Genomic DNA, 288358 nt, shown 5'->3' on the forward strand with positions numbered 1-288358 from the left:
TTATCAGCGAATTTCTTCAGACGATGATGAGGGAGATATTTCTGACGAGAGTGAGACTCGAGATGAGCCGGCGATGACACTTTCCCAGACTAGTCAAATGTATTCTAAGACGTATAGCTGGGACATAACGGACAGTGAAATGAGTGAAAATCACCCGTGTATACATGATAGGCTTGCTTATACAGTAGATAGCGAACACAGACCACATCCATCCTCGCAACGGCGTTCTATTCACGCTCGCCCGCTTCACCGTCGTCCCCGACGACGGCGAATACAACGTGACGATAAATGTACGAGTCGCAAAGTTGCCGGTTTGGAGATGACAGAAAATGTGATATACGAACCCGCCGACACGCCATCTAGAGTCGCGCTTCCTCTAGCAGATGGCCACATAAGGGAACAGTTGGACGAAGATAATATATATGAAGAGGTGGACGTCCAATGCGACGCTGCCAATGCCATAGATCCGGCTACAATCACCGATCATTGGGAAGAAGATTCCGTTTTTCACGGTCTCGCCGGCGACACGTGTCGCGTGGCAACCGAAGATGAAGATGGGATTAGTCGCGTGACGCTTGACTACGACTATGAGGATTACCACACCTACAGAAACCCAGAGTCAGGGACACTGCTGGAGAGCAATGAAATAAGTGACACTGAGATGGCAAAATTTTTAACGAACGTGAGAGAAACGATACACATGATCGTGGATGAGAACTATCTTGGTGACGATCCGCCAAGTGAATCGGATAGATGGAAACAGTTGTACCAAGAGAACACGGACTCTGACGATGTAGTACAATTATAAAAAAACATTTACTAGTATATTACGAATTCTCATCCTTTATGTTTTAAACTTTATCTTCAATGAGTTTCGGGATTGTACGGCCACGTGAACTGGCGTCACTGATCAAAACTACAGTAGTAACACTTTTCTTTCATCGTGGTGGCGCTGTAGTTGCACCCGAGTGCGCCCTCTAGAACGGGTTTTTATTGTAATTTATTTTTCACAATCTGTTTTCCAGGCCATCACTTTCCAATTGCACTTGTCAATTTCAACGAGAGTTGTCCATTTTTTTCATTACATTCACTACCATTTTTTAATTTAATAAATAAACATACACTCCACTGGCAAAAAACGCGAATTAACGCTTCATATGGAATGCGTATGAAGAAACCTTGTTACATCTACGTTTACACATGCGCCCTCTCGTGGCAATGAACAACTTTGACAGTGACAGCAGTAGTGATTTTTCAATCGCAGTCGGACAAAAACAACAACGCAACTTAATTAACAAACAATAACGTGAACGTTAAACAAAGGAATCCTGCAGGTAGGCCAGACTCACAAGGGGTTACGATTCCCCCTACCAATCCCTAAGCAGAAATAAAACACACTACAATGTATAAAAACTACGTGGACCACACTACGGGTAAATAACTGACTACAAGGAAACGTGTTGTTATAAGGTCTTTAATTAAAAGTAAGTAGGATCACGAGATCAACGTGACAGCATGTAAATGTGTGTACCACCCTACGTAGCGTACTTGATGCTCGGTGCCAGACTCACCGTAAAGTTCGTAACCAGATGTTCCGCAAAGCGGGCGTGAAAACCGATTATATACAGATATTGAGTGCTTCTCCATCTAGATTGCATAGTGCACCCCCAACAGCCCAAATGTTATCAAACGCATGTAACCGATTAGTTAAACGGCAGTACTCAAACTCTAAGTTAAGCCTGGAAAGCGTACGATGTTTAAAAATCTCCAGTGGATCAGTAGTTCCCATGTCTTGACGCTTATTCCTGCGACTGAGATGAATTGACATCTTTGCCGTGGCAACAATGTAAATACACAGTTTATAAGCTTGTTTAGAAATAAAGGCACGTGACTTGGAAGGTGGTAACATAACAAACCACCATAGATGAATGGCTGAATCAGGGAATGTGAGGCGACCAGCAATAGTAGACCTTATAGATAGATCACAGAACCCGGGGTATATATTTCAACTCAGTACTACGTGGATTAAAAATAAAAAAAATGTAACTCATTCTTGTTTAACGTTTAGAGCATTATGATTGGCGGCGATGATGATGATAAATGAAAACTAAAATCCTTGTTGCCATGGAGATAAATCTGGTTACCACGTTTTATTAACAATCAATACCCAGTTCGAACAATCAGTAAATTATCACACGTAGTAAACTTGATTAGGACTCGTTAAAGGGTGGTAGTCGTCGCTCAGCGCGCGTTCGAATTTCATGTACACATGCCCTCGTTGAGTACGTCGCTATGAGTCCCATATCGGACACGACGCGGCGCGACGACTACCGCCCTTTAAATCGCCTCGTAATGTCCAACAATATTCAATGTCTCATGCGACGTGTACAATGTATGTAAAATGTGTAAAATTCGAACATGCTCCGTACCGATTGTGTCATGACGACTGTGACACTGCGTGGTGTGGCAAAGTTGACTTTGCGTGGCGTGTCTACTCACGGTCACGGTAGCGCTGCAGCCTTCGAATAATCTGTCTCGTTACTTGTATCATGATCATGGAGCTATATACCTCCATGCTTGTATTTTTTGGGGACGTTCAGTAACACGACAATGATTATAACTCTCTGTAACGTAATCAGTCAAGTAAGAGATCAACAATGTGTCTACGATATGTTTTAGGTTTAATCATGTATGTTACCTCCATGCATCTGTTACCTCTATGTTGTAACTGTGTACCCTGACACCCCACTTGATAGCACTTGATATGTATAGCTGTGTCATATGAGTCAATTTTCATTTATTGTATCATCCTATTTGATGATAGATTCTGAAGCACTGACGAAGCCACATACCCTTACCATATCAGTGACACAATGTCCCCGGAATGTAGTACCCTTTCTCACCGAGACCGTGATCCCTAATCCTGACTAACGTACATTGTTCAGACTTAGGATTCTAAGTATAGACTATATCATCCTTCTTCACAAAGTGTTTGTGTGTAATGTAAATGCGATAAAACACTCAAATCGAGCGGTATTACTTATCGGGCGCAATTGTGTAATATTTCTTTGGTTTGGGATTTAACCTTTTGGCCGCACCCCCTACCACATTCGAAACCCAGTGCCCCACCCCACCAAGGGTATACATGGAAATATTGTAGGAGGTTAGCATGTATAAACGGTCGTTTTTAATAGAAGACGGCGTTCTGGTGTTTCACTGGACAAGATGATTGTTCCCAGTTTAATTAACTGACTATATTATTAACATGGACTGGATTTACGATGGGTCAGATTAGAAAATTTAGTTTTAAATAAAAATTAACTTCCGTGACTTACGCATGCTCACCAGTAAAAACATAAAAGATAGGTAGTCTAAAAAGATAAATACGTCCTGTAGATTTGAGCTAGGGCGCTGATTGGCGGTGATCAGTGTTGTCCCATTTCACATTGTCCAAATTTTTCTCTCAACTTCTTTTAGATTTAGTAACACTACCGTACGATAAAGACATTCCGTTTTTGACATTGTGAAATTGTTTCGCTTTTTTAAATGAAAAGAAATGATTTTAATAATTAAATCCAGAAATATATTAGGAATAATTCATAAAGACATGTATTCAATGTGCACACTAATAATAAGACAGAACATAATTAAATAATTATTTGTTTTGAATTATGACTGAAAGCAGCTGAATGGAATAGTGTGTTCAACAACCCATGTATGAACAATAATTTTAATAAATATGATTTTGTGATATTTGTTTTCCTTCATAAAAACGAACAAATTTCACAATTTCGAAAATCGAAAGTTTGTATCGCAGTGTTAGTCGATTCAGCGTCGCCAGTGAACGTCTGCCCCGAAATCATAAATTTGATACATAGTAGTTCTATGGTCAAATGCACCCTTGCCCGGGACGATGATCGGTTTAAAACACTGGCGGATCTAGAAATTCGGTAAGGGGCGCTCCTAGTGACGTTGGGTTTTGTCAATTGATTTGTCATTTTTTTGTGGGTTGAAAGGTGGGGCGTGTAAAGTCCATTTAATTTGGCAAATAATCTCGCTATATGTATCACAGCAATGGCAGGTGAAATAATAAGTTGCAGCTTATGGCCAGTAGCATGATACTGGGTATGACGTTACATCAAAGTCCAATTGCAGTGTTAAGACATTGTGAATTTTTTTTGTTTTGTTTTTGGAAGAAAAAATCCTGAAAAAAACTGATTTTGACAAGATAATTCATAAATTTATATTAAGATAATTCATAATGAAATGTATTCCCTATGCACCAATAAGTATTTTTCATAATTGCCGATTACACAAGAATATTACAGAAAAAATATAATTTGCTATATTTTCTATGTTTTCCTTTTATTTGTCTTGAATTATGACTAAAAGAAGCTGAATGAAATTACAAACTATGTAGTGTGTTCAACAACTCGTGTATGAACAATAACTTTAATGATTTTACTTGGTAAAAATAATCTATTTTTCTGCATAAAAACGAAAGATTTTCTTAATGTCGAAAAAGGAAAGTCTTTATCACAGTGTTTGTTCGAAATGGTTGTCTCAGTTGTTGTTGTTGTAGTTGTCTGAAATAAACGCGCTGAGAGTATCCCCACTCACATTTCGTTGACTGTGGTTCAATGTGCCATACCCAGATGACCGCGGTCGAGGATACATTGTAAAGCGTTTCTTTGTGGCTAGCGTTTTATTTAAGCTAATTCAACTAATTCGCGATTTCACATACAGATCTAGCAACTCGAAGCGTCACAAAATATGTATGCGCACGGCTGTTGGGGTAAACATTTGTATTACTATTATAATACCAAATCTCTTATAAAATATAAACTGTGGCACTTAATCGTGCATGGAAATTTCCCCGGGCACGCATGCACGAGTTGAGAGTGTTCAAGGACAGCGATTGAAATTTGTTGAGTTTTGTCATGGATGACTTCATTTCCTTTATGGTTTTACAAACCCAAGCTTCTGTCCGACGAAGGATTATTTTTTACAAATACAACCGGCGTCACCCTGTGCGCTCCCCGGGGTGCAGCTACACGCCACACGCTGTACACTGAGTATAGGCTTAGCTCATCACATTTCTTTTTTAACAAATACACTATACAACATATTTAAATATCTTACTGCATTTAGTCCATGGCTCTCATATAGTGAAAGCAAACATGGCAAACTAGTTATTTCATGCCTCATATTGTGTCCTCTTGATAAGTTATTTGCGCAAATCAGGTGAATTCGGGAGGAAGGTACCCAGACGGAAGTACACATAAATCTCCCTGTAATGCTCGAATCTGATTGGCTGTCATGGTCACGTGGTATAATAATTCAAGATGTCGCTAATTTAAAATAAAGTATATAATCACAAAGAGATTGTTCACACTTCAGTAAAATTAAGATACTTTGATTCATCTTCGATAAAATTGAATGAAGCTATCACAACGTGTTCAACAGTATAAGGTATGTAATTCAATGGTTATGGGGCCTGGCCACTTGTCAACCCATGCAAGGCATTATAATCGTGATTTATATTATTCAGGTACAAGACTACACTCATGGCGTTGTGTACTTATTTAAAAATTTAGTCAGCGTGGTTAAAGCGCGGTGGTCGTCGCGCAGCGCGTGTTCGAATTTCATGTAAATAAACAATGTATTTTACAAGCGATGTATACGTCGCTATGAGTCCCATATCGAACAGGACGCGGCACGACGACTGCCACCCTTTAACAGATTCGTGGAGGATGTTCGTGTATTGCAGAGTATGTGGAATAGGCTGGGCCAGAACTAACTTAACAAATGCATAAACGATTTTGATTCCAGATGCACTTACTATACTGCAGTACAATCGCAGGACTGTGGTACAATCACACCGTCAGTACTTATGACCACAGGGGGAGATACTTTTCCGTGTCTCTAGCCTGTCATACTAAACTTTCGTATCCAACTAGAGCAGTCACCCACATTCAGAATTTTCAGTTGCGAAAATGTTGACCGAAATTAAGTGTACACGTGGGTAGATACGGTAGTATCCATAACCGTCCCTTAATTAATTACCTTAATTTTGGTGTTTACCCCATTGTTTGAATTATTAATTGCAGATAAATATGTCTTTGGTAGTTGATATATTTATGATATTCCATGATAGGTAAGTGACAACCACGCGTGTTTGGAACAGCTTCAAACATGTGACCGTGACCTTGTTGTATTGTGATCGCCTACTTTGTTTATATACGAGAAAATATACAGAGATTGCCAGTTGCCCTTAAAATATAATGCATTCTTACATTTATATGTAAACTATTTATTTACTACTTTGTAAAAGACTTTTTTTTACTGTTATTTTTTTTTCTGTTATACTTTTATTTTTTGTTGTATTTTTTGTATTTTAAATATATATTTTCTGTATCTTTTAATCTTTATTGTATGTTAGTTCAGATCTCAATGGAGATAGGTTGACAATAAAGTTATCATTATTATTACGAAATACGCTTACCGGGGAGAGGGTATTCTTGACCAACATATTTAATGAAGGGGACTCTCTATTCCGTACAAAACATTTTATTAAATGTCTAAAGCAATGTTTGGGTATATACAGTGGCTGTGGCACGTGGGAAGGGCACGAAACATGTTAGGGGGGGGGGCTTCGCCCCTTTAAAATCAAGCTGAAACCTTTTGTGTCAGCAAAATTTGCAGAGGATCTAGATTTCAATTTATTTAAGGGGGAGCATGCCCCGGGACCCCCTAGTAAGATCGCGCCTTGGGCGTGAGGTTGATGAGCAGATCTCGCCCCCTGTAAAATTTCGTGCCGCCACCTCTGGTATATTGCGAATCTTACCACTGAGCTGAACATATGTATTGTGTCTGAATACCCAAGACCTACTAAATTACGATTCTAAATTACGCGTCATTAGAAATATTCAAACATAGATGGCACAGACTTTCAGTAATGATGCGAGTTTATGTCACAGAGGCTTGTCGGTTCATTGCGAAGACCCTACAATAAGAGGTTTTGTAGTTAGTTGACAAATTCGTGGTTCAGGCCTGGAAAGCGTGTGTCAAAATCACTTCTCAATATAAAAGCAACCGTAACTCTATGTAACCGCATGGTGGCGCCCTTTAATAAAACAAATTGCCTTACTCACAAATAAAACATTCCCAAGTATCATAGTCATTTACATCTCCAAGTGTGATGGCTTATACGAAATCGTGAATGTATGATTTAAATAAACGTTTTGTCGTTATTAGTAGCTCAATATGCAAGTTGTTGCCATTGAGTATTTGAAAATATCATCTCTATTATATTAAATTGTAAAAAAACAACAAAAAAAAAACGTTTTTTTTTTCTAAAAAATAGTCTTTTATAGTCGTTTATAGTCTGCAATTTCCTTTATTAGATTGAGACAAACATATACAATTTCTTGGAGTAAATATTCCCGTTTATAGTCTGCACTTTTCTTCAGACGATTGGGACAAAAACACCCACATTTTTTGAGTAAAAAACAAAAATTTACTCAAATTTTGTCTGTTGGCTCAAGAATTTGGATACATTTCTTGTAATATTGAAGAATATAAATAAAAATGCAGAAAAAAAGTTTAGTCCTGAAAAGGTTAACACTTTCAGTCACGCGAATGACCTATAGTATTCTGGACTAAATGAGTCGAGTCTAGATGCCCACAATGATTTGTCGTCCGAAGACCATTTCGAATATATCGTTAATTATACCAACACATGTGGCAGGAATTGAAAGAAATATTGTGGGTAATTGTCGGTTGTAAAAAAGAAATGATTTTTGGCGATTTGAAAACAAGAAATGTCAGCTTTATCACGTGCCTCCCCCTTCAGCCCGGAAAAAAAAGACAATTCAACTGACTAACTGAGCCGGAGGTCTACTTTGGCCACGTCAATAAAAGCGCCCTCTACCGAATTTCTGGATCCACCAGTGTTTATAACAGGTCGTGATCACTCCTGATTCACACATAATATTTGGTCAAAAATTTGTTTTGACAAACACTTCGTTCATCCAAAGACACTAGAAAATACATCGAAACACTGGCTGATTTGTTGCAATTCCATGTTAAAGTTGGTTAATTTGTTGCAATTCCATGTTAAAGTTGGTTAATTTGTTGCAATTCTATGTTCAAGTTGGTTAATTTGTTGCAATTCCATGATCAAGTTGGTCAATTTGTTGCAATTCTATGTTCAAGTTGGTTAATTTGTTGCAATTCCATGTTCAAGTTGGTCAATTTGTTGCAATACGATGTTCAAGTTGGTTAATTTGTTGCAATTCCATGTTCAAGTTGGTTAATTTGTTGCAATTCCATGTTAAAGTTGGTTAATTTGTTGCAATTCTATGTTCAAGTTGGTTAATTTGTTGCAATTCCATGATCAAGTTGGTTAATTTGTTGTAATTCCTTGTTCAAGTTGGTTAATTTGTTGCAATTCCATGTTCAAGTTGGTTAATTTGTGCAACTCCAAGTTCAAGTTGGTTAATTTGTTGCAATACGATGTTCAAGTTGGTTAATTTGTTGCAATTCCATGTTCAAGTTGGTTAATTTGTTGCAATTCCATGTTCAAGTTGGTTAATTTGTTGCAATTCCATGTTCAAGTTGGTTAATTTGTTGCAATCCCATGTTCAAGTTGGTTAATTTGTGCAACTCCAAGTTCAAGCTGGTTAATTTGTTGCAATACGATGTTCAAGTTGGTTAATTTGTTGCAATTCTTTGTTCAAGTTGGTTAATTTGTTGCAATTCCATGTTCAAGTTGGTTAATTTGTTGCAACTCCATGTTCAAGTTGGTTAATTTGTTGCAATTCCATGTTCAAGTTGGTTAATTTGTCGCAATACGATGTTCAAGTTGGTTAATTTGTTGCAATTCCATGTTCAAGTTGGTTAATTTGTTGCAATTCCATGTTCAAGTTGGTTAATTTGTTGCAATTCCATGTTCAAGTTGGTTAATTTGTTGCAATTCCATGTTCAAGTTGGTTAATTTGTTGCAATTACGTATTCAAGTTGGTTAATTTGTTGCAATACGATGTTCAAGTTGGTTAATTTGTTGCAATTCCATGTTCAAGTTGGTTAATTTGTTGCAATACGATGTTCAAGTTGGTTAATTTTTTGCAATACGATGTTCAAGTTGGTTAATTTGTTGCAATTCCATGTTCAAGTTGGTTAATTTGTTGCAATACGATGTTCAAGTTGGTTAATTTGTTGCAATTCCATGTTCAAGTTGGTTAATTTGTTGTAATTCCATGTTCAAGTTGGTTAATTTGTTGCAATTCCATGTTCAAGTTGGTTAATTTGTTGCAATTCCATGTTCAAGTTGGTTAATTTGTTGCAATACGATGTTCAAGTTGGTTAATTTGTTGCAATTCCATGTTCAAGTTCGTTAATTTGTTGCAATTCCATGTTCAAATTGGTTAATTTTTGTGTGCAATTCCATGTTCAAGTTGGTTAATTTTTTTGCAATTCCATGTTCAAGTTGGTTAATTTGTTGCAATTCTTTGTTCAAGTTGGTTAATTTGTTGCAATTCCATGTTCAAGGTGGTTAATTTGTTGCAACTCCATGTTCAAGTTGGTTAATTTGTTGCAATTCCATGTTCAAGTTGGTTAATTTGTTGCAATACGATGTTCAAGTTGGTTAATTTGTTGCAATACGATGTTCAAGTTGGTTAATTTGTTGCAATTCCATGTTCAAGTTGGTTAATTTGTTGCAATTCCATGTTCAATTTGGTTAATTTGTTGCAATTCCATGTTCAAGTTGGTTAATTTGTTGCAATTCCATGTTCAAGTTGGTTAATTTGTTGCAATACGATGTTCAAGTTGGTTAATTTGTTGCAATTCCATGTTCAAGTTCGTTAATTTGTTGCAATTCCATGTTCAAATTGGTTAATTTTTGTGTGCAATTCCATGTTCAAGTTGGTTAATTTTTTTGCAATTCCATGTTCAAGTTGGTTAATTTTTTGCAATTCCATGTTCAAGTTGATTGCATTGTCTTGATGTTAAACATGTTCCACATTATTGAATGTATACGTTTTAGAAAAGCTATTTCGAGCTATTCAAATTAATGTCGGTTGAGGTAAATTCAAGCAAATCAATAATTAAATATTTTAAATTGTATTTGTCTCACCTTTATAAACAAATTGGCATAATAAGGAGTCATAAAGTGTCGGCTACATTTACATTACGTCCCCATAAAACACATACACGGGAGGGGTACCCCCCCCCCCCCCCTCAGGTTTCATTCCTTGAATGTAGATTGCGTGAACTGCAGTCCTTCGAATACAACTTATATACTGATTCTTTAATGAAAAAAACAATGTAATCATTAGACGTGCTATCATTGTCTGGTTGACGTTGCAAATACACATTAACGGCACGCCTTACATAACACTTTTGGAGTGTCGTAACAGTCTGGTTATGGTAATAACATGCAAATAACTGTCGGCAATGGCTTTCCTACCATCACAATACGGGGACCACCAGAGGGACGTTTTCTTCAGCGTATGACTATTGGTCGAACACTGGGAGAATTTTAAGCGCATATTCTCGTGGAAAATTTTCAAATAATAGTCTTTAGCGAATTACACGATCGTTGCAATGAACGCGACAACACTTCCCGCGTTCACGATGCCAAGCAATTTGGAACAGTCCGTTTTAGGCCCCTCCATATTAGCCTTCTCACCCCTCCACGCGAATGGCCCATCGTTGGTCTGCAACGTCCTCTGACGTCACAGTCTGACGCGTAACGCTTGATGAATAGCTGAGCAACAACACAGACAAGGTCGCCCTAAACTTGGTAAGTTCTGCACCATTTTCCGTATCCGTGGCGTAAAACATAGTCTCTGTCGGGTAGTGCGGTGTGGGCTTTTCTTCTGAACTACTTTGGGGTTGTTTCCGATGAGTTTTACCCCGTTTATATCACCTTGACCCACCTATGACGGCCTTGAAAAAATGGAGGAGGCCCAGACAGACGGACCAGCCATGTTGCTTATAATTGCATATTAACTTTTACAGACAACAGATATAATTTTCCGCAGCAGAAACGAAGTCGATCGCGAACACCGACTAACTAACTTCTAACCGGTACACATGTTGTTGTTGTTTTCGGAGGCTCACATGTAGATTTTGTACATTTAGCGCCAAATTTAATTTTTCACACAGGCGTAGTGTATGTTATGTGTTGTTGTCTGGGCTGGCTAGCATTATGCCTCACTCCACTGCATTTTAACACGTGTGTGGACCCGTCACTGTACTACTGGTTCTGAATGCGTAATTAGCCAGTGCAAAGCAGGACTAGTTTCGACGAACAAATAAATAAAAAAAAACTTCAAAAAGCAAACGTTTATATTTAAAATCGAAAAATCGTTGATGATCGTATGTTTTGTGTGTGTAGTCGATTACTTAGTTTAAGGTCATGTATTGATAGAATAACATTATTCGTAAAATGTATATCCACCCAGAAGAACGGTTTTTGTTTTGTTCTCTTCATTGTGTTTTTTTTTTTTTGTAATATACCGGTATATTCCAAAACATGCACTGGCCGTTATTAATTAATCGCAATGCGTTCGAGTAAGCTTCGGTGTGGTTTCATATTTAAAATACCAGGAAAAATTTGTGTTGTACCTGGAGCTGTACAGACCACTTTTTTTCCAATGTTTGTTTGCTTACATCAAATATTTTCATGATTCAATTAGATTATTTTTTGTAATCTGTCTTCATAATATCAGGGTAAAAATGATTGTAATTGGTTTCAGATTTAAAAATTGTTGTCTTTTTTTTGTTTGTAATTACTATTGCCATGGTTCTTGTGATGCATTTCTCTGATCTTTGCTGCTGAAGCTAGTGCAGAATGTAGTACAGCAGATCGAAGGGTATCAAGGGTAGTTTTTGTGGGGCTGGTTTAACATAACCAAGGCAGTAAATGGGTGTTTTTTACCACACAGTTATTCTGCATTGAAAATTATTTTATTTTACATATTTTCATGTTTTTTAGCATTTTTTTTCTCTTAAATATTATTTAATGTACCACATTTTTTTCAGGCTTGGCTTTCATTTCTAAAAAATAAGGCAAAAAAAACTTAATTTTATATTATTAATATTTAATCAAAAATAATTTTAAGTTAGCAAAGTCTAGTTTGACACCAAGCTGCAGTAATTTTGCTGATTAGTACTAGTTAATCACTTGTTTTAAATTGATTTTATAATCTTTCATACGCTGATAACAATTAATTAAGGGAATTATCATCCCAAAAAATCAAATTATTCTGTTTTAATGTTTTATTAATTTTCGTTGACCTGAAACGAATTATCATTGTTTAATTTCACTTTGCATTTTTTGGCTGTTCTGCTGTGTTCTGTTTTGTGAATGAGATATGAACATATTTATTTTTAAAACTCTGCTTTATTTGGATTATAGAGGTATGACAGTCTCATTGTTCCCAGAAGTGAAAGAAATATGATATGAAAAAGCTTTTTTTTCAAAATGAATTAATTAATTAATGCATTGTATAATTTGTTATAACTGATATAAAAGCGGTGTCATTGTGCCTGTACTGCTGCATGCAAAACAAAGTAGAATAAAATACAAAGCATATACAGATTACAATTTTATTTTGAGGAATCAGTTTGTAGATGGATGTTTTTTGTAATAGTCACAGTATTGATATTTTCCATGGTGCTCTGTCTCTTTCATGAATCACTGTTAGGTGATGTGGGTCGTGACCATATTAGGCAGCTTGGGTATTAGCCAACGGCTGATGCTCACATTTAACAATCCCAGCTTGCAATTTGCATATGCTCTTACATTGTTGTCAGATTTGAAAATGAACACCGTATAATATTAATTTGAGTTCTAAACATTATACATCCAGTGTCTTCATTCGTTGATTGAATTTGTATATGAATAAGACAGACTGTTGATCCATTATTGATTTTACTCATTACTTTCTTATAATTTATCAATGTTTTGTTCTATTGCAATATTGCTCAGTCTTGTAAGTTCAGTTTTTAACACCTTCACGACTTGTCACAAAATGGGTTGTTCTGTGTTAGTCTGTGAGCTTGCAGTTCTTTCATTTTTGTTCCAAACTGACTCATTAACATTTTTTAAATGAAATGAACACCAAATTATTTTTGGTTGAATGTGCTGGTCGTTGACAATACATAACCGAAAAACAACCTTTGATTGATGCCTAGTCGTGAAGATTTGTTGATTTAATACATGAAACTACATGTTACGAGCACGCTTGTGCGATTCTGCAATTTTATTGGGAGATTATCTGCTTTGTGTTTCTACACAGCCTGACCAGAAAATATTAGTGTATAAAAAGTTCACTCCATCCCAACAAGCTGTGTGTGTGGGGGTGTGTGTATAACTCCCTAAACACTATACATCCTGGTACTTTTGGGGGAACATATTCTCTGTTAATGAGAATTATCACCCAAATAATCTCAATCACAAGCTTAGTTGATTCCATGCTTGATAGTAAGTATATAGCTCGGCTGCTACCTCAGATTATGCCAACTCCCACATGTAACTGTGGGTCATATTACCGGTATATGTATTAGCTAGCTTTACATGCTTTGGTTTTATTATTTTAAACTGATCATAAATTCACTTATTTTGTTGTGAAAATTCCTGCCTACTACAGTATATATGAGAAAAACAAATTTAGTTTTATTTAGCCACTTACCAGTAAATCCATCCTTTGCTGAATGGATACAGGAAGCCCTGGCGGGGGAGAGGGTGGTGGTGGCGGTGATGGGTCATTAAGACCTTTCCTAAAAATTTTTCTCTGAACACCTTTAAATCATGTAAATGCGAAAATTGATGGCAGTGAAAATATAACTATTTACATTGTACTGTAGTGTAAATGTAACAGAAATGGCATAAATAAAAAAATCATCTACAAGGGGAAATGACACCAGTTTTTGCTGTGCATTGTCACACTTTAAATATAGGCCTAATTCAACAGAGATTGTTGGTAAATTGGTGGCATCTGATGTGAAATACTTTATTTTCACTTGGAATTAATTTTTGCTGTAGGAATGATTCAGTGAAAATAAAATACAGCGAATACTGTGGAATACTTTATTTTCGCTGGAATTAATTTTCGCTGAAAAGGCTTTTTGGGCGTTTTGTATGGAATTTATTTTCACTGATTTTTGATGAGTTTAATGTGAAATATAGGAAAAAAAGTATATTCGCTGGATTTTATTTTCACGGAATCATTTCTTAAGTGAAAATAGCGAAAATAAATTCCAAGCGAAAATAAAGTATTCTACAGTATACCTTTTTTCCTATATTTCACATTCAACTCAGTGAAATCAGTGAAAGTTAATTCCAGCTAAAATAAAGAATTTTACAATATACAGTGGAAGGCTCCCTGGTTTTGATGACTGGCCTTTATATACATTTACTATAGATGCTAAAATCTGAGGATAACTTTCATTAATGATTCCACTTCTGGAATAACACAGTCCAAGTAAATGAATCGTTGGTGTTACAGCAGAGGATTCAAATAGCAGTACACTATAAATAAAATTAATAAAACAATAACAATAAAGTAAATTTGGTGAAAATGCATTTACATTCCTTAAATATATGTGATTATAACCGTGTTTACTTTTTTTTGGAAGTCATACTTCTAGAACATTGATGTAACTTTATTGGTATCTTGGGATGATAATGTGTGGCTTAATTAATAGTCAGAATTTACGCAAATTGTAGAAAAAAAATTTAAGAATTTTACCAGAATTCTGCATTGAATTACTGCCCCTTGTAGTAATGTGAAACAGAATGTACTCTTTGTTTATTGACATATTTTGAAATACTATTCAAATGTGTTATTGAAGTTCAAACACACTCAACTACTAACTAGGAAATATAGTATTTGGTTTGCTTGAAAAATCCTTCCAAAGATTTGTTGTGCCTTTGTTCGAGATGTGCTTCTAATAGAGCTAATACGGTATATGTAACTTTAATCGGGCCTGCAGCTCAACAGTCTAAATATATTTTTGTCTGTGTTCAAATATAGTAACAAGGATTAACAAAATGTACATTTAGACTGGTACAAGTTTTCTAAGGTCACTATTTCTCATAAATATATTCTGTGAAATTGCGAACCCCCTCCACAGGTGTTTTTATATACTGTTTCAACCACTTTTAAATAATTAGTTTTGAAAAAAAAATAAGGTGAAATTTTGAACTGGTGGAATTTTTAGATTTAAAATCAGTGATTACAAAAACATTAGATGGCATACCTGGTGTGTCCTTTGTTGTCAGAAGGCAACATGGTTAAAAAATACAGATTACAAATAAAAAAAAAATATGATTGAGTTAGTGTCATAGAAAAGACACGTATAGGTAAAATACATTTGTCATCTTCAAAGCTGTTAATATTTCTTCAGTTCTTGTTTATTCTTTAAAAAAAAAATCCCGCAGTGAAATGAACTGATCAGACTGAAACTTCAATGTTAATAAATTTATTAAACCAAAATGCATTCTTTACAATGGCGAGTAATCAGAAAGAATGAGGTATTATTCTGATTGGTTAATGGAATTCTTGATCTACATATGCATCAGGTCAAAGGGCAGCATGGGAGGTCAACTTGTGCTCAAGAAACCATGGTTGATTTCAGCATTTTTTCAGAATAGATAAAGTTTCTGAAACATTCCTTCACAATAGAACAAATTTTACATATATTTCATAGCAAACCAAAGAAATAACATTATTTGTTGTATTGTACTGAATAATGTGCAATGCTCAGGCAGTTTTAATTATTGTATGTATGTTTACAGGAGTAGAAGACGGCATTTGCGTGATGTTTTGATTCTTTCAGTGTGCTGAACACCACTTTTCGTTAGTTAGGTAGTATTTATGTACACTCACCTCATCCCAGGTATTGTTTTTGTACGCTCACCTCGACCCAGGTATTGTTTTTGTACAATCACCTCATTCCAAGTATTGTTTTTGTACGCTCACCTCATCCCAGGTATCGTTTTTGTATGCTCACCTCATCCCAGCTATTGTTTTTGTACAATCACCTCATCCCAAGTATTGTTTTTGTACGCTCTCCTCATCCCAGGTATCGTTTTTGTACGCTCACCTCATCCCAGCTATTGTTTTTGTATGCTCACCTCATCCCAGGTATTGTTTTTCTATGCTCACCTCAACCCAAATATTGTTTTTGTACGCTCACCTCATCCCAGCTATTGTTTTTGTATGCTCACCTCATCCCAGGTATTGTTTTTCTATGCTCACCTCAACCCAAATATTGTTTTTGTATGCTCACCTCATCCCAGGTATTGTTTTTGTACCCTCACCTCATCCCAGGTATTGTTTTTGTACGCTCACCTTAACCCAGGTATTGTTTTTATACACTCACCTCATCCCAGGTATTGTTTTTATACGCTCACCTCATCCCAGGTATTGTTTTTATACGCTCACCTCAACCCAGGTATTGTTTTTATACATTCACCTCATCCCAGGTATTGTTTTTATACGCTCACCTCAACCCAGGTATTGTTTTTATACGCTCACCTCATCCCAGGTATTGTTTTTATACACTCACCTCAACCCAGGTATTGTTTTTGTACGCTCATCTCATCCTAGTTATTGTTTTTATACACTCACCTCGTCCCAGATATTGTTTTTATACACTTACCTCAACCAAGGTATTGTTTTTGTATGCTCACCTCATCCCAGGTATTGTTTTTGTATGCTCACCTCATCCCAGGTATTGTTTTTGTACGCTCACCTCGTCCCAGGTATTGTTTTTGTACGCTCACCTCATCCCAGGTATTGTTTTTGTACCCTCACCTCAACCCAGGTATTGTTTTTGTACGCTCACCTCAACCCAGGTATTGTTTTTGTAGGCTCACCTCATCCCAGGTATTGTTTTTGTACGCTCACCTCATCCCAGGTATTGTTTTTGTACCCTCACCTCAACCCAGGTATTGTTTTTGTACGCTCACCTCAACCCAGGTATTGTTTTTGTACACTCACCTCATCCCAGGTATTGTTTTTGTAGGCTCACCTCATCCCAGGTATTGTTTTTGTAGGCTCACCTCATCCCAGGTATTGTTTTTGTACCCTCACCTCAACCCAGGTATTGTTTTTGTACGCTCACCTCAACCCAGGTATTGTTTTTGTAGGCTCACCTCATCCTAGGTATTGTTTTTATACACTCACCTCATCCCAGATATTGTTTTTATACACTCACCTCAACCCAGGTATTGTTTTTGTACGCTCACCTCATCCCAGGTATTGTTTTTATACGCTCACCTCAACCCAGGTATTGTTTTTATACATTCACCTCATCCCAGGTATTGTTTTTATACGCTCACCTCAACCCAGGTATTGTTTTTATACGCTCACCTCATCCCAGGTATTGTTTTTATACACTCACCTCAACCCAGGTATTGTTTTTGTACGCTCATCTCATCCTAGTTATTGTTTTTATACACTCACCTCATCCCAGATATTGTTTTTATACACTCACCTCAACCCAGGTATTGTTTTGGTACGCTCATCTCATCCTAGTTATTGTTTTTATACACTCACCTCATCCCAGATATTGTTTTTATACGCTCACCTCATCCCAGGTATTGTTTTTATACACTCACCTCAACCCAGGTATTGTTTTTGTACGCTCATCTCATCCTAGTTATTGTTTTTATACACTCACCTCATCCCAGATATTGTTTTTATACACTCACTTCATCCCAGGTATTGTTTTGGTACGCTCACCTCATCCCAGGTATTGTTTTTGTACGCTCACCTCATCCCAGGTATTGTTTTTGTACGCTCACCTCATCCCAGGTATTGTTTTTGTACCCTCACCTCAACCCAGGTATTGTTTTTGTATGCTCACCTCAACCCAGGTATTGTTTTTGTAGGCTCACCTCATCCCAGGTATTGTTTTTGTACCCTCACCTCATCCCAGGTATTGTTTTTGTACCCTCACCTCAACCCAGGTATTGTTTTTGTACGCTCAACTCAACCCAGGTATTGTTTTTGTACACTCACCTCATCCCAGGTATTGTTTTTGTAGGCTCACCACAACCCAGGTATTGTTTTTGTATGCTCCTCATCCCAGGTATTGTTTTTATACGCTCACCTCAACCCAGGTATTGTTTTTGTACCCTCACCTCAACCCAGGTATTGTTTTTGTACGCTCACCTCAACCCAGGTATTGTTTTTGTAGGCTCACCTCATCCCAGGTATTTTTTTGTACGCTCACCTCAACCCAGGTATTTTTTTGTACGCTCACCTTAACCCAGGTATTGTTTTTATAAGCTCACCTCAACACAGATATTGTTTTTATACACTCACCTCATCCCAGGTATTGTTTTTATACGCTCACCTCAACCCAGGTATTGTTTTTATACATTCACCTCATCCCAGGTATTGTTTTTATACGCTCACCTCAACCCAGGTATTGTTTTTATACGCTCACCTCATCCCAGGTATTGTTTTTATACACTCACCTCAACCCAGGTATTGTTTTTGTACGCTCATCTCATCCTAGTTATTGTTTTTATACACTCACCTCATCCCAGATATTGTTTTTATACACTCACCTCAACCCAGGTATTGTTTTTGTATGCTCACCTCATCCCAGGTATTTTTTTGTACGCTCACCTTAACCCAGGTATTGTTTTTATAAGCTCACCTCAACCCAGATATTGTTTTTATACACTCACCTCATCCCAGGTATTGTTTTTATACGCTCACCTCAACCCAGGTATTGTTTTTATACATTCACCTCATCCCAGGTATTGTTTTTATACGCTCACCTCAACCCAGGTATTGTTTTTATACGCTCACCTCATCCCAGGTATTGTTTTTATACACTCACCTCAACCCAGGTATTGTTTTTGTACGCTCATCTCATCCTAGTTATTGTTTTTATACACTCACCTCATCCCAGATATTGTTTTTATACACTCACCTCAACCCAGGTATTGTTTTTGTACGCTCACCTCATCCCAGGTATTGTTTTTGTACGCTCACCTCATCCCAGGTATTGTTTTTGTACCCTCACCTCAACCCAGGTATTGTTTTTGTACGCTCACCTCAACCCAGGTATTGTTTTTGTAGGCTCACCTCATCCCAGGTATTGTTTTTGTACGCTCACCTCATCCCAGGTATTGTTTTTGTACCCTCACCTCAACCCAGGTATTGTTTTTGTACGCTCACCTCAACCCAGGTATTGTTTTTGTACACTCACCTCATCCCAGGTATTGTTTTTGTAGGCACACCTCATCCCAGGTATTGTTTTTGTAGGCTCACCTCATCCCAGGTATTGTTTTTATACGCTCACCTCAACCCAGGTATTGTTTTTGTACGCTCACCTCAACCCAGGTATTGTTTTTGTAGGCTCACCTCATCCTAGGTATTGTTTTTATACACTCACCTCATCCCAGATATTGTTTTTATACACTCACCTCATCCCAGGTATTGTTTTTGTACGCTCACCTCATCCCAGGTATTGTTTTTGTACGCTCACCTCATCCCAGGTATTGTTTTTGTACGCTCACCTCATCCCAGGTATTGTTTTTGTACCCTCACCTCAACCCAGGTATTGTTTTTGTATGCTCACCTCAACCCAGGTATTGTTTTTGTAGGCTCACCTCATCCCAGGTATTGTTTTTGTACGCTCACCTCATCCCAGGTATTGTTTTTGTACCCTCACCTCAACCCAGGTATTGTTTTTGTACGCTCACCTCAACCCAGGTATTGTTTTTGTACACTCACCTCATCCCAGGTATTGTTTTTGTAGGCTCACCTCATCCCAGGTATTGTTTTTGTAGGCTCACCTCATCCCAGGTATTGTTTTTGTACCCTCACCTCAACCCAGGTATTGTTTTTGTACGCTCACCTCAACCCAGGTATTGTTTTTGTAGGCTCACCTCATCCCAGGTATTTTTTTGTACGCTCACCTCAACCCAGATATTTTTTTGTACGCTCACCTTAACCCAGGTATTGTTTTTGTACGCTCACCTTAACCCAGGATTTGTTTTTATACACTCACCTCAACCCAGATATTGTTTTTATACACTCACCTCATCCCAGGTATTGTTTTTATACGCTCACCTCATCCCAGGTATTGTTTTTATACGCTCACCTCAACCCAGGTATTGTTTTTGTACGCTCATCTCATCCTAGGTATTGTTTTTATACACTCACCTCATCCCAGATATTGTTTTTATACACTCACCTCAACCCAGGTATTGTTTTTGTACACTCACCTCATCCCAGGTATTGTTTTTGTATGCTCACCTCATCCCAGGTATTGTTTTTGTACCCTCACCTCAACCCAGGTATTGTTTTTATATGCTCACCTCATCCCAGGTATTGTTTTTGTACCCTCACCTCAACCCAGGTATTGTTTTTGTACGCTCACCTCAACCCAGGTATTGGTTTTTGTATGCTCACCTCAACCCAGGTATTGTTTTTGTATGCTCACCTCAACCCAGGTATTGTTTTTGTACGCTCACCTCAACCCAGGTATTGTTTTTGTATGCTCACCTCATCCCAGGTATTTTTTTGTACGCTCACCTCAACCCAGGTATTGTTTTTATACACTCACCTCATCCCAGATATTGTTTTTATACGCTCACCTCAACCCAGGTATTGTTTTTGTATGCTCACCTCATCCCAGGTATTGTTTTTGTACGCTCACCTCATCCCAGGTATTGTTTTTGTACGCTCACCTCAACCCAGGTATTGTTTTTGTATGCTCACCTCATCCCAGGTATTGTTTTTGTACGCTCACCTCAACCCAGGTATTGTTTTTGTAGGCTCACCTCATCCCAGGTATTGTTTTTGTACACTCACCCCAACCCAGGTATTGTTTTTGTATGCTCACCTTAACCCAGGTATTGTTTTTATGCACTCACCTCAACCCAGGTATTGTTTTTGTATGCTCACCTCATCCCAGGTATTGTTTTTATACGCTTACCTCATCCCAGGTATTGTTTTTATACGCTCACCTCAACCCAGGTATTGTTTTTGTACGCTCATCTCATCCTAGGTATTGTTTTTATACACTCACCTCATCCCAGATATTGTTTTTGTACACTTACCTCAACCCAGGTATTGTTTTTGTATGCTCACCTCATCCCAGGTATTGTTTTTGTACGCTCACCTCATCCCAGGTATTGTTTTTGTACGCTCACCTCAACCCAGGTATTGTTTTTGTACGCTCATCTCAACCCAGGTATTGTTTTTGTATGCTCACCTCATCCCAGGTATTGTTTTTGTAGGCTCACCTCATCCCAGGTATTGTTTTTGTAGGCTCACCACAACCCAGGTATTGTTTTTGTACGCCCACTTCATCCCAGGTATTGTTTTGGTACGCTCACTTCATCCCAGGTATTGTTTTTGTACGCTCACCTCATCCCAGGTATTGTTTTTATACACTCACCTCATCCGAGGTATTGTTTTTGTATGCTCCTCATCCCAGGTATTGTTTTTGTAGGCTCACCTCATCCCAGGTATTGTTTTTGTAGGCTCACCACAACCCAGGTATTGTTTTTGTACGCCCACTTCATCCCAGGTATTGTTTTGGTACGCTCACTTCATCCCAGGTATTGTTTTTGTACGCTCACCTCATCCCAGGTATTGTTTTTATACACTCACCTCATCCGAGGTATTGTTTTTGTATGCTCCTCATCCCAGGTATTGTTTTTGTACGCTCACCTCAACCCTGGTATTGTTTTTGTACACTCACCTCATCCCAGGTATTGTTTTTGTATGCTCCTCATCCCAGGTATTGTTTTTGTATGCTCACCTCAACCCAGGTATTGTTTTTAAACACTCACCTCATCCCAGGTATTGTTTTTCTACGCTCACCTCAACCCAGGTATTGTTTTTGTATGCTCACCACAACCCAGGTATTGTTTTTGTACGCCCACTTCATCCCAGGTATTGTTTTGGTATGCTCATCTCAACCCAGGTATTGTTTTTGTATGCTCACCTCATCCCAGGTATTGTTTTTGTACGCTCACCTCATCCCAGGTATTGTTTTTGTACCCTCACCTCATCCCAGGTATTGTTTTTGTATGCTCACCACAACCCAGGTATTGTTTTTGTACGCCCACTTCATCCCAGGTATTGTTTTGGTACGCTCACTTCATCCCAGGTATTGTTTTTGTACGCTCACCTCATCCCAGGTATTGTTTTTATACACTCACCTCATCCGAGGTATTGTTTTTGTATGCTCACCTCATCCCAGGTATTGTTTTTGTACGCTCACCTCAACCCAGGTATTGTTTTTGTAGGCTCACCTCATCCCAGGTATTGTTTTTGTACACTCACCCCAACCCAGGTATTGTTTTTGTATGCTCACCTTAACCCAGGTATTGTTTTTATACACTCACCTCAACCCAGGTATTGTTTTTATACACTCACCTCATCCCAGGTATTGTTTTTATACGCTTACCTCATCCCAGGTATTGTTTTTATACGCTCACCTCAACCCAGGTATTGTTTTTGTACGCTCATCTCATCCTAGGTATTGTTTTTATACACTCACCTCATCCCAGATATTGTTTTTGTACACTTACCTCAACCCAGGTATTGTTTTTGTATGCTCACCTCATCCCAGGTATTGTTTTTGTACGCTCACCTCATCCCAGGTATTGTTTTTGTACGCTCACCTCAACCCAGGTATTGTTTTTGTACGCTCATCTCAACCCAGGTATTGTTTTTGTATGCTCACCTCATCCCAGGTATTGTTTTTGTACGCTCACCTCATCCCAGGTATTGTTTTTGTATGCTCACCACAACCCAGGTATTGTTTTTGTACGCCCACTTCATCCCAGGTATTGTTTTGGTACGCTCACTTCATCCCAGGTATTGTTTTTGTACGCTCACCTCATCCCAGGTATTGTTTTTATACACTCACCTCATCCGAGGTATTGTTTTTGTATGCTCCTCATCCCAGGTATTGTTTTTGTACGCTCACCTCAACCCTGGTATTGTTTTTGTATGCTCACCTCAACCCAGGTATTGTTTTTATACACTCACCTCATCCCAGGTATTGTTTTTGTATGCTCCTCATCCCAGGTATTGTTTTTGTATGCTCACCTCAACCCAGGTATTGTTTTTAAACACTCACCTCATCCCAGGTATTGTTTTTCTACGCTCACCTCAACCCAGGTATTGCTTTTGTATGCTCACCACAACCCAGGTATTGTTTTTGTACGCCCACTTCATCCCAGGTATTGTTTTGGTATGCTCACTTCATCCCAGGTATTGTTTTTGTACGCTCACCTCAACCCAGGTATTGTTTTTGTATGCTCCTCATCCCAGGTATTGTTTTTATACACTCACCTCATCCCAGATATTGTTTTTATACACTCACCTCAACCCAGGTATTGTTTTTGTAGGCTCACCTCATCCCAGGTATTGTTTTTGTACGCTCACCTCACCTCATCCCAGGTATTGTTTTTGTACCCTCACCTCAACCCAGGTATTGTTTTTGTACGCTCACCTCAACCCAGGTATTGTTTTTGTACACTCACCTCATCCCAGGTATTGTTTTTGTAGGCACACCTCATCCCAGGTATTGTTTTTGTAGGCTCACCTCATCCCAGGTATTGTTTTTATACGCTCACCTCAACCCAGGTATTGTTTTTGTACGCTCACCTCAACCCAGGTATTGTTTTTGTAGGCTCACCTCATCCTAGGTATTGTTTTTATACACTCACCTCATCCCAGATATTGTTTTTATACACTCACCTCAACCCAGGTATTGTTTTTGTATGCTCACCTCATCCCAGGTATTGTTTTTGTACGCTCACCTCAACCCAGGTATTGTTTTTGTACACTCACCTCATCCCAGGTATTGTTTTTATACGCTCACCTCACCTCATCCCAGGTATTGTTTTTGTACCCTCACCTCAACCCAGGTATTGTTTTTGTACGCTCACCTCAACCCAGGTATTGTTTTTGTACACTCACCTCATCCCAGGTATTGTTTTTGTAGGCACACCTCATCCCAGGTATTGTTTTTGTAGGCTCACCTCATCCCAGGTATTGTTTTTATACGCTCACCTCAACCCAGGTATTGTTTTTGTACGCTCACCTCAACCCAGGTATTGTTTTTGTAGGCTCACCTCATCCTAGGTATTGTTTTTATACACTCACCTCATCCCAGATATTGTTTTTATACACTCACCTCAACCCAGGTATTGTTTTTGTATGCTCACCTCATCCCAGGTATTGTTTTTGTACGCTCACCTCAACCCAGGTATTGTTTTTGTACACTCACCTCATCCCAGATATTGTTTTTATACGCCCACTTCATCCCAGATATTGTTTTTATACGCTCACCTCATCCCAGGTATTGTTTTTGTACGCTCACCTCATCCCAGGTATTGTTTTTGTACCCTCACCTCAACCCAGGTATTGTTTTTGTATGCTCACCTCAACCCAGGTATTGTTTTTGTAGGCTCACCTCATCCCAGGTATTGTTTTTGTACGCTCACCTCATCCCAGGTATTGTTTTTGTACCCTCACCTCAACCCAGGTATTGTTTTTGTACGCTCACCTCAACCCAGGTATTGTTTTTGTATGCTCACCTCATCCCAGGTATTGTTTTTGTAGGCTCACCTCATCCCAGGTATTGTTTTTGTAGGCTCACCTCATCCCAGGTATTGTTTTTGTACCCTCACCTCAACGCAGGTATTGTTTTTGTACGCTCACCTCAACCCAGGTATTGTTTTTGTATGCTCACCTCATCCCAGGTATTTTTTTGTACGCTCACCTCAACCCAGATATTTTTTTGTACGCTCACCTTAACCCAGGTATTGTTTTTGTACGCTCACCTTAACCCAGGATTTGTTTTTATACACTCACCTCAACCCAGATATTGTTTTTATACACTCACCTCATCCCAGGTATTGTTTTTATACGCTCACCTCAACCCAGGTATTGTTTTTGTACGCTCATCTCATCCTAGGTATTGTTTTTATACACTCACCTCATCCCAGATATTGTTTTTATACACTCACCTCAACCCAGGTATTGTTTTTGTACACTCACCTCAACCCAGGTATTGTTTTTGTACGCTCATCTCATCCTAGGTATTGTTTTTATACACTCGCCTCATCCCAGATATTGTTTTTGTACACTTACCTCAACCCAGGTATTGTTTTTGTATGCTCACCTCATCCCAGGTATTGTTTTTGTACGCTCACCTCATCCCAGGTATTGTTTTTGTACGCTCACCTCAACCCAGGTATTGTTTTTGTACGCTCATCTCAACCCAGGTATTGTTTTTGTAGGCTCACCTCATCCCAGGTATTGTTTTTGTACGCTCACCTCATCCCAGGTATTGTTTTTGTATGCTCACCACAACCCAGGTATTGTTTTTATACACTCACCTCAACCCAGGTATTGTTTTTATACACTCACCTCATCCCAGGTATTGTTTTTATACGCTTACCTCATCCCAGGTATTGTTTTTATACGCTCACCTCAACCCAGGTATTGTTTTTGTACGCTCATCTCATCCTAGGTATTGTTTTTATACACTCACCTCATCCCAGATATTGTTTTTGTACACTTACCTCAACCCAGGTATTGTTTTTGTATGCTCACCTCATCCCAGGTATTGTTTTTGTACGCTCACCTCATCCCAGGTATTGTTTTTGTACGCTCACCTCAACCCAGGTATTGTTTTTGTACGCTCATCTCAACCCAGGTATTGTTTTTGTATGCTCACCTCATCCCAGGTATTGTTTTTGTATGCTCACCTCATCCCAGGTATTGTTTTTGTATGCTCACCACAACCCAGGTATTGTTTTTGTACGCCCACTTCATCCCAGGTATTGTTTTGGTACGCTCACTTCATCCCAGGTATTGTTTTTGTATGCTCACCACAACCCAGGTATTGTTTTTGTACGCCCACTTCATCCCAGGTATTGTTTTGGTACGCTCACCTCAACCCAGGTATTGTTTTTGTATGCTCACCTCATCCCAGGTATTGTTTTTATACACTCACCTCATCCCAGGTATTGTTTTTGTATGCTCCTCATCCCAGGTATTGTTTTTGTACGCTCACCTCAACCCTGGTATTGTTTTTGTATGCTCACCTCAACCCAGGTATTGTTTTTGTACGCCCACTTCATCCCAGGTATTGTTTTGGTACGCTCACCTCATCCCAGGTATTGTTTTTATACACTCACCTCATCCCAGGTATTGTTTTTGTATGCTCCTCATCCCAGGTATTGTTTTTGTACGCTCACCTCAACCCTGGTATTGTTTTTGTATGCTCACCTCAACCCAGGTATTGTTTTTATACACTCACCTCATCCCAGGTATTGTTTTTGTATGCTCCTCATCCCAGGTATTGTTTTTGTATGCTCACCTCAACCCAGGTATTGTTTTTAAACACTCACCTCATCCCAGGTATTGTTTTTCTACGCTCACCTCAACCCAGGTATTGTTTTTGTATGCTCACCACAACCAAGGTATTGTTTTTGTACGCCCACTTCATCCCAGGTATTGTTTTGGTATGCTCACTTCATCCCAGGTATTGTTTTTGTACGCTCACCTCAACCCAGGTTTTGTTTTTGTATGCTCCTCATCCCAGGTATTGTTTTTGTACGCTCACCTCAACCCTGGTATTGTTTTTGTATGCTCACCTCAACCCAGGTATTGTTTTTATACACTCACCTCATCCCAGGTATTGTTTTTGTATGCTCCTCATCCCAGGTATTGTTTTTGTATGCTCACCTCAACCCAGGTATTGTTTTTATACACTCACCTCATCCCAGGTATTGTTTTTATACGCTCACCTCAACCCAGGTATTGTTTTTATACGCTTACCTCAACCCAGGTATTGTTTTTGTACGCTCATCTCATCCCAGGTATTGTTTTTGTATGCTCCTCATCCCAGGTATTGTTTTTGTATGCTCACCTCAACCCAGGTATTGTTTTTATACACTCACCTCATCCCAGGTATTGTTTTTCTACGCTCACCTCAACCCAGGTATTGGTTTTGTATGCTCACCTCAACCCAGGTATTGTTTTTATACACTCACCTCATCCCAGGTATTGTTTTTATACACTCACCTCAACCCAGGTATTGTTTTCGTACATTCACCTCATCCCAGGTATTGTTTTTATACGCTCACCTCAAACCAGGTATTGTTTTTGTACGCTCATCTCATCCTAGGTATTGTTTTTGTATGCTCACCTCAACCCAGGTATTGTTTTTATACACTCACCTCAACCCAGGTATTGTTTTTGTGCGCTCACCTCATCCCAGGTATTGTTTTTATACGCTCACCTCAACCCAGGTATTGGTATTGTTTTTATACACTCACCTCAACCCAGGTATTGTTTTTGTGCGCTCACCTCATCCCAGGTATTGTTTTTATACGCTCACCTCAACCCAGGTATTGTTTTTGTACGCTCATCTCATCCCAGGTATTGTTTTTGTATGCTCACCTCAACCCAGGTATTGTTTTTATACGCTCACCTCATCCCAGGTATTGTTTTTATACACTCACCTCAACCCAGGTATTGTTTTTGTATGCTCCTCATCCTAAGTATTGTTTTTGTATGCTCACCTCAACCCAGGTATTGTTTTTATACACTCACCTCATCCCAGGTATTGTTTTTATACGCTCGCCTCAACCCAGGTATTGTTTTTGTACGCTCACCTCATCCCAGGTATTGTTTTTATACACTCACCTCAACCCAGGTATTGTTTTTGTACACTCATTCAAACTAAGGTAGGTGGTGAGTAGAATTTGGATTACAAAATCAGGTAAATAATTTTTTTTGAAAATGGTAAGCTAAATTTCACTGTAGGTAGAGTGTCTGCTACTTAGGAATGCTACTGTCGGATTAGTATTTAGGATTAATAATCAGTGAGTTATTTTTTAAAACTTGGTATTAAAAAAAGAAAGTACAAACAAAAAGTTCTGGGTACATGTATATGTGAAAAGATCTCCCTTCATTACAGATGGTCCACCATTAATTTGTTTCAAGAGAAAATTCTTTTCACCAATTATGACAGGATTTTATCACATGCATCTAATTGGCTCCCCAAAATTTTTCTCAACAGTTATCGAACCACATCCCAATGAAGGTACGCTAATCTTTTTGAATTCCCATCTCTTCAAATTTTGATGATCTAATTTGGATGCATAGTTAACCAGTGTCCCCAACAGAAATGTAAACCACTGTTGTGGCAAAAATGTGCATACTAATTTGCATATCATTAGCCTGTAATCCAGCCATTCAGAGTGCATTTCCCAGTACACTCGAGAATACCCTCGTGAATTGCTACGTACATGTATATGCGTAGACGGCATGGAATTCTGTATCATCACTGATTGGCTGTTTTCATGATCTCACTATGAGAGGCGTTCAATAAGTAATGCCCTTTACCCATTTCCCATAGGAGATTAATGAAAATCAGAGGGTGCAAGGTCAGGAGAGCCTGTGCTTCTGATCTGGCGACATGCAAGTTGTGCACCGGAGCAATGTCTTGCAGGAGGGGAGGATACCTTTGCGGATCTTGCCCCGCCTCTTGATTTTGATAGCTTGAAATTTTATCTAGATCAGACAACTGGAAGTGGAGCATTACTTATTGAACGCCCCTCGTATATTATCATGGAAACTTGCATACGTAAATAACCCATACGTAAGGCCCACCCACACCCCTCCAGACTGGTTCTCTAGTCTATAGTCAAAGTCTCATGATGATAGACGGTATTGAGTCTAGCATATCATTCATTCTACACAGAAATTATGATGATTAACATATTAAATCATTCAACAAACAAAAATATGTCCTTGTGGCTGTCAAAATACGACTGTGGTGTTGTTATACCAATGTGGTGGCACCACCACCACTGTACATGTAATACCTTTCACCCATCGACAATAGCGAATTACTAATATTTGGCTACAACAGATTATATCTCTTGTACCATCAATGGATATAATTTCAAAAAAAAACATGAATTATTGAGGAAAATATCCATCTTTTGAAAACAAGTTGCCCACAGAAAGCTAATTTCATCCTCAGAAAAAGGTATTGCTTTATCCTCATTTGGTCAAGTCAATGCACATACATGGGGCTGTTAGGATAAAGGGTTAAATACCAGATTTCAATTTAATACCTGTTTTGTTTATACATATGATGATTACCATGTTATATAACATATCATCATGTGTTTAATCATTCATTAATCGGAAAGTAATTTTGGCTTAGTATTGCATGGATGAAAACAATTTTGGAAAGAAAACTCTTGCACTGTAGAGTTGGGTCATGACAATCATTAACCACCGTGTGGCGACTAGCATGTTATGTTATTTGCCACATTAGCCACATATATGTAGTAATACTTGAATTTATTATGCATGAAAAAATACCTCATTATATAGAATGTAGTGGATATTATTTCCTTACATCATGCATTGTGCTATAAAATTGCATAATATTGAATTTTCAGAATTTTAAGTAGTTATTGTGGCTAATAGAATATAAATCACTTTACCACTTCAAATTTCATTTATCATATTCTATGTAGGCTAATGGAGAGTGCTAACAGTCTTGGATTTAGGTAAAAAACTGTTTTTAATATTTTCTAAATTGGCTCTACTCTGAACTGAATATGAATGCTAACAGGCATGGCTTACTGAGTGTTTTGATCTTGATAAGATTTAAAAAATGTGATTTCTAAAAATTTAAAGCATATTTTCTCTATTTAGAAGCATGTCTCTGATGCAAGCACATATAAACCCAAAATTACATGTACCATAGTATTTACTGGATTATTCAAATTAGGCTAATTCTTCCAATGCAAAAAGTGTATGCACTTCAGGCTATTAGCCAGGAATTTGCAACTGCCAGTCCAAAACAAATCAACTTCATGAAAATGTTAATGGTTTTCAATATATTTTGATACAGTTATCAAAGAACAATTGAAAAAACAAAAAATGGGAAAAAGTGGCCAGTCTGTTTGGACTGATGGCTGGCTAACACCCTGATGCACTTCTAATACTAGAGCAAATACGGTATGATAGTAAATATTTTGTAAAGAGCATTCCATTCTTGAAGCATTTTCATGAAGCAGCAATACATGAATAGACGAATTAGTTTGATGATAAAAAGTCTACATATGTACAGTGTATATTTGAAGTAAACTAGAGTAAAATGTACCTTGTAGGTTTAGTGTTCTCTCCAAATATTCAAACCACTGTGGTGGCAAAAATTTTCATTACACTTGCATAATTATTCCATACCAAAAAACACTTAATTACAAATTGCATATAATTATTTACTTACAAAACTCTTACTGCCTAAAGAGTGATACAGTGACAATTTATTGAGTAAAATTTTTTTAGCAGTTGCATAGTGGAAATAATCACTATGGTAACCTGGTAAATGACTGTAGCAGTGTCATACCATTGCATCTGTAAAACAAAGCATTGTGGCAGTATGCATTGCCGCTTGTATCTAGGGAAGAAAACTAAATATTGGCTGTGCTTTAATTATTGGTCCCAGTTACACAAAACGAGGACTTGTGTTTTGACATGTCTTGACCAATTACATTGAAAACAGTGTGCATCTTTTTATGCGCATACATGTTCTTTGGTTTCGCAATTTGATTCAAGATGGCCATATGACAGCCTTTTTTGTGCTAAAAATTCAAAATCAAGCATTTCTGCTAGTCCAAAACTAGATCTTGGTCATGTAAATCAACAAATTTTGTTCAATATCCAAACACAAAATCAAATCTGCTTAAAATTAAACCCAGTACATGTATTTGGAAATTATATTAAGTAAATATTTATCATAATGTTTTGACTTTTGGATGTAACCTATGATGTTGATTTATTGTATGGGCCGACATTTGGAGTTTGAATACAACATTAAATTCAATACAAGGTGAGAATAGAATTAGTACATGTGTACGTGTTTCGTTCTTGTTGTATCCACTTGGTTCATTTTCATCCAAGTCTTTTTAATAAATTGATTATCATTAACCATACATTCATGCACACTCAAAGTATTTCTGCTTACCCAGTAACCTTTTAAATGCCATCATTTTTTCTGTCATGATTCTGGGGCCGCATTTTGCAATTTTTTATGTAATTTTCTGGCAATTCTTTATTTTAGACTGAATAAATATAATTTTTCATTGGCAAATTTGCTCTAGGTAAGGTAAAATGACAAAGGTGTGTCTATGGTCATAATAAGTCATATTTAAATGATAAGTTTATTTAGATTTTTAATTTATGTGCACTGGTAATAGAGCATAAAAGTGACTAATTTTTTATGAGAATCATAACTGAAAATAAATCTCTCATTTGCATAAACTACTTTAGTTACACCTTTGTGTATGTCTTAAATGATGAACTTTTAAATATACCTTGTAATATTATTGAGAAACTGCCAAACAGCAGAAAGTTTTTGAAATTTGTAATATCATATATATTCATACATGTAATATATATAATATTACATGTATGAATATATATGATATTACAAATTTCAAAAAATGTCTGCTGTTTGGCAGTTTCTCAATAATATTACAAGGTATATTTAAAAGTTCATCATATATAATATATAAATATTCATAATTTTATGCCTGCCAATATGACATTTGGCATAATACTGTACCAGTAATGTCTATGGAGTTCATCTTGTCATGATCAATGATCATAGTGCTGGCTTTGTTTATGTTAGAGAAAGCTTGAAAAACATGTGCATGCTCGTACAATGGCGGTTGATATACACCTTGCATAGTGATCACATCGTCATGTTTGGATGCAATTCTTTTGTTTCTCAAAGGTCAACAAAAAAATGTCTGCTCAAGCTTGCCGTCACAGTCTACAGCTCCTGCTCTACCCAAAGGTCTGAGTTGTGGCACTATTCTAGAAATTATTTATTGACTTCAACTGGGAAAATGTTACTTGAAAACTACCCCGGAGTGAGACAGTTTTTTTTTGTGTTCTTGCCTGATCCCAATTAACTCTTGCACGAACACTCAGTTTTTGGACCATTTCATTTTTTTGTTGGATGTATATGTATGTTAGTACTTCCACACGGGTTTGATATTATTTATTAATTAATTTTATTAATGTAATTTTCTTGAACATATTTTCTGAATCATGAAATTTTGCTTTAGTATTAATTTCACAGGGATCTAAACGCACAATGATTTTTCACAAATGCAAAAAAAAAATCACAAAATTCTTAACCATAAAAATAAAAATTTTCATAGTAGTTTATACATTTTTATACATGTATGAGAACAAACTGAGCTTGCAAATGATGAGATGATAACAATAGTCAATCATGTTAAATCTTTATGGAAAATCAAAGTGAGAATGAATGTGATTTTTTTATTAGTCTGGAGTCTGTATAAAAAGGTCAAAGCGGTGTCATCTGTCTAATACCATAGGGTCATTGTTTGTACGTGTTATCGCCATGGTGGACTAGTTCGTGTTTTCCTAATAAGCTTTTATCTTCCAATAACATGTCCGTATTGTGTATACGCAGAGCAATATGTCTGGCAAATATAGTTCTCATTATTTTTTTTTTCTTTCTTGTTGCAATCATCTAAAGACAGGTATCAAAAAGTCATCGGGTATAAAATTCCCAACTAATTAACAAGTGGTTTGGAGATGTATATTGCAAGAGTGCTATGGAGCGAGGGCAATGTATGCTCCTTCTATTCGAAGCTACTGACATTATGTTTCTGGGAGGTCCATGCCTCCTGAATTGACTGTTTGAAGTTTAACCCTCCCCTCTCTTCTTTTCTGGGATTGTGAATTTGCTTGTGGATTATTGATGTAATAATGAGTTTGCTTATTGATGTAGATTTTTCGCATAAATGCAACATTTTGTTCTTAAGTTAGGGAGTCACAGTGAATATTTGTTCATTGTCCCTAAGACAGGGAGTCACAGTGGATTTTTCACCAGTGTCCTTAGGACAGGTAGACACCGTGAGTTTTTCATCAGTGTCCTTCAGACAGGGAGTGTATTTAAAACTTCTGTTGGTATGACAGCATCACAAATGTATGCAATTGTGGCATTTTGATCTGCCTTTGTTCTTAAAAGGCCCAATTCACTTGTCCTGGGCAAGTGTGAATTGGAGGTGTGGCTATGCTAATGAGTGTTGTTAATTACTTGCATAGCCTATGACACATCCTGTTTCAGCGGTCCAACATCACGTGACTTTGATTGACAGTAGTTAATTATTCAAGATTAGTAGCGCATCCCTTTCCCCGGTTTGTGTTTTTGACTTTTATCCACCAAAATCTCAACTTGTACACTATTGTCATAAATACAGTCACTGCTGTGATATTCATAGTCACATGCATCCACTTTGGCACGGGATAATCGACCTGTAAGTTAGAAAAAAACGAGTTTTTACTAGAGCTGTTTACTACAGCGTGACAAGCAAGGAAATAATCTCTATTGTTTAGGAGCGAATTTATAGTATACCTGGGCCTTTAACAAAATCATTTTTGAAACAAATAGTCAAGTCCAGGAAATTGTGCTGAAATATCAATAAAGTAAATTATTTTGATTTTCATCCCTACGAAAGTACCAGGATGTGTGACTTTTAGGGGGTCACAAAAGTCATCTATTTGGTTTCTATATCAACTTCAGCATGTATACCAGTAATTTTTAAATACAATAACTTTGAAAATACAACTGTGACATTCCAAGTTTGGAAAATTTAAAAGATTTGGATTTTTTGCAAGAAAGAAGTATGAGTGAGTGCTAAATATATAAATAAACAAATGCTAAGGGTTAAATTCAAAAACTTCAAAGGTCTGTGAATATTTGTCTGTATACCTCTAGGGTTTTAATGTTCTATGCCATATGTTCAGCATTAATGTATTTAAAAGGATGACTGCAAATGTACAATGTATTTCAGTATTGTTCAAGTATGTCATTCAGTGTGCTGTCTCGCTTGTAGCCAGTCTACCAGTCATTTCCCGATCAAAATTCACTGCAAACATTTTGTTAAATTTTCATTAAATTTTATTATTATTTTGGACCATACAGACAGTGCCAGATATTTCTTTTATTTTTTTTCTCAAAAGGTTTATCAAAATGTCATGTGGAGAGAAGCAGACTATACAAAATCATTTTGAAGATAGTACCAGGTTGTGATGTAACAGCCATTTTGTGTTTAAACCAATTGATTATAACTCACTGTGGCAGCCACTTTGTGGTTACACCAAGTGATTATAACTCACTGTGGCAGCCATTTTGTGATTACACCAAGTGATTATAACTCACTGTGGCAGCCATTTTGTGATACACCAATTGATTAAAACTCACTGTGGCAGCCATTTTGTGTTTACACCAAGTGATTATAACTCACTGTGGCAGCCATTTTGTGGTTACACTAAGTGATTATAACTCACTGTGGCAGCCATTTTGTGATACACCAATTGATTAAAACTCACTGTGGCAGCCATTTTGTGTTTACACCAAGTGATTATAAGTCACTGTGGTAGCCATTTTGTGTTTACACCAATGGATTATAACTCACTGTGGCAGCCGCTTTGTGGTTACACCAATGGATTATGACTCACTGTGTCAGCCATTTTGTGTTTACACTAAGTGATTATAACTCACTGTGGCAGCCATTTTGTGATACACCAATTGATTAAAACTCACTGTGGCAGCCATTTTGTGTTTACACCAAGTGATTATAATTCACTGTGGCAGCCGTTTTGTGGTTATACCAAGTGATTATAACTCACTGTGGCAGCCATTTTGTGTTTACACCAAGTGATTATAACTCACTGTGGCAGCCATTTTGTGTTTATATATGAACCATGTGATTATAACTCACTGTGACAGCCATTTTGTGTTTACACCAAGTGATTAAAACTCACTGTGGCAGCCACTTTGTGGTTACACCAAGTGATTATAACTCACTGTGGCAGCCATTTTGTGATACACCAATTGATTAAAACTCACTGTGGCAGCCACTTTGTGGTTACACCAATGGATTATAACTCACTGTGTCAGCCATTTTGTGTTTACACTAAGTGATTATAACTCACTGTGGCAGCCATTTTGTGTTTACACCAATTGATTAAAACTCACTGTGGCAGCCATTTTGTGTTTACACCAATGGATTATAACTCACTGTGGTAGCCATTTTGTGTTTACACCAATGGATTATAACTCACTGTGTCAGCCATTTTGTGTTTACACTAAGTGATTAAAACTCACTGTGGCAGCCATTTTGTGTTTACACCAAGTGATTATAAGTCACTGTGGTAGCCATTTTGTGTTTACACCAATGGATTATAACTCACTGTGGCAGCCACTTTGTGGTTACACCAATGGATTATGACTCACTGTGTCAGCCATTTTGTGTTTACACTAAGTGATTATAACTCACTGTGGCAGCCATTTTGTGTTTACACCAATTGATTAAAACTCACTGTGGCAGCCATTTTGTGTTTACACCAATGGATTATAACTCACTGTGGTAGCCATTTTGTGTTTACACCAATGGATTATAACTCACTGTGTCAGCCATTTTGTGTTTACACTAAGTGATTAAAACTCACTGTGGCAGCCATTTTGTGTTTACACCAAGTGATTTTATGTCACTGTGGTAGCCATTTTGTGTTTACACCAATGGATTATAACTCACTGTGGCAGCCACTTTGTGGTTACACCAATGGATTATGACTCACTGTGTCAGCCATTTTGTGTTTACACTAAGTGATTATAACTCACTGTGGCAGCCATTTTGTGATACACCAATTGATTAAAACTCACTGTGGCAGCCATTTTGTGTTTACACCAAGTGATTATAATTCACTGTGGCAGCCATTTTGTGGTTATACCAAGTGATTATAACTCACTGTGGCAGCCATTTTGTGTTTACACCAAGTGATTATAACTCACTGTGGCAGCCATTTTGTGTTTATATATGAACCAAGTGATTATAACTGACTGTGACAGCCATTTTGTGTTTACACCAAGTCATTATAACTCACTGTGGCAGCCATTTTGTGTTTACACCAAGTGATTATAATTCACTGTGACAGCCATTTTGTGTTTATACATGAACCAAGTGATTATAACTGACTGTGGCAGCCATTTTGTGTTTATATATGAACCACGTGATTATAACTCACTGTGGCAGCCATTTTGTGTTTACACCAAGTGATTAAAACTCACTGTGGCAGTCATTTTGTGTTTACAGCAAGTCATTATAACTCACTGTGGCAGCCACTTTGTGGTTACACCAATGGATTATGACTCACTGTGTCAGCCATTTTGTGTTTACACTAAGTGATTATAACTCACTGTGGCAGCCATTTTGTGTTTACACCAAGTGATTATAAGTCACTGTGGTAGCCATTTTGTGTTTACATCAATGGATTATAACTCACTGTGGCAGCCACTTTGTGGTTACACCAATGGATTATGACTCACTGTGTCAGCCATTTTGTGTTTACACTAAGTGATTATAAGTCACTGTGGTAGCCATTTTGTGTTTACACCAATGGATTATAACTCACTGTGTCAGCCATTTTGTGTTTACACTAAGTGATTAAAACTCACTGTGGCAGCCATTTTGTGTTTACACCAAGTGATTATAAGTCACTGTGGTAGCCATTTTGTGTTTACACCAATGGATTATAACTCACTGTGGCAGCCACTTTGTGGTTACACCAATGGATTATGACTCACTGTGTCAGCCATTTTGTGTTTACACTAAGTGATTATAACTCACTGTGGCAGCCATTTTGTGATACACCAATTGATTAAAACTCACTGTGGCAGCCATTTTGTGTTTACACCAAGTGATTATAATTCACTGTGTCAGCCATTTTGTGTTTATATATGAACCAAGTGATTATAACTCACTGTGTCAGCCATTTTGTGTTTATATATGAACCAAGTGATTATAACTCACTGTGACAGCCATTTTGTGTTTATATATGAACCAAGTGATTATAACTCACTGTGTCAGCCATTTTGTGGTTACACCAATGGATTATTACTCACTGCGGCAGCCATTTTGTGATTACACTAAGTGATTATAACTCACTTTGGCAGCCATTTTGTGTTTATATATGAACCAAGTGATTATAACTCACTGTGGCAGCCACTTTGTGGTTACACCAATGGATTATAACTCACTGTGTCAGCCATTTTGTGTTTACACCAAGTGACTATAACTCACTGTGGCAGCCATTTTGTGATTACACCAAGTGATTATAACTCACTGCGACAGCCATTTTGTGATTACACCAAGTGATTATAACTCACTGTGGCAACCATTTTGTGTTTACAACAAGTGACTATAACTCACTGTGGCAGCCACTTTGTGGTTACACCAATGGATTATAACTCACTGTGTCAGCCATTTTGTGTTTATATATGAACCAAGTGATTATAACTCACTGTGTCAGCCATTTTGTGTTTACACTAAGTGATTATAAGTCACTGTGGTAGCCATTTTGTGTTTACACCAATGGATTATAACTCACTGTGGCAGCCGCTTTGTGGTTACACCAATGGATTATGACTCACTGTGTCAGCCATTTTGTGTTTACACTAAGTGATTATAACTCACTGTGGCAGCCATTTTGTGATACACCAATTGATTAAAACTCACTGTGGCAGCCATTTTGTGTTTACACCAAGTGATTATAACTCACTGTGGCAGCCATTTTGTGTTTATATATGAACCATGTGATTATAACTCACTGTGACAGCCATTTTGTGTTTACACCAAGTGATTAAAACTCACTGTGGCAGCCACTTTGTGGTTACACCAAGTGATTATAACTCACTGTGGCAGCCATTTTGTGATACACCAATTGATTAAAACTCACTGTGGCAGCCACTTTGTGGTTACACCAATGGATTATAACTCACTGTGTCAGCCATTTTGTGTTTACACTAAGTGATTATAACTCACTGTGGCAGCCATTTTGTGTTTACACCAATTGATTAAAACTCACTGTGGCAGCCATTTTGTGTTTACACCAATGGATTATAACTCACTGTGGTAGCCATTTTGTGTTTACACCAATGGATTATAACTCACTGTGTCAGCCATTTTGTGTTTACACTAAGTGATTAAAACTCACTGTGGCAGCCATTTTGTGTTTACACCAAGTGATTATAAGTCACTGTGGTAGCCATTTTGTGTTTACACCAATGGATTATAACTCACTGTGGCAGCCACTTTGTGGTTACACCAATGGATTATGACTCACTGTGTCAGCCATTTTGTGTTTACACTAAGTGATTATAACTCACTGTGGCAGCCATTTTGTGTTTACACCAATTGATTAAAACTCACTGTGGCAGCCATTTTGTGTTTACACCAATGAATTATAACTCACTGTGGTAGCCATTTTGTGTTTACACCAATGGATTATAACTCACTGTGTCAGCCATTTTGTGTTTACACTAAGTGATTAAAACTCACTGTGGCAGCCATTTTGTGTTTACACCAAGTGATTATAAGTCACTGTGGTAGCCATTTTGTGTTTACACCAATGGATTATAACTCACTGTGGCAGCCACTTTGTGGTTACACCAATGGATTATGACTCACTGTGTCAGCCATTTTGTGTTTACACTAAGTGATTATAACTCACTGTGGCAGCCATTTTGTGATACACCAATTGATTAAAACTCACTGTGGCAGCCATTTTGTGTTTACACCAAGTGATTATAATTCACTGTGGCAGCCATTTTGTGGTTATACCAAGTGATTATAACTCACTGTGGCAGCCATTTTGTGTTTACACCAAGTGATTATAACTCACTGTGGCAGCCATTTTGTGTTTATATATGAACCAAGTGATTATAACTGACTGTGACAGCCATTTTGTGTTTACACCAAGTCATTATAACTCACTGTGGCAGCCATTTTGTGTTTACACCAAGTGATTATAATTCACTGTGACAGCCATTTTGTGTTTATACATGAACCAAGTGATTATAACTCACTGTGGCAGCCATTTTGTGTTTATATATGAACCACGTGATTATAACTCACTGTGGCAGCCATTTTGTGTTTACACCAAGTGATTAAAACTCACTGTGGCAGTCATTTTGTGTTTACAGCAAGTCATTATAACTCACTGTGGCAGCCACTTTGTGGTTACACCAATGGATTATGACTCACTGTGTCAGCCATTTTGTGTTTACACTAAGTGATTATAACTCACTGTGGCAGCCATTTTGTGTTTACACCAAGTGATTATAAGTCACTGTGGTAGCCATTTTGTGTTTACATCAATGGATTATAACTCACTGTGGCAGCCACTTTGTGGTTACACCAATGGATTATGACTCACTGTGTCAGCCATTTTGTGTTTACACTAAGTGATTATAAGTCACTGTGGTAGCCATTTTGTGTTTACACCAATGGATTATAACTCACTGTGTCAGCCATTTTGTGTTTACACTAAGTGATTAAAACTCACTGTGGCAGCCATTTTGTGTTTACACCAAGTGATTATAAGTCACTGTGGTAGCCATTTTGTGTTTACACCAATGGATTATAACTCACTGTGGCAGCCACTTTGTGGTTACACCAATGGATTATGACTCACTGTGTCAGCCATTTTGTGTTTACACTAAGTGATTATAACTCACTGTGGCAGCCGTTTTGTGATACACCAATTGATTAAAACTCACTGTGGCAGCCATTTTGTGTTTACACCAAGTGATTATAATTCACTGTGTCAGCCATTTTGTGTTTATATATGAACCAAGTGATTATAACTCACTGTGTCAGCCATTTTGTGTTTATATATGAACCAAGTGATTATAACTCACTGTGACAGCCATTTTGTGTTTATATATGAACCAAGTGATTATAACTCACTGTGTCAGCCATTTTGTGGTTACACCAATGGATTATTACTCACTGCGGCAGCCATTTTGTGATTACACTAAGTGATTATAACTCACTTTGGCAGCCATTTTGTGTTTATATATGAACCAAGTGATTATAACTCACTGTGGCAGCCACTTTGTGGTTACACCAATGGATTATAACTCACTGTGTCAGCCATTTTGTGTTTACACCAAGTGACTATAACTCACTGTGGCAGCCATTTTGTGATTACACCAAGTGATTATAACTCACTGCGACAGCCATTTTGTGATTACACCAAGTGATTATAACTCACTGTGGCAACCATTTTGTGTTTACAACAAGTGACTATAACTCACTGTGGCAGCCACTTTGTGGTTACACCAATGGATTATAACTCACTGTGTCAGCCATTTTGTGTTTATATATGAACCAAGTGATTATAACTCACTGTGTCAGCCATTTTGTGTTTATATATGAACCAAGTGATTATAACTCACTGTGTCAGCCATTTTGTGTTTATATATGACCCAAGTGATTATAACTCACTGTGTCAGCCATTTTGTGTTTACACCAAGTGACTATAACTCACTGTGGCAGCCGCTTTGTGGTTACACCAATGGATTATAACTCACTGTGTCAGCCATTTTGTGTTTATATATGAACCAAGTGATTATAACTCACTGTGTCAGCCATTTTGTGTTTATATATGAACCAAGTGATTATAACTCACTGTGTCAGCCATTTTGTGTTTATATATGAACCAAGTGATTATAACTCACTGTGGCAGCCACTTTGTGGTTACACCAATGGATTATAGCTCACTGTGTCAGCCATTTTGTGTTTACACCAAGTGACTATAACTCACTGTGTCAGCCATTTTGTGTTTACACCAAGTGACTATAACTCACTGTGGCAGCCATTTTGTGGTTATACCAAGTGATTATAACTCACTGCGGCAGCCATTTTGTGATTACACCAAGTGATTATAATTCACTGTGTCAGCCATTTTGTGTTTATATATGTACCAAGTGATTATAACTCACTGTGTCAGCCATTTTGTGTTTATATATGAACCAAGTGATTATAACTCACTGTGTCAGCCATTTTGTGTTTATATATGAACCAAGTGATTATAACTCACTGTGACAGCCATTTTGTGTTTATATATGAACCAAGTGATTATAACTCACTGTGTCAGCCATTTTGTGGTTACACCAATGGATTATTACTCACTGCGGCAGCCATTTTGTGATTACACTAAGTGATTATAACTCACTTTGGCAGCCATTTTGTGTTTATATATGAACCAAGTGATTATAACTCACTGTGGCAGCCACTTTGTGGTTACACCAATGGATTATAACTCACTGCGGCAGCCATTTTGTGATTACACCAAGTGATTATAACTCACTGCGACAGCCATTTTGTGATTACACAATAACTTTTTTATACCTCGCTATTAGTCTGTTATTTGGCATGTGGTGTGTCATAAAAACATGTTCTTAGTACGGTTATGGTGTCATTAATTGGACGGAACTTCTTGTAATTATGTATTAATGTTCATTTAGAGAATGTACATTGTGTTCTCACCAGAAAACAGGCAGTTGCTCCATGGAGTATACATTTTGTGAACTATTCCAAGTATGTTCTAAGAATTAATTTCTACCAATACATGCATGACCACTTTGTCTACATGAACACCAGAGTGATTTCTTAAATTCATTATCTTCTGATATGCACTCAGCAGTTATATTTTTGTGAAATGTGAATTAATAATGGAAATAATTATTTCATTAATCAATTTATCTACAAGCAACTGTTTAAAGTATACTTTGCTTTCATGTACACATGTATATCATACTTTTGGTTTACTTTAATTCAGATAAGTTTTGAGTTGAAAATATTGAATATATACCATTTGCCAAATAAGCTAATTTTCCTAAATGAGAGGTAGTAAATACCAGACAATATCTGCTAGTAAAAACCCTCAATTATCATTTATACATGTAACTTTTACATCATAAACACTTTTTCTTTCTTTACCGCTGATGGTATTAGTTAATTACATTAAATTTTAATGGATTGCAGGAAGTCTTTATTGGAAATTGCAGCTTGGTACTGTAAACTGTTATTTTCACTGAAGAGATAACAGTATGGCTGGCTACATGGAATCCCAATATTAAATACCAGCAACACTCGTATTTATTTTTTTATTTTTTTATTTTACAGGTCACTTAAATGAATGGCATTGAATTGGCGTAGTTTACCGCCACCACGACGACAGTCACTGGTCAGTCTTTATCTAATACTTTGTAGTGTCCTATAGAGAAGCATGTTCTGGTACTCCCTCCCATTGTAGTCTGTGTAGCTTAATATTCATGTGGTAAGTTCTAGTGTTAATAGTACCCTTGTGAGTTCTGGGATTCATACTATGCGTTTATTAACCTTTGCAGCCAAGTCATTTTTCTTCACCTTGGCACTAATACACCATTTTCTGTTTACTGCATTATGCATGAAATTAAACGGGGGGGAAAAAAGACAAAAAAATGTCCAAACATCATGTGGGAATTGACAAATGCAAATCTATTTTTAGACTAGAGGTATAACCCTGCTTAATGTGTTACGCATTTCATGATGGTTATTTTTGATGAAGTACCAGTAAGGATATCTCAAAACCATATTTCTCTCTGAAAAAAAAAATCAAATCACTAAATTTTTGCGGTCGACATTCATTCACGTATTTCACACATTAAATCCGCAGATTTGTTTGCTTATTTTGAAAATTATGTATTGTTAGACCTAAATTATACTGATACTTAAAAATCACATCAACATTTCAGTGGGACTTAAGGCTTAGTGTGGTATCCTTTTAACCTTTGTACCACCTGACTTTCTTGCCCAAATTATTCTGCACTTTCTGGAGATGACTCCTGATTTTGGAGCCAACAGACAAAATTGTGGTACATTTTCAGTCTTTACTCAACAAATTTTTCTATTTTTGTCCCAAAATTCTGAAGAAAGACTATAAACTATTTTGTGAATTTGTGATGAGAAGACAAAACTAGTGGTGAAAAGGTTAACTAGGTATAAAATGCAATTTAAGGCAGAACAGTAAGGCAGTACAGGCATAACTTACAAGCCATCAGCTGGATTTCATAAAAAAAAAATCAATAATTTGGACTTTTTCCTAGTACTATTTACCTACATTGTATGTTACTAATCTTCGGGGGCGGAGCTACGTCACAGACGTTCCACGTTGCTAAGACGCGCACCACTGTACCATGCATTTCTATGGGTTCTGTGCACGCTGCTGAGGAACGCGGAATCCCGAGCGAAGAGCCGGTAAAAATTCGAGAAAACAACAGGAACTCAACTTTGAAGTAATCCTGACCAATCACATTTACATGCGTTACACATGTAGGGGTGATCTTGTTACACTGTTCAAGGGAGTCTCAACAACTATTCCAAAGTACCGTTTTCTGAGAGTTTTCGGCCTTTGTTTTCACCGTGATGGTTGCCATGTGGTGAAAATGCCCGGTTGTCCGCGCCTGAGAATATGAGACATATTCAGGCAGATTACTCTACACAGTTTAGATATGCGACTGTTTTGAAAACAAGCTACGCGAGTTTAAATCCAGCTGAATGGAAACTTATAAATGCTTGGACTGGACTGTACGTGGCAAATTCAAATTCAATACTACTGATGGGAGAATTGTTGTGTATAGTATGAGATTATTATGAGGATACCTCAAAGTCAATACCAGAGGTCGATGCGGCGGCCTACTGTCTGAGTGCATAGGTATCTTCGTAATAACCTTATTATTATACATCTTTTCCTTCTAAGATTACATCATGGGAATGTCGAAATGCAAAAAGTTTAGAACAGAAACTGTAAACTGGTGGTGTAAACTGGTGCCTGGTGGCAGCCATGTTTGTTTTTATTATTAGAGGATGCTTATGCACATAATCATTCCATATTTAGAATCCGCATTTTCTTATACATGTATGGTAGGATGAAAAAACCCTGTAAAATATCGCAAAATTACGATACGCTGGAACTTATGGCATTACAGTGACAGATGTATAATAGTAGCTACCGGTATTATAACTTTTATCATACTAGAAACTGAAACTGTCAATATTTTGAAATCTTTCAACCATATATCATATATCATTAATAACATACAACTTCTTCATTCCATGTCATCAAGCACAATTTTGAGATGAAGAGATAAGATCACAAACCAGTGTACAAATGACAAATGTTTCTTGACCTTTCTGACTTGACCTTTCTTGACCTGATATTAATCCTTAATAATTAAAGTATTAGGAACATGACATATAATCTTCTATTTTGCTCAAGCCTACATGTACATGTACTTAACGCATTATCATTGGAAAGCCTCCATGGATTCTAGCCATTATTTATTTTTGAGGTTACATGTATCTCAAATGTGAGGACTGTTTTCGAGTCTTGAGAATGGGTTATGTACATACTATGCAATAAAGAAAAATTAGTAAACCAAATGGTTATCCTGTGTTTGAATAATACACTATAAAGTCAAATCATTGTAATATATATTCATATGAAGATACTGCTTTACTAAAGTATCTTGTTTACATGTGCAATGGCCTCATATATTTTCTTGTGATCGCACAACCTTCACCGAGTTCAGCGATGTATACACGGCCATCTGAGAACACTGAGCTCGGCAATGTATACATGGCCATCTGAGGACACTGTGCTTGGCGATGTATACATGGCCATCTGAGGACACTGAGCTTGGCGATGTATACATGGCCATCTGAGGACACTGAGCTCGGCAATGTATACATGGCCATCTGAGGACACTGAGCTTGGCGATGTATACATGGCCATCTGAGGACATTGAGTTCAGCGATATATACATGGCCATCTGAGGACACTGTGCTCGGCAATGTATACACGGCCATCTGAGGACATTGAGTTCAGCGATATATACATGGCCATCTGAGGACACTGTGCTCGGCAATGTATACACGGCCATCTGAGGACATTGAGTTCAGCGATATATACATGGCCATCTGAGGACACTGAGCTCAGCAATGTACATGTATACACGGCCATCTAAGGACACTGAGCTCAGCAATGTACATGTATACACGGCCATCTGAGGACACTGAGCTCAGCAATGTACATGTATACACGGCCATCTGAGGATACTGAGCTCAGCAATGTACATGTATACATGGCCATCTCTGAACACTGAGCTCAGCAATGTATACACGACCATCTGAGGACACTGAGTTCGGCAATGTATACACGGCCATCTGAGGACACTGAGTTTGGCAATGTATACACGGCCATCTGAGGACACTGAGCTCGGCAATGTATACACGGCCATCTGAGGACACTGAGCTCGGCAATGTATACACGGCCATCTGAGGATACTGAGCTTGGCGATATATACACGGCCATCTGAGAACATTGAGTTCAGCGATGTATACACGGCCATCTGAGGATACTGTGCTCGGCAATGTATACACGGCCATCTGAGGATACTGTGCTCGGCAATGGATACACAGCCGTCTGAGGACACTGTGCTTGGCAATGTATACACGGCCATCTGAGGACACTGAGTTTGGCAATGTATACACGGCCATCTGAGGACACTGAGTTTGGCAATGTATACACGGCCATCTGAGGACACTGAGCTCGGCAATGTATACACGGCCATCTGAGGACACTGAGCTCGGCAATGTATACACGGCCATCTGAGGACACTGAGCTCGGCAATGTATACATGGCCATCTGAGGATACTGAGCTTGGCGATATATACACGGCCATCTGAGAACATTGAGTTCAGCGATGTATACACGGCCATCTGAGGATACTGTGCTCGGCAATGTATACACGGCCATCTGAGGATACTGTGCTCGGCAATGTATACACAGCCGTCTGAGGACACTGTGCTTGGCAATGTATACACGGCCATCTGAGGATACTGAGCTCGGCAATGTATACACGGCCATCTGAGGATACTGAGCTCGGCAATGTATACACGGCCAGCTGAGGACACTGCTCGGCAATGTAAACATGGCCATCTGAGGGTACTGAGTTCAGCGATGTACACACGGCCATCTGAGGACACTGAGCTTGGCAATGTATACATGGTCATCTGAGGATACTGAGCTTGGCGATAAATACACGGCCATCTGAGGACACTGAGCTCGGCAATGTATACATGGCCATCTGAGGATACTGAGCTCGGCAATGTATACACGGCCATCTGAGGACATTGAGTTGAGTGATGTATACACAGCCATTCAAGTGAAAAAATTGCTTGCGTCATTGCTCTCAATATTGCTTATATAGGATTGCAGAATAATAAGAGTGCATACTGTTTTTCCCAACAAACAACCCTGTTCTTGGGATTACAGCAAGTGACACCCAGCATTAAATTTCAGGAATTTTTCCAGACTGCACACATCTTCCCTTTATTCTACACTTGCCACATCGGTAACAATGCTCCCACTGGATTCTTACTGCAGGATGTTGAGATGTATGTTGTTTTGACCCATTGTAATTAGTCCCCGTTCGGACGCAGTCCGAAAACGGGGACTTAAGTTTTGCCCTGTGTGCGTCCGTCCGTTCGTCCGTGATCACCTGTATCTCGAACATGCATGGACCGATTAAGTTCAAACTTCACTCATACATCACACATTATATGGGACATATGCACATGCATTTTTTTCATGATCTGATTAACGATAGCCGAATAGCGGCCATTTTAAGGCCGAAAATGCATCAAAATCGCACATTTTCACCATTCCGGACCCGGATCTCAGTTATGCATGGACGGATTTTGTTCAAATTTGGTACATACATTAAACATAATAGGACCTTGATGCACGTCATTTTTTTTTGGATCGGGTTCGAAATGGCCGACTGGCGGCCATTTTGTTTTAAAGAATTCAGTTCTGGATCCGTATCTGAGACATGCTTGGATTGATCGAGTTCAAACTTCACACACACAAGGTACATCATGTCACAAATATGTATGTGCATTTGTTTCATGATCTCATTAACGATAGCCAAATGGCGGCCGCTTTAAGGCCGAAAATGCATTGAAATCACACATTTTCACCATTCCGGACCCGTATCTCAGTTATGCATGGATGGATTTCATTCAAATTTGGTACATACATTAAACATAATAGGACCTTGATGCACGTCTTTTTTTTTTCGGATCAAGTTCGAAATGGCCGACTGGCGGCCATTTTGATAAAGAATTCAGTTCTGGATCCGTATCCAAGACATGTCTGGATTGATCAAGTTCAAACTTCACACACACATGGTACATCATGTCACAAATAGATATGTGCATTTGTTTCATGATCTGCTTAACAATAGTGGAATGATGGCCATTTTAAGGCCGAAAATGCATCAAAATCACGTATTTTCACAATTCCAGAACCGGATCTCAGTCATGCATGGATGGATTTTGTTCAGATTTAGCACAATGTGTTGTACATATGCAGGTGCATTTCGGTCATGATCTGCTTTGAATGTATATGTCACTCAAATATGAACGGAACGGGGATGTGTCATTGACAATGACTTGTTTCCTATCAATCGCTACAAGCTATCGAGGTGGTTGTAGGACTTCATTTGATTGCTTAAATCAACCCCTTTGAGATATTTATTGTAGATACATAGACATTACCACTACTCATGGACTTCTAATGTTCACATGTTGATAACTACCAATCTGTGCATAGTGTTCCACCATGTACCATGTTGTCAGTTTTTCCATGTATCTGGGTGTCTGTGTTGTCATGAAACACACAATTTTACAGTTTTTTTATGTATCTCGTTGTTACTTTCCCCTGTTGGGAATCCAGTGTGAATACATGCATGTTGTTGCTCAATTTGTTAGTATCGTTCATACATACAGTGTATCTGTAGATAGTGGTGGTCATTACAGGTACAATGTACCAGTAGCTAAGGTATTGTATGTGTGTGATGGAATGGTACCTTCTTATAATAAAAATCGTGTCATCACTCAATTTACCACATTTCCCGGTTTATTGCCTCATTGATAGGATCACAATTATCCAAGGGGTGCATAACACTGTCATAGTGCTGATGAACTTAATCTTAACGACAGTTGCCTCATTGATAGACAACTCACAAGTCAACTCTTGGCATTAATTCTATCAATCACGGTACAAAGATTCTAAGTTTCACTTATCATTATTATCGTAAAAATCTGTTTTAAAAGCCGCATCCCTAATAGAAGTCGCACCCATTCTTTTTGAGAACCAAAAATTCATCATTTCTCATATGTGTAGATGCTCTATTAGAAGCCACATCCCCTTTGTTGCATTGTACCATTTTCATAGAAGCCAGTTTCTAATACAGATTTTACAGTAGTAAAGAAATAACTGAATTGAATTATAGCATTAAAATATGTGACGTCCATGCAATGACTTTGAAACATTCAAAGTTTCGAACAAACTTCCAGTACACCTTGCGTGATATGCGTCAGGTGTAGAATGAACGCCGACCTGCAGCGTCAATGACTACCCAGTAGTATATGGTATATAAGTTAAGCGACATTATATCACTTTAGTATCATCAATTAATTCTCGGACTATACAAGACATTCCTGTTGAATGCTTTGAGATTATTACAGTGTACCAATTCATGCTTACCTCCCTCCTTGAACCAAACACCTCTATTTTTGTGATAAACACTGTCAAAATTTTGTTAAATTACAATTACCCAACTTCTTTTTCACGCATTTATTGAGATGTAAATTTATTCCTGTATCGTATCCTCAACTGTTTTTGAGAGAAATTGCATCTCTGGCACGAATCAACCTGTATCCACAGACAATTTTAAAGGTATTCACTTAATACATGACATGATTTATGACTACCGTAAAAACTCCACCACTTTGACCACTTTTAAATAATTTGCTTTTGAGAAACAGTCAGGTTTTTAGAATACAAAACAATGATAAATTGTCGGCCAGTCGAATTTGTTAGGGTGAGAATTCAACAAATATAAAAATTGGGTCATATACAGTTACAGAAATAGAATAGTTATAGAAAGTCATGTCTTTAAACAATTTTTTTGAGTAAAAATAAGTAAGCAATTTCTGGTGAGGTCAACATTTTGGAAGTCAATAAATTACAAAAATCTGCCAAATAATTAGGTGGCTCAATTTTTAGAATGGGTGAAATTTTAGAGTTTTTACGGTAATATAGAATGGTGTCAGACAGCGATGTAGCAATGTAAATTCTTTGAATTTACCATCATGTGTCTTAAAGCGAACCTAAATGCGGCCTTAATTTATAGTTGTGTATATTCTAAACTGTATTCGAAATAATATTGCAGTGGTTTAATTTTGTTTTAATTATAACTGTAGCTTGGATAGGCATTTGAAGTGCTTGCAATTAAACACCATGGAGGCCATTCATGGAGGGGAATAAATAACGAACGAACATATTTAACATCCGGGTACTTTTCAAAGGTATGGCGTTTTAGTATCTGATCGCATTCGTATACGCCATTGTACATAGCCCTTCATGCTGCCAAGCATTGTGTACTACTAGTATAAACTCAACTTTTATATGCTCAATGTGCTTTTTAGAACTTGGGGTAGAGCATTATACGTTTGAACCGCAGTATTCTGAAATTGGAAGCCTAATTGCACTAAAGTACCGTACTTTCCCGATCGTAAGCCCCTCCCGAGTATGAAGCCCATCCCACTATTTTTACTAGGTATTTATCGAGTTGAGGGCATTCACGATTATAAGCCCAAAGTGTTTTTACTGGGGTCGACGATATTCTTTAAAATATGTGTGTAAAAAGTGTGTTTCATTTCATAATAATCGTGATAGGCATGGTAGTTTGATTTGTGCTTTTATGAGAAAACTCGCATTAATTTCAGAGTGCATGGCGAACGTACACAACATGATTCGCATTCTTTCTATTCTGTCATTTACTCAGGATGAACCCCGATTTCTTTGAGTAGTAGATTTCGAAAAGCCAAAAATGTGATTGTTAAGTCGTGTACTTACATGTAGTTGTTCGGCATGGTTTACTTTGAGACTATCAAAGCCCGGCATGGTGAACGAATAATTTTTTTGAATAATTTTTCGTTGTTGGCAAGATGGTTACAGTGTTTAACCCCAAAACAAAATCATCTTTTCTGAGTTGGTCCTCGAGTATAAGCTCATCCCTTACTTTTCCCTTACGTGTTCATGCCTCCGGGCTTATGATCAGGGAAGTACGGTATACTGTGAAGATTCAGATCAGTCCAGTGTGAGTGATGAGAGTATATCGTCGACGATGCCCCTTGGTCAGATGATAGTTTTATTTCAAATTACACGGAAGTCTGTGAACAATCTGCTTGGTGTTCCTGTGACAATTGTCCCATGATTTGCCAGTGCAGCTCTGTGAATACATGGACGAAAATGTTTCCACCACCACCCTACGAACTCAAGATTGCATACTCCAGCATCCAGACTTTGAAATAAATTGCACGCACAGTGCAGTACTGGAAACAGCATTTATTAAACAGTTAGACAAAAAAAAAATGCCTGTCTCGATCAATCGCACATCCATAATGTTTGTATTTTGATATGCTTTACATTAACGTAAAAGTCGAAACAACCTAGACTAGAAGTCAATTCACCAGTCCAGCCAACTATGGCTTCCTAAGTTGTTTATATTTAATCAGATACTATTTCGTCATCATGCTTTGTTACCTTTCCTGTTTATACCTCACGAGGGCATTTTTTTATGGCAAGATGGCGCAAACGGAAGTCATTCGCAGGTTTATGGTTTCTCATATTTAAATCATCATAATTCTGAAGATAATCAATCATTTTTTCAATTTTTTTTTCAAATTTATAATCAATATACATACCTTGATTAGGCTCTTTTTAGTTCCCCTTTAAAGCTTTGTTTCCATGGAAATTATGATTTTGTGATTTCCTCATGGTATTAAATGTCTACTTTTATACTGATGGTTATTTTGAATGGATAATTTGTCTTACAAATACCGGTAATGTTCATAACACAAAAAACTAGGATACCAGAGGAGTTTGTCAGATTTTCAGTTTTAGCCATGTTTTTTTTTTCTTAAAAAGTGCATGCTCTTTGAATGAGTTAATTGAAGCATATTGCATGGTTTGATCCTCTGAGTTGCTAGGGCACCCATTTAAAGGCCAAATTGGACAAACGTTTTGTAGCTTGTAGAAACAGTATAGTGAAATATTTTTAAAGGGGACCAAGAAAACTCTTAATGCATTGAGTCCCGTATTGAACATAACTGTCCATGCATACAAAAATGATTTTTTGTTGGCCTTTTAAATTACAAATGTATCTTTCTAAATTATTATTACAAGCTTAGACTTGCATACCTCTTGTTTATTTTGTTGGTGCTTTTTTTAATAAAATAAAATATGGGAGTGTATAAATGGCGAAAGATGAGTTACCGGGGAAATAAACTTGTGACCCTTACACAGGTTTCTTGCTATTAGTATTAATTAGCTTTTCAATGACAGGATTTTACATTCTTTCAAAATGGTCGAGAATAGTGGGCAAGCGATCGCTAGCACATCAACAAAAAACAAGCATCATAACTGTCACAGAAAGCTCAGGAATGTATTTATAATCGACTCATGCCTGTCAGAAAATTGAGTTCAGGTCATCAGTGATTTGATAGACCAACACTCACATAAATATCATGACCATAAGTGTACGCATTAACATCTTCTCATCGGTATCGTTGAAGTATCTTTAGTGCATTTTTGATGCTCCCTCGGCATGCCATCATAAAGAATCTGCAAATGAAAATGCAGGCGTGCGAAATTTCAGTTTTGGTGCGGTTTCTATCAAGACAAATCGAATTTCAATTTTGGCGAGTTAGCACTGATTGGTAGAATATTAATGAAGCTGTCAATCATTGCATCACGCACTGAACCCAGACCGGTGACAGTCATCACTGGTGTTGTAAGAGGGCATCCACAGTCTTTATTTTGTGATAACCTGACTTTCCCGGTAACACCATTTGCACACTCCAATGATATTTTACTTTATTGAAAAAAATACAAAAAAATAAACAAGTGACTGTATGCAAGTCTATTACAAACTAAAAAAAGATGTATTACACATGTAAAATATGTTATCATGAGAGTAAAGCACAATACGCACTTGTACGGTCTGTGATTTTGTTAATTTCTACGATTGCCATATTGCTTTCATGCATACAATGTACTTTAATGTATTCACTTGATTACCAAATTATTCTTTTGCTCTGAGACATTATATGACCTCTGTCAGAATAAAAAAAAAATAACAAAGTGAAACAGAAAAGAGACTAGTTGATATTGATATGTCTGCATGGACTGGCTGGAACATGGTTTAATTATATTAAAGCTTTTACAAGTATTTTACTTGACATGTACAATTGCATCTGATGCTTTCTGAGACTGCAATCAATTACCAATGCAATGCAATGCATTTTTTTCAAGCGTTAAAATGAAATTTTGCTTCCTACACATCCACGTTTTAATAATTAAAATTGCTTGATAACCATTTCCTTATCCTTGCGTCATTGGTGTTTCACTTTCGCCCATGAGAGCGAGGTCACTCACATACTGTGAAATACTTTTATTTTAGCTGGAATAAATTTTCACTGAAAAGACTTTTGTTTTGCATGGAATTTATTTTCACTGATTTTTGACAAGTTGAAGGTAAAATATATGAAAAAGGTATATTCGAAGGATTTACTTTCACTAAATCATTCTTTCAGTGAAAATAGCGAAAATTAATTTCAAGCGAAAATAAAGTATTTTACAGTAAACTATCATGTAGGAAAAGCTGTTTGCAAACATAACAAGTACCCCCATGTAACATTTGGGGTGCATTTTTATTGATTCCAAAGTAAAGGGTGTTTTTTGAGCAAAGTTAAATAAGGGGCATTTTCGGGAAATAATTCAGGAAACCATTTTACGGTGTTTGTAATATGTTGCAAAAATTGTGATTTGAATTTGAATATTGGATGCAGTATAAAATACAGTGAAGGAAAATCAAAAATGTTTTATAGTCAAACCTGCTTATAGTGACCAGCATCTCTATATAAAGACCACCTCTTTATAGTGACCAATATTACATATAAGCAACCAACATATAAGCAACCTCTGTATAGAGACCACCTGTCTTGTGTGACCACTTTTAAGCAGTCCCCAGCCATGACATATTAGCAACCTTTGTATAAAGACCACCTGCCTATAGTGACCACTTTTAGGCAGACATAACATGTGAGCATCCTCTGTATAGAGATCACCTGTCTTGTGTGACCACTTTTAGGCAGTCCCATGGCATGACATTTGAGCATCCTCTGTATAGAGACCACCTGTCTTGTGTGACCACTTTTAGGCAGTCCCATGGCATAATATATGAGCATCCTCTCTATAGAGACCACCTATCCATAGTGACCACTTTTAGGCAGTCCCATGGCATAACATATTAGCAACCTGTGTATAGAGACCACCTGTCTTGTGTGACCACTTTTAGGCAGTCCCAAGCCATAACATATTAGCAACCTGTGTATAAAGACCACCTGTCCATTGTGACCACTTTTAGGCAGTCCCATGGCATAACATATTAGCAACCTGTGTATAGAGAGCACCTGTCTTGTGTGACCACTTTTAGGCAGTCCCAAGCCATAACATATTAGCAACCTGTGTATAAAAACCACCTGTCCATAGTGACCACTTTTAGGCAGTCCCATGGAATAACAAATTAGCAACCTGTGTATAGAGACCACCTGTCTTGTGTGACCACTTTTAGGCAGTCCCAAGCCATAAAATATTAGCAACCTTTGTATAAAGACCACCTGCCTATAGTGACCACTTTTAGGCAGTCCCATGGCATAACATATTAGCAACCTGTGTATAAAGACCACCTGTCCATAGTGACCACTTTTAGGCAGTCCCATGGCATAACATTAGCAACCTGTGTATAGAGACCACCTGTCTTGTGTGACCACTTTTAGGCAGTCCCATGCCATAACATATTAGCAACTTGTGTATAAAGACCACCTGTCCATAGTGACCACTTTTAGGCAGTCCCATGACATAACATATTAGCAACCTGTGTATAAAGACCACCTGTCCATTGTGACCACTTCTAGGCAGTCCCATGGCATGACATATGAGCATCCTCTGTATTGAGACCACCTGTCTATAGTGACCACTTTTAAGCAGTCCCATGGCATGACATATGAACATCCTCTGTATTGAGACCACCTGTCTATAGTAACCACTTTTAAGCAGTCCCATGGCATGACATATGAGCATCCTCTGTATTGAGACCACCTGTCTATAGTGACCACTTTTAAGCAGTCCCATGGCATGACATATGAGCATCCTCTGTATTGAGACCACCTGTCTATAGTGACCACTTTTAAGCAGTCCTATGGCATGACATATGAGCATCCTCTGTATTGAGACCACCTGCCTATAGTGACCACTTTTAAGCAGTCCCATGGCATGACATATGAGCATCCTCTGTATTGAGACTACCTGCCTATAGTGACCACTTTTAAGCTGTCCCATGGCATGACATATGAGCATCCTCTGTATTGAGACCACCTGCCTATAGTGACCACTTTTAAGCAGTCCTATGGCATGACATATGAGCATTCTCTGTATTGAGACCACCTGTCTATAGTGACCACTTTTAAGCAGTCCTATGGCATGACATATGAGCATCCTCTGTATTGAGACCACCTGTCTATAGTGACCACTTTTAAGCAGTCCCATGGCATGACATATGAGCATCCTCTGTATTGAGACCACCTGTCTATAGTGACCACTTCTAGGCAGTCCCATGGCATGACATATGAGCATCCTCTGTATTGAGACCACCTGTCTATAGTGACCACTTTTAAGCAGTCCTATGGCATGACATATGAGCATCCTCTGTATTGAGACCACCTGTCTATAGTGACCACTTTTAAGCAGTCCCATGGCATGACATATGAGCATCCTCTGTATTGAGACCACCAGTTTTGTGTGACCAGGCTTTCAGCAAAATTGTGGCTAATTGCCTTTAATATATACTAAAATAATAATTAATATTCATCAAGTCAAAAACATTTGTTTTTCAATTTGGGTAAATGTGTTTTTATCGCAACAGTATCATCTCATTTCCTGGGCAAATATGACAAATGTATGAGTGATCCATGAAAAATTTATCCAACCTCCATATAAAAACCACCTGTCCATAAAGACCATTTTAATGAAGTCACTCAGGTGGCTGCTATAGTGTGTACAAGGATTTGACTGTACTTTGCCTTTTTGCCATTTTTAAATAATATATTTTCTGGATTATATAATCTAATATTACATAGGATGTACATTGTAAGTAAGTAATAACTTTATTGATTTCGTATCCTTATTGGGATCTTGAAAATAATACAATAAAGAATGTTGTTTAAATAAACAACAGCTAGCTAAAAAAGTAACAAAATAGAGTAAACAATTAGAAAATTACATCAATAAGTAAAACAGAACAAAAGTAAAAGAACAAATACAAGAAATGTAAAATTGAGTGATTATTTTGGGGCAGCTGGTAGTTTTTTCAGTGTAATATCTCTGCGGTTAAAGCAGTTAAAAATGTATTTTGCATAGTCAGTGATTTCTTTGTTGTCGGTAGAGGTGAGAATTTTTATCATGATTTCTTCCTCAGCTACATCAGCTGAGGATAAGTTATGTTCAGTGAACAGTTTAATCCTCTCCTCTTGGTGTAGTTTGCATTTTAGAAGAAAGTGTTTCTCGTCTTCTACTTCATCAAGATCACAGACATTGCATTTTCTATGGCTAATGTCAATATTTTTGTACCGCCCCATTTCTATCTGTAAGGTATGGGCACTTATACGTAGTTTTGTTAGGGCTGACCGATGGTTGGGATTTTTAACTATTGTTAGATATTTTTTCATAGGTGTAATCCTTTTTCAGTAATCTGTAGGTTCTAAGTTTGTTTTTATGATTTTTAGATTTATTGTCATCATACATGCTGTTTTCAGCGACTGTTTTAAAACGTTTAATGAGTCTATCTAAGATTGGATGAAGTAGACTGTAATTGCTGTTATGTTTACATTGTGTCCATGCGTCGCCAAGGTCTCGAAAGTTTAGGATGGTTTTTATTCCTGTTACCCAATTTTGTACGCCTGCATCATCTAGCTGTACTTCTGTTGAAAAGACGTGACATACTAAATATAGGCGTTTTCAAAACCTAGTTTAAAAGCTTGACAAAGACACCAACCACACCACCACCACCACCACCACCACCCACACCCTCATCCTTCCAGGTGGACCAATGCCTGATCTGATTTCTTTCTATATCTTGCAGCCGAATATGGGTAATTCACAGGGACAGTTGAAGTCGTCGAGGTTTGAAGCGGCTCTACACACATCGATTGAGCATTCATTACGATCACACAATGTTGCTCCACAGCCCGTCTTCTCACAGTTGTATCTTGAAAAAGGTAAAGTGTAATTTGTTTGTCTTGTATCTGTCTTGTGTCTAGACGGCGATAATGATTTCCATTTGGAATCAGCTTTGTGCAGGGGGGCATATCTACTTAGGTTTGGGGGAGGGTATTTTTACCTGGTTCTTTTTTTTTCAAACAAAGAACTATTCACTGTAAATTATTATCAATTTGATCATATATGTATGAGAAATTGTTGATATCTGGTTAAAAATTAAAAAAAAATAATATATAAGGGTGTTCTAACCAAATTCATTTTTGAGTATGTCACATAACATGTTTGTTTTTTAGTAGTACATATGATAACTTAAATGACAGGTGTGTGTCTATGATCAAAATAAATTGTATTTTACTAGTGATTATCCAGCATAGAATAAATGTAATTTTTGGTAATTGTACATGTATGTGCTTCTGTGAGAGCAGTGTTCTGTTCTCTCCAGGAAATTGTCTCCGGTTTGTGGCTAATTTGCACAGTAAGTTGCATTCTCATAAACATAATGCAAATAGCTTCTAATAGCAATGTGAGAAAGAAGTTCTTTTTTAATGGAAAGTCACTTTAAAATTGAATTAAATAAATTATTTAAATTTGTACTATTATGACTTGTTTTAACCATGTCATTGAGCTGAATAATTTCACCATAGAATCCAAAATAAATATAAAATCAAAAATAAAAAGAAAATTTATTTCCATATTTCCTAGCCCAATTTTAATATAACAAAAATTACCATTTTAAATTTAATCTGTATGTGTCGGACAATATTATTATTATTATTATTATTAGCAGGGAATGATTTGACCCTTTAAAATGTTTTGCAATTATTTCTGATTTTTTTCCTATAATTTTTGAGCAATTACTATGGTGCAGACATGTCTTGAAAAAAAAATTTTAATTAAATAAACATTATGGAGGTTTATTTCATGGAAGGTGGCAAAAGGTGTGAAATCACAATTACATAAAAACTATTAATATTATGACTGACTTGGCAATTTGCTTACAACAGTTTCATAGCTTTTCATTCTTAATTTCAAATATTTTTGTTTCACTTGATAAACCTTGTTCTATAAATCAATTGATTCCATTCTCTTCTTAAAATATAGGTAATGTGACCGTCGTACCAGTGAATACTAGCAGGGATTGATTTATCCCGGAATAAGTTTATTCACCTTAGATTTGAAATTATCCCAATATATAATAATAATTAAAATAGTACTATTATCAGTTAGTTAAAGATAATAATATAATGTTTCGCATTTGCTCTCTTAGTACAAAAGCAAAAAGTACATTTTTTGTATGCTGGATCATTAAAATATGACTTTGTTTGAGCATAGACACACCTCTGTCATTCACATTAATAAACACTTGTGGTAGTACATGTAATAGAAAAAATATGGTATGTTGGATCATTAAAATATGACTTTGTTTGAGCATAGACACACCTCTGTCATTTACATTAATAAGCACATGTGGTAGTACATGTAATAGAAAAAATATGGTATGTTGGATCATTAAAATATGACTTTGTTTGAGCATAGACACACCTCTGTCATTCACATTAATAAACACTTGTGGTATTACATGTAATAGAAAAAATATGGTATGCTAGATCATTAAAATATGACTTTGAGCATAAACACACCTCTGTCATTCACATTAATAAACACTTGTGGTATTACATGTAATAGAAAAAATATGGTATGCTAGATCATTAAAATATGACTTTGTTTGGGCATAAACACAACCTGTCATTTACATTAATAAGCACATGTGGTAGTACATGTAATAGAAAAAATATGGTATGCTGGATCATAAAAATATGACTTTGTTTGAGTATAGACACACCTCTGTCATTTACATTAATAAGCACATGTGGTAGTACATGTAATAGAAAAAATATGGTATGCTAGATCATTAAAATATGACTTTGTTTGAGCATAAACACAACCTGTCATTTACATTATTAAGCACATGTGGTAGTACATGTAATAGAAAAAATATGGTATGCTGGATCATAAAAATATGACTTTGAGCATAGACACACCTCTGTCATTCACATTAATAAGCACATGTGGTACTAATAGATCAGATACGTGATATATTATACACAAAGGCCGTAAAAAGCTACTAGAAACAGTCACTATTAATCTGTTTCTCAAATATATATGCATTATTTGTTCATAATCTTTTCGACATTATGAATAATACGTACTCAGTTTTCAAAATAGCCTAGTTTCAGCGCTATAGTCATTATATTTCTTTCTTTCTTGAGTTCATCAAAAGAGTTGAATGAGGCACGTATTTATTTTGAATGGGTCAATAAATTAAGTAATGCTATTTATTGCTATGCTGCGTCTTGTGTGATCTGAATGCAAAGGATTGTGTTTTGCATAGAGCAAGAAGGAAAAGGTCATACATGGCTAAACAGGAATATTATCATACAACCCTGATTGTGATAATAAACTAGAATAAGCTACTCAAATTTCATTCTTGAAATAACATTCACATAAATTAAATTTAATAATCAAATTAAATAACATGCACATAAATTAAATTTAATAACATACACATGAAGTATATTTAATAGCTGAGCCTCAACGTGGAACAAATTGATCATCTTGCAATAACACTGAACTTACTTACTGTCAAATACTTTATTTTCACTTGGAATTAATTTTTGTTATTTTCGCTGAAGGAATGATTCAGTGAAAATAAAATCCAGCGAAATACATTTTTCCTATATTGTACATTCAATAAAAATCAGTGAAAATAAATTCCATACAAAACACCCAGTAAGTCTTTTCAGCGAAAATTAATTCCAGCTAAAATAAATTATTTTACAGTACTGTAAAATGACTAATTTTCACTGGGTTTAAATTTCACTGATTTACCATTCCAGGCATATTCAGTGGGTTTTAAATTCACAGTTTTATCATTTAGATAATGTGTTCTATGCTAAATTTTACATATTCACTGGGTTTTAATTTAGCGCATTTTTCCAGTCAGCGAAATAAGCTAAATTAAAACCCAGTGAATAATCACCCCTTTACAGTAACTTAAATTACAGACGTGTTTCTAAGGTCGAAATAAGGAATATTTTAATGATTCAGTGTTTGTCATGACTTTTGGTTTACATGCAGTCAAAATGAAGAGATTAATCATTATCTTCATCAAATGTTTTCAATTGTACATAAAATCCTGATGCAAAGCTATTTCTATCCATGATGTATTCTCACATGATTTGACCTGCAACATCGTCCTTTGACCTGATACATGTAGGTCAAGTTTGAATGCAGTGTTGTACTGAAGCAATTCTCTAGGAATTGTCAAAGGCATTCCGGTAACACAATGCGAAAGTGAATTATTGATGTTGAAGCATGATCTGTTGGAATTGATTTTGGAAAAAAATGACATGATACTTATTTGAAAAAGATGGAAATTAGCAATTTTTGAGAGGTAAACTGAATATGGAATTTACGGCTAACAGATCATTGTCGAAGTGTAGTTTTACATACGGTCTATGTATTTGCATGGTATTTATGGTGGTTGATATTCTTCACACTGTACCATATAAATTTGTGTACCGGTATTCGAAAAAATGTAAATAATTATTTTTGAAGGGTAGGGCGATTAGCCGATCATGAACCCAAAAGTAGAAATGCCCTATAAAAAGAGGTGGGCACTTAGTAGAACATGAATGCTGAGTCGAACGAGTACGGTAACATAATTTGGTCTCCTAGACCGGTCACTGATAGCATAGTGGTTGTTGCATTAAACTCATGATCGGTAGACCCAAGTTCAAATCCCACCTTAGGCTGAACATCAAAAGGGTCAACACCTACCCTGGGTGAGTGTGCCACAGACTCAATGGGGGAGCCTTAGTTAATGTCCGCAGGTGCTAGTGTTCCACATAGCGCATTTGATAGGGAGATGACCGCACAGCCCTGTCATGTAGTCCCATGTGTCAGCACTAGCACTTGTAATTTGCACATACCAAAAACAGTGACATTCAATGTCCGGAACTCGCCTAGCACAAAAAACATTAAAAAAAATAAAATAATTTGGTCTCCTAGCTAAGATTTGTATCAGAAGGCTCAATCAAGAAAGTAGTTTGCTAAATTGTCTTCTTTCCGTCATTTAGAAAATTATTTGGGTAATGAGTCATTAAGAAACAGATTAGAAGGCTAATTATTTGGGTAATGAGTCATTAAGAAACAGATTAGAAGGCTAATTATTGGGGTAATGAGTCATTAAGAAACAGATTAGAAGGCTAATTATTTGGGTAATGAGTCATTAAGAAACAGATTAGAAGGCTAATTATTTGGGTAATGAATCATTAAGAAACAGATTAGAAGGCTAATTATTTGGGTAATGAGTCATTAAGAAACAGATTAGAAGGCTAATTATTTGGGTAATGAGTCATTGAGAAACAGATTAGAAGGCTAATTATTTGGGTTATGAGTCATTAAGAAACAGATTAGAAGGCTAATTATTTGGGTAACGAGTCATTAAGAAACAGATTAGAAGGCTAATTATTTGGGTAATGGGTCATTAAGAAACAGATTAGAAGGCTAATTATTTGGGTAATGAGTCATTAAGAATCAGATTAGAAGGCTAATTATTTGGGTAATGAGTCATTAAGAAACAGATTAGAAGGCTAATTATTTGGGTAATGAGTCATTAAGAAACAGATTACCAGGGTAGAAGGCTAATTATTTGGGTAATGAGTCATTAAGAAACAGATTACCAGGGTAGAAGGCTAATTATTTGGGTAATGAGTCATTAAGAAACAGATTACCAGGGTAGAAGGCTAATTATTTGGGTAATGAGTCATTAAGAAACAGATTAGAAGGCTAATTATTTGGGTAATGAGTCATTAAGAAACAGATTAGAAGGCTAATTATTTGGGTAATGAGTCATTAAGAAACAGATTACCAGGGTAGAAGGCTAATTATTTGGGTAATGAGTCATTAAGAAACAGATTAGAAGGCTAATTATTTGGGTAATGAGTCATTAAGAAACAGATTAGAAGGCTAATTATTTGGGTAATGAGTCATTAAGAAACAGATTAGAAGGCTAATTATTTGGGTAATGAGTCATTAAGAAACAGATTAGAAGGCTAATTATTTGGGTAATGAGTCATTAAGAAACAGATTAGAAGGCTAATTATTTGAGTAATGAGTCATTAAGAAACAGATTAGAAGGCTAATTATTTGGGTAATGAGTCATTAAGAAACAGATTAGAAGGCTAATTATTTGGGTAATGAGTCATTAAGAAACAGATTAGAAGGCTAATTATTTGGGTAATGAGTCATTAAGAAACAGATTAGAAGGCTAATTATTTGGGTAATGAGTCATTAAGAAACAGATTAGAAGGCTAATTATTGGGTAATGAGTCATTAAGAAACAGATTAGAAGGCTAATTATTTGGGTAATGAGTCATTAAGAAACAGATTAGAAGGCTAATTATTTGGGTAATGAGTCATTAAGAAACAGATTAGAAGGCTAATTATTTGGGTAATGAGTCATTAAGAAACAGATTAGAAGGCTAATTATTTGGGTAATGAGTCATTAAGAAACCATCCATGCAGTCACCATCTAAAAAAACTATATGACTGGTATAATCTTGGACATATTTAGAAACCAAAATTGCAGATCATCTTTAGACAAATTAATATTGCTTGCACATATCCTACAAATTAAAAGGGGCAGATACAACAGTATTGATATAACAGAAAGAGAGCTACGTCACATAACGTTTCACGTTGCTAAGATGCACACCACTGTACCATGTATTTCTATGGGTTTTGTAAAAGCGGCTGTGGAACGCCGGTCAAAGAGGTGGTGAAAACAGCTAAAGTCAAGGAAACAGCACAAACTAAACTTTGAAATGATCCTGAGCAACCAACAATATATTTCATACATCCCAGATATTATTAGATTTTAAAAATTATTATTTAAAATTATCTTTGCATGAATACATGTGGTCCCACCTGTATCTTAGACTTGTCAACAAAATGCTGATATAGAGTACCGGTAAACCAGTTTGGTTTTAGTGTTCATTATGCAACAGATTCAGTCAGTTTTTAGTTCCACTGTCGACTTTGTCAAACAGAGCTTATCATATGAGCGATTGTCCTTTCAGATTTGCTCATTTCATGATGATATCTTTCTCTAATTGAAATGTGCATTGCTAACAGTGGAGCTATCTTCTAATAGAACTTATTTTGCTTCACAGTGTCAACATCGTTACCTTGCCTATATGACAACACATACAAAACAAAAACAAATGTATCATAGGTAATGTGTCAAATCACGATCAAAAGTACAGGAACTTCTCCAGATGCTTCTCTACAAGCATTTGAGAGAATTATTATAATAATATGAGGTTATTAGGAGGATACCTCAAAGTATGTATGAAGGCAGTACAGCTGGAGTATTGAGGTCGATGTGCGGCATACTGTCTGAGTGCATACTTTGAGGTATTCTCGTATTATACATCTTTTCCTTCCAAGTTTAGAACAGAATAGGAGTCTGGTCAAACCCTGGTATTATACATCTTTTCCTTCCAAGTTTAGAACAGAATAGGAGTCTGGTCAAACCCTGGTGGCAGCCATGTTTGTTTTTATTAATTCCTTATATGGTAGGATGAAAATACCCTGGAAAATACCGCAAAATTATGGCACGTTGTAACTTATGGCGTTACAGTGACAGATGTATAATAATAGGATTTATTTCATGATCAACATGTGTTCACAACTTTCTCATGCTCACTTTTCTGTGATTTTCTTACAGATATCAAACCACATGTTTCCGGCCTTGAAAGACGGACAAGTGTTGAAGGATCTGCCAGAGACAATTTCCCAAGCATGCCGAGCATGCCGCATCCTCCACCGCCGCAGCCACCGCCGCCTCCTCAGGTCGTCATTGCCCCGCATACATCTCAGGCTCCTGTGGCTTCATCAGTAATTCCCCCATCTCCACAGTCAACAGTTCGGTTACCACCAGCAACAGACCATGGCATGGAAGTGTCTATATATCATCAGCCTGGGTCATTTCACTCAATGATGCGCTACCCACCAACTTTGCCTGTCGGGGGTGGTTGTCAAGAAGTTGGTAAGTTTTGTCATGACAACTCTTGAAAGTAGAAATCAAAGTGAAGTGGTTATCGAATGATTTTAGCATTCTTTTAAAAGGGAATCTGTCATTTCTTAACACTGGAAATATTTTTTATGTTAAATTTAACCAAACAAAATCTATGTACTGACACAGTATGAAATGTCAGGATTCAGTAAATGGTGTATCTGGTTCTTGTAAATGAATGCATTTAGTGGAATAATGCACACTCTTAAAAGTGATTTGAACTAACTAGTTCTAATCATGTAACATCCTTGAGATGCTCATAACAAAGCAGTCAACAACTTAGCTGGAAATGTTACTGTTTGGTGTTCAAAACAATATGTCAATGACAGTATGAAATGCCGTTTGCAATATTACCACAAGTGTGATTTTCATCTGGTGCAATTAATGAGTAACTATATCAATTTGTTTTTCTTAGGGTTTTGTCAGGCGGGTGGTGATATTCGCTTAACTGAACTGAGTGATAAACAGGTTGACGTACAGGAAGGTTTTGTTTTAATTGGTACCAAATCGCCATACTTGCCAGAAAACATCCTGGTTGCTGCTGTTGATACAAGATTTTTACCTGATCCAAAAACTAACCTTGCATTACAAGGTGAGTACTGTCACTGTTACACTGTCACATTACCGTAAAATCTGTATTAGAAGCCGCATCCTTAATAGAAGCCGAACCCATTCTTTTTGAACAATTGAGACCCAAAAATTCATCATTTCTCATATGTGGATGCTGTAATAGAAGCTGCATCCCCTCTGTTGCATTGTATCATTTTAATAGAAGCCGCGGATTTTAATACAAATTTTACAGTAATAGGTGATTTTGTACATGAGTTGCGTGAAAGACGCATGCTGAACGTCTGCCGCAAAAAAACAAACGATTAGATTTTGAACTCGAATTTCTTTATTTCGTAGCTCACATCGAAAGGCCAATCTTTGACAGGGAAATATTGCGTTTAAATACCCTTACATTTTACTTCATTGGAATTGACCATGATCAAATGTGTACAGCACTTTATTAAGCATGGAAATATCCCCCAAAATACTTTTGTTTGTTGAATCCCATGCAGGATCTCGCAGTGATCGGAAAATGGTCTTCATAAATTAAACATTTTTTTCTATGCTATCGATATAAAGAGCCATTGCTCGAAACGTCTAGCTATTTTTAATAGTTACTTAGGACTACGATTACCAAATATTTTCTTCTATATATATATTACTAATAATTACATTGATTACATTAATTAAATGGTTAGTACAACATTTAAAACAACACTATTGTATTTGTTCATCCTGTAGGTTTCAGTGGTAATTGTGTTGGCTGTGGGGAAAAAGGATTCCGTTATTTTACCGAGTTTTCACACCACATCAACCTGAAATTGACAACCCAGCCAAAGAAACAAAAACATCTGAAGTATAATATCATAACAAATAAACAAGGCCATCTTGTAAGGGGTTCCCCTATACCTTGGAAAGGTGAGTATCATGTATCGTAGTGTATCTATTTGAAGTGGCTGCACACTATCATTTAACATGTTTAAATTTTTTTTTAGACTATAAAACTCAATGTGGTTTCTATATTTGAGTCGTAGCTCATGAGTTCATGTTCGTCTAATACTCAAGTTATACATGCAGTCAGAGGTGTTTATAAATAGGGGAACAGGGGCGCAGCGCTCTGATACTCTCGGCTGGTGCCCTCTTACTTAATTGAACTTGATATGACGTTTCCAAGTCGCCTGTGTGTGCTCCCTCTTGTTTATTTTTTCTAGAAAAACTCCTGATACAATGGCACCTTAATTAAAGTATTTATTGTATATGTATACTGTATTATACTTTATTTTCGCTTGGAATTTATTTTTGCTATTTTTGCTGAATCAGTGAAAATAAAATCCAGCAAATATATCTTTTTTTCCTATATTTTACATTCAATTTGTCAAAAATCAGTGAAAATAAATTTCATACAAAACACCCATGAAGACTTTTCAGCGAAATTAATTCCAGCTAAAATGTATTTTACAGTACATTGTATCGTATTTGCTCTATTAGAAGCGCATCTCTATAAGCTCCATTAGAAGAACACTAAGATGTGTGGTTCCCATTGATAATATTTTGAATACCTTACAGGTTGAAAACAGTTATGTTAAAATTAGTATTTTGTTAATTTTCACCAAAACATCTTTTGAAAATATTGCTCAAAACATTTAGAATCATTGAATTCCACCTGTGCAAACTAAAATCACTATTGAAGTTAAAAAAAAATATGAAGAATGTGAAAAAAGGCATTTCAATAATTAATACTTACTTTACTATATTGCTTTGCATTATTCGTTTGGGGTGGGTGTGGGTGGAGTCACTTATTCAATAAATAATTTATTCATCAATCTATTATTCATGCTTGCTCATTTGAATATAAATTAATGAACAAAAGAGCTGACGCTATCGTACTGACTATAAATAAAATAGAAATTCATGTGAAATTCATGTCAATGCAGGCAGTGCCGACTATTGTAATTTACTATGGTTTGCTAAAAATAAACATCGTTCTGTTTACAATTAACATTTAACTTATTGCGTTATTACGTGCTTTCACTTTCACACACATTTGAACATACAAACATTCTGTGATTCATGGAATTGTAAACCTGTATACAGACTGTTGCCTCCAGTATGGGCCAAAATACCAAATAGTGTTTTCATGAACATTTTTAATTTTTTTTTTCAGAAGCTACAGAAAGTACTAAATTTTGGTAAAGAATTTAGCAAAACTTAGACATCCCAAATTTAAATTTTGTATTCATTCAGTCAGTCAGTCAGTCAGTCAGTCAGTCAGTCAGTCAGTCAGTCAGTCATTCAGCCCGTCATTCATTCATTCATTCATTCATTCAGCCTATCATTCATTCATTCATTCATTCATTCAGCCTGTCATTCATTCATTCATTCAGCCTGTCATTTCATGCTATTTTATTGTAGTCTTAGCAGTATACTTAAAAAAAAAACCATTATATAATGCAATAGTCAAGAATTTATTTATACCTTTTTAATGTAGACTGTCGTCGTGGTAGTTATACTGGACATGTGGTGCCCTCTATAGGTAAGTTTGGGAGTATTCTTGTGTACACCTTCCAAAAATTTAACAATTTTTAGTTTTAAAACAAAAATTGGTTTCCGATCTCAAGTTGGGCTACAAAATATAATTTGTAGTCCATGTTTGGAAAGTGCTTAAACACTTTGAAGTCAAATTTTGTTACTGGTACTTTCAATCCTGTCTTTGACAACTTGTTTGTTCAAAATTGGTACAAAAATGAGATGTACCGGTATTGTCAAATGGTTTTACTGAGTTTAACTTTAGTGGATTGACTATGTTGTTGAGATATAATTCATTAATTTTTAAATTCATGGATTTTTTGAGGAAACGATAATTGTTGTTGTTACTTTTTTTACAACCAGTTTTCTTTTTTCATCACAAGTTCACAAAATAGTCACATTTATAGTCTGCACATTCCAGAAGTTTGGGACAAAAAATGACCAAATTTTGTCTGTTGGCTCCAAAATTAAGGTTTATTTCCAAAAATATTGAAGAATATAAGAAAAAAGTGCAGACAAATTTGGATGGGAAAGTCTGGTAGTGAAAAGGTCAAATTTTAATATTCAATTGTATTTAAATTTTCCATCTTTAGTTATTGATAAAATAAGTGAAAATAAATATGAATGAATAATTAAGCCCTTTACATTATAAAAGTACATGTATATTATCCCATTTGAATGACTGGCGACATTTTTGTTTTCCAAAAAACACTGACATGAAATAAATAAATACTTATCACCTGACCATCAAGCATATCATTCACAGTAGTGACGTATTATATCACTAACCAACATTCGGGCTAAATGTGGCGATGTGCATGATATGAGAATTTCGGACATGGAATGATAAGAATGATGACTGGAAGTATATTTTGAAAACAAATATTGCGAAGAAGTGAGCTATTTCTACTGATTTTGAATACCAGTAGCGATCGCAACCGCAAATGCATTTTCACTGACTTGACACTGACAAATGTATGCCTAATTAGCATAAATAAGCAAATGATTTGTAAGTGATGTTCAGTAAAATCATGATTAGGAGTTGGTCATGTGATAAAAAAAGTTGTCACCTGAAATCACTTATTTGTAGAGATGTACTTGTGGTGTCATGGGCTGTATTACCCAATCACCTTCGGTTCACAGATGATGATAGCTCATGAACAAGCGATATCAGGTGATAATCTTGTGTTTTTGGCATTCCTGCATCAATTTCAAACTTTTACTAATGCACACTCTTTTGTTTCTTTGTTAATTTCATTATCTTGTCTTTTCCCAGCAGCCACTAATGGTATTCACCAGTCCCCAGGGGTAAAGCAAGGGCCACCACCATTGCAGCCAAAGACGTTTACTGATCGGAGCAGCAGTGAGGACATTGACACAGCACAACCACCAAAGAAAGCGCGACGATTTATGTATGATGATGGTGGTGTTCCTAGTATCAGACACCCTCAGCAAGGTAAGGCAGTGTTATGGCATTCTTGGTTTAATAATCACTTGGTGGAATTAAGACATTCAAGTTAACTGTACTACAGTCAAACCTGTCTATAGCGGCCACCCAAGGGACTTTGAAATTTTGGCCTTTATAGACAGGTGGCCTTTCTATACAGGTTCACTAATTTATTCATGAATATTAATTAGGCACTGAATGTATTAAAACGGATCTCGCAACCCCATTTGAAACACTATTACACTACTGTACACAGTATCCAAACACTTTATTACAAATAAAAATGTTGATTTTAAATTGTATTATGTAAACTAAAATCATTTCACAAAAAATCGATCATAGCACAATAATGAGTAGTATGAAAATTATTTGAAGATTTGTACAGTAAAGTTGATGTTCAGCAGCAGTTTGAGTCTCATTTCCTACTATAGAAATCACTCAGCTTGCTTTGCTTAGCTATTCTGAATTTGTATGTTTCTTTTAATATCTATTGTGTCTGGTGACTGTTCTAATAAATCGGAAGGTTTCTGGGCTATAGCAAATTCTTTCAAGGAGAAGGAAGAGGGACAGTTAGCAGTGCTTTATTGATCCCTACAACGTTACGTATATGGAAAGAACACTTATCTATTGTATCCTTCCAGTTACATGTACGTGACAACCTGAAAGTTTCCTCCCAAATCACAATTCCCTTAACATTTCGTTCATTTTTTTTCAAAAATTTTCTCGACCTACCTCACTTACGAAATGGTTGATCCCTAATCAAAACATTACTTTGCGCAATCGAAATCTGTGCGACTTCCATGTTATTGTACTGGTGCAACAATAGGAACATGTGAAATATGCCTGGCGGCTTTGGCCGGCCATGGAGGTAATAATGGGCCGGTGAACTGGGGTCAATTTAACATCATTGTTAAAAGCATCTATTGTTACATGTACCGAGGCAGTAGCGACCGAAAAAAAAATTGTTGAACGAATTTAGTTTAGACAACGAGACGATACTTCACACACATTCCCTCGCAGTGATCGATACACACTAACGCAGGGCTAACGGAAACGACTCTTCTTTTTGACCCGAGTTATCATAACTCCGGAAGAACAAGAACGCACATGCGCAAGGCTAATTAGCATAATTTATTTGGATGGATAAACAGGCATGGCCGTTGCGTTGATTTTTTTACTTTTTGCCACGGTTACTAAAAAAGAGTAACCGTGTTTTTGCTATCAGTTCCAGTTACATGCGTATTTATCGGTATTTATAGGAGTTCAAAGTGAATAAATATCGATACTAAATAACAAGTGAGCTGTTATGTTTTTTTGTTGGTAATCAATTCGATCGGGGATTTACCGTCGGCATTCCGATTCACCCCAGCCACATGCATAGGGACCGTGACTGTGTCCTGGCGACTCACAACTTTTGCGGGTCGTCATCGTTGTGATTGCTCGATTCATTAATTGAACAAAATTGTAAGTTATTCCAATGGTATACATATTTCAACAAAACATTAATGACAGCATGTTTTTTTATCAAGACACTTTCAAATTCGTAATTATGTTTTTGGCGTTCCATAGCCATCGGTATGGTGTGCTTGCCGTGGTAAACTGAATTATAAACAAGAATAAAACATAATTGCCGAAGCCATCGGTTGAATGAAAGGTGTGAAAACGTGCTAACTTTGTCCTTTGTGAGCTTATTAGTTGTCTGAGGTGGAATGCAGTAGTCTGCAAGACATCCGGGAACTATGTCCGTTATATGCAGTTCAACTGTTCACTGCGGCCGCTGAAGCATGGCCGTTGGCCGCGTTAGGCAGGTGGCCGCTGTAAACAGGGTACTTTACATGTAAAATTCGTAGGGACTGTTCGGTTGTGACCGCTATAGGCAGGTGGCCGCTATATCCAGGTGGCCGTTAACACAGGTTTGACTGTACCTCCATTCATTGAGGGAAGTTTTTTTGTTTCAATTACTGTAAAACATGTCTTTTTCACGAGCATGTCTTTTTAGTGAATTTAGCGAAAGAACTGATTTGATAATTACACTGAGTGAATGTGCAACAGACCCACTGAGAAAGCTTAATTCACTATGCACTGAGTGAATGTACCAAAGACCCACTGAGGACATCAAATCCACTACACACCTAGTCAATGTACCAAAGACCCATTGAGGAGGTCAAATCAACTGTACCCTGAGTGAGTGTGCTACAGACCCAGTGTCCGAACGTATTCCAGACTCTTTTTCAAATTATGGGTTAACTTGATGGCCATAATAACCATAAATGTAGATTTTGTACTTAAATTTGCCACTGCCATAACATTGACATGACTCATTAAACTATGTCTCTTGAAATTAAAGCATTTTATAGTTTATCTTGTATTTAATTGGTGCTACATGTATAATAGCTATGCTTGCCTTATATTGTAGTTTTTAAGTTATCCCTTGATGAGGTTCGGCTGTCACATGTTGACTACAGTAGCACAATTCACCCCTCCATGTTTATCTCTATTTCTCTTTGGTGGACATTTATAAACAAACTAAAATCATGTGACAAGCACATTTTCTCAAATCTGTTATAAAGGGAAGAAACATATTCCATATCATTCCTAGCTCAGCTGAAATAATTAAAACCCAGTGGATAAAGTAAGACATCCAATTTTTGCCACTAGAGTTTTGACGAATTATAGACTTTTGCGTGAATAAAAAGGGATATTTTGTACGTTTAGTATAGTTTGCAATCAATTATACATGTGCTATTATGGTTATAAATTACTGTGCTAAAAATATTTCCCTGAAATATTTGAAAGCCCTAGGGTTATTTATTTTGTAAGGCATCCCTAAAAAACATGTTTAGGATGTCTATTCAAGATTTGCAGTATACCCAATAAAAAAGTGGTGTTGATTTGCCTTCACCAGAAGGTGTTAAGGGGTACCGTAAATTTAGAGCCCCATTTCTAGTTTTTCAGCTTCGCTGTCGACATCATATGAGTGATTGTCTGTGTCCGTGTCAATGTTTTACGTTTTCTACTTCTTCTTGAAAACTATAAGCCTGAATGCTTTGATACTTGGTGTATATGTACCTTGGGTAGACCTCGCTTAGATTTGTTCATTTCATGATGATATCTTCAATTCTCTAATTTTGGTGAATATTTTTGGTAAAAAGTGATATTTTTGACTTCTTGTTAAAAACTGCAAGTCCAATTGCTTTGATATTATACATATAGGTACTACATGTGGACCTCTCTCAGATTTGTTAATTTCATGATGATATTTTCAATTATCTAATTTTGATGAATATTTTTGTTATTTTTGGTGAAAAGTGATATTTTTGAATTCTTGTTGAAAACAGCAAGTCTGATTGCTTTGATACTATAGATATTGTACATTTTCTAATGATATCTTCTGTTCTTTAATTGCAATGTGAATTGCTAACAACGGAGCTATCTCAGCTGACTGGCTGCTTGCGTACCCAACTTGTACTTGTGTTGACCTGACCCTCTTGGGTCTTTGTCACAGGTGTTCTTTTTGTTATAGCAATACATATCAATTGGTATTATTGCTGTCTAGACACTCATTGTAGGACTCTTTTATTATGACACATGAGGCAATAAAAAAAACATTCGCATTCATACTATGTATTATGCAGTGATGCAGGCTATTTTCTACAGTACTACAAACTATTTTTAATATTCATACTACAAGCTATTTTTAATATTCATACTACAACTATTTCCCAATTATAAAAGCAATTTTCCCAGTACTGAAAGCTATTTTAAGAATTCTGGAAGCTATTTTACCAGTACTGAAAGCTATTTTACGAATTCTGGAAGCTATTTTACAAGTACTGAAAGCTATTTTACGAATTCTGGAAGCTATTTTACCAGTACTGAAAGCTATTTTAAGAATTCTGGAAGCTATTTTACCAGTACTGAAAGCTATTTTAAGAATTCTGGGAGCTATTTTACCAGTACTGAAAGCTATTTTACGAATTCTGGAAGCTATTTTACCAGTACTGAAAGCTATTTTAAGAATTCTGGAAGCTATTTTACCAGTACTGAAAGCTATTTTAAGAATTCTGGGAGCTATTTTACCAGTACTGAAAGCTATTTTAAGAATTCTGGAAGCTATTTTACCAGTACTGAAAGCTATTTTACGAATTCAGGAAGCTATTTTACCAGTACTGAAAGCTATTTTAAGAATTCTGGAAGCTATTTTACCAGTACTGAAAGCTATTTTAAGAATTCTGGAAGCTATTTTACTAGTACTGAAAGCTATTTTACGAATTCTGGAAGCTATTTTACAAGTACTGAAAGCTATTTTACGAATTCTGGAAGCTATTTTACCAGTACTGAAAGCTATTTTAAGAATTCTGGAAGTTATTTTACCAGTACTGAAAGCTATTTTAAGAATTCTGGAAGCTATTTTACCAGTACTGAAAGCTATTTTACGAATTCTGGAAGCTATTTTACAAGTACTGAAAGCTATTTTACGAATTCTGGAAGCTATTTTACCAGTACTGGAAGCTATTTTACCAGTACTGAAAGCCATTTTAAAAATTCTGGAAGCTATTTTACCGTACTGAAAGCTATTTTACCAGTACTGAAAGCTATTTTACGAATTCTGGAAGCTATTTTACCAGTACTGAAAGCTATTTTACGAATTCTGGAAGCTATTTTACCAGTACTGTAAGCTATTTTACGAATTCTGGAAGCTATTTTACCAGTACTGTAAGCTATTTTACGATTTCTGGAAGCTATTTTACCAGTACTGAAAGCAATTTTTCGAAGTCTGGAAGCTATTTTACCAGTACTGAAAGCTATTTTAAGAATTCTGGAAGCTATTTTACCAGTACTGAAAGCTATTTTAAGAATTCTGGAAGCTATTTTACCAGTACTGAAAGCTATTTTAAGAATTCTGCAAGCTATTTTACCAGTACTGAAAGCTATTTTACGAATTCTGGAAGCTATTTTACCAGTACTGTAAGCTATTTTACGAATTCTGGAAGCTATTTTACAGTACTGAAAGCTATTTTAAGAATTCTGGAAGCTATTTTACCAGTACTGAAAGCTATTTTACGAATTCAGGAAGCTATTTTACCAGTACTGAAAGCTATTTTAAGAATTCTGGAAGCTATTTTACTAGTACTGAAAGCTATTTTACGATTTCTGGAAGCTATTTTACCAGTACTGAAAGCTATTTTACGAATTCAGGAAGCTATTTTACCAGTATTGAAAGCTATTTTAAGAATTCTGGAAGCTATTTTACCAGTACTGAAAGCTATTTTACGAATTCTGAAAGCTATTTTACAAGTACTGAAAGCTATTTTACGAATTCTGGAAGCTATTTTACCAGTACTGAAAGCTATTTTAAGAAGTCTGGAAGCTATTTTACAGTACAGTAAGCTATTTTACGATTTCTGGAAGCTATTTTACCAGTACTGTAAGCTATTTTAAGAATTTTGGAAGCTATTTTACCAGTACTGAAAGCTATTTTACGAATTCTGGAAGCTATTTTACAGTACTGAAAGCTATTTTAAGAATTCTGGAAGCTATTTTACCAGTACTGAAAGCTATTTTACGAATTCAGGAAGCTATTTTACCAGTACTGAAAGCTATTTTAAGAATTCTGGAAGCTATTTTACTAGTACTGAAAGCTATTTTACGATTTCTGAAAGCTATTTTACAAGTACTGAAAGCTATTTTACGAATTCTGGAAGCTATTTTACCAGTACTGAAAGCTATTTTAAGAATTCTGGAAGTTATTTTACCAGTACTGAAAGCTATTTTAAGAATTCTGGAAGCTATTTTACCAGTACTGAAAGCTATTTTACGAATTCTGGAAGCTATTTTACAAGTACTGAAAGCTATTTTACGAATTCTGGAAGCTATTTTACCAGTACTGAAAGCTATTTTAAGAATTCTGGAAGCTATTTTACCAGTACTGAAAGCCATTTTAAAAATTCTGGAAGCTATTTTACCGTACTGAAAGCTATTTTACCAGTACTGAAAGCTATTTTACGAATTCTGGAAGCTATTTTACCAGTACTGAAAGCTATTTTACGAATTCTGGAAGCTATTTTACCAGTACTGTAAGCTATTTTACGAATTCTGGAAGCTATTTTACCAGTACTGTAAGCTATTTTACGATTTCTGGAAGCTATTTTACCAGTACTGAAAGCAATTTTTCGAAGTCTGGAAGCTATTTTACCAGTACTGAAAGCTATTTTAAGAATTCTGGAAGCTATTTTACCAGTACTGAAAGCTATTTTAAGAATTCTGGAAGCTATTTTCCCAGTACTGAAAGCTATTTTAAGAATTCTGCAAGCTATTTTACCAGTACTGAAAGCTATTTTACAAATTCTGGAAGCTATTTTACCAGTACTGTAAGCTATTTTACGAATTCTGGAAGCTATTTTACCAGTACTGTAAGCTATTTTACGATTTCTGGAAGCTATTTTACCAGTACTGAAAGCAATTTTTCGAAGTCTGGAAGCTATTTTACCAGTACTGAAAGCTATTTTAAGAATTCTGGAAGCTATTTTACCAGTACTGAAAGCTATTTTACGAATTCTGGAAGCTATTTTACAGTACTGAAAGCTATTTTAAGAATTCTGGAAGCTATTTTACCAGTACTGAAAGCTATTTTTAATATTCATACTACAAACTATTTTCCAAGTACTAGAAATTATATCCCCAATCTTAGAAGGTATTTATCAGTTCTTGAAGCAATTTCCCCAGTACTGAAAGCTATTTTACGAATTCTGGGAGATATTTTCCAGTTCTTGAAGCAATTTCTCTAGTACTGAAAGCCATTTTACTAATTCTGGAAGCTATTTTACCAGTACTGGAAGCCATTTTCACAGTTCTTAGAGCTATTTATATTATGTTGGAAATTATTTTCCCAGAACTAGAAGCCATGTGTGTTGAATCATGTGACCAGGTCCATCTGTGCCCATTCTTTCAATTTTTGAATAACTATTGGTGCCATATTGAAGCCGCTGTTGTCCTGTACAATATAATCACCACAGAAACCATATTTAATTCCGCTACCCACAGGACATGGACGTATCTTCCAAAGATAATTAAATCGTGTGTTGTACAGTAACACAATAGAGTGGATCATATTGCCTGTGGTGTCTGCATTGTACTGTAATCCCCACTCCATATGTGGTGTTTTATTTACTCTATATCTACTTGTGTTATCTAGTTTTGTATTCTACTAAATGTGTATACCGGTACATGTCTATATACCCGGTAGCCACATTTATTGTTGCTAAAATAATGGAGAACCAGTTTTCCCTGTCATGATTATTCATAAGAACTATTTTTCTCGTGTTTGAAAATGGTGACTGTAGAATCTAATTTATATTTTATTTGACACAATATTAAATATGCACCATATAACATCTAAATTTAATTACTGAAAAATACTGTATTTTCCTGAAGGTGAATATTTCTTTTTTTTACATTCTACTCTGAACGATTCATTCATACCTTCAGCCAGCGATACCTATGAGCAAAACAAATCAGAAACTATCAGTACTGTAAATTATTTTATTTTCCTTTGGAATCTATTTTTGCTTGAAGAAATAAATCAATTACAATAAAATTTAGTGAAAATCCCTTTTTGACTCCCATGTGCGAAGCACAAAATGGGAGTCTTTGCAGTTCGTGTGTCTGTATGTGTGTGTGTATATGTGTATGTGTGTCCGACTGTATGTGTGTCCCACTGCTATCTCAAGAACCATACATCGGTTTTTGATGAAACTTGGTGCATAGTTGCTCTGGGCCAATACGCAGATTTGATTAGGTTTTGGTAAAAATCCATCCTCGTTAATTACCTAATTTGCATGATAATTAGCTAATTTTTAGCTGTTCTATGACTGTTCCACTGATATCTAAAGAACCACTCATTGGATTTTGATGAAACTTGGTACATAGATGCTCTGAACATATGCGCAGATTTAATTAGTTTTTGGTACAAATCCGTGCATATTAATTACCTAATTTGCATGATAATTAGCTATTTTTTAATGGTTCCATGACTTTTCCACTGATATCTAAACAACCACTCATTGGATTTTGATGAAACTTGGTACATAGATGCTCTGAAATAATGCTAGGTTTTGATTAGTTTTTGGTAATAATCTGTGGATACCAATTACCTAATTTGCATAATGATTAGTCAATTTTTGGTTTTTCCACTGATATCTCAAGTACTAATCATCTCATTTCAATGAAACTTGGTACATAGATGTCATATGACACTGCACAGACCTGATAGTTTTTATGGTAATATCAGCACATATAATTACTTAATTTGCATAATTAATTAATTTTCAGCTTTTGATATAAGTAGTGAGCATTACATTTCAATGAAACTTGGTACTTACATACTCAAGGACTATGCAGAGATTGATTGTTAGGGATAAATATTTGTGCATATTAATCACCTAATTTGCATAATTAGTTAATTTTCAGCTTTTCCACAGGTATCTCAAGTACTAATCATCGCATTTCAATGAAACATGGTACATAGATCCTTTAGGACTATGCAGAGACCTGATTAGTTTCAGGGTAAATAATTGTGCATATTAATTACCTAATTTGCATAATTAATTTTCAGCTTTTCTACTGATATCTAAAGTACTAATCATTACATATCAATGAATGTTTATACATGGATGCTGTAGGACAATAGACAGACCTGGATAATTGTGGGTTAAAATCTGTACATATTAATTACCCAATTTGCATAATTAACCAATTTTAAGCTTTCACACTGATATCTAAAGTACTAATTATTCCATTTTAATGAAACTTAGTACAAAGATGCTCTAGGACAATGTACAAACCTAATTTGGGGTAAAAATCTGTTCATATTAATTCCCTAATTAGCATAATAATTCATAATTTTTTGGTTCTAATCACATTTCAATTAAACTTGATACATAGAGTTTTTGTTACATTGCGCAGACCTCATTAGTTTTACACACAAATCTATTCATATTAATTTTCTGATTTGCATAATTAGTTTTCAGCTAAGTAATTTCAAATTATATTTAATGTGTCTCCAATACTCTCAGCACATGGGAGTTCTTTCTAAGCTTTCTTTGATTATATTTTACATTGAAAATTAATTCCATACAAAACATTCAAAGAGTCTTTTTCAGTGAAAAAATAATTCCAGCTAAATAAAGTATTTTCAGTACATTCACAATGTAAACAATTATAATGTACAATGACTGACGAATTAAACTACAATTTTGTAAAACATTTCATTCACTGATTTAACAAAGCTGTTCAATAATGAATCTATCGCTGGAGCTTAATAGTTTAATACTTTATTTTCGCTTGAAATTAATTTTTGCTGAAGGGATGATTCGGTGAAAATAAAATAAATAAATTACCCATATTTTACATTCAACTTATCAAAAATCCAAAAATAAAACTCAATATAAAACATTCAAAAATTGTTTTTAGCTAGAATTAATTACAGCTGAAATAAAATATTTTACAGTATTAAAATTGTATCAAAGAACTGAGAATGAGTGTCCAATATGGTATGTGTTGGCGGTTACAGTCTAGCATGTACTTTACCCCATCGATATTGCAAGGAATACACTTCCTTGTCTCTGGAGGTAATCCTAAGTGCAGTATGTCTGAGCCTTTGATTCGCAGAACATGTATTTTGAGCTTTGTGTTGATAAATACATTTGTATGTGTTTTTAAATATCAAGGTTTAAATATAGTTTAAATTTCTATGTTTAAATAATCATAATACTAGGTACTAGGAACTTTGTCCACAATCCATATTACCGAGGGGAGAATGGGGGAGGGGGGGTATCTATATTATTAACAGCCAGTAATCATCATGATCTTGTGCATTTGACTTGCATACATATATTTTACTACATGTAGTGTGGGACCCACATACAATGTATATGGTCGCCATGACCACCACCACCCTGTATTAAACCAGACTCAATATGGTGACAACAGTTTTGAGGATTTATCTAAACTTCTGACAAAATAATAAGTTTTTGTAAATTGATTTCTTGTTACAGGTCATAGAGTGCCACTGCCACCAAATTTTGTGCCCGCACCTCCTACGGCAACTACCCACGATTCAGTATTCATACAGCCGGGCCTCACCAGCATTTCCCACACAAAACAAATCATCTTGCCTTGCCATGGCAACATGCCTTATCTCCATGGTAATGTAGTTGATGTTGTGATCAGCCCATTGTTTTTGGACTGTTTCAAGTTACCTCAGCTACCACCTGCAGTGTTGGACAACTTAGGGCTGCTTGGGGCGCCAAATTTGAGTGTGGAAACCATGGCTTTAATCACTATACAGTATCTAGTGCAACTCGGTAAGTGATAATGCCGTTTGAAACATTATTTAGTTATGCCAGTACAGTTCTTCAATTAGCAGTGATATCACTACCCAGATGAACATTAAAATATTTGATGAAGTTTATTAAAATATGCTAAAATTAGAATTTTTGCCGCTAATTTGTGATCCCCGGCAGCTAGACCTCTGTCAGTTATTTATCAAAAAAATATGCAATATATGCAGACACGTCTCATCCTATGAAGAATGCAGTTTTTGCTCATTGTATGTGTTGTAACAATATTTGCATTTTTGGAAATCAAATGTAGCCAGAGAATAAATTAACATTTCGCCAATTATCAAAAGGTTTCAAAGCTAGCTCATTTTCTTTCAAAACCACCACCAGCAATTGAATATCTACCTGCATTTCCCATACCACCACCAGCAATTGAATATCTACCTGCATTTCCCATACCACCACCAGCAATTGAATATCTACCTGCATTTCCCATATAAGTAACATCGATAAATTCTGAAAAAATAAGTTAAGGAGGACAATGATATTGACTTTAAAAATTGTAATTTGAAAATGTCTTGTTTTTTGCATCAATCAAACATTTTCTCCGCTCGTCATAGGCACCAGAGTTCCTACTCGTGAAGAGCTGGATGCTTCTTTTCTCAAGGCGCGACTTGAAAGCTGTCCTAAAGATCGCAGTGTTCAAACTCAACCACCACAGTTTGTAACTGTGGCTCCAGCCCAGTTGCCGTGGTTAGCCAGAATGGTGGCATCAACATCCAATGGACGAGTCAAGGTGATTGTACCACAGGTAAATTAATTTGTTACTTTATTTATGTAAAGATTATCGTCAGGCCATGGTAGACAACAAGAGCTAACAACAGAGACTAACATTCCCTGCAATGTCTATGATAGGATTATAATAACTAATTACAGTTCGTGATAAGCTCGGTTACTGAGCATCTCTTTTCGGGGATGCCTGGTGGTCGAACAGAAGATGTGCTGTAGCGTTTGTACGTCACGTACTCAGCAAGCGTTGTTTTGAGTCACGCATGCAGTACGTGTTTACTATAATTTGACATAGTATTTATAAAGCCGTGTATTTACTTGCTTTACTTGCTATGTTGGCAGATACTAGGAGTTTACAACAATTTACAGTGTTGGATTAGGTCTTATATTTAAACACACAATAGTGTTCTTCACATAGGTGTGCCGCCTCTCAATAAATATGGACATCTGGGAAAAATTTGTCACTGAATAAACAAACAAAACTTGTACGTAATTAAAACAAACATTGCATTGATTATGCAAGTCAAAACAAATTAAAATATCTGCCATCTCTTCAATTTTGAATTTTTCTCAGATGCTTTTTCAGGAATATACTAAAAATATATGACACAATCTGCGATACATAATACACAACTGCTCAATACTTGCCTTTTATTGACGAAATATAAAAAGAAAGAAAACATCAGCAAATTTAGAAAGCATGTCTGATATTAACACCTCTGTGTTCAGTTCACAATTTAACATAACAATCAATCTATTTATAGTCAATAGTTTTGTTTTGTTAATAGTAACTCTCTAACATGAAAATATTTGTTAGTACTCGTTCAAACAAAGTTCATAAAGGGGCCTTAGAATGTTTTCGTTCGTCCGTCCATCTGGAGTCATACATGTATTAGAACCCTGTAAACCAAATCTGTTCATTCTTTGCATGTGCCTAGTACTTTATGTTGAACATATGCAGATGCAGTGGTTTACTGATTCAATCCAAGATGGCTGACTGGCAGCCATTTTGTTTTTTTGAAAATGTGGTATCTAATGCATGCTTTTAGTTAGTTTTTGTTAAAATTTGGTACATATATATGTTAGGATACATGTCTATGACAATTGGTTTTGCGATCAGATCAAAGATGGCTGACTGGCAGCCATTTTTTTTTTTTTAAATGTAGTATGTTATGCATGCTTTGTCAGTTTTTGTTTAAATTTGGTATATACATTGTACATTTTAGATTACATGTCTATGGCAACTTGTTTTACAATTGGATCAGAGATGGCGGACTTGCAGCCATCTTGCTTTTTGACCATATTATTATATCTCCAAGGCTTTAGGGGATCATTTTCATTAGTATTTGGCATATACATCATACATATTGGTAGACATTAAAGTTTGTTTCATAATATCTTTCATGATATCTTAAATTTTGATGAATATTTTTGTCATTTTTGGTAAAAAGCGATATTTTCGACTTCTTGTTGAAAACCCCAAGTCTGATTGTTTTGATATTATGTATATACATGTAATACATGTGGGCTGCTCTCAGATTTGTTCATTTCGTGTTGATGTCTTCAATTATCTAATTTTGATGAATATGACTTGTTTTACTTAATTTGTTTGCTTCAACTTTGTCGAGCGGAGCTTATCATATTAGTCATTGTCCATTGGCATCAACTTTCACTTTTTTAATCTTTTCAAGTCTGATTTGATTGATACTTGGTGTATATGTACCTCTTTTAGATTTGTTTATTTTGTGGATATATTTTCAATTCTTTAATTTTGATGAATATTTTATTTATTTTTGGTGAAGTGTTCAACTTTTCAACTTATTGAAAATGCTTAAATATCATGTATATAGGTACATCTTTAATTCTCTAATTTTAATGAATATTTTTGTCATTTTTAGTAAAAGTGATATTTTCGACTTTTTGTTGAAAACTGCAAGTTTGATTGCTTCCCTCAAAACCTGTAGGTCATCGCCCAGTAAACTCCCCAACCCTACGCCAGTGAAAGCAAAAGACAATAACACAACACACCCTTTGCTAAAACTTCATCCTATATATTTTGCTATGCTGATGTGTTTAAATTACCATACTGTATCCTCTGATGTATTAACGATATTCATTATTTAAATCAACCTTAAAAACCCAAATAGTTGAATGATAATAAAAGAGTAACAGGCCAGAACCATTGTATACACGCTACAGCTGTTTCTTCTTGTACAGAATAGTGTTATTAGAAGTCTGTCATTGGAAGCGTTCATAGCTGGCCATCCGGGAAATCGTATTACATGACTCTCCTTTGTGTTGACTGTGGGTCACTTGGCACTTTGTCTGTCTATGTGGGTAAGGTGGATGATTTCGGAAAACCCAAAGTACAGCTGTGTATGTATTATCATCAGTGTTTACACTAGAAAGTGTGTCTGCAGTCACCAACAATTTGATTGCCCCCCTCCCCCTCCCCCCTAGCATAACAACGTGTGTTAGCATGTACCTGATTCAATCATGACTGACAGTACCATATTTTCCCTATTAGGGCATCACCAATATAAGCACAAATAAACCAACTGCTGCATGTATTATATAGAAATTCAAATTAGTTTGCTTACAAATAGGTCACCACTAGCATAATGGTTGTAGCATGTGAATAAGTAGACTCAAGTTCAAATCCATTTGATACATGTCAAGTTAATGATGGGACATTTAATGTTCAGAACTGTTGCCTGGAAAAAAAAAACTGACTACAGACACAAATTTGTAAGATGTATGTAATTGCATATGCTACTAACAGAAGATACAGTATTGACGATTTATTTTAACGGTAATCATATCATATCCATTTTGTCAAATTTCCTTCCTGATATTTTATGGTGATTTAGTACCGAATTCACAGACTTGTGTGAAGTACAGAATTGTTCGCTGAATGTGCAATCTACAAATTATAGTGAGTCTTTAGCATTTTCACCAACATCACAAATTCACAAAATAGTCTGTTTATAGTCTGTACTTTTCAAGAAATTTGGGACAAAAATAACCATTTTTTTCTAAGTGAATAATAAAAATAGTCTTAATTTTTCGTTCGTTGGCCCCAAAATTAGGTTTCATTTTCAGAAATATTGAAGAATATAAGGAAAAGTACAGAAAAATTAGGGAGAGTAAATCTGGTCGTACGCACACCAATTTATTTTTTAATTTGATTGCATTTTACATCCTAAAAACAAAACATGTTATTCCCCTGTAACTATTTCTTTGGTGGTTTATATTTTTGTTTTTGTTTTGTAACTGATAAAAATTTTCTTTAATTTTCACCAAAAATTACTGTACACTATAAACAGTTTTACATATTATCGTAAAACTAAATGTATTTGCAGGCTTTGTTCTGTTACAGGGATTTTTTTTGAGTAGTGGGGAGTAGTGCCATGGTCATCCCCCCCTTAATCTAGGGAGCAGATCCTATGGCAACCATAAAATTCTGAATGACCCAGAGATCACATGTGGCCACAGTCTTCAACTATGACCTGACTGATAGTAATGTTGGCCCCAAAGAAGCCATATAATGCACCATTCCAACTTAGAATTATCAAAAACTCCACACCCTGGTAGGGAGAACCCCATCTCCCCCACTTTTTGGCACCACTGAATTGCAGTGCTCCCTCTTGCATTTTTTTCCCTAGAAAAACCCTGTTATATATAACAAAAAATACCAAAATAAATTTATTTAGCAGTCTTGTGATGTAATTGACATTGTGAATTGTGATCACTGTTTATTGGGTAGAAGGTAACAATTAAGGGCTACAATAACATATAGAGATATTTCTGCGTAAGGGTACCTCAATTTATATCCCATAGGAACAGTTATTTGTGATTTCCATGTAGTGCTAAGACAACCTTTATAAATCAGTCAACCTGCATACAATTGAGGTTCACAGTTCGAAAACTAGTCTAGATAAAGATTTTAAAGTTGGCTAGCACTAGAATAATTTGGCAAATATTTCAGTTAATTTCTGTCAAAAGTCTGTTCACTGTTCATTTCATTTCCAAGTCCGACTGTTGTAAACATCTCTCATTGAATCCCAGTCAACCTCGTATTGATTTTATGCCCCCATTATGTTAGTGAATTGCGTATATGTTTGCAAACAGGGTACCACAAGATGAACAGTGATTATTAGTCCCCGTTCGGACGCAGTCCGAAAACGGGGACTTATGTTTTGACCTCCATGTGTCCATGTGTGCGTGCGTCTGTGCGTGCGTGCGTGCGTGTGTGTGTGTGTGTGTGTGTGCGTGCGTCCGTGTTTGCTTTCGGACCTGTATCTTAGAAATGCCTGGACCAATCACAATCAAACTTCACACATACATCATACATGATATTATACATATGCACATCAATTTGTTTCACGATCTGATTCAAGATGGCCGAATGTCGGCCATTTTTGTGCTAAAAATCATCAAAATCAAGCATTTCCCAGCTGTTTAGATGGATTTTGTTCAAACTTGGTATATACATTAGACATGGGACCTTGATGCAAATAATTTTGTTTTTCAGATAAGATTCAAAATGGCCGATTGGCGGCCATTTTGTTTTAATGAATGTGGTTCTTGTGCCATATCTCTGACTTGCTTTCACTGATTATGTTCAAATTTAAATATTTAATATACATCATGTCATAGATAAACAGATATATTGGTTCGACGATCCTATTCAAAATGGCCGAATGGTGGTCATTTTTGTGCTAAAAAATCATCAAATATCAAGCATTTCTGGCATTTATAGATGGATTTCGTTCAAACTTGGTACATACATTGGACATTACAGGTTCCTGATGCACGTCATTTTATTTTTCAGATTGGATTCAAAATGGCTGACTGGCGGCCATTTTGTTTTAATGATTGGGCTTCTAGAGCCATGTCTCTTAAATGCTTTGACTGATTATGTTCAAATTTTATATATTCGTTATACATCATGTTATATATATACATGTATTGAAAATGGCTGATTTTGAATGCTGTTCCAGAGCAATATCTCTCAATATGGACAAGTACTTGTTTGACAATCAGATACAAATATCAATCATTTTAATGTTAAAAATCATATTTCTGACATGGTTATGTTCCAGCTATATTACTATAAACAAAACTTTTGATAACTAACTGGGACTGTGCCATGCATGGCTTGTTTTTTTAGTGGGTCACCTGACTTTCCCTTTAAGGATTGGCGTGGCTAACTCGAAAAATTTGGTGACAATTCTTAATATTGTGCAAACCGAATAAATAAATAAGTATTAAACCCTACTTTAAAAAACATTTTAGATTGGACAGTGGGAAAAATGCTCAATATTCAAAAACTAGTTCAGGCACACAAAGTTTTTTCTTCAGATTTTATAAAGGCAATCAATAAAGAATAATTAACCGAAGTTTTCAGGTAAAGTGTCCTAGTACTGTGAAATACTTTATTTTAGCTGGAATTAATTTTCGCTGAAAATATTTTGACTGTTTTGTGTGGAGTTTATTTTTACTGATTAATGTAAAATATAAAAAGGCATTTTCACTGGATTTTATTGTCATTGGTTTATTTCTTCAAGCAAAAATAGATTCCAAGTGAATATAAAATAATCTACAGTACTGATAGTTTCTGATTTGTTTTGTTCACAGGTATCGCTGGCTGAAGGTATGAATGAGTCGTTCAGAATGGTCTGTAACCCACATCCTACTGTCAGACAACCACTCTATTTTGTTGTTATACACGTATCTAGGCAACGAGGGACAGAATTTTGTGTCATAGTAGCAGGTATATTGGGTGCACTTATCATATTATCTATCATCTGCAGATTTACTGAACACAAACATTATTTTCAGTTCTACTGAACACAGTTGCATAAAATCTTCTGTAAATGTGAAGTTGGCTCACACGGACTTTCACTTTCAAACCTTACTTTGTTATTTACAATCAAACCTGTCATTAATGGCTGCATATTGAAGCAGCCACCTGCTTATAGCAACTGCAACCAGAAATACAGGTCAAAATTTATGTAAAAATACCCTTTATGGCTGTGTATGGTCAATTGCACTGACTATAATGGTTTCAACTGACTTGTTACTGTAAATTAATTTTTTTTATTTAAAGCCATGATTTATTTTCACTGACATTTAATTTCTCTGTTTGATACTTTATGCAAATTCACTGTTTTATGTTCACAAATTTGGAAGGGCCGAAACAATGAGTTTTGGCATTGTTTTTTACTTACGGACAAAAATAGCGAAATTGCAAATCAGTACATAATGTGTTTACAGTAATTGCTTTTTCAATGCTACCTGCAGTGTTCTTAACAGAAATGAAACATTTACTTGCAATGATGTCCTGTTTTTATAGTTGGACAAAAAAAAATGTATTTCACAATCATGTCAGGAAAAAAAAGCATAAATGTGAAATTCAAAGTAATGTTTTCATTTTAAACAAATCATTCTGCATCAGAGAATTCATAAATTGTACATTTGTGCACATAATGTTCTCTAAACTAAATGTCTCCTCATTCTCTGTTGCAAGTGTCACATTGATGGAAATTGTCTCATCATGAAACAATTCGGTAGACCCAAGTTCAAATCCTACCTTAGGCTGAACATCAAAAGGGTCGACCTCTATCCTGGGTGAGTGTGCCACAGACTCAATGGGAAGGCCAATTCCACTGGCTGAGATTCATTCACTGACGAATCCGACTTTGGGGGAACCTTGGTTAAGGTCCGCAGGTGCTTGTGTTCGACTGAGCTTGATTGACGCCAGGATAGCGCAATAAATTGTCATTTGATGGCTGCACAGCCCTGTCATGTAGTCCCAAATATGAATTTGACTTCTGTGGCAAAAATGCACTATGTGTCAGCACTAGAACTTGCAATTTGCAAAGTCAGGAGAGACAACAGTAACATTCAATGTTGCCAGGCACAAAAAAACATTTAAAAAAAAAAAAAAAAAAATATGAAACAATTCTGCTCGACATATTTATTTTTTGGTGTATACAGTGTATGAAGGTCAGTCCAATCTTCCTTTAGTGGTCACTATACAGAGATTTGAGGTTTATTTTGTTATCTTTTCTCATCACAGGTGCTCTGCAGGCACGTGTGCTGGTAGAAGCTAGATTCTCAATCCCAGAATGCTTTAAAGAAATAAGTTATCAAATTATCACTGGGAAGATCCACTTGTTGCACACACACTTCAAGAGAAACTGCTCAGGTGAGTCAAGTAGTTTTTGTTGCACTTGTTATTTTTCACATCCTCAAGTAACAAATATACTTTTGTGGTAGAAATATTGTAAATTTCACTTTGAAAGTAAATTTGCTCCTAAAGAAAGTACCAGGATGTGTGACGTTTTGCCTGATACAATGTACCAGGATGTGTGACCCTTTGCTTGTTACAATGTACCAGGATGTGTGACCTTTTGCTTGTTACAATGTACCAGGATGTGTGACCTTTTGCTTGTTACAATGTACCAGGATGTGTGACCTTTTGCTTGTTACAATGTACCAGGATGTGTGACCTTTTGCATGTTATGTCAGATGATCATAATGTCAATGTTGTACCTCTATTATTTCTACTTTCAGAACGAAATGATCATGACACGGCACTTGACAAATTCTCTAACAAACTTGGTGGCAAAGTATTTTTACCATTTGATGGTACATATGATCAAACTATTAAAGAAGAAATAGTTAATAACATAAAATTACTTCCTGTCACTGGTAAGTACAATGCATATCTGTTTTTAATGTGTGACTATGTAGAGGTTATTGTCATTGACAGTGTCTTGGCATAACGATTTTCAGTTGTTCCGTGAACAGTACTGTAAAATGACTATTTTTACTGGGTTTAAATTTCGCTGAAATACCATTTCAGGCATATTCATTGGGTTATAAATTCACGGTTTAATTGAAATAATGTGTTTTATGCTAAATTTTACATATTCACTGGGTTTTAATTTAGCACATTTTCCAGTCAGGGAAATAAGCAAAATTAAAACCCAGCGAATAATTAACCCTTTTACAGTAGTTTTACTAATAATTTGTAGATCAGCATCTTGACATGTGTCTAGACTGTTTTTAATAATAATAATTTTGAACAATTATTATTGGCACACTCTAGTTGATTTTGTTGAATGGCGGTGGTCGGGTGTTTGAATGTCATGTAAACAAACAATTGTTGTATGTGTCTCATATAAAACACAACGTAATATTGAAACCACTGTCTTCTAGCAATTGATCAAATATGACTGGATATGGCGACCCTTCAATGAATGTGTCTGTGAGGTTTTTTTTGTAACATCTTGTAAACTGCTTTAATTTTTTGAATTAAAATGATAAATTATTGCAGTAAAGATTTACCAGGATTGCGATTTTTATCCTCGCTAATGCCACAAAATCATAAAATCAGCCAGCCTCAAAAAAAAAAATGTAAACCGTTTTCGCGAGTTTTGCAAGACTGAAAAATGTGAAAATTTGTATTTGTACTGTAAAAATGTGTATTAGAAGCTGCATCCCTAATAGAAGCCTTGCACATTCTTTTTGAACAATTGAGAACCAAAAATGCACCATTTCTCATTTCGTATATGTATAGATGCTCTATTAGGAGCCGCACCCCCTCTGTTGCATTGTACAATTTTAAAACAAGCTGCACATTCTTATAAAGATTTTACAGTAAACATTAAGTTGAATTTTGCAAAATATTGTCTTGAAGAATTCCATACAATCTTATTATCGCAAACATTTCTAGCAGGGAAAATTAAACTGTTTATGATTCAACAATCAAATGCATAAATCTGATCTCTTCCTAATGTGAATTTGTTCTTATTTACTAGATAAAACTCAAGAAGCTTTTAAACTCCACCCTGTGCAAATTGCTGTTGCTATGAAGATACTGTCTCAAGTATGTGCAATAGCAGATTCTGACCAATTAGCTTTGGACTTAGGACGTTTCAGTAAAGTGGATTTGATAATTATTACTCCACCCTCATTGGTTGTCTATCACCAGTCAATTGATCGATTGGCTCAGTCTGGTAAGTAGGATTGACATTTTATTTCTGAAAGTATTGTAATCTGTTTAAAATCCAGTGTCTGTAGAAGCTGCCATTGCCTTTACAAAATGTGTTGTCTTGGCAGTAATAGCTAAAAGAAAACCGTGAATGTCAACATTGAGGGCGCTGTCCAATTAAATCACAGTATCCTCGGGGGCGGAGCTACGTCACAAGACGTTCCACGTTGCTAAGACGCGCACCACTGTATCATGCATTTCTATGGGCTCTGTGCGCGCTGCTGTGAAACACCGGTCGAGCCGGTGAAAATTCGAGAAAACAACACGAACTCAACTTTGAAGTAATCCTGAACAACCAAATCTATATATGTTACACACGTAGGGCTAATCTTGTTGCACTGTTCAGAGGAGTCTCAACAATCATACCAAAGTACCGTTTTCTGCGAGTTTTTGGCCTTTGTTTTCACCGCGAGGGTTGCCAAGCAGTAGAAAATGCCCGGATGACCGCCCAAGGATTTGTACCTTTTATGGAATGAAACTAATCTTGACGCTGAGGGCGCTGTTTAACCTTCCAAGAAATGGGACTAGTGTCATAAATACTCATTTGCAATATTTTTTTTTCAGGTCTGTTGATAGATCTTGGATTGGAAGAGATATCTAACCCCAAAATTGCTGAGAAGTATATTATGAGATGTGATAAGACAACTGACAGTCAAACCAAATTTGAGACTTTTCTGCACAGAGTCAAACACTTTCCGTACACTCTTTTTGTCGTTATTCAAGATCAAGCGCATATAGATATAAACAGGTATGTCTTTGCACCAAACCAATCAGGGAACACCTTACTGGTTTGTACTTAGTTATTCAGATTATTTCATATGTCATTAATCGCATAGTGGTATATGGGATTGATTTTATCCTCTAGAACCATTATATATTCGCATGTTTTTAACTTTAGTGAGTTTCATGGTGAAGCAAAAATAAATTAAATTAAAAAAATTTAAAAAGACACAAACATTTTCAATTTCACACATCCAAGATACATTCCTTGTTTTGACTTACCCGGTAATAATTCCTGCCAAATTACTCTACATGGGAAAAAAATTATCGGTTCTACAATTCTGCATAATGTAACTTGTGTGGAATTTCTATATATTGGTGAGCTACAGTACAGTTCTCGCGGAAGCTTTGGCTTCACAGCAGCTTCACCTTCGCTTCAGCATCGCATCATTATGGCATTGTTATGGCTTCAGCATCGCTTCAATGTCGCGACATTAAAAAGTTAGGCGGTTATCGCTTCGCTTCATTGTGGCCTCATTATGGCGACAATGTGGCATCAGCATCGCTTCATCAAACAAAGAAGTACAGAACTCATTTCGCCCAACCTCTCGCCCGCTTCCGCTTTTCAATCGCTCGCTTTTGCGACCGCTTGTTAAATTTCCGCTTTATTTTCGACTGTGCAAAAATTCTGACTACTAACAATTTTCATAGATCACGGTTACTAGTTTAGTAACCGTGCATAGATGTTAAACAACCGTCAAAAGTTCAAATACTTTTTGTTTTAACTATCTAATTATATGCACGCAATCTGACCCTTTGACCTAGATTTGGCTGGGATTGACTATTTCATTTTAAACAATATTCTGACGAGACGCACTGCTACAAAATGTATTTCAACAGAAGTATGACATGGTTGTCCGGGTTTCTTTTCCTGACTGTGTTGAGTTTACGATTTGTATAATTATTGTTATTTCCCCCAAGGAGAAGACAAGCCGAAGGACCATGAAGCTAAATAGAAGTCCCACGCATGGACTGAGTGAAAGAAAATATTTCTAAGGCTAAAATAAAACCTAATATCTCTTTGTGTATTTGTCAATTTTGCATATATTTGTTGTGACAGTATGTTCGTAAATATCTGGAAAAATCTCGTCTTTCGTTAATAATTTCATTTGTTTGAAATGTCAACCGACCGTGTCCCAATAATTTGTTTGGAATATCGATCCCCGTTGGTTTCTCCAAAGGGTCCCGACGTCCATTATTCAACACAATCAGCATTTATTTATCGTAATTCATGGGGATCATGTCCCGTAATTTGCGGGCTGTAAAACCAAATAATTAAACATGTACTATTTATTATATATATATTTTTTACCTCGTGAAACTACAACACAGCCTAGAGTTGTCGCGGTGAAACAGGCGCCTTGAAATCGATGGAACTTCAATTATCCATTTCTCGCCTTGAAATAAAATTAAAAAAATTCGAAGAGCATCAGGGGATATATTATTAACCAGTCTTACCAATCACTAGCTTTATTTTATTCAAATCCATAAAATTCACGAGTTTTTCGACATTTGTTGGCAACTTCCGCGCTAAAAATGGTTGAAAATGTGAGTGTGGTTCTCTCGCAAAGTCCCGTTGATAATACGGACAAATATGGTTCTGTGACCCAGTTCGTGTTCCGATCAGGTGACTTTCAGCAAATCAATGATGTTGTAACAAAGCATATTTGACGCTAATTGAAGGGTCGTCGTACTGTCCAATCTCCGGCGTCGATTCACTGTGCTGTGACAGGCTTCACAATCATTCACTGAAAAACATTGGTATATTTTGACAAACGGCTGGGAATTGACCTCAGTTCAAAAAAAGAAAAAAGAAAAACTGGGCTGAGATACAAATCAGTTTTGCAAGTTGGGAAATAAGGTAAACCAGATTGGGGTCAATGATATTCAGTATCGAAGGACTTCCGTGTGTATAATGAGTTTCAAATTGTTCATCGACTGGTCACCAAATATTTACGGCTACAACTAAATGAACACTTATTTTCTGAAGCCCAATAAATTATTTCTGCACGTCAAGTGCTATTCTATTTTTTACCAGGCCTGTGGCTCGTTTTTATTCGAAAATATTTTTTTGTGAGAATACTTTTAAAGTACGTATAGATCGAGCTCAGGTCATTGATCGTGACTTAATTTTGAAAATTGGATGTAAAATTTTACCAGACCGACGCCACCACAACCATCCAATCATAGTTGGAAATGTACGCACTTGTTTTGGAACTTTGTATCAAGATGGCAGGCGGCAACGCCAGGCGGCGTTCGCGTGTTTTGCATGTATCAGTAGTCCAGGCATGGGATCGGACTCGGCTAAAACTAAACGAAACACAGAAAAATACCACCAAAATGAGAAATCTGAATCTGTTCTCTTACCAGCAAATAAAATGAACGAAAATAAGGTAATTTTATAACAAGAACAGTTTCATTTTGTATAGCAAATTGTGTTGTTTTCGAACGACGATTGCGTCGTGTGATTTAAATTTATCACGTTTTTCCTTGCAGTCAATATGACACTCGTCACCTTGCAGATTGCAATGTACTTCACATAGTTTTTGGTACCCAATACTCGCAACATTAAATAATTAAACAAGATATCTTTTTAAAATGTCATTTTACTCTTGGTCATATTATTTTATTCCCCTTACCGCTTTGAATTTCAAATAGATTACATATCGAACTTCTGTACATGTGTTTTTTCTCTATTGCCTTTCCATGTGAAAATAATGAGGTCATACTCATGTCACAATACTTTGAAGCTGATGCCATGTTGATGCCATGAGACTGCGAAGCTGAGGCCACGATGATGCCACAAAATAAGAGAGGCGAACACAGCTTCAATTTTCAATGACGCGAAGCTGATGCCACAATGATGCGATGCTGAGGCGACAATGAAGCCATGCGTATGCGACAATGATGCCACAAAAGCCAAAGCTTCCGCGAGAACTGTACTGTATGGTCAGCCATCTGTGTTTGCATTGACAGTCATAGCTATGACCTGTGCACCTGTGAGAATGCACCTGTGTGGATCTGCAGTTACCATTCACTTACTTGCGCCTATGTTGTGTCTTTCTATCCATCTACCCATCTACCCATCTGTCTCTGCTTTGATTGACTTTACTTTAAAGTTGGGAAGTAGTCATCTGTTGATCCGTTTGGAGTGATCACATCAAATCTGCACCCATACACCATACACCTCTGACATGCCAAATCTGATTGCCATCAAACTATATGTGTCAAGTTGTAATGCTGTGAATACTTTATTTTTGCTTGGATTTAATTTTCACTATTTTTTAGCCGAAGGAATGATTCAATGAAAATAAAATCCATTGAATATACCTTTTTTCCTTTTTTTTCAAAAATTAATTCCAGCGAAAATGAAGTATTTTACAGTAACTTACAAGATTGTGCTTGATTGGCTACATACTTCTAACAGTCTAACCAATCAGAGAGCAGCTTCTTTGTTCATTCAATAAATCAAATCATGTCAACGGTCAACATTTTACACATAGTTCTGATTTAAAATGACTGATTCATTTCAGTTTTATTAGCTCCGCTGTCGACTTTGTCAAGCGGAGCTTATCATATGAGTGATTGTCCGTCGTCGTCCGTGTCAATGTTTTACTTTTTTGACTTCTACTTGAAAACTACAAGCCTGAATGCTTTGATACTTGGTGTATATGTACCTTGGGTAGACCTCTCTCAGATTTGTTCATTTCATGATGATATCTTCAATTCTCTAATTTTGGTGAATATTGTTGTCATTTTTGGTAAAAAGTGATATTTTCGACTTCTTGTTAAAAATCGCAAGTCCAATTGCTTTGATATTACATATATAGGTACTACATGTGGACCTCTCTCAGATTTGTTCATTTTGTGATGATATCTTTAATTTTTGACTCCCATGTGCGAAGCACAAAATGGGAGTCTTTGCAGTTAGTGTGTCTGTATGTGTGTGTGTATGTGTGTATGTGTGTATGTGTGTATGTGTGTGTGTGTGTATGTGTGTCCGACTGTTCCACTGCTATCTCAAGAACCATACATCGGTTTTTGATGAAACTTGGTGCATAGATGCTCTGGGCCAATGCGCAGATTTGATTAGGTTTTGGTAAAAATCCATGCTCGTTAATTACCTAATTTGCATGATAATTAGCTAATTTTTAGCTGTTCTATGACTGTTCCACTGATATCTAAAGAACCACTCATTGGATTTTGATGAAACTTGGTACATAGATGCTCTGAACATATGCGCAGATTTGATTAATTTTTGGTAAAAATCCGTGCATATTAATTACCTAATTTGCATGATAATTAGCTATTTTTTAGTGGTTCCATGACTGTTCCACTGATATCTAAACAACCACTCATTGGATTTTGATGAAACTTGGTACATAGATGCTCTGAACTCATGCTAGGTTTTGATTAGTTTTTGGTAATAATCCGTGGATACTAATTACCTAATTTGCATAATGATTAGTCAATTTTCGGTTTTTCCACTGATATCTCAAGTACTAATCATCACATTTCAATGAAACTTGGTACATAGATGTCATACGACACTGCACAGACCTGATAGTTTTTATGGTAATATCAGTACATATTAATTACCTAATTTGCATAATTAATTAATTTTCAGCATTTGATATAAGTAGTTAGCATTACATTTCAATGAAACTTGGTACTTACATACTCAAGGACTATGCAGAGATTGATTGTTTTCGATAAATATTTGTGCATATTAATCACCTAATTTGCATAATTAGTTAATTTTCAGCTTTTCCATGGGTATCTCAAGTACTAATCATCGCATTTCAATGAAACTTGGTACATAGATCCTTTAGGACTATGCAGAGACCTGATTAGTTTTAGGGTAAATAATTGTGCATATTAATTACCTAATTTGCATAATTAATTTTCAGCTTTTCTACTGATATCTAAAGTACTAATCATCACATTTCAATGAATCTAGAATTATGCAGACCCAATTAGTTTCCGGTAAATATTTGTGCATATTAATCACCTAATTTGCATAATTAACCAACTTTCACACTGATATCTCAGGTACTATACATCACATATCAATGAATGTACATGGATGCTGTAGGACAATAGACAGACCTGAATAATTGTGGGTTAAAATCTGTACATATTAATTACCTAATTTGCATAATTAACCAATTTTAAGCTTTCACACTGATATCTAAAGTACCGTAAAAACTCCAAAATTTCGACCGGTTTTAAATAATTGGTGTTAGATATGTGACGTGTTTTTAGAGTCAAAATTAAGGTGCATTTTCGGACGGTCGAATTTTTCAGAATAGAAATCAGCAAATGAAAACATGGGGATGATAGACAGTGTGCTTCATTAGTTTTTAAAAAATGCAATGTCCGTCAATTGACGTAAACTTCCTCATGTTTCACGGTAAAAGCAAAGGTCGTGGCCGAGTTGTAACTCAAAATCTAAACAAAGTCATCAATCAGTGAGTATTATGACAAGCAAAACAAAACATCAAGACGCGGAGAAGAGGTCAGCACAAAACTAATAGGTCAAAAGACAAAGCTGTCTCGCACTACCTAGAAAAACTTGCGAATGTTCGAAGTACAGGTACCCATTGGACAAAAGATGCATGGAAGTTTAGCAAACTATCTCCCCGACCCAGTGCAATGTATCCGGTTAGAATCAAAGCTCACGTGTCCGTTATTTGAGGGACCAAATTCTGCCGTAAATTCGCCCTTGGATTAAAAAATAAAATGGGATTTAAGAAAATAAAATGGGACTTTTAAGGTGTATTTTGGCGTCATTTTTCGGACATTTCAATCAATCCTGCCGGCTAAAATAGAGTCTAAGTTTTACCGTAGTCATTGACGTTTGTCTATTCAAGAGTACACGTGTATGATTTTTATCATGACTAGCGTGAGCGGGTAAGCTTCCTTTCGAGAATGAGCTGTTATCACTGTGAACAATGTTAAATTATTCTTCAGATGACCAGTTTATTTTTTAAAAACAACTAATTTTTTTATTTAAAAAAAATCATGCCGTTTTCGCATCAAAATCCAAGCCAAAATATCGTACTACAACATCAATCTATTTAAATAAGCTATGGTACTTTGAACACGTTGGCATCATCCAGCTTTTTGATTGGTTAATTAGCGATTTGACCTATTTGACCTAAGAGAACATGGCGGATATCCTACAGCATCAAACGTTTATACGAGACCGGAATCATTCGCTTACGATGAAACTAAGTTGACTTTTATTTGTATTTCATAACCATTCAACAAATTTATTTTGTGTACATTATTATAATCACTACTGAGTACAGTAATAATCAACAATTCAGAAACGCAGCATGCCGAGATTTTTGTGTTCGTTTTTATTTGAAACTTCGTTTATTTAGAATATATTTTCGTTACCAATAAAATAAAAATCTCTCAGTCAATCAGAAACCCGGATTCATGCCTTCGAGGAAGGTCCCGTTTGAACGCTCACATCGTTTTTTTTTCGTTTGGGGGAAAACTGAAACTGGTCGCAATTTTCGAATAAGAATGAGTCGGCAATTTTTAGTGGAGTCGAAAATTTGGAGGTAAATAAAACACCAAAACCCGGCAAATAAATAGGCGGTCGAATTTTTAGAGGGGTCGAAATTTCGGAGTTTTCACGGTAATAATTATTCCATTTCAATGAAACTTAGTACAAAGATGCTCTAGGACAATGTTACAAACCTAATTAGTTTGGGGTAAAAATCTGTTCATATTAATTCCCTAATAAGCATAATAATTCATAATTTTTTGGTTTTTTGGTTCTAATCACATTTCAATTAAACTTGGAGACATAGATTTTCTGTTACATTGCGCAGACCTCATTAGTTTTACACTCAAATCTGGTCATACCGGTATTAATTTTCTGATTTGCATAATTAGTTTTCAGCTAAGTAATTTCAAATTATATTTAATGTGTCTCCAATACTCTCAGCACATGGGAGTTCTTTCTAAGCTTTCTTTGATCTAATTTTGGTTAATATTTTTGTCATTTTTGGTAAAAAGTGATATTTTCGACTTTTTGTTAAAAACCTCAAGTCCAATTGCTTTGATATTACATATATAGGTACTACATGTGGACCACTCTCAGATTTGTTCATTTTGTAATGATATCGTCAATTCTCTAATTTTGGTGAATATTTTTGTCATTTTTGGTAAAAAGTGATATTTTTGACTTCTTGTTAAAAACCGCAAGTCCAATTGCTTTGATATTACATATATAGGTACTACATGTGGACCTCTCTCAGATTTGTTCATTTCATAATGATATCTACAATTCTCTAATTTTGATGAATATTTTTGTAATTTTTGGTAAAAAAGTGATATTTTCGACTTCTTGTTGAAAACCGCAAGTCCAATTGCTTTGATATATTATACATATAGGTACTACATGTGGACCTCTCTCAGATTTGTTCATTTTCTAATGATATCTTCTGTTCTTTAATTGCCATGTGCATTGCTAACAGCGGAGCTATCTAAGCCGACAGGCTGCTTGTTTGTGAGAAAAATTAGAGCATGCAAATAAATAAATCTAGCATATTTGGTAAAAATTGTTTTTTTCCCCTCTAATAGACATTCCTATGGAGCTCAACCGTTAGGGCTTGCTGACAGATATGTTAATTGTCCAGACATTTTGGAAAGTCCCAATGTACTAACCCTTCAAGTCACTCCAACACCGTATGTACTACAGACAAAGAAGACCCGTTTGAGTCCACTAAATGAAATATACATGCCGACCACTGTCAACCAGGTTAGTATCAAATTAGAGGGCGCTTTAACATGTCATAGCCATAATTTGCATAGAATTTTGTTTTGCAGATGCTTTTGTTTTCCCTAATTATATATAGGCTATTGAAAAAAATTAAAGATGTTTTACCACAAACATTTTTGTTGTAACATGCTTCATAATTATCCTCAAGCTATTCTGACAATTAAATTTATTTTTTTTATTTAATTTTGCTTGCTATTTTAACCTCCTCTGGATTTAACCCCCAAAAATATCTGCTCTTCGCTTCTGATTTTCAGCAACATCAAAATTTGCACGCTGCCAAAAAGTTTTCACTGGATAATTCTGCAGAACAAGATTTTTTTGGACCTATTTTTCGTTGTCTGGTTTCTCTGCAGATGACAAATGTACCACCACCAGAAAAGGTTTACTTTGGTCTCCATGACTACATCAAAACAACTGAATGGACTGGTCGACTGCCGTTACTTCGCTATGATGATGATTTTGAAAATGCTGCCAATGCCTTGCTTGCTTCGTAAGTAATTTTTGTTTACTTATTTTTATATGAAATAAAATAATAGCTACATTTGTATTGTAAACCAGAAATAAGTGCATTTACAACTTTCTTCAAAAAGAGAATAATTTTGTGTGTGGTTTATATCAAATGGTTTAAAATAAGTATGATGAACATATGCATGACCCAATTTGCATAACTCATAGCCTGATTTGCATAATCCACAATCTAATGTGCATAGTCTGCACTCCAATTCGCTGAACCATTATGCATAAACGAGACCAATTTGCCTAATCCATAGCAATTAGTTTTCATAATTCATGACCTGATTTGCATAATTCACAACCTGATCTGCATAACTCACAACCTGATCTGCATAACTCACAATCTAATTTGCATAACCCACACTCTAATTAGCATAACTCGCAATCTAATTTGCACAACTCACAATCTAATTTGCACAACTCACAATCTAATTTGCATAATTCACAATCTAATTTGCATAATTCACAATCTAATTTGCATAATTCACAGCCAGATTTGCATAATTTATCTTTATAAGGTTGATTTCAACATATACCGTCCTTGTAGTCCATCTCCATATTTGTACTTGTTTCCAGATTTGATTAATTCTAAAGTCATCCTGTTTAAGTTAGTAAATGTTAAGAATGCATTGTTTTTTTTTTAGACAAATGCATTGCAAAATTGTAGTAGTTATTTTACACAACTCTTTGTTTGATGGATGTCGATAGATGCCCATTTATTTTTACTATGTATTTTTTCTACCTTGCCTGTATGATAATGAACTGGAAAGGTATAGTGTTTACCATGTCTGTCATAATGGTGTGGATTTGTATTATTGAAAATATGAAGATATGACATTTAATTTTTTATTTAGACTGAAAGGTCTTTCTGTTTGTCGGGGTTTCTATGGAGTTTGGAATGTACTGAAATCTCCAAAATCACATTGCTAGGCTTTGAAAAATCCACCAGCTTTTTGAATATAATAAAAGGCAATTTTTCTTTGCTTTAAAGAAATGCAAACATCAGTGTATTGTGTAAAATGTACAGTTCAGAGGTCATTCTTAAAATCAAGAATGTGGTTTTTTAATGTGTTCTCATATTGGGGATTATGTTAATTCAATCGGGAATGTTGACATTTATTCAGAGAAAAATTCAATGAGCATTTCCTTTGCACCAACAGTATATAAATCGTGACAAAAATAGCTTGGATCATTGTCAATATGGGGCCTGATTAGCATTTTCTAGGTTTATGCAATTCATACTTTACATCATATGGAGCTATTTTTTTGTGGTTGCTTTTCTTAAAGGGGCACCTTCCAGTTAGGCTTAATTTCACAACAAATTTACTTTCTGGATTAAAATAACAATGGATAACAAAAGATAGATTAACATTGTAAACAACATAAACAATAGTGTCCCATGATTCTTTGGTGCAATCCCTGGGATTGAGCGGTTCCCCTTTAAATTACCTTTTTGTTTTGTACTTGACATACCATTGTCTCATTATTACCAGATACCCACGCCTACACAGTCTGGTCATTCGTACATATCTATTGGTACGCCAGTATGCCGCGGCACTAATGTCACTCTGTGGTATAGAAGGCGTGAAGCAAGACACATCAACAGAAACATTTAATATGGTGGAAGAGTTGGTCAAGTGTCCCATGCAAAATAAAAACGGCAAAGGAATCATGGTATTGATTCGAATACCATCAATTCAGTTAGCGTTGTTAGCACATGAAAGATTACGATCTGCACGAGATAAGTTGGGATTGCAGTTTCGTTTTGATGTTCTGTTGAGTTCGATGACGACTGAGTTTACCCTTGATGATCATTTTCTTAGTAGATTACAGGTAAGGAAACCAGTTGTGTTTACCCACTAAGTCATAAAGTTGACCTATCAGATCAAAGGACGTTGTTGCAGGCCAAATCCTGCAAGAAAACATCATGGCAGAAAATGCTTTTCATCAAGAGTTTGTGTATGGTCAAATACATTTGTCAGTGGAGATAATGATGAAGATTTTGACTTAACAATCTCTAATACGTTTAACCTTGTAAATTCTGGTAGTACATGTACGTAATTAATATGGTAAGAAAATGTGCATATTTCATGACCAATGACGACGCAACTAATTATTATTTATTTTCCCCCAAAATACGCAATATTTGCCTCAATCTGTTACATGGTGAACTAAATTGTCATTTGCACATATTTTCAAGGTACGCGCCCTTGGTTCAATATTTTATGCATATATTATATTTTTTCATGAATTCCTTGTTAATTTTGGCCAAATGGATATAATTTTCTGTTAGTGACAGATGTCGAATGCTGTTTTTGTTAAAATTGATGTGGGGTTTATTTTTTTTGAAAGGTGACGAAAATTGACCTTTGCTTTAAAAAAGTTTGTTGTTTGTTATCGTTGTTCTAAAGTTGCTTTCTAACTTTATATGAGCTTTCTTTCACTGACCTCTGTAAGCAATATAAGGGCCTTGGACTTCGTATTGTTTAGAAAAAAATATTATCCAACAGTATCTTAAATTGAAATTAGAAGGATTTCTAAAATGATGTAAAGTGGCCTTGGGTCATTACAACAGGTGCAGGCTAGCTGAAGATTTTGAGATTTGTTCTAAAACTGACTAGTTTTATTATTTTTCATGATGATCAGTGGCAGTTGTTAGTCCCCGTTCGAACGCAGTCCGAAAACGGGGACTTATGTTTTGATCTTCGTGTGTCCGTACGTGTGTGCGTCTGTGCATGCGTCCGGACCTGTATCTTAGAAATGCCTGGACCAATCACAATCAAACTTAACACATACATCATACATGATATTATACATATGCACGTCAATTTGTTTCACGATCTGATTCAAGATGGCCGAATCAAGCATTTCTCGGCTGTTTACTGATAGATTTTGTTCAAACTTGGTATATACATTAGGCATTATAGGACCTTGATGCACATCATTTTGTTTCACGGTCTGATTCAAGATGGCCGAATGGCGGCCATTTTTGTGCTAAAAATCAACCATTTCTCGGCTGTTTACAGATGGATTTTGTTCAAACTTTGATGCAAATAATTTTGTTTTTCAGATAAGATTCAAAATGGCCGACTGGCGGCCATTTTGTTTTAATGAATGGGCTTCTAGACCCATATCTCCGACTTGTTTTGACTGATAATATTTTCAAATTTTAAATATTCATTATACATCATGTCATAGATAAACAGATATATTGGTTTGACGTTCCTATTCCAAATGTTGGTCATTTTTGTGCTAAAAAAACATCAAATATCAAGCATTTATGGGTGGATTTCGTTTAAACTTGGTACATACATTAGACATTATGGTTCCTGATGCTCATCATTTTATTTTTCAGATTGGATTCAAAATGGCTGACTGGCAGCCATTTTGTTTTAATGATTGGGCTTCTAGAGTCATATCTCTTAAATGCTTTGACTTATTATATTTAAATTTTATATATTCATTATACATCATGTTATTCCAGAGCAATATCTCTCAATATGGACAAGTACTTTTTTGACGATCAGATACAAATGTCAATCATTTTAATGTTAAAAAATCATATTCCTGACATGGTTATATTCCAGCTATATTACTATAAACAAAACTGTATGTCTTAAATTTGATAACTAACGGGGACTGTGCCATGCATGGCTTGTTGTTTATATTCTTCAATATTTTTAGAAATTAACCTTAATTTTGGAGCAAACAGACAAAATGTGTGTAAATTTTCAGTTTTTACTCAAAAAATTTGGCTATTTTTGTCACAATTTTCTGAAGGAAAGTGCAGACTATAAGCAGGACTATTTTGTAAATTTGTGATGAAAAGCGGGAACAGATGGTAAAAAGGTTAATGTGATATTTATTGTGACTTTTTCAGGCATGGCAAGGAGCTGAGTCTAACTGGCAACCTAAAACATATGAAGACTTAAATGATCTGCCTTGTATCATGATACTATCAGGTCAACATACTGCAGGTGAAACATGGCCACGGTAAGCAACTCTTTCTGATTTACCACAGTTGTTGATATCTTTTAGTTTATTTTAGATTGAAATTATAACTCATTTGTGGGATTACATGGGAGTTGTGTGACCACCTTAATATCATAGTTGCATTATGCTAATTTAATGAGCTATCTCATCGTTGACCAGGAGCTTCATGCATCTGGCTTCACCAAAGTTCCTCTAAAATGGCATTCATTAATGAATTAATCTCTGGCTTTCCTATTGGGTCTGTGAGACACTTATCCAGGGTAGGGGGGAGGGTCAACCCTTTTTAGCTCTGCTGTCCTCTAAGATGACCGAGCAGAGCTCATGGGTTCACTGGACTTGTTGTCATGTCGTCCGTTCGTCGCCCGTCAAATTTTTATCAAACACAGCTAACTGGTTCTCTGTTAGATTTGTTCATCTCCTGACATCACATCCAAATCTCTATTTTTAGGGAATATTTTTGTAATTATTGGTCAAAAATAATAACAACTGCTTGTCAGATTGCATTGAAATTTGGCATGAAAGTTCTTGACATAGATTAGACTCTGAGACTGTAATAGACAAGTGTATTGTTGGGTTCTGAACTACCAGTGCCAATGTTTTTCAAAAATGTTCACTTGTTTTGTGTTCAACCCCAGGTAGGATTTCAACTACCAATTATGATTGCAATGCAGTAACCAGTGATCGGTTTTGGAATCGTTATGGATGATGCAAACTTGACTGTATAGCATTCATATTTGTGACTTCCGTGTGAATACCAGTCAAACCGGTACTGTCTAATGAACTATGCAGGGAAGAAAGTTTAATTGTGGAACTAGAAGTGAACAATTAGATAATATTTACTAGTAGTTGTCTTAATTAACTATTCTAAAATAGACATTTTGAACAATGGCTCTATATCAATAGCATAGATGTGTGCATAATTTGACTGCGAGAAAACATGCAGTACATACTCTATAAAGGCACAATGTACTATAAATAGCAACCGAAGATAAAATCGTTATTACCATTTCTTTCATTTATGTTTGTCCATCAAAAAATTCAAAGTTTTGCGGCCATGGCATGATAGATAGTCAAATTAAAATATGATTGATTTTTATTAGACTAACTACAAAGAAGACTGAAGAAAAAATAGCAGATATGATGATAAACTCCGACAAAGATCAAACACCAAAATCAAAGATCTCTTATTTGTGATTGCCTGTTCATTATTTCTAGGTCTCTAAGGTTCTATGACATACGTTTAGTCAACAATGGTGCCTTGGATCGCACCACGGTGGAGCAAGAAATCGGGTTAGTGTGTCAATACATTGACGTCGATAGCGTACGTGATGCTATCACAGTGTGTGAATTGAGTGAGGAAGAAGATAGTGATACAGATGATACAGAAGGTGAAGATAATGAGATGGAACCAGCAACACCGACTCAACTACCTGGACCACCAGCATTGGAGCCAATTAAGACCCCAAATATGGATGGTGAAACTGCACGTATGGATGCTATGTCTGTCCACTCAGGTAAATGTTTTTTTACCTTGCTCGTAACATCAACGATGGAAGGGAAAGGTATAATAAGGGGAAAAATTCTGTCCGTCGTTGTCGTTGTTGTTGGCATCGTCGTCGTTGTTGTCGCTGTCATTAATAATTGTTATTGTGTGCACAATAACTTTACTAATTCTATTCCAAACTTTATCAAACTTGGTCCAGGATTCTCCCCAGAAAAAATGCATAGCGCCGGGGCTAATTTGCATAATAATTTGCATATCATTTACATATCTTTCCTTCATTGATTTAACAGAACTTATTTACAATTATGAATATTAGTGAGCTCAGTCACAGGGCAAATATTTTTTTTAATGGAATCAACACAACAAATACAAATGCTGCAGACTAAAAACAAACACAAATAAATTATTGTTGCAATTTAATTGTATTGTAAAACGTTGAAGGAAACGCATTCAAAACGTTAAGCCAGATTTATGTTCACGAATCTCATAATTTTATTCACTCCAAAAACATTCTCCTTCAAAAAATCGATCACGTAATTAATTGGCGTATTGTTGTAATTTATTATTCGTACCATCAACTTCTAAAACGTTTACAATTACAGTAATGAGTGAACAAATAAAGCTTCAAAACGATCATCAAAGTTACGACGTGACATAACTTACTTGGTCATGTTATACACCGGTTATAGCAATAATTCCTCAAAAAATGTTACTTCTTTTTTTTGATATGAAATGTAAGTAAAATCCGACTTATTTTTATCGGGAGCTATTATTTAGTCCCCGTTCGGACGAAGTCCGAAAACGGGGACTTATAATTCGGTCTCCGTCCGTCCGTGTGTCCGTGCGTCCGTCCGGAGTCATATCTCAGAATCCCTTGGACCGATTCCGTTCATTCTTTGCATGTGCCTAGTACTTTATATGGGACATATGCACATGCAGTGGTTTAGCGATTCGATTCAAAATGGCCGACTGGCAGCCATGGATTATACATGTCTTGTTTTTTGAAAATGTTGTATTTTGGACATGCTTTGTCAGTTTTCATTCAAACCTGGTACATAGATTATACATTTTAGGATACATGTCCATGATGATTTATTTTACAATTGGATCAAAGATGGCCGACTGGCAGCCATCTTGTTTTTTGAAAATGTCGTATTTTGGACATGCTTTGTCAGTTTTCATTCAAATTTAGTACATAGATCATACATGTTAGGATACATGTCCCCGACAGTCCGTGAATTCCTGAGTCTGTCCGTCCGACCGTCCGTGTGTCCGTCTGTCCGTGCGTCAGTCTATCCAACGTCATATTTCAGAATCCTGTGGACCGATTCCGTTCATTCTTTGCATGTGCCTAGTACCTTATGTGGGACATATGCACATGCAGTGGTTTAGCGATTCAATTCAAAATGGCCGACTGGCAGCCATCTTGTTTTTTGAAAATGTCGTATTTTGGACATGCTTTGTCAGTTTTCATTCAAATTTAGTACATAGATCATACATGTTAGGATACATGTCCCCGACAGTCCGTGAATTCCTGAGTCTGTCCGTCCGACCGTCCGTGTGTCCGTCTGTCCGTGCGTCAGTCTATCCAACGTCATATTTCAGAATCCTGTGGACCGATTCCGTTCATTCTTTGCATGTGCCTAGTACCTTATGTGGGACATATGCACATGCAGTGGTTTAGCGATTCAATTCAAAATGGCCGACTGGCAGCCATCTTGTTTTTTGAAAATGTTGTATTTTGGACATGCTTTGTCAGTTGTCATTCAAACTTGGTACATGGATTATACATGTTAGGATACATGTCCATGACGATTTATTTCGCAATTGGATCAAAGATGGTCGACTAGCAGGCATCTTGTTTTTGTTTTTTTATGCGGTATCTTGGACGTGCTCTGTCAGTTTTCATTCAAATTTGGCACATACATGTACTTTATACATGTTAGGATGCATGTCCATGACAATTTGTTTCAAAATCTGGTCAAGGATGGCCGATTGACAGCATCTGACTTTTTGGCCTTACTACTATATTTCCACAATTTATGTACTGTTTTCATTCGTATTTGGCACATACATCATACATATCAGTGTGTTTCATAATCAGATCAAAGATGGCTGAATAACGGCTGTTCTTATTTTGGCCATATTACTATGACACGAAACACGTGTTTTGATGTAAATAAACAATCTGTTGTATACGCCACTTGGAACTCAAATTTCAAGGACACGCTCGCGACAACCCCTCCGCTTTAATATGACGAGCACAAAGAGAACTTAACAGGGACTGTGTCATTTTCAATGACTTGTTTTTGATCACTTAATCGCTTCGGTAAAAAAAACAGACCCGCCATGATGTTTGTGAAACATTAGCATGTGTCCTTTGACCCGATGGGTCAAAAATGCCATTAACCAATGAAAATGCCGCATGGTAATGCCGGTAGAATCCGAAGTTTTCCGAATGGTATGATCATAAAAATTATGTTGCGGAAGTAAAGTGATGTCGTAGCACGATGTGTTGGCATCGATTTCAATCGAAAACTGCATGATGGCTTTCGAAAGAGGTGATTTGCAATTTTTAAAATGTAAAATAGGTCTTGAAAGAAGAGTTTTTACATGATTCGCAATGATAACAGTTCAAATGTATTTTACCAAATCACGCAATAAACACGTTTTTTTCTTCTTGAGTAGCGTAAACTGATCGTGAACTCCGCTTTGACCATGTTATAACGAGGTGGAATTGATTTTGAAAGAATTTTAGCCATCAATCTAAAGACTGTGTCTATCGCAGAAAGTATTTACTTACAAACAAAGAGGTGCTAATTTCACAAAATTGACTAGCTGCTACGTATCGTGCGACTAGGTCTATTGTTTACAAATTATAATCCACGACTGACAGGATGCGTGTCGGTTGGTACGTAATTATAATAACAATCAGACAATAGTCCTCGTCGGAAGCGCTTCTGTGGTGGTCACTAATTTTGAGTGACGGTCGGGGCCGACCGGCGTGGTGAACAAAGCCTTTTCACATCTGATATTGGCATTTCGAATATATAATCAAGCGCCGAGGTTTGGAACACATAACCCCGAGGTCCCAAGTAAAGCGCCGAGATTCACAAGTATAGCGCCGCGGACCTCGGCGCTAAAAAGCCCTGGGGAGAACTCTGTTGGTCACCGTATTCATCAGTATAAAGTCTTCCCTGAGTATGAACGACAGTTGTCCTGAAAAATATCATGATAAAAATATCAAATCTGATAAAATATTTTGACTGTTTCTACATTACTGATCACTGGTTATATAAATTCTAAGGTCATTGATCTCAGTGGAAATATGCATTGTTGTATGTGTTTAATTAAGCAAATCATTTATCTTGTAATAATATCCTTGGTAATGTATCTCCCAAATCTCATGGGAATACTAGACTAGGTTTCAAAACCAACTCATGGAGAGAGAAACCTACCAATAAAATCTTTACAGAAAACAAGATGTCAGAAAATCAATATGAGCACTCCCGTGAATTAGGTGCCAAACTTTGATTAAGATCTTTAGCTAATAGAAAATCTATTTAGTCCAAAGTTATCAAATCAAAAACAATATATAAAAAATACATAAAAAGCAAACAGTTGTATCCACATTTTGAAAAGAAAATTGTACTCAAAAATATTTATTCTGTATTTGACAAACAGCTCATTTGACAAATGAAATTCACATGAATTTGTTTCAGATATTAGAACAGAATAAGAGCTTTTATGATAATAATTTAAAAAAACACTAAAAAAACAAAGATTGGAATGTTTGAAGATGTAAATTCTCAGGAGGCAAAAGTACTGTTGTCTTCTCTCTCACTGGACACCAACTAATTATTTAAGTTGATTTGCATTACAAAGCAGAGTATGCAACATGATAGAGGGCGTTTTATTTTACTTTTCAAATAATACAGTAGTCATACAATGAATATAATAAGGCAGTTCATATTTGTCTCAGTGAATCATTAATATTTGACAGACACCTGTACAAAATAAATAAATAAAAGCCAGCTAAGATTTTCTGTTACCTTGCATGTTTTATGAATCTATTCACGTCTAAATGCAGCTGAGACATTTGTTTTTATACTAAAATATCTGAGTTACTTTGAATAAAGCTGGAAATTATGTCCCTTAAAATATTTAAACAAATTAGGCACCAATGTTTTTGTATAATATTCACATCTATCAAGGATATCCGGTAGACTGCTTTCCAACTGTTGTTTCAACCCCAAAACTTGCTTGTATTCAAAATTAATTATCACAATGCATATTCATATTGAAACAAACTATGATAAAGGAAATAATAATATATAACAAGGGGCAAGGTCACCAGAGTTCAACTATGTTTAGTTCTGACAGTAATATGTATGGATGTTGTGTAAATGTTTTTATAGTATATTCCATTTTTCCACAGTTACAAACTTTGTTTTGGTGGGGTTGAATGTTATTCAAAGAGATTCTTTAATAATTCATGATTTGTTATGTGATGATGCCATTTACTCTTCTATACTTAGATGAAGAACTATTAAGTTGAGCAGAAACAAGCGGATGCTCTTAAAACAAAATGTTAGCAATACAATCAACAAAGTCAAGTGTATGGGTGTATGAGCCAGATTAACATTTTTGACTTCTAAATAAATGGAAAAAATTGACTAGGCAGTGAGTTGAAAAACATGATATATAGTAGATAACATTTGGTAATCATTGTTCTAAGTAATTATTAAAAAAAATAGCAAGATGTTTTGAGCAATCAGTTGTTATTGACAGTGATTGTAAAATAATTTTCATTCATACTGTTTCATAAACCCAATCTCTTCAAATAAAAGTTAACACTTAAAAATGCATTATGGGAAACAGCTTGGATTTCTCCTTCTTGACTACAGATGGTACACTCACCCATTTTACTGCAATTTTGCTATTGTGTTAGGTGGCTTATATATTATATTTCTGTTCTTATTCCTTGCTTGCCTTCCTGCTCTGTGCTACAAAAAAACTATAAAAACAGAAAGACAATTATATATTTCTGTAGATAAAAATTACAAATTTATGTCCGGTAAGTAATTTTTTTTGTCACCAGGCTCTACATTCTGAAGAGGAATTTTGGTCTGCACAGCAAATATTACCCAATCACTGCACCTCGAATAGTTTCCATTAGAAAGACCATCCTTGGGAGCACAGCAAATATTACCCAATCACTGCACCTCAAAAATAGTTTCCAATAAAAAGACCAGCCTAGGGAGCCCAACAATTATTACCCAATCACTGCTCTTCAACTTGTTTTCATTAAGAACCATTAAATGGATGGTTAGGACTTGTTTGAATCACATTGTTTCGCGTAATACCAGCAGAATCATTTGAATGAGATTAAACAGGTGAAAAACAGTAAAAATAATTTGTAAAATAATATAAATCTGTATTACCGTAATAGCTGGGTGTTAGTTTACAAATTGTGAGAATTATTTTGGAATCTCATGGCTGTGTCATTTGTTAGTTTGCACTGCATGCCTGTATTTTTTTTTAACTTTTAAACATATATTTAATATTATAATTTTATATAAATATTATGTGTTTCCTATGCAGTTATGGCAAGGTTTTTAAAATGGTGTCTTAGCTAATCATGCACCACACCTGCCCTCAACTAAACTATGTTATTGATTTTTATTTTCATATCTGCTTATGACTTTTAATTTTACGATGTTAAATGCAAAGTCTGTTTGCCAAATTGATAAGTGTTTACAAAATCAAAAGTCAAGAATCATTTTTGTCATCTGACTTTGTTAGATTATTTCTTTTCATAAATTACCACTACAAGAATGACACAATAATGTAAAATGCTATTCACAAGTAAATTTAAAAAAACCCTCAAAAGTTATGTTTGCATTTGTTCATATTTTAAGGACAAATGCAAACATTCACAATAACAAATGATTTTCATTTCAGTTCCTAACTTTGTAAGTTGTGTTGATTCTAATATGCCAGCTCATCAAATTTCACTCAAATTTGGGTGTTTTGTTTTTACGCCAAATAGTTCTTGGTTGTTTTCCTAACAGAGCCTTCTGGGTCATGTGACTATATGGCTCCCTTCATTGGGCCATTCCAGTTTATATCTGCACCCCCCCTGTTGATGAGTTTGTGTGTTTAGTTCATACAGGGTATAATTTCCATGGGTGTATAAGTCATACAAAGTTGTATTTCCAAATCACCATTCACCATACAGTAATGGAAATCCAAAACTATAGTTCCTACTTATGGTGTTGATGAGTTCCTTTGTGCCACCATACAGAGTAGGATTTCCAAATATAACTCTCATCATATGCTAATTTACCAAGTTCAAAATTTTATATTTGATAATGGAAATCCAAACTAGTCCTGATTCACGGTGTTGATGAGCTCATTCGTGCTACCATACAGAGCAGGATTTCCAAATATAACTCTCGTCATATGATGCCAATTTTCCAAGTTCAAACTCCAACTGCGGTAAAGGGGAGGGACATCATATTAGTCACAGAATTAGCATTTTAAAACAAGCGGCCTGTCAGCTGAGATAGCTCTGCTGTTAGCAATACACATTTCAATTGAAGAACTGAAGATACATGTATCATTAGAAAATGAACAATATGTATAGTATCAAAGCAATCGGACTTGTGGGTGATGTGAGCATCGTTTTTAGCTCCGCTGTCGACTTTGTCGAGCAGAGCTTATCATATGAGTGATTGTCCGTCAGTGTCGTTTGTGTCTTCTTGAAAACTACAAGCCTGAATGCATTGATACTTGGTGTATATGTATATGTAGACCTTGGGTAGACCTCTCTTAGATTATTCATTTCATGATGATATCTTTAATTCTCTAATTTTGGTGAATGTTTTTGTCATTTTTGGTAAAAAGTGATATTTTGAACTTCTTGTTAAAAACCGCTAGTCCAATTGCTTTGATATTACATATATAGGTACTACATGTGGACCTCTCTCAGATTTGTTCATTTTGTAATGATATCTTCTATTCTCTAATTTGGGTGAATATTTTTGTCATTTTTGGTAAAAAGTGATATTTTCAACTTCTTGTTAAAAACCGCAAGTCCAATTGCTTTGATATTACATATATAGGTACTACATGTGGACCTCTCTCAGATTTGTTCATTTTGTAATGATATCTTTAATTCTCTAATTTTGGTGAATATTTTTGTCATTTTTGGTAAAAAGTGATATTTTTTTCTTGTTAAAAACCACAATCATTTATGGTGAAAAATGATATTTTTGAATTCTTGTTGAAAACAGCAAGTCCCATTGTATTGATACTATCCATATTATTCATTTTCTAATGATATCTATCTTCTGTTCTTTAATTGAAATGTGCATCGCTAACAGCGGAGCTGTCTCAGCCGAGAGGCTGCTTGTTTATTCAATACTTTACCAACAAAATTAAAAAAATTAATGTATATTATATTAAATATACTGAGTATTTTTTTTTTTATAATGTGAAGTTTTTTTGATTGACTGTAATTTTTCAAAATTTCATGACGCCTATTGTAAAACCTAATTAAGGCCTTTCACTCCCGTGACGTCTTAATTAGAGTGCGCCTATTTAAAAGATTATACGGTATCTTGCTTTTCGTCAGCCACGAATGTCACACTAGAGGAACTTTATCGATGAAGCCGACCAGCCCGTGCATTTTTACACAGTGACATGCAAATCGAGAAAACTTGTCCTTACAACTGATCAAATTTTGTGGAATACATCATCATTGTAGTGATTGGTTTGCTGTTTGACTATATCTCGCGGCCTGACAAACAAAGATTTGTATATTTCTAGAAATGCATCATTTGTTGTATATTTGTATTCCTATTACAGGCAACAGTAAAAAGTTTGCATATACACCAGTAAGAGCACATTTTAGAAGCAAGGGAATAATTTACCAGTCATTTTGGAAATTTTTCGGGGGATATGTTTATTCCGTGGGGTATGTTTATTTGGGTTTGAAGATTTGTCCGTGGGTTATGTTTATTTGTTGTATATATGCCACTCTGCGTGTACGTGCAAATTTGACTAGCACCTGGCATTCTAATCATAACCTGCGCGCAAACCAGAAGTTCGCTGAGTTGGAACAAAAGAAATGTACGCGCAAATATCAGACTTGTGGGCGTGTGGGCTTGCATGTGGCTATCTAATTATAAATGCCAATGAAATATGGAAGTATTAAGTATGTTGAGAATACAGCGAAATCATTGCAAGAAGTTGCACTAGTCTTCACTCCATATTGATTAACATGCACCACCCATTTGGTTAAAGATCCTTATTGATACAATATTATACATAAGCTTTGGTAAGCTTCCAATTATTATTTCAGTCAATCACGAAATACTAGTACAACACAGTGGTCCGCTTTACTCATTCTTAATTGTGGAGATGAATGAATTTCAGCTGTACGTAAAATGTATGTGTATCAAATATGATACACATCCATTCGTTTGATTTGACAGTGTTTCATGCCTGTCATTCGCAGAAACATTTATCACCGCGCCACTTTTTTGCCTTGCAGTATTAACAGTACTAGTTCTAGTGGCCTGTGAATTATTTACAACTGATTTGTTTCAGGCTTGTTGGCGAAACAAGACTTGTTAAAATAAACAACTTCGGTCCTATAGCTACCGGGCTGGTATAGCACGAACAAGCATGTGGGGAAAGCTGGCGCAAAATACTTGTAGTTGCAAACGCTGAGAACTTCAAAATACCGGACGCGGTATGCCTTTGATGTGAGGTCGTTTGAGACGGCGTAGTTGGACTATTCCATTGCTTTTATGGGTATACGAAACATTGCTTTAACACTGAGAATGGATATTAAAAAGCAACAGTGATTGGCAGTTTGTTGATATTTGATGTTGTCATTTACTTTGTATTAGTAATATCATTAAGGTCTATGGTAATATTAGTTTGCGAGTGTCAGGTACTCAGTTTCCCGTTTAATGGCATGTCCCATTGCCAGTCAATTTTTCCTTGGAATATCTTACTTTTAGTTTCACCTCTATACCATCGCGATGTACCCTCCGATATCATGTTTAGCAACAACGACATTTTGAATGCATAACAAAATACAGTTAATTCGAAAATTTTATAACAAGGCTAGCTGACGTCGGCCGCTGCTCTTGCTGGGACGTAACCAAACCAGCCTGGGACGGAAGTGTTGCACAATGCCTTGGCGATTCCATTATATTTTCCTTAAAATTAAACGAAATAATTTTCCTTAAAAATAAACGAGTTTATTATTTTTATAAAACGTTCAAAATAAAATTAATTTATTAAAATGTGGAGTATATGCGTACATGAAATAATAAAAAGTACGATAACAATGAATAAAACATTGTTTGATAAACTCGGCGAATAGAGGAATGTATATTTATCGCAACAACAATAGTATTCTACGACTTCCACGATATCGAATATAAAAACTTTTCAACAATGCAAACAGAATATTGCTGAAATAAAATAATCATCATCAAATCTATGTCAAAAGGTCAAGTTGCGTGAATACAATTTTAACGAAGGACGCGCTCCCTGGACGCGCTGGTAAGGGAAGTGACTCCTGAAAACTGAATGTTCTTTGCGAACTATCACTGGGAGAACGCAACATCAGTGCATTGGGCAAATGAATCAACAGCCATCTCTGCATGTTTTCGGTGTGATTATGGAAGAGATTGTTTACTTATTTATTTTTTTACGATGCAGGCAGCTATTTTGCACCTCTTTGCGATTTTTCCCAGATTTTCGGTGTTGGCAAATACGTTGACAACTCCGAAAAGTTCGACTGCCGATACTTATTTATACGGACGCAACTTAGAATAAAGAATAAACCAATGTGTTGGGGCAAATAAGTCATCAATCTGAATAACATCTGATGTAGTGTACGGGCTTTAATTATTTTGGCTATAAACTTATTTTAATTTTATGTTTTATTACTTTTGTTATTAATGCCTTTTTATTTTATTATTTTACTTTGATTTTGATTTTTTTAAATTCCGCCCTGGCGGAATTTAAAAAAAATCACAAAATCAAAATCAAAGTAAAATAATAAAATAAAAAGGCATTAATAACAAAAGTAATAAAACATAAAATTAAAATAAGTTTATAGCCAAAATAATTAAAGCCCGTACACTACATCAGATTTTAATCAGATTGATAAGTCATGTGTATACTCTTGATTCATTCCTTTCAAAGAGTCTGACTTGTACCTTTCAGATTTTCTCAACTTTTATTGGCACCCATGTACTGGAATAGTTCACATTCAAATTTAAAAATCAACTCAACATCTAGCTATTACACCGAACATTACAACACTTGTATACATTTTATTATAATATTTTATATCTTCATATGTTATTGGCATTAAATGTGTCCATGTTTAAGTTTGCGTAATTGTTACGAATGCAACGCATTGTCAAGTCAGTAATATATCAATATTCACAGACCCAATACGTTGAGTTTGCGTAATTATTATGAAAGCAATTAGAATGTTGAACTATTCAGAGCCGGTACAATATTGTAAACAAATTTGCCTATTAGAAAAGCAGCGCACTAAGTAAACGATTTTGAAATATTCAAAGCCTGTACAGAATTGCGTAATTACAGTGCCGTTAGATATAATAACAATTTCACTAGATCGACGCGCGGAGCACGAAAGAAAAAGGTTGCTAAGGTAACGCGCCAGTTCAGCGCGTGACTTGGAGGTCAAACTTCGGCCAACACACACTTGATGTCAGCATCGCCGGAAGCAAGTTTCGCAAAGACGTACTTGAAGTTCATTTGCGCTCCAAAATGATGTCGCAGCATATTTTGTAATCCATGATACACCCCGTTTCGACTTTGGCTTGCTTTTCCTTCTTAGTGCATGTTCTTGTTCACGTAAAATGCGATCTCTCACCAATGTATTAAAACACTTTGAATTTATACTTTGCGTGATTATGGTCTACGCGAAACATTAATCTTTGTAAACATTTTCTTAGACTATGCATGATGTATATTCACATAATCATGCAATCATATTTTATATTATGTTGATTTCTATGTCTTTCTGGATCCTTTGTGCTTTCATTTCATTTTCGCGTACATTTCCTTTGTTCTAACTTGTATTTTATTGCCATACGCAAGTCTGGTTTGCGCGAAGATTATGATTAGAATGCCACGCGAAAGTCTGATTTGCGCGTACGCGCTGAGTGGCATATATAAAACTGCGCCTCACCTTTTCCACGCGCAACTAACATACATGACGACTGTGGTCAACTGGCATCATGGAATCTATGCATACATTTGCATAAAATGTAATCACCATTCGTTTGATTTCCTACTTCCTACTACTGAATAAATAAAACATGGTATGTAAAAAGTGTTATTTTGGCCAGTGAGCACACAAGAAAATTCTTATATGTGCAGTGGTATAATATTCTAAATATTTGAGCAACCTGTCTTACAACATGCAGTGGTTTTGCTAAGGTAGGGAAACATAAGTAACAATTTGGAGGAAACACGTAAAATATTCATATCCTATCCTTACATCTATTTCGGGGGGCAGGTGAAATGGCTGGAGAACTGCGGTAACATTTACCTGCTTACTGCCCTTAAAAAACACTGGTGCATATACCGTACTAGTATTGAAGTCATAAAATTGTTTACTTCCTTAGTCTTTGTGAAGTTATAATGATTTCAGAGTGTCTACAATGTCAATAAAATGTTTAAAAGTCTTACTATGAAGACTATAACATTATATGACATTAGTAACATCACAAACGAAGCAATATAACAATGATATTAATATTATACTAGTATGCACAGACTATTTCATATACCACTCTTAAACCAAACCCATGCCTGCCACAAATTAAGTGTGTTAACTAGTTACAAATATTTCATCAAATACAATGTAGTATCATTTATGTGTTTTATAACAGTCTTAATTAAACACAGTTACGATAACCATGGAGTATTTGATGTGTGGCTACCCTGTGGCTCCTGTAGGAGATAGTTTGCAATTTATTTCATGATACATGTAACAAATTGGTGGATTAAAAAATATACCAGACAGATTCAATCATCTTTTCCTTCATTTTTTTCCTAAGTTTAAACTTAAAAACAGATTCCCATTTGATATAGTGGCAGCTAAACTTGAGTTCAAAGATATAGCTTAAATACTGCCATAGCTTGCCTTTTTGCCATAAAATGTTGGAAATCTAACCTCATCAACTGCTATGTAAAGATAATTATTAGACCCATTCTGTTGAGTGGCCATCATACTGGCCAAATTGTGTTACCATATACAATCAGAATTCCAAGTTTTTTTAGTCATACAGTGTTGGAAATCCAACCTCATCAACCGGTATGTGGCGAGATAAACTAGGCCACATTTAATTTAGTAGCCATAACTGCCTGGATTTCCAGAAAAAAAATTTCCATACACGTCTGGATTTCCAGATTCTGTTTCTCCATATACAGTTGGAATTCCGGGGTATTTTCCCCATCATACAGTGCTGGAAATCCGACCTCATCAACAGGGGGGGTGCAGATATAAACTGGAATGGCCCATTGAGAGAAATTATCACTTTCCACTTATTGAATTATTTATTATCTATTTAAATCTAATGCTCTGGTTGTACTTGCTATATGCTATACAAAGAAATGTTCACACAAAAAAGGCCTCTGATATATGTATATCAACATCGTTTTTACTAGTTGACTGTCATGCGCTGAGTTACCTGTACGTACAATGATGTAAATGTGTGAATGATATCGGTATATAAATTGTGTCATAATTTGCAGTTCTGCTAATTTTCTCTAGGGGCTCTGTACGGCTTGTGTAATTAACATTTTGCAAATGTGTACATATTTTTGTATAATTTTTTACATGTTAATTTTGCCTCTTGATTAATTTTTCCAAAAAAACGGTAGTAATACTTAAATGCAATTATAAACATGTGTTTATTTGTTTTCTAGATGGCAACAGTAGCGCAAAATCTTCATCAAAACAGACAGTTGATATGTTTTTGCAACCAAGTAGTAGAGTATCCTCCCCTGCTGCAGTAAACACTAGCCGGCTGAACATAGCTGAAACTCTACCTGGAAGTAATAATGTACATGATGATCCATATAATGTACCTTCAATGCTGAAAATTGATATGGATGATGATGATGACACTGACATTGAATCAGGTCTACATAATACAAGCAGTACTCTTCCTTCGCTGTCCCCACCCGTTGTTGTTATCTCAAGAATGGCATATGCAGTATTGAAACCTGATCTGCATCCTTCTGTAGATCGGTTGACATTCGAAAACTTACCGCCGAGTCGCGATAGCACCTGGGTTTCTTCAGTACGCCCACCACTTGTTACCACAGTGACAAATGAAGTGAAAAGTATGTTTTATCGGCAGTGGATTGACCCAAAGAATTATCACTATGACTACGAAAGGAAAATAGAGAGTACCACACAAGCACAACATCACCCCAGACGGCTACTTTTGAGTGGGCCACATCAGGTAAGACATTCTACTACCCTATAACATCTGTATCAGATCTAAATAAATCTAAGATCAATTGAATTCTTGAGGCAGCCTATACAGTAAGGCCAAAAAACAAAACTTATGTTGCCCTCAAGTCGAAAAATTTTAAAATTCGGTCGGTCGGTCAGATTTTTATTTTTAAATTCATGAAAACTAAGAGTATCGTAAATAGCCAAGGTATATGGCCTTCATAGTATTAGGAACATGTCAGAGAAATACAGATTAACCCGAGGTTCAATATCGCCACTTACGGGGACTCTGGGTATCAAACAATAGTCCAGGATCCTTAATTTTTAGAGGAAACACTTTTTTACTGCTTAAAATGTTGGATTTTTAATAGTTGAGCCTATTAAAGAAAAAAAAAAACGTGACCTGATATTTTCATATTTTTCGGTCGGTCACTGAGGGCAACGAAACAATCTTTTTTTATTGCCTACTGCTCCCTAAACTCGGAAGTACATGAGTGCAATAGCTCTTAGACATTTACTGTGCTTGTATCTCCAAGCCATGTGACAGTAATTCCTTTCAGACTTGTACCGTTACAATATGCTTTTATCTACTGCATGCTCATCAGTGCAGTTAGGGAGATTTTTTACGTTTAGTATTATTTCACTTTAATTTGCAACAAAACAATTCATCGATATACTGCAGACTTCCTTGACTGTGTTTATGGTTTGTTCTGAACCTTTGCTGTACTAACTTTTCTCCCAAAATATGGCTTAACATGATTGTCATCATTGATGCTGTTTGCTGCAAGCTGGATGTTCACATCTGGTTTATGTGAGCATTACCTCATGCATGCACACTAGCTGTTACGCTAGCTGTTCTTACATACTAGTAGTCATTTAGTAGTTGGTCTGAACAGAGTGCAGAATTGTTTAACCCATGTAGCCATGGCTAATTAATTTTTTTAGCTCCACTGTCGACTTTGTCGAGCGGAGCTTATCATATGAGTGATTGTCCGTCGGCGTTCGTCGTCGTCCGTGTCAATGTTTTACTTTTTCGACTACAAGCCTGAATGTTTTGATACTTGGTGTATATGTACCTTCGGTAGACCTCTCTCAGATTTGTTCATTTCATGATGATATCTTCAATTCTCTAATTTTGGTGAATATTTTTGTCATTTTTGGTAAAAAGTGATATTTTCGACTTCTTGTTAAAAACCGCAAGTCCAATTGCTTTGATATTACATATATAGGTACTACATGTGGACCTCTCTCAGATTTGTTCATTTTGTAATGATATCTTCAATTCTCTAATTTTGGTGAATATTTTTTTCATTTTTGGTGAAATGTTATATTTTCAACTTCTTGTTAAAAACCGCAAGTCCAATTGCTTTGATATTACATATATACCGGGTACTCAGATTTGTTCATTTTGTAATGATATCTTCTATTCTCTAATTTTGGTGAATATTTTTGTCATTTTTTTGTAAAAAGTGATATTTTCGACTTCTTGTTAAAAACCACAATCATTTATGGAAAAAAATGATATTTTTGAATTCTTGTTGAAAACAGCAAGTCCCATTGCTTTGATACTATACATATTGTTCATTTTCTAATGATATCTTCTGTTCTTTAATTGAAATGTGCATTGCTAACAGCAGAGCTACATGTATCTCAGCCGAGAGGCTGCTTGTTTTTCAAATCAATGTAAATACATTGTCAAATCAACTGTTTTACACTTTTAGATTCTTTAAGTGTCATCATTTTGTCTTTGTCAATTTTTTAATGCAACATTTTACACAAATTTATGTATTTTTCAAAAATTTTCTTCTCAATTTTGAACTAAATATCTCATTGGCTGTTTGTATAGCAGGCCTTGATCAAAATAATTGGAAATATATATAGGGAACATTGTGCAGATTATGGTTATTAATCAACGGTGACAAAAGTTGATTCAAAAATTTATTTAAAACTGGTATTTATCGAATTGAAGATTCATATAAACCCACTATACATGTACTATCAGTTCCTGTAACGTGGAGTCTGAATCTGAAATATAAAACTGTACAACGCTAGCATACACATGTATTGAGAGGAATGCCGCTACTCTTTGTGACAAGTACAACTGGTTCTTTTACGTGCATCAAAGGATATCATCAGTAAACACGGCCCCATCCGCAATGGTGGTATTCTCTCAAATACGAAGGCTGCGTGCCTGGCAAGTGGGCAGAATGTACTCTTTTTGTCTTTGCTGTGCTGAGTGTGCAGCAGACCATAAGAGTCAAACCTACAATCTTTCCTGATGATAGATGGACCTGCTAACCATTGTGCTATACATCATGTTAGAGTTTCCTAAACATTGTATTTATTCTCTCAGGTTGGCAAGACAGGTGCTTTCCTCCATTTTGCCAGAGTGCTATCCCGTATGCTAATAAGGTTACAGGAAGTGGAAGTGTATGATGAGGAAGAGGTTAATGTTATTCCTGCACTACCAAGTATTATGCAACCATCGCCATCAAGCCCAATGGCAAAGTGGCCAGACTTTGAACTTGTCTCACAGATTGCTTTTGATTCCGCTATACATCAAAGAAAACTTTCACATTGTAGTCCTATAAGTGGGTCCTCCATGGAGCCGCTAAGTAAGTCGGTTTTAATTTCCCAAAAATATTGAGCCATTTTCGCTTTTTCATCATGCAATCTAGCCATGGATATTGCTGTCCTTTGCCTGTGAGGGCGCCAAACTGATACATGTATGACAATATATGTTCACATTTCAGATGTTACTGGACCAGTTGAGAGGCCGACAACCTCCATGATGATGTCACAGTTCAGTGCGCACAATGCCTTCCATCACTGTGAACAGTGTCAACATTATAAAGACATTCCCATTCCAGAGGTAAGTTGACCAATACTGGTAAAAACAGCGTTCGTAACTGTACTTTGGGCTAGTTGTTAAGACTCTTCTGCAAAAGATTTACCACTACATGTGCAACATATATAAATTTGGTTGTTCAGGATGTCTCATAGTTGAGCTTATGCTGTTTTCTCGACTTCAGCTATTTTCACTGGCGCTTTGACCGGCATTCCACAACAGTTTGCACAGAGCCCATAGAAACGCATGGTACAGTGGTGCGCTTCTTAGGAATGTACAATGTTCTGTTATGTATCTCCGCCCTTAAGAGTATCATCAACTATTCATCTACTGTGGGAGATTATATATTATTAAACAGAATCAAAAAATCTTGCTGCATGTGATGTACATGTATTGTATGTGATTTCACAGAGTTCAAATCATTTCAGCTAATCATGCTGGTCATCAGTTTCTGATTTGCAAGGATCACATAAGCTTTGCCGGCTGAAAGCCTACACTGAATACAAAAATCAATTGAAAAAAAGTCATCATGTTATTTTTGTGTAGCATAACATCTCTTGTTGTGTAACATAACATCCTTATGTAGCATAGAATCCTTGTTGTGTAGCCTAGCATTTTTCTTGTGTAGCATATCATCCTTGTTGTGTAGCATAGTGTTCGTGTTGTGTAGCATAGCATTTTTGTTGTGTAGCATAGCATCCTTGTTGTGTAGCATAGCATTATTGTTGTGTAACATATCCTTGTTGTGTAGCATATCATTCTTGTTGTGTAGCATAGCATCCTTGTTGTGTAGCATATAATTATTGTTGTGTAGCATAGCATCCTTGTTGTGTAGCATAGCATTATTGTTGTGTAACATATCATCCTTGTTGTGTAGCATATAATTCTTGTTGTGTAGCATAGCATCCTTGTTGTGTAGCATATAATTATTGTTGTGTAGCATAGCATCCTTGTTGTGTAGCATAGCATTATTGTTGTGTAACATATCATCCTTGTTGTGTAGCATATAATTATTGTTGTGTAGCATAGCATCCTTGTTGTGTAGCATAGCATTATTGTTGTGTAGCATAGCATCCTTGTGTAGCATATAATTCTTGTTGTGTAGCATATTGCCCTTTTGTGCAGCATGTAGCATAGTGTTCTTATTGTGTAGTACATTTGTATAGTGTCCTTGTTGTGTTGCATACTGTCCGTCAGCATTCTGAAATGACCTATGATTTATTACATCTAGCAGGGACCAGGCAATGTGTTTATATGCTATTCTTGCATCAGCCAGCATCTGCAGATTTTACCCAAGGTCCTTAAAAGTTGCTTTGTTTTGTTTAGTGAAGGAATCTTGGTCAGTGTTTTTGGCTTGTCAATTGAATCTGACATGCACACCCCTGGGAAATGTCTACCTATTTTTGGTCATCAAACCAAGTAGGATTCTAATGCATAACCTACCACTCACTACTCTACTGGTTAATGAATTCAAATAATGTTGTTGTTTATCAGGCTCAACTTGCTCGCACTCATCGGTTTACATTTACTTCAACTATGTATGGTGAGGACCTGGAGATGCAGTTTGTGATTCCACCACAACAAGAAAAACATTTTGTTTTTAATCACTCAACCGGTCAGCTAGAAAGTATGGTACTGCCGACTGTTAGCGAAAAGGTAAATGTAAGTTCTGAAAATACATTGATGTATCTTTTCTTGTGTGTTTAGTTAATCTAATAATTCTCTCCAAACTAAAACATGTCACAATGTTACCGGTCTGATTACCCAGCAGACAGAGATTTTGTTATAGTGTTTGTCATTATTACGTGATTAAATACGATGGATTGCTAAATACGAGTTGTGTTAATATATCATCCTTTATGAGTAGCATAGCATCCTTGTTGTGTAGCATAGCATCCTTGTTGTGTAGCATAGTGCTCTTGTTGTATAGCATAGTGCTCTTGTGTAGCATAGTGCCCTTGTGTAGCATAGCATCCTTGTTGTGTAGCATAGCATCCTTGTTGTATAGCATAGTGCTCTTGTTGTACATTGTATAGCATAGTGGTCTTGTTGTGTAGCATATTGCTCTTGTTGTGTAGCATAGTGCTCTTGTGTAGCATAGCATTCTTGTTGTGTAGCTTAGCATCCTTGTTGTATAGCATAGTGCTCTTGTTGTACAATGTGTAGCATAGTGCTCTTGTTGTGTAGCATAGTGCCATTATTGTGTAGCATATGGCCCTTTTGTATAGCATATAGCTTTTTTGTGTAGCATAGCAGGTAATGCCTGCTGAAAGCTTCCACAGATATACCAAAAGCAATTGAAAATTGAGTTATCATTCCCTTTTTGTGTAGCATAGTGTTCTTGTTATGTAGCATAGCATCCTTGTTGTGTGGCATAGTGCCCTTTTGTGTAGAATACTATAAAATACTTTATCTTCGCTTGGAATTAAATTTCGCTATTTCCGCTGAAGGATTGATTTGGTGAAAATAAAATCCAGCGAATATACCTTTTTCCTATATTTCACATTCAACTCGTCAGAAATCAGTGAAAATTAATTCCATACAAAACACCCATAAAACACTTTTAAGCCAAAATTAATTCCAGCTAAAATAGAGTATTTTACAGTTTGGCTCTTTTGTTCAGCAGTCATTTATATGGCATATTGTTCTTGTTGTGTTGCATACTGTCCTTCAGCATTCTGAAATTACCTATGATCTATTACATCTAACAGGGACCAAATGCTGTTAAGACACCAATCTTCACTCCATCCAGTGGTCGTCATGAGCACGGTCTAATTAATCTATTCCACGCAATGGGAGGCGCCAAGCATCTACATATCCTAGTTGTAAAACAAAGTGAAATGGCACTATACAAGAAACAATGGCCGAATCATATACTTCTGATTCTGCCACTGGTCGCCAATGATTGTGGAATTGGTATGTATCAGCTTATTGTCAGAATAAGGACTTTCTCAAGGATTTGGATTTAGCAAAACTAGGTTCCTGCTAAGGGGTTAGACTTGAAAAAAAACAATTACGAGGCCTATTAAGCACAGAGTTTTTACCATGCTTAACCAAGAAATGATATGATATGAAAAATACATCACTATCGATACAGTACCACAACAGTGCTGTGGATTTTGCAATTGTAAATACATGATAATCACAATCTGGTCACTTCAAACTCGAGTACCGATCAACTGACCTTAACCAAGATTTCCCTGAAGTTATATCAATTTAGTGAATGAATCTTTGGTAAACATGTATGGCACACTTGCCCAGGGTGGGTGATCTCTTTTTGGTATTCAACTATGGAAGGAATTTGAAATCTCTATTATCCATATTCATTTTGAACATTCTTCATATATATTCCAAAATTAGTTCGGAAAAGGTTTGATCAAGGATTGGTGATTGCTGCTTCTCGCCATTCACGATTGCTTACTCTTATAATTGCTTGGTTGGAATTAGAGGGTAGTGAATAATCCTTGTACCCGTCATTTTAATTTCATCTCTGATCAAGCATCAGGCTGAAAATACAACATTTACATTGTGTACTTGTCATTGTTAGGGGCTGCAAGGTTTTTCATCAAGGAGTTAGCCTATCACAATCTGGAATTGGAACGTAATCGACAGCAAGAGCTTGGAATTCGACGTCAGGACGTCTGGCCGTTTATATTGATGTTGGATGACTCGTGCGTGATGTGGCATTGCCATGACGAAAATAAAGCGGAAGATGGGTAAGTTTAAGAGGAAATCACACAAAGAAAAAATACTTGGTAATGTTCTATTTTGGGTCTGGCTTTGTGAAAAATTACATCATCATTATACATTTTGTCATAGACTAATAGTTTAAAGCATGGGAGTCGTCAACTGCGCATGCGTCAGATGGTCATAGCGTGTAATTGTTTACAAACAAGTATCTACCCATGAGCCTTTTAGTCTTTAGTATGTGTTGTTACCATTGTTTGGGACTCCATTCCCGCGTGTGCACAGGTGACAACCCTCTCGCTTTAAACCTTACACCATTCACAGAAATCAGTTATCGAAGTTATGTTATTATCACTGTGCATTTCATCTCCTCCAAACCCCTTCTTCCTTACTTGACAGACTAATTTATTTTACATTGCAGCAAAGACACACTGGTGACTCTTAAACATGTACTCGAGCATATTGAATCCACTCCTAAGTTATCACGATTTGCGGTGTTTGGAACTCGCCAATGGACAAGTAAGAGTACACTCAATGTTATGGAGCAGAGCTTTTCTAGGTGTCATGTACATACCATGTTCTTTGTCAATGTGGACCTCACACAGAATGTACAATTTGATCAGAACCGGTAAGTAAACCTTAGTTAATATCTGTAGATTTATCAGGCACCTTTGAAGGCATGTTTATGCATTTGAAGAGCGGCGGTCGTGGTGCCGCGTCCTGTTCGATATGGGACTCATAGCGACGTATACAACGCATGTAAAATACATTGTTTATTTACATGAAATTCGAACACGCGTTGCGCGGCGACTACCGCTTTAAATTGTCATAAAGGTTGTATTTGATTTCTTTGGAAAATTGCACTTCACTGTATGGGTTGCAATTAATACATAATTAATTATACGTAACCCAGGCATTTTAGAAACTGAAAACAGGACAAATTTTGTTTGAGCTGAGGATGTTTTGACAATTTGGGTTTGGATATACAGGTGAATATCATTTGGATGAGGTGTTGTGGATGAGATGGTTATTCATCAAGAAGTGGATGATCTATTCAACTTGATATACAATTTATTTTTTGGAAGCGGGGTATTGAGTTACTATTCTATGTTATTTCTAGTTTATCTGCTGTTATTGTCATCTTGGATGTCATTGACAGATAACATGTTTAAAATACTTATTTTTCCAATTACGTGGCTACTACTGCAATCACTTTTTCTGGATGCATTCCTTTTCATCAAGGTTTTCAGAAAATATTAGATTTGGTGGATAAAGTTTTTTAGACGCACAACATGCTAGTTTATTTTTACTGCGTCAGAAGAGTGTGTGTCCTTCAGCATACTACTAGTTAGCACTTATAGTACATTGTGCCCAGACCACTTGTTGCATCATATCAGCTGGGGGCTCTTGGAAACTGCTGGGTCTTTTCTTATACTCGCTGTGTGTTTTCATCACAAAGACTGGTTTCTGTTGTCCATATACAACCTTGTAAGAGCTTTGGTAATCCAGATCTGTAACGCACCTATAAATCAGACCCACTAAAAAGTGATTCTATAACTACACAACCAAACACAGCTGACGATTTGAACAACATTGACGTCGCCCATATCCAAAATGTATGTTGTTTTCATGCACAGAAAGTCTTTGCCACTAGACGGAATTACAGGAGTGTATTGTGTTCTTTGCCAGTTAATCTGATTTATTAAATTTTCATTCATTTTGTTTATTATTTAGGTACTTCTGTGATGATGTTGATTTCAATCTTAGAATCAACAGCAGTGGGTTTGTAATCTGTCGCTTTAATCGATTCTCCTTCATGAAGAAACACATCAACATTGGTGGACAGAAAGATTTTGTCATTCGACCAAAAGTTGGCACCAACACCGATCCTGTATCACCACAGCATTTTGTATGTGCCCCAGACAGCGAGGACATGACGCCTTTGCTGTGTACACCACAGTTTCTGCTGGAGAAGTACCTGTCATGTGTCAGTGCTGAGAGACTATTTCCACTGGCTGCAGGACAGCCCAAGCACCCACTGCTTCTTGTTGACTATTATCTGGACTTAGGTCCATCTATCACAGGTAAAGTTATGCACGATTTTATAACCTACATCTTCATTGGCTGCAATATACTGTTAGTAGTAATGAAAGCCAATGAAAGCAAGGCTACAAATTAGTCATAATATATATATTTGATCATAAAATTGCCATACTGTTGGATGATAAGAACATTCAATGAATAATCTATAGGATTCAATTAACTTTCAAAATGTTAGATGATGCTGAAGTTGGCCTCTGATTCAAATTTTTGAGTCAAATTCAGTTTGACAAGTTTGTGTCATGATTTAACTATTGTATCCTTAATAGTCCCTGCTCGGACAAACTTTGAAACAGGGACTTTTAATTTGGTCCGTCCATCAGTCCGAACCCTGTGGACCACATCTGTTCATTCTTTACATGGATTTAGTACTTTATTTTTTGGACATGTGCGTGTGTAGTGATTTACTGGTTTAATCAAAGACAAATGAATGGCAGGGACTTTTAATTTGGTCCGTCCATCAGTCCGAACCCTGTGGACCACATCTGTTCATTCTTTACATGGATTTAGTACTTTATTTTTTGGACATGTGCGTGTGTAGTGATTTACTGGTTTAATCAAAGACAAATGAATGGCAGCCATTTGTTTGTTGCTGAAAATGTGGTATCTTGTGCATGCTTGTCAGTTTTTGTTCAAATTTAGTACATTATACATGTTTAATAGGATACTTCTATGATGATTTGTTTCATGACAAATCAAAGATGGCCAACTGGCAGCCATCTTGTTATTTAGAAATGTTGTATCATGGACATGGTTTTTCATTTTCATTTATATTTGGCACATACATCTTACATATTGGAATACATGTCCATATCAGTTTGTTTCATATTCAGATCAAAGATGGCCGACTGGTGGCCTTCTTGTTTTTTGACTATACTACTATATCTCCAAAGCTTATCAGTCATTTTCATTCATATTTGGCACATACATCATACATATTGGAATACATGTCCATGTCAGCTTGTTTCTTAATCAGGACAAAGATGGACTTCTGGCAGCCATCTCACTTTTTGACCATACTACTATTTCTCCAAGGCTGGACAAATGAAATTAAGTTTGGATACAAAAATGCAGGAATAGCATATCCTGTTTAATTTCTGACCATAAATTTTGATTTAAGACTAAATATGAATCTACTCTTTGTATAATACAACTAGCAAAAAGATAATGGAAATCTTTAATTAAATAATTGAATAAAAGCCTGGGGGTACCCCTACTTTTGTCTTGAAAACAATGACTTTGTTATTTCTCTTTAGCTACGAGATCTTGCCTGGCAGCCACTTTGAATTGAAAATTTGTCAAAATACATAAAAGCTCCATGTTTTTTTTCTTCCAAAAAGTATAACTAATAACTGAAATTTTATGAAACGCCTCTGTCAAATGTGTACATGTATGTGTTTGTCACATTCATTTCTAAATGGAATCACTGTGTTGAGATTGTGCCTGATTGACTACCCAACTCCAATCAGACCAATCAAAGAGCAGCTTATTTGGTGACTGCTTTTTCAAATCATCTGCCTTGTACATGTATATATGCTTTGACTCAACTGAACAGATGAGAATTGTGTTGCAGTGGATTGTTTTATATTCTTTGGGCACTATGGTGTTGAGATGGTTTAGTATATGTGCAGCTGACATAGGTAATAAAAGATGGAGGCATTCAATAAGTTTCTCATATGCCCATATGATTTTCTTGATTACAGTCCATTGTGTGAGTTCTCGTCCTCATTCAGTAAATGCCGATGGTGGTAGTTTGACATTCAGTGGTCTTCTATTGTACATGGTGGACTCGTTCGTGAGAGCAGACTTCTTGAAGCAATTCAAATTCATGACAGGTTAGTAAAGAAGGTGATTTATGTTATGTGTCTGCATCTACTACTGTATAAACCACACTGTGTTGTACACTGTGGTGTTGATGTAGTCAATACTTTGTTTATGTCATACAGCCAAACATGTTTATTACAGTTTCAACTGATCAATCAAACATTGCACAATTTTCTTTTGACGAACCCCCCTTCCAAACACCTAGAACAGATGGATTATGACCAAAGTAAATCTAAAATTGTTATGTCATGTAGCCAAACATATTTATCACTGTAGCAGTTTCAAGTAATCAAACAATGCTCAATTTTCTTTTCACTAACCCCCTTCCAAACACCTAGAACATATGGATTATGACCAAAGTAAATCTTAAATGATAATAAAATAACTGAAAATTGAGCAATTTACTACATAATAAAAGTTCCTAAAAGTTCCACTTTTGAACTTCTTATAATATACAGTTATATATATAAAGTTTAGACTTGACTTATTACCTCATTGTAATACAGTGATTGAAATATAATAACGCATTAATCGTCTCTCTCCAGGTGCTAAGCTATGCCTTATTAGTCCTGATCGTAACAGTCTTCGACGACAGGTGGTACGTTTGGATCTTGAAGATCAGTGGCGTTTTCGTCTTCGTGATGAGTTTCAAACCGCCAACAGTAATGAAGACAAACCATTGTTTTTGCTGACTGGCACACATGTTCCTGTATGAGACTGATTGATGGATGGCAGGACAGAAAGACAGACAGACAGGTTCTTCTGAAAGTTCAGCCTTTTCTGCTTGACTCCCTTTCTTGTAGTGAGTAAGGATGTTGACTAGATATTCAGTGATTCCAGTCTTTTTGATTGCATTATTTCCTTATTGCTAGCCTCAAAGGAGGTGCTGTTCATTAATTCTTGCGTCCTGATGGCACTGTTTCTTTATTGTTAGCTTCTAAAAGGTACTGTTCCATTAATTCTACCCTCCTCATTGCACTGTTCCCTTGTTACTGGTCTCTAGAAGTGCTGTTTTTATATTGACTAATTGAAGAGGGCACAATTCAGTAGTTCCAATTTCAAGGGAGGCACTGTTTCATTCATGCCAGCCATTGGAAGGAAGGTGCTTTATTACCAGCAGCTAGTAATATTCACAGACTACATCTTATTGCATTGTTTTCTTTCTGCCAAACTACTTGCCCACCTATTCAGATACTACTGATAAAACGCCAGTGTCACGTATACAGTGCATTTTTTTGTTATGAAAATCATATTCCATGAGGTTTTTGACACTTTTCAGCTGGTCCTGGTTGAACACAAACACCTGCAAACCTTAAACCAAAGTGAAATCCGGAGTGAACGAATCTTACCCAGTCAATTTGGCCTTTTCATCACCCATGGTGATACAAGTCAATAACTCCTTTTTGATATCCTCCCCCAGTGATTATAACTTTGGATTATGCAACTGATTTTGTACCTTGCACTACAAGTTAGCATACTGTGAATGAATTTATTTAGCTGTAATTAATTTTACTCACAATTTATTTGTCATACTGTAAACAGCCTATTTTTACTACCAGGAATTTTAGCAATTTAATTTTGTCGTTAGAACAAAATTTTGTGAAAGTCATTGACTTGAAAACAAATTGCTTCTTGCCAAAATCCAGACAGTTTACAGTATAGTTGCCTGTAGGTATATGTAAACAATTTGTTTTTATTTGTACTGGTCAGTGAAAATAAATTCCAAGTGAAAATAAGCATTATATGGTATTATTGCATGCATACATTTGATTCAATTTAGGGGAATGTTTCTGGTAGGTTTATCATTGTAGGTCATTGTCTGTTACTAGATAACTATTTTCTTTCGTCAACTGTTGAGGCTGACTTCTGATCCGGTTGGGGTGGGAGTGGGGGTGATTTGTAAATTTACATATTCATGCTGCATTTTTTCTGCACTTTTATAAAGTTATCACATAAGTGGCTGTGACATTTATTTCCCTTTTAAAGGGATAAGGCTCAGTATAACTCAAACACATATGGGACATTGACAATCTGCATAAAATCCATCATAATTTGCTTTGGAAATTCTAAATTGTCTACAAGTTTCAATTTTCACTTCATTTGGGATACTTTCTTTAATTTAAAATTAAATAACCTGTTCTATGCACACACAGTGTGAATTTGGATAGACTCTGGATTTTAAAATTTTGTATTTTTTAGGTTTTTTCACTTTATTGAGCTGTATATTGTGTACAATAAACAGTTCTTTCTTAGGGAAATTTAGAATTGTATATTCTTCAAAAGAATAAGGTCAGTTGCTGCATTATTTTTTTTAATAGTGAAAGTTGATTTTTTTGCATATTAATTACAGTAAATTAATTATGCTAATTACTCTTCAATGTCAGATAGAGGGCACTGTTCACAAAGATAGAGGGCACTGTTTACAAGTCATTATTTTCAAGAAAATTATTCTCCACAGTTGTTTTATTTATAACTGATGTAACATGCAGGTTGATTATGATATTCTTTGTTCAGCCCAGAACAAAGCAAATGTCCAAATAATCACAGAATCTGGTGGTTCAAAACTGTCACCAGTAAAAGGGCATGTACCATAATTATTAAGTGTATTTTTAATTCAGGTTTACTATTTAAAGGAGAGGTCACAAATTCTTAACAATTACTTTCACAGCAATACTGTAGAATACTTTATTTTCACTTGGAATTAATTTTCGTTTTTTTCACTGAAGGAAAGATTCAGTGAAAATAAAATCCAGAGAATATATTTCCTATAGTTTACATTCAACTCTTCAAAAATCGGTGAAAATAAATTCCCTACAAAACACCCAAAAAGTCCTTTCAGTGAAAATTAATTCCAGCTAAAATAAAGTATTTAACAATATATTGCATCTTTTTGCCAAGGCACAGCGTTGGAGGAACCTTCTGTAAATCGATTCAACTTTAAAACTATGGTAGATAAATATTTTTGTCTCGCTTAAAAAAAAAGAACATACCAACAACTTTAGGTTTCTGTTAGTAATGTGGCTGTTCAAATAGACAACACAATAAACCCCACCCACCTACATGACTTGGTGTACTTTTGGCAAACGATATCTAAAAAAAACATATATTTTTTTTTATTCCAATATGCTTTTTTGGATGAATGATGTAGTTTTGTATTTTGCCCTAATATGTAGATATTGTCCCAAAAGATATCGTTATTGCCACTTAGATGAACGTTTTAATGATTGTAGCAGTCAAACTGCACGATTTTCTGTAGAATTATTAAATTAACAAATGATGTTTTTCACAATATTTCTTTAAGATAAATTGTGATCAACCTTTATGTGACGTGAGCAAACTTAAGACAATATATTCATCAATATAAAATAATACAGTTATTAGATTCATGCATACACATAAACATATAATCAAGGTTGTGTTCTGATTGGATAAAATTCCAATGTCCCATGTGGTAGTCATTGCATACATTTGAATATATAATTAAGGTTATGTACTAGTTGGATGAAATAACAATGTCCCAGGTGATAGTCATTTCTATGCATTTGTGTGGGACTTTAGCGAACTATTTACAGTGATGTAACCCTAAGAAGAGTACAAGCTTTTGTTTTTACTTTCAACAGTTTATATTGATATTTGTAATAGGTGTAACTGGGTGTAGAAAAATTATGGAGAATTTTTTGCTTTTTGGATTATTAATAAAATATTGCTCTTTGTATTCTTCTGTCTCCAGTTCCTTTTTTTTGACATTATTTCTTACTCATAAACAAAACAAAAAAAAAGTCTAGTTCCTTTGTTTGTCCATGTTGGACGGCTAAATCATGGACTTGTTTTGGTTCCATCCATGTGTGAGCCCGTTCATCTGTCATTTCCAGTCATAATATAAAGTATTTATTTTGTGCTTGAACCCATTACAATGGTATATTCTATAGAACTGAAGTTACACTACACTACAATTTACAGCACCAGTAGAGGATGTTCAATTTTGATGAATATCTAGGTTTAATGGGAAGTTAATTCCAGAGAAGCAGCATGGAAACCAGCATATGTAATTTGTCTGTATTCTGAGGACGGCTGTTGGACGGCTAAATCATGGACTTGTATTTGTTCGATGACCCACAGGCGATCCCGTAGGGGACCGACCTGACTACCAGGCATTTGATGCCCTTGCTCATTTCCTTATAAGTGAAAAAGGTGGGTTCAACAATGTCTGATCCTGCAGGCTCGGGTGCTCCCTTGGAGCCCCTTCTTCGAAATGACTTTTTGAACTGCGCCATAGGGGTGATGCGGGAGGTCAATGATATTAATCAACGACCTGAACCGACCTGCTTTGATGGGGAGATGAAGGATGCAGTCTCAGAACTTCGAGAAGCCACTGACCAGATGGTACAGGTGGAATCAGTGAGCCAGTTGGCTGCTGCCAAAGGCAAGCGGATAGGATCACAAGCAGAGAAAACAACCGAAGTCAGCACCCACTGCTCAGAAGCAGCCAGGAAACGGGGGAGAGAAGAGTGCCCCCCCCCCCGAAGAAAGGACCAGGTGGTGCATCGTCCCCTTCCACGAGTGGTCACCCCAAAGTCGCAGGGAAACGAGTTTGGCGCTTCAGTCTGCGATAAAGGAATGGGCAAGTGTTCAGCTGGGGACAGGGTCTGAACTTTTCGACCCTTATGAACCATGAGGGGACTCGTCTTGGCGGAGGAGTCCCCCCTCTTCCCAATGTTGAACCACAGAACCCGTGGCCACATATCCCTGTTGCACACAGATTGCGCTGGTGTATTCTGGTTGGTACACATCAACCCATACCTAGACGACTGGTTGCTACACAACCAAAACTAGGGGTTGTTGGCCGAGCAGGTAAGGCTAACACAGGATATACTGCAATTATTCCTTCTAGTAAATCTAAAGAAGTCCCATCCACACGGACACGTCAGTTGGTGTTTCTGGGCATGGAGTTAGGCACAGAGGCAAGCTCGTTGCCTATCAATAAGCAGTCTAACTGAACATCTGGTCATCATTCCCTCTGTCTTTCCGAGAACTGATGCGCATCATTGGGATGATGTCAGTTCGCAGTGTAGTTCCCCAAGCTGCACTGTGCAGTCGCCCAGTGCAACACACTTTGTTGCAGCACTGATCTCGGCTGCAGGAACTGGAGAGGAAAGTTACTCTCTCGGAATAAGTGAGGAATGCCTTGCCCTGGTTGATAGCAATTGCCAACCCTCAGGCAGGGGATCCTCTTGGACCCACCCGCCACGGCAATGACTGACAACAGGATGTCTCTCTCACAAGTTGGGGAGTGCACCTAATAGACGAACAAGTCCAAGGAATATGGCCCCTGCATTGGATTCAGGGTTGCCATATTAATTGGCTCAAACTGAAAACAGTATACTTAGCACTGATATACTTGGACCACAGAGTCTTGCTCTGCATGGACAACACAGCGGTGGTCAAAAGGAGGGGGGAACAGATCCACATCGCTGTCAGCTCTGGCTGAGCAAAATTTTCATTGATGCCTGCAATGCAATGTAGAGCTAACTGCACACCACCTTCCAGGGTGGCGGAACAGTCATGGGGGACACCTTATCCCAATGGGTAGCCCCCAGACTGTTTTGGCTGTGTACTGGTCCCAAGATAGACCAGTTCGCCACACCCTGGAATGCCAAGTTCCCGACATGTGTGACACTCCTGCTGTCTCTTGAATCATGGGCCATGGACACATTATCGATCTCGTGGACCCACATGAATGCATACGCCTTTCCTCCTTTCCATCTGATTCTCTGGGTACTGGAGAAACTTCAACAGGTGTACGCCTGTATCTTGATGCTGGTGGCACCTAATTGGCCAACCAAGGCCTGGTTTCCACTATTGTTGGAAATATTAGTTGAAACACCGGTAGTGCTTCCGGACATTCTGGATCTGCTGTTCCAACCGGACAGCAAACTGCCAATGAGCCCAGCAGTGTACCACTTACATGCATAGAGGCTCTCAGTAGAAGGAAGGAATGTTTATCTGAGAGGACTGCCAACGTCCTGGCAGGGGTGAATATGGGTTTCACCAATGCAGCCTATGACTCAAAGTCACACACACGCAAAGATGCCAAGGTCACTTCATTACCTAAGAAACGCACAATCCATTGAGGAAGGTCTTTTTAGTGTAGGTCCTGTCGTCATGTTGACACAGTCCGAACAACCACAAGGACCCCTGTGCATAGGCAATAGAGCAGTCTCGGCTATAGATTTGTGTGGTAAAGTTTCTCTCGTCAGCACTCCTTGGACATCCCAGGTTTTGCTTTCGACCTATGCCCTCATGCAGAACAGTTTCAGACTCTTCTTTTTGGAATGCTATGGGTCCCCCAGAATGCTATGCTTTTACTATGGGGACGACACTGGTAAGGTAAGACCTCTTTTTTTCACAGGCCATAGCTGGGTGGTAGTCATAAGTATTTTATCCTTTCGAGTATTTATTTTGTGTTTTGCTCAGAAACCCACCAGCTCTCGGCGTCTGAATCTATGGAGGGTAATTGAGCGTAATGAGTTTCGGTAGAGGGTTTTCAACCTGCCTATTCACATAGTTCAGACCTACCATAGACTCTGGGTACCTCCCAACCACCCCTCTTCCCATAGCCATTGGCTTTACAGGGGAGTGAAAATAAGGCAAGATGGCGCTGACCTCTTTGCCTTGGTCACATGTTACGTAACGTGGAAGAAAATCTATGAGGTCATGGTTCCTCATGAGAGAATGGTAAGGTAAAGCTGATTGTCATTTGTATTCTGATGCAACTAAGTTATACATAGTAAACAGAATGAGTCAACTAGTGTTTTCAATTAAAATAAGTTGATGTCTTCTGGACAACGTTTTATAAAACATTTGTGAGCTGCATCATTCTACTGAGTAACAAGTGATAGGCAGTAGTGTCAAATGCAGCTGATACTTCGAGGAGAATGAGTAATACATAGTGAACATCTGTTCAGCAACAAGCATTTCCAAGATTTGAAATGAAACGTGAGTTTAATCACAGCTTTAACACTAGCTGGATAGTTTATATTTCTTGTGATTGGCATGCGTTTGTCAACTACAGGTGGATATGATGAAGAACTGCTTTCAATATGCAACCTGATATGACCTGTTAAAGTGTTATATTCAGTTTTGAATGGTGCAGATGAGTTCATATGTGACTGAAATGTTTTCTTTAAATACATAGATTGTCAGGACTATTTATTCACCTTCAAAGATGCTTGTGGATGCTAACAGACAAATACTACGCTAAGATGTCAAGGTCACTTCAGCACAACTACTATGGGCAGTTTCCTTGCCATAGTCTTGCACTATTCGGATGTAGTTAGGTGTTGTCATTAGTTAATTACTATCACTTATAAGCTCTGGTGTTGAGCAGAGCTTCTCATATGCGTGATTGTCTGTTGGTGTCTGCTGTCGCCCTGTGTAATTTGTTGTCGTCTTTGTCAACTTGTTACTTTTTCGATTTCTTCTTGAAAACTACAATTCTTATTGCTTTGATACTTGGTGTATATGTACCTTAGGCAGACATCCATTGGATTTGTTCATTTCGTGATGATATATATCTTCAAATCTCTAATTTTAATGAATTTTTTGTCATTTTCAACTTCTTGTTAAAAACCAATTGCTCCAAAGTCCGATTGCTTTAATATTATTGACTCCCGTGTGCGAAGCACAAAAGGGAGTCTTTGCAGTTACCCTGTCTGTATGTCTGTATGTCCGTATGTATGTATGTATGTATGTATGTATGTATGTATGTCACTTTTTTTGTTCCACCGTTATCTCAAGAACCACTAATCAGATTTTGGTGAAACTTGGTGCATAGATGCTCTGGGATAATGCGCAGAGTTGATTAGGTTTTGGTAAAGATCTATGAATATTAATTACCTAATTTGCATGATATTTAGCTGATTTTTAGCTGTTCCATGACTGTTCCACTGATATTTGAAGAACCACTCATTGGATTTTGATGAAACTTGGCACATGGATGCTCTGAACTAATGCGCAGATTTGATTTGTTTTTGGTAAAAATCTATGAATATTAAATACCTAATTTGCATGATAATTAACTGATTTTAAGCTGTTCCATGACTGTTCCACTGATATTTGAAGAACCACTCATTGGATTTTGATGAAACTTGGCCCATGGATGCTCTGATCTAATGCGCAGATTTCATTAGTTTTGGGTAAAAATCTGTTTTATATTAATTACCTAATTTGCATAATGATTAATCAATTTTCGGCTTTTCCACTGATATCTCAAGTACTAATCATAACATTTCAATAAAATTTGGTACATAGATGTCATATGAGACTGCACAGATAGTTTTTAGGGTAATATCAGTACATATTAATTACCTAATTTGCATAATTAATTAATTTTCAGCTATTGATATTTCAAGTAGTAATGAACACATTTCAATGAAACATGGTACATAGTTACTTGAGGACTGTGCAGAGACCTAATTAGTTTTTGGTGAAATATTTGTGCATATTAATCACCTTATTAGCATAATTAGTTAATTTTCAGCTTTTCACCTGATATCTCAAGTACTAATCATCACATTTCAATGAGACTTGCGACATAGATCTTCTAGGACTATGCAGAGACTTGATTAATTTTAGGATAAATTATTGTGCATATTAACTACTAATTTGCTTAATTAGTTAATTTGTCCTAAGAACCACTCATTGAATTTTAATGAAACTTTTAAAGAGTGCTCATCACATTTCAATGAACCTACATGTGTAGGACTATACACCATATTAGTTTTGGTAAATATTTATGCTTCTTAATCACCTAATTAACATAATTAATTAATACTGATATCTCAAGTATTGATCATCACATTTGAATAAAACTTGGTACATAAATGCTCTAGGACAATAGACAGCCTGATTAATTTTGGGTTAAAATCTGTTCATATTAATTCTCTTAATTAGCACAATAATTAATAATTTTTTGGTTCTAATCACATTTCAATGAAACTTGGTCCATAGATATTACATTACGCAGATCTTATTACTTTTACATTGCGCAGACCTTATTAGTTTTACACTTAAATGTGTTCATATTAGTTATCTTATTTGCATAATTAGTTTTCTGCATTTCCATCAATATCTCAAGTTCAAGTAATTTTGAATTAATTTTGAATGTGTCTCCAATACTCTCAGCACACGGGAGTTCTTTCTAAGCTTTCTTTGATTTATATATGGGTACTACTGGCGGACCTCCCACAGAATTGTTCATTTTAATTAATTCTCTAAATTTGATGAATATTTTTGACATTTTGGTAAAAAGTGATATTTTTGATTATTTGTTGAAAACATTCCGATGGTTTTGATATTACTATCTCAGCTGAGAGGCTGCTTGTTGAATGTTTAGATTCGCTACTTTTTTTTCATTGATTTAACTTGATTGATTTAGCTGCACTTTTGAATTTATTCATTGCTTTTTTTCTGTGCTTGTTTGTTGTAATTATTTTGAGAGGTATTAAAGCCAGGAACAACTTGTCTTGTCTACCCCATTCTAGCAGTGAAAGAACCCCCTGTCCAGTGTGAGTTTGTGGGTGCCCCTCTCAATAGCAATAAGCATGCCTTACACAGTGACATTTCGGTGTCAGAAGTGGGATTGTGATTCGGATTGGGATTCTGATTTGGATTCGGTTTAGGATTCGGATTCGGTTTTTTATTCACTATCGACTTTGATTTTTATGTCAATAATTCTCTGACTAAATTGACTAATTTGTAACTGATTAAGGTCTAGAGAACACGGTGTTGTCAGACAAGTTGGCACTGCTAGGTAAACATTAAATTTCTTCATTTAATACTACTGGATCTTGAATTACATTTTCTCAGCATGGATCTTGTTAATGAACGTAAAGAGTTAGGTAGAGGATTGGTGTATGAGGAGGAAGAGATGACTCAATTTATGAGGGCAGAGCATGAGAAAAGAGAGCATGAGAGGAGAGAAAAAGAGCGTGGGAATAGGGATGAGAGAGCAGCCAAACGTGAGGTTGAATGTGAGGCTGAAAGGTTGAAACGTGAGGAAACTGACAGAGAACGTGAGGCAATAGAGAGAGAACGATAAAGTAAAGAGAAAGAAAAAATAATACAGCATGAACTTGAAGTGTTGAGCTTGCATGCAAAATCTAATGGTCAAAATGGAGGCACAGAACAATTGGCTCAGTCCATTGTTAGTTCTAAGAGTCCAAAGCTACCATTGTTTGATGAGACTAGGGACGAGATGGACGAATTTATTTTAAGGTTCGAGCACTTTGCTGCAACTCGGATATGGCCGTGTGACAGTTGGGTTATGAATCTTAGTGCATTATTGACAGTCAAAGCTTTGTATGTGTTTTCTGCATTGTCTACTGCAGAGTCCATCGATTACAATGTTGTATAGACAGATTTGTTGAAGTGTTAGTATATGAGTGAAGAAGGTTATAGAACGAGATTTCGAACTAGTAGGACAGAAGTTGAAGAGAGCATTTCACAATTTGCAGCTAGATCAAGTAGTTATTTTGACTGATGGGTAGAGCTGTCTGAAGCTGATAAGAGTTTTGAAGGATCTAAGGACTTTGTGATGAGAGATCATTTGATGAGTCTTTTTGGTAATGAGTTGTCCATTTTCACAAGTGAAAGGTCACCCAAGTCAGTTAAAGAAATGACTGACTTAGCTGATAAGTTTAGAGATGCATGTTGACAGACGGGTGCTAAAAATCTGAAATAGCTTTTTAAGGTGGTCGTCAGAAAAGTCTGGAGCACAGGTCAGAAAGTTAAAGCACAGAGTTGATTTGGCCAGTCTGAGCCAAAGTCGGGCTGTTATATATGTGGTGATCCAAATCACTCTTCTGTCAATTGTTCTAAGTGTTATACAAGTTCCTAGCCAGCTGCAATGCAATGTTGACATTTAACAAGAATAGTAAGGATTCAAAGGAAATCAGTGCTACATGTTTAGATCATGAAATTACAGATGCAAATAGGCATCCATGTTTGCAGGAACGAGATTGAGTTGGGTCGTAATGTGGCCATGAGCTGCCAATTATTAGTGTTGCCAGTCTTGCACCAGCTAATAGCACGGTGAGTGGTATGCCCATTGTTCAAGGCTTTATTGGTTGTCTTTTGTGATAGTGGGTGTAGTTCAGCTGTAGTACTTAGAGAGTTGGTAGAGTATAGTCAATTGACTGGGGGATAGTTGTACCTGTGTGATGATGGAAGGTACATGTAAAAAGAGACACTCTACTATGTTGGTGAAATCATTTTAACTGTTTTTGATTATGCTTCACGGTACCCTGAAACTGTAGCATTAAAGAAAATTACCTCCGAGGTGGTTGCTGATGCTTTAGTCAGTATATATAATAGGATTGATGTACCCAAAGAAGTTTTAACTGATTTAAAGTGCCTGTGCAATGCCCACCCTCACGTTTCCCATTTTAGATCTGTGTCCCACTGAAATGGGCAGTTATTGATTTTTTTGCTGAAAATGATTACTCGTATCCAAGTAAATTTGGGATATTTCTCGTGTTGTAGCCACGCCCACCTATCCTGAAACGGTCGACTGTTTCCGGATTTCCGACTCTCGCCGAAAGTGCGCCACCAAATGACAAAAATGTGAGAGGAAGTCATACCCCCGAGCCGTCATTCAGTATAGTTTTAAACGATACACATTTTTCGGTCAGCGTTTTTTAATTTTTTTTGGTCTATTTTATTTTTTTTTGGGAGAGAGTTTTTAGTTGTTGTGTTGTGTTGAGGGCAGTTGCAGTGAAACGTATAGTCATAGTGTATGTATTCACACGTTTCTAATCGATCCGAAGGTGCGACATCAGTGGACGAAAGCCACTTAACGTAAACCTGGCGCAACACTTTTGAAAGAAATAGATTCCGGACCAGCCCATAATCACAGAGGCGGATTTTAGAAGAGAGAGAGAGACGTCCGGCAAGTGTTTCAAATGAGTTGACTTTTTTTGCGATCGTGATTATGGTTTTATCGTTTAGTCCCTGTTAGGTAAAAGGTAGCAATAATTTTGACAGTGACACGAAAACGAAGCGTCGGACAAACAGGAAATTACACAGCCCTTACACACTTCTAATTGTTTTCATTTTCGAAGGCTAAAAGTTTCTGAATTGTTTGGTGATTGGTGTTGAATGTCGAATTCACACCTCTGTTCTTTTTTTACCACCATGCTTGCAGCTTGATCTGCGCACAGTCACTCTAGTAGAGTTTATCTGTATGTGTTTCGATCTCGATTAATTTTGTTATTCAATTAAACGCCGCTTTTAACGCACTTGCCCTCGTCGTGACCCGAAGCGTTCACCTATTTCAACAAAAAGTCAATTTATTTCCTCGCGGCTGTCATTTATTTAGTAACTGTGATTTGTCGTTTTTTTAATTATTTTATAGTGATCACTATAGTCTAATGTTTAGAATGTCAGAATATGTTCTCTGTTATTTTAATTTTGAAAGTTTTACTCAGACGATCGATGAAATAAAACAGTGTAGTGATGTGCCTAGTAACCTGCTAAATAACTAGATAATTCCGACGTCAAATTCTATTTTGTTCAGCGACAGTGTACAAACGTGCGCCGGTGTCCGTGACGATCACGGTGACCAGCTACACCAGAACGGACATATTTCGCATCTAACTCAACCCTATGCAACAAAAATTGATACTATGTGTTCATTATGGTCCATTCTTCCTCGACGAACAAGTACATAAGTGACAATTTAGTCAAAGACGAGAAAACTGCACAAGAAATTTGCCTTATTTACACGTATCGGCAATGCAAGCTGCCATGCGACTTCCCCTTCTGACGTCACAAGGGGAATTTCTGTATGCAAATGAGGAGCTAATGAGGAGCCTCGTTTTAAAATACACAAAAATAAAGTTGCCGTAGACTGAGTTTGAAACATATTTTTTCACCTAAAAAAAATAATTCATGCTTAGAAACATAAAAATTAATAATATTTATGTATCAAATGATAATTTTAGGCGTGAAAATAGCAGCCATTTCACAGGCACTTTAAGGACACAGTTTGTATCTGACATTCTGAAAGGAGTAGAGTGTTATCTATTGAACAATTAGTACTCCATATCATCCAGCATGTAATGGTTTGAAACTCATAGTTGCTGTCGACATAGGAAGTAAAGAAAATGTAATGGTTTGGTTTGCGGTTTAATGCTACTTTGAAAAGTATGTTGAATCGCATGTGTCAAAAACGGCCCAAGGATTGGGATAGGTATCTTGACTCAGTACTGTTTGCCAATAAAGAAGCTCCTCAGGAGAATTTGGAGTTTTCACCCTTTAATTTTATTTATAGTAAAATAGTGAGGGCATCAATGACGATTTTAAGGGAGTTGTGGACAAAAGAGGCCACAAAACCAGAGGTTAAAACTACATACCAGTATGTCCTTGATTTACGAAATCGTCTTGAAGAAACATGTAAATTGGCTCAAGCTGAGTTAGCTAAGGCAAAGGTTAGATTCAAAAAGTATTATGATAGAAAGGCCAGGGATAGGAAGTTCCAACCTGGTGAAAAAAGGTTAGTGTTACTTCCCACTGACCACAATAAGTTGTTGATGCAATGACAGGGGTCATATGTAATTAAGGAGAGAGTTTGTATGATGGATTACAGAATGGATGTGAAGGGCAAGGTGAAAATTTATCATGCTAACTTGTTGAAAGCATATTATGAAAAGGACAAACTAAATGACAAGAAATTGGGCACTGCAGTTGTTGAATGTGATACTGCTGACAATGACACTGTAATGTGTGATAGTGGGGTGAATTGGAGTCTGTGCAAATTCAGTGTGAGGAAACAATTGATGATTGTCATGTTGGCCATGAGTTGAATGTCGACCAACATAGAGAGATTGATGGAGTTATGAGAGAATTTTCTGATGTTCTCACCGATTATACTGGAATGAATAATGAGCATGATATTAAATTGGTAACATCTGAACCAATTACATCAAAACCATACCCTTTACCATTCACTACGACAGATGTAGTGAGGTCAGAGGGAAAGAGCATGTTAGAGATAATGTAATTTAACTATCAAATTCACCTTATGCCTCAACCATTGTTTTGGTAAATAAGAAAGAAGAGGATTTTGCATTATTTTCGCAAACTCAATAGCATTACAGTGTTCAATGCAGAACCAATGTCATCACCTGAAGACCTATTTTCATGATTAAAAGAGGGTCGGTACTTCACCAAAATTAACCAAGGGGTACTGGCAGATTCCCATGACTGGTTGGGGGGGGGGGGGGGGTAAAGAAAAGACACCTTATGGTTTATTTCAGTTTCGATGAATGCCATTCGGGCTTGTGAATGCACCAGCCTTCTTTTTCCCGTATGATGCGTATTTTTTGGTAGATCTTGAAAGCAAAATTGAATATTAGACTGAAAATGTGCCATGTTCAGTCTTGACGCAATGATCCCGGGAGTATTTTCAGTATTTTCATGCCAGGTCAATTTCGGATCACCAGGTCATTCCTAAACGCGTAATTAGGAAGAATCAATTTTGTGACCCATAAATCAATCAAAGACGCTTATTTAGATGTAATTTGCGCTGTCAAGATAAAGTTCAGGTTAATAAAATAAGATTGACGACGTTTTCCCCGGGAGAAAAAAATGAATTATTTGTTGAAAAAAAGCGGAGATAAATTGACACGCAAAAATCGTGACGTCCATTCCACGCACGCAATGCAGCGTCGTGGAAATTGTCTACAGTACACGTACACGCACCTTTCGATGACGTAGATTATTTTGCCCGTCAGCCGAGGACGCCGTACAAACATTGTACTACTAGTATAGGTAAGAGATCGTGCCATTTTCCCAAAATTTAAATATATTCTTAACAATTGCTCTACCTCTAAAACCATGCAGTGCTTTGAACTAAACGAGTTCATTGCTTAACAAAGCTGATATTTAAGATTTATCAGGGAATCTAAGGGCCAAAAATACACGTGACGTCTCATTGCAGCCATGGAAGCATGCCATAGCCAAACATTGCATCGTACATAAATGATGACAGCGAATTACTAGGCCAATAGTCTGTGAACTCATATGATTTGTGTGATGTGCACATGTAATGTGCACGGTGTAACAATTACCTAGCCTACCGGCCCTGCACGACCACCGTTGTCACAATGCATCTCAATTTAGCATCTAAACCAAATATTAGGGCGGATATGTGTAAATACTTGTACATTAATAGTCTGGTCTATGCAACCAGCAATAATGAAATTGCAAGAATGGCATTGGCAAAATGTTGACCTCGGATGTAGCCATATCTAGGGGCATGGATATGATTATAGTCTTTGACCATTAATGTAATGTTATAGTGTCCATGAAGTACGTGATCATAATTAATCATGACCATTTGTGACCACGCCATTGATTATTTGGCATAAACTACCACACACTATATAATATTGAGCAGAAAGTCATGCAATAATTGCATTTCATTCACTACATGAATTGGCATTACTTTTTCATGGCCATTATTTTGCCCACTACAATTTTCTTGTGATTTAGGCTGATTTTTGTCATATGCAAGAAACAGCAAGGGCTGCAATGTGTACACCAGAACTGCTCTTATCATGTTTGTGGTGTTGCTATTGTAAATGGCCACAACACGAATGTACATAACTTTTATTTATTAAACAGAAACTGAAAGGAGCCATTCCCCTGTGCCGATGTCTACATACACATGTCCATCAGTGAAAGTGTTGCTGTCACCAGCCGCCATTCTTGAAATGGTGCCACCGATCAAGGTCAAATTTTATTTTAATGAGTTACATTTTTCTAAAATGAACAAAAGTTGATATTAGTATCATCATGTCAAAAAACATTTTTTTAAATGACTGTAATTGATGTATAGCATGTGTGTGGGATGTCTTATGCAAACCAACATTACTGTCTTTGCACATGGTCAATTCACATTATTCGTCAGACGGCACATTGCCAGTGCCATGCGATAAATTAGTGACTTTTACGGATTATATCAGTCTGATGGGATTGATATCATTCATATGAGACAGTGGTATGAAGTACAATTACATTTCACACAGACTCTTTGCACCTTATTTATTTCCTATTCATTCTGAACGGACAGTTGGATGAACATACAATAGCCTAAAAGTAAGGAGGTATATTTTTACGACACCCTGTAACTTTGCATGATATGCGTCTATAATACTGTCTTTTACAATGTTGTAAACAGTTAACTACTGGTTTTGTACTGTTTATTGTTGCTGCACATATACTTAATGAAAACAACTAGATATAGTATTTTCGGCAATATGACTACTACCAAATTGGTTGTCGGTGGTGGTGGATACCTATCATTTGCGTCTTCTGTCAACACTTATTCACTTTTGCACCATGAGTCGTATCATGCGCATCATACTAGATTTAATCATAACACTCTGTTTACAACACTAAATTACCTCATTATAATGTAAGTGTGCATAACCTATGTTTATTTTCAGTGAGAGGTAATCCTTACCACTTACTTGTTTACTTGTAATTCAAGGATCATCTGTATCTCCTACTGGTTAAACCTGACAATTATTGTTACTTTATTCTTACTCGAATGTTTTTTGTAATCTTGTTGTTTATTGTTGGTTAAGAAAAAATAAAAACTTTATTATTTCCTTGTTCATTACAGACGTTTATTCTATTCACACTATCTTTACATGGTTGTCTCCCAACTAGTCATGCTAGTGATATCTAGCAACTGGCCAAATTACAATCGAGTGATGGGTGGGTCACAGTCAAGTACAAATAAGCCATTCACTTCCAAAGAACAAATATAATCATTCCAGCGATCAAGTACTTTAACCTTGATTCAAATGGCATAACCAAAAGACCTAAGACATCGCTTACTTCCTATAACACACAACACCATATTCATATAATTGTTCATACATGTATACATTTGCATTTTGCTGTATCAGTGTTCTTGTGGGTCTGTGACGTAAGCCGTGACAGCTGGTGAGAGCACTGCAGCTGGTTTCATATGCTTCAGTCAAACTCTTTCTTTACTACCCATCTTCTCATCGTGCTATATGTGGCAGTTGTTGCATATTTTAGGTGGGTTTAACCCACCAAAACAGCACAGAGAGTGAGGCAATTGTGACATTTAGTGCTTCAAGAAAATGTTCTTTGTTCATTTGTGTTTGTATATGTAGATGGAGTTTTCTTTGCTTGAATCAAATTCACTGGCTTCGTACATACAGGTATACAGGTTGACCTGTTTCTTATTACCCAAAGGAAGTAGAACACTCAATTTCAAGTGCTACATTTTAGAACGGGTAGTCAAGACAAGTCATTATGTAGAAGTATTTCAACCCATTTAGCCTCATTTGACATCGCTTCCATCATTGAATGTGTATTTTACAGCTTTCCAATCACTAATTAATATTTGGTAGAAATCATCGCTTTCTAACCATCAACAGAATATGCGTATCATTTTGAGCATACCAAGGGGATCAGTAGAAGTTGGCTGTTGTCGTTTATTATGTCTTTAGATATGTCTATGTATTACAAGTTTTGGAATGTCAGCTACAAGGCACATTAGTTGATGCACCTTATGGGAAAAGTCATGTGATTTTACATTGGAAGTAGAATGCACCGCCCATGGAGATGAAAAATAAAGTAAGGCAATACAGAACAAATGAATTCACTTGCATATGTATATCATGTTCATCACACAAAGGAAATGAGCTATCATAATTGTGTTTAACAAACTTACCTGCTGCATATGGTCCGTGTCAATCTTCCGCAGCACAACAAGCTTTAAAGTAAGACCAAATATCATCTGGGAGGCTATAAGGCCTTCACTGTATACTCACCCGACCCGTAAATCCAACGACAATGTGAATTAATTTAATGAACGGTAACATATTAAGCAGATAGTATAAATATCTCCCTGCCTAGAGACTCTGCTGAGGAGGGCTAATCTGCCCAAATACGTGCTGTAGACACAGTGATATTGCTTTCGTATCAATACCAGGGATTCTTATCACTGGATTATCACAGCTTCAATCTGTGGCACACAGAATTTTAATTTGCACTTCCAATGAAATGGAAGGAGGCATCTACAACTGCTACGATATCAGGGAGTTTGAATAAAGTAACATTTGGAGAATAGCCCACAATGTTTTTAATTCGTTTGGAGGCTTTATGCCTCACCCTCCTAGTATAATTTATTTAATAAAGGCACTAGTAAACTGCACCTGAATGGCTAGCATATCACATATTCAAGCTGGTAGTATTGGTCAAAACCATTTTTTTATTGTATGGCATACTTGCATACAATAAAACTACCCATCATTCAATCGCAATTGTACATTTACAGTCATGATACACTGGCACAGCACAAGTTCAACATTCAGTCAATGATGATTCTGGTCTCTTATTTACATACAGTAAATGAATAATACGGAAACCGGTGCATAACAGAGAATAGCAGTTTTACGAAAATTAACATGCCTGTTATATGGGTGTATATATAATGTTACATTAGCTGCAGTCAAAATACATCATGCACTTACAGTTTCTAGAAAACCTTCAAATCCGAAGTGTTCACCACGACTAGCAGGTAGTGTCTATCACAGTCATTTCTGCACAATAAAAGGTTCAAATCGCAAAAAGGTTCTACATGTACATTTACCGACATATATTTAAAGTGCTTTTTCAATGAGTAATGAATCCCAGCTAATTTTCGGACTTTCCATGTACTTTTGAATGCTGCATGACATTTTTCATCACTGTACCAGTCTTCTCAGACGACTATACGCATCTGCAGACGACAATCTTCTTTCTCGCGGTTTTTGATTTGGTGAGAGTTTAATAAACATATTATTATCGATTTCCGATAGCTTCGATAGCTTTTGTCAGCTTTTATCTGAGATACTGTTTGGCGTCACATGTTTCTATTACGCAAGTGTATTGGAATAATAATAGCTCTTCTGTGTCGATAAAAATCCTAATATCTAAAAACAACAAATTTAAGAACACACAATGTATCAGAAATGACTAAAATACCATTGCAAACGAGGTGAACAAGATGCGGAACCAGTAGATGAGTGTGTTGCAACGTGTCCAACGGATTATAGGTGTTGTGTGCCAGGTAAGATTTCACACTTAATCTGAGAAAAATGTATACACGTTTGTTTTTTTATTAAGAATTTAATTTTATCATGAACTAGGTACACTTCTTATTAAACGTTGTATTAGTGACATCAATTAGATTAACACGGTCTGCTTTCATTCTGAATGATTTAGATCATGATGAGTGCAAAAATATATGCAATGGAGAATGCCGTTCAAAACACTGCGATAGAGATGAAAAGGAGTCAGATAATTCAATCTGCATGAAAGATTGTAATGATAAAAATGGTCGAATATACTGTGTACCGGGTAAGTTTTCACCATTCAAAGAACATTCATTTTGGATTTCGTTTTTATTCATGTAGACGGTAATTGTTTTAAATATAAAGTACGAATTTCTGTTTAATAATCTGAAAAATAACATGTGCAACCACATTAATTGCATCAAATTTCTCTGATTTCTTCAAAAATTGTATGCAAATTTTATTATTTACAAAATTCGCCTTGATTTCCCATGAAGAAGTAAAAAAGTAAATAATTGGTTTCCTTTTCGTCGCCTTGTGGTACTGAAATATGATTATACAAATTTATCATATGTATTTAATGACAAATCAGCCATGACGGTAAAATAAACTGTGATGGTATATGTCGTACACATTGTACACGTGGTGAACAGGAAATGAATACGAACAGCACCTGATGTGTGGCTTACCGGTTATCGTGTTCGTATCGTTATCATCTAATTGTAAGTTTAACTCCCATGATCGGCTGCAAATTAGCGGAGAAACGGGAGAATGGCATTCAAGCTGTCGGTCCCGTGTTAGTGCGAGAAAAAGAATCAATTGATTTTGTGCAAAAGGTAGCCGCTTTCCGCGGAGCAACTGATGTATTACTTGTATGTGCACGCTTGATTTGTGTTGTCTCTTATATCCTAATCTGATATTGAGCCCAAGTCCATTGTCAGATAATGATGTCGGTGAAATAAATGAATAACTATCCTTTTATTTACGATTTATCATGTACAACTAGACTGGCACAGTCGGGGCGATTAATTTATTTTTTGTAGTTAAAATAAAATAAAAAAAATCGCGATATGGAGTTGTTAGCGCAAAATCACCCCGACTGGTTTATTCTGTAGGAAATTCATTGCTATTAAATACTCATGAATGCCCATAGGTGGGCGCGGAAACACGTGCAAAATGAGGTGAACATGGCAAAGGTCACAGTGCAGACATAACATGGCGGCACGTTGAAATTCGAGTTTGTCGTAGTCGTCGTTTCTAATTCATCACAATTTGTAAAAAAGTAACTCGTACTATTCGTATAATTAAAACAAAATCGGCTGCTACAACCAGCCGACGTCTTCTCGGTCAGAGATCAGTTGAAGAGACGTTGTGATTGGCTTAGATGATTGTCAATTAGAACATTATTAACATAATTACCCGTTGAAAAATCGCCGGGTTCTTGCAGTGCCGATACAGGGCCATGCAGAATAAACCAGTCGGGGTTATTTCACAGTTACAGGGGATTTTGCGCTCACACCTCCATTTCGCGATTTTTTGTATTTTATTTGAACTACAAAAACAAATTAATCGCCCCGACTGCGCCAGTCCAATGTACAACTACAATTTTGATATTATCTTTATCCAATTGTCTACAGCCACTGTGTTCGTTGTTTTTCAGTTGTCGGGTGACAAGTACAATTTCAGAAATAAACAATATATACGTTTGTTTTATATTCGAAACTTACTTTTATCAGATTACATGTTGTACTTCATGTAAAACTGGTGTGAATATTCTTTATTTTAACGAGATTGACTTTTTGACTTGTGGAGATACAGATGGTGTGAATAATGAGTGTGAAAGTGAGTGTAATGGCCAATGCCGTACAAACAACTGCGATGACGATGAAATCGAGACAACTAATCCAAGCTGCATCCAATATTGTGAAGATAACAATGGTCAGATATGCTGTGTAAAAGGTAAGTTTTCACGCAAATTCTAACCAATGAATTTATTCTTAAAAACATTGTATATTGGTTCAACATTGATATGGGAAATAATAATTTCTCTGATTTCTCTAAATAAAAGGCTAATTTATGCTCCGAACAAATACTAGATTTCACAAAACGTATACGTTTTTTTTCAGCACCCCCAAGTGAATGCGAAGCAGACTGTGGTGGTACATGTCGTAAACATTGCAAACGCACTGAACAAGATGCGGAACCCGTGGAAGGATGTGTTGCAAGTTGTCCAATAGATTATAGATGTTGTGTGCCAAGTAAGATTTCACATAATATGATGATAATTTACTAATCTAAATATGTTTATACAATCGTTCCAGTATTCAGAACTTAATTTTATCATAAACAAGGTATTAAACACTTGCATTGTCCTAGTGAAATCAATTCGATTAAAGTTCAGCTTTCTTTTTTGAATGATTTAGATTATAAGGAGTGTGAAAGTGAGTGTAATGGACAATGCCGTAAAAAACATTGTAACAGAGATGAATACGAGTCAGATAATCCAAGCTGCCTAAAAGATTGTGATAAAAAAGGTCGAATATGCTGTGTGAAAGGTACGTTGCATGTATATTTCACGCGGATTTATGTTCAATACATTTATTCTGACATTGTATATTGATTCAACAGTGATATGGGAAACTTTACCACTTTCTACATTGTGTTTGTGAATTAGATTTTACGAAACGTATATATGCATTCTCAGATAATGTAACCCTTGAATATGACTGCGAAACTACCTGCGGTGGTACATGTCGTAAACATTGCAAACGTCGTGAACAAGACGCGGAACCTGTAGATGAGTGTGTTGCAACGTGTCCAACGGATTATAGGTGTTGTGTGCCAGGTAAGATTTTACACTTAAAAATCTGAGAACATGTTTTTTATATATATTGAGAATTCCTTTATATCATGAACAAGCTGTATTTCGTACTGTACACCCACACTTTAACCCATGAAATCAAACTTTATTTTAACATGTTTAACTTTTTTGTGTAATTTAGATGAGGAAGCGTGTAAATATGATTGTAATGCCAATGCCGTAAAAAAACACTGCAATGACAATGAATACCAGTCATATGAACCAAGTTGTGAAAAAGATTGTAAAGATAAAAAAGAACGAATTTGCTGTGTTCCATGGTAAAGTTTCACGCTAGCGACACCAGATGTATTTTGCTTTTATTTAGGTAATTTTTTTTTTATCATATTATGATTCCTTTGTTGCATTTCAACATAGTACATTGTGAACAAAATTCTCAAACCTTGTTCGTTGGCCAATAATGTAGACTGAAAAGTAACTAGCTATGTCAAAACTCATGACAAAATATAAATACATTGCACATCGAAATATATGTCCAGGTGTTTGTACGTTTCAATCATTCACCACTTTCTTTACCGTTCGTGAAACGTGAACGTATTTTCATAAGCCACAACACATAATAGTTGTTTTTGAAAACTAATTTTCTGTAGTGTTTCTATTTAAATTCCACATACTTCAAATTAAAAATTTAGTAACTATCAAATATGTATTCATCTTCTAATAACATAACATAAATGTAACTGAATATTTTGTATCTCCTTCACAGATATCACTGTCCGGCACTAAGTAACCAACGAGATTTACAATTTGTCTTGTGTAAAGAATAAATTTAGATCTTAAATTAGAAATAAAGCATACAAATGCAATGGCTATGTTTGACTGTAGTGTCGTAACACTTGTGTATTAGGTGTGTACACATTGGCAATAACAATATCACTCACCGATTTACATGACATCTATGCATACAATAATTATTTTATTGTTTTTATTCACTCCGATCTTGCAACTTTAACGAATCAGGTGATTACCATAGCTAATATGACTGAATTATCCAAACACTATAAAAGTATGCTTTAAATCACTGTGCTCAGCAAGGGCCAATTATATGTACAGTACACTGATGTGAACACTTGCTTAATTACCAGATATTGTTTGACGTTCGAGCTTTAGGATAGTTTTGAAATGCAACATATCTGTGGTATTCCATATATTCAGTTTACGACCATCATTGCGAAAAACGACCTTCCGTTTTCGACATTGTGAAATTCTTTAGTTTTTAAGCACAAAAATACAGTATTTTTCCGAAATAACGTATTGTTCATTGAACACACTATTGTTGTTAGCAAACTACATAGTTTGTATTTTTATTTAGCTTCTTTCAGTAATAATTCAAGACAAATAAAAAGCAAAATATAGAAAATAAGGCAAATTATATTTTTTCTGTAATATTCTTGTGTAATCGGTAATTATGAAAATTATTTTTAGGTGCATAAAGAGTACAATTTTTTTGTCAGTTTTTCCCCTAAAAATGTCGAAAACGGAAAGTTTTTAACGTAGTGTTGACCGTTTGGACACTTCTATCTGATGAACACACTAATCTTAAGATATTGTATATGCTCATCATAGTGTTTCAATGGACAAGGAATCAAGAAGTGGTATATCCTTCCCGGCTAAATCTCTGTAAGACTGAACACCACATTTCCCTCCATGAATGCCACGAGTCTGTAGCATTGTGAACATTGTGAATAGTGGGCAGTGTGTACTTCTTTTTCACTGCTAAGCGTACAACCAGTATTCATATATTGACCATTGTTACACTCGGCCAACCGACATCACTATACTGTCAGCAGAGCATACATTTCTTATAAATCCTTATAAAATTCAATAGCAGTTAAATCTAACCTGTTAATCAAAGAGCACAGTACACGCGGCATCATTTGACGAATGTGTAATGTCATTCAATCGGTCAATCGAAGTTCCTAATTTCAGTTTGAACGTTAATAATTATTACAAATATGAAGGAACGGATTTGTTGTGTTGATAGTAATAAAACGCACTGTTAAAAGTGTTCAATATCTTTGTATATAATAAACACCTTATTATAAGCAAGTGCAATCACTATGCTCAAAATGATACGCACATTCTGTTGATGGTTAGGCATATGGAAAGCGATGATTTCTACCACATATTAATTAGTGATTGAAAAGCTGTAAAATACACAAGCAATGATGGAAGCGGTGTCAAATGAAGCTAAATGAGTTCAACCCCTTGAAATACTCTACACACACACATCTCATACGCAAAATAACAATTGACTTTGAGATTGTTTTTTGAATAACAACCTCCAACTTGAATATTTGAAGGAAATGGGCGATATGATATACCTGTTTTCAATCAAATATTATGTTGACACATTATACTGCTATAATTGATCAGTTATGTCCGGTAATAGTAAACACGCAATTATTGTAAACAATTCTAACTCCAGTGTATTGGGTGTTTAGTTTATGGTTTCAATCATCCGCAGAAGATGACGTGTCGTAAAATTCATCAAGGTCGACGTTCACTTGCTTGGAGGTTGTAGCAGCTGCTGTACCATTCAAAATATCCCTTACTTTCTTCTCCTGGTACTATGTTATGCGCTTATAACTGCGAACACCTGTACATTAAAAAAACATTGTCAAGATAATTTAAATTTAATTAAGTTTTTCATGTGATCATGCATTCATTAAAAATTCTTTGAAAAATCAACCAGTAAAAACGTGCTTTGCTACTTTCTTAAGTTTACAGTGATAGCAATATATTAATAATGTTCATGTTTGGTTACCTTCTACTGAGCGGTGTTCTATTCGTTTCATTATGAGTTGCTCATCAACATCATGCTCATAAAGACTGGTCGCAGCTGTAACACGTCGACTATGGTTTTCAAAGTTTCCAACGATTCCAGCAGATCGGAATAAATCTGGTACCACGGGTTGAATAGAATTCTGACTCATCGGCTGCTTAGTAAAGCATATCTTGGCGGATTCTTCGTATTTACGCCGGGGTTGCAGGTAGAATGCATTTTGTTTTCCCTCGGGTGGGCAGAGTGATGTGTATTCTTGTAACATTCTAATATGGCATTGTTGGGGGTTTTCAGCATTGGCATAATGCATTACCGCCTTTCGTCTGCAATGCTTTATACCACCTTGGTTGCTTTTCGACACGTCTTCCACGTACTTCAAATAAAGCGTTCCAACTGGTGACTCATGTAAAGTGATTTGAGGAGGGTCAAAACGTAGAGCTCGATGTTCCATTCCGCTTCAGAGGGCAAAGAAATACCATAGTACGAACAAGAACCCGTAGAGAATAGTCTTCTAGCAGCTTCATTTTCCACAGTAACGCGGTTTGGTCTTTGCTAATTACCTAAGCTTGTTTTGTTTTTGATCTCAACCCCAAAGTGGACAATCTTTTCATTTCTGAATCGAGCACTTGACGAATTTACTTAACCAATAAGTCAAGACTACGACGGGCATTTCTTCGATACAGTCGTTAATTTCCAGTGTTATTTCGTACCATCGCCCATTCAATAAAAGTACGCAGAGCCCACATGTTACGTCGCCTGGGTCGCCTAACCGTTCACTCTGGATTTCTTGCAATATGGTAAAACAAGTTGCATGTATAAAGACAAGTTTGCTTTTTTTAATACAAGAATACGATAAACGAGTAAATTGTACTGACTGAAGTGAGAAAATACTTACTTGTGGAACAGTACCCGATTCAATAATTCAAAGACACAGATCTAGAAGCAGTACCTACACACGAATTGGTGACGTCAGTCACAAAATACATGACCTTCAATCGGGGTTGTTTCCTCGGTATATACGAATTGGTATATACAAATTACAATAAAGATACTTAAGACATTACACATAAGGTAAAACAAATCACGTGACAATATAATGATAATAACGGTAATAAATCCTAGCTTAACAGTTGAACAGAACGCTCATATAGTCAGTCGGGTGACGCCGAGGGTCACGAACTGTGTTGCAAAATGGCCGTGTGATTGAAACTGGGTCATGGCGTGACGGGTGAGGAAGACATCATTAAACACTCAAAATCACAATAAAACGGGGAAGTGGTCGCATATTACGGCGTAGCTAACATGGGAAATAAAAAAAAAACAATACAAACGACATGGGTTCGAATCACACTAGATACACACTCACCAGAACCGAAGCAATCAGAAACCAACAATCGTTTTGGCTTTTCCGTTCAACTCATCGGAACACTGGAGTAGTTAGAAAAATGAACACCACTTAACGACCAACGGCGTGGCGTGGTACACAAGCGTGCCATCAAAATAAAACAAAATTAGCTTGAAAAGACAGTGGGTTCGAGTCCCGCTCAGAGCTACCGTAAAAACGTAAATCAAATAAACTGAAATCTCTCAAACCGTAAACAAGTAAACAAAGAACGTCGCAAAAAAATAATAAACCTCACAAAACTCCACCATACAAAACTGAATGAATAAATAATAAAATAATTAACGTCTTAAACTGGACGACGCGCAATTTGTTCAACAGTTTCCAGATTGTGACAAGAGATAAACAAGACCCAAGTCAAGGTAATTTTTGTTAAAGTGTCGATGGCGTTCCCTATATTACGAAAACAATTCAGGCAACAGACGAATATCTTTTGCGGTGTTGTTGAATTTATACCGTGTCTGCGGAATTGTTGATTGAGGGTTCGAAGCCAGCAGTTAACATTTTGTTAGAAAATTTCACAATTAAATCAAATATCCAATGATACCAGTATATTTATTTCATTATTTTAACAACTTGCAATGGTGGAAGTTGGTCAAACACGAGTTCTTACACCTAAATAAGTATCAAATATTTGTCGACACATTTATTCTCTCAATTTAACAACTTGTAATGGTGTAAAATAATTAAACAAGAGCTGTCTACACCAAAATAAGTCTAAAATATTTGTCCATACATTTATTCTCTCAATTTAACAACTTGTAATGGTGTAAAATAATTAAACGAGAGTTCTCTACACCAAAATAAGTCTAAAATATTTGTCCGCACATTTATTCTCTCAATTTAACAACTTGTAATGGTGTAAAATAATTAAACGAGAGCTGTCTACACCAAAATAAGTCTAAAATATTTGTCCGCACATTTATTCTCTCAATTTAACAACTTGTAATGGTGTAAAATAATTAAACGAGAGCTGTCTACACCAAAATAAGTCTAAAATATTTGTCCGCACATTTATTCTCTCAATTTAACAATTTGTAATTGTGGGAATTAATCAAACGAGAGCTGTCTACACCAAAATAAATCTAAAATATTTGTCCGCACACTTATTCTCTCAATTTAATAACTTGCAATGGTGTAAAATAATTAAACGAGAGCTGTCTACACCAAAATAAGTCTAAAATATTTGTCCATACATTTATTCTCTCCATTTAACAACTTGGAATGGTGTAAAATAATTAAACGAGAGTTCTCTACACCAAAATAAGTCTAAAATATTTGTCCGCACATTTATTCTCTCAATTTAACAACTTGTAATGGTGTAAAATAATTAAACGAGAGCTGTCTACACCAAAATAAGTCTAAAATATTTGTCCGCACATTTATTCTCTCAATTTAACAACTTGTAATTGTGGGAATTAATCAAACGAGAGCTGTCTACACCAAAATAAATCTAAAATATTTGTCCGCACACTTATTCTCTCAATTTAATAACTTGTAATGGTGTAAAATAATTAAACGAGAGCTGTCTACACCAAAATAAGTCTAAAATATTTGTCCATACATTTATTCTCTCAATTTAACAACTTGGAATGGTGTAAAATAATTAAACGAGAGCTGTCTACACCAAAATAAGTCTAAAATATTTGTCCATACATTTATTCTCTCAATTTAACAACATGTAATTGTGGGAATTAATCAAACGAGAGATGTCTACACAAAAATAAGTCTAAAATATTTGTCCGCACATTTATTCTTTCAATTTAACAACCTGTAATTGTGGGAATTAATCAAACGTGAGTTGTTTACATCAAACTAAGTATTTAATATTTGTTGAGACATTTATTCTCTCAATTTAACAACTTGTAATGGTGTAAAATAATTAAACGAGAGTTGTCTACACCAAAATTAATCTCAAATATTTGTCCACACATTTATTGTCACAATTTAACCACTTGTTAATAGTGGAAATTACTTAAACGCGACTTGTATAATCAGTTGATATCAATGCAACTTACCCGCAGACAGTGCACAACAGAGTATCATTATTGAGCAATTATATAAAGGAACGTGTCTTGGCATTAGGGTTAGGGTCGGGTCAGGTATGGGCAACGGAATTATTAACAGGAACGCGTCTTGGCATTAGGGTTAGGGTCGGGTCAGGTATGGGCAACGCAAATGGCAAACACCCAATTGGCAAGATGTACACTAACGGGTTATGGCATGCATATAGTTTACACAAGTAAAAACACAAAATTGGCAATTTTTTGGACAATTGTAACTCAATAATAGAAATATGTTGTATTTCTTTATATATACACACTATATAGTCTTATCAAATGCAAACACATCCAGTCAATCTATTGTGGTCTTGTGGGTCAGTTCTCTACATAGTGATCAGGAGGACCTGGGTTCAATTCCCTTGCCTACCCATCTTTTTCTCGCAAACACCATTTGGCAATAAAGCTAAATATGACAACAAATTATTTAATTTGCATGACTACCCACATATCTCAGTTGATTTGTACTATGTCAGCAATGTGAGCGATTGCTGGTTCGAATCCAGTATGTTTATTTAGATTTTTGAATGCTAGTGAAGACAATGCTCCTAAATCCTAACTCCTGTGTGAAGACAGTCGTGGTACAGTGGACAAGACAGTGCGCTGGGAACTCAAAGATCGCAAGTTCGAATCACAGATTGGACACTCCTACAAAAGACATGAAAGACGTTAAAATCATAAACAGCGGATTCAAAAACTCAAGTCAGGAAAACAGAACACATGGAAGCCAGTCAAAGTCGACGAAGAGCGAACACAGTTGTCAGCTGTAGGTCACGTGCAACAACAGACACGAGGAGCATTGCTGCTCACCAAATGAGTCCCTTCTTTTGTATTGACCCCCTAATGATTACTGAACCCCCTTTCTAACTCTTCCCCCCAAAATAATATATCGCCCCTTTTAAAATGTATTGACCCACAAATTAATGAATATTCATGAGCACCGAAACTGCTACGTCATGAATAAATTAGCATAATTAAAAAAAATTGCATAAAGTGTAGGTACTCCTTCTGGAGCTATGCCTCAAACCCGAGCTGATTCAAATATTCAGCTGCCTGCGTTGCTTCTATTAGGTCATCGTCGGAAACGTCCGAGAAAGTGGGATATGCTTACATCTCTACACAATGCGCGTCAATGAGAACTGGGGAAAGTTGGCCATGTGTGATTTTGCATTTATACGCACATTCAGCCGATATTACGTTGCCAATCAATGAATTTCAATATTGTGAATACCAAATGTCCGTGGCTTGATTGGCTGTATACAACTAACATGCATCCAGGTGCGGATGACGAATTCCACAAAATCTGCGTATAAATGGGGGGCTATAGCATTTTAAAACTCAGTGCCGATATCGCCCACTTGCTTCATTACAAAAGGTTTTGGAAATTTCTATTATGTTGTAAGGTTATTTCTCTATAACAGAGGGACATACTCTCATTGTATAAGTTTGATATCGCATTCCTACCTCGACGGTATCCATAATATTGACCTCCGCCTTCGGCGACGGTCGATATTATGAATATTACCTCGGTAGTCTTGCGATAATATTGACTTAACTACCCGTTCTAAAGTGTGGCAAACACAAATGAACAAATAATATTCTCTTGGAGCACTAAATGTCTCAATTGCCTCACTCCCTGTGCTGATTTGGTGGATTAACCCACCTTAATTATGCAAAAACTGCCACATATAGTCAAGAATAGTCAAAAAGAGAGTTTGACTGAAGCATAGGAGACAAACTAACTTTCTAAGATCTTTATTTTTTCCAAGTTATCCTTATAGAACGAGATGATCATGAGTCAACGCTATTGTGTGCCATCTTTATTTTAATATTGGATACAACTATTATCTGATGAGGGGTCATAAGACTAACTAAAACCCATGTTTTTATAAAATGTCTTGATCAAGCGTATAAGTTACGGGGAAACATTATGTTAATTATTAAGTGGATCAATACATGCATTGACAGGGATAATATGATTACACTCACAGTGTAAGGTCTGCTTATCGCTAATGAGAGGGCACCCACAGAACTCATACTAGACAGGGGGTTCTTTCACTTCTAGTATGGGGTAAGATAATTGTACTGGAAATAGAATACACATACACCAAAATATCGAGTTAAAGCTCCTGGCTTTAATACCTCTCAAAATTATTACAAGAAATAAAGCTCAGAAAATACAATGAATAAAATCACGAAAATAGGCACTGCATGAAAATTCGAATTTCCATCGTAGCCGCTTGCCGGATTAGCAACGTGTTTTGCAGTAAATCCGTTGTTTATATTTGGGTGCGTAAACGTTCGAATTTCCCTCGCGTAACCGTCGAAACTGAAACGACGTAAATTTAGAAATTGCGCGTTTGATACGCCCAATGTAAACAGCGGAAATTCCCAAATTTGCTGTCGTTTTACGCTGAACTTAAAGAACTGATATACTACGTTGCCCGTTGTATATTTTCAACGTAAATTGACGGGCAACTCTGAGTTTGTCGTTGTTTTACGTTCAACTTATTAAGCGGAAATCACGCAGCTTGAACTGCTCACCGTCCCTCAACACCGGTTGAGGGACGGTGAACTGCTGCACTACTGGCTTGACATGGTAGAAATCATTCACTTTTCATATAAACCTGCTTAGGTGGCCAGGTCTAAAGACTATAGAAATATATTTCTAACTAATCCGTTTATAATTTACTAATTTATCGTCAACTAAATATATTTTTGTTTTACAATGGTATTGTTTGAACTAATACTCAATGATTCGATTGTGGCGAAGTGCTTAACTAGCGACTGTGACTGTACATTACATAAATATGCTATTATAGCGACATATAATAATTTATTACATACGAATCCGTAGTGACTAATAATAATATTACTTCTGTTATTGCGCCCTCGCCGATCTCAAATCCAGTTGAACTTTACAATTCATGCGAAGCAAAATAGCTCCTTATCATGGCTTATGCGATGGCTGTGCGCCCTCTGTAAATTGTGTATGTTTATCTATGGAATTAACACTTTAGCAACTATTGACATTTTGTGAAGTGGCCTTGGACCTTACGTGAATAATGTATGGGTTTAACCCGCACCATCGCTAATCCTACGAGCACGAAATGTGTTTTGAGGTTAACCTGAATTTGAGATTTACTGGATTCCGGCAGCGCAAGATCCCGGCGGACATTATCTCAGAAAGCATGTGTTTAGATAATGTAATTTTTAAGTTACTGCCAACACATTACAATAGAACAGGGTCGACGATGAACGTTGATGTACTGTGAAATACTTTATTTTAGCTGGAATTATTGTTTGCTGAAAAGTGTTTTTGAGTGTTTTGCATGGATTACTTTTACTGATTTCTGACGAGTTGAATGTGAAATATAGGAAAAAGGTATATTCGCGAAAATAAAGTATTTCACAGTAGATCTAAAAGTCGCCGCAGAGTGCGCTTAGCCCTGGGCTAAGCGTTCGCGCATACTTCGTTAGCCCGTGCTAAGGTCTAGACCGCGTCTTAAATTCGGATCAGATTTAACCCGTACTTAGCATTCCTTAGCCCGTGCTAAGCGTTCACGCACGTTTTCTTAGCACGGGCTAAGGAATTTGACCTCTTAGCCCGTGCTAAGGAGCTGTGCGTGAACGCACAATTTTGGGTGTGAAAATTGTCTCATGTTCGTATAACGAAACTATTCCACCAGTCATTACTCCGCGCTCACTTCCACACTAATCGGGTCACTGTAGTAGAGCGTACAGCAGCTCCAATCGTAGACAAAATAAATTTGGTTCGCTGTCTACGACATGCATTAATAAAACTCTGTATTCTGTTACGCCCGTTGTATGCTGTTTATGTGCAACCAAATAAGTGGTCCGTCTTCTCTCGCGTTCCTGTGCACGTCGCTTCAAAATTAGAACGAAACATGCAAGCAGCAGAAATAGAACCTCGCGCGTGTCATCCATTTTTCGTTCGTAAATAGCGGCTTACCAAAGGTCACCGACTAATGGCACCCCTTAGCCCGTGCTAACGACTGGCCCTCCCTGTGCGTGGACGCAATTGGGTCTAGCCGAAATGCAAATATGCTAGATAAGCCTAAATCAGCTTAAATCTTAGCCCGTACTTCGTGTAACGTGAACACAACTTATAATATACAGCTAAAAAATAGGTGGTTTAACAATTAACGGATTATGGTACGCTCACATTAAATGCCATTGTCTCCATGCGATGTACTGTCTGGGAGTTTGTTCTACCCTGATTGTGTCTACAGGGAATGTTTTCTATATCATCACTTATATTACAATTTTTAAACAAAATGCTATATTACTATGCAGTGTATTGCAATACTTGATGACCATGTAATTTTCAAGGAAAATGTTATGATCTTTTTTATGAAGATGATGTCTACTCATGAGTTACTGTAGCACACGAATCTACAGGAGTGTTTTTTGTGAACGGCAGGTCGGCCCTGGGATTCTGGCCCGGATTCACGCGACTAATTGACGTAATTTTAAAACATACGACAATTCGTTCCACGCAACCCACTCTGTAAAATAGCGTTATTTCAAACAACACCACTTAGCATTAAGTAGTAATTAACGAGGCGTTATATTCGGACAGCTTGAAGCGGGTGAGCCAACAACCAACAGCCAACATCAGACTTGTATTACTAGTCTGAGAGCCAACACAGCGACAGGCGTATTTATAACTGTTGTGACGTTGCTTCTCTTTCAAGGGCTAAAAATCGTTCTACGATTGCATCACTTCCGCTTTAGGATCTTGTAATCATGACAAGCACTACGGTTGACGCTGTGACATCACGTCTATTCAGTCTTCCTACTTAGAATTCATAATTGAGATTGTTCTAGCATTTACTAATATTGTTGGCGTTTATTATTTGGGCTTAAATGTAATATTCAAGATAATAAATGTTGTTGGATATCGATAATAAGGTGGTTTCACATTGTAAAATAATGGAGGCTTTTGTGGAGGGGCTGTGGCTTAACTCAATTTCGAATCAAAATATTCGGGCGGTATAAATAAATCATAGCTTAGAAGAGGCCTTTGATGAAAGGGCGGTGATCTTTGCTCAGTGCGTGTTTGAATTTTATGTAAGTAAACAACGTGTTGTATACGTCGCTATGAGTCCATATCAAACACGACGCGGCGCGACAACCATTGCATTTTAATCCCAAGGTTAGGTTTCGTTTGCATTTTTGGGTTTCGTTTGCAAAGTTACAGAGTTTCGTCTAACTGTTTTTGCTGAAATACATCGTATACTGTATATAGTTTTGTCTTATTCTCCCAACTGTGATGTGGTATTTAATCTGATAGGACTACAACTCTTAATTTAGCAAATCTTTGGAATGTTATTTGTATTGTGATAATCAAGAATATAAATTTGCCCGAAGTCGTGAGTTGTGAACAAATAAACTGTTAATAAAGAGCTTTGGTTATGTAAGATCCATGGTAAGATCTCCGTGATAAGGGGTGGGTAGAAACGCAGTCTCTCAACCCCCGGTTGGGAAACGATAATATTTCTTTTGTCTCAATGCGTGTTACACGTTCGTCAAATTGTTTATTCGTTAACCCATGGAGGTCTCTTTTTACCTCCATGGTTAACCCAAGTGAACGCAAGCCTACTTTTCTATTACCATAAAATTAGCATATGGTATGACATATGACAACAGAAGCCTTCTTGAATCACATCTACGCATGCGTATACACTTTGTTTCGATTTTTGGCACAACGCGAGAGACGGTACATTATTTACCGAAATGTGGGAAAACTACGAGGATTTTGTCGATTTCGATATCGATTGGAATGATATATTGCAAGAGGGCCCAGAGAATGTTGCTGCTGAATGCACGAAAGAAGGCTACGGAAACAGAGACATCGACGCAGCCATCCATTCTGTCAGGGCCGCAAAAAACGTATCGAACGTAGTTTATGTGTTAAAACACGATCTAAGTTTGATCGAAACAAACAGCCATTCAAACAGCATTGGGCACTTTTTTTAACTTCCACCTCAATATTAATAAAATAATTGCTCAAGTCGGAAAAAGTGTGTTTGTGAGGTTTGTTAAAATCAGATACTGTCACTATAACATCGAATTTGGTCATTCGAATCGCCATCTTGATATAACCATAGCTCCATGATATAACCATGGAGATAAATGATATAACATGAACAAATTTTGTACACTCTAAATCAGGGAGCTGTTTAATTCAGTGATTTTCTGAGAAGAATATCGGAATCTGACTACACCAACATGTTTCGGATATTTCTAAGATATAAATCAACGGTTCTTCAAAATGTTAGGCATCAATATAAAAAAAACAACACTTCGAACAGTCGTTTTCTTCGAACAATACTCGACGACCATCTTGGTTCGTGGGCGGATACAAGTATCTACGGGGGCAAAACTAACGGTAAAATGATCGACTGAAATGAACCCTTTAATATTGCTTCTACACAAAATAATCTATGTTGGGAATAATTAAAATATTAAACAAAAATATGACGACTGTGATCGTTTTAGATGTAGGGACGCATTTTCATAGGGTGAAAACCTTTTGTACAGCGTCACCGTAACATAACAAGGCACCCTGCAATGAACAGTGCTGGCTGTGATGGTCTGAAATTCTGGATTTTTGTTATGTCAATTAAATGAACATATCTTTTAAATTACACGTGCCTTATCAGGAAGCTTTTACGGACACAAATTACACACGCAACTCGGAATAATTTCGAAATAAGCTGTATAAAATGACAAAGATTCACAGGCGCAGAGCGGAAGACAGTGTAAATCTAGTCACCGGTTTCACTCCACAAGCATAGCGCACACTGTTACCAGCGATCGGGGGGATTAACATCTTAGAACAAAGGCGTTTCCCAACCGGGTGTTGAGGGACTGTGGTAGAAATAAGTACAGTCTCTTTAGAGTGGGACTATGTAGAGAGAAAAAGGAGTGCATTTTTTTAATAATTTCACTTGATCGACGTCATAACTTTGGCGTCCCGGTCAGTTTTTATCGCTCATTGTCGCAGTGCCAGGGGTTGTTTTAGAGTTCCGATCTGTTTATAAATATTCATGAAGCAATCTGAGAATTACTCGGACAGTCATTTAACAATATATCTTGGAACTTAGCAAAACACTTGAGTCTTTTCCAATCTAGTCTTGATGGCGCCGTTGTGTTGGCACGCCCACAATTGGGACCATTTCAAAATCTTGCTAGATGCGGGTAAAACGTTATTTTCAAAACGTCACGCCTGGTTACAATAAATAACAGGTTATATGTTGCATATGCGTTGAAGTGTTATATTTTAATTTTAAATTGTTATAACTATATGAGTCCACTTGACATAACACAATTTACAAATCAACTCCCTAGTGTTGAGTAACCCCAGGTATTAATGAACTCATTGGCACCGCTGTAAAATTAGGTGCGTTCGGACGTTTAAACTCACACATTCACAAGACAATAACGGTGTGAAATATGTCTGTTTTTTGTTTTTTAGAAAATGCTTTGTCACAGAATAATAGTCTGTGGAATAGTATGAAATAGTTATGGGACAAAAATAACAAACCTGCTTTGAAATCGAAAAAAATGGGTCTTTTGATTACCGGGGACACATTTCAATGAACTTGATCACGGGAAATGCATGGCGCAAATATCAAGCGGAAATTCCGCTGTGAGCTCTCGCAATCGCGTCATTTTTACAAGGTTCGCCATTTTTTTGTCACGTGGTAACAATGACTGTCCGGTTAGTACAAACTTGTCCCTCTATATTTAGGCTTTTGAATCATAAATTCTAAAGTATGGTTCTGAATGAAACAACAGGCAGAGAACACTTTATTCAAAAACGTCGTAAAACCCTTCTCACCTTAAACGTGACCATGGAAGGTACTCCTTCCATGTCGTGACAATAGCATAACCCCAGACTAGTAATATTACGAGTCTGATGCATAACGGTCCAGTGGCCGACATCCTGTGTGTATTGCAAACAAATAGCATAGCGCCGGTCGGAATTTTTTTATTCTGGTCGGAAATTCTGAATGGCGGTTTCTAGCAGCGAGCGTGGGCGATTTTTGAAAAAAATAACGAACGAAGAAATCGATAGGTAAAAAGGTGTTTGAGTAATATTCTCAAACATAAAACGCAACTAGATGAGTTTTCAGTAGACCAATACACTCATGTGACACTACTTTCCCGAATTAGGTTCGTGCAGGGAAGCTGGTTCGTGTAAACTACTTCCTTGGGGAAGCCCCTTTCGTTTTCGCACCCCAGGCCACGACACCAGATCTATTCACACTACCTGCCTAGACTTCGTACTTGATATGATTGCACATTTGTCGTTATTTTGCGCAAAGTAATGACAAACGAAACAGCGTTAATTTTTGACATAGAACAAAGGGAGATAGAACAGTGGTGGACGGTGGACTAATCAGAATATCGGAATCAATCCTCGGTACTGGCATTTTGTGGTTCTTTGCTAAGACCGATATAAAAAAATAAATGTAGTAGTCCAGATAATCGTGGTGTCGTAATTATTCAATATATACGTTAAGACAAAACATCCTTTCCCATTTATACTTGATATACATATATATAATTACATATATATATTGTGCGTGGACGTTTTTGGACGAGGTGAAACTTTACATTCTCCTGATTGAATAGTGTAACGAAAGAGACGCTGGAAGCAATGTCAGAGTTGCTTCGTCCAAATGAGTTTGACAATCTTCAAACCGTTTGGGTTCGCTTCTTGGCATATGCCAAGTTATGCCCGTCTAATCTATACTTAGTCTTTTGATATATATAACTTAAATTACTGTTCTCAACGAGACAACAGACAGAGAATGTTTTATTTAAAAACGTCACAAAACCCTTCTCGCTACCTTAACAGGGTTAAGAATTTACAAAAAAAGAATAGCAGACTGCATATAAAGTTGAAAAAAAAAAACGATTTTTTTCTCGATGTCAAACCGGTTGCTATGTTGTAACTGTATGGAACAATGCATTCTGGTTGTCCAACTATGGAATGCGGTAAACTTAACGCTAGCTACTGTACACTATTGTCCGAGACTCATTCTCGCCGCCAGAATTTATTTCCGCTTCGAGACTCGACGGAATAAATCTATGTAGGCTTGGCGTAAAAGAGGCCGGGCCATGGCGTACGATGATGTGGCGACTTGGATTCAGTAATACTCCACTATTTGGCTCAAGCAGGCCTGTAAGGCTGTATGTTGAACCACGGAGCTCCATGGTTAAACGATGTACAAAACGCGTCGACGTGCTCACAATACTAACTATTATCAGCTCATTACCGACTGTCACCGAACCAATTCTGTCTTCGTATCGCTTATTTGGAATAAAAGACTTGTTTTAAGAGCAGGTCAAAACTTCCACCAGTATTCGACTGAAGTCTGTCACATTGTATTGACACCTCTTGGTGTGTGAATTGAGTCTTATCCATTTAACATCAACAAACCACCAACTATTAATTGCAGCGAATTTCTTAATTTGTAATATTACAATAAATGCGGAGCAAAAAATGATACTATTATGGGGAGGGTGCTCAGCACTGCCAATTCACATCATACTTTTGACGAAATGGTCTCTCGACGAAATATGCATCGGGATAAAGCATTCTGTATGTAGTTTCTACCAACGAACATTTTAGTTACAATTTTTCTATTCGTTTTTATCCTCAGACGGAAGTGGAATAGTCTCTCTCTTTCGGTTATAATTTGGTATAGTATACTGTTCTAGGCCAATCAGATCTTGGTTAGACCATACATATTTCATAGCAACAAACGTAGTTGACACTTGCATGTAGATCCACATCCTCTAATGGACCATTATAGTTTTTATCAAGGTATCGGATGATTTTGAGCAGGCACATTACATTGACATTACAACAAATACACATTTTAAATTTAAATATTTTATTATATTATTAAAGAGTTCCATAATGTCTCTCACACGGGCATAGCTGTGCCAAGGCAAGTATACAAACCAGTGCCGCTACACATTCATTGTGCATTTAATCAAAGTCCCTCTTCACTAGAGTAGTGCACTAGATATGAACTTCGAATATAATTTATTCCAGGGACGTAACGTCCAACATATTTTATTTACGAATTGTACAGCTACCAGTCTACAGCCTTTTCAACATCAGCATCCGTTACGTGCACATGTTGGGATCTCGGCACGTGCCGATATTTTAAGCCTTCATGTTTGGAGAGAATTACAGCACTGGGTTTACGTTTGTCCGGACCCATATCGGGACCCACTCGGCTCGTGCAGAAATCACGCTGTCATTCGTCGATCTGTTAGTTGACCCATACATGGAAAGCGATACACATATAATGAAAACAATAATTGACATCATGAAATTGATTCCTTTTGTTATTATAGTATTTATTACGAGTCATCATGCAATGAACGGCTTAGAAGATTCGATTTTTTTGTTTACGTGAATGTAGCATTGCAAGAAAATACCGGTTGCAGCACATGAATATTCGTCGCCGACGACAGTTTGCATTCATTTCATTCATTACTACTGCATCCGATCATATATATAGTTATGTGTTCTCTGAAAATTCACCACTGATTTCGGTTCGTGCCGAGCGTTCAAGTAGATCTCTAACGTGAACGCCACTAATGTGTACTCGAAAGTGACTTGGCTGAGAAATGATTACGTACTACAATATACTAACACTGACACTCTTTTTCTAACTTTCGAAAATAATGGTTTTAAGAAACATTCATTGTGTGTTTTAATCATAGGTTAATCATAGACCCTCTTTTAGAGGGTCTATGGGTTAATCAACAGTATGTTTATGAGTTCAGTCACAGTTTTAGTAACCCTGGCTCAGTCACATCAGACTAAACAAATATCACTTGATGCCACAGTGGCAACACCTCTTTTGTTGTAGAAGTAACACATGTGATTATAAACAATGTATTAACAAACAAGTGTGAGCTGTCTTGGCTGAGTTCAAGTGCAGCCCCTTACACGTTTTTTTTTTCCAAAACGTAAAATATGACGGAACTTCGTTCTATCATACTAGACTTTTCTTTAGATTTTTGAAATGTCATGAAATTGAACTGATAAAGACGTACAAGAAGCGTGATGTATTGGAGCTAAGCACGTCTGGGGTACATCAATCCTCAAGCCACGACTGTGTTTGTCGTTGATGGCGGGATCATGACGCGGGAGTAATTGTACTTAACAAGCAATTTAAAAACAAGCCGTACGAGGGCGCTATATACGAATATGGAATAATTTTATTATATTTGCTAAAGCACATTTAAATTGTAAACGGTTATACACACCATGTAAGGATAAATATTATAAGGCAGTTCCCGGAAAACGTCAAAATAAATGTAATTTACAATGGGCGTACTCTGCGTACATGACGTGGAAGAATACAAGAATACGCCGGAAACCGTTCACGTAATGATCGGTTACCCAGCTGTATATGTTGTTTCAGTTTCAACGTAAATTGGCGTTTATTTTTGCATTTACGTTTCTTCCGTCCAACTTAATCAGCGGTTATTTAAAAGTATACGTTATAAACGTTGAACGGAAATCTGCGGTTTTTCAGAAATTACCGTTGATTTACGTTGGACTGAATGGACAACAAACGTAGCATTTCCGGCTGACGGTTACGCGACGGATATGCCACCCCCATAATCCGACGGTTATGCGACGGTTACGCGGCGGATTTACTGCATAACCGTCATGTAACCGTTGTGTAACCGTACCGGAAACACGCGATTTCATGCCGTGAGGATTGCTGTGTGCATTGGTGATAACTCACGGTTCCAGGATGTAATAATAGATGACAGTCGATGGCTTCTGCAACACAACAAAGATGAAATACAGGAGTCTTGCTTGCAGAGGAACGCTGTTATTCTGGAGGGCACCGCTGAAAGCAGGAGATAGCAGAGCAGTTCATACAAGTCCCACAGAATGATGGTTGTAGCCTGTATCACTTGTCACACAATATCATAGCAGCACACACTGGATACCAAGTTGAATTGATGCCCTCCAACTGTCCTGAGTCTGTCCAATTTATAGGCATGATGCAGTGTCACCACCTGGGATTCCACATGAGCCAATCGGAATGTGATCTTGTTAGCAGCTGTGTTACGTAGTAGATCATGAACATGCTTTGTTATTCAAATAACACATCTTGTAGGTACCAATTCTTTTCCAAAGTTGTAAGAATCCTTTGTTACGTATATCACAAGCACACCTGGTAGGACCCATTGTTCTTCCAGAGTTGAAAACAAGTATTACCTGTCAATCAACTTTATGACAGTAATCACAATGCACACAGTTTCTTCCCATAATCTCATGCACACTTCCATTTGCAGGGTTTGAAGTAATATGACAATAACATAAAATAAAGGATGCTGACAGGGTACAACCATTATCTGATGGGATCATAACACAAATTAACACCCATGGTTTTCTAAAATGTCTTGATCAAGAGTGTAAGTTACGGGGAATATTATTTTAATTAAGTGGATCAATAAATGCATCTAACAGGGATACTATGACTGTCACAGTGCAAGGCCTACTAATTGCTATGGAGAGGGGCACTCATAGACCTCACACTGAACAGGGGGTTCTTTTACTGCTAGAATGGGGTAGACAAGACAATGTTACTGGAAATAAAATACACACACACCAAAAGTTAAAGCTCCTGGCTTTAATACCTCTCGAAATAATAAAACAAGCACAGAAAAATCCAATGAATAAATTCAGTAAAATAGGGGATTGCATAGGGAAGTATGCATTGGTGATAACTCACAGTTCCAGGATACAGAGATGTGTTACAGATGGCTTCAGCAACATAGCGAGAAAGAAATACAGGGGTATTGCTTGCAGTGGAAGGCTGCTATTCTGGAGGGCATCGCTGAAAGCAGGAGACCGCAGAGCAGTACATACAAGTTTCACAGAATGATGATTGAAGCCTGTATCACTTGTCTCACAATATCGCAGCAGGAACACACAGGGTACACAGTAAAAATGATGGGCCCAAACTGTCATCAGTCTAGCCTATTTATAGGGTTAAATAGCCCATATTCAGGGACACCACCTGGGTTTCCACATGAGGGAATCCGAATCTAGTCTTATCAGCGGCTGTCTCACGTAGGCAACTCTGTAGATCATGATCATCCTTTGTTATGTAAATTACAAGCACATCTAGTAGGTCTGGCTGCATGTTGTATGGCTTCTATTTTATCTGGTAATACTTGCAAAATACTGTCACCTACTCAGTGACTGATAAACTCTAAATTACTAAAAGCAAAGAAACACTTTGAAGGTCATGCGGTTAATCCTGCCTTCCTTAAACAAGCCAAAAAGATGTCCCAGGAACAACATTGCATTATTTAGTATAAAAAAAGACTGATGTTGTCCCAGGAACAACATGTATTAAAAAATGTCCCAGGAACAACATTGCATTATTTAGTATAATAAAAGACTGATGTTGTCCCAGGAATAACATGTATTAAAAAGTTGTCCTAGGTACAACATTGCATTAGTTAGTATAGTATGAAGACTGATGTTGTCCAAGGAACAACATGTAAAATAAAGTTGTCCCAGGAACAACATTGCATTAGTTTGTATAGTACAAGGACTGATGTTGTCCCAGGAACAATATGTATTATAAAGTTGTCCCAGGAACAACAAAGCAATAGTTAGTATAGTAAAAGACTGATGTTGTCCCAGGAACAACATGTATTAAAAAGTTGTTCCAGAAACAACAATGCATTAGTTTGTATAGTACAAGGACTGATGTTGTCCCACGAACAACAATGCATTAGTTTGTATAGTACAATGACTGATATTGTCCCAGGAACAATATGTATTATAAAGTTGTCTCAGGAACAACAAAGCAATAGTTAGTATAGTAAAAGACTGATGTTGTCCCAGGAACAACATGTATTAAAAAGTTGTTCCAGGAACAACAATGCATTAGTTTGTATAGTACAAAGACTGATGCTGTCCCACGAACAACAATGCATTAGTTTGTATAGTACAATGACTGATATTGTCTCAGGAACAAATTGTATTATAAAACTGCCCCAGGAACAACAAAGCATTAGTTAGTACAGTAAAAGACTGATGTTGTCCCAGGAACAACATGTATTATAAAGTTGTCCCAGGAACAACATTGCATTAGTTTTTATAGTACAAGGACTGATATTGTCCCAGGAACAACATGTATTAAAAAGTTGTCCCAGGAACAACAATGCATTAGTTAGTATAGTAAAAGACTGATGTTGTCCCAGGAACAACATTGCATTATTTAGTATAATAACAGACTGACGTTGTCCCAAGAACATCATGTATTAAAAAAGTGTCCCAGGAACAACATTGCATTATTTAGTATAATAAAAGACTGATGTTGTCCCAGGAACAACATGTATTAAAAAATATCCCAGGAACAACATTGCATTATTTAGTATAATAAAAGACTGACGTTGTCCCAGGAATAACTTGTATTAAAAAGTTGTCCCAGGAACAACATTGCTATAGTTAGTATAGTATGAAGACAGGTGTTGTCCCATGAACAACATGTAAAATAAAGTTGTCACAGGAACAACATTGCATTAGTTTGTATAGTACAAGGACTGATGTTGTCTCAGGAACAACATGTATTATACAGTTGTTCCAGGAACAACAAAGCAAAAGTTAGTATAGTAAAAGACTGATGTTGTTCCAGGAACAGCATGTATTAAAAAGTTGTTCCAGGAACGACAATGCATTAGTTTGTATAGTACAAGGTTAGATGTTGTCCCACGAACAACAATGCATTAGTTTGTATAGTACAATGACTGATATTGTCCCAGGAACAACATGTATTATAAAGTTGACCCAGGAACAACAAAGCATTAGTTAGTATAGTAAAAGACTGATGTTGTCCCAGCAACAACATGTATTAAAAAGTTGTCCCAGGAACAACATTGCATTAGTTTAAATAGTACAAGGACTGATATTGTCCCAGGAACAACATGTATTAAAAAGTTGTCCCTGGAACAACAATGCATTAGTTAGTGTAGTAAAAGACTGATGTTGTCCCAGCAACAACATTGCATTATTTAGTATAATAAAAGACTGACGTTGTCCCAAGAACAATATGTATTAAAAAGTTGTCCCAGGAACAACATTGCATTATTTAGTATAGTAAAAGACTGATGTTGTCCCAGGAACAACATGTATTAAAACGTTGTCCCAGGAACAACAATGCATTAGTTAGTATAGTAAAAGACTGATGTTGTCCAAGGAACAATGTGTATTATAAAGTTGTCCCAGGAACAACAATGCATTAGTTAGTATAGTAAAAGACTGACGTTGTCCCAGGAACAACATGTATTAAAAAGTTGCCACAGGAACAACAATGCATTAGCTAGTATAGTACAAGGAATGATGTTGTCACAGGAACAACATTTAAATTGAAGTAGTCCCAGGAACAACATTGCATTGATCAGTCTAGTAAAAGACTGATGTTGTCCCAGGAATAACAATGCATTAGTTTGGATTATATTAATAAAAAAGACTGATGTTGTCCCAGGAACAACATGTATTATAAAGTTGTCCCAGGAACAACAAAGCATTAGTTAGTATAGTAAAAGACTGATGTTATCCCAGGAACAACATGTATTATAAAGTTGTCCCAGGAACAACAATGCATTAGTTAGTATAGTAACAGACTGATGTTGTTCCAGGAACAAAATGTATTATAAAGTTGTCCCAGTAACAACAAAGCATTAATTAGTATAGTATGAAGACTGAGGTTGTCCCAGGAACAACATGTATTATAAAGTTGTCCCAGGAACAACAAAGAATTAGTTAGTATAGTAAAATACTGATGTTGTCCCAGGAACAATGTGTATTATAAAGTTGTCCCACGAACAACAATGCATTAGTTTGTATAGTACAATGACTGATATTGTCCCAGGAACAACATGTATTATAAAGTTGACCCAGGAAGAACAACAAAGCATTAGTTAGTATAGTAAAAGACTGATGTTGTCCCAGCAACAACATGTATTAAAAAGTTGTCCTAGGACCACAATGCATTAGTTTGTATAGTACAAGAACTGATGTTGTCCCAGGAACAACATGTATTATAAAGTTGCCCCAGAAACAACAAAGCATTAGTTAGTATAGTAAAAGACTGATGTTGTCCCAGGAACAACATGTATTAAAAAGTTGTCCCAGGAACAACATTGCATTATTTAGTATAATAAAAGACTGATGTTGTCCCAGGAACAACATGTATTAAAAAGTTGTCCCAGGACTACAATGCATTAGTTTGTATAGTATAAGGACTGATGTTGTCCCAGGAACAACATGTATTATAAAGTTGTCCCAGAAACAACAAAGCATTATTTAGTATAGTAAAAAACTGATGTTGTCCCAGGAACAACATGTATTATAAAGTTGTCCCAGGAACAACAAAGCATTAGTTAGTATAGTAAAAGACTGATGTTGTCCCAGGAACAACATGTATTATAAAGTTGTCCCAGGAACAACAATGCATTATTTAGTATAGTAAAATACTGATGTTGTCCCAGGAACAACATGCATTAAACAGCTGTCCAAGGAACAACATCGCAATGATCAGTATAGTAAAAACCGATATTTTCCCAGGAACAACATTGCATTAGTTAGTATAATAGAAGACTGATGTTGTCCCAGGAGCAACAGTGCATTAGTTGGTATAGTACTAAGACTAATATTGTCCCAGGAACAACATGAATTAAAGTTGTCCCAGGAACAACAGTACATTAGTTGGTATAGTACGACGACTGATATTATCCCAGGAACAACATGAAATAAAGTTGTCTCAGGAACAACAGTACATTAGTTAGTATACTAAAAGACTGATGTTGTACCAGGAACAACATGTATTATAAAGTTGTCCCAGGAACAACCATACATTAGTTTGTATCATATTATTAAAAAAGACTGATATTGTCCCAGGAACAATATGTATTTTAAAGTTGTCCCAGGAACAACAATGCATTAGTTTGTATTGTAAAAGACTGATGTTCTCCCAGGAACAACACGTATTAAAAAGTTGTCCCAGGAACAACAATGCACTAGTTTGTATAGTACAAGGACTGATGTTGTCCCAGGAACAACAATGCATTAGATTGTATAGTACAAGGACTGATGTTGTCCCAGGAACGACATGTATTATAAAGTTGTCCCAGGAACAACAAAGCATTAGTTAGTATAATAAAAGACTGACGTTGTCCCAGGAACAACATGTATTAAAAAAGTTGTCCCAGGAACAACATTGCATTATTTTGTATAATAAAAGACTGATGTTGTCCCAGGAACAACATGTATTAAAAAGTTGTCCCAGGAACAACACTGCATTATTTAGTATAATAAAAGACTGACGTTGTCCCAGGAGCAACATGTATTAAAAAGTTGTCCCAGGAACAACAATGAATTAGTTAGTATAGTAAAAGACTGATGTTGTCCCAGGAACAACATGTATTACAAAGTTGTCCCAGGAACAACATTGCATTAGTTTGTATAGTACAAGGACTGATATTGTCCCAGGAACAACATGTATTATAAAGTTGTCCCAGGAACAACAATGCATTAGTTAGTATAGTAAAATACTGATGTTGTCCCAGGAACAACATGCATTAAACAGTTGTCCCAGGAACAACATCGCAATGATCAGTATAGTAAAAACCGATATTTTCCCAGGAACAACATTGCATTAGTTAGTATAATAGAAGACTGATGTTGTCCCAGGAGCAACAGTGCATTAGTTGGTATAGTACTAAGACTAATATTGTCCCAGGAACAACATGAATTAAAGTTGTCCCAGGAACAACAGTACATTAGTTGGTATAGTACGACGACAGATATTATCCCAGGAACAACATGAAATAAAGTTGTCTCAGGAACAACAGTACATTAGTTAGTATACTAAAAGACTGATGTTGTACCAGGAACAACATGTATTATAAAGTTGTCCCAGGAACAACCATACATTAGTTTGTATCATATTATTAAAAAAGACTGATATTGTCCCAGGAACAACATGTATTTTAAAGTTGCCCCAGGAACAACAATGCATTAGTTTGTATTGTAAAAGACTGATGTTGTCCCAGGAACAACACGTATTAAAAAGTTTTCCCAGGAACAACAATGCATTAGTTTGTATAGTACAAGGACTGATGTTGTCCCAGGAACAACAATGCATTAGATTGTATAGTACAAGGACTGATGTTGTCCCAGGAACGACATGTATTATAAAGTTGTCCCAGGAACAACAAAGCATTAGTTAGTATATTAAAAGACTGATGTTGTCCCAGGAACAACATGTATTAAAAAGTTGTCCCAGGAACAACATTGCATTATTTAGTATAATAAAAGACTGACGTTGTCCCAGGAAAAACATGTATTAAAAAGTTATCCCAGGAACAACATTGCATTATTTAGTATAATAAAAGACTGATGTTGTCCCAGGAACAACATGAATTAAAGTTGTCCCAGGAACAACAGTACATTAGTTGGTATAGTACGACGACTGATATTATCCCAGGAACAACATGAAATAAAGTTGTTTCAGGAACAACAGTACATTAGTTAGTATACTAAAAGACTGATGTTGTACCAGGAACAACATGTACTATAAAGTTGTCCCAGGAACAACCATACATTAGTTTGTATCATATTATTAAAAAAGACTGATATTGTCCCAGGAACAACATGTATTTTAAAGTTGTCCCAGGAACAACAATGCATTAGTTTGTATTGTAAAAGACTGATGTTGTCCCAGGAACAACACGTATTAAAAAGTTGTCCCAGGAACAACAATGCGTTAGTTTGTATAGTTCAAGGACTGATGTTGTCCCAGGAACAACAATGCATTAGATTGTATAGTACAAGGACTGATGTTGTCCCAGGAACGACATGTATTATAAAGTTGTCCCAGGAACAACAAAGCATTAGTTAGTATATTAAAAGACTGATGTTGTCCCAGGAACAACATGTATTAAAAAGTTGTCCCAGGAACAACATTGCATTATTTAGTATAATAAAAGACTGACATTGTCCCAGAAACAACATGTATTAAAAAGTTGTCCCAGGAACAACATTGCATTATTTAGTATAATAAAAGACTGATGTTGTCCCAGGAACAACATGTATTAAAAAGTTGTCCCAGGAACAACACTGCATTATTTAGTATAATAAAAGACTGACGTTGTCCCAGGAGCAACATGTATTAAAAAGTTGTCCCAGGAGCAACAATGAATTAGTTAGTATAGTAAAAGACTGATGTTGTCCCAGGAACAACATGTATTACAAAGTTGTCCCAGGAACAACATTGCATTAGTTTGTATAGTACAAGGACTGATGTTGTCCCAGGAACAACATGTATTATAAAGTTGTCCCAGAAACAACAAAGCATTATTTAGTATAGTAAAAAACTGATGTTGTCCCAGGAACAACATGTATTATAAAGTTGTCCCAGGAACAACAAAGCATTAGTTAGTATAGTAAAAGACTGATGTTGTCCCAGGAACAACATGTATTATAAAGTTGTCCCAGGAACAACAATGCATTAGTTAGTATAGTAAAATACTGATGTTGTCCCAGGAACAACATGCATTAAACAGTTGTCCCAGGAACAACATCGCAATGATCAGTATAGTAAAAACCGATATTTTCCCAGGAACAACATTGCATTAGTTAGTATAATAGAAGACTGATGTTGTCCCAGGAGCAACAGTGCATTAGTTGGTATAGTACTAAGACTAATATTGTCCCAGGAACAACATGAATTAAAGTTGTCCCAGGAACAACAGTACATTAGTTGGTATAGTACGACGACAGATATTATCCCAGGAACAACATGAAATAAAGTTGTCTCAGGAACAACAGTACATTAGTTAGTATACTAAAAGACTGATGTTGTACCAGGAACAACATGTATTATAAAGTTGTCCCAGGAACAACCATACATTAGTTTGTATCATATTATTAAAAACGACTGATATTGTCCCAGGAACAACATGTATTTTAAAGTTGCCCCAGGAACAACAATGCATTAGTTTGTATAGTAAAAGACTGATGTTGTCCCAGGAACAACACGTATTAAAAAGTTTTCCCAGGAACAACAATGCATTAGTTTGTATAGTACAAGGACTGATGTTGTCCCAGGAACAACAATGCATTAGATTGTATAGTACAAGGACTGATGTTGTCCCAGGAACGACATGTATTATAAAGTTGTCCCAGGAACAACAAAGCATTAGTTAGTATATTAAAAGACTGATGTTGTCCCAGGAACAACATGTATTAAAAAGTTGTCCCAGGAACAACATTGCATTATTTAGTATAATAAAAGACTGACGTTGTCCCAGGAAAAACATGTATTAAAAAGTTATCCCAGGAACAACATTGCATTATTTAGTATAATAAAAGACTGATGTTGTCCCAGGAACAACATGAATTAAAGTTGTCCCAGGAACAACAGTACATTAGTTGGTATAGTACGACGACTGATATTATCCCAGGAACAACATGAAATAAAGTTGTTTCAGGAACAACAGTACATTAGTTAGTATACTAAAAGACTGATGTTGTACCAGGAACAACATGTATTATAAAGTTGTCCCAGGAACAACCATACATTAGTTTGTATCATATTATTAAAAAAGACTGATATTGTCCCAGGAACAACATGTATTTTAAAGTTGTCCCAGGAACAACAATGCATTAGTTTGTATTGTAAAAGACTGATGTTGTCCCAGGAACAACACGTATTAAAAAGTTGTCCCAGGAACAACAATGCGTTAGTTTGTATAGTACAAGGACTGATGTTGTCCCAGGAACAACAATGCATTAGATTGTATAGTACAAGGACTGATGTTGTCCCAGGAACGACATGTATTATAAAGTTGTCCCAGGAACAACAAAGCATTAGTTAGTATATTAAAAGACTGATGTTGTCCCAGGAACAACATGTATTAAAAAGTTGTCCCAGGAACAACATTGCATTATTTAGTATAATAAAAGACTGACATTGTCCCAGAAACAACATGTATTAAAAAGTTGTCCCAGGAACAACATTGCATTATTTAGTATAATAAAAGACTGACGTTGTCCCAGGAACAACATGTATTAAAAAAGTTGTCCCAGGAACAACATTGCATTATTTAGTATAATAAAAGACTGATGTTGTCCCAGGAACAACATGTATTAAAAAGTTGTCCCAGGAACAACACTGCATTATTTAGTATAATAAAAGACTGACGTTGTCCCAGGAGCAACATGTATTAAAAAGTTGTCCCAGGAACAACAATGAATTAGTTAGTATAGTAAAAGACTGATGTTGTCCCAGGAACAACATGTATTACAAAGTTGTCCCAGGAACAACATTGCATTAGTTTGTATAGTACAAGGACTGATGTTGTCCCAGGAACAACAATGCATTAGATTGTATAGTACAAGGACTGATGTTGTCCCAGGAACAACACGTATTAAAAAGTTGTCCCAGGAACAACAATGCATTAGTTTGTATAGTACAAGGACTGATGTTGTCCCAGGAACAACAATGCATTAGATTGTATAGTACAAGGACTGATGTTGTCCCAGGAACAACATGTATTATAAAGTTGTCCCAGGAACAACAAAGCATTAGTTAGTATATTAAAAGACTGATGTTGTCCCAGGAACAACATGTATTAAAAAGTTGTCCCAGGAACAACATTGCATTATTTAGTATAATAAAAGACTGACGTTGTCCCAGGAACAACATGTATTAAAAAGTTGTCCCAGGAACAACATTGCATTATTTAGTATAATAAAAGACTGACGTTGTCCCAGGAACAACATGTATTAAAAAAGTTGTCCCAGGAACAACATTGCATTAGTTAGTATATTAAAAGACTGATGTTGTCCCAGGAACAACATGTATTAAAAAGTTGTCCCAGGAACAACATTGCATTAGTTAGTATAATAGAAGACTGATGTTGTCCCAGGAGCAACAGTGCATTAGTTGGTATAGTACGACGACTGATATTATCCCAGGAACAACATGAAATAAAGTTGTCTCAGGAACAACAGTACATTAGTTAGTATACTAAAAGACTGATGTTGTACCAGGAACAACATGTATTATAAAGTTGTCCCAGGAACAACCATACATTAGTTTGTATCATATTATTAAAAAAGACTGATATTGTCCCAGGAACAATATGTATTTTAAAGTTGTCCCAGGAACAACAATGCATTAGTTTGTATTGTAAAAGACTGATGTTGTCCCAGGAACAACACGTATTAAAAAGTTGTCCCAGGAACAACAATGCATTAGTTTGTATAGTACAAGGACTGATGTTGTCCCAGGAACAACAATGCATTAGATTGTATAGTACAAGGACTGATGTTGTCCCAGGAACGACATGTATTATAAAGTTGTCCCAGGAACAACAAAGCATTAGTTAGTATAATAAAAGACTGACGTTGTCCCAGGAACAACATGTATTAAAAAAGTTGTCCCAGGAACAACATTGCATTATTTAGTATAATAAAAGACTGATGTTGTCCCAGGAACAACATGTATTAAAAAGTTGTCGCAGGAACAACACTGCATTATTTAGTATAATAAAAGACTGACGTTGTCCCAGGAGCAACATGTATTATAAAGTTGCCCCAGAAACAACAAAGCATTAGTAAGTATAGTAAAAGACTGATGTTGTCCCTGGAACAACATGTATTAAAATGTTGTCCCAGGAACAACAATGAATTATTTAGTATAGTAAAAGACTGATGTTGTCCCAGGAACAACATGTATTACAAAGTTGTCCCAGGAACAACATTGCATTAGTTTGTATAGTACAAGGACTGATATTGTCCCAGGAACAACATGTATTAAAAAGATGTCCCAGGATCAAAATTGCATTATTTAGTATAATAAAAGACTGATGTTGTCCCAGGAACAACATGTATTGAAAAGCTGTCCCAGGAACAACATTTCATTATTCAGAATAATAAAAGACTGACGTTGTCCCAGGAACAACATGTATTAAAAAAGTTGTCCCATGAACAACATTGCATTATTTAGTATAATAAACGACTGATATGTCCCAGGAACAACATGTATTAAAAAGTTGTCCCAGGAACAACACTGCATTATTTAGTATAATAAAAGACTGACGTTGTCCCAGGAGCAACATGTATTAAAAAGTTGTCCCAGGAACAACAATGAATTAGTTAGTATATTAAAAGACTGATGTTGTCCCAGGAACAACATGTATTACAAAGTTGTCCCAGGAACAACATTGCATTAGTTTGTATAGTACAAGGACTGATATTGTCCCAGGAACAACATGTATTAAAAAGTTGTCCCAGGAACAACATTTCATTATTCAGAATAATAAAAGACTGACGTTGTCCCAGGAACAACATGTATTAAAAAGTTGTCCCAGGAACAACATTGCATTATTTTGTATAATAAAAGACTGACGTTGTCCCAGGAACAACATGTATTAAAAAAGTTGTCCCATGAACAACATTGCATTATTTAGTATAATATACGACTGATGTTGTCCCAGGAACAACATGTATTAAAAAGTTGTCCCAGGAACAACACTGCATTATTTAGTATAATAAAAGACTGACGTTGTCCCAGGAACAACATGTATTATAAAGTTGTCCCAGGAACAACCATACATTAGTTTGTATCATATTATTAAAAAAGACTGATATTGTCCCAGGAACAACATGTATTTTAAAGTTGTCCCAGGAACCACAATGCATTAGTTTGTATTGTAAAAGACTGATGTTGTCCCAGGAACAACACGTATTAAAAAGTTGTCCCAGGAACAACAATGCATTAGTTTGTATAGTACAAGGACTGATGTTGTCCCAGGAACAACAATGCATTAGATTGTATAGTACAAGGACTGATGTTGTCCCAGGAACAACATGTATTATAAAGTTGTCCCAGGAACAACAAAGCATTAGTTAGTATATTAAAAGACTGATGTTGTCCCAGGAACAACATGTATTAAAAAGTTGTCCCAGGAACAACATTGCATTATTTAGTATAATAAAAGACTGACGTTGTCCCAGGAACAACATGTATTAAAAAGTTGTCCCAGGAACAACATTGCATTATTTAGTATAATAAAAGACTGACGTTGTCCCAGGAACAACATGTATTAAAAAAGTTGTCCCAGGAACAACATTGCATTAGTTAGTATATTAAAAGACTGATGTTGTCCCAGGAACAACATGTATTAAAAAGTTGTCCCAGGAACAACATTGCATTATTTAGTATAATAAAAGACTGACGTTGTCCCAGGAACAACATGTATTAAAAAGTTGTCCCAGGAACAACATTGCATTATTTAGTATAATAAAAGACTGATGTTGTCCCAGGAACAACATGTATTAAAAAGTTGTCCCAGGAACAACACTGCATTATTTAGTATAATAAAAGACTGACGTTGTCCCAGGAGCAACATGTATTATAAAGTTGCCCCAGAAACAACAAAGCATTAGTTAGTATAGTAAAAGACTGATGTTGTCCCTGGAACAACATGTATTAAAATGTTGTCCCAGGAACAACAATGAATTAGTTAGTATAGTAAAAGACTGATGTTGTCCCAGGAACAACATGTATTACAAAGTTGTCCCTGGAACAACATTGCATTAGTTTGTATAGTACAAGGACTCATATTGTCCCAGGAACAACATGTATTAAAAAGTTGTCCCAGGATCAAAATTGCATTATTTAGTATAATAAAAGACTGATGTTGTCCCAGGAACAACATGTATTGAAAAGTTGTCCCAGGAACAACATTGCATTATTTTGTATAATAAAAGACTGACGTTGTCCCAGGAACAACATGTATTAAAAAAGTTGTCCCATGAACAACATTGCATTATTTAGTATAATATACGACTGATGTTGTCCCAGGAACAACATGTATTAAAAAGTTGTCCCAGGAACAACACTGCATTATTTAGTATAATAAAAGACTGACGTTGTCCCAGGAACAACATGTATTATAAAGTTGTCCCAGGAACAACCATACATTAGTTTGTATCATATTATTAAAAAAGACTGATATTGTCCCAGGAACAACATGTATTTTAAAGTTGTCCCAGGAACAACAATGCATTAGTTTGTATTGTAAAAGACTGATGTTGTCCCAGGAACAACACGTATTAAAAAGTTGTCCCAGGAACAACAATGCATTAGTTTGTATAGTACAAGGACTGATGTTGTCCCAGGAACAACAATGCATTAGATTGTATAGTACAAGGACTGATGTTGTCCCAGGAACAACATGTATTATAAAGTTGTCCCAGGAACAACAAAGCATTAGTTAGTATATTAAAAGACTGATGTTGTCCCAGGAACAACATGTATTAAAAAGTTGTCCCAGGAACAACATTGCATTATTTAGTATAATAAAAGACTGACGTTGTCCCAGGAACAACATGTATTAAAAAGTTGTCCCAGGAACAACATTGCATTATTTAGTATAATAAAAGACTGACGTTGTCCCAGGAACAACATGTATTAAAAAAGTTGTCCCAGGAACAACATTGCATTAGTTAGTATATTAAAAGACTGATGTTGTCCTAGGAACAACATGTATTAAAAAGTTGTCCCAGGAACAACATTGCATTATTTAGTATAATAAAAGACTGACGTTGTCCCAGGAACAACATGTATTAAAAAGTTGTCCCAGGAACAACATTGCATTATTTAGTATAATAAAAGACTGATGTTGTCCCAGGAACAACATGTATTAAAAAGTTGTCCCAGGAAAAACACTGCATTATTTAGTATAATAAAAGACTGACGTTGTCCCAGGAGCAACATGTATTATAAAGTTGCCCCAGAAACAACAAAGCATTAGTTAGTATAGTAAAAGACTGATGTTTTCCCTGGAACAACATGTATTAAAATGTTGTCCCAGGAACAACAATGAATTAGTTAGTATAGTAAAAGACTGATGTTGTCCCAGGAACAACATGTATTACAAAGTTGTCCCAGGAACAACATTGCATTAGTTTGTATAGTACAAGGACTGATATTGTCCCAGGAACAACATGTATTAAAAAGTTGTCCCAGGATCAAAATTGCATTATTTAGTATAATAAAAGACTGATGTTGTCCCAGGAACAACATATATTGAAAAGTTGTCCCAGGAACAACATTTCATTATTCAGAATAATAAAAGACTGACGTTGTCCCAGGAACAACATGTATTAAAAAGTTGTCCCAGGAACAACATTGCATTATTTAGTATAATAAAAGACTGACGTTGTCCCAGGAACAACATGTATTAAAAAAGTTGTCCCATGAACAACATTGCATTATTTAGTATAATAAACGACTGATATGTCCCAGGAACAACATGTATTAAAAAGTTGTCCCAGGAACAACACTGCATTATTTAGTATAATAAAAGACTGACGTTGTCCCAGGAACAACATGTATTAACAAGTTGTCCCAGGAACAACAATGAATTAGTTAGTATAGTAAAAGACTGATGTTGTCCCAGGAACAACATGTATTACAAAGTTGTCCCAGGAACAACATTGCATTAGTTTGTATAGTACAAGGACTGATATTGTCCCAGGAACAACATGTATTAAAAAGTTGTCCCAGGAACAACATTTCATTATTTAGTATAATAAAAGACTGATGTTGTCCAGGAACAACATGTATTAAACAGTTGTCCCAGGAACAACATTGCATTATTTAGTATAATAAAAGACTGACGTTGTCCCAGGAACAACATGTATTAAAATGTTGTCCCAGGAACAACATTGCATTATTTAGTATAATAAAAGACTGATGTTGTCCCAGGAACAACAGGTATTAAAAAGTTGTCCCAGGAACAACATTGCATTAGTTAGTATAGTATGAAGACTGATGTTGTCCCAGGAACAACATTGCATTAGTTTGTATAGTACAATGACTGATTTTGTCCCAGGAACAACATGTATTAAAAGTTGTCCCAGGAACAACAAATCATTAGTTAGTATAGTAAAAGACTGATGTTGTCCCAGGAGCAACATGTATTAATAAAGTTGTCCCAGGAACAACAATGCATTAGTTTGTATAGTACAAGGACTGATGTTGTCCCAGGAACAACAATGCATTAGTTTGTATAGTACAAGGACTGATATTGTCTCAGGAACAACATGTATTATGAAGTTGTCCCAGGAACAACAAAGCATTAGTTAGTATACTACAATAAGTGGAAAAAACGCATGTGACATCCGAACTATTTATTAATGTCAGACTTCAGTAAAAACGTAAATACGAACCATTTTATCACGGAAGCCCGAACTCCGCACAGTTCGATGCGCGTTACTTATCATGACTGCACAAGGGAGCTTTGCATAGAACTCATTTGCATATTCGAATATGTTCGAACTACAAGACCCTATCGGTTAACAAAGTTATGCGTAAGCCACTTGGTTACTTTAATCACTTTAATAAGACGTTTCAAGCCCCGGCACCGAATAAAATGTTCAGTTAACGTAGAAGCCTAGTCATAATTTTTGACAAAATTGGTCATAAATCGCATGACAATGTTCATTAGTTTATTATGTACAATCATGAAGCTAATGTCTCATGGTACAATGAAATAGGATTATTTTGTGTGTTACAGTTATGCCTTTTGAGAAACGCGTCCTAATATTTCCTGAAGATTGCTATGTTTAGAACATTTCCATAGAACACAATGTTAAAGACAACATGCATTTTTTGACACATTTTAAAACCCAAATTTTTTAAATAATTCAGAACAACAAAAAGTACTCCATCATTAACAATATATGATTTTTTCAGCCTATATCACCAGGCTAGATTTTGAGATATTGCATAATATCTCTGCCATAAAAATCTGTGGTAAAAGCGTTATAATAGTGTCAAAATGGCAATTTTCCACTAAAATTAAACCATCAATTTCTCGAAAAAAAGGCTGGTGACACCCAACTTTTTTTAGGTCAATATCCTTATATTGCCTTGGAGTACAATTTATTGCAAAATGAATAAATTCTGGGTTTTTTAATTTATGAGTAGGCTTCTACCTTAATTAGATTAAAATATACATGACGTGCGTTCGAAAAGTACAATCCTTTCCTACATGCCAAAGCATTAGTTTCTACTATAAATGACTAACTTTATAAACTTACTAGAACCTGTGTGTTCTATGACTGTTAGACGCGCAAAATCGAACCCGTTCAAACCAGAAATAGTATTAAAATATTCACCAGAATACAAGATAAACGGAAATGTTAGGAAACTCCTTTCAGTGAAATTAGTCTTTAATGTTTCTCTCCCAACTATATACGTTAACAGAACGTTTTATCTCCCCAGTTTTAGTGTATCGCGTGCGCCATTGCACTAAAGTAACATTACCTTGCAAAACATAGTCCGTGATAAAATGGTTCGTATTTACGTTTTTACTGAAGTCTGACATTAATAAATAGTTCGGATGTCCCATGCGTTTTTTCCCACTTATTGTAGTTCGGTTTTAAATGAAACAACCGCGGAAAAATGACCGTGCGTAGTGAGGTGATTGACCACAAAATTGAAGGCTGCCTGTGGCAGAGGCACTATTGCGTAAAGCGCAAGGGCCTCTGGGAAGGAGATTGCAAATCGCCTAGCTTCACGCCACTACACGTCTTCCCCTCGGCCACCGGGCATCCCCAATAAAGGATGCTTAATAACCGAGCTTATTACGTGATTACGTGCAGAGAACATAAAACCCGTCCACGCGATCCGCGCCACACAGCGTGGCCAGAATGCGGCAAAGGCCTTCACATCCGGCTGTAGTAGGATGGTGAAAGTAATGGTACAGCATTGAATAAGTACTGAGAAATAATTTTAAAATTCATAGTTGCTGTTGACATAGGAAGTACAGTAAGCAAATAACACCGAATAAACGGCAAGGTGTAAACTTGTTGTTTAATGTTGGTTAAGAAAAAATAAAAACTTTATTATTTCCTTGTTCATTACTGACGTTTATACTATTCACACTATCTTTACATGGTTGTCTTTCAACTAGTCTTGCTAGCGATGTCTAGCAACTGGCCAAATTACAATCGAGTGGTGGGTGGGTCACAGTCAAGTACAAATAAGCCATTCACTTCCGAAGAACAAATATAATCATTCCCTCCGATCAAGTACTTTAACCTTGATTCAAATGACATAACCAAAAGACTTAAAACATCGCCTACTTCATATAACACACAACACCATATTCACATAATTGTTCATACATGTATACATTTGCATTTTGTCTGTATCAGTGTTCTTGTGGGTTTGTGACGTAAGCCGTGACAGCTGTTGAGAACACTGCAGCTGGTTTCATATGCTTCAGTCAAACTCTTTCTTTACTACCCATCTCCTCGTCGTGCTATATGTGGCAGTTGTTGCATATTTAAGGTGGTTTAACCCACCAAAACAGCACAGAGAATGAGGCAATTGTGACATTTAGTGCTTCAAAAAATGTTCTTTGTTCATTTGTGTTTGTATACGTAGATGCAGTTTTCTTTGCTTGAATCAAATTCACTGGCTTCGTACATACAGGTATACAGGTTGACCTGTTTCTTATTATCCAAGGCAGTAGAACACTCAATTTCAAGTGCCACTCTTTAGAACAGGTAGTCAAGTCAAGTCATTATGAAGAAGTATTTCAAGGGGTTGAACCCATTCAGCTTCATTTGACATCGCCTCCATTATTGAATGTGTATTTTACAGCTTTCCAATCACCAATTACCAACGGTTAACCATCTACAGAATGTGCGTATCATTTTGAGCATAGTGATTGCACTTGCTCATAATAAGTTATAACATTAAACATTTTGACCACTTTTCAAAATAGAGATGAGTGTAAGGTTATGAAATTTATTTCATTGTTTAGCATAAAGGATTGGACAGATATACCACATTGAAAATAGCGAGTTGAATCACTCATAAGGAACAAATATCCAAGATGGCGGCCACGTTTGACCATTTTTCCTGAAAATCGAAAATGACGGATGAACCATTTGATTGATCAATATTATTTTATCCAAACGTGCAATAGACAAAATATCAAGTGGATCAGTAAAAGCTTGTTGTCGTCTTTAGATATGTCTATGTATTACAAGTTTGGTAATGTCAGCTACAAGGCACAATAGTTGATGCACCTTATGGGGAAAGTCATGTGATTTTACCTTGGAAGTAGAATGCACCATCAATGGAGATGGAAAATAAAGTAAGGCAGTACAGAACAAATGAATGAAGGCGCTGTTACACTTGCATCTGTAGATACTGTTCATCACACAAAGGAAACGAGCTATCATCATTGTGTTCGACAAACTTACCGGCTACATATTGTCTGTGTCAATCTTTTTCCACAGCATAACAAGCTTCAATATGATGTGGGAGGCTATAAGGCCTTCACTGTATACTAACACAACCCGTAAGTTTAACGACAAAGTGAATTAATTTAATGAACGGTAACGTATTAAGAAGGTAGTATAAATAACTCCCTGCCTGGGGACTCTGCTGAGGAGGGCTAATCTGCCCAAATACGTGCTGTAGACACAGTGATATTGCTTTGGTAAAAATGTTATAATCTGTGCATAAAGTTAAATTGCAGCCAGTTTTTCAGTAAATTGTTGTCTCGTTTTTACCGTGGGATTGCTGTAACAGCTCCGCGACTGAGCAATGGTAAGACGCCCTCAACGGTGTTAACTGGATATAGCTAGTGTATATCAGAACCCATACTATCAATACCAGGGATTCTGACACTGGAAACATATTTGACCGACGTGATTATCTCATCACTGGATTATCACACATTTCAGCTATGTCAGCTTCGAACTTTGGCACACAGCCACGATCTCAGGGGCGTTTGAACGAAATAACATTTTGAGAATAGCCCACAATGTTTTCAATTCGTTTGGAGGCTTCATGTCTCCCCTACCTGTATACATTATTTAAAGAGCCATGAGTAAACTGCATCTGAATGGCTAGCATGTCACATATTCAAGCTGATAATCGTAATATGTCATAATTGAATTCAATAAAACTACCCCTCATCTAATCGCAATTGTACGTTTACAGTCATGATACACTGGCACAACATAAGTTGAACATTCAATCAATGATGATTCTAAACTATTAAATGGATAATTTATATAGCACTAGACACCTGTGCATATCGATGAATAACAATATTGCAAAAATTAACATGCCTGTTATATAGATGTATACATAATGTTTATTTACATCAGCTGCAGTCAAAATACATCATGCAATTATAGTTCCTAACAAACCTTCAAATCCGAAGTGTTTACCATGACTAGCAGTTCCTGTGTATCACAGTCATCGATGCACAATAAAAGGTCCAAATCGCACCAAGAGTGTTCATGTATATTTACCAACATATATCTAAAGTGTATTGTCAATGAGTCATGAATTCCACCTCATTTACTTTTGAATGCTGCATTAGACATTCCATCACTCTCTCACTTTTTTTCAAAAGACTATAGTATACACAATCATCTGCAGACGGTAAATACCTACTCCAGTCATAGTGTCCTAGTTCGACCTGAAGAAAATGGCTGCCACCGAACGTACGTGTTGTAGGCAGCGCTAAATCCCGGAAAAAACGTCAAACGATTTTTTTTCTCGCGATTTTTTTTGGTGAGAGTTTAATAAACATATTATTATCGATTTGCGATAGTTTCAATGATTCTGCTTTTTTCAGCTTTTATCTGAGATACCGTTTGGCGTCACACGTTTCTATTACGCGAGTGTATTGGAATAATAATAGCTGTTCTGTGTCGATAATAATCCTATTATCTAAAAACAACAAATTTAAGAGCATAAAATGTATCAGAAATGACTAAAATACCATTACAAGAACTAAAGACCGACACAAGAAGAACTATGGACCCACAGCAGACTTTGGAATATCCCAAGAATTCTAGCAATTATATTGGAATAATGTAGAAATGCAATTGAGAAATGTTAAGTTTGTATAGGCGATATGCATGAAGGCATGAAGACAACGCAATATTTAAGAACGTCTTAACTTCAAGATTATTTCAAATACCACTAAAATAACCTCAAATTACAAGGAGTAATCTTACCAGTAGAACATCTGGTTAAATGTTACTACCGACTACAATGCTTTGTAAACAGTGTAGTTTTCAAAATATTACATGACACGTCCACTATCGAAGGAAATAAATTATATTTGCAATATATTAAAGTTGAAAATGCGTATATTTAAAGAGATACTCTAGAAGATTGATCAACGCCATCACACACTTCTCTGATTGAACAACCAACAGCAAAAAAAATACAGAACAGAAATTTTTTAGTCAACAAAAAATGTATGATGACATCACAACCAGCTAACAGATAGACCAGCATGCACTGGACCAGCAAAGACGTACTGAGAGTGTATGATGAGTACGTGATGTATATATACACCATTATCTACTAAGCAATGCACCTTACAAACATCAATACCAAGTAAGTGATCGAGAGGGACTACAGGCGGTATGCCTTTGCAAGTAGCCAGTGGATCAGTGTGGAAAATACTATCTTTATTGACGACCAATTGATCTATAATTCGAAGGGATAGCATCATTGGCACTTCAGTCTTAATATTATACTCGGTGGTGGTGGACTCATTCAATTGCTTCTTGTTTTTAGTTTTCTCGTTCATCTTCAGCCTTACACATACCTGTGCATTTACCATTCAACTCTTCCCATATGTTGGCAATCTTTGTCTTACCTTGAATGCCAAAGTTGTCCTAAAATAAAAGCAGCTCAATACCTTTCCTTTTTGTGATGAACCCAATTTTGTGACGTCGTGTTTTTCCTCCTCCTTAGATCAGCGTCATACACTTGCCAGTATTCATTTTTACCGAATTCCTTGTAGTGTCTTTTTTTGCACTCTCGCTGTGTACTTTGTAAAATTGTCTATTATAAATATAACGTCTTTTGTCCACAAATGTCAGCGTCATAGGCTGTTGATATTATAGGTGTTTCAATGGCGCCCAAGTCTCTAGTACGGTAGAATCTTTTCTACAGTCCCATCTCCTGTACCATAATACAAATAATGTACAGGAGTGAGCAAATTCAGAGAAAATGCGGCCTTCATAAACATTCTAGGGTATCGACTGTTTTTTCAATGACATGATCCTTTCCTAATCTACACATCTGGATATACAACATGCCCCAGACATTTCACACTTACAGAAATGCATACTTTTAAATATACGTTAACAAATTCAAGTGCTCCTCTAATGTTATGGGGGTGAATATCACATCACCTAAATAATACAAGCTTTTCTTTTTTTGAGCACTGTTCAATAATTTGTTCTAAACAAAACAGGACAGTGGTATAGTGGTATAGTGGTATAGCCAAGATGTAGTGACAAATGCTGTCTTTGGGGATATCCTTTTCTGTCCATAACAATCTGAAGGTATTCACTTTCATTTATAAAAAAACACACAGTTACAAGTACTTCCATACTTTCTTCTATGAACTAGATGGAGTACACATCTTTAATGGTAGCACTATGTGGCATTCAACACTTATCTGCGCCAATCTGTCTTATTTCCTCAATGAAAAGATTGAAGACACACATGGATTACTCGATTCCTGCATCACCCTATTGTTCAACTCACCCCTCATCTGTGCCATCACCTTATCATAGAGTGCTGGAGGTATGCATCTGAATGGCTGTCTGAAAGGTTTCCCAATCCCCAAGTTGATTTCATGCTTATAGTTAAACATATATTCAGCTTGGTCTCTGCATTCTGCATTATTAAACATGTTTACATGTGCCATATTTTGATACATATAGCACTATGATATTTCATGTCTGCAAAAATTCGTTTTAGTATTAGTCATCTGCATGTGAACAATGTTGCTACCAAACTTGTTTTGCTTCTTAAAGCGGGGGAGTCGTCACCTGCGCATGTGCCAGATGGTCATAGCGTGTCATTGTTTACAAGCAAACGTCTACCCATGAGCCTTTGCGATTTTAGTTTATGTTGTTTCCGTCGCTTGTGACTCAATTCCTGCGCGTGCGCAGGTGACGACCTTCCTGCTTTAAGTGATCTTGTCAACAGAACTCATATATTTGTTCGACCAATGTATTTCAGCAGTAATATGTGCCTTGCATGCACGGTATTAAACAACTATCACCACTATAAACAGTGGGAAGAAACACCCAACTTCTACCAGTTCACTGCATCATAGAGGTTCTATCCCAAGCACTCCATGGATGTGAAAAACTCACATAGTTATAGTAGAACACTGACGCATTAAAGTGATAAACTTTCATATCTGTCGAACCTGGCATAAAATATTCATGATTGATTTCATCCACTGATCATGAAAAAGCTTTGGTTATTTTTTCTTAATGTGCAAGAATTTATTACGAACTTATTGCAAAATTGGTGAGTAGTTTGATTGAAACCTGCCCTAAAACTAACGCATGGTGTGTAAACTCGAAGATTAAAAAAACATCGTAAAAGCTGCACATATACTTCACCGATACTTTGAATTTAAATAATTAATATTTCTGTTTGAAATAAAAATACATGAACGTTAGTACTTGTCACATAATTTAAGGTAGCGGGACTATTATTTGCATACTTGTTTTCATCTTCTAATTGTGACCAAACGACTACAAATAGACCCAGGAAAGTATATATTTTTGGAATCGCCAGACTTCAAGCTTTTCAAATGTGTGTTTGCCATGCCCGTAACTGCATTCTACGGTGCGTTACTCAATCAAAAGTGAAAAAATAATTTTTTTTGTAAAAAAAATAATTACGCATTTATGCTGGTGATAAGAAGGTTTTTTTCACTTTTCCTAGTTGTTCAATAGTCTGGTAAATTGAATGTGTCTGGTCAGTTTTATTCAAGCAGCGCGTTTTGAAAAGTAGTGTCCTACTAGTAGTAGTCGCATTGCCCCCAACTCAAACCACAACACATTGGTAAATAATCCATGAAATAGCTTGTCTGGACACATTCAAGTTCCTCTCATTGTCACCTTAAAGCTGTGAAAATTTGGTGTTAATCCGACGACAATAAGTATACGTTATTATTTGTTAAAGACCTTGTATTTTGAAAAACATAAACTCCTAGAAAACGTCCATGAAGTCACAGCAAAGATTTTCAAGCTTGTTTATCGGCACAAACGATTTGTTTTTCCTTCAAGGTCTGTTTTAACATGTGTAGGGGGCATCCAAATGTGTAAGGCTATTGGAAACCAAAAAATAAAGGAATGGGATAGCTATAATTCGATAAAATCGGCAGATGAAAACACCAAAATCAATGATTTATTTTAGTGGCTGTGTGACCTTGTGTCTGATACATTTATATGCAAATGACTAATCTGTGAAATAAACAGGGGCGGAGACAAACCACTCAAATGTTTGGAAACACTCATTGTGTGTCAGATAGCTACTGATAACACATCCTAACATTGCTTTGTCTTGAGTTAATCTTTGAAACTTATAGGCACACAGATTAAACCTGTGTTGTTGATTTTGGAAAACACTACTGAAGCTGCCTTGCTTCCCTTCAGAAAATCAACATTTTAACCAACTTACATGACATTCTAGGTTACGTTGACTTTATCAGATGAAAGTTTATAGTGCATTTCATCAATTAATAAATAAATGTGAAAATCGTAATTTTCAACACAAATAATACTCTCGCTACCTTAAATAAACACATGACGTACAAAACGTGCTTAGATTTACAGATAATTTAGGTGACTATTTAAGAAGAAACATGTGACAACTTATATGTGATGGGAATACTAATCCGTCTGATGTAGTTCTCAGGTTTTAAACAGAAACTATATGATTATTACTTAGAATGATATATGGGGATCAACTCCATATACATTTTTCTTACTGTTTTTACTATGTAGTGCAGCATACTTGGCAGTTGTTATAGTTTCTTTTGTTAATTTCTGACAGTCGTTTGTTTTGTGTTTTCAAAATTTCTCCAATATCAAAATCCACTGTTTGGTATGTTATTTCCACTTTTAAATAACTGGGAACCATTCTGACTACACAAAGTCAATAACTAACTCTGTTTGTAATTAAAGTGAGGTTTGTAATGTTAATTACTTCTTAGCACATATTAACGTAATGCAACCAATTATACTTCTTGTGAAGCTATACACGTACAAAGCGAATCCAGTTATCGGATTTCAAATGATATTTTACACATCAAAGGCTCACCGATCAAGACACACCTTAGGCTATGTTGCACAAAATAATAACAGCTCTCCATATATTATAATTAATCTTATGCGGCACAATATGTGCGAATTATTTGATGACTAAAATTACAACTTTATAATGGACACTAAATTACGTTTAATGATCTAGCCAATACAAATAAATTGAAAAAAAAAATATCATTATGCATCAGACTTAAGTGCTCTCAGTCAAACCATATTCTGATTATAAATATATGGTATTGTTATAATTAAAAATCATTTGTAAACTCGTAACATATACCTGCATATTCACATCAATATATTTACCGATAATGCGAATTTAGGTATCTACTTTGGAAATAACGATTACTTTACTAAAACTTTACTGGATACCTCACTGACTACACACGTAGATAATTGATTGTCAACGAATTAATAGTTTTAAGTGAGGTGAGGTATGTGATTATAATTTATTCATAGCACATTGACACAAATTAGCGTAATTAAATGATAGTTAAGAAGCCAGACACGTACGAACCATATTCAGTTACCGTTTTCGAAATGGGATTATACACATCAAAAACTCAGCGACACACCTAAGGCTATGCTGCACCAAATAATAAACAACTCTCCAGTTATATTATGATTAATCCTATGCGGTACAATACGTCCCAGTGATACACAATCATGATTATTAATACAAAATTTACCCCTTTATGATAAACATTAAATTACATTTAATAAACTCGCCACAACTATTATATGTACGTATTATACAAATCGTATCAGACTCTAATAGTTGTAGTCAAAAACTGACATGGTCGTATGGTGTGGAAACCTATAATTACAATGCATTCGTATTCACAGCACATATACTGCATAATCTCATTGGAATATTCTGCTGACAGCAATTCACATAATATATAGAAATAGTCAATGTGAGTTTGGAATGTTAATTTCAATCACCGTATACCGTAATAACTGTCTCATTAATTAAGTAATTAGAACTAAGGTCACATGCAATTCAAATGAATGTATCACCTTGACAAAGACAATTTAATTATATGATGAGGAGTAATTGGAACTCATTACAGCTTTTTATCGTTTTATTAATTGTTCCATCTAGTTTAATTGATTATTGACTGAATTCGCACCTGTCCACATCAAGGAATGGTTTAAGGTAAAACACTTGGTATAATAATGGCAGTGCGGAAACAATTATAGTAGCGTAGTTTCGGGAATGGTGCTCACATATTAACATGAATAAAACGATTTGGTTCAGAGCATCCGGTTCGTGCATATCTGAGTAATACAAAATTTGTAAACTCAGCACGCTGTTGTGTTGGCACATCGGATGTATAATCGCATTAAAGTTTCTTGCAGATATTGTCTAAACATATGGTAAATACTGTTTGTTTCACCACAACTCTGCTCTTTGATGTACCCGGTGATGTAACATATAAATATAACTAAACTGAAAACTATTCACACAGCCAGGACTCGTCTGTCAGCGTGTGTACATTGCTTCGAGTGAAGATACATTTAAAATGAATTTCAGTCATTCTCTGTTAACGCTTGTAGCGTTGATCTGTGTAAGTACCACTTATATAATATAAATATTACTCAGTTTTAGTACAAAACATGAACATAATGTTATCATGACTTCTACCACATCAAAAATTAACATGATTGATGGTAAAGCATGAATGTGTCGGCTAGTCTGTGTTACTACGGATAATTGCATGAGTCAGTGGGTGGTGATGAGTGTATGCGCTGCACCATAAAAACCAACACCAGGTATGTGTCAGCTAGTGTGGGTTTGTAAAGGTAATCTGTCTGTATGTCTGTCTGTCTTAATCAAATGTAGTATTATTTCAATAATGGTAATTATTTTTATTCCAGTTTATTACCCTTTCTAACGGCAATAAAGACCACGGTGAGTGTTGTATATTCTATAAGTTCCGTATTCAGTTACTGTCTGGCATGATACAAATCTTAAATCAGATCATTTACTTCAAAATATCTATTAATAATGTCGAAGTTTTCAACTACCATATGATATAATACGACGTATTATATATTGATATGACGATAAACATTTCATTTCACATAAATTAACACTTGTTTTTTTGACTCGCTGTACGTACGAATCAAAAATATTGACTTGCAGACTTGTGTATAGTGTGACGAAATTCTGAAGGATTTGATTGATTATCATTTTTTTTAAAACAGTGGCTTGGTATGTTCGAAAATGTCTGGTACATTATTTTTAAGATGCCTAATTAAATTTTAAATTATTCATAAAATTTGTGTATCCAAGCGTACAATATTGTAATTGTAATGATAAAAATGGAGCGAGGACACATTGCAATTAATTTGGACACGTGACACCAGAAGTGTGGCTTAATGTTTATCGTCTCCGCATCATGAAATTGTGGGTTCGACTCCCACGGTCGGCTGCAAAATAAGCAATAAGAAAAAAAGTATACATTCATTCATCAAGGTATCCTTTGTATTATAATGGTGTAAATACTTTCCACTTTTACAAGATGTGTTTTTGTCAATGATGTAGATGAGTGTGCGAGTGAGTGTGATGGCACATGCCGTAAGAAACACTGCAATGACAATGAGCATGAATCGGATAATCCAAGCTGCATGAACGATTGTGCTGAAAACAAAGGTCGGATATGCTGTGTGGGAGGTAAGTTTTCACTCAACTATAGGTTTTATTTGTTTGGATGATGATCGATATCACGCATCCGTGTTTGTCATTCATTCATTCGTCATCTGATCATTTGAGATTTGTCACACGTACTACTACAATTTAGGTATTACTTTTTTAATTGTCTACAGTCGTTGTGCTCGTATTTTTCTCGGTGACATGTACGATTTCACACTAAACATTCTGAGAGACTTTTAGATTTAGAATTTAATTTTATCATGCTACATTTGATGATCACGGTATATAGAAGTAAACATTCTTCGCTTTAACAAGATTCCTTTGTTGACCGGTGTAGGTGTTGTAGGTAATGAGTGTGCAAGTGATTGTGATGGTCAATGCCGTAAAAAACACTGCAATGACAATGAAATTGAATCAACTAATCCTAGCTGCGTACAAGATTGTGCTGATAATAAAGGTCGGATATGCTGTGTGGTAGGTAAGTTTTCACGATTTTTTATAATTTATGTTGATGGAAATTAATAAAACTGAATTTCTGGTCAATAACATTGTACATTGGTTCAACACTAATTTGGAAATTAACATGATCAGCCAGACTTTTCACTTTTCTCTTATATTCTTCATAAACTGTAGTTTAGTATATCGACATAATCGACCTTGATTTTACAGAAAGATCAATAAAAAAAAACACACGCTTCGAACTTCCTTCCTTAACTCTTTCTATAATGTAATTGTGATTATATTTTATGATATGTGTATTTGATTTGCAGATGATGATCCAACCGAATATGACTGCGAAAGTACCTGTGGTGGTACATGTCGTAAACATTGCAAACGAGGTGAACAAGATGCGGAACCTGTAGATGAGTGTGTTGCAACGTGTCTAACGGATTATAGGTGTTGTGTGCCAGGTAAGATTTCACACTTAATAATCTGAGAAAAATGTATACACGTTTGTTTTATTATTAAGAATTTAATTTTATCATGAACTAGGTACACTTCTTATTAAACGTTCTTTTAGTGACATCAAATAGATTAACACGGTCTGCTTTCATTTGAATGATTTAGATCATAATGAGTGCAAAAATATATGCAATGGAGAATGCCGTTCAAAACACTGCGATAGAGAAGAAAAGGAGTCAAATAATTCAATATGCGTGAAAGATTGTGATGATAAAAATGGTCGAATATGCTGTGTACCGGGTAAGTTTTCACCATTCAAAGAACATTCATTTTGGATTTCGTTTTTATTCATGTACGCGGTAATTGTTTAAATATAAAGTTCAAATGTCTGTTTAATAATCTGAAAAATAACATGTGCAACCGCATTAATTGCATCAAATTTCTCTGATTTCTTCAAAAATTGTATGCAAAGTTTATTATTTACAAAATTTGCCTTGATTTCGCATGAAGAAGTAAAAAAAGTAAGTAATTGGTTTCTTTTTTTGTCGCCTTGTGGTACTGAAATATGATTATACAAATTTATCATATGTATTTGATGACAAATCAGCCATGACGGTAAAATAAACTGTGATGGTATATGTCGTACACATTGTACACGTGGTGAACAGGAAATGAATACGAACAGCACCTGATGTGTGGCTTACCGGTTATCGTGTTCGTATCGTTATCATCTAATTGTAAGTTTAACTCCCATGATCGGCTGCAAATTAGCGGAGAAACGGGAGAATGGCATTCCTGCGTTGGAAAGGTCAAGCTGTCGGTCCCGTGTTAATGCGAGAAAAAGACTCAATTGATTTTGTGCAAAAGGTAGCCGCTTTCCGCGGAGCAACTGATGTATTACTTGTATGTGCACGCTTGAGTTGTGTTGTCTCTTATATCCTAATCTGATATTGAGCTCAAGTCCATTGTCAGATAATGATGTCGGTGAAATAAATGAATAACTATCCTTTTATTTACGATTTATCATGTACAACTAGACTGGCACAGTCGGGGCGATTAATTTATTTTTTGTAGTTAAAATAAAATAAAAAAATTCGCGATATGGAGATGTTAGCGCGAAATCACCCCGACTGGTTTATTCTGTAGGAAATTCATTGCTATTAAATATTCATGAATGCCCACAGGTGGGCGCGGAAACACGTGCAAAATGAGGTGAACATGGCAAAGGTCACAGTGCAGACATAACATGGCGGCACGTTGAAATTCGAGTTTGTCGTAGTCGTCGTTTCTAATTCATCACAATTTGTAAAAAAGTAACTCGTACTATTCGTATAATTAAAACAAAATCGGCTGCTACAACCAGCCGACGTCTTCTCGGCCAGAGATCAGTTGAAGAGACGTTGTGATTGGCTTAGATGATTGTCAATTAGAACATTATTAACATAATTACCCGTTGAAAAATCGCCGGGTTCCTGAAGTGCCGATAGAGGGCCATGCAGAATAAACCAGTCGGGGTGATTTCACAGTTACAGGGGATTTTGCGCTCACACCTCCATTTCGCGATTTTTTGTATTTTATTTGAACTACATAAACAAATTAATCGCCCCGACTGCGCCAGTCCAATGTACAACTACAATTTTGATATTATCTTTATCCAATTGTCTACAGCCACTGTGTTCGTTGTTTTTCAGTTGTCGGGTGACAAGTACAATTTCAGAAATAAACAATATATACGTTTGTTTTATATTCGAAACTTACTTTTATCAGATTACATGTTGTACTTCATGTAAAACTGGTGTGAATATTCTTTATTTTAACGAGATTGACTTTTTGACTTGTGTAGATACAGATGGTGTGAATAATGAGTGTGAAAGTGAGTGTAATGGCCAATGCCGTACAAACAACTGCGATGACGATGAAATCGAGACAACTAATCCAAGCTGCATCCAATATTGTGAAGATAACAATGGTCAGATATGCTGTGTAAAAGGTAAGTTTTCACGCAAATTCTAACCAATGAATTTATTCTTAAAAACATTGTATATTGGTTCAACATTGATATGGGAAATAATAATTTCTCTGATTTTTCTAAATAAAAGGCTAATTTATGCTCCGAACAAATACTAGATTTCACAAAACGTATACGTTTTTTTCAGCACCCCCAAGTGAATGCGAAGCAGACTGTGGTGGTACATGTCGTAAACATTGCAAACGAGGTGAACAAGATGCGGAACCTGTAGATGAGTGTGTTGCAACGTGTCTAACGGATTATAGGTGTTGTGTGCCAGGTAAGATTTCACACTTAATAATCTGAGAAAAATGTATACACGTTTGTTTTATTATTAAGAATTTAATTTTATCATGAACTAGGTACACTTCTTATTAAACGTTCTTTTAGTGACATCAAATAGATTAACACGGTCTGCTTTCATTTGAATGATTTAGATCATAATGAGTGCAAAAATATATGCAATGGAGAATGCCGTTCAAAACACTGCGATAGAGAAGAAAAGGAGTCAAATAATTCAATATGCGTGAAAGATTGTGATGATAAAAATGGTCGAATATGCTGTGTACCGGGTAAGTTTTCACCATTCAAAGAACATTCATTTTGGATTTCGTTTTTATTCATGTACGCGGTAATTGTTTAAATATAAAGTTCAAATGTCTGTTTAATAATCTGAAAAATAACATGTGCAACCGCATTAATTGCATCAAATTTCTCTGATTTCTTCAAAAATTGTATGCAAAGTTTATTATTTACAAAATTCGCCTTGATTTCGCATGAAGAAGTAAAAAAAGTAAGTAATTGGTTTCTTTTTTTGTCGCCTTGTGGTACTGAAATATGATTATACAAATTTATCATATGTATTTGATGACAAATCAGCCGTGACGGTAAAATAAACTGTGATGGTATATGTCGTACACATTGTACACGTGGTGAACAGGAAATGAATACGAACAGCACCTGATGTGTGGCTTACCGGTTATCGTGTTCGTATCGTTATCATCTAATTGTAAGTTTAACTCCCATGATCGGCTGCAAATTAGCGGAGAAACGGGAGAATGGCATTCCTGCGTTGGAAAGGTCAAGCTGTCGGTCCCGTGTTAATGCGAGAAAAAGACTCAATTGATTTTGTGCAAAAGGTAGCCGCTTTCCGCGGAGCAACTGATGTATTACTTGTATGTGCACGCTTGAGTTGTGTTGTCTCTTATATCCTAATCTGATATTGAGCCCAAGTCCATTGTCAGATAATGATGTCGGTGAAATAAATGAATAACTATCCTTTTATTTACGATTTATCATGTACAACTAGACTGGCACAGTCGGGGCGATTAATTTATTTTTTGTAGTTAAAATAAAATAAAAAAAATCGCGATATGGAGATGTTAGCGCGAAATCACCCCGACTGATTTATTCTGTAGGAAATTCATTGCTATTAAATATTCATGAATGCCCACAGGTGGGCGCGGAAACACGTGCAAAATGAGGTGAACATGGCAAAGGTCACAGTGCAGACATAACATGGCGGCACGTTGAAATTCGAGTTTGTCGTAGTCGTCGTTTCTAATTCATCACAATTTGTAAAAAAGTAACTCGTACTATTCGTATAATTAAAACAAAATCGGTTGCTACAACCAGCCGACGTCTTCTCGGTCAGAGATCAGTTGAAGAGACGTTGTGATTGGCTTAGATGATTGTCAATTAGAACATTATTAACATAATTACCCGTTGAAAAATCGCCGGGTTCCTGCAGTGCCGATAGAGGGCCATGCAGAATAAACCAGTCGGGGTGATTTCACAGTTACAGGGGATTTTGCGCTCACACCTCCATTTCGCGATTTTTTGTATTTTACTTGAACTACAAAAACAAATTAATCGCCCCGACTGCGCCAGTCCAATGTACAACTACAATTTTGATATTATCTTTATCCAATTGTCTACAGCCACTGTGTTCGTTGTTTTTCAGTTGTCGGGTGACAAGTACAATTTCAGAAATAAACAATATATACGTTTGTTTTATATTCGAAACTTACTTTTATCAGATTACATGTTGTACTTCATGTAAAACTGGTGTGAATATTCTTTATTTTAACGAGATTGACTTTTTGACTTGTGTAGATACAGATGGTGTGAATAATGAGTGTGAAAGTGAGTGTAATGGCCAATGCCGTACAAACAACTGCGATGACGATGAAATCGAGACAACTAATCCAAGCTGCATCCATTATTGTGAAGATAACAATGGTCAGATATGCTGTGTAAAAGGTAAGTTTTCACGCAAATTCTAACCAATGAATTTGTTCTTAAAAACATTGTATATTGGTTCAACATTGATACGGGAAATAATAATTTCTCTGATTTCTCTAAATAAAAGGCTAATTTATGCTCCGAACAAATACTAGATTTCACAAAACGTATACGTTTTTTTCAGCACCCCCAAGTGAATGCGAAGCAGACTGTGGTGGTACATGTCGTAAACATTGCAAACGCACTGAACAAGATGCGGAACCCGTGGAAGGATGTGTTGCAAGTTGTCCAATAGATTATAGATGTTGTGTACCAGGTAAGATTTCACATAATATGATGATAATTTACTAATCTAAATATGTTTATACAATCGTTCCAGTATTCAGAACTTAATTTTATCATAAACAAGGTATTAAACACTTGCATTGTCCTAGTGAAATCAATTCGATTAAAGATAGATCTGCTTTCTTTTTTGAATGATTTAGATTATAAGGAGTGTGAAAGTGAGTGTAATGGACAATGCCGTAAAAAATATTGTAACAGAGATGAATATGAGTCAGATAATCCAAGCTGCCTAAAAGATTGTGATGATAAAAAAGGTCGAATATGCTGTGTGAAAGGTACGTTGCATGTATATTTCACGCGGATTTATGTTCAATACATTTATTCTGACATTGTATATTGATTCAACAGTGATATGGGAAACTTTACCACTTTCTACATTGTGTTTGTGAATTAGATTTTACAAAACGTATATATGCATTCTCAGATAATGTAACCCTTGAATATGACTGCGAAACTACCTGTGGTGGTACATGTCGTAAACATTGCAAACGTCGTGAACAAGATGCGGAACCTGTAGATGAGTGTGTTGCAACGTGTCCAACGGATTATAGGTGTTGTGTGCCAGGTAAGATTTTACACTTAAAAATCTGAGAACATGTTTTTTTATATATATTGAGAATTCCTTTATATCATGAACAAGCTGTATTTCGTACTGTACACCTACACTTTAACCCATGAAATCAAACTTTATTTTAACATGTTTAACTTTTTTGTGTAATTTAGATGAGGAAGCGTGTAAATATGATTGTAATGGCCAATGCCGTAAAAAACACTGCAATGACAATGAATACCAGTCATATGAACCAAGTTGTGAAAAAGATTGTAAAGATAAAAAAGAACGAATTTGCTGTGTTCCATGGTAAAGTTTCACGCAACCGACACCAGATGTATTTTGCTTTTATTTAGGTAAATATTTTTTTTATCATATTATGATTCCATTGTTGCATTTCAACATAGTACATTGTGAACAAAATTCTCAAACCTTGTTCGTTGGCCAATAATGTAGACTGAAATGTAACTAGCTATGTCAAAACTCATGACAAAATATAAATACATTGCACATCGAAATATGTGTCCAGGTGTTTATACGTTTCAATCATTCACCACTTTCTTTACCGTTCGTGAAACGTGAACGTATTTTTATAAGCCACAACACATAATAGTTGTTTTTGAAAACTAATTTTCTGTAGTGTTTCTATTTAAATTCCACATACTTCAAATTAAAAATTTAGTAACTATCAAATATGTATTCATCTTCTAATAACATAACATAAATGTAACTGAATATTTTGTATCTCCTTCACAGATATCACTGTCCGGCACTAAGTAACCAACGAGATTTACAATTTGTCTTGTGTAAAGAATAAATTTAGATCTTAAATTAGAAATAAAGCATACAAATGCAATGGCTATGTTTGACTGTAGTGTCGTAACACTTGTGTATTAGGTGTGTACACATTGGCAATAACAATATCACTCACCGATTTACATGACATCTATGCATACAATAATTATTTTATTGTTTTTATTCACTCCGATCTTGCAACTTTAACGAATCAGGTGATTACCATAGCTAATATGACTGAATTATCCAAACACTATAAAAGTATGCTTTAAATCATTGTGCTCAGCAAGGGCCAATTATGTGTACAGTACACTGATGTGAACACTTGCTTAATTACCAGATATTGTTTGACGTTCGAGCTTTAGGATAGTTTTGAAATGCAACATATCTGTGGTATTCCATATATTCAGTTTACGACCATCATTGCGAAAAAAGACCTTCCGTTTTCGACATTGTGAAATTCTTTAGTTTTTAAGCAGAAAAATACAGTATTTCTCCGAAATAACTTATTGTTCATTGAACACACTATTGTTGTTAGCAAACTACATAGTTTGTATTTTTATTTAGCTTCTTTCAGTAATAATTCAAGACAAATAAAAAGCAAAATATAGAAAATACGGCAAATTATATTTTTTCTGTAATATTCTTGTGTAATCGGTAATTATGAAAATTATTTTTAGGTGCATAAAGAGTACAATTTTTTTTGTTAGTTTTTTCCCTAAAAAATGTCGAAAACGGAAAGTTTTTAACGTAGTGTTGACCGTTTGGACACTTCTATCTGATGAGCACACTAATCTTAAGATATTGTATATGCTCATCATAGTGTTTCAATAGACAAGGAATCAAGAAGTGGTATATCCTTCCCGGCTAAATCTCTGTAAGACTGAACACCACATTTCCCTCCATGAATGCCACGAGTCTGTAGCATTGTGAATAGTGGGCAGTGTGTACTCCTATTTCACTGCTAAGTGTACAACCAGTATTCATATATTGACCATTGTTACACTCGGCCAACCGACATCACTATACTGTCAGCACAGCATACTTTTTTTTATAAATCCTTATAAAATTCAATAGCAGTTAAATCTAACCTTTCAATCAAAGAGCACAGTACACGCGGCATCATTTGACGAATGTGTAATGTCATTCAATCGGTCAATCAAAGTTCCTAATTTCAGTTTGAACGTTAATAATTATTACAAATATGAAGGAACGGATTTGTTGTGTCGATAGTAATAAAACGCACTGTTAAAAGTGTTCAATATCTTTGTATATAATAAACACCTTATTATAAGCAAGTGCAATCACTATGCTCAAAATGATACGCACATTCTGTTGATGGTTAGGCATATGGAAAGCGATGATTTCTACCACATATTAATTAGTGATTGGAAAGCTGTAAAATACACAAGCAATAATGGAAGCGGTGTCAAATGAAGCTAAATGAGTTCAACCCCTTGAAATACTTTACACACACACCTCATACGCAACATAACAATTGACTTTGAGGTTGTTTTTTTGAATAACAACCTCCAACTCGAGCGATATTTGAAGGAAATGGGCGATATTATAGACCTGCCATACTCTCGGCATGATATCGGAAATAACACTCGACTTCGTCCAGTGTCATTTCCGATATCATGCCTCGAAATGACACTCCGTTGGTACGGTCATGATATCATCCCGTGGCGAAGCCGAGGGATGATATCACGACCTACCTCCAAATAAGTTATACAAACAGGTTAAAAGTTTGTTGCACATTTATTGTTTTCAATCAAATATTATGTTGACACATTATACTGCTATAATTGATCAGATATGTCCGGTAATAGTAAACACGCAATTATTGTAAAGAATTCTAGCTCCAGCGTCTTGGGTGTTTAGTTTATGGTTTCAATCATCCGCAGAAGATGACGTGTCGTAAAATTCATCAAGGTCGACGTTCACTTGCTTGGAGGTTGTAGCAGCTGCTGTACAATTCAAAATATCCCTTACTTTCTTCTCCTGGTTCTATGTTGTGCGCTTATAACTGCGAACACCTGTACATTAAAAAAAATTGTCAAGATAATTTAAATTTAAAGGGGAACTAAATAGAGCCTATTTTGGTGTTTGTATTTGTATTGTAAAAAAAAATGATTATCTTCAGAGTTATGATGATTTAAATATGAGAAACCATAAACCTGCGAAGGACTTCCGTTTGCGCCATCTTGCCATAAAAAACGCCCTCATGAGGTATAAACAGGTAAGGTAACAAAGCGTGATGACGAAATAGTATCTGATTAAATATAAGCAACTTAGGGAGCCATAGTTGGCTGGCCTGGTGAATTGACTTCTTGTCTAGGTTGTTTCGACTTTTACGTTAATGTTATATACAAGCGTATCAACATACAAACATTATGGATGTGCGATTGATCGAGACAAGCATTTTGTTTTGTTTTTTGTCTGTCTAATAAATGCTGTTTCCAGTACTGCACTGTGCGGCGTGCAAATTATTCAAAGTATGGATGCTGGAGTATGCAATCTTGAGTTCGTAGGTGGTGGTGGAAACATTTTCTTCCATGTATTCACGGGGTTGCACTGGCAAATCATGGGACAAGTGTCACAGGAACACCAAGCAGATTGTTTACAGACTTCCGTGTAATTTGAAATAAAACTATCATCCGAACAAGGGGCATCGTCGACGATATACTCTCATCACTCACACTGGACTGATCTGAATCTTCACAGTATACCGTACTTTCCTGAGCATAAGCCCAGAGGCATGAACACGTAAGGAAAAGTAAGGGATTGGTTTATACTCGAGGACCAACTCAGAGAAAATGATTTTGTTTTGGGGTTAATCACTGTAACCATCTTGCTAACGACGAAACATTATCCAAAAAATTTATTCGTTCACCACGCCGGGCTCGGGAAAATAATACTTATTTTTGAAAAAAAATGCGTCATTGATTTCCACGACACTTACAATGAAGAAACAAACATGTTCATAAAAACACACACACATTTTAATACAATACGATTTACATACCGTCTGAATTTACGGTGAAATAATGGGTATGGTCTGTGATGAAACAGTGGACGAAGGCATTTATCATTATCTTCATTTTGGTATGTTTTCGATCGTACGCAAACTCTCGACGCAAAGCAATTTTCAACCATGAGGTTTTTTAGCACGATTTGACCTGGAACAACTTCCTTTGACCTAACAGGTCATGTCTTTCATTAACCACTCAAAATGATGTGTCGTAATGATAAAATTTTCCGATTATTGACGATTTTTTAACGCAATGCGGAAGTGAATTACCGCAATGTTAAAATGCGATCTGTTGCACTGATTGCAACGAAAAAACGATGATTTTTTCCCTAAAAACTGGCGATTTGCAATTTCAATGTAAACGACGGTTAATAGTAACCGTGGGTAAACTGAGTGTGGAGGAAGAATTTAAACACCTTTCACGGTCGCCAACATCATGTCACATCGTTCAAACCCTAGGCCTTTCAAGATCGTCTCAAAGTAAACCATGCCCAATAACCAGGTACACGACTTAACGATCACATTTTTGGCTTTTCGAAAGCTACTACTCAAAGAAATATGGATTACTCCAGTATTGCAACATCGGGGTTCATCCTGGGTAAATGGCAGAATAGAAAGGATGCGTACCACGTTGTGTACGTTCGCCATGCACTCTGAAATTAATGCGAGTTTTCTCGTATAAACTAAAAGCACGAACTACCATGCCAATCACGATTATTATGAAATGAAACACATCTTTTACACGCATATTTTAAAGAATATCGTCGACGCCCAGTAAAAACACTCTGGGCTTATAATCGTGAATGCTCTCAACTCGATAAATACCTAGTAAAAATATAGGGATGGGCTTCATACTCGGGAGGGGCTTACGATCGGGGAAGTACGGTACTTTAATGCAATTGGGCTTCCACTCTCAGAATACTGTGGTTCTAACCCAAGTTTTAAAAAGCACATTGTGCATATAAAAGTTAAGTTTATACTAGTAGTACACAATGCTTGGCAGCATGAACGGCTATGTACAATGGCGTATACGAATGCGATCAGATACTAAAACGTCATAGCTTTGAAAAGTACCCGGATGTTAAATATGTTCCTTCGTTATTTATTCCCCTTCATGAATGGCCTCCATGGTGTTTAATTGCAAGCACTTCAAATGTCTATCCAAGCTACAGTTATAATTAAAACAAAATTAAACCACTGCAATATTATTTCGAATACAGTTTAGAATATACACAACTATAAATTAAGGCCGCATTTAGGTTCGCTTTAATTAAGTTTTTCGTGTGATCATGCATTCATTTAAAATTCTTTGAAAAATCAACCAAGTAAAACATTCTTTGCTACTTTCTTAAGTAAGTTTACAGTGATAGCAATATATTAATAATGTTCATGTTTGGTTACCTTCTACTGAGCGGTGTTCTGTTCGTTTCATTACGAGTTGCTCATCAACATCATGCTCATAGAGACTGGTCGCAGCTGTAACACGTCGACTATGGTTTGCAAAGTTTCCAGCGATTCCAGCAGATCAGAATAAATCTGGCACCACGAGTTGAATAGAATTTTGACCCATCGGCTGCTTAGTAAAGCATATCTTGGCGGATTCTTCGTATTTACGCCGGGGTTGCAGGTAGAATTCATTTTGTTTTCCCTCGGGTGGGCAGAGTGATGTGTATTCTTGTAACATTCTAATATGGCATTGTTGGTGGTTTTCAGCATTGGCATAATGCATTACCGCCTTTCGTCTGCAATGCTTTATACCACCTTGGTTGCTTTCGACACGTCTTCCATGTACTTCAAATAAGGCGTTTCGCCTGGTGACTCATGTAAAGTGATTTGGGGTGGGTCAAAACGTGGAGCTCGATGTTCCATTGCGCTTCAGAGGGCAAAGTGTTTGCCATTTAGAAATATCATAGTGCGAACAAGAACCCGGGGAGAATAGTCTCCTAGCAGCTTCATTTTCCACAGTAACGCGGTTTGGTCTTTGCTAATTACCTAAGCTTGTTTTGTTTTTGACCCCAACCCCAAACTGGACAATCTTTTCATTTCTGAATCGAGCACTTGACAAAATCCCTGAAATTATTTATCACTTAGAACATTTAGAGGCGTTTGCTGCTCAGAAAAATGGTAGCATGGCAAACCCATGATCAAAGATAACAATGTTTTTGGAGGATAACAGTTTCCATCCACTTTGCGCACATCTAGAACGAATTTACTTAAATAATAAGTCAAGACCACGATGGGCATTTCTTCGATACAGTCGTTAATTACAGTCGAGTGTTATTTAATACCATCGCCTATTCATTAAAAGTACGCAGAGCCCACATGTTACGTCGCCTTGTGTTTGTTGGTATTGAATCCTTAGCGACGGCCCGTACAGCAGAATCCGACACTGGGTCGCTAAACCGTCCACTCTGGATTTCCTGCAATATGATAAAACAAGTTGCATGTATAAAGTCAAATTTGTTTTTTTAATACGATAAACTAGTAAATTTTAGTCACTGAATGAGAAAATAATTACTTGTGGAACAGTACCCGGTTCAATATAGACATTATCAAACCCGAGCTGATTCAAATATTCAGCTGCCTGCGTTGCTTCTATTAGGTCATCGTCGGAAACGTTCGAGAAAGTGGGATATGTTTCCAACTCTCCACGAATGAGAACTGGGGAAAGTTGGGCATCTGTAATTTTGCATTTATACGCACATTCAGCCGATATTACGTAGCCAATCAAAGAACTTCAATATTGTTAATACCAAATGTCCGTGGCTTGATTGGGTGTATAAAACTAAGATGCATCCATGTGCGGATGGCGAATTCCACAAAGTCTTCGTATAAATGGGGGGCTATAGCATTTTAAAACTCAGTGCTGATATCGCCCACTTGCTTCATTACAAAAGGTTTTGGAAATTTCTATTATGTTGTAAGGTTATTTCTCTATAACAGAGGGACATCCTCTCGTTGTATAAGTTTGATATCGCATTCCTACCTCGACGATATCTATAATATTGACCTCCACCTATCGCCTCGGTAGTCTTGCGATAACTCACAAATAATGACTTGACTTGATTTGACTACCCGTTCTAAAGTGTGGCAAACACAAATGAACAAAGAACATTGTCTTGGAGCACTAAATGTTACAATTGCCTAACTCCCTGTTCTGATTTGGTGGATTAACCCACATTAAATATGCAAAAACTACCACGTACAGTCAAGAATAGTCAAACAGAGAGTTTGACTGAAGCATAGGAGACAAACTAACTTTCTAAGATCTTTATTTTTTCCAAGTTATCCTTGTAGAACCAGATGATCATGAGTCAACGCTATTGTGTGCCATCTTTATTTTAATATTGGATACAACCATTATCTGATGGGGTCATAAGACTAACTAATACCCATGTTCTTTTAAAATGTCTTGATCAAGAGTATAAGTTATGAGGAAACATTATGTTAATTATTAAGTGGATCAATAAATGCATTGATAGGGATAATATGATTACACTCACAGTGTAAGGCACTCACATTGTAGGGCACCCAAAGAACTCACACTAGACAGGGGGTTCTTTCACTGCTAGTATGGGGTAAGACAAGAGTACTGGAAATGGAATACACATACACCAAAATATCGAGTTAAAGCTCCTGGCTTTAATACCTCTCAAAATTATTACAAGAAATAAAGCTCAGAAAAAACAATGAATAAAATCACTAAAATAGGGGATTGCTGTGTGCATTGGTGATAACTCACGGTTCCAGGATGTAATAAAGGATGACAGTCAATGGCTTCTGCAACACAACAACGATGAAATACAGGAGTCTTACTTGCAGAGGAATGCTGTCATTCTGGAGGGCACCGCTGAAAGCAGAAGATAGCACAGTTGTTAGTACAAGTCCCACAGAATGATGGTTGTAGCCTGTATCACTTGTCACACTATATCATAGCAGCACACACTGGATACCAAGTTGAATTGATGCCCTCCAACTGTCCTGAGTCTGTCCAATTTATAGGCATGATGCAGTGTCACCACCTGGGTTTCCACTTGAGCCAATCGGAATGTGATCTTGCTGGCAGCTGTGTTATGCAGTAGATCATGAACATCCTTTGTTATTCAAATAACACACCTTGTAGGTACCAATTCTCTTCCAAAGTTGTAAGGACCCTTTGTTACGTACATCACAAGCACACCTGGTAGATTCCAACTGTCCTTCCAGAGTTGAAAACAAGTCAATCAACTTTATGACAGTAATCACAATGCACACAGTTTCTTCCCATAATCTCATGCACACTTCCATTTGCAGGGTTTGAAGTAATATGACAATAACATAAAATAAAGGATGCTGACAGGGTACAACCATTATCTGATGGGATCATAAGACTAATTAACACCCATGGTTTTCTAAAATGTCTTGATCAAGAGTGTAAGTTACGGGGAATAATATTTAGATTAAGTGGATCAATAAATGCATCTAACAGGGATACTATGACTGTCACAGTGCAAGGCCTGCTCATTGCTATTGAGAGGGGCACCCATAGACCTCACACTGAACAGGGGGTTCTTTTACTGCTAGAATGGGGTAGACAAGACAATGTTACTGGAAATAAAATACACACACACCAAAAGTTAAAGCTCCTGGCTTTAATACCTCTCGAAATAATAAAACAAGCACAGAAAAATCCAATGAATAAATTCAGTAAAATAGGGGATTGCATAGGGAAGTATGCATTGGTGATAACTCACAGTTCCAGGATACAGAGATGTGTTACAGATGGCTTCAGCAACATAGCGAGAAAGAAATACAGGGGGTATTGCTTGCAGTGGAAGGCTGCTATTCTGGAGGGCATCGCTGAAAGCAGGAGACCGCAGAGCAGTTTAACAGAATGATGATTGAAGCCTGTATCACTTGTCTCACAATATCGCAGCAGAAACACACAGGGTACACAGTAAAAATGATGGGCCCAAACTGTCATCAGTCTAGCCTATTTATAGGGTTAAATAGCCCATATTCAGGGACACCACCTGGGTTTCCACATGAGGGAATCCGAATCTAGTCTTATCAGCGGCTGTCTCACGTAGGCAACTCTGTAGATCATGAACAGCCTTTGTTATGTAAATTACAAGCACATCTAGTAGGTCTGGCTGCATGTTGTATGGCTTCTATTTTATCTGGTGATACTTGCAAAATACTGTCACCTACTCAGTGACTGATAAACTCTAAATTACTAAAAGCAAAGAAACACTTTGAAGGTCATGCGGTTAATCCTGCCTTCCTTAAACAAGCCAAAAAGATGTCCCAGGAACAACATTGCATTATTTAGTATAATAAAAGACTGATGTTGTCCCAGGAACAACATGTATTAAAAAATGTCCCAGGAACAACATTGCATTATTTAGTATAATAAAAGACTGACGTTGTCCCAGGAATAACATGTATTAAAAAGTTGTCCAAGGTACAACATTGCATTAGTTAGTATAGAATGAAGACTGATGTTGTCCCAGGAACAACATGTAAAATAAAGTTGTCCCAGGAACAACATTGCATTAGTTTGTATAGTACAAGGACTGATGTTCTCCCAGGAACAATATGTATTATAAAGTTGTCCCAGGAACAACAAAGCAATAGTTAGTATAGTAAAAGACTGATGTTGTCCCAGGAACAACATGTATTAAAAAGTTGTTCCAGAAACAACAATGCATTAGTTTGTATAGTACAAGGACTGATGTTGTCCCACGAACAACAATGCATTAGTTTGTATAGTACAATGACTGATATTGTCCCAGGAACAACATGTATTAAAAAGTTGTCCCAGGAACAATAATGCATTAGTTAGTATAGTAAAAGACTGATGTTGTCCCAGCAACAACATTGCATTATTTAGTATAATAAAAGACTGACGTTGTCCCAAGAACAACATGTATTAAAAAGTTGTCCCAGGAACAACATTGCATTATTTAGTATAGTAAAAGACTGATGTTGTCCCAGGAACAACAATGCATTAGTTAGTATAGTAAAAGACTGATGTTGTCCCAGGAACAATGTGTATTATAAAGTTGTCCCAGGAACAACAATGCATTAGTTAGTATAGTAAAAGACTGACGTTGTCCCAGGAACAACATGCATTAAAAAGTTGTCACAGGAACAACAATGCATTAGCTAGTATAGTAAAAGACTGATGTTGTCCCAGGAACAACATGTATTAAAACGTTGTCCCAGGAACAACAATGCATTAGTTAGTATAGTAAAAGACTGATGTTGTCCCAGGAACAACAATGCATTATTTTGTATAGTACAAGGACTGATGTTGTCCCAGGAACAACATGTATTATAAAGTTGTCCCAGGAACAACAAAGCATTATTTAGTATAGTAAAAGACTGACGTTGTCCCAGGAACAACATGTATTAAAAAGTTGTCCCAGGAACAACATTGCATTATTTAGTATAATAAAAGACTGACGTTGTCCCAGGAACAACATGTACTAAAAAGTTGTCCCAGGAACAACATTGCATTATTTAGTATAATAAAAGACTGATGTTGTCCAGGGACATGTATTAAAAAGTTGTCCCAGGAACAACATTGCATTAGATAGTATAGTATGAAGACTGATGTTGTCCCAGGAACAACATGTATTATAAAGTTGACCCAGGAACAACAAAGCATTAGTTAGTATAGTAAAAGTGTGATGTTGTCCGAGGAACAACATGTATTAATAAGTTGTCCGAGGAACAACAACGCATTAGTTTGTATAGTACAGGGACTGATGTTGTCCCAGGAACAACATGTATTATAAAGTTGTCCCAGGAAGAACAATGCATTAGTTTGTATCATATTAATAAAAAAGACTGATGTTGTCCCAGGAACAACATGTATAATAAAGTTGTTCCAGGAACAACAATGCATTAGTTTGTATAGTACAAGGACAAATGTTGTCCCAGGAACAACATTGCATTATTTAGTATTATAAAAGACTGATGTTGTCCGAGGAACAACAATGCATTAGTTAGTATAGTAAAAGACTGATGTTGTCTCAGGAACAACAAAGCATTAGTTAGTATAGTACAAGGTATGATGTTGTCACAGGAACAACATTTAAATTGAAGTAGTCCCAGGAACAACATTGCATTGATCAGTATAGTAAAAGACTGATGTTGTCCCAGGAACAACATGTATTATAAAGTTGTCCCAGGAACAACAAAGCATTAGTTAGTATAGTAAAAGACTGATGTTATCCCAGGAACAACATGTATTATAAAGTTGTCACAGGAACAACAAAGCATTAATTAGTATAGTAACAGACTGATGTTGTCCCAGGAACAACATGTATTATAAAGTTGTCCCAGGAACAACAAAGCATTAATTAGTATAGTATGAAGACTGATGTTGTCCCAGGAACAACATGTATTATAAAGTTGTCCCAGGAACAACAAAGGATTAGTTAGTATTGTAAAAGACTGATGTTGTCCCAGGAACAATGTGTATTATAAAGTTGTCCCAGGAACAACAAAGGATTAGTTAGTATAGTAAAAGACTGATGTTGTCCCAGGAACAATGTGTATTATAAAGTTGTCCCTGGAACAACAAAGCATTAGTTTGCATAGTAAAAGACTGATGTTGTCCCAGGACCACAATGCATTAGTTTGTTTAGTACAAGGTCTGATGTTGTCCCAGAAACAACATGTATTATAAAGTTGTCCCAGAAACAACAAAGCATTAGTTTGCATAGTAAAAGACTGATGTTGTCCCAGGACCACAATGCATTAGTTTGTATAGTACAAGAACTGATGTTGTCCCAGGAACAACATGTATTACAAAGTTGCCCCAGAAACAACAAAGCATTAGTTAGTATAGTAAAAGACTGATGTTTTCCTAGGAACAACAAGTATTAAAAAGTTGTCCCAGGAACAACATTGCATTATTTAGTATAATAAAAGACTGATGTTGTCCCAGGAACAACATGTATTATAAAGTTGTCCCAGGAACAACAAAGCATTAGTTAGTATATTAAAAGACTGATGTTGTCCCAGAAACAACATGTATTATAAAGTTGTCCCAGGAACAACAATGCATTAGTTAGTATAGTAAAATACTGATGTTGTCCCAGGAACAACATGTATCATAAAGTTGTCCCAGGAACATCAAAGCATTAGTTATTATAGTAACAGACTGATGTTGTCCCAGGAACAACATGTATTATAAAGTTGTCCCAGGAACAACGAAGCATTAATTAGTATAGTATGAAGACTGATGTTGTCCCAGGAACAACATGTATTATAAAGTTGTCCCAGGAACAACAAAGGATTAGTTAGTATAGTAAAAGACTGATGTTGTCTCAGGAACAATGTGTATTATAAAGTTGTCCCAGGAACAACAAAGCATTAGTTTGTATAGTACAATGTCTGATGTTGTCCCAGGAACAACATGTATTATAAAGTTGTCCCAGAAACAACAAAGCATTAGTTTGCATAGTAAAAGACTGATGTTGTTCCAGGACCACAATGCATTAGTTTGTATAGTACAAGAACTGATGTTGTCCCAAGAACAACATGTATTATAAAGTTGCCCCAGAAACAACAAAGCATTAGTTAGTATAGAAAAAGACTGATGTTTTCCCAGGAACAACATGTATTAAAAAGTTTTCCCAGGAACAACATTGCATTATTTTAGTATAATAAAAGACTGATGTTGTCCCAGGAACAGCATGTATTAGAAAGTTTTCCCAGGAACAACAAAGCATTAGTTAGTATTGTAAAAGACTGATGTTGTCCCAGGAACAACATGTATTATAAAGTTGTCCCAGGAACAACAATGCATTAGGTAGTATAGTAAAATACTGATGTTGTCCCAGGAACAACATGCATTAAACAGTTGTCCCAGGAACAACATCGCAATGATCAGTATAGTAAAAACCGATATTTTCCCAGGAACAACATTGCATTAGTTAGTATAGTAGAAGACTGATGTTGTCCCAGGAGCAACAGTGCATTAGTTGGTATAGTACTAAAACTAATATTGTCCCAGGAACAACATGAATTAAAGTTGTCCCAGGAACAACAGTACATTAGTTGGTATAGTACGACGACTGATATTATTTCAGGAACAACATGAAATAAAGTTGTCTCAGGAACAACAGTACATTAGTTAGTATACTAAAAGACTGATGTTGTACCAGGAACAAAATGTATTATAAACTTGTCCCAGGAACAACAATACATTAGTTTGTATCATATTATTAAAAAAGACTGATATTGTCCCAGGAACAACATGTATTTTAAAGTTGTCCCAGGAACAACAATGCATTAGTTTGTATTGTAAAAGACTGATGTTGTCCCAGGAACAACACGTATTAAAAAGTTGTCCCAGGAACAACAATGCATTAGTTTGTATAGTACAAGGACTGATGTTGTCCCAGGGACAACAATGCATTAGATTGTATAGTACAAGGACTGATGTTGTCCCAGGAACAACATGTATTATAAAGTTGTCCCAGGAACAACAAAGCATTAGTTAGTATATTAAAAGACTGATGTTGTCCCAGGAACAACATGTATTAAAAAGTTGTCCCAGGAACAACATTGCATTATTTAGTATAATAAAAGACTGACGTTGTCCCAGGAACAACATGTATTAAAAAGTTGTTCCAGGAACAACATTGCATTATTTAGTATAATAAAAGACTGACGTTGTCCCAGGAACAACATGTATTAAAAAAGTTGTCCTAGGAACAACATTGCATTATTTAGTATAATAAAAGACTGATGTTGTCCCAGGAACAACATGTATTAAAAAGTTGTCCCAGGAACAACACTGCATTATTTAGTATAATAAAAGACTGACGTTGTCCCAGGAGCAACATGTATTAAAAAGTTGTCCCAGGAACAACAATGAATTAGTTAGTATAGTAAAAGACTGATGTTGTCCCAGGAACAACATGTATTACAAAGTTGTCCCAGGAACAACATTGCATTAGTTTGTATAGTACAAGGACTGATATTGTCCCAGGAATAACATGTATTAAAAAGTTGTCCCAGGATCAAAATTGCATTATTTAGTATAATAAAAGACTGATGTTGTCCCAGGAACAACATGTATCGAAAAGTTGTCCCAGGAACAACATTTCATTATTCAGTATAATAAAAGACTGACGTTGTCCCAGGAACAACATGTATTAAAAAGTTGCCCCAGGAACAACATTGCATTATTTAGTATAATAAAAGACTGACGTTGTCCCAGGAACAACATGTATTAAAAAAGTTGTCCCATGAACAACATTGCATTATTTAGTATAGTATGAAGACTGATGTTGTCCCAGGATCAACATGTAATATAAAGTTGTCCCAGGAACAACATTGCATTAGTTTGTATAGTACAATGACTGATATTGTCCCAGGAACAACATGTATTAAAAGTTGTCATAGGAACAACAAATCATTAGTTAGTATAGTAAAAGACTGATGTTGTCCCAGGAACAACATGTATTAATAAAGTTGTCCCAGGAACAACAATGCATTAGTTTGTATAGTACAAGGACTAATGTTGTCCCAGGAACAACAATGCATTAGTTTGTATAGTACAAGGACTGATATTGTCTCAGGAACAACTTGTATTATGAAGTTGTCCCAGGAACAACAAAGCATTAGTTAGTTTACTACAATAAGTGGAAAAAACGCATGTGACATCCGAACTATTTATTAATGTCAGACTTCAGTAAAAACGTAAATACGAACCATTTTATCACGGAAGCCCGAACTCCGCACAGTTCGATGCGCGTTACTTATCATGACTGCACAAAGGAGCTTTGCATAGAACTCATTTGCATATTCGAATATGTTCGAACTACAAGACCCTGTCGGTTAACAAAGTTATGCGTAAGCCACTTGGTTACTTTAATCACTTTAATAAGACGTTTCAAGCCCCGGCACCGAATAAAATGTTCAGTTAAGGTAGAAGCCTAGTCATAATTTTTGACAAAATTGGTCATAAATCGCACGACAATGTTCATTAGTTTATTATGTACAATCATGAAGCTAATGTCTCATGGTACAATGAAATAGGATTATTTTGTGTGTTACAGTTATGCCTTTTGAGAAACGCGTCCTAATATTTCCTGAAGATTGATATGTTTAGAACATTTCCATAGAACACAATGTTAAAGACAAAATGCATTTTTTGACACATTTTAAAACCCAGATTTTTGAAATAATTCAGAACAACAAAAAGTACTCCATCATTAACAATATATGATTTTTTCACCAGGCTAGATTTTGAGATATTGCATAATATCTCTGCCATAGAAATCTGTGCTAAAAGAGTTATAATAGTGTCAAAATGGCGATTTTCCACTAAAATTAAACCATCAATTTTTAGAAAAAAAGGCTGGTGACACCCAACGTTTTTTAGGTCAATATCCTTATATTGCCTTGGAGTACAATTTATTGCAAAATGAATAAATTTTGGGTTTTTTAATTTATGAGTAGGCTTCTACCATAATTAGATTAAAATACATGACGTGCGTTCGAAAAGTACAATCCTTTCCTACATGCCAAAGCATTAGTTTCTACTATAAATGACTAACTTTATAAACTTACTAGAACCTGTGTGTTCTATGACTGTTAGACGCGCAAAATCGAACCCGTTCAAGCCAGAAATAGTATTAAAATATTCACCAGAATACAAGATAAACGGAAATGTTAGGAAACTCCTTTCAGTGAAATTAGTTTTTAATGTTTCCTTCCCAACTATATACGTTAACTTCTGTTTTTTCTCCCCAGTTTTAGTGTATCGCGTGCGCCATTGCACTACCGTAACATTACCTTGCAAAACATAGTCCGTGATAAAATGGTTCGTATTTACGTTTTTACTGAAGTCTGACATTAATAAATAGTTCGGATGTCACATGCGTTTTTTCCCACTTATTGTAGTTCGGTTTTAAATGAAACAACCGCGGAAAAATGACCGTGCGTAGTGAGGTGATTGACCACAAAATTGAAGGCTGCCCGTGGCAGAGGCACTATTGCGTAAAGCGCAAAGGCCTCTGGGAAGGAGATTGCAAATCGCCTAGCTTCACGCCACTACACGTCTTCCCCTCGGCCACCGGGCATCCCCAATAAAGGATGCTTAATAACCGAGCTTATTACGTGATTACGTGCAGAGAACATAAAACCCGTCCACGCGATCCGCGCCACACAGCGTGGCCAGAATGCGGCAAAGGCCTTCAGATCCGGCTGTAGTAGGATGGTGAAAGTAATGGTACAGCATTGAATAAGTACTGAGAAATAATTTTAAAATTCATAGTTGCTGTTGACATAGGAAGTACAGTAAGCAAATAACACCGAATAAACGGCAAGGTGTAAACTTGTTGTTTATTGTTGGTTAAGAAAAAATAAAAACTTTATTATTTCCTAGTTCATTACTGACGTTTATACTATTCACACTATCTTTACATGGTTGTCTTTCAACTAGTCATGCTAGCGATGTCTAGCAACTGGCCAAATTACAATCGAGTGGTGGGTGGGTCACAGTCAAGTACAAATAAGCCATTCACTTCCGAAGAACAAATATAATCATTCCCTCCGATCAAGTACTTTAACCTTGATTCAAATGACATAACCAAAAGACTTAAAACATCGCCTACTTCATATAACACACAACACCATATTCACATAATTGTTCATACATGTATACATTTGCATTTTGTCTGTATCAGTGTTCTTGTGGGTTTGTGACGTTAGCCGTGACAGCTGTTGAGAACACTGCAGCTGGTTTCATATGCTTCAGTCAAACTCTTTCTTTACTACCCATCTCCTCGTCGTGCTATATGTGGCAGTTGTTGCATATTTAAGGTGGTTTAACCCACCAAAACAGCACAGAGAATGAGGCAATTGTGACATTTAGTGCTTCAAAAAATGTTCTTTGTTCATTTGTGTTTGTATACGTAGATGCAGTTTTCTTTGCTTGAATCAAATTCACTGGCTTCGTACATACAGGTATACAGGTTGACCTGTTTCTTATTATCCAAGGCAGTAGAACACTCAATTTCAAGTGCCACTCTTTAGAACAGGTAGTCAAGTCAAGTCATTATGAAGAAGTATTTCAAGGGGTTGAACCCATTCAGCTTCATTTGACATCGCCTCCATTATTGAATGTGTATTTTACAGCTTTCCAATCACCAATTACCAACGGTTAACCATCTACAGAATGTGCGTATCATTTTGAGCATAGTGATTGCACTTGCTCATAATAAGTTATAACATTAAACATTTTGACCACTTTTCAAAATAGAGATGAGTGTAAGGTTATGAAATTTATTTCATTGTTTAGCATAAAGGATTGGACAGATATACCACATTGAAAATAGCGAGTTGAATCACTCATAAGGAACAAATATCCAAGATGGCGGCCACGTTTGACCATTTTTCCTGAAAATCGAAAATGACGGATGAACCATTTGATTGATCAATATTATTTTATCCAAACGTGCAATAGACAAAATATCAAGTGGATCAGTAAAAGCTTGTTGTCGTCTTTAGATATGTCTATGTATTACAAGTTTGGTAATGTCAGCTACAAGGCACAATAGTTGATGCACCTTATGGGGAAAGTCATGTGATTTTACCTTGGAAGTAGAATGCACCATCAATGGAGATGGAAAATAAAGTAAGGCAGTACAGAACAAATGAATGAAGGCGCTGTTACACTTGCATCTGTAGATACTGTTCATCACACAAAGGAAACGAGCTATCATCATTGTGTTCGACAAACTTACCGGCTACATATTGTCTGTGTCAATCTTTTTCCACAGCATAACAAGCTTCAATATGATCAGGGAGGCTATAAGGCCTTCACTGTATACTAACACAACCCGTAAGTTTAACGACAAAGTGAATTAATTTAATGAACGGTAACGTATTAAGAAGGTAGTATAAATAACTCCCTGCCTGGGGACTCTGCTGAGGAGGGCTAATCTGCCCAAATACGTGCTGTAGACACAGTGATATTGCTTTGGTAAAAATGTTATAATCTGTGCATAAAGTTAAATTGCAGCCAGTTTTTCAGTAAATTGTTGTCTCGTTTTTACCGTGGGATTGCTGTAACAGCTCCGCGACTGAGCAATGGTAAGACGCCCTCAACGGTGTTAACTGGATATAGCTAGTGTATATCAGAACCCATACTATCAATACCAGGGATTCTGACACTGGAAACATATTTGACCGACGTGATTATCTCATCACTGGATTATCACACATTTCAGCTATGTCAGCTTCGAACTTTGGCACACAGCCACGATCTCAGGGGCGTTTGAACGAAATAACATTTTGAGAATAGCCCACAATGTTTTCAATTCGTTTGGAGGCTTCATGTCTCCCCTACCTGTATACATTATTTAAAGAGCCATGAGTAAACTGCATCTAAATGGCTAGCATGTCACATATTCAAGCTGATAATCGTAATATGTCATAATTGAATTCAATAAAACTACCCCTCATCTAATCGCAATTGTACGTTTACAGTCATGATACACTGGCACAACATAAGTTGAACATTCAATCAATGATGATTCTAAACTATTAAATGGATAATTTATATAGCACTAGACACCTGTGCATATCGATGAATAACAATATTGCAAAAATTAACATGCCTGTTATATAGATGTATACATAATGTTTATTTACATCAGCTGCAGTCAAAATACATCATGCAATTATAGTTCCTAACAAACCTTCAAATCCGAAGTGTTTACCATGACTAGCAGTTCGTGTGTATCACAGTCATCGATGCACAATAAAAGGTCCAAATCGCACCAAGAGTGTTCATGTATATTTACCAACATATATCTAAAGTGTATTGTCAATGAGTCATGAATTCCACCTCATTTACTTTTGAATGCTGCATTAGACTTTCCATCACTCTCTCACTTTTTTTCAAAAGACTATAGTATACACAATCATCTGCAGACGGTAAATACCTACTCCAGTCATAGTGTCCTAGTTCGACCTGAAGAAAATGGCTGCCACCGAACGTACGTGTTGTAGGCAGCGCTAAATCCCGGAAAAAACGTCAAACGAATTTTTTTCTCGCGATTTTTTTTGGTGAGAGTTTAATAAACATATTATTATCGATTTGCGATAGTTTCAATGATTCTGCTTTTTTCAGCTTTTATCTGAGATACCGTTTGGCGTCACACGTTTCTATTACGCGAGTGTATTGGAATAATAATAGCTGTTCTGTGTCGATAATAATCCTATTATCTAAAAACAACAAATTTAAGAGCATAAAATGTATCAGAAATGACTAAAATACCATTACAAGAACTAAAGACCGACACAAGAAGAACTATGGACCCACAGCAGACTTTGGAATATCCCAAGAATTCTAGCAATTATATTGGAATAATGTAGAAATGCAATTGAGAAATGTTAAGTTTGTATAGGCGATATGCATGAAGACAACGCAATATTTAAGAACGTCTTAACTTCAAGATTATTTCAAATACCACTAAAATAACCTCAAATTACAAGGAGTAATCTTACCAGTAGAACATCTGGTTAAATGTTACTACCGACTACAATGCTTTGTAAACAGTGTAGTTTTCAAAATATTACATGACACGTCCACTATCGAAGGAAATAAAATATATTTGCAATATATTAAAGTTAAAAATGTGTATATTTAAAGAGATACTCTAGAAGATTGATCAACGCCATCACACACTTCTCTGATTGAACAACCAACAGCAAAAAAAATACAGAACAGAAATTTTTTAGTCAACAAAAAATGTATGATGACATCACAACCAGCTAACAGATAGACCAGCATGCACTGGACCAGCAAAGACGTACTGAGAGTGTATGATGAGTACGTGATGTATATATACACCATTATCTACTAAGCAATGCACCTTACAAACATCAATACCAAGTAAGTGATCGAGAGGGACTACAGGCGGTATGCCTTTGCAAGTAGCCAGTGGATCAGTGTGGAAAATACTATCTTTATTGACGACCAATTGATCTATAATTCGAAGGGATAGCATCATTGGCACTTCAGTCTTAATATTATACTCGGTGGTGGTGGACTCATTCAATTGCTTCTTGTTTTTAGTTTTCTCGTTCATCTTCAGCCTTACACATACCTGTGCATTTACCATTCAACTCTTCCCATATGTTGGCAATCTTTGTCTTACCTTGAATGCCAAAGTTGTCCTAAAATAAAAGCAGCTCAATACCTTTCCTTGTTGTGATGAACCCAATTTTGTGACGTCGTGTTTTTCCTCCTCCTTAGATCAGCGTCATACACTTGCCAGTATTCATTTTTACCGAATTCCTTGTAGTGTCTTTTTTTGCACTCTCGCTGTGTACTTTGTAAAATTGTCTATTATAAATAGAACGTCTTTTGTCCACAAATGTCAGCGTCATAGGCTGTTGATATTATAGGTGTTTCAATGGCGCCCAAGTCTCTAGTACGGTAGAATCTTTTCTACAGTCCCATCTCCTGTACCATAATACAAATAATGTACAGGAGTGAGCAAACTCAGAGAAAATGCGGCCTTCATAAACATTCTAGGGTATCGACTGTTTTTTCAATGACATGATCCTTTCCTAATCTACACATCTGGATATACAACATGCCCCAGACATTTCACACTTACAGAAATGCATACTTTTAAATATACGTTAACAAATTCAAGTGCTCCTCTAATGTTATGGGGGTGAATATCACATCACCTAAATAATACAAGCTTTTCTTTTTTTGAGCACTGTTCAATAATTTGTTCTAAACAAAACAGGACAGTGGTATAGTGGTATAGTGGTATAGCCAAGATGTAGTGACAAATGCTGTCTTTGGGGATATCCTTTTCTGTCCATAACAATCTGAAGGTATTCACTTTCATTTATAAAAAAACACACAGTTACAAGTACTTCCATACTTTCTTCTATGAACTAGATGGAGTACACATCTTTAATGGTAGCACTATGTGGCATTCAACACTTATCTGCGCCAATCTGTCTTATTTCCTCAATGAAAAGATTGAAGACACACATGGATTACTCGATTCCTGCATCACCCTATTGTTCAACTCACCCCTCATCTGTGCCATCACCTTATCATAGAGTGCTGGAGGTATGCATCTGAATGGCTGTCTGAAAGGTTTCCCAATCCCCAAGTTGATTTCATGCTTATAGTTAAACATATATTCAGCTTGGTCTCTGCATTCTGCATTATTAAACATGTTTACATGTGCCATATTTTGATACATATAGCACTATGATATTTCATGTCTGCAAAAATTCGTTTTAGTATTAGTTATCTGCATGTGAACAATGTTGCTACCAAACTTGTTTTGCTTCTTAAAGCGGGGGAGTCGTCACCTGCGCATGTGCCAGATGGCCATAGCGTGTCATTGTTTACAAGCAAGCGTCTACCCATGAGCCTTTGCGATTTTAGTGGATGTTGTTTCCGTCGCTTGTGACTCAATTCCTGCGCGTGTCAACAGAACTCATATATTTGTTCGACCAATGTATTTCAGCAGTAATATGTGCCTTGCATGCACGGTATTAAACAACTATCACCACTATAAACAGTGGGAAGAAACACCCAACTTCTACCAGTTCACTGCATCGTAGAGGTTCTATCCGAAGCACTCCATGGATGTGAAAAACTCACATAGTTATAGTAGAACACTGACGCATTAAAGTGATAAACTTTCATATCTGTCGAACCTGGCATGAAATATTCATGATTGATTTCATCCACTGATCATGAAAAGCTTTGGTTATTTTTTCTTAATGTGCAAGAATTTATTACGAACTTATTGCAAAATTGGTGAGTAGTTTGATTGAAACCTGCCCTAAAAACTAACGCATGGTGTGTAAACTCGAAGATTAAAAAAACATCGTAAAAGCTGCACATATACTTCACCGATACTTTGAATTTAAATAATTAATATTTCTGTTTGAAATAAAAATACATGAACGTTAGTACTTGTCACATAATTTAAGGTAGCGGGACTATTATTTGCATACTTGTTTTTATCTTCTAATTGTGACCAAACGACTACAAATAGACCCAGAAAGTATATATTTTTGGAATCGCCAGACTTCAAGCTTTTCAAATGTGTGTTTGCCATGCCCGTAACTGCATTCTACGGTGCGTTACTCAATCAAAAGTGAAAAAATACTTTTTTTTGTAAAAAAAATAATTACGCATTTATGCTGGTGATAAGAAGGTTTTTTTTTCACTTTTCCTAGTTGTTCAATAGTCTGGTAAATTGAATGTGTCTGGTCAGTTTTATTCAAGCAGCGCGTTTTGAAAAGTAGTGTCCTACTAGTAGTAGTCGCATTGCCCCCAACTCAAACCACAACACATTGGTAAATAATCCATGAAATAGCTTGTCTGTACACATTCAAGTTCCTCTCATTGTCACCTTAAAGCTGTGAAAATTTGGTGTTAATCCGACGACAATAAGTATATGTTATTATTTGTTAAAGACCTTGTATTTTGAAAAACATAAACTCCTAGAAAACGTCCATGAAGTCACAGCAAAGATTTTCAAGCTTGTTTATCGGCACAAACGATTTGTTTTTCCTTCAAGGTCTGTTTTAACATGTGTAGGGGGCATCCAAATGTGTAAGGCTATTGGAAACCAAAAAATAAAGGAATGGGATAGCTATAATTCGATAAAATCGGCAGATGAAAACACCAAAATCAATGATTTTTTTTAGTGGCTGTGTGACCTTGTGTCTGATACATTCATATGCAAATGACTAATCTGTGAAATAAACAGGGGCGGAGACAAACCACTCAAATGTTTGGAAACACTCATTGTGTGTCAGATAGCTACTGATAACACATCCTAACATTGCTTTGTCTTGAGTTAATCTTTGAAACTTATAGGCACACAGATTAAACCTGTGTTGTTGATTTTGGAAAACACTACTGAAGCTGCCTTGCTTCCCTTCAGAAAATCAACATTTTAACCAACTTACATGACATTCTAGGTTACGTTGACTTTATCAGATGAAAGTTTATAGTGCATTTCATCAATTAATAAATAAATGTGAAAATCGTAATTTTCAACACAAATAATACTCTCGCTACCTTAAATAAACACATGACGTACAAAACGTGCTTAGATTTACAGATAATTTAGGTGACTATTTAAGAAGAAACATGTGACAACTTATATGTGATGGGAATACTAATCCGTCTGATGTAGTTCTCAGGTTTTAAACAGAAACTATATGATTATTACTTAGAATGATATATGGGGATCAACTCCATATCCATTTTTCTTACTGTTTTTACTATGTAGTGCAGCATACTTGGCAGTTGTTATAGTTTCTTTTGTTAATTTCTGACAGTCGTTTGTTTTGTGTTTTCAAAATTTCTCCAATATCAAAATCCACTGTTTGGTATGTTATTTCCACTTTTAAATAACTGGGAACCATTCTGACTACACAAAGTCAATAACTAACTCTGTTTGTAATTAAAGTGAGGTTTGTAATGTTAATTACTTCTTAGCACATATTAACGTAATGCAACCAATTATACTTCTTGTGAAGCTATACACGTACAAAGCGAATCCAGTTATCGGATTTCAAATGATATTTTACACATCAAAGGCTCACCGATCAAGACACACCTTAGGCTATGTTGCACAAAATAATAACAGCTCTCCATATATTATAATTAATCTTATGCGGCACAATATGTGCGAATTATTTGATGACTAAAATTACAACTTTATAATGGACACTAAATTACGTTTAATGATCTAGCCAATACAAATAAATTGAAAAAAAAAATATCATTATGCATCAGACTTAAGTGCTCTCAGTCAAACCATATTCTGATTATAAATATATGGTATTGTTATAATTAAAAATCATTTGTAAACTCGTAACATATACCTGCATATTCACATCAATATATTTACCGATAATGCGAATTTAGGTATCTACTTTGGAAATAACGATTACTTTACTAAAACTTTACTGGATACCTCACTTACTACACACGTAGATAATTGATTGTCAACGAATTAATAGTTTTAAGTGAGGTGAGGTATGTGATTATAATTTACTCATAGCACATTGACACAAATTAGCGTAATTAAATGATAGTTAAGAAGCCAGACACGTACGAACCATATTCAGTTACCGTTTTCGAAATGGGATTATACACATCAAAAACTCAGCGACACACCTAAGGCTATGCTGCACCAAATAATAAACAACTCTCCAGTTATATTATGATTAATCCTATGCGGTACAATACGTCCCAGTGATACACAATCATGATTATTAATACAAAATTTACCCCTTTTATGATAAACATTAAATTACATTTAATAAACTCGCCACAGCTATTATATGTACGTATTATACAAATCGTATCAGACTCTAATAGTTGTAGTCAAAAACTGACATGGTCGTATGGTGTGGAAACCTATAATTACAATGCATTCGTATTCACAGCACATATACTGCATAATCTCATTGGAATATTCTGCTGACAGCAATTCACAGAATATATAGAAATAGTCAATGTGAGTTTGGAATGTTAATTTCAATCACCGTATACCGTAATAACTGTCTCATTAATTAAGTAATTAGAACTAAGGTCACATGCAATTCAAATGAATGTATCACCTTGACAAAGACAATTTAATTATATGATGAGGAGTAATTGGAACTCATTACAGCTTTTTATCGTTTTATTAATTGTTCCATCTAGTTTAATTGATTATTGACTGAATTCGCACCTGTCCACATCAAGGAATGGTTTAAGGTAAAACACTTGGTATAATAATGGCAGTGCGGAAACAATTATAGTAGCGTAGTTTCGGGAATGGTGCTCACATATTAACATGAATAAAACGATTTGGTTCAGAGCATCCGGTTCGTGCATATCTGAGGAATACAAAATTTGTAAACTCAGCACGCTGTTGTGTTGGCACATCGGATGTATAATCGCATTAAAGTTTCTTGCAGATATTGTCTAAACATATGGTAAATACTGTTTGTTTCACCACAACTCTGCTCTTTGATGTACCCGGTGATGTAACATATAAATATAACTAAACTGAAAACTATTCACACAGCCAGGACTCGTCTGTCAGCGTGTGTACATTGCTTCGAGTGAAGATACATTTAAAATGAATTTCAGTCATTCTCTGTTAACGCTTGTAGCGTTGATCTGTGTAAGTACCACTTATATAATATAAATATTACTCAGGTTTATTACAAAACATGAACATAATATTATCATGACTTCTACCACAAGAAAAATTAACATGATTGATGGTAAAGCATGAATGTGTCGGCTAGTCTGTGTTACTACGGATAATTGCATGAGTCAGTGGGTGGTGATGATTGTATGCGCTGCACCATAAAAACCAACACCAGGTATGTGTCAGCTAGTGTGGGTTTGTAAAGGTAATCTGACTGTATGTCTGTCTGTCTTAATCAAATGTAGTATTATTTCAATAATGGTAATTATTTTTATTCCAGTTTATTACCCTTTCTAACGGCAATACAGACCACGGTGAGTGTTTTATATTCTATAAGTTCCTTATTCAGTTACTGTCTGGCATGATACAAATCTTAAATCAGATCATTTACTTAAAAATATCTATTAATAATGTCGAAGTTTTCAACTACCATATGATATAATACGACGTATTATATATTGATATGACGATAAACATTTCATTTCACATAAATTAACACTTGTTTTTTTGACTCGCTGTCCGTACGAATAAAAAATATTGACTTGCAGACTTGTGTATAGTGTGACGAAATTCTGAAGGATTTGATTGATTATCATTTTTTTTAAAACAGTGGCTTGGTATGTTCGAAAATGTCTGGTACATTATTTTTAAGATGCCTAATTAAATTTTAAATTATTCATAAAATTTGTGTATCCAAGCGTACAATATTGTAATTGTGATGATAAAAATGGAGCGAGCACACATTGCAATTAATTTGGACACGTGACACCAGAAGTGTGGCTTAATGTTTATCGTCTCCGCATCATGAAATTGTGGGTTCGACTCCCACGGTCGGCTGCAAAATAAGCAATAAGAAAAAAAGTATACATTCATTCATCAAGGTATCCTTTGTATTATAATGGTGTAAATACTTTCCACTTTTACAAGATGTGTTTTTGTCAATGATGTAGATGAGTGTGCGAGTGAGTGTGATGGCACATGCCGTAAGAAACACTGCAATGACAATGAGCATGAATCGGATAATCCAAGCTGCATGAACGATTGTGCTGAAAACAAAGGTCGGATATGCTGTGTGGGAGGTAAGTTTTCACTCAACTATAGGTTTTATTTGTTTGGATGATGATCGATATCACGCATCCGTGTTTGTCATTCATTCATTCGTCATCTGATCATTTGAGATTTGTCACACGTACTACTACAATTTAGGTATTACTTTTTTAATTGTCTACAGTCGTTGTGCTCGTATTTTTCTCGGAGACATGTACGATTTCACACTAAACATTCTGAGAGACTTTTAGATTTAGAATTTAATTTTATCATGCTACATTTGATGATCACGGTATATAGAAGTAAACATTCTTCGCTTTAACAAGATTCCTTTGTTGACCGGTGTAGGTGTTGTAGGTAATGAGTGTGCAAGTGATTGTGATGGTCAATGCCGTAAAAAACACTGCAATGACAATGAAATTGAATCAACTAATCCTAGCTGCGTACAAGATTGTGCTGATAATAAAGGTCGGATATGCTGTGTGGTAGGTAAGTTTTCACGATTTTTTATAATTTATGTTGATGGAAATTAATAAAACTGAATTTCTGGTCAATAACATTGTACATTGGTTCAACACTAATTTGGAAATTAACATGATCAGCCAGACTTTTCACTTTTCTCTTATATTCTTCATAAACTGTAGTTTAGTATATCGACATAATCGACCTTGATTTTACAGAAAGATCAATAAAAAAAATACACGCTTCTAACTTCCTTCCTTAACTCTTTCTATAATGTAATTGTGATTATATTTTATGATATGTGTATTTGATTTGCAGATGATGATCCAACCGAATATGACTGCGAAAGTACCTGTGGTGGTACATGTCGTAAACATTGCAAACGAGGTGAACAAGATGCGGAACCTGTAGATGAGTGTGTTGCAACGTGTCTAACGGATTATAGGTGTTGTGTGCCAGGTAAGATTTCACACTTAATAATCTGAGAGAAATGTATACACGTTTGTTTTATTATTAAGAATGTAATTTTATCATGATCTAGGTACACTTCTTATTAAACGTTCTTTTAGTGACATCAAATAGATTAACACGGTCTGCTTTCATTTGAATGATTTAGATCATAATGAGTGCAAAAATATATGCAATGGAGAATGCCGTTCAAAACACTGCGATAGAGAAGAAAAAGAGTCAAATAATTCAATATGCGTGAAAGACTGTGATGATAAAAATGGTCGAATATGCTGTGTACCGGGTAAGTTTTCACCATTCAAAGAACATTCATTTTGGATTTCGTTTTTATTCATGTACGCGGTAATTATTTAAATATAAAGTTCAAATGTCTGTTTAATAATCTGAAAAATAACATGTGCAACCGCATTAATTGCATCAAATTTCTCTGATTTCTTCAAAAATTGTATGCAAAGTTTATTATTTACAAAATTCGCCTTGATTTCGCATGAAGAAGTAAAAAAAGTAAGTAATTGGTTTCTTTTTTTGTCGCCTTGTGGTACTGAAATATGATTATACAAATTTATCATATGTATTTGATGACAAATCAGCCATGACGGTAAAATAAACTGTGATGGTATATGTCGTACACATTGTACACGTGGTGAACAGGAAATGAATACGAACAGCACCTGATGTGTGGCTTACCGGTTATCGTGTTCGTATCGTTATCATCTAATTGTAAGTTTAACTCCCATGATCGGCTGCAAATTAGCGGAGAAACGGGAGAATGGCATTCCTGCGTTGGAAAGGTCAAGCTGTCGGTCCCGTGTTAATGCGAGAAAAAGACTCAATTGATTTTGTGCAAAAGGTAGCCGCTTTCCGCGGAGCAACTGATGTATTACGTGTATGTGCACGCTTGAGTTGTGTTGTCTCTTATATCCTAATCTGATATTGAGCCCAAGTCCATTGTCAGATAATGATGTCGGTGAAATAAATAAATAACTATCCTTTTATTTACGATTTATCATGTACAACTAGACTGGCACAGTCGGGGCGATTAATTTATTTTTTGTAGTTAAAATAAAATAAGAAAATTCGCGATATGGAGATGTTAGCGCGAAATCACCCCGACTGGTTTATTCTGTAGGAAATTCATTGCTATTAAATATTCATGAATGCCCACAGGTGGGCGCGGAAACACGTGCAAAATGAGGTGAACATGGCAAAGGTCACAGTGCAGACATAACATGGCGGCACGTTGAAATTCGAGTTTGTCGTAGTCGTCGTTTCTAATTCATCACAATTTGTAAAAAAGTAACTCGTACTATTCGTATAATTAAAACAAAATCGGCTGCTACAACCAGCCGACGTCTTCTCGGTCAGCGATCAGTTGAAGAGACGTTGTGATTGGCTTAGATGATTGTCAATTAGAACATTATTAACATAATTACCCGTTGAAAAATCGCCGGGTTCCTGCAGTGCCGATAGAGGGCCATGCAGAATAAACCAGTCGGGGTGATTTCACAGTTACAGGGGATTTTGCGCTCACACCACCATTTCGCGATTTTTTGTATTTTATTTGAACTACAAAAACAAATTAATCGCCCCGACTGCGCCAGTCCAATGTACAACTACAATTTTGATATTATCTTTATCCAATTGTCTACAGCCACTGTGTTCGTTGTTTTTCAGTTGTCGGGTGACAAGTACAATTTCAGAAATAAACAATATATACGTTTGTTTTATATTCGAAACTTACTTTTATCAGATTACATGTTGTACTTCATGTAAAACTGGTGTAAATATTCTTTATTTTAACGAGATTGACTTTTTGACTTGTGGAGATACAGATGGTGTGAATAATGAGTGTGAAAGTGAGTGTAATGGCCAATGCCGTACACACAACTGCGATGACGATGAAATCGAGACAACTAATCCAAGCTGCATCCAATATTGTGAAGATAACAATGGTCAGATATGCTGTGTAAAAGGTAAGTTGTCACGCAAATTCTAACCAATGAATTAACATTGTATATTGGTTCAACATTGATATGGGAAATGATAATTTCTCTGATTTCTCTAAATAAAAGGCTAATTTATGCTCCGAACAAATACTAGATTTCACAAAACGTATACGTTTTTTTTCAGCACCCCCAAGTGAATGCAAAGCAGACTGTGGTGGTACATGTCGTAAACATTGCAAACGCACTGAACAAGATGCGGAACCCGTGGAAGGATGTGTTGCAAGTTGTCCAATAGATTATAGATGTTGTGTGCCAGGTAAGATTTCACATAATATGATGATAATTTACTAATCTAAATATGTTTATACAATCGTTCCAGTATTCAGAACGTAATTTTATCATAAACAAGGTATTAAACACTTGCATTGTCCTAGTGAAATCAATTCGATTAAAGATCTGCTTTCTTTTTTGAATGATTTAGATTATAAGGAGTGTGAAAGTGAGTGTAATGGACAATGCCGTAAAAAACATTGTAACAGAGATGAATATGAGTCAGATAATCCAAGCTGCCTAAAAGATTGTGATGATAAAAAAGGTCGAATATGCTGTGTGAAAGGTACGTTGCATGTATATTTTACGCGGATTTATGTTCAATACATTTATTCTGACATTGTATATTGATTCAACAGTGATATGGGAAACTTTACCACTTTCTACATTGTGTTTGTGAATTAGATTTTACAAAACGTATATATGCATTCTCAGATAATGTAACCCTTGAATATGACTGCGAAACTACCTGTGGTGGTACATGTCGTAAACATTGCAAACGTCGTGAACAAGATGCGGAACCTGTAGATGAGTGTGTTGCAACGTGTCCAACGGATTATAGGTGTTGTGTGCCAGGTAAGATTTTACACTTAAAAATCTGAGAACATGTTTTTTATATATATTGAGAATTCCTTTATATCATGAACAAGCTGTATTTCGTACTGTACACCCACACTTTAACCCATGAAATCAAACTTTATTTTAACATGTTTAACTTTTTTGTGTAATTTAGATGAGGAAGCGTGTAAATATGATTGTAATGGCCAATGCCGTAAAAAACACTGCAATGACAATGAATACCAGTCATATGAACCAAGTTGTGAAAAAGATTGTAAAGATAAAAAAGAACGAATTTGCTGTGTTCCATGGTAAAGTTTCACGCAACCGACACCAGATGTATTTTGCTTTTATTTAGGTAATTTTTTTTTTATCATATTATGATTCCATTGTTGCATTTCAACATAGTACATTGTGAACAAAATTCTCAAACCTTGTTCGTTGGCCAATAATGTAGACTGAAAAGTAACTAGCTATGTCAAAACTCATGACAAAATATAAATACATTGCACATCGAAATATATGTCCAGGTGTTTATACGTTTCAATCATTCACCACTTTCTTTACCGTTCGTGAAACGTGAACGTATTTTTATAAGCCACAACACATAATAGTTGTTTTTGAAAACTAATTTTCTGTAGTGTTTCTATTTAAATTCCACATACTTCAAATTAAAAATTTAGTAACTATCAAATATGTATTCATCTTCTAATAACATAACATAAATGTAACTGAATATTTTGTATCTCCTTCACAGATATCACTGTCCGGCACTAAGTAACCAACGAGATTTACAATTTGTCTTGTGTAAAGAATAAATTTAGATCTTAAATTAGAAATAAAGCATACAAATGCAATGGCTATGTTTGACTGTAGTGTCGTAACACTTGTGTATTAGGTGTGTACACATTGGCAATAACAATATCACTCACCGATTTACATGACATCTATGCATACAATAATTATTTTATTGTTTTTATTCACTCCGATCTTGCAACTTTAACGAATCAGGTGATTACCATAGCTAATATGACTGAATTATCCAAACACTATAAAAGTATGCTTTAAATCATTGTGCTCAGCAAGGGCCAATTATGTGTACAGTACACTGATGTGAACACTTGCTTAATTACCAGATATTGTTTGACGTTCGAGCTTTAGGATAGTTTTGAAATGCAACATATCTGTGGTATTCCATATAATCAGTTTACGACCATCATTGCGAAAAAAGACCTTCCGTTTTCGACATTGTGAATTTCTTTAGTTTTTAAGCAGAAAAATACAGTATTTTTCCGAAATAACTTATTGTTCATTGAACACACTATTGTTGTTGGCAAACTACGTAGTTTGTATTTTTATTTAGCTTCTTTCAGTAATAATTCAAGACAAATAAAAAGCAAAATATAGAAAATATAGCAAATTATATTTTTTCTGTAATATTCTTGTGTAATCGGTAATTATGAAAATTATTTATAGGTGCATAAAGAGTACAATTTTTTTTGTTAGTTTTTTCCCTAAAAAATGTCGAAAACGGAAAGTTTTTAACGTAGTGTTGACCGTTTGGACACTTATCTGATGAGCACACTAATCTTAAGATATTGTATATGCTCATCATAGTGTTTCAATAGACAAGGAATCAAGAAGTGGTATATCCTTCCCGGCTAAATCTCTGTAAGACTGAACACCACATTTCCCTCCATAAATGCCACGAGCCTGTAGCATTGTGAACAGGGTGAGCAGTGGGCTGTGTGTACTCCTTATTTACTGCTAAATGTACAACCAGTATTCATATATTGACCATTGTTACACTCGGCCAACCGACATCACTATACTGTCAGCACAGCATACATTTTTTTTATAAATCCTTATAAAATTCAATAGCAGTTAAATCTAACCTGTTAATCAAAGAGCACAGTACACGCGGCATCATTTGAAGAATGTATAATGTCATTCAATCGGTCAATCGAAGTTCCTAATTTCAGTTTGAACGTTAATAATTATTACAAATATGAAGGAACGGATTTGTTGTGTCGATAGTAATAAAACGCACTGTTAAAAGTGTTCAATATCTTTGTATATAATAAACACCTTATTATAAGCAAGTGCAATCACTATGCTCAAAATGATACGCACATTCTGTTGATGGTTAGGCATATGGAAAGCGATGATTTCTACCACATATTAATTAGTGATTGGAAAGCTGTAAAATACACAAGCAATGATGGAAGCGGTGTCAAATGAAGCTAAATGAGTTCAACCCCTTGAAATACTCTACACACACACCTCATACGCAACATAACAATTGACTTTCAGGCCCGTAGTTTGGGGGGGGGGGGTCGGGGGGTTCGTTCGAATGTTCGGGAGTGAATAGATTTATGATCGTAGATTAGAATATAATAAAACAAACAGTATTAATTAAAATACTCCGTGAGGTAACTATCAGAGTATCGTAATGAGTAATGCATAGTAATGAACATTTAGGGGGCAACGAGCTTTAAATGTCAATCGTGTTATGTCGTCTCAGCTCAACAGCAGCCAACCCAAACAGGTTGTTATAAATAGGCAAGCTTTTATTCGGTTTTTCCGCGATGGTGTAATGAAGATCGCGTTCAAGCACCTGATGTTAAATATTAAAACAACATTGAAACAATAATGTAATGCTAGTCACTCTCTGAAGGATGTGGTGGTCCTGAATAGGGCACTTTGTCTTGTGCTAATGTTTGCTCAGTTAGTAAAGTGTGGGGATCGAACGGGATTGACACGACAACACCACACTGTACTTTCCTAGTTCGGTTCATTAGTTTTGTATTCTTCAAGTTAATGATGGCATATATACTGTTTTGTTCCAAGTGTATCAGCCAAATGTAGTTAACTTATTGTATTAGTACGTGTAGCCTATGTTATTGGACAATATTGTACAGCTACGGGTTGAACATATCATTAAAAAAATGCCGAAGATTTGTCATCACGAGTTGTATAGGTTGAAGAGCTTCTTGCAGCCAACAAATCACCCCACAGTGTTGCTTCAGCACTGAAACTGTGCGATGAATCATAAATTGCAAACATATTTTTTTACACGTTTTTTTTTATGTCTCAGAAAATTTACTAGGAACACCAAAGTCTACGACAATTGATTATTTTTGGAAGTGGATTGATCTAATGGAAGCCAAAATTGGATTCATGGTGAAATGGCCAGAAAGAGAAAATATCTTTAAAATCATTCAACCAGTCTTCAAAGAGAAGTTTCCTCGCCTCACATCCATTGTTGAGTGCTTCGAAATCTTTATTGATGTTGGCTAGGGCCCAATGCTACAGCAGCTATAAAAAGCACACAACAGTTAAAGTTTGTATCTCCTGTAATCCGTTGGGGCATATTAATTTTCTTTCTAGAGCTTGGGGAGGCAGAGTTTCTGATGTACATCTTGTACGAGAATGTGGTTTTATTAGCCCAAAATACCACTCGCCAGATGACCAGTCATAACAACTATGTGTATTTATTTTAATTTATTGAAAATAAAGCAATGCCTGAACAAAAATTTACAATTCAAAGTTGAGAATACTCCAGAGCCTTAAATATTAAGAAAAAGTTATATTTTTAACCTGGTCTATGTCATTTACAACACAAAGCAAAATAATAAATAAATAAATAAATAAAATACTGCCTGAAAAAAGAAAATTTACAATTCAAAGTTGAATACTCCAGAGCTCTAAATATGAAGAAAATGTTATATTCTTAATCAGGCCTATGTCATTTGAAAAAAACAGGCAAATAATAAATAAACAGAACAATGGTAAAATACTGCCCGAAAAAAACAAAATTTACAAATTTCATAAACAAAAGTTATTCCCCCTACCCCAATATTTCACATTTAAAAAAATGCTGCATGTTATTATCAGAGCCCTTTTTCACAAAAAGTTCACACTACTTTTTTTCCTACAAGTTGGGCAATACCATTGTTTCGCTCTTGGCAACTCTTCAACTTTAAGCATCCCAAATGAAACCAATTGTCACACATATCACAGCCAACCATAGGTGGGATTTCATCTGGGGATTTGCATGTGCAAAAGAGTTTAACGGCTTCATCGTTTTGTCAGCTTGTACTTGCAGTTTGCTCATCATTTTCCTTGTTATTTTCACTTTCTAGTTGCCTTGTTACAAGTTCGGGTAGAATAAGGTTTTTCCATATAGCTTGAAGTTTGGTGATCATGTTTGTGATGAATGTTTCATCCTTATTCACTCTTGTGATAACACAATCTATTGGTGTCCATATCACAAAGTCTGCATATGTCGAATTACAAATAAACATTTGCAGCTGCACCTGAGTGAAATACATATGATTTGGTTTCAGCTGTAACTCTGAATCCAAACAAAACTGCCGATCCAACAATATATCTGAAATTTTGGACTCTCTATGCTTGTATGGGCACTTAATTTCGAGTACTCCTCTCCTATGACAAGTGCAGGTTATTATTCCATCAGGTGAAGCCCCCAAATATGGATTTGTTCTTGAAATTTGCAGCCCAGCTTTATTTACGATGACATGCTGGTGAATTTGTGTGTCAGTAGAAATGATTTCACCACTGGGCATCACATGACTCTTTACACCTTAAATATTTATATAACTTGAAGGCATCATCCTCGTGCTCCCTTCCCCACCTAATAGCAGGTACATGCAAAGGTAATTTGTTATTGCTACACACACTCTTGGTGAGAGAGGGTGCTGGATTGCTTTCATTTGTGTGCAGTAAACCATGAGCATTGGATGAGGTAATTCTACCCGCCCTCTGGTCATGCCAATGCATGGACGCACTCTGCCCGACTGTCACTTCAGAAACATAGTCAGTTTCACTTGTTTTACAGTTAAATTGTTAAAAATGTTATTACAATGGTTTTTCAGGTTCTCACCACTGTCAAATTTCTTATTTAATAAAGATTTCGAAGTGGTTGTGGCATACGACTCTGAGGTGGTGTAGGTTTTTTAACAACAAAGTTATCAGCATGACCAGTAAACGCACTAAGCCCAACAATGTTAGGGCATATTGATGTCAGTGTATTAACAAATCTGTCTTGCTCGCCTTCAATGGACCGCAATATTTCTTTTCTTGTTTTTTTCTTTAATTTGGCTTTGGCACCTTCTTGATAAAAAACAATGTCAGACACACGAGCTGGCTTTACATTTCGTGTGAAACATTGGTTCCATTGGCAAGGCTCATCTGTACATGTACTGTCTGTGTATCCCAAGCCAACTGCAGCCTCCATTTTAGATAAAAGGGTCCAACATGTGAACATGTTTCTTCCAGCCTGTAATTAAATAACATTTTAAAATTAAATGTAACATCCTACAGCAATTCTTACACACTGTTTTTTACTGGTCCATAGTGAATGAAGATGTATTAATTTGAACATCCTACAAATGATTTCTTTGAAGGAATAAAAATGAGATAATTATTACAAGTAAAAATAGAAGGGAAGAACTACTTACCCTGCCATACAATCACAGTGACCTGCCACTACCGTACCATTTCTGGATAAAGCTACCCACGGGTGGTGTGGTTCTTCTGTCACTCTATAGGATGGCTTAACATCTGCCCTAAATATTATATTGTTGGATGACTTTATTTCAATGTGCACTATGGTTTCCACCCATCCAGACAGAAACAAATCTGTATGCTTCCAAGGATTTATAATTTTCCATAGCTTCAGAAGAATACACACCTGAAAGATGTGAAGTCAACATAAGCATAATGTTAAAAAAAAACGCTCAATACAATACAAATTACACAATTAATATATATTTCGAATATTTCAACATTATATTATAAAGCAGTCATTTTGTCTGTTGCCATTTCCCACCAAAATTTGTGCAAAAAAGCAGTAGGTATTATACAAATCTATTTTGTGAATGACAAATGTTGACAATAAATAATTAAACGGCAAAAAAGGGTAATTAATATTTTGCAAAAACCTAATACTGTACAAAAATATTAACCATTGCCCTCCATGTGCCTCAGATTAAGAACGAAAAAAACACATCTTTTATAAAGGCTACCATGATCAACAGGGAAGGGATTTTTGAGGACATGTTCGATTTTAAGAATTTCACGATCTCTCTTTACTTTGCTGTGTTATGAATATATGCACTGATCGAGACTTGAGGCTAGCAAAAGTTACTTTGCTACGAACATGGCCAAGACTTTGGATTGTTCTCCCAATCGTCTGCCGGAAACTTGTTTGGGCATTTTTCTAATCCAACTATCTCTTATTTTGATTTATATCGTGTTTTGGCAGTTTCTGACAAACTGTCTATATAATCATAACTCATGTTGTATGTGAAATTTACAGTAAACGGGTAGTGAGCACGTTGTTTTCATTCAGAGTGATCGGCGTTGTATGGTACTGTTTTCCCCCAAACAAAGATGGCGGCCGCCGTTGTTATGCAAGTCACGTGATCCGTGACGTAGGCCCGACTGGAAGAATAAAACGATTGCAGTATAATATGAAGAGGGCATGGAGTCTCAACGTCAGTTATTTTTGTTTGCTACTTTCACACATTATTATTTCGGCCGGCAGTCTGGTTACGTCAGATGTGTCCAACACGCCGGATCTCAGCGTGTTGTTTCTCGGTGTTGTCTTTATGTACGTAGCAAATTTCGACGAAAAGGTAGTCTGCGTCATCGAAATAGTGTACCTCCAAGGTCAATGATAGTTGCGGTTACGCAATCTAGCGCTTGACCATGCTGTAGTTGGGTCAACTAAGCTTGGGATTAAAATGCAATAGTCGTTGCGCCGCATGGTGCTCGATATGGACTCATAGCGACGTATACAACACGTTGTTTATTTACATGAAATTCAAACACGCACTGAGCGATATCCTCTTCCAAGCTATGATTTATCTATACCGGCCCGAATATTTTGATTCGAAATTGAGTCAAGCCACAGCTCTACAAACAAACCTGCATTATTTTACAATGTGAAACCACCTTATTATAACGCCTCGAGAAATAATTACTACTTAATGCTAAGTGGTGTTGTTTGAAATAACGCTATTTGGAACGAATTGTCAAATGTTTTAAAATTACGTCAAATAGTCGCGTGAATCCAGGGCCGACCTGCCTTCACAAAAACACTCCAGTAGATTCGTGTGCTACATTAATCTATGAGTACACATCATCTTTATAAAACAAAATATTTAAAGTGTGCGTACCATAATCCGTTAATTGTTAAACCACCTATGTTTTTAGCTTTATATTATTTCTTATGTTCTGCGATTTATGAAGCCCCAATACACAGTCCCTCAACATGGAGGGACTGTGCCCAATAGAACTATTTGTATTTTAAAACAAAGATTGGAATTGGTGACTTTTTAGATCTACATGAACGTTCCTTGACGATCCTGTTCTATTTTAATGTGTTGGCAGTAACTTAAAAAGTACATTATCTAAACACATGTTTTCTAAGATAATGACCGCCGGGATCTTGCTCTGCCGGGATCCAGTAAATCTCAAATTCTGGCTGTCAAGTTTCTAGGAGACAAGTTTGGTATTGCGGTGGTTGAAGTTGAGAATGCACATCGTACGGGCAAAATTCGGTCGCAAAAACCCAGGCACATTATAGTGAAGCTTCACAAACGACCGACAAAGATAAACATTGTGAAAACGCAGAAACAGATACTTCAAGACTCTGCAACTTATATTATTACTGATTTGCCACGAGCTGATGTGTTAGAAAAGAAAAGGCTAAATCACGTTATGAGACAAGCGTGGGAAAGTGGTAAAACTGTGGTGTTTAGAAACGGAAAATGGTACATTAACAAACAGTTATTTAAAGGATGACAATTGTGAAAAGGTTACAAAATATTATGGAATGTTAGCATGATAAATTTGTTTTCTTTGAAAAAAAACGGTGAAAGTGAGATTCAGTGGAAATAATTCTTTCCTATTAAACAGACGTATTTGCATGGTTCCGAGAACAGCAAGCATCTATTTACTGTCTTCAAGATACCGATTCAACTACTGAAGTGGAAGATCTCTGGCAGACAGAATAGGGTAATAAATGTTTTTTTTTTAGCTCTGGTCGCAGCAATAGCAGAGGAGTCACTATTTTATTTAGCGGTAATTTCGAATTCGAAAGCCATGCGTATAAAGCTGATGATATGGGGAATTATGTCCTGATAGATTTGTCAGTTGGTGATTTTCGTTTATCCAGAATTAACAATTAGTGGATATTTGGCGGGTACAACACCCTACCAAAAAACGATATACTTGGAGAACAAATAGAACCACAAAACAGAGTCGTTTAGATTATCTTTTTAGTATCCCCTGACATTCAAACTATAATCAACAATTCCAACGTTGAACCTGGCTACAGAACCGATCATTCACTGGTTAAAATCTACTGCAATTTTACCCTGGTACAAAAAGGGCGCGGTTTCTGGAAGTTTAATAGTTCCTTACTTACAGTATTAAAGAAACTGTTAACATTTATGCAGAGCAAGACCGGAATACAGAACAGTGCCAGAGTGTCAAATTTAATATAGACGATCAATTATTTTTTGAAACATTAAAGTTTAGTATTAGGGGGGTGTCAATTAAATGTTCAGGTCGTAGGAAAAAAGAAACAAATCGACAAGAAAAAAAATAATATCGGAAATTGAGAGATTAGAAGAGCTAATAAGCATCGAGCCTAACATTCAATTAATTGTCCAATTAGATGAAAAATGGGTAGAGTGGGAGGTTATGAGAAAGGAACATTTAGATGCAATAATAATCCGATCACGTGCTAGGCGGGTGGAATACGGAGAAAAAAATTCAAAGTATTTTCTGAGCCTAGAAAAGAGAAATTATGTGAATAAAGTAATGACCACTCTTATTAAAAAGACAGTAGACGAGGAAATAACTATTACAGACCAACAAATAATACTCAACGAACAAGAACAATTTTACAGAAATGTATATAGTACTAAACAAAACAATAACAATGATGAAAATTGTGAACTAAGAAAACAATTTTTTAAGTTGGATACTAAATCACTTTCTGATGATGAGTCACAACTATGTGAGGGAAGCATTACTAAAGACGAATGTTCGATAGCATTGAGTAATATGGAAAACGGAACATCGCCGGGTAGCGATGGTTTCACAGTTGATTTTTACAAATTCTTTTGGCCAGACATAAAATATTTTGTTGTTCGCTCTATTCAACACGCCTATATGGCAGATAAAATGTCAGTCACCCAGAGGCAAGGGATTATCACACTACTTCCGAAGCCAAACAGAGATAAGGGATTTCTAAAGAATTGGAGACCGATTTCACTGTTGAATATTGATTATAAAATTGCGACGTCGTGCATTTCAAGGCGATTAAAGAAGATTCTCTCCCAAATTATCAGTGAATCCCAAGTAGGGTATGTAAACAATAGATATATAGGTGACAATACTCGTCTCCTGTATGATATAATGCAATATGCTAAACAATATAATATCCCTGGGTTATTATTGTTAGTCGACTTTGAAAAGGCATTTGATTCGTTGGAATGGGCTTTTCTTGATAAAGCATTACATACATTTGGCTTTGGAGAAAATATAAGAAATTTGGTACGCATATTTTATAAAGATATAAATAGCTATATTATTCGCAATGGCCATGTCTCTAAAAAAATTGATTTACAAAGAGGTGTTAGACAAGGAGATCCATTGTCCCTATATCTGTTCATTATTTGTGTTGAATTGTTAGCTCAAGCTATAAAATCGAATCCACAAATCAGGGGTGTAGTAATTTCAGGCTCACAATTTTTACTCGGACAATATGCCGACGATACATTCATCATCATTGATGGGACGAAAAAATCGTTAAAAGCAGTCTTTAAAGTACTTGATGACTTTAAAGTGCTATCAGGCCTTCAAACAAATTATGAAAAAACACACGCGATTTGGTTTGGCGCTAAACGAAACGGAAAAGAAAGAATTAATACAAATCGTAACTTAATGTGGACTGAAGGTAATTTTAAAATTCTAGGTATCACATTAAACCCGAGCTTAACCAATCTTATTGAAATAAACTTTCGAGATAAAATTAAGGAAAGTAAACGGCTGCTGAACATTTGGAAACAAAGAAACCTGACGATAATTGGAAAAATAACTGTCATAAAAAGCCTAATATTGCCAAAATGTAATCATTTATCCCCAACCCTGCCTTCCCCTTCACAAAAAATAATAAAAGAATTAGAACAGTTGTTACATATAATTTTGTATGGAATGGTAAGGGGAATAGGGTTAGTAGAAATATTCTGGTGAATAATATATACTCTGGAGGAGTGAAAATGCCACACATAACAAGCGTAATTGAAAGTCACAAGATGTCATGGATAAAAAGGTCTCTCTCAACCCAAAGCTCCAGTCCATGGAAACAAATGTTTAACATAATTTTTGCTTTCTGTGGGGGGAAATTTGTTTGGAATTATAAGAGCAATGGGCTACGTACAATATGCGATCAGGTTAGTAATGAATTTTGGCGGGAAATAACGAACATATGGAGCAGGGTGACAGATAGCACTAGACAAATTAAGACAGCACAGGACTGTCTTCAAAAAGGTAACAAAACTATATTTATTTCAAAGTGGCGCAACGAAGGAATAAACTATGTTAATGATTTAGTTAAGCCAGATGGAACATTTATGTCATACGGAGAGTTCCAACAACAATGTAACTTGAAAAGTGATTTTATGACATACCAATCGACTTTATTATCAATTCCAAAGAAATGGATAACGGGAATAGAAAAAGAAGGAAAAAAATGTAGAACTTGTTAAAAATCCATATTTAGACAAGTTTATTTTAACTGGAAAACCTTCAAAAAACGTCTATAACCATCGAGTGAATGAAATTAAACAAATGCCAAGTAAAATCATGTATAAATGGGAATCAATTTTAGGCGAGCCAGATGATGAATGGCATTTAATATTTGCTAGACCGTTCAAAATAACCAAAGAAACCAAATTGCAAGCCTTTCAATATAAAATCATTCATAGGTTTTTAGATACAAACTATAGTTTAATTAAAATGGGAAAAACAGAAACTGCTCTGTGCACATTTTGCAAGTCGAGTCTGGAAACAATAGAACATTTATTTTATGAATGCGATTGCATTAGAGTTTTTTGGTCACTTTTTGTTAAATGGATTAAAGACCAAACTGACTATATAGATATTCACCATTTCACATTAAAAGATATATTATTAGGTAATGATAAACACTCGGCACTGATAGGTAATTTGATCTTGCTCTGTAAACTTCACATTTATCATTCTAAACTTAAAAAAATCAAACCACGATTTTGTTCAATGATCCCAATATTCAAGTGTAACCACCAGACATACATCACCATTTCTAATCTGGAAGGCCACAACAAATTGAGACAAAAGTGGGACAATGTTAGATTCACTTGACATGTATTTTTAAGGTATATTGAATTATGTAATAGTTTACGGACTCAATTGTTATATGTTGTAATTTTCTGTTGTGTTTTAGTTTTTCTTTGTTGTTTGAATAAAAAAAAAAATCTCAAATTCAGGTTAACCTCAAAACATATTTCGTGCACGTAGGACTAACGGAGGTGTGAGTTAAACTCACACTTTATCCAAGACCACTTCACAAAATATCAATAGTTGCTAAAGTTTTAATTCCATAGACAAACATACACAATTTACAGAGGGCGCACAACCATTCAATCGTGTAAGCCATGATAAGGAGCTATTTTAGCTTCGTATGAATTGTAAAGTTCAACTGGACGTGAGATTGGCGATGGCGCAATAACAGAAGTAATATTATTATTAGTCACTACGAATGTGTATGTAATAAATTATTATATGTCGCTATACTAGCGTATTTATGTAATGTATAATTACAGTCGCTAGACAAGCACTCCGCCACAATCGAATCATTGAGTATTAGTTCGAACGACACCAATATAAATATATGCACACAACAAAAATATATATTAGTTAATTATTAACGGATTAGTTAGAAATATATTTCTATAGTCTTTAGACCTGGCCACAGAAGCAGGTTTACATGAAAAGTGAATGATTTCTACCATGTCAAGCCAGTAGTGCAGCAGTTCAAGGTGCGTGATTTCCGATTAATAAGTTGAACGTAAAACAACGACAAACTCGTCAATTTACGCTGAAAATATACAACGGGCAACGTAGTATATCAGTTCTTTAAGTTCAGCGAAAAACGACAGCAAATTTGAAAATTTCCGCTGTTTACACTGGACGTATCAAACGCACAACTTCTAATTTTTCGTCGTTTCAGTTTCGACGGTTTCGACGGTTACGTTTACACACCCAAATGTAAACAAAGGATTTACTGCAAAACACGTTGCAAATCCGGCAAGCGGTTACGACGAAAATTCGAATTTCCATTTTACTGAACACCAAAACAGAGGTCGTAGAGTATTTCAAAACCATTTAAACAATCATTTGTATTCATTGACATGCATTAATGTACGTATGCGTTCTGTTTTGTCAACAAAAAAATATCTTCAAATATATTAATCAGTTAATCGGCCTGTTCGATGTGTCAGGTTTAAAATAATTCATATTTCCACAGTGCCAATATAACATCGCTAAGTTTAAACAAGCTTTTAAGTCACTATTACCGAGTTCTACTCAATATATTGTTAACACACATGTTGTTAGTAACAATAAAGTGCCGTAACAGATCTCACCCTTCAAGATGCAATGTGAGCGAAAACATGATGTTCGACACTATGTACTGTACACCAAACTGAATTATGATTTCACTAAAAATTGTTCGTTTTCATGACACACAATGGTATTCGATCATAGACGAAAAATCAAAACCACTAATATGCATGTACAGGGATTGTTATCTTCTTTCCATGGTGTCATTTCGTTGATTAATGACGTCACAATTGGACATGATGCTCTGCCGTATCTGTATCATTAAAACCACCATTGCCAGTTTTCAGTGTTTGGGCGAGCGATTGGTGTTGCAATAAGCGAGCCAGAGGAAAGAAACGACAAAAATGCGGTCGTTTTCCGTCAAAAATACCGTCGATTAAAAAGTGGAAAGTTGGGCGAAATAAATACTGTAGTTCAGGTGACGTTAGCGTATTTCTAATTTTGTTTTAACACTAACAATATTTATTTACACACTGTTTACCAATAGCTAGAATGTTTCAGGTTAATTGCCAATTTCTCACAACCAACAGCATGACTTTTTATTTGGGATTTCGAGGAACTTAACATAAATCGTTACCTCACCTCACCATGTTTCACCTTTTAAATTGTCGGTAAACACGGTTCTTCAGAGTAGCACTTCTATGGGATTGACGTACTAGAATAAATGGGTTCTAATAGCAGTTTTCACCGATGACGTTATTGACTGACCCTCTGGAGTCGAAATATCGCCAGGCAAAGGAAATGTTTGTCTTCTACTACACAGCCCGTTTATACCCGACATTTAGGCCATTTCACAGCATTTACAAGTTGCCCTTATCGCCAGAATTCATTTATAGATCTCTAATTCCATATATAGAGTGACAAAAGCCAGACCTGTGCGCGAAATAAATACCGGCAATAAAACAACATTATACCCTCGCAATACGGCAGCCACTGACTCTCCGGGTGACTCAGATGTTGAACAATATTTGTACCGCCAACGTAAAAATGCGATAACACAAATAATAGGCTCATTAAGCAAAGCTTTCAATATGTAAATGAAAAATTGGGATTATTTATGTATTCATAAAGATTTTTTCAAAACCATCACATACAAATTACGTACCATTTTACACTAAAATAACGATAATGTGGATATTTGGCACTCGACCGTTAGCTACGAATATCGTGATTTATGTGAACGAGAAGTCTGGTACGCGATTTGTCTAAAAATGGATTGCGCTGTGCCATACCCTGTCTATTTTATAGTCCTTTAGCGAAATTGCGCAGTGGAAGCGCGCTCAATACAAGCGTGGCAGCACTGTTAAATATTTTCTTACAACTCGCATGTACACCGCTACTGATAACTTACAGCTTTCTGAATGTATCCAATACGTGTCAATTCGGTAAGTAAATTAAGTAAAGTTTGTGCGTATATTTAATACGAATATTATTTCTTAAATATTTCACAGCAGAATGTATCACTGATCCAACACATTTGCCTAACGCCCTTGAACTCCAGAAGAGTCTTAAAAGTCGCCTTTTATTATATATTTACGACAAACATCGTGCTTTTTATATGCTTTATTCATAATCTAAGTTCTAAATTTATTCTTTACATAAGACAAACTATAGATCTCGCTGGTTATTTATGGATACCTGGTAGTGATATCTGCAAAGAAAAAATATTCAGTTACATTTATGTTGATATGAGAATATGAATATATTTGGTAGTTAATGAATATTTAATTTGGAAACAGTTCTGATACGTGGCGAAGAGTTCAAAAGTATAATCACATAAAAATACATTTAGTTGTGCAATGTATTTTTGTTATCTTTTTAAATAGGGCAATGTTACTTGACATTGTTTGTTCCTGCATGTTTTTATTGTGATGTGTGTGGTACGTTGAAGTACAGCAATTAACAACCTAAATATAAGCAAAATCCAAATGGTGACGGTTGTGTGAAACCTTACCATGGAACACAGCATATCCGACCTTTTTTATCATTACAATCTTTTACACAGCTTGGTTCATTAGTCTCGTATTCATCTCTGTTGCAGTGATTTTTACGGCACTGCCCATTACAATCATTTTTACACGCTTCCTCATCTACATTTGAAAATAAAAAAATAACGTTTGTTTTCACGGGCTAAAGTGTCAGTGTATAAGAACTTGTTCATGTTATATTAATGGATTGTCAAGATAAAAAAACATAATGGTTCTCAGATTGTTAAGTATGAAATCTTACCAGCCACACAACATCTATAACCAGGTAGACACGTTGCAACACACTCATCTACGGGCTCCGCATCTTGTTCACCGCGTTTGCAATGTTTACGACATGTACCACCACAGTTTCCTTCGCATTCGTATTCTGGTTCTTCTGTCGGAAAAATACACATCAAAATCTTGTAAAATCTGAATTCTCAAGCACAATGTGGTAAGAATTTAGAAAAAATGTTATTTATTTGTCTTTTACACCCCATGTAAAAGCAAAATAAATTGGGTTCTTTGTATTCAATGTACAATTTTTGAACTCATTCACAAAAATGTGATACAATTAGTGCAGCAGCGCATGCGATTTTTTTAGATGAAACATAAACCAATGTACCCTGTCCTAAAAATGAAATTATCATACAGAAATCTCTATTTAATGTTTCATCATTTACTATCGTCCGTAATGAAAACGAAACCCAAAATGCGTGTCCATGAGATGGGTAAAACGTACCTGGAACACAGCATATCCGACCTTTTTTATCATCACAATCTTTTACACAACTTGGTTCATATGACTCATATTCATCTCTGTTGCAATGTTTTTTACGGCACTGGCCATTACAATCATTTTTACACGCTTCCTCATCTAAATTAGAATAAAAGTTGAACATGTTAAAGTATGATTTTACGGATTAAAGTATAACAGAGTAATACAAAATATAGCTTATTCATGATATAAAAAAGCATATAGGTTCTCAGATTGTTAAGTGTGAAATTTCACCTGGCACACAACACCTATAATCCGTTGGACAACTTTCAAGACACTCATCTACGGGTTCCGCATCTTGTTCACCACGTTTGCAATGTTTACGACATGTACCACCACAGTCTGCTTCGCAGTTAATTACTGGCTCGTCTGTGGAAAAAATACACATATACACTTTGTAAAATCTGAACTCACAAGCACAATGTAGGAATAATAATGATAACAAATATTTGTTGTTGTGTTTCACTTACTAAAATGTGATGCAATTAGTGCAGCGATTATGAAAGTTTGATATGAATGTTAAAGCATTATATATTGTCCACAAAATGAAATTATACATGAATAAAAACCAAATCCAAAAAGCTTGTTTGTTAAATGCTTACCTTTCACACAGCATATCCGACCATTTTGAGCATCACAGTCGTCCTTGCAGTATTGATTATTTGACTCGTATTCATCCCTATTGCAGTGTTTTTTACGACATTGACCACCACACGTATCTGCACATGCTGGTCCCCCTACATCAGTAATTATGAAGAATGTTCACACCAGTATATTATATTTGTTATTTAATATGTGATGCAATAGCAATAATAATAACAAATTTCACGTCTATTATTTTGTGGACAGCTGTTCTCGAACCAGACATTACAAAATAACAATTCAGTTAACAAATAGTTATCACCAATATTATATTTCTAAAGGAAATTGTTCGTTTTGGGAATTACAGTAACAGTGTGTTACGTTCTAGTAAGAGCAAGAATGTATCATGACAGATCGTAGCTGAATATAATATATTACACTTACACTGTTGACCGTCGGTAGAAATGGCAAACAACTGGAAATAAAAAGGGCCATTATTTAAAATTACACCATGCATGTTCAGAAAGATATACAGTAAGACAGACTGTCTATACACAACCTACACTAGCTGACTTATACCTGTTGTTGGTTTTCATGATGCAGTGTATACAATCATCAACACCCACTGACTCATGCGATCAACTGCGCAAACACATACTTTACCATCAATCATATTGAATTTGTGTAGTGGAAATCCCATGTTAATGTTTTGTAATAAAATTGAGGAATATTTATAATTTATAGCTAGTACTTACACAGACCAACGCTACCAGCGTGAACAGAAAATGACTGGAATGCATTTTGAATATATCTTCACTCGGAGAAATTTATGGACGCTGACAGCCGAGTCCAGATGTGTGAATGATATTCATTTTAGTCATATTTATACGTTTCATCATCGGGCACATCGAAGAGCTTAGTTGCGGTGAAACATACAGTTTTTCCCATATGTTTATAAAATATCCGGAAAAAAATTAATACGATTATACATCCGATGAACCAACACAACATCGTGCTGATTTTACAAATGTTGCATTACTCAGATATGCACGAGCCGATACGCATATAGTTTCTTGTTTATGTTACCGAGTGCGAATTATTCACAAAACCTCGAAACTATAATTGCGATAATGTTCACACTGCCATGATTATAACAAGCGTTTTACCTTAAACCGCGCCTCTACCTTAACGTGGTATGGACGACGTCAATCGTTATTAAATTATATATGGAACAAATAAACTTAAATTAAAAAGCTGTAATTAGTTTCAATGACTGAATAGCACTTAAAAACATTGTTTTTCTCCATGCGATACGTTCATTAGAATAGCATGTGTTTTTAGTTTTAATCAAAATCTTGAATTTTATTGTTCATTATGTAACTTATTAATACATGTATTAGCAAAATATTCCAATGAGATTATGCAGTATATGTGCTTCGCTTATGAATTAATCGTATCTATAAGAGTCTATACTATACGTTCATAATCAGAATAGTTTTTGACTGCAACTGTACGGATATGATACTTACAATGTTAATTAGTTTCTATAATAATAGTCGACCATTACTCGCACTTATTGTATCGTATAGGATTATTCATCACATAACTATGAGGAGCTGTTTAGTATTTTGTGAAAAATAGTCTGATGTGTGTCTTCGTTGTAGAGTTTGTACTGGTTTCATAACTAGTAGCTTTCTCGATTTAATTACTTCACGTGTCTATGAATAAATCATCGTTACGTATTCCACATCATCCAAAACTCTTAATTCAGAAAACATGCAGTTGTCAATGTGTATAGTCAGAGTGGTATACAGTAAATTAAATTAACATTTTCAGCACATATCGGTTATCATATGTTTATTTCCAAAGTAGTTATCTAAATTCCCATTATCGGTAAATATATTGATTCGATTATACAGGTATACGTGACGAGTTTGCAAATGATTTTAATCCATAACTAGCCATAATATACATTCATAATCAGAATATGGTTTGACTGAAAGTACTCAGGTCTGATGCAGTATTTATGTTTATTATTATTATTGTTTTAATCTAATTATATTGACTATGTTTTATTAAATGTAATTTACTGTTCATCTTACTGTTGTTATTGTGGTTTCAATAACCACAACTGTCTATCGTTCACACATATTGTACCGCAAAAGATTAGTTATAATACAACTGGATAGAGCTGTTTTGGTGCAAAATAGCCTAAGGTGTGTCTTGGTTAGTGAGGTTGTGATATGTGCAATCGGATTTAATACGCTTTATATGCATCAAGCATCACGATGAGGTTGATCACTTTAGTTGTGTTTTCATGCCATATTGATACGAACACATTTTTATTGCAACCTCCTATTTATATAAAACTCTTAATTGCGAAGACAGTTGTTCAGTGTTTGTAATCAGAAAGGTTTTCAGTCATGTAAATGTGGAAATACATACCAACAGGAAGTTTAAGTCCAAAAACACGACTGTTAACAAAAATTAACAAAACTATCTGAAAGAAGAAAACAAGCAAAGCAACTGTCAAGTATACAACACTATATAGTAAGATATATGATCTACATGATACATGTGAATTGATGTTAGATATTTTGAAACAATTAATTACATTCTGCTCCACGTGTGTCACCTGGCCATAATCGAATGGTTTATGCTGGAAACCTGAAAACAGACAAAATGACATTCCCATTAAATCAGTGTATATTTGATTCCAAAATAGTTACTACAGATCCCAAATTCTCTTTATCGGTAAACAATATATTAAACTGGTAATGCAGGTATATGTGCTGAGTTTACAAATGATTTCTACAAATGCCATACCATACGTGACTGGCGGGGTTTGACTGAACGTACTAATGTTGTATAATATTATGTTGTTTTTTAATATAATTTTCTTGGCTAGTTTATTAAACATAATTTTGTGTTAATTTTAGACTGGTAATTCGATATTCATATTTGGCTACCATTCGCATATATTCTACCACGAAGGATTAGTCATAATATAACTGTGAAGTGATGTATGATTAAAAATAGCCTAAGATGTGTCTTGGTCGGTATAAATAACTGAATATGCTTCGTAGCTAATATCATTGGTTGATATCTGACCTCCACTCTGTTTATTCAGCATTTTTTTTAAATGTAGACAAACAACGATGCCCAAATCTTACCGATATATTATTTTAGAAGCAATTGCATGTGCAAAGTTCAGCCAGTGAAAGTTGTTACCTTGTAGCATAAGCACTTGACAAAAATGAATTTCAATATGTGGCGCCCTCATATTTACAAATATGTTCATAGCACATTATCGAGGGCGGGTATTTTCACCATCTATCAACCATCACAGTGAAAACAAAGGCGGAAGACTGTAATTTAGGCTAACTGTTGAGATATCCCTGAACAGTTTAACTAGGTTTAACTAGTGCTGTTTTCTCGACATTAGCTGTTCCCGACTGCCGCCGTTTTACATCATCTTATGCAGAGCCCATGGACTGCTACAAATTGACACTAATGCACACAAAAAATGAAATATGAGAGTTACAACTATTGCCTCTTAAACTTAATTAATAATTCAGTGATCTTAACACACTTTTTTCGGTCACATCAGTCATACCCTTATACTATGTACAAATCAAAGTGTATACGGATAAACGGACACACCATTTTCACAATGTTCGCTTCGAAAGAATTTCGAATGTTGACAAATGAGAAATCTTTATCATAATGTTATTGCAAAAACATAGAGGACAATGTGCACTGATACACTACACTGTGCAATGCCATCTGCATTATTAATTTACCGAGTGTGAACAGTTTTCTGCATGTAATTAATAATCTAGATTAATCAGTGGCTGATTATGGCAGTGTATTACACTGGTGTGTTACGTGTGTAAACATACGAAACTACTCTGTACATCTGACATTGACAAGCATATGCACCAACGTTGTTTGGTCGATACTTTGACGATATTTTGACTAGTTTACCTACAATTTCCTCTGAGATAGTTATCATTGCAGCAGTGTACTATGAATGCGATAGTCCAAAGGCAATTTGTTGTAAAATCATTGGGCTCAAAAAAAAAAACATGGATAGTAATTTACACTGTTCGTGACTTTATGTTCTGTTATATTTGATAGTTTGTTTTTAGTTAAGCAACATTAATTAAGAAATATTAATCATTTTTAGATATAATAACAGGCAAAGTTAATCACAAAACAGCAACTTCTGCACTATGTTGAAGATCGTTGTAACCTTTAACTGACTGTTACCTTATTGACAGTTTACTCATAGGCATATGTGTGACACATGAGTGTGCGCCCTCTAGACTGATTAAATATTTTATTAGACGTGTGTTCAATTTTCGCACGTTTTAATGGTTTATTTTCTTACAACGTTTATTTAAAGCGCCCTCTAGTATTGTACATACATATTGCATTTCAGTGTAATCACATTGGTACATAAACTAGCGCGACCAAAAAATGAATGCAAGTAGGCAGTAGCATAACAAACTTATTGCATATTTGATATGCGCGCTCTACCAATGGTTACCAACCTAACTACTGAGGGGGAAAGTTAAGCGTCTGCAGATATCCTTTTTCAGTAAAATAAATGAGGGAATTTCGTCAATTCTCTCGAAAATCTGATCGTATTGCCCGTTTATAAGCAGATAAATGGTTACACGTCTCTGGAATATGTACATTCTAAAAATGATTTATACAAATTATGATAAAATTAGCCTCAGTTCACGTGCTGTGTCAGGAGAAATATGATATTATTGGAATATACAGTAACACGCCGCCAAGACTCATAACAGACGTATTTACAATATCGCTGACAGATAGAGAATTTAAAGGGGAAAAAATACGTTTTACTGAAATAAGCAAACAAAGAATCTATGCAAGTATTGAATTCAAATTATTGCTATTATGCTTGTGTAATATATGTTTGTAAAAATGACGAATTCAACAGATGATGAATACCAATTTTCTTTTCAGATTAAAAAAAAGCAACTATAATCCCTGTCGATCATTTACTTGGTATTGATGATTGTAAGATGCATTGCTTAGTAGATAATGGGATAGCTAATCATTACATACTCATTATACACTCTCAGTACGTCTTTGCTGGTCCAGTGCATGCTGGTCTATATGTTACCTATATGTCATCATACATTTTTTTTGTTTACTACAGCTTTCCTGTTTTGTATTTTTTTGCTGTTGGGTCGTTGTCAACAACCGTTAAGCAGAGAAGTGTGTGATGGCGTTGATCAACCGTATAGAGTATCTCTGTAGGTATACCTATGTTTACCTTTAATATATCGCAAATATATTTTATTATCTTCTATAGTGGATTAATCTTTATATTTTGAGGTTACTCTTGTTGTTATTTGAAATATCTTTGAAGTTATGACTTTTTCATATATTGTATTGTCTTTATGCATATCGCCTATACAAATACACAACATAACATTTCGGCATTATTCCAATATAATTGCTAACATTTTTGAGATATTCCAAAGTTAGCTGGGGATAGCTGGGGATACATAGCTCTTCTTGTGTCGGTCTTTAATCATCGTAATGGTATTTTAGTCATTTCTGATACATTGTGTGTTCTTAAATTTGTTGTTTTTAGATATTAGGATTTTTATCGACACAGAAGAGCTATTATTATTCCAATACACTTGCGTAATAGAAACATGTGACGCCAAACAGTATCTCAGATAAACGCCGACAAAAGCAGAACTATTGAAACTATTGCCAATAGATAATAATATGTTTATTAAACTCTCACCAAATCAAAAACCGCAAGAAAGAAGATAGTCGTCTGCAGATGCGTATAGTCGTCTGAGAAGACTGGGACAGTGATGAAAAATGTAATGCAGCATTTAAAAGTACATGGAAAATCTGAAAATCTGCTAGGATTCACTAATAATTAACAAAGCACTTTTAATATATGTCAGTAAATATACATAGAGACCCTTTGTGCGATTTGAACCTTTTATTGTGCAGAAATGACTGTGATAGATAATATCTGCTAGTCGTGGTAAACACTTTGGATTTGAAGGTTTGTAAGGAACTATAAGTGCATGATGTATTTTGACTGCAGCTGATGTAAATAAAGATTATGTATACACCAATTTAACAGGCATGTTAATTTTCGTAAAACTGTTATTCACTGTTATGCGACGGTTTCCGTATTATTCATTTACTGTATGTAAATAAGAGACCAGAATCATCATTGACTGAATGTTAAACAATTTGCCTGTGTATCATGACTGTAAATGTACAATTGCGATTGAATGAAGGGTAGTTTTATTTTATGCAAGTATGACATATGACCACGACCACCAGCTTGAATATGTGACATGCTAGCCATTCAGATGCAGTTTACTAATGCTCTTTATATAATTTACACAGGAAGAGTTAGACATGAAGCCTCGTGACGAATTGAAAACATTCTGTGTGCCACAGATTGAAGCTGACATTGCTGAAATGTGTGATAATCCAGTGATGAGACAATCACGTCGGTCAAACTTGTCTCCTTTCTGATATAGACGATGTATAAAGTTAACAATGTAAAGTTAACACTGTCGAGGGTGTCGTACGATTGTTCAGTTGCCGATCAGTTACATCACTTCTATGGTAAAAAGGCGTTACAAGTTACTGAAAAACTGGCTACCATTTAACTTTTTTTTTGTGGACAGATTATAAAATTTTTACCAAAGCAATATCACTGTGTCTAAAGCACGCATTTGGGCATATTACCCCTTCTAAGCAGAGTCTCCAGGCAAGGAGATATTTATACCATCTGCTTAATACGTTACCGTTCATTAAATTAATTCACTTTGTCGTTAAATTTACGGGTTGTGTTAGTATACAGTGAAGGCCTTATAGCCTCCCTGATCATATTTGGTCGTACTTTAAAGCTTGTTATGCTTGTTGACGCGGACCATATGGAGCCGGTAAGGTTGTTAAACACAGTGATGATAGCTCGTTTCCTTTGTGTAATGAACAGAATCTATGTATATGTGTAACAGTGCCTTCATCCATTTGTTCTGTACTGCCTTACCTTTATTTTCCATCTCCATTGGTGGTGCATTCTACTTCCAAGGTAAAATCACATGACTTTTCCCATAAGGTTCATCAACTATTGTGCCTTGTAGCTGACATTGCCAAACAAATACATAGACATATATCTAAAGACGTAATAAACGACAACAGCAAGCTACTTCTGATTCACTTGATATTTTGTCTATTGCACGTTTGGACAAAATAATGTTGATCAATCAAATGGTTCATCTGTCATCTTCGGTTTTCAGCAAAAATGGTTAAACGTGGCCACGATCTTGGATATTTGTTCCTTATGAGTAATTCAACTGGTCAACTCGCTATTTTTAATTTGGTATATCTGACCAACGCTTGATGCAAAGCAATAAAATGAATTTCATTACATTTCTTCATCTCTATTTTGAAGTGGCCAAAATGTTTAGATTTTAATTAAATGTTATAACTTAACAATAATAGCAAGCAAAGATGGCTAATGAATGGAACTGCACAACAACTTTACCTAAAATTCACTCTACGACGTTTTTGTGAAAAACTGAAATAGACTTGAACAATGTGTTGTATTTCATATATATAACACCTTTCCTCAAAATATATCTTTCCTGTCGTAACTTATGCTCTCTATAGCTGTGATCAGTTTCTTATTTTTCAGACGCAGAGGACGTTATGTATTCAAATTAAGTCTATTGACAGTTGTCTGATTGTGCGGCATCAAAATAATCATCAAGGCCTCTTACTGTGTGGCAAACACTTTGATATTTTAGTGGGGCAGCCACTATGTGGTTTTGGGTATTGATCTGTGCCATTGTGTACAAACAATTGTGACTTTATTTTTCATGTGTTTGAATATGCGAAATGATTTCTGGTCTCCGTTCATTGTTGTTTGTTCAAAATAGTTTCACGTCGTACCTGATGAGACATACAACAATAACTGTCACGGTCTCTTATATATGTTGATTTATTTGTTCATCAACATTTTGTTAGATGTTATTTAGAAAATGTTAGGGGCTAATTAGAATAACCTGGATTTCAGTCTCAATGGAGTAACTAATGTTTTGAAATCTGATAGATCTTTTGCCATATACAGTGAGAACTGCGTCGAACAGCATTAGTGTTGTCTGCCATAAGCCTTATTATTTTTAGGTTTTTCATCAAGCACTGCTGTAGATAGACATGGATTCATAGCTATAATATGTCGGTCATATATGGTTTTGTGATTTCAATAAAAGTCCTGCTTCTAAGCATTAATTTTAAGATTTAAAAAGAATATAAAAAAAATACTATTTTGCAAATATAAACAGATAGATAATTTAATCTGCAAATTTTTAGTGATATATAAATTATGCACTATTTTTACAAAAATAAAAGTAACTCTTATCACCTAAATATTAAAACGATAGAAATAAAAACAAAAAAACAATCACAGGAAATCCCTGTTGTTGCAATGATCCCAGTATTTGTTCTTATGCTGAATGTAGTGGAAACCTCCAATATAAATATTTATTGCGTGATAGACAATAGCATACAACAAATAACATCAGTCGTCTTAATCCCTGTCATTGTCAAAGACTCAATGTCATAATCAATCATGAGTACATTCGTATCTTGCATAACTCCTCTTGTGTCAACCTTCTCCACTGCCTCACCCAAATATGTTAAATATTCAAGTGATGTATTTAACGAGTTTGTGTTTGTACATCTAGACATTGTTTGCATTTGCAAATCAAGAAAAATAATGCATTCTAGAAGTGTGGACACTGTCGAAAGGTACTGCTATTATTTGCATCAATATGATTATGTTAACATCACAATACGGAGTAAACATTTTCTTCAATTTGTAAAAGTACAGAAAAAAGTTGCATGAACACTAAGGTTCTAAATGTGTTGTAGCATATGCAACACTAATGGTCAAATTGCCACTTTCAGTTTAAAATAACTCTGAAATGGCTGCCAGACAAATGACGATTACAAGTCAAAATGGGTACTGTGTCACTTTCTCTATATTATTCACCGATTTGATATGTATTGGATATAGAAATGGGTTAGTTATCATTAGAAGCGTAATCACACGAGTTGGAGTGTTTTTTACAGTTATACACGATAACAGGATTCGATTAACAAATAATACCTCGTAGAAAGCGATAACATTTATTACAAACATAGAAACCATTGTGATACACGCTCATTTGTTCAAAGTGTCTATAATTCAAACAGTTTATATTCACTACTACAAATCATTCATTAATCATTCATTCTGCCTCGGATATTGCAAGCAAAAATCACAACTGAAAAGTGTAACGCCCTCTATATCATATAAGCTGCCCTGGGTGACGACAAAAGTGAAACCCACAATTCGTAAACGCCAAATTATATTTGACAGTAAAGGTTTATCATGGAAGGTTTGTCGTAATAAAATAAACTGAACAAATATTGTAGCCACGTGCCAATTTTAATATTATAGGATCCCGTGCCCAAAAAACACAGTCCATCATTTTGGAATAAATACTTTGAATTGATTTCCTTAAATATTGTTCCATTGGTTCTCTGATCTAGGCAAGTGCGTGCAAACTGGGTTTCAATTCATACAGGTGATTATAAGATAACATGTTTGGGACCTTCACTTTTTTTTGGTAATGATTGACGGTGCTTTTTCTTGCCCAATTTTGCCTCACTGGAAATATGTTGACAACTTGACTTTTGCGAACAAAAAATAAAGGACCGGATAGGTCATTTGGGATTGGGTGAGAAAACATAGTTACATGTCATTTAGTGCTGTCCTTTCTGCCCACATTTTAATCACTGTTAGTAACGATATATTTGTATTCCATTTTATGCAAGGAGAGATAGTGTTATTTCAGAAATTGTAAGAAAATGTCAATAGTCTAATAAAATGACATAGATAGGTTTCTGATCGAGCAATTAAACTGGTTTCAAGTCGAAGTTCTGTGTTGACTACTTACCTACAAGTAGCTAGAAAAACAAAAATAGGTAACTAAATTGTTCAATAAAATTTATGGATAATTAAAACCATTTGACATAAAGAGGGGTCCTAAAATAGTCGTAAAATGTCGGACAAACGAGATTGTCTACTGCGTGCATGGGCATATGGCCAATTAAAAGTGTGCTAGATCATACTGTTATCGCAGTTATCTCTGTCAATCATAATTCCGACAATTCTTTGCCAAATAGTAGGCTCGAACAGTAGTAAAAAAGTGTCATAGACCCAATCAAAAGTTTACAATTGTATTTCAATGAGCCTGTGCACCTCGTCGAAGAAGCCAGGGTACAGTAACAGGCGAATGCAAGAAAGTTTTGTCTGAGGACAGCTTTCTAAGTCAGCAATGAGATTATTATGTAGTTGCATTTGAAGGCAGAAAGCAAACTGGTTCATTGTCGAGGTTCGAATATTATCACAATAAGTTACAAATAGAGGAAAGGCTTATCTCCTTGAAATGGGTATTTTTTTGTTTATGTTTTAGTTCTTATCGAGGGGGTCTACGGGCTGGGCCACAGATTTAGATCATGGTAAGACACCAGTTATGGCTTTTTAATCATAATTGCATTGGAACCCCTACTTAACAGTTAATGTAACTGGCCTCCAACAATTCTGCTTTTGTTGTGTTTGGAAACGATGTCACGACCACAACAGGGCTCACAGTTTTGCATCATGTAATTGTTCAATGTTGTGTCATTTCTTCGTGATTACAGCTACTTTGGAGCCCTGACTGCGCATTAAAATAAGTTGTTTCCCCTGGAATTGTTTGCCTGTTGCATACCATCACATTGTTTATTTTCTCAACGTCTTGCAGCAGGTTGTCTTCAAGGCAATAAGCCATTTGAATCTTTTCGGTTGTACACATGTTCTTTGAATATGTGCTCACGTTGTTGTGGTCAGCAACCCTGATTACAGCTACATTATTGTGGGTATTTAGTTTCAATATTGTAAAGTAAAACAAATGGGTGTATGTGATTAGTTTAATATACGACCATCCCAACTTTCAACTGTAACATCCCAACTGTAAACACTCGCTTTCAATCATGTCGATGTAATACAAGCGACATTACTGAAAGGCGCCACCTATATCAATGCAATCATTCGAGGATTGCACAACAATTCTTGCGTTTGCTTAACGTGTTTTCTGCTAATAATACATTTGTTGTCTGCCAAATCGCAGTTTTGCCCCCATAAACATGTGTTATTATTTAAATATCCTGGTTCGTCACGGTAAATTCCCATATTCCAGCAAGCTCCATAATCCGATGCGATTTGACATTGTGCGGAATAGAGGTGCTTTTATTGGACTTGTATGGGCGTCAAATAGGAAGCACTGGCATACCATTTTTTAATTTGAACTCAATAGTCGTGTAAGAATGTTTGCAAAATACAATGAACATATAACAATAACAATTTCCATAAAAATATTTCGTTGTATGATTTTTTTGTTGAGATCATAAATATTTATGCAGACCTTGTGTATACTACCCGGCATGCAAATGTGTATTGCAATCATGCATTGCATAACAAACGGTCAATAACTTTTACAATATATTCTATTTGAAAATACATTGTTCCCTTCCTCATTACAATTTTCAGGCAAAATAGTTTATATAAATCGATGAAGGCCTTCAAAAGTATGGGAATCTCAAAAAAAATACATATAGGAAAATAGTCGTAACTCAGATAACCCTTCTATTTCGCTCAGATATAAAATCCTACCAGCGATAAATGGAATGATAACGGGTCAGGCCTCTAATTGCAGAAGAGTCTTCAAATTTGGTCTTTATCATATATTTACGACAGACATCGTATTTGCTTTTATGTACTTTATTTCTAATCTAAGATCTTAATTTATTCTTCACATCAGACAAACTATGAATCTTATTCTGTCACTGGTAGCATAGTGGTTGTCGCATCAGACTCATGATCGGTAGACCCAAGTTCAAATCGTACCTTAGGCTGAACATCAAAAGGGTCGACTCCTACCTTGGATGAGTGTGCCACAGACTCAATGGGAAGGCCAATTCCACTGCCCGAGATTCATTCCCTAACGAATGCGACTTTGGAGGAACCTTGGTTAAGGTCCGCAGGTGTTCGAGCGAGCCTGGTTGACGCCAGGATAGCGCATTAAAATTTCCATTCGATAGGGAGATGGCCACACAGCTCTGTCATATAGTCCCAAACAAGAAATGACCTCTGTGGCAAAATGCACTAGCACTTGCAATTTGCACTTACAGAATAAAAACAAGTCAGGAGAGACAACAGTGACATTCAATGTCCGGAACTGTCGCTTGGCACATAAACATTTATTACAAAAAAATAAGGATATGAATATATACGAGTTCCCTTGATTATCTGTAGGTACTGGGTAGTGATATCTGTGAAGAAGAAACAAAATAATCAGTTATAAGGATATGAATATATAATGAGTCCTCTTGATTATCTGTAGGTACTGGGAAGTGATATCTGTGAAGAAGAAACAAAATATTCAGTTATGAGGATATGAATATATAATGAGTCCCCTTGATTATCTGTAGGTTCTGGGCAATGATATCTGTGAAGAAGAAACAAAATATTCAGTTATGAGGATATGAATATATAATTAGTCCCCTTGTAATTCTGTAGGTGCATTGCAGTGATATCTGTGAAGAAGAAACAAAATATTCAGTTGTGAGGATAGGAATATATAATTAGTCCCCTTGATTATCTGTAGGTGCTTGCTTATCTGTGAAGAAAAACAATATATTCAGTTACATTTATGTTATTAGGAGAGTTTGAATATATATTTGGTAGTTACTAGATCATTACTTTGGAAAGTATGTTTTTTTTAATTTGGAAAGTATGTGGAATTGTTTGAATTTAAACAGAAACACTATAGCACATTATTTAAGATTAAATTGTGTGATTTTCCCCGAATCGTACAGACACGTGGTGAGTAGTTTTAAAGTATAATCACATGAAAACGTATTGAGTTGTGCAATGTTTTTTATCGACCTTTTAGATTTGGTCATGTTTTTTGACATAATAGACACACGGGAACAAACTGTTGAAATTCAGCAATTGAATCACAATGGGATAAAAGTTAAAATTTACCTAAATAGAAGCAAAATCCGAAGGGTGTCGGTTGCGTGAAACATTACCCATGAAACACGGCATATCTTTTACACAGCTTGGTCATTGCAATGATTGTTGCGGCATTGACCATTACAATCATATTTACAAGATCACATTGATTTATTTACATAATTTATTATGTAAATTACTAATACACGTATCAGCAAAATATTCCAATGAGATTATGCAGTATATGTGCTGCGCTTACGAATTAATCGTATCTATAAGAGTCTACACCATACGTTTATAATCAGAATAAATTGACTGCAACTGTTCGAATATGATACTTACAATGTTAATTAGTTTCTATAATAATAGCCGGTCATTACTCGTACTTATTGTACCGCATAGGATTAGTCATCATACAACTATGGAGAGCTGTTTAGTATTTTGTAAAAAATAGCCTGATTTGCGTATTCGTCGGCGTATTTTGGGTATGTACAATCGGAGCGTACTTGTCCGTCTTCCCAACTAATAGCGTTATCAATTGTATTACGTTATGTGTCAATTTGCTATGATTAAATCATCATTACGTATACAACATCATCCATAACTCTTAATTCAGAAAACATTCAATTGTCAATGTGTATAGTCTGAGTAGTATCGAGTAAATTAAATTAACATTTTCAGCACATATCGGTTATCGTATGTTTATTTCCAAAGCAGTTATCTAAATTCCCATTATCGGTAAAAATATTGATGCGATTATACAGGTATATGTGACGAGTTTACAAATTATTTTCATCTGCATCTATCCATACCATATATTCATAATCGTAATATGGTTTCACTAAAAGTACTGAAAGTACATTTTAATCTCATTATATTTACTATAATTTATATTGAATGTAATTTACTGTTCATCTTAGAGTCGAAATTGTGGTTTCGCACATACTGTACCGCAGAGTATTATTCATAATATAACTGTGGTGACTGTTATCATTTGGTGCAACATAGCCTAAGGTGTGTCTTAGTCACAGTGAGCGTGATCAGTTTAATTTGTATATGTGCCATCTTGTTACGAACGAATTTTTATTACAGGCTTCTATTTACTTAAAACCTAATTGCGAAGACAGTTTTTTTGTGTTTGTATCAGTAAGAATTTCAGTGATTGTTTAATTTTGAAACCTGAAGTCTACAACATAGATTTTGACATTCCCATCACATAATATCGTATATTTCTTTCCAAAATAGTAACCTAAATTAGCGGTAAAAATATTAATCCGGTAATACGGGTATATGTGGAGTGTTTACAAATGATTTGTAACTTGCCATACCATACGTTTTTCAATTAGAAAAGGATTTGACTGAACGTACTAATGCAGTATATTATGTTTTTTATGTATTTGTTTTTCAACATAATCGTCTTGGCTAGTTAATTAAACATAATTTAGTGTCCATTATAAAGTGATAATTTTGGTTTCAATATTCTTAACTGGCTATAATTCACACATATTGTGCCACGAAAGATAATTCATAATATAACAGTGGAGAGTAACAGTGTAACAGTGTTTTCTATTTGGTGCAAAACATCCTAAGGTGTGTCTTGGTCGGTGAGTTGAATGCTGAAATTTTATATGTTAATGAGTTACTCCCGGCGATGTGCTTTTTCAACATGGCCACTCTTAGAATTCTTTCAATGATAACGTACCGCATGGTACATCCGATCTCGATTCGGATATTGTGATGAGTTGCTTATATATTCTGTTCATGGAATATATTTTGATACTTATATCTACATTTTACTGAACACCCAAACAGAGGTCGTAGACGATTTCATAACCATTTTTAAAAAATCACTTCAGCAGTTTCATTTGTATTCATTGGCATGCATTAATGTACGTATGTGTTCTATTTAAAAAAAATACCTTCAAATATATTAATCAGTCAATCGGCCTGTGATGTGTCAGGTTTAAAATAATTCATATTTCCACTGTGCCAATATAACATCGCTAAGTTTAAACAAGCTTTTAAGTCACTATTAGCGAGTTCTACTCAATATATTGTTAACACACATGTTGTTGGTAACAATGAAAGTGCCGTAAAAGATCTCATCCTTCAAGATGCAATGTGAGCGAAAACATTATGTTCGACACTATGTACTGTACACCAAATTGAATTATAATTTCACTAAAAGAATTTTCGTTTTCATAACACACAGTAGTATACGATCATAGACGAAATATCAAAACCACTAATACGCAGGTACAGGGATTGTTATATTCTTTCCATATTCGTAGGTTAATGACGTCATAATTGAACATGGTGTCTCTTTTGTATCGCTATTGTATACGCCTATCATTCTATTCTATAATTATATGCACACAATCTGACCTTTTGACCTAGATTTCACTGGGATTGAATATTTTATTTCAAACAATATTCTAATGTGATGTAATATCACAAAAATATACCAACACAAGTACGCTATGATTGCCATCGGTGTAATTTCTGGGTTTCATTTTTTTATTGGTGACTCTTCACGATGTCAACGCGATTTGTGTAATTATTCTTTTTTTTCAACAAGCGGAAAACATGGAAAGTCATGGAATTAAATAAAAAGCTTGATGCATGAACTTAGAAAAAAAATATTCCAAAGCCCAACATAAAACATAACACAACATTACACTGCTTCGTGTATTTGGCAATGTTGTGTATGTTTGAAATTACAGTATGTTTATAAATATCTCGTCTTTCGATAATAATTTCGATTGTTTGAAATGTCTATCGACCGTATTGCGGTAATAATTTGTTCGAAATATCGATCGTCATTTCGGTTTAAGAGGTTAGGAGGTTACGACGGCGTCGGTGCCGACGTCCGTCATTCAACACAATCAGCCTTGACATGACTCTAATTCATGGGGATAATGTTCAGTAATTTGAGGGCCGAATGCCCAAATAATATACTATTTATAATACACATATACTATTTATTATATACTTTTTATTTTCCATCGCCAAACTATAAAAACAAAAACTAGCATTTTTCGGTGAAACAGTCAAATTCAACTGTCCATATTTTCACCTTGATATGTTTTCTGGCATTTGTTAACTACTCATGTGCTAAAAATGGTCAATATTTGGGTGAGATTCTCTCGCAAAATCTGGTCATTAATGGTTATGTGATCCAACATCCAATCACCGCTTACAACACACATAGTTTGTTTGAGTGCTGTGACAAGCTTCAAAATTACTCAGTCGAAAAATCGGAGGTAGGATTTGATCTCCATTCAAAAAACAGCGAGGTTGAGATACATTATGGAACGTGACAATTCACTTTTCTAGCAAGTTGAGAAAATAAGGTAAACCAGACCACAGTAGATGATTTTCAATACCGAGGTCTTCTCGGAATCATGTATTCTAAACTGACCATAGACCGGCCACCAAATTTTCACGGCAGCAACTAAATTTAACACTTTGTTTTTCCTGGAGCCCAATAAATTATTTATAAATGTCATACTTTGTTCGGTTTTGTCATGGTATGTGGCCCGCTTTTACTTTCAAAATGGAACTGGTTTGTGAAAAAACTTTCACAGTGCGTATGTATCTCCTAACTGTATCATTACAACCACCATTGCCAGTTTTTAGTGTTTGGGCGAGCGATTGATGTTCCAATAAGCGAACCAGAGGAAAGAAACGATGAAAATGCGGTCGTTTTCTGTCAAAAATACCGTCGATTAAAAAGTGGGAAGTTGGGCGAAATGAATACTATAGTTCAGGTGACGTTAGCGTAATTCTAATTTTGTGTTAACACTCACAATATTTATTCACACCCTGTTTGCCATTAGCAAGAATGTTGTGTGTGTCTTCACTTTCAGGTTAATTGCCGATTTCTCGCAACCAATAGCGTGACTTTTTATTTGGGATTTCGAGAAACTTAATAGAAATCGTTATGTCATTCATACGCACAACACCTCACCATGTTTGTCAGTAAACACGGTTCTTCAGAGTAGCACTTCTATGGGATTGACGTACTAGAATAAATGGGTTCTAATAGCAGTGCTCACCAGAATTCATTTATAGATCTCAAATTCCATATATGGAGTGACAAAAGCCAGACCTGTACGCGAAATAAATACCGGCAATAAAACAACAACATACCCTCGCAATACGGCAGCCACTGACTCCCCTGGTGACTCCGATGTTGAACAATATCTGTACCGCCAACGTAAAAATGCGATAACACAAATAATATGCTCATTAAGCAAAGCTTTCAATATGTAAATGAAAAATTGGGATTATTTCTGTATTCATAAAGATTTTTCAAAACCATCACATAAAAATTACGTACCAAATTACACTAAAATAATGATAATGTGGTTATTTGGCATTCGACCGTTAGCTACGAATATCATGATTAATGTTCGCGCACGAGAAGTCTGGTACGCGATTTGTCTAAAAATGGACTGCGCTGTGCCATACCCTGTCTATTTTATAGTCCTTTAGCGAAATTGCGCAGTGGAGGCGCGTTCAATACATCTGTGGCAGCACTGTTAAATATTTTCTTACAGCTCGCATGTACGCCGCTACTGATAACTTACAGCTTTCTGAATGTATCCAATATGTGTCAAATCGGTAAGTGAATTAAGTATAGTTTGTGCATATATTTAATACGAATAATATTTCTTAAATATTTCACAGCAGAATCACTGATCCAACACTTCTGCCTAACGCCCTTGAACTCCAGAAAAGTCTCGAAAGTCGCCATTTATTATATATTTACGACAAACATCGTGCTTTTTATATGCTTTATTCATAATCTAAGTACTAAATTTATTCTTTACATGAGACAAACTATAAATCTCGCTTGTTATTTATGGATGGATGCCTGGCAGTGATATCTGCGAAGAAAGAACAAAATATATGTTGATATGAGGATATGAATATATTTGGTAGTTGAATATGAATATTTAATTTGAAAACTGTTCTGACACGTGGCGAGTTCAAAAGTATAATCACATAAAAATACATTTAGTTGTGCAATGTATTTTTGTTATCTTTTTAGATAGGGCAATGTTGCTTGACATGGTTTGTTCCTGCATGTTTTTATTGTGATGTGTGTGGTACGTTGAAGTACAACAATTAACAACCTAAATAGAAGCAAAATCCAAATATTGACGGTTGTGTGAAACCTTACCATGGAACACAGCATATCCGACCTTTTTTATCATCACAATCTTTTACACAGCTTGGTTCATTAGTCTCGTATTCATCTTTGTTGCAGTGATTTTTACGGCATTGACCATTACAATCATTTTTACACGCTTCCTCATCTGCATTAGAAAATACAAATTGAAAAAGTGGAACATGTTAAAATAAAGTTTGTTTTCACGGGTTAAAGTGTCAGTGTATAAGAACTTGTTTATGATATATTAATGGATTGTCAAGATAAAAAAACACATAATGGTTCTCAGATTCTTAAGTGTTAAATCTTACCTGCCACACAGCATCTATAATCAGGTGGACACGTTGCAACACACTCATCCACGGGCTCCGCATCTTGTTCACCACGTTTGCAATGTTTACGACATGTGCCACCACAGTTTTCTTCGCATTCGTATTCTGGCTCTTCTGTCGGAAAATACACATCAAAATCTTGTAAAATCTGAATTCTCAAGCATAATGTGGAAAAATTTAGAAAACAATGTTATTTATTTGTCTTTTACACCCCATGCAAGAGCAAAATAAATTGGGTTATTTGTATTCGATGTACAATTTTTGAACTCATTCACAAAAATGTGATAAAATTAGTGCAGCAGCGCATGCGAATTTTTAGGTGAAACATAAACCAATGTACCCTGTCCTAAAAATGAATTTATCATACAGAAATATGGTTTTAATGTGTCATCAAGTATTATCGTCATTAATGAAAACGAAACCCAAAATACGTGCTCATACGATGGGTAAAACGTACCTGGAACACAGCATATCCGACCTTTTTTATCGTCACAATCTTTTACACAGCTTGGTTCATTAGTCTCGTATTCATCTCTGTTGCAGTGATTTTTACGGCACTGGCCATTACAATCATTTTTACACGCTTCCTCATCTAAATTAGAATAACAGTTAAATATGTTAAAGTTTGATTTTACGGATTAAAGTATAACCGTAAAGTAATACAAAATTAAGCTTGTTCATGATATAAAAAAACATATAGGTTCTCAGATTGTTAAGTGAGAAATCTTACCTGGCACACAACACCTATAGTCCGTTGGACAACTTTCAACACACTCATCTACGGGTTCCGCATCTTGTTCGCCACGTTTGCAATGTTTACGACATGTACCACCACAGTCTGATTCGCAGTTAATTACTGGCTCGTCTGTGGAAAAAATACACATATACACTTTGTAAAATCTGAACTCACAAGCACAATTCACTTACTAAAATGTGATGCAATTAGTGCAGCGATTATGATTGTTTTATGTGAATGTTAAACCATTATATATTGTCCACATAATGAAATTATAATGCTTACCTTTCACACAACATATCCGACCATTTTGGGCATCACAGTCGTCCTTGCAGTATTGATTATTTGACTCGTATTCATCCTTATTGCAGTGTTTTTTACGGCATTGACCATCACACGTATCTGCACATGCTGGCCCCCCTGCATCAGTAAGTATGAAGAATGTTCACCCCAGTATATTATATAACAATATATAATTACTTCCATGTCATCAGTAGCTATTGTATAGTTATGCAATTATTTTAACTGGCTTATATTTTATTAACTACAGTGAAAGTAGGTTTGAAATGTAAGGTAATCTCCGTCGTCTTCACGCTGCAGACACTCCTTACCACATATAGTCTTGTTTCTCAAATGACGTATGTGTAACGAGACTATAACTTACTTCACGTCTATTATTTTATGTGGACAGCTGTTCTCAAACCAGACATTACAAAATAACAATTCAGTTAACAAATAGTTATCACCAATATTATATTTTTAAGGGAAATTGTTCGTTTTGAGAATAACAATAACAGTATGTTAAGTTCTAGCAACAGCAAGAATGTATCATGACAGATCGTAGCTGAATAGAATAGAATATAGTACACTTACACCGTTGACCGTCGGTTGAAATGGCAAACAACTGAAATAAAAATAATCGCCATTATTTAAAATTACACCATGCATGTTCAGAAATATATACAGTAAGACAGACGATCTATATACAACCTACACTAGCTGACTTATACATGTTGCTGGTTTTTATGATGCAGTGAATACAATCATCAACACCCACTGACTCATGCGATCAACTGCACAAACACATACTTTACCATCAATCATATTGATTTGTTGTGGTGGAAATCCCATGTCAATGTTTTGTAATACAATTAAAGAATATTTACAATATATAGGTAGTACTTACACAGACCAACGCTGCCAGCGTTAACAGAAAATGACTGGAATGCATTTTGGATATAACTTCACTTAGAGCAATTTACGCACGCTGAGAGCCGAGTCCAGGTGTGTGAATAGTATTTATTTTAGTTATTTATAAGTGATATCATCGGGCACACCAAAGAGCAGAGTTGCTGGTAAACAAACAGTTTTTCCCATACGTTTATAAAATATCTGCATAAAACATAATACGATTATACATCCGATAAGAGTCTACACCATACGTTCATAATCAGAATAGTTTTTGACTGCAACTGTTCGGATATGATACTTACAGTGTTAATTAGTTTCTATAATAATAAATGGCCATTACTCGCACTTATTGTACCGCATAGGATTAGTCATCATATAACTATGGAGAGCTGTTTAGTATTTGGTAAAAAAATAGTCTGATGTGTGTCTTCGTTGTATAGTTTGTACTGGTTTCCTAACTAGTAGCTTTCTCAATTGAATTACTTCATGTGTCAATGTGCTATGAATAAATCATCATTACGTATCCCACCTCAACCAAAACTTTTAATTCAGAAGACATGCAATGTGTATAGTCAGAGTGGTATACAGTAAATTAAATTAACATTTTCAGCACATATCGGTTATCATATGTTTATTTCCAAAGTAGTCACCTAAATTCCCATTATCGGTAAATATATTGATGCGATTATACAGGTATATGTGACGATTTTAGAAATAATTTTTATCAAAAATTAGCCATAATATACATCCATAATCAGAATATGGTTTGACTGAGAGTACTCAGGTCTGATGTAATGTGATATGTTTATTGTTATTTTAGTCTAATTATATTGACTATAGTTTATTAAAGATAATTTACTGTTCATCTTACTGTCGTGATTGTGGTTTCAATAACCACAACTGGCTATCTGTCGCACATATTTTACCGCAATGGATTAGTCATAATACAACTGGATAGAGCTGTTTTGGTGCAAAATAGCCTAAGGCATGTCTTGGTTGGTGAGTAGTTGATGTGTACAATCGGATTTAATACGCTTCATATGCATCAGGCTTCACGATGAGGCTGATCACTTTCGTTGTGTTTTTGTGCCATCTTGATACGAACAAATTTTCATTACAACCTCCTATTTATATAAAATTTTCAATTGCGATGATAGTGATGTAAATGTAGAAATAACATACCCAACTGGAAGATTAAGTCCAAGAACACGACTATTAACGAAAATTAACAATCTTAAAGTAGAGATACAGGTTCGTGGGCACTTCGGAGTGATTTTTTTTATTTGTTTATGCTTTTTATCATCCAAACAGTCTTGGCTATAGACTGTTAAAATTTTGTAGAATTGTGAATAGTGGAACATACTAAAAAACGGTTTTAAAATATAGATAACAGGTGCAAACATTCTATCTATTGAATGCTTAGCAGGATTTAGCAAGGCTGTACATAAACAATAAAAAAGAAACATGGTGAAAAAAAGAAATGACTGGATCTCTATATTTAACTTTTAACAAAACGATAATACATTTAAATTTGAAACTGTTACAGCCATTTTAATTATGAGCAAACTTCTTACTGAGTGAATTGTTATGTAAATTAGCAATTATGTCGCCTTCTTTTTGTGCACATCCCAGAACTTTAAAAAATAGCTCCTAGACGCTTTGACCTTTTGTTTTGAAATTTTCACAAACGATTGACAATGTGTTTGTCTTCAAAACGCCGTCAGGGCATTGTTTTGGTTGAACAGTGTTACAACAAAATTTTAAAATTCATACAATAAGCTTTCCAAAAATATATAGTTTTGTGGACAAGGAAGGTCATCTTGGTTTCCTAATTAACTAATTAAAATACCTGTCAAGTAAACTGCATCTCTACCTTAAAGGGAAGCAGAGGTGTGGCTTTTGACACTTTGTACATAACATTTGGAATCTATGAATGAATTCTATCGATAAAAACAACTTGTATGTGCTGCGAAATGCCCTAAATATCGGGTATAAAATGGGCTGTGAAGCAGACGACAAACCTCCGCTCTGCCCGGCGTCATTTCGCCTCTAGAGGGCCAGTCAAATGATGTCACCAGTGAACACTGATAATTGAACCCATTCATTCTAGTACGTCAATCCCATAGAAATGCTACTATGAAAGACCTTGTTAACGGACAACTTAAAGGTTGAAAGGGCATTTCGCAGCACATACAAGTTGTTTTTATCGACAGAATTCATTCACAGATCTCAAATTTCATGTACAGAGTGTCAAAAGCCACACCTCTGCTCCCCTTTAAAGAAGAAAACAAGCAAAGCAACTATCAAGTATACAACACTATATAGTAAGATATATGATCTACATGATACATGTGAATTGATGTTAGATATTTTGAAACAATTAAGCACATCCTGCTCCACGTGTGTCACCTGGCCATAATCGAATGGTTTATGTTGGAAACCTGAAAACAGACGAAATGACATTCCCATTACATATCAGTGTATATTTCATTCCAAAATAGTTACTACAGTTTCTAAATTCCCTTTATCGGTAAACAATATATTTATCCGGTAATGCAGTTATATGTGCTGAGTTTACAAATGTTGCCATACCATACGTTTTTAAATTAAAATTTGACTGGCGGGGTTTGACTGAACGTACTAATGCAGTATATTATTATGTTGTTGTTTTTGTTTTTTTAATATAATTGTCTTGGCTAGTTTATTAAACATAATGTTGTGTTCATTATAGAGTGGTAATTCAAAAGTCATATCTGCCAATCATTCACACATATTGTACCACAAAAGATTAGCCAAAATATAACTGTGGAGTGCTGTATGGTGAAAAATAGCCTAAGGTGTGTCTTGGTCGGTATGAATAACTAAGTATGCTTCGTAGCTAATATCATTGGATGACATTTGACCTCTACTCTGTTTATTCAGCATTTTTTTAAATGTGACCAAATAACGATGCCCAAATCTTACCGATATATTATTTTAGAAACAATTGCATGGGCAAAGTTCACCCAGTGAAAGTTGTTACCTTGTACCATTAACACTGAGATTCGCTTGACAAAAATGAATTTCAATATATGGCGCCCTCATATTTACAAATATGTTTATTGCATATTATCGAGGGCGGACATCCTGGCATTTTCACGATCTCGTAACCATCACAGTGAAATTATAAACTGCATTTTAAGCTAGCTGTTGATTATTCCCTAAACAGTTTAACTAGGTTACATGTGCAAAATATTTAAATTTGGCTGCTTAGAATTATTTGAGTTTGTGCTATTTTCTCGGCTTTAGCTGTTTCCAACGGCTTGTCGACCGGCGTTCTACAACATCTTGTGCAGAGCCCATATACTGTTACAAATTAACACTAATACACAGAACAAATGTACTATTAAAAATAAAAAAATATATATGATAGTTACAACTATTGCCATTTTAACTTTGGTGTATTAAACCTTTCCAATTATTGAAAATAAATTAATAACAGTGCTTTTAACACTTATTTATACCACATCAGTAATACCCATACACAATGTACAAATCAAGAGTGTATACGGATAGACGGACATACAATTTTCACAATGTTCGCTTCGAAAGAATTTTGAATGTTGACAAATGAGAAATCTTTATCATAATGTTATAACAGAAACATGGAGAAAATTGTGCACTGATACACAAAACAGTACAGTGCCATCTGTATAATTAATTTACCGAGTGTAAACAGTTATCTGCATCTAATTAACAGTCTAGATTCGTATGTGGCTAATTGTGGCAGTGTATTACACTGGTGTGTCGTGTCACGTGTGTAAATATATGAAATTTATTTCTTCTTATTTCAGGTGTAAAAAAGTTTTGTAGAATGAGAATTGTATATATACCACCTAGTCAATTAAAGATCATGCTGACGAACACTAAGATGTTATCTCGGGAAATGAGCTTTGAATAAACAAATCTGTAACTGCCTGTGATCAATTAAGATTCAGTAAGAAAACTGTGGAAAATCTAGTTGAGAGAATGATGTCGGTTTTATGTATTGCCCCAGCTTGGAATTAAGGACACAAAACATACGAAACAAAATTTAATAAATACCATCAGTATGTGTCTTAAAAATATATTAATTGGAACAGACTTCTCTCTAATAGTGACTTAAAAGCTTGTTTAAACTGTGTAAATTAATTTTCATATCATTATAGTTTGCCAGGTTAACAAAGCTGCATACTTTTGTAATGTTACATGTGTATGATTTTGTTTATGCAACACATACAATATAACATATGTGACAAATAAATATTTATACATATTTTTTAAAAATGAAACAAAAAGATTGAAAAAACATTATATACATGATGAACTTCAATAGTACATCACCATTTTGAAAATAAACCACAGAGACACAGTGTGAAGAAACATGTTATGATAATTTATTTCATAATTGAATCGAACACGTTGATTGATTAATTGATTAAATTATTTGAAGTTCTTTTTGTTGAAAAAACCTAATACATACGCACATTAATACAAACCAATATATACCAATTAAACTGCAGCAGTGATTTTTTAAAAAATTATGAAATCCTCTACGACCAATGTTTTACTGTTCAGTAAAAGATAGATACAAGCACATACAGATATTCAATTGATAATCATGTTTAGCATTGTTCATTGAATAATCAGATGTATTAGAACAACTCCTGTTCGTCAGAGTATCCGAATCGAGATGTCAAAGAAAACGTGCGGTATGTTATCATTGGAAGGATTCTGGGAGTGTTAAAAAAGCACATCGCCTTGAAGAGCTTACTTGCTTTCATTTTTTTGACACTTGATGGCGCTAGTCTATGTACCGGTGTGTTCACACTGAAGTGCAATATATATGTACAATACTAGATAGCGCTTTAAATAAACTTTACCAGGAAATAAACACTTGTACACACGGCTAATAAAATATTTAAACAGTCTCGAGGGCGCATTCTCATGTGCCACACACTTGATGTCGGTCTCGTGCCACTAATCAACCAATGACCGTTCGTCAATTTAAATGCCTTGCAAGAATTGAGGGCGTGATCACCTGGTTCAAAAGTGAGACTGACATGTGATCTTTTGTTTACTACTTAGCGGCTGTGTGGGTTTATTCTGTGTGTATTTGGATGTTCTAATCTTAGTGTTTTTCCAGTGATTTCTCTAGATGCAAACCAAATAGTAGGTGTGTATTATTTACCTGAGATTTGCATGAGTTTGAGTTGGTCAACATGTTAGTTTTTTCATGTGGCTGATTTTAGCATGTTGATTTCCCATTTTTGAGCCATGTTTTCAACTTTATTTATCATTTCATATACAATCTCGTTATATGTTAACATTTTCGTCCATATAGGTTTATTTAGTGGTATGGACCCTGAACAGAGTTAACCAGTCGATTTTATTCCCAGGTATATATAAACAGTCGCACCCCTAATTGGCACACACTGGATATACAGAGTTACTCAGAATATGCACGTGAGCAAACTGTCAGTATGGTAACCGTTAAAGGTTACAACGATCTTCAACATAGTGCAGAAGTTGTTGTTTTGTGGGTCATTGTGCTAGTTATTATATCTAAAAATGTAAAATATTCCTTAATAAATGTTGCTTAACTAAAAACAAACTATCAGCTAATACTGTGCACAAAGTCAGTGTAAATTACTGTCTTATTTGCGCCTGATGATTTAAGAAGTAATTGCCTTTGGACGATCACATTCACATTACACTGCTGTAGAAATAACCAAATCAGAAGAAATGTTAGGTAAACTAGTCAAAATATAGTCAAAGTATTGACCAAACAACATTGGCTCACATGCTTGTCAATGTCAGATGTACAGAGTAGTTTCGTATGTTTACACACGTGACAAGACACACCAGTGTAATACACTGCCACAATTAGCCACATACGAATCTAGACTGTTAATTAGATGCAGATAACTGTTTACACTCGGTAAATTAATAATACAGATGGCACTGTACTGTTTTGTGTATCAGTGCACAATTTTCTTCATGTTTCTGTTATAACATTATGATAAAGATTTCTCATTTGTCAACATTCAAAATTCTTTCGAAGCGAACATTGTGAAAATTGTATGTCCGTCTATCCGTATACACTCTTGATTTGTACATTGTGTATGGGTATTACTGATGTGGTATAAATAAGTGTTAAAAGCACTGTTATTAATTTATTTTCAATAATTGGAAAGGTTTAATACACCAAAGTTAAAATGGCAATAGTTGTAACTATCATATTTTTTTTTTATTTTTAATAGTACATTTGTTCTGTGTATTAGTGTTAATTTGTAACAGTATGGGCTCTGCACAAGATGTTGTAGAACGCCGGTCGACAAGCCGTTGGAAACAGCTAAAGCCGAGAAAACAGCACAAACTCAAGTAATTCTAAGCAGCCAAATTTAAATATTTTGCACATGTAACCTAGTTAAACTGTTTAGGGAATAATCAACAGCTAGCTTAAAATGCAGTTTATAATTTCACTGTGATGGTTACGAGATCGTGAAAATGCCAGGATGTCCGCCCCCGAAAATATGCAATAAACATATTTGTAAATATGAGGGCGCCATATATTGAAATTCATTTTTGTCAAGCGAATCTCAGTGTTAATGGTACAAGGTAACAACTTTCACTGGGTGAACTTTGCCCATGCAATTGTTTCTAAAATAATATATCGGTAAGATTTGGGCATCGTTATTTGGTCACATTTAAAAAAATGCTGAATAAACAGAGTAGAGGTCAAATGTCATCCAATGATATTAGCTACGAAGCATACTTAGTTATTCATACCGACCAAGACACACCTTAGGCTATTTTTCACCATACAGCACTCCACAGTTATATTTTGGCTAATCTTTTGTGGTACAATATGTGTGAATGATTGGCAGATATGACTTTTGAATTACCACTCTATAATGAACACAACATTATGTTTAATAAACTAGCCAAGACAATTATATTAAAAAAACAAAAACAACAACATAATAATATACTGCATTAGTACGTTCAGTCAAACCCCGCCAGTCAAATTTTAATTTAAAAACGTATGGTATGGCAACATTTGTAAACTCAGCACATATAACTGCATTACCGGATAAATATATTGTTTACCGATAAAGGGAATTTAGAAACTGTAGTAACTATTTTGGAATGAAATATACACTGATATGTAATGGGAATGTCATTTCGTCTGTTTTCAGGTTTCCAACATAAACCATTCGATTATGGCCAGGTGACACATCTGAGCAGGATGTGCTTAATTGTTTCAAAATATCTAACATCAATTCACATGTATCATGTAGATCATATATCTTACTATATGGTGTTGAATACTTGACAGTTGCTTTGCTTGTTTTCTTCTTTAAAGGGGAGCAGAGGTGTGGCTTTTGACACTCTGTACATGAAATTTGAGATCTGTGAATGAATTCTGTCGGTAAAAACAACTTGTATGTGCTGCGAAATGCCCTTTCAACTTTTAAGTTGTCCGTTAACAAGGTCTTTCATAGTAGCATTTCTATGGGATTGACGTACTAGAATGAATGGGTTCAATTATCAGTGTTCACTGGTGACATCATTTGACTGGCCCTCTAGAGGCGAAATGGCGCCGGGCAGAGCGGAGGTTTGTCGTCTGCTTCACAGCCCATTTATACCCGATATTTAGGACATTTCGCAACACATACAAGTTGTTTTTATCGATAGAATTCATTCATAGGTTCCAAATGTTATGTACAAAGTGTCAAAAGCCACACCTCTGCTTCCCTTTAAGGTAGAGATGCAGTTTACTTGACAGGTATTTTAATTAGTTAATTAGGAAACCAAGATGACCTTCCTTGTCCACAAAACTATATATTTTTGGAAAGCTTATTGTATGAATTTTAAAATTTTGTTGTAACACTGTTCAACCAAAACAATGCCCTGACGGCGTTTTGAAGACAAACACATTGTCAATCGTTTGTGAAAATTTCAAAACAAAAGGTCAAAGCGTCTAGGAGCTAGTTTTTAAAGTTCTGGGATGTGCACAAAAAGAAGACGACATAATTGCTAATTTACATAACAATTCACTCAGTAAGAAGTTTGCTAATGCTCATAATAAAATGGCTGTAACAGTTTCAAATTTAAATGTATTATCGTTTTGTTAAAAGTTAAATATAGAGATCCAGTCATTTCTTTTTTTCACCATGTTTCTTTTTTATTGTTTTTGTACAGCCTTGCTAAATCCTGCTAAGCATTCAATAGATAGAATATTTGTACCTGTTATTTATATTTTAAAACCGTTTTTTAGTATGTTCCACAATTCACAATTCTAAAAAAATTTAACAGTCTATAGCCAAGACTGTTTGGATAATAAAAAGCATAAAAAAATAAAAAAATCACTCCCAAGTGCCCACGAACCTGCATCCCTACTTTAAGATTGTTAATTTTCGTTAATAGTCGTGTTCTTGGACTTAATCTTCCAGTTGGGTATGTTATTTCTACATTTACATCACTATCATCGCTATTGAAAATTTTATATAAATAGGAGGTTGTAATGAAAATTTGTTCGTATCAAGATGGCACAAAAACACAACGAAAGTGATCAGCCTCATCGTGAAGCCTGATGCATATGAAGCGTATTAAATCCGATTGTACACATCAAATACTCACCAACCAAGACATGCCTTAGGCTAGTTTGCACCAAAACAGCTCTCCCCAGTTGTATTATGACTAATCCTTTGCGGTACAATATGCGCGACAGATAGCCAGTTGTGGTTATTGAAACCACAATCACGACAGTAAGATGAACAGTAAATTACCTTTAATAAACTATAGTCAATATAATTAGACTAAAATAACAATAAACATATCACATTACATCAGACCTGAGTACTCTCAGTCAAACCATATTCTGATTATGGATGTATATTATGGCTAATTTTTGATAAAAATTATTTCTAAAATCGTCACATATACCTGTATAATCGCATCAATATATTTACCGATAATGGGAATTTAGGTAACTACTTTGGAAATAAACATATGATAACCGATATGTGCTGAAAATGTTAATTTAATTTAATTTACTGTATACCACTCTGACTATACACATTGACAACTGCATGTCTTCTGAATGAAGAGTTTTGGTTGAGGTGGGATACGTAATGATGATTTATTCATAGCACATTGACACATGAAGTAATTCAATTGAGAAAGCTACTAGATAGGAAACCAGTACAAACTATACAACGAAGACACACATCAGACTATTTTTTACCAAATACTAAACAGCTCTCCATAGTTATATGATGACTAATCCTATGCGGTACAATAAGTGCGAGTAATGGCCATTTATTATTATAGAAACTAATTAACACTGTAAGTATCATATCCGAACAGTTGCAGTCAAAAACTATTCTGATTATGAACGTATGGCGTAGACTCTTATCGGATGTATAATCGTATTATGTTTTTTGCATATATTTTATAAACGTATGGGAAAAACTGTTTGTTTCCCAGCAACTCTGCTCTTTGGTGTGCCCGATGATATCACTTATAAATAACTAAAATAAATACTATTCACACACCTGGACTCGGCTCTCAGCGTGCTTAAATTGCTCCGAGTAAAGTTATATCCAAAATGCATTCCAGTCATTTTCTGTTAACGCTGGTAGCGTTGGTCTGTGTAAGTACTACATATATATTGTAAATATTCTTTAATTGTATTACAAAACATTAACATGGGATTTCCACTACAAAAAATCAATATGATTGATGGTAAAGTATGTGTTTGTGCAGTTAATCGCATGAGTCAGTGGGTGTTGATGATTGTATGCACTGCATCATAAAAACCAGCAACAGGTATAAGTCAGCTAGTGTAGGTTGTATATAGATCGTCTGTCTTACTGTATATATTTCTGAACATGCATGGTGTAATTTTAAATAATGGCGATTATTTTTATTTCAGTTGTTTGCCATTTCAACCGACGGTCAACGGTGTAAGTGTACTATATTCTATTCTATTCAGCTACGATCTGTCATGATACATTCTTGCTAGAACTTAACACACTGTTATTATTCCTCTTTCTCCCATAATGTAATTTTTAGTAGCCGGTGATTTGCCCAACCTAATTTGAGATTACCTCCCACAGTGCAGCAAAATGTAATTGAGTGATCACTGGTTCATTGCCCAAGTTGCAGAAATATGCAGTCTTGAACATGTGGGGTCTGGCAGCACCCCTGGGTCAGGGATATCATATATCCTGCAGCCAACCATGTTAGCATATAGAGGTGACTCAAGGGAATATTTTTCACTAATCCTGTTTATTTGGTGCATTCCTGAGGATAAAACAGGACGTGTTTTTGTCAGCTCTCCCGTTGAATTTTGTCTACATTGAATTGCAAGAAACCCGTACACAGCTCATGCTGAGAACTGGTAAGTACAGTTCAGCCAAGGCTAACTACATAAAATACTGTAATGGATACACGAGCCTACAGTTTCATACCACAGAGCATAGCCTAAGTGCTGATCGGTCAAGGCTAACTCCATAAAATACCGTAATGGATACAGGAGGCTACTGTTTCATACCGCTGAGCATAGCCTGAGTGCTGATCAGTCAAGGCTAACTACATAAAATACCGTAATGGATACATGAGGCTACTGTTTCATACCGCTGAGCACAGCCTGAGTGCTGATCAGTCAAAGCTAACTACATAAAATACCGTAATGGATACACGAGGCTACTGTTTCATACCGCTGAGCATAGCCTGAGTGCTGATCAGTCAAAGCTAACTACATAAAATACCGTAATGGATACACGAGGCTACTGTTTCATACCACTGAGCATGGCCTGAGTGCATACCAGTTCAACTCTGCTGGTAGCAAGTACACATATAAAAGCCTTGGTTCATCCACACTATAAAATATCCATACTGGGGCGGTATGAAAAATTGATAACTACATGTTGGCTCTGCTAGAATGCAAATATTTTTGATATGCACTACTGTCATTTATGTGTGATTCCTTTGCATGGCGTTTATTTTATGGTGTCCAGGAGAGTTGCAGGAGGACACGCTGATTTCTCTATCCAAGTGCCCTTCCTTCTGCACCCTCCCTTATATGCATGGAAACCTGTTTCCTGTCAGTAACAGTGGGTTCTCATTCATTGTTATTACAGGAATTGGTCCAACTGTGAGCCACTTGCATGAAGCATGTCCTCATTGCAGCTTACTGATGCAGAAAAGCTTCTCCTTACAGAGCCTTCAACAACCAGGTCTGGGAAAGTGCGACAAAAACAGCAGAAAAAAGGGGATATTGAAAAAGATGCAATTGTTAGTGACATTGAAAATGAGGAAAAGATGGATACAAGCAATGACACATCTGCAGAAAGTGTAGACCCACCGCCACCAGAAAATATAGACCCACCACCATCAGAAAGTAGGGAGCAACCACTACCAGAAATGCAGGGGATATTTGTAAGCCATGCCCTGGTACATGGCAGTACTTCTGACGATGATGATGGTTCATACATGTCCTCACCATCCCCACCACCTCCAGTAGATTCCTCATCAGGGAGTGAAATAGGTGGTTTTTCATCTGAAGATGAAGAGATGGCACGGTTAAGATTACGTAACCACAATGCCAAATTTATAGAAAACACCTGGAAAACAGTATATACTGAACCAGCACACTACTCTGAGTCTGAAGACGACAGTAGTAGGATAGATGATGATGGATGGAGTACAATGCTAAAAAAACGCCATACACAGCCCTTCACTGGTAACACACCTGGACCAAGCATTGATTTGGGTGAGGGTGCAAAACCCATTGATGCTTTCTATTCCATCTTTCCAAGATCCCTGGTGAAAAGATTATGGAAAGAAACCAACAGTTATGCAACCTGGTGCATCACTAAGAATGGAGGGAATAGATTCTGGTCTCCAGCTAGCAGTGAAGAAATAAGTGCACTGATTGGAATAATTGCCATCATGGGTGTTGATTCAAAACCAGAGATAGCAGACTACTGGTCCACCTACCAAGCTATAAGAAATGACTACATTGCCAATGTTATGAGCCGCAACAGGTACCAAAAACTGATGCAGTATTTTCACTGTAACAACCCAGAAACTGACCCAATGAATATAGTCAATGATGAAGAACGCAGAGAAAGGAGAAAAGAAGCGCCTCTGTATAAAGTACAGCCAGTACTGGATGCTGTCTTCACCAATTCCCGGGAATGTTACAACATGCATCGCCAGGTTAGCATAGATGAATCTATTGTTGGCTACAAGGGTCGTTATGGAGGAGTACCTACAGTTTTTATCCAGGGAAAACCCCATGCTAAGGGATTCAAAATATATGCCTTGGCTGATAGCAAATCAGGCTACAACTACAGGATTGAGATCATGTCAATTACTGGTAGTCATGAGAAGTATAGAAGGGATGTGTCTAGAACAAGAGATCTGTGTGAAAGGCTTATCGTTGACATTAGGGGATGCCATCATGTCCTGTACACTGACAGTTATTATACCAGTGTAGACATGGTGAGTTACCTGCTAGAAAATCATGAAATATATGTGGTTGGCAGCGTTAGGCAAGATAGAGTGGGATTTCCAAATGCCCTCCGTACCAACCCCAAGAAAAATTCAAATCACAAGGCAATAACAAATTTAGAGAGGGGACAGTTTGTATCCAGACAAAAGGATACAGTGGTGGCTATATCATGGAAGGACTCCAACCTCCTGAATATACTGACAACATACTATGAGGGCTATAGAACCGAGAATCAAAGAGTTACCCGTTTTGTGCGCTCACCAGATACTGGCAGGAAAGTAGCATACTCTTTACCTTCCCCAGAAGCAATTTATGACTACAATCTGTACATGGGTGGAGTTGACAAGTCAAACCAACTCAGGTCCTATTATACAGCCCAGCGTCAGTCAAAGAAATGGTGGAAGTATATTTTTTTCTACCTTCTGGATACTGCTATATGCAACAGCTGGATCCTGTACAAAGAATCAGTGGATCCAAAGAAAATGCACAAAGCCTTCCAAATTGAAGTTGGCATGGCACTGGTTGGTGGTTTTTCATCCCGAAAACAGCATACCAGAAATTCTGAACCTGTGATCAGCTCATTCAAAAACCACCATTTAGTACATAGTCAGCGCTCCCGTGGCTCATCCTGCAGATGGTGCATTCAGTTAGGGAGAAAAACAAGGAAAGGTTGCCCTGTATCGACTGTGTTCAGATGTCAGGAGTGTAGCATCAACCTATGCAAGGGCTGTTTTCTGCCCTACCACCATGTGGCCACAGGTTGCCCAGACAGACCCAAGACAACACAGACCAGTGAAAATGATCTTCAAGAGTCCAGAAAAAGATGGGATCATGGCAGGAGTGATGGTACAGCAGTCAGAGGTGGCAGAGGAGGCGGCAGAGTTGGAACAAGGGGAAGAAGAAGAGGAGGAATCAGAAAAGTCTGAAGAACAGATTATTGGGCCCCAGGGTGGAGGGTCTTGATAGGAGACTGAGAAGACATGTACATGACATGTAAGCTTACCATGTTTTTTTTTATTATTGCAGCATAGAAGATAAAGCCTCAGAATACAAGATATATATCACTACTATACACAATTATACGTTTGTAGAGCCCCTGCAGTACTGTGTTTTGCAGGTAATTAGATGTCATAATGTAGAGCCTAACCAAAAATATATGCATTCTGTCAGAGCCATTGCGAAGCTACTTGAACATGGGGCAGGCAAATATGATATATTTGTAGTATCAGTTATCTGAAAGTTGTCTCATGGTAATTACTGCCAGCCAAACAGCATATTTTAGTAGTTGGTGAAAACCCCTCATGCATCCTATGGTATTCACGGTCAGCCAAGTAGTTTATTTAAGTAGTTGTCAAACACTCACAGCTATCCAAGCTGTAATTTATGGTAGTACAGGCTATCCAGATGGAGCACTACAGTAGTTAGGGCCAACCAAGTGTAATGTTCCTGCAGTATCAGTTTACCACAGGTCATTAAAAAGCAATTGACCTTGTAACCCAATACGCATTTTTTATGTCGGGCAGGAGCCTCAAAACCACTCGGGCATATCACGGATTACATAAAATTACGCTTTGGGAGACCTACGGTGATACCCCTTGGGAGAAAGAGGTGTAATTTTAAATAATGGCCCTTTTTATTTCCAGTTGTTTGCCATTTCTACCGACGGTCAAAAGTGTAAGTGTAATATATTATATTCAACTACGATCTGTCATGATACATTCTTGCTCTTACTAGAACGTAACACACTGTTACTGTAATTCTCAAAATGAACAATTTCCTTTAGAAATATAATATTGGTGATAACTATTTGTTAACTGAATTGTTATTTTGTAATGTCTGGTTTGAGAACAGCTGTCCACAAAATAATAGACGTGAAGTAAGTGAAAGTCTCGTTACACATACGTCATTTGAGAAACAGGACTATATGTGGTAAGGAGAGTCTGCAGCGTGAAGACGACGGAGATTACCTTACATTTCAAACCTACTTCACTGTAGTTAATAAAATGTAAGCCAGTTAAAATAATGGCATAACTGAATACATTAGCTACTGGTGATATGAAAGTAATTATGTATTGTTATATAATATACTGCTGTGAACATTCTTCATATTTACTGATGTAGGGGGGCCAGCATGTGCAGATACGTGTGATGGTCAATGCCGTAAAAAACACTGCAATAAGGATGAATACGAGTCAAATAATCAATACTGCAAGGACGATTGTGATGCCCAAAATGGTCGGATATGTTGTGTGAAAGGTAAACATTATAATTTCATTTTGTGGACAATATATAATGGTTTAACATTCACATAAAACATTCATAATCGCTGCACTAATTGCATCACATTTTAGTAAGTGAATTGTGCTTGTGAGTTCAGATTTTACAAAGTGTATATGTGTATTTTTTCCACAGACGAGCCAGTAATTAACTGCGAATCAGACTGTGGTGGTACATGTCGTAAACATTGCAAACGTGGCGAACAAGATGCGGAACCCGTAGATGAGTGTGTTGAAAGTTGTCCAACGGATTATAGGTGTTGTGTGCCAGGTAAGATTTCTCACTTAACAATCTGAGAACCTATATGTTTTTTATATCATGAACAAGCTTAATTTTGTATTACTTTACGGTTATACTTTAATCCGTAAAATCAAACTTTAACATATTTAACTTTTATTCTAATTTAGATGAGGAAGCGTGTAAAAATGATTGTAATGGCCAGTGCCGTAAAAATCACTGCAACAGAGATGAATACGAGACTAATGAACCAAGCTGTGTAAAAGATTGTGACGATAAAAAAGGTCGGATATGCTGTGTTCCAGGTACGTTTTACCCATCGCACGAGCACGTATTTTGGGTTTCGTTTTTATTAATGACGATAATACTTGATGACACATTAAAACCATATTTCTGTATGATAATTTCATTTTTAGGACAGGGTACATTGGTTTATGTTTCACCTAAAAATTCGCATGCGCTGCTGCACTAATTTTATCACATTTTTGTGAATGAGTTCAAAAATTGTACATTGAATACAAATAACCCAATTTATTTTGCTCTTGCATGGGATGTAAAAGACAAATAAATAACATTTTTTTTCTAAATTCTTCCCACATTATGCTTGAGAATTCAGATTTTACAATATTTTGATGTGTATTTTCCGACAGAAGAGCCAGAATACGAATGCGAAGAAAACTGTGGTGGCACATGTCGTAAACATTGCAAACGTGGTGAACAAGATGCGGAGCCCGTAGATGAGTGTGTTGCAACGTGTCCACCTGATTATAGATGTTGTGTGGCAGGTAAGATTTAACACTTAAGAATCTGAGACCATTATGTGTTTTTTTATCTTGACAATCCATTAATATATCATAAACAAGTTCTTATACACTGACACTTTAACCCGTGAAAACAAACTTTATTTTAACATGTTTCACTTTTTCAATTTGTATTTTCTAATGCAGATGAGGAAGCGTGTAAAAATGATTGTAATGGTCAATGCCGTAAAAATCACTGCAACAAAGATGAATACGAGACTAATGAACCAAGCTGTGTAAAAGATTGTGATGATAAAAAAGGTCGGATATGCTGTGTTCCATGGTAAGGTTTCACACAACCGTCAATATTTGGATTTTGCTTCTATTTAGGTTGTTAATTGCTGTACTTCAACGTATCACACATATCACAATAAAACATGCAGGAACAAACTATGTCAAGCAACATTGTCCTATCTAAAAAGATAACAAAAATACATTGCACAACCAAATGTATTTTTATGTGATTATGCTTTTGAACTCTTCGCCACGTGTCAGAACAGTTTTCAAATTAAATATTCATATTCAACTACCAAATATATTCATATCCTCATATCAACATATATTTTGTTCTTTCTTCGCAGATATCACTGCCAGGCATCCATCCATAAATAACAAGCGAGATTTATAGTTTGTCTCATGTAAAGAATAAATTTAGTACTTAGATTATGAATAAAGCATATAAAAAGCACGATGTTTGTCGTAAATATATAATAAATGGTAACTTTCGAGACTTTTCTGGAGTTCAAGGGCGTTAGGCAGAAGTGTTGGATCAGTGATACATTCTGCTGTGAAATATTTAAGAAATAATATTCGTATTAAATATATGCACAAACTATACTTAATTCACTTACCGATTTGACACATAGTGGATACATTCAGAAAGCTGTAAGTTATCAGTAGCGAGCTGTAAGAAAATATTTAACAGTGCTGCCACAGATGTATTGAACGCGCCTCCACTGCGCAATTTCGCTAAAGGGCTATAAAATAGACAGGGTATGGCACAGCGCAGTCCTTAGACAAATCGCGTACCAGACTTCTCGTGCGCGAACATTAATCATGATATTCGTAGCTAACGGTCGAGTGCCAAATAACCACATTATCATTATTTTAGTGTAATTTGGTACGTAATTTTTATGTGATGGTTTTGAAAAATCTTTATGAATACATAAATAATTCCAATTTTTCATTCACATATTGAAAGCTTTGCTTAATGAGCCTATTATTTGTGTTATCGCATTTTTACGTTGGCGGTACAAATATTGTTCAACATCTGAGTCACCAGGGGAGTCAGTAACTGCCGTATTGCGAGGGTATAATGTTGTTTTATTGCCGGTATTTATTTCGCGCACAGGTCTGGCTTTTGTCACTCCATATATGGAATTTGAGATCTATAAATGAATTCTGGTGAGCACTGCTATTAGAACCCATTTATTCTAGTACGTCAATCCCATAGAAGTGCTACTCTGAAGAACCGTGTTTACTGACAAACATGGTGAGGTGTTGTGCGTATGAATGACATAACGATTTCTATTAAGTTTCTCGAAATCCCAAATAAAAAGTCACCCTATTGGTTGCGAGAAACAAGACACATACAACATTCTTGCTAATGGCAAACAGGGTGTGAATAAATATTGTGAGTGTTAAAACAAAATTAGAATTACGCTAACGTCACCTGAACTATAGTATTCATTTCGCCCAACTTCCCACTTTTTAATCGACGGTATTTTTGACAGAAAACGACCGCATTTTCATCGTTTCTTTCCTCTGGCTCGCTTATTGCAACATCAATCGCTCGCCCAAACACTAAAAACTAGCAATGGTGGTTGTAATGATACAGTTAGGAGATACATACGCACTGTGAAAGTTTTTTCACAAACCAGTTCCATTTTGATAGTAAAAGCGGGCCACATACCATGACAAAACCGAACAAAGTATGACATTTATAAATAATTTATTGGGCTCCAGGAAAAACAAAGTGTTAAATTTAGTTGCTGCCGTGAAAATTTGGTGGCCGGTCTATGGTCAGTTTAGAATACATGATTCCGAGAAGACCTCGGTATTGAAAATCATCTACTGTGGTCTGGTTTACCTTATTTTCTCAACTTGCTAGAAAAGTGAATTGTCACGTTCCATAATGTATCTCAACCTCGCTGTTTTTTGAATGGAGATCAAATCCTACCTCCGATTTTTCGACTGAGTAATTTTGAAGCTTGTCACAGCACTCAAACAAACTATGTGTGTTGTAAGCGGTGATTGGATGTTGGGTCACATAACCATTAATGACCAGATTTTGCGAGAGAATCTCACCCAAATATTGACCATTTTTAGCACATGAGTAGTTAACAAATGCCAGAAAACATATCAAGGTGAAAATATGGACAGTTGAATTTGACTGTTTCACCGAAAAATGCTAGTTTTTGTTTTTATAGTTTGGCGATGGAAAATAAAAAGTATATAATAAATAGTATATGTGTATTATAAATAGTATATTATTTGGGCATTCGGCCCTCAAATTACTGAACATGATCCCCATGAATTAGAGTCATGTCAAGGCTGATTGTGTTGAATGACGGACGTCGGCACCGACGCCGTCGTAACCTCCTAACCTCTTAAACCGAAATGACGATCGATATTTCGAACAAATTATTACCGCAATACGGTCGATAGACATTTCAAACAATCGAAATTATTATCGAAAGACGAGATATTTATAAACATACTGTAATTTCAAACATACACAACATTGTCAAATACACGAAGCAGTGTAATGTTGTGTTATGTTTGATGTTGGGCTTTGGAATATTTTTTCGCTAAGTTCATGCATCAAGCTTTTTATTTAATTCCATGACTTTCCATGTTTTCCGCTTGTTGAAAAAAAAGAATAATTATACAAATCGCGTTGACATCGTGAAGAGTCACCAATAAAAAAATGAAACCCAGAAATTACACCGATGGCAATCATAGCGTACTTGTGTTGGTATATTTTTGTGATATTACATCACATTAGAATATTGTTTGAAATAAAATATTCAATCCCAGTGAAATCTAGATCAAAAGGTCAGATTGTGTGCATATAATTATAGAATAGAATGAGTAGGCGTATACAATAGCGATACAAAAGAGACACCATGTTCAATTATGACGTCATTAACCTACGAATATGGAAAGAATATAACAATCCCTGTACCTGCGTATTAGTGGTTTTGATATTTCGTCTATGATCGTATACTACTGTGTGTTATGAAAACGAAAATTCTTATAGTGAAATCATAATTCAATTTGGTGTACAGTACATAGTGTCGAACATCATGTTTTCGCTCACATTGCATCCTGAAGGATGGGATCTTTTACGGCACTTTCATTGTTAACAACAACATGTGTGTTAACAATATATTGAGTAGAACTCGCTAATAGTGACTTAAAAGCTTGTTTAAACTTAGCGATGTTATATTGGCACAGTGGAAACATGAATTATTTTAAACCTGACACATCACAGGCCGATTGACTGATTAATATATTTGAAGGTATTTTTTAAAATAGAACACATACGTACATTAATGCATGCCAATGAATACAAATGAAACTGCTGAAGTGATTTTTTTAAAATGGTTATGAAATCGTCTACGACCTCTGTTTTGGTGTTCAGTAAAATGTAGATATAAGTATCAAAAGATATTCCATGAACAGAATATATAAGCAACTCATCACAATATCCGAATCGAGATCGGATGTACCATGCGGTACGTTATCATTGAAAGAATTCTAAGAGTGGCCATGTTGAAAAAGCACATCGCCGGGAGTAACTCATTAACATATAAAATTTCAGCATTCAACTCACCGACCAAGACACACCTTAGAATGTTTTGCACCAAATAGAAAACACTGTTACACTGTTACTCTCCACTGTTATATTATGACTAATCTTTCGTGGCACAATATGTGTGAATTATAGCCAGTTAAGAATATTGAAACCAAAATTATCACTTTATAATGGACACTAAATTATGTTTAATTAACTAGCCAAGACGATTATGTTAAAAAACAAATACATAAAAAACATAATATACTGCATTAGTACGTTCAGTAAAATCCTTTTCTAATTGAAAAACGTATGGTATGGCAAGTTACAAATCATTTGTAAACACTCCACATAAACCCGTATTACCGGATTAATATTTTTACCGCTAATTTAGGTTACTATTTTGGAAAGAAATATACGATATTATGTGATGGGAATGTCAAAATCTCTGTTGTAGACTTCAGGTTTCCAAATTAAACAATCACTGAAATTCTTACTGATACAAACACGAAAAAACTGTCTTCGCAATTAGGTTTTAAGTAAATAGAAGCTTGTAATAAAAATTCGTTCGTAACAAGATGGCACATATACAAATTAAACTGATCACGCTCACTGTGACTAAGACACACCTTAGGCTATGTTGCACCAAATGATAACAGTCACCACAGTTATATTATGAATAATCCTCTGCGGTACAGTATGTGCGAAACCACAATTTCGACTCTAAGATGAACAGTAAATTACATTCAATATAAATTATAGTAAATATAATGAAATTAAAATGTACTTTCAGTACTTTTAGTGAAACCATATTACGATTATGAATATATGGTATGGATAGATGCAAATGAAAATAATTTGTAAACTCGTCACATATACCTGTATAATCGCATCAATATTTTTACCGATAATGGGAATTTAGATAACTGCTTTGGAAATAAACATACGATAACCGATATGTGCTGAAAATGTTAATTTAATTTACTCGATACTACTCAGACTATACACATTGACAATTGAATGTTTTCTGAATTAAGAGTTATGGATGATGTTGGATACGTAATGATGATTTAATCATAGCAAATTGACACATAACGTAATACAATTGATAACGCTATTAGTTGGGAAGTCGGACAAGTACGCTTCGATTGTACATACCCAAAATACGCCGACGAATACGCAAATCAGGCTATTTTTTACAAAATACTAAACAGCTCTCCATAGTTGTATGATGACTAATCCTATGCGGTACAATAAGTACGAATAATGACCGGCTATTATTATAGAAACTAATTAACATTGTAAGTATCATATTCGAACAGTTGCAGTCAATTTATTCTGATTATAAACGTATGGTGTAGACTCTTATAGATACGATTAATTCGTAAGCGCAGCACATATACTGCATAATCTCATTGAAATATTTTGCTGATACGTGTATTAGTAATTTACATAATAAATTATGTAAACAAATCAATGTGATTTTGTAAATATGATTGTAATGGTCAATGCCGCAAAAATCATTGCAATGACCAAGCTGTGTAAACGATATGCCGTGTTTCATGGGTAATGTTTCACGCAACCGACACCATTCGGATTTTGCTTCTATTTAGGTAAATTTTAAGTTTTATCCCATTGTGATTCAATTGCTGAATTTCAACATAGTTTGTTCCCGTGTGTCTATTATGTCAAAAAACATGACCAAATCTAAAAGGTCGATAAAAAACATTGCACAACTCAATGTGTTTTCATGTGATTATACTTTAAAACTACTCACCACGTGTCTGTACGATTCGGGAAAAATCACACAATTTAATCTTAAATAATGTGCTATAGTGTTTCTGTTTAAATTCAAACAATTCCACATACTTTCCAAATTAAAAAAAAACATACTTTCCAAAGTAAAGATCTAGTAACTACCAAATATATATTCAAACTCTCCTAATAACATAAATGTAACTGAATATATTGTTTTTCTTCACAGATAAGCAAGCACCTACAGATAATCAAGGGGACTAATTATATATTCCTATCCTCACAACTGAATATTTTGTTT

The 288358-nt window shown here is 35.8% G+C and overlaps 8 protein-coding genes across 15 annotated transcripts; 5 read left to right on the forward strand and 3 right to left on the reverse strand.

Moving 5' to 3' along the window:
* The first annotated feature begins 10725 nt into the window (after positions 1-10725).
* Positions 10726-130602, forward strand: LOC100371240 (GREB1-like protein). 4 transcript variants are annotated; one of them, XM_085493138.1, is made up of 30 exons: positions 10726-10807; positions 42122-42182; positions 56311-56446; positions 63241-63561; positions 64004-64180; positions 64879-65055; positions 66626-66670; positions 67940-68119; positions 78166-78474; positions 79071-79261; positions 84880-85015; positions 86324-86452; positions 86821-86958; positions 88071-88268; positions 88868-89051; positions 96686-96863; positions 97238-97374; positions 98891-99230; positions 101278-101390; positions 102606-102904; positions 115894-116435; positions 118782-119043; positions 119182-119300; positions 120771-120938; positions 121988-122192; positions 122824-122992; positions 123385-123591; positions 124698-125047; positions 126767-126898; positions 127433-130602. In XM_085493138.1, the coding sequence occupies exons 2-30, from the start codon at positions 42135-42137 to the stop codon at positions 127600-127602; spliced, it is 5760 nt and encodes a 1919-aa protein (XP_085349264.1). In that variant the 5' UTR covers positions 10726-10807; positions 42122-42134; the 3' UTR covers positions 127603-130602. The 4 variants fall into 4 exon arrangements, with proteins under 4 accessions (XP_085349264.1, XP_085349266.1, XP_085349265.1 ...); XM_085493140.1 differs by having other exon boundaries at positions 120771-120932; XM_085493139.1 differs by having other exon boundaries at positions 67943-68119.
* Positions 130603-140092: 9490 nt separating this feature from the next.
* Positions 140093-149732, forward strand: LOC146731515 (uncharacterized). The gene is made up of 9 exons (XM_085493312.1): positions 140093-140439; positions 140533-140680; positions 146120-146330; positions 147857-148003; positions 148171-148302; positions 148468-148599; positions 148749-148889; positions 149047-149229; positions 149629-149732. Exons 1-8 carry the CDS (start codon positions 140093-140095, stop codon positions 149184-149186), a joined length of 1398 nt encoding a protein of 465 aa, XP_085349438.1. The 3' UTR covers positions 149187-149229; positions 149629-149732.
* A 1943-nt stretch (positions 149733-151675) lies between these two features.
* LOC144357565 (uncharacterized) lies at positions 151676-152158 on the reverse strand. Its single transcript, XM_078011719.1, has one exon. The coding sequence runs from the start codon at positions 152156-152158 to the stop codon at positions 151676-151678; it is 483 nt and encodes a 160-aa protein (XP_077867845.1).
* A 40770-nt stretch (positions 152159-192928) lies between these two features.
* Positions 192929-201045, forward strand: LOC102802833 (uncharacterized). Of its 3 annotated transcripts, none has more exons than XM_085493350.1 (15): positions 192929-193047; positions 193358-193391; positions 194028-194156; positions 194473-194613; positions 194906-195046; positions 195204-195338; positions 196882-197028; positions 197195-197326; positions 197484-197618; positions 199162-199308; positions 199475-199606; positions 199776-199910; positions 200060-200200; positions 200359-200541; positions 200942-201045. In XM_085493350.1, the coding sequence occupies exons 1-14, from the start codon at positions 193003-193005 to the stop codon at positions 200496-200498; spliced, it is 1734 nt and encodes a 577-aa protein (XP_085349476.1). In that variant the 5' UTR covers positions 192929-193002; the 3' UTR covers positions 200499-200541; positions 200942-201045. The 3 variants fall into 3 exon arrangements, with proteins under 3 accessions (XP_085349476.1, XP_085349478.1, XP_085349477.1); XM_085493352.1 differs by having other exon boundaries at positions 199168-199308; XM_085493351.1 differs by having other exon boundaries at positions 196888-197028.
* Positions 201046-225086: 24041 nt separating this feature from the next.
* On the forward strand, positions 225087-230910 carry LOC146731516 (uncharacterized). Its single transcript, XM_085493190.1, has 12 exons — positions 225087-225208; positions 225519-225552; positions 226189-226317; positions 226634-226774; positions 227066-227206; positions 227364-227498; positions 229048-229188; positions 229346-229477; positions 229643-229777; positions 229927-230067; positions 230225-230407; positions 230807-230910. The coding sequence occupies exons 1-11, from the start codon at positions 225164-225166 to the stop codon at positions 230362-230364; spliced, it is 1314 nt and encodes a 437-aa protein (XP_085349316.1). The 5' UTR covers positions 225087-225163; the 3' UTR covers positions 230365-230407; positions 230807-230910.
* Positions 230911-244299: 13389 nt separating this feature from the next.
* LOC102801790 (uncharacterized) lies at positions 244300-246953 on the reverse strand. 2 transcript variants are annotated; one of them, XM_085493388.1, is made up of 8 exons: positions 246834-246953; positions 246523-246553; positions 246099-246233; positions 245731-245865; positions 245461-245595; positions 244981-245112; positions 244706-244841; positions 244300-244402 (listed from the first exon to the last, which is right to left on the reverse strand). In XM_085493388.1, coding segments are annotated over exons 1-8 (750 nt in total). In that variant the 5' UTR covers positions 246879-246953; the 3' UTR covers positions 244300-244401. The 2 variants fall into 2 exon arrangements, with proteins under 2 accessions (XP_085349514.1, XP_085349513.1); XM_085493387.1 differs by having other exon boundaries at positions 244981-245115.
* Positions 246954-263992: 17039 nt separating this feature from the next.
* Positions 263993-266781, reverse strand: LOC144349681 (uncharacterized). Its single transcript, XM_085493087.1, has 8 exons — positions 266638-266781; positions 266325-266355; positions 265737-265871; positions 265446-265580; positions 265173-265307; positions 264695-264829; positions 264396-264531; positions 263993-264099 (listed from the first exon to the last, which is right to left on the reverse strand). Coding segments are annotated over exons 1-8 (753 nt in total). The 5' UTR covers positions 266683-266781; the 3' UTR covers positions 263993-264098.
* A 9447-nt stretch (positions 266782-276228) lies between these two features.
* LOC102809514 (uncharacterized) lies at positions 276229-283191 on the forward strand. 2 transcript variants are annotated; one of them, XM_085493191.1, is made up of 8 exons: positions 276229-276321; positions 276604-276634; positions 281311-281445; positions 281602-281736; positions 281874-282008; positions 282354-282488; positions 282651-282786; positions 283085-283191. In XM_085493191.1, coding segments are annotated over exons 1-8 (753 nt in total). In that variant the 5' UTR covers positions 276229-276276; the 3' UTR covers positions 283086-283191. The 2 variants fall into 2 exon arrangements, with proteins under 2 accessions (XP_085349317.1, XP_085349318.1); XM_085493192.1 differs by lacking the exon at positions 276604-276634 and adding an exon at positions 280833-280863 and having other exon boundaries at positions 276262-276321.
* The last annotated feature ends 5167 nt before the right edge of the window (positions 283192-288358 follow it).

The sequence above is a fragment of the Saccoglossus kowalevskii genome, chromosome 18 (assembly GCF_978046115.1).
Source record: "Saccoglossus kowalevskii chromosome 18, keSacKowa6.1, whole genome shotgun sequence".
NCBI lineage: Eukaryota > Metazoa > Hemichordata > Enteropneusta > Harrimaniidae > Saccoglossus > Saccoglossus kowalevskii.

Bases quoted from the DNA above. Each gene is read 5' to 3' on its own strand.
- LOC146731516 (XM_085493190.1), top strand. From the start codon at position 225,164: ATGAATTTCAGTCATTCTCTGTTAACGCTTGTAGCGTTGATCTGT. The intron at 225,553-226,188 runs GTGAGTGTTTTA...TCAATGATGTAG, and splicing joins TAACGGCAATACAGACCACG to ATGAGTGTGCGAGTGAGTGT. The intron at 229,478-229,642 runs GTAAGATTTCAC...TGAATGATTTAG, and splicing joins TTATAGATGTTGTGTGCCAG to ATTATAAGGAGTGTGAAAGT.
- LOC102801790 (XM_085493387.1), bottom strand. From the start codon at position 246,878: ATGCATTCCAGTCATTTTCTGTTCACGCTGGTAGCGTTGGTCTGT. The intron at 246,234-246,522 runs GTAAGTGTAATA...TTACTGATGTAG, and splicing joins TTCTACCGACGGTCAACAGT to GGGGACCAGCATGTGCAGAT. The intron at 244,842-244,980 runs GTAAGATTTCAT...TTTCAAATGTAG, and splicing joins TTATAGATGTTGTGTGGCTG to ATGAGGAAGCGTGTAAAAAT.
- LOC102802833 (XM_085493350.1), top strand. From the start codon at position 193,003: ATGAATTTCAGTCATTCTCTGTTAACGCTTGTAGCGTTGATCTGT. The intron at 199,309-199,474 runs GTAAGTTTTCAC...CGTTTTTTTCAG, and splicing joins TCAGATATGCTGTGTAAAAG to CACCCCCAAGTGAATGCGAA. The intron at 199,607-199,775 runs GTAAGATTTCAC...TGAATGATTTAG, and splicing joins TTATAGATGTTGTGTACCAG to ATTATAAGGAGTGTGAAAGT.
- LOC102809514 (XM_085493191.1), top strand. From the start codon at position 276,277: ATGCATTCCAGTCATTTTCTGTTAACGCTGGTAGCGTTGGTCTGT. The intron at 276,635-281,310 runs GTAAGTGTACTA...TTACTGATGTAG, and splicing joins TTCAACCGACGGTCAACGGT to GGGGGCCAGCATGTGCAGAT. The intron at 282,009-282,353 runs GTACGTTTTACC...ATTTTCCGACAG, and splicing joins TCGGATATGCTGTGTTCCAG to AAGAGCCAGAATACGAATGC.
- LOC146731515 (XM_085493312.1), top strand. From the start codon at position 140,093: ATGTTGAATCGCATGTGTCAAAAACGGCCCAAGGATTGGGATAGGTAT. The intron at 148,004-148,170 runs GTAAGTTTTCAC...GTTTTTTTTCAG, and splicing joins TCAGATATGCTGTGTAAAAG to CACCCCCAAGTGAATGCGAA. The intron at 148,890-149,046 runs GTAAGATTTTAC...TGTGTAATTTAG, and splicing joins TTATAGGTGTTGTGTGCCAG to ATGAGGAAGCGTGTAAATAT.
- LOC100371240 (XM_085493138.1), top strand. From the start codon at position 42,135: ATGGCATTGAATTGGCGTAGTTTACCGCCACCACGACGACAGTCACTG. The intron at 42,183-56,310 runs GTCAGTCTTTAT...TATATCTTGCAG, and splicing joins CACCACGACGACAGTCACTG to CCGAATATGGGTAATTCACA. The intron at 119,044-119,181 runs GTAAGTCGGTTT...TTCACATTTCAG, and splicing joins GTCCTCCATGGAGCCGCTAA to ATGTTACTGGACCAGTTGAG.
- LOC144357565 (XM_078011719.1), bottom strand. From the start codon at position 152,158: ATGGAACATCGAGCTCTACGTTTTGACCCTCCTCAAATCACTTTACAT.
- LOC144349681 (XM_085493087.1), bottom strand. From the start codon at position 266,682: ATGCATTCCAGTCATTTTCTGTTAACGCTGGCAGCGTTGGTCTGT. The intron at 265,872-266,324 runs GTAAGTGTACTA...TTACTGATGCAG, and splicing joins TTCAACCGACGGTCAACGGT to GGGGGCCAGCATGTGCAGAT. The intron at 265,308-265,445 runs GTAAGATTTCTC...ATTCTAATTTAG, and splicing joins CTATAGGTGTTGTGTGCCAG to ATGAGGAAGCGTGTAAAAAT.